This window comes from Leptidea sinapis, chromosome 35 (assembly GCF_905404315.1).
Source record: "Leptidea sinapis chromosome 35, ilLepSina1.1, whole genome shotgun sequence".
In the NCBI taxonomy this organism is placed as follows: Eukaryota; Metazoa; Arthropoda; class Insecta; order Lepidoptera; family Pieridae; genus Leptidea; species Leptidea sinapis.
The window spans coordinates 7,420,034-7,683,908 of record NC_066299.1 but is presented as its reverse complement, the minus strand read 5'-3'; the positions used below and the strand labels follow the sequence as shown (position 1 = coordinate 7,683,908).

Below are 263,875 nucleotides of genomic sequence, written 5' to 3'. Positions count from 1 at the left end.
TTATTATAACGTTACCACGTAAAATGATCGTCTTTAAACTGACTGTAGTGACAGCAAATATTTTTACTTCTTTTTTTATATTTACTTCTGGTAATACAGATATTGGTATATATATCAATAATGCAGTAATTATGTTCGTTTCCGAATTTACATGAATTGTGTGGGCGTGTTCGGTTGTGTTCGCCTTTAAGGGGTTATAATATAATTTGCACTAATATTTGTGGACCATGCGATTTGAGATTCTGTCTCTGAAAACAACGCCTCTAACCCAACTGGCGTTGAAGATATACTTGAAGAGATGAACAAACATAGCGCGTCCTGTGTCGCTTGTTTCACCGGTAACACCCCCCCGGTTCAGGAGCGCTATCAGTCATAATTTATTATGTAAATATAATTTGTATACCATTATAATTTCAGCAGTAGGGAATTAATTTATTTTATTTTTTATTCATCACAAGAAGGAACGAGACGAGCAGGACGTCCAGCTGATGTTAATTGATACGCCCTGTCCATTATAATGCAGTAGCGCTCAGGATTCTTGAAAAAACTAACATTTCTGTGCGGCACTACAACTGCGCTCGTTGAGACAAGATGTTAAGTCTCATTTGGCCAGTAATTTCACTAGCTACGGTAGTGTTTCGGTAAACACTATGATGCTTACACATAACTGCTTCACGGCAGAAAAAGGCGCCGTTGTGGTACCAAAAATCTAGCCGGCATCCTGTGCAAATGAGCCTTCCACTGAAAAAACCCCATAGTCGCCTTTTACGACACCGTTGGGCCTGGGACTCCCCTATTCTTTTTATGCCCCGGGGAAGCACAGGGCAAAAATTTATGCTTTAAAATAATACAATGCTTAGAATGTCTGACTGGAAACGATAAGAAACCCATAGATGAGGCACAGCTTTTGCTATCATTACAATTTATATATTATTTTTATATGGTAAAACTATATAGATGCTTTTTTTGCACATAGTCCAAGTGATATATTGAGGCTGTTGGATGGCATACTACTTCAGCAGGCCAGGTTCTAACCTAAAACCCACCATCTTCCAGCTCTGTCAAGATACGAAAAGCATTGAAATGAAATTAGTAATAGAATGTTTACTCATATGCATATGCGCGTTTTATAAAACAGCTTTGTTCAATATTCAGCGCTGTGCATTAGACATTGAGTTGATTTTACCTTGTGGTATTTCTTGCTGTATGGTTTAACGGTACGCTTTTTTATCTGTTGTGAGAACCAGACGTTAATATTGAAAATAATTAACATTGGAAAGTGTTCTTTAGTAGTACTGAATCTGTAAATAAAACCAACTCATCTAAAAACTAATTCGAGCATGCTCCTAGCGCCCGTCGTGTGTATGCAACCTTTGAATTAGCTTACGCATATTATCAAGTACGCGGTAAATTTAACTAGATAAAAATGCAGTAAGTCATGAGAACAAGCGTAATTATTGTGAAATTGGTCGCGTCACGTAGAGATGTGGCCCGCACGTGCTTGATACAATCACGATCACAGATTACGACCGCGACGCACTGAGAGGTGCTTATTAACATTCAGCCCTCAAACTTGACGTGGAACCTGGGAGTCTTTCAGTAACCTTCCTTTTTATGACAATAAGGGACGAGACGAGCAGGACGTTCAGCTCATGGTAATTGATACTCCCTGCCCATTACAATTCAGTGCCGGATTCTCATGATTCTTGAAAAACCCAAATATTCTGAGCGGCACTACAATTGCGCTCGTCACCCTGAGACATAAGATGTTAGGTCTCTTTTGCGCTAGCTAATATTCACTAGCTACGGCCCGCTTTAGACCGAAACACAATAATGCTTACACATTACTGCTTCATGGCAGAAAAAGGCGCCGTTGTGGTACCTATAATCTAGCCGGCATCCTGTGCAAAGGAACCTTCCACTGGTCGTTTGACGAGCCACTTGGTGGACTGGTGACTTTGCGTGCAGTGTGATAGTATCTACTGGAGCTTAACTGTTATATTTTTATCACCCTCAGTATAATATTATTCACAAAAATCGATGTATTAGCACGAAAAACAAACTACCGGCTATCAGACATAAAAAATCTTTTCTGAAGATCCTGGTATCAGTCCATAAACCGTGGGCAAAGTTTGAAATTAATCGGACGTTTCGATGGGGTCGAAAATCATGTTTAAAGATTCCGTTACATACAAACAGATATACATACCAACCTAAAAGTGCGGCAGACTACTTAAATTATTGTATTGAGAATCGTGTAAAGTTTCAATCCAATGCGACATTTTGAGTGGGTGAAAATCGTGACGAAATATTTCGTTAGACATTACATAGACAAAAGTCATAAGCTTATGCTATAAAGTGTTTACTATTAATTTATTAATTAATAATTAGATATTTAAAAAATAAACCGGTTGCACTCCGGGAGTACCGAATAAGTGAAATTTTGAATATTAACGTTGTGCATTTTTGAATATTTTGGGCTGGCTAGAGAATAATTTAGCACGAATTGCTTTATTTATCAGAATAATAGTACTAGAATTTATGTGGTTAAATAAAATATTATCATGTCATTTAGTGTGCTATCGTACAGAAAAATGACAATTTATAGCACATAAAATAAATGAACACTTCAGATATTACTACAATTATTTTACATTAAAAAGTTTATGTCTCAGAAAAATCAGCTTTCATCCATAACTTCAAGGACTATCTTAGCAACTTTCCATTAAGCCACGTGTCCTGACGCGAATTTAACATTTTATACCCATCCCAAGAAAAGTGCTCAACGACGCTAAAGAAGTTTTCACTTCAATAATTAGTATATATGTCTTATATACTAAGAAATGAAAGGTTGAAAAAAATGACAAAACAAGGAAAAACACTTATTAAAATTAGAAATAATCAAGTAAGCGACATATTTTCATACAAGCCACAAAAAGAGATAATATCTTAGTCCCTATTTATTAAAACAATGCAGTTAGCCTAATGTGCAATAAAAGCAGATTTTCTGATGCTGTACAGATTGCGATGACGAAATTTTTCGTGGAAGAATTTAGATTTGAAGTTCATTTTTCTGAGATGCTTGTAGAAAAAAGGTTTACAGCAACAATTTATACTTAATACAATTTATATGTATATGCATTAGAAAGAAGAATAGAACAGAAAAATCATTTATTCAATCAGGTCAAACTGACACTTATGAATGTCAAAAATTTTACCATCACTTCCAATGACGTACAATACATAAACGTCATTGATCACTTCGGAAAAGTTTTGATGAGTGGCAAGAGTGACAAGAAATTCATCCCCACTCTTTTTTATCTTTATTTACAGGTTCAGCATTTTACACAAAACTTTATGTAATGTATGTAAAGTGACACACCAACATTATTTAAACGTTTTGACTTACTCGTACACTTACTCGACTTAAAAAAAAGATAAAAAAAGAAGTTATTAATCGTAAGAAACTCAAAATATAATTTATTTAATAAATTTTAATAAATTTAAATTGAAAAGCGTAGGGTGCTTTTTAAGATATTATTAATATAATAATCCTTCTACACCCTACGCTTTTTTTATAATATAATATAATATATTATTTACACTATTTTCAATTTAAATTTGTTAAAATTTATTTTCTATTTTCAGTTAAAATTATATAAAGCGTGTTTTTAAGTTTTGTTAAACTATTATTTATTTTTCATTGTTTAGTAAAATTTTCTATAAACGCGTATTTTTAAAACTTTTAAGTTCTTTAACACTAATTCCTGCCTTATCGACCATAGATAAAAATTATATAAATTGACAAAAATCTTAGTTTGCAAATTGAATAATGGAATAATATTATCAAATAAGTGTATTGTCTTATTATCAAATAGTGTATAAATCTACAAAGTTTGAATGAATTCTGGCCGTTTAAAGTGGGTCAAAATCGCATCTAAAGGAGTCAGTTGCAAACATACAAGTGAAGATAATATAAAGGGTATAAAAATAAAAGGCTTGGAATACTTGATTTTGTACATTTATATTAATAAAATAATAATGTTTTAATTTCTGCAATAGTATTTCATTCTGATGATATTCACTATTGAACACGTTCAAAATTGGTTTATTATCTGACAAGCTTTGTTCCTATTTCCACTATAATTCACAAGACAAGAACCCGAATGTTATGGTAAAATGAATTTTACTGTTACTGATTTAATTACTACTTTTACTAATTTGATTAATAATTTAATCTATATCTGTCCACAATACGGCCCTTTTCATTAATGTATCACTAGCTACGGATACATTGCTGTCACCGTTTAATGACAAGATCTTATCTATCCATAGTTATGTCTAATATAGTTATAATAATATTAGTTGTAGTCCAATGCTATCTGTCGATAGGTTGTTGAAATGTAAGTAAGCGTAAAAAATAGATTTGTCTACCTCTAGTAAGTTAAAGTAAGGATAGATAGGTTATTGAAAACGGCCGTTAATTTATCTATATAACGTAATAGTGAATCAAACGTATAGTTTGCAAACAAACTATGTATTGCTACGTCACGTGGATAGCATAAAGATTCAAATTATTGATTAAATAAAGTTTGTCTTTAAACATAAGGCTTTGTTGATTATTTAAATGGTGGTAAGTCAATCGATGTAAGGCGATGTAATATGCTGTGGCGTGTTGTTCCTTGGTGTGGCGGTGCCATTTTACATGTAGGGAATTGTCAGGCACTTACTACCAAGCTATGAATATTGTAGATAGATAATTTTTTTAGGACAAAATACACAAGATAAAACATTTAAAGGTTATATTGTAATCCTATTCAAAGCACTCAGTCATAATGTATAATATCCAGCCAGTTACAGCCTCAGTTTGTTATTCTTAAAATATAATGCAGATAAATTTTAATTCCCAATAAGTTACCTCTTCGATCTATAAATGTGTTACAATATATTTTATCAATTTAAGATTTTTTTACACTAATTCATATTATTTATACAAGACTAATTTGTAATATAATTTTCTCTTATTTATTATTTGCTGGCCTGTATTCGATAATCCCCGTTTTTCTATAAAAGTCTGAAGGTTACCTTTGTCGATAAACGTAGGCAACATAACCCAATCTTTTCAATTTGTTTTACACATGTGCTTTTAGCAACTAGAGAAAACATTGCGCTCCTTGCATTACCGTTATGGATTGTAACAACACAATTTCATCGTAACATAATAAATAAAAGATATTTGCCACAAGTTTGTCGCTTTCGTAAAATAAATCAAAGGAGAGATGCGACAGATACGAACGAACCTCACGGTGTCCTACTTCTTCGAACCGTATTTCACGCTCAAAACTGACTTATGCGTCTACTGTTTGTAACGCTTATATTTTCAGGATAGTAAGTAATGCCGGTTGTCTGATTTATTTGTTGTCGATACCTGGTAGCTTTCGAGTCACTTGCAGTCATTTTTATTGCTCTATTGTTTCGCGAGTAGAGATTACGAGAACGTCTAGTAATTTACTCGCAACCACTGTGTATTGTGTATCGTTTTCTAGAGTTCGTCTTGTAATGAATTGCAATAATTTTGCGGGTGGTTCTAGCTCGTCGAGTAATTTAAGATGAAAGCTTGACGCGAAGAAGTTTCACGCTCTCGAGACAATACACACTATGTACACCTAACGATGCAAAATTAATTTTAACCAGAGTTACCTGTAGGAAAGAACGTAAACTATAAACGCGCTATCAATATTATCTAGTTCTTATACCAATGTTCAGTATTGTTGTAAGTCGCACTTCTTAGAAATATGCATAAATTGCAGCTAGAAAATTTTATTTGTGCTTTAAAAAAGTAACAACTTAACTTGTGTTATCGGATAGTTTCTGTCCAATCTTAACTACCTGGCTTCTGTCGTGATATATTTCATTGAAGGACCTTTGTTTGAGTGACGTGGATGGCTATTTAATTTATGTTCATTACTTAGCCGTTTTTAATGTGCTCAGTTTAATTTGATGACAGTCGGTAACACTACGGGCGCCTTCTCGATTGTTATCGGTTTATTAGTAATGAGAAGTCTGTGGGTCACGTATACTTCGATTGATAGATCCTCTACAATAGTCACGGATTTTGAATTTGAATTAACTGTATAGTTATGTAGTGGAGAGGGTCTGAATATTTTGTAAGTAGTCAAATACTATATATTTATAAGATATAGGTACTGTTTGCATAGTTGTTGGAACAAGTTGTTGATGAAAATAAAGATTTTTATTCTCTATCAGTTTTTTATTTTCTTTACCTCATTTAAATTTTCCCATTACAAAAATTAAAGTACTTATAAATTGTTAATTCTACTTTCGTCACTCGCGCCGTACATCATAAAGTTTACAACACGGTAAAACTTACAGATTTCGAGCGTCTATTACACATAAGCTGTCATACAAACCGAATTAATTAATTGATTAAGACAGTTTTATGGCATAAATGCGTCAAGGGAATTTAAACGTTTGCAGTAAAGTTTACAAGTGCAGTATAATGCTAAATAACTTGATATATGATCGTATATCAACGACGCGACGTGAGAACGCGGATATCTTGGTTTCATTGTTTATTTATTAGTTTTGTCTTGTTATTCATTTACAATACTTATTAGTGCTCAGGTCTGTAGTATTATGTAATGTGAATCGATTGTTTGATCTCCGGTTCGTAAGTTTATAAATCATAATCATAGTTATCGTCATTGGACGGTATAATGACGCCTAAATTTTAATGTTATTGACTTGTTTTTATATCATTAATATTAAACTAAATAAATTAAGTTATCTGTGGACCTGCCATCGATGACGTCACATCGTCACTTTGTTACGGTGTGCAAAACAAGCATCACTAGGATATTATTATTAATAAATAAACAACGATTTATAGTTTCAGTATTAAAGATTGATGTAGAGGTGTTGTGTTGTGATTCTGATTAATAATACTGGTAATGATAAAAAATTAATGATAGAATCTGAGTTAAGTAAAAAAAAAAATGCTTCTGTTACTATTATTCTATATAATATGACACAGAACAACAGAAACTACAGAACTATTAACAATAAAAGTCAAAACGTAATAATGAAAACTTCAAACACAAAGCAGCAATAGCACGAAAATATCACGACGTGTAACGAAACTGTAAACCGTACTTAAACAGGACGATTGCGAGGGGTTGAAAGGGAACTGGGAGGGGACTTCACGTTTCAGCGAGGTTCAGAGATAATGTGGGGCGGGATGGATTTTGGGTCTTCGTTGAATAAGCAAAATAGACTCGTGTTGGAGACAGGAGTGGAGTAGCTTGAGTCAAAATGGCGTCGTCGGGTCCGTCGATTGTTTTTACAAAGGGGAAATGAAGGATATTGACAGACTTGGAGAGAGATTTGCCAACCTGCTTGAGCTTGTTAAGTTTAGAGTTTGTTAAGTCTGTAAATGGTAATTCGATTCAAGAAGTTCTTAAATGTAATAACGGTTTTTTAATAATAAATGACATTGTTGAATCTATCACTGGCATTGTTGCAAATACATATCTCTTTTTATCTGATTCTTGCCGTCTATTTTCATCTTTGCAATACAGGCACCAAATTTAATTATTATCTGAATTTATGTCGAGGTCTATAATATGGTTTTTCAACAACAAAAAAGTGACAAATAATTCTCTATTCTTCAACGTTTGCTGTTGGTGTCAAATTAAAGGTAAAAGTTAGGACACTCAATATTTATATCTTAGATAATTAATACGTCTTGATAGAGCTGTTAGACAACCGATGAAAATTTGAATTAACAGGTTTACTTTAGTGTGCGTGACAAGCTACGTCTTACACTCGCGATTTGTATGTAAATTTTGTGTTAGTGTGCGTGGATCGCTCAAAATAAAGGTTATCTGTCTTCTGTTCGTTTTCACAGCTGTCGCAGTCTTTCTAGACGTGCAAATGAACTTAGTTTTATATTATACCTACACTTACCCGGTTAGGTGAAGTAATTATTGCTAATTTTCAAATATTATACTCAGAGAAACTTTATTATTATTTACTTGTTTGAAGTCGGTACTTTTTTTGTTATACAGCACGTTGATTTCTTTACAGATTACTAAAGCGATAGTACCAGATAGTAGATCATATCGTTAGCTTATTCATTTTATGTAGATAGTACGTACGTCTGTACGTATAGTTTCATATCACTTCTGATATGCAAATGCTTATAAACTTCTAAGTAAGATTGTTATAATAACCGATAATTCGATAAGATTGAAAAAGGAGCTTTCAACTTGTTTGGTCGAAGTTATCTCAGTTTGAAATAATATCGATAGGACAGGAAGCGATTTATTAAAATTTGATCGTTGCATCTTAGGGCGGCCGGGGGGGAGGGGGGGGGGGGAATATGACATGCTTTTATTATGTGTGTTTTATAGCGGACGGATTTGAATCTGATCCCGTATCGACTTACACTTTGGTTGTTTGTGTTTCGTTACTATGAATAATTGGTATTCATAGTTGTATATAGGTGTCAGCAATAATATTATTATATAAAAAGACATACAAGGCATTTATTTTCTCAAAATTGATTCCTTTACAATTATTTTTGATGTCACTTCTAATACTACCACCGCTTCGGAAATAAATAATATTCTCAAAAGGGAAGAAGCGGCGCAAGAAACTCTCCTAACATTCTTTTTTGTGCTTTTCCTTATAAAATATACAATATTGTACTGACATTGTTATTGCTATAAAATAATCATAATCTAGTCCCAGGTCACATTACTTTAAACATGGTTATAAATAACTATAATCTTATATATAAAATTCTCGTGTCGCAATGTTCGTTCCCGTATTCCTCCGAAACGGCTTGACCGATTCTCATGAAATTTTGTGAGCATATTGAGTAGGTCTGAGAATCGGCCAACATCAATTTTTCATACCCCTAAATGTTAAGGGTGGTCCACACGAAATTTTCTTTTTAATTTTTTTTGACATTTTTTTTAAATTTGATTATGAGTCAGGATTAAAAAATACATACAACTTCAAATTTTCACCCATCTACGATCAACAGTTACTTTTGTATCGCGATTTTAATATCGGCAATACAACGTTTGCTGGGTCAGCTAGTAGAATATAATATTCAGGACTTTAGTTAAATTAACTGACTTAATTTGATTGGTGTAGGTTAGTTGGCACTTCAGCAGTGCCAAAATTTGACAAGGATGTCTGTCGTGTGCTATATAAGGTAGAGTGCTAAATTCGAGTATTCACTACTTATTGTGAATTGTAAGTGGAAATTCTTCCCAAATACAGTGATCATAAGAATTGTATGTGTTTATATAAAAACCCCTCTTATATAATATGTAGCAATTTGACACGTGTATCGCCTCTACACGGTACATTCTGCATGAAGAATAGCAAAACTTAATGGAATTCACACTAACATTAAAAGAATCATGCTATTCCGCAAAATAACACCTAATTCAAAAAAGGTTATTTTTTGTAAGAGAAGGTACCAACGAGCATACGGGTCACCTTATCAGGTACCATCGTAAGTGATCACCGCGCTCAATACTTTATTATAACACTAGAGGAATTTTAAAACCGAAAACACATTAGTACGTGGCGGGCGAGGATCGACCAGGGATCACCGTGGTTTGTAGCTATTATTACTTTCGCAGTGTGTACATTAAGGGATTGTTATTGAAACCGTTTTCAACAGCTTAATTTCACGAGTCAACATGAGACGAGCTACATACTAAATGGTACACCTCGTGCTGTTAAGGAATGAGGCAAGTAATAACTCCGCGTTGTCAAAAAGTATTAATATATAAGTTAAATTATCACACAAATTTAAATTTAGGACTGCCAAATGACTCTTCTATGAAAGTAGTTAAAACCGCTCTAAATCGGTTAATACTTATTTAATTTTAAGGTTATGCTAACCTTAACCTTAACCTGCTTACACATTACTGCTTCACGGCAGAAATAGGCGCCAACTTCCCATCATATGACCCCTTTGCCCGTTTGTGCTCTCTTATATATAAAAAGTTAAAGACCTAATACTCGCTAACCACATAGAAATACTATGTGCTGTTTTAATAATGAAGTCGTATCAGTGAGGTCAAGTTTGCGTTACGATTTATAAAATAAAATGATTGTCAATGATTTTCTATTTTCGTGGGATACATTTTTAAACAAATAAACATATTTTTTGGTTATTTTAATGTAACGGTGTGATAAGTCACATTGCTGATACAAACATAATCCGTAATATGTATTAGGTATAGAACTGGAGGCGCCGTGTCTGTATATAGGGATATTATTTCTAAAAACCCTATATGGGTGATAAAAGGAGTAAAGCTAAATTCAAGAAAAAAATTAAAAATAAACCCGTCTGCTTGTCTGTTCTTCTGTACACGATAATCTCAGGAACCACTACCTTCAGCGGAGCCTGGAGCCACATTTAGGCTGTTTTTGATCAAAGTCAGTGCACGAAGAAAAAAAGTAATGTTTTTGTTTGTATGGTTTCCTCCCACCGCGGCTCCGCCCTCGCCTCTCCTTGTCAAGTTGAGCGTGCTACACAAGCACATCTCACCTACAACTATGTATATATAGTTACAAACCTACCTTGGCTGACACCGACTCCAAAAATAACAATATTTGTAAATAAACTTAGATTAATTAGATTATATAAAATAACGCAATATTTTTTTTACTTTTTAGTTCATATTATATCTATTTTTTTATATCGCTTTATTGAGTTATTCGCCCATTTCTCGCACACATACTTTTATGGTTTTCTCATGGTTGCCATTGTTAGAACTGGATAAAATTGCAATAGGACTCAATCATCAAAACCGGTTCACCAAGTCGAACATTCTGAAAAAAAAAAAATTCGATCAATTGAGAACCTCTTCCTTAATAATTCTTATGTTTATTATATATGATATATATATATGAATTCTTATTCGTACAAAGGAATCCTAAATTACGTGAACCAAAAAAATTGTGTCTAGACTTAGTTATATCGATAAAACTTATCATATAATTACAAAAATGGCTAAATAAACTTACGATTTCCAGATGTTCTGCAAAATATTGTTACCTGTGTTCCAGCATTTAATTGTCAAATAGGTACTTATTCCCCAATATTTATTAAGTTTTATATTAGTGTTTAATCCATTATTTTTATTTTTCTCAATTGGTTTCAGCAAGTTTTCTAGTTTTGTAATGTTGTTTAGTTTAGATATAAATAGTAACATTTATAACTGTTTCTCTTATTCGTACATGTTTAATTATGTACTTATCTAGTTGGTAAGCCTAAATAAATAAATAAACGAAGTCGCGGGCACACCCAGTGATACCTAAGTATTGAAGACCTTGTTTAACGGCCGTTTTCAATAACCTATCTACCCTTAGTTTAACTTACGGATACATTGCTGTCACCGTTTAATGACAAGATCTTATCTATCCATAGTTATAGTCCAATACTATCCGTCAATAGGTTGTAAGTAAGCGTAAAAGAATAGATTTGTCTACCTCTAGTAAGTTAAAGTAAGGATAGATAGGCTATTGAAAACGGCCGCAAATGTAGTAAATATAAAGATCTCAAACTGTAATTACTGCATTAAACCCATGAACGCATTGCTACAACGAAAGAGTTGTTCGAATTAGTAAACGAACAACATTTACAAGAAGAGTCCATGGAAATTATCGTTTTTTATCTAATTAATAGACTTGTAAATACCGAATTTGGACGGTTGGAAATACTTATTTTTCATTCGCGTCGTACCTATGTGATAAGTATAATCTATTGGTAATTAAGAGGTAATATATTGAGTATCCATGTCTCAGATTCATTAATAGATCGTTACTCTTACTTTAGAAATTCTTTGTGTAGAGATGCTATTGACACAAATAAAAATATTATACGGGATTTGAGAAAGTTTTACATAACAACAATAAAACTTTGTTACGCCTATTGCTTGTGAATCGATGGTTATAATAATAAAACCACGTATTTATTTTCAAAAGTAAAAAGTCTTTGTCATTGGTCTTGTTTTCTTTGCATATCGTAATAATAATAATTCATGAAAATAATTCGGGTTCTATACTGGTACTTGCTTCACTGAGCTTGAGATCAATAGAGCGTACTTAGACTATGCTCAGACTTTACTCACGTAAATCTCTGCTGATTATATGCTTAGCAAAAGATTTGATTTCGCTTTTATACTCATTTGACAGCCGAAATTGTGCTGAGCTTATTAAGCTAAGACAGCCCAATGTAAAACTCAATTTTCTAAGGTTGCTAGTGGTCCGACGTTCACGTCGCAGCGACCCGCCGCGTTTGGCACTACTACAAGTCAGCAGATTGGGATAGGATGCGTTCCTTTTTTGCATCCTACCCTTGGGACAAGGTTTGTTTCCCTTCGGATGATCCTAGTTCCTGCACCGTTGCAGTAGCTGATGTGATACTGCAGGGCATGGATATTTTTATACCAAGCTCTGTAGTACCGATCGGTGGCAGATTACAGCCCTGATTCGATGCGTCAGTTGAAGCAGCATCTTAATGCAAAAAAATAGGCGTATCGAACTGGGCTCAAAGGATCGGAACCGCAAAGTTCTAAAGAGGAAATACAACCGTGACTGCAGAATCGATAAGCGGCATATCGCCTTGCGGAATCGAAGCACGTTGTCAAAATCGTTAAGCAGCTTTCCAGTTACCCGATTAGAACACGTAAGTTCTGGTCGTTGTCGAAAGCTACTCTTGGTAACTTCAACCAGTCGTTCCTACCGCCGTTGCACATGAGAAATGACACCCTGGCCCATACGGCAAAAGAGAAAGCCGATCTCCTGTGCGCCCTTTTTGCCTCCAACTCGAGTCTTGACGACAACGGAAAAACACCACCGACCATCCCGCGGTATCAGTGCTAGTTTGAAGTACAGTTGAGACAGAAAATTGTAAAGCAAGCTCTGTTTTCGTTGGACGTCAGGAAGTCGAACGGGCCGGATGGCATTTCTCCAATCGTGCTTAGAACGTGTGTTCCTGAGTTGAAGCCGGTTCTAATGCGTTTATTCCGGCATTCATATACAAAAGGCGTAGTCCCTGACTAATGGAAGTCAGCACTTGTCCATCCAATCCTAAAAAAGGAGACTTCGGGCAAACTACAGGCCTATAGCTATTACCTCCCTGCTCTCCAAAATTATGGAGAGCATAATTAACCGCCAGCTCTTGGTATACCTAGAGGGTCACCAGTTGATCAACGACCGACAGTACGGCTTTCGCCATGGTTGATCGGCAGGTGATCTTCTGGTATACCTAACACATAGATGGGCGGCGGCTATCGAAAGCAAGGGGGAAGACCTGCCAGTTAGCCTGGATACAGCGAAGGCCTTTGATTGTGTAGGGCACAAGGCATTTCTCTCAAAAATTCCATCATTTGGGCTTCCCGAGAGCTTATGCAAGTGGAACTCCAGCTCCCTCACTGGGCGCAGCATACAGTTTGTTATCGACAGTTATTGCACGAATCCCAAGTCCGTGAAAGCTGGAGTGCCCCAAAACTGTTTGCTATCTCTCACACTGTTTATTCTGCTTATCAATGATGTGTTGGACACCTCCAACATACATTGCTATTCAGACGATAGCACGGCCATCCAGGTCTCTAGGGAAATCGTCGACCAGCGCCGGGAGAAAATTGTGTCTTCTATCGAGTCCTCCTTGAGGAGGTCGCGGAATGGGGTAAATTGAACCTTGTCCAATTTAACCCCCAGAAGACTCAAGTTTGCTCGTTTACCACTAAAAAAACCCCATTTGTCGTATCACCGCTCTTCGACAACACTTCCCTTACAGCCTCGCCTAGTATCGGAATACTGGGTCTCGAAATCTCGAGCGATTGCCAATTCCGCGGCCATCTGGAGAGCAAAGCCGAATTGGCCTCGAAGAAAATGGGCGTCATAAATAGAGTACGGCAATGCTTCAAGCTGGCCCACATTCTAGCGCTGTAAAAAGCGCAGGTCCGGGCATATATGGAGTATTGCTCTCATCCATAAGACCGCGTACAACGACGAATTGTCGGGGACCCAGTGTTCTGTGAACGGCTGGATCACTTGGCGATGCGAAGATGTCTCTACGCTTTATTGTGTGTCCTCTACGCATTTATTAGGGGGGGTGTTCCGAAGAGCTATTTCACCTGATTGCTGCCGCTGAATTCCACCTTCGCACGACACGACACAAGTTAGAATATCATCCCCAATCTCTGGATGTGTGGCTGTCCTCCACAGTGCGGTTTTCAAGGAGCTTTTTTCCACGTACTACAAAGCTGTGGAATAAACTTTCTGGGGCGGTGTTTACGGGACGATACGACATGACGGGTTCCTTCAAAAAAAGCGCGTACACCTTCCTTAAAGGACAGCAACGCTCCTGTGATTCCTCTGGTGTTGCAAGAGAATGTGGTCGGCGGTGATCACTTAACACCAGGTGTCCCGTACGCTCATTTGTCCTCCTTTTCTATAAAAAAATACAAAAAAGTCAATTTTATCACACTCGGGTAAGTTTAACTTATGTAAACTCAGAGCAAAGTCTGAGTACGCTGTATAGATCTTGATTCCCTGATTCTCAAGATGACTTTGATATGTTATTTAGATTATTTTGATTCTTATATTCTATTAGTGTGAAATTGTATTTTTCATCCTCTGTATAATAATCTTCCTAGTAATCGACGTAAAGATTAACAGAATCTGAAGCATCAGCCTTAGTGAAGTAATAAGGGGATCATTTGCATCAAGTGATAATGTTTTAGCGCAAAGAAATTACCCAGGAATATTACATACAAGTATATGTGGATACCTATCCCAGGATTATCGAATCTATCACCAACATTCAACCACCGACGTGACCTTCGTTACAATATTTATCAATGAGAAGTGGCCGGTGGCCAATTATTGTTGTCTTATTCATCAGTTGCACTTCACCTTTCTGTAAAAATGCTTGATTTGATCTAAAATAAAAGCAATACCAATAAATTTTGGGTTTTCCTCAATCCCTCGTAGAAATGATCATAATCAGCTTCATTTGCAAAAGGGGCCAATTTGAAGCAAAACCAAATCAGTCTAATGTGACAAAGGCTTTATTCATTCATATTTTTAATTCGGTTGAAACACCCAAATCCTTCAAAACCATGTCCTATATCAGGAAACCCACCGAAGTATAGTTTTTATATAAATTAAATTTGTTACCAAAATTTATGAATGAAGCGGGACTCTACCCCCGCGCCTCTGGGGTGCCGTCCGAGCGCTCTTATAAACTAACTCTCTCGAACGGTTGGCTCAGTTTGTTCAAATCAAATTTAATATCTATAGGTAATTATTACTTACACCAGAAGTGGATATATATATATATATATATTTATCACTATAAAGTAACATATTGTTTGGTATAGCTTTTGTCCTTAACTCGTGCAATGGTAATTGAATATATGAAAAATCTTGGAGCGAGTCCACTTGCAATCCTTAAAATGCATTAGAATGTTGAAAATATTTTCCGATTTGTTGCGAAGCCGTTGAAATTAAATCGAGCATTGGAATATATTCTACACAAGAGTGGTAACGACTGCTCGGGGTAATATCTGAGTGCACTTATAGCGGTACATTTGGACTTGAGCCACGCAATATATTTATATTGTCTATCTATGCTGAAACTAACGGCTACACATGGATGTACATTTGTCTATTTAGTATTAAATACAGCCTTAGTTTAATAGAGAAACTAGTTTGGGATTGTGAATTTAACTGACTCAGCCTTAGAAATGTGATTGAACAGGTTAATTATCTGTTTGCTAATATTAATGCTAATCCGTATAGCCGCTGAATTTTTATAAAACACTAGCTGACCCGGCAGACTTCGAACTGCCTAAATCGATAAATAAAAGACCTAATCTTTTGTATAAAATAAAGTTAAAACAAACATAAGAAATAATTTTTTAAGTGTTATTACCCGTGTTTTAAGGAAGTTTATTTTACCTCCTTAGAAAGTTAGAAAGATATAAAAAGTTCTAATTAGTTACTCATTTTAAACTATTATTTTTATTTGATTTCTGAACGACGGGGGACACGTCAAAGGAAAATCAAAATTGTTGTTTTTATTTCAATCCGAGAATTTTCATGTTTATTCAAACCTTTTAAACCTTCCCTGGACTTCCACACACAATTCAAGACCTAAATTTGCCAAATCGGTCCAGAGTCGTCGTTCTCGAGTTTTAGCGAGACTAACGAACACCAATTCATTTTTATATATATAGATAGATTACGACTTCGACATTCAAACGACTTCACATATGTTTGATAGTTTGTAAGGGTTTGATAGTTTTTGTCTCATGACGAAAATCATATTTAACTTTCATAATTCTCAAATGATTACTTAGAAAGTGCAATATGACGGTATATTAAATGTAAGGCAGTGTGATTTGCCCCCAACAGTATTATAGGACACCAATTAAATATATATTACTGCGCTCGTCATTCCAAGGTTGAATTTCTCATAACTGTTTCAGATGTAGTTGATTTAACTGCCTCTTTATTTTCGCATTAATAATCCAAAGTCATTTACTGATAGAGATGTACCTTTCAGATTATAAAAGATTATTTTTGATATCGCCGAACACCACGTCGAGAGTACCAAATAAATTACTGTGTGCAAAAGTGGGTCGGGTCACACAAAATATATTATTATCACATAACAAAAGACATGAAAAAGTAATAATTGACATATGAAATTATTAATTGGATAAACTATTTTATTTCACAAATTTACATAGAGATATAACGATGGTAAAGTAACCATTAATAAACAAAGTTATTTAATGATTCAACAAATAAAATTGCTGCCATAAAACGCGATTAGCAAAAACATGGCGCTTTTGCTATAATTAAAACGCCAATAAAACGCGCATTCAGCAACTGTCATTACGGACCGCGACTACGGAACGTAAAGTTGACAATGTTGGCACCGTTTCCAATTGCGTTCACATTCGGCTGCCATACGGAACCCCAAATTGCTTACCGAGACGCCCGACAATCATATTTCATATGCGATTCGCACATTTCGCGATTGTCATGGATGTTGCAGTAGTGTCTCTAAAATTGGTATTTTTCATAATCGTCTAGGTAATTATGAAGGCTTCTTATAACGGGACTGAGGAGGGTTAAGGAATCACTAGTACAAGGAATCTTGGGAAAAATGGGAATTTAATTTAAATTTTTAGGTTCCCAATACCCACAACTTGTATAAAATTTTAAATGCCGTATCACATTACATTATATTTTAACGGTTTTATGAATAGCTTAATAATAACTCTTTTAACATTTTACAAAGCATCATAAATGAGTCCGCATTTTATATTAATTATGAACTGCGTACACAAGAACCTAGATGAATAGTTGTCCATAGTATATTGCAATGTATAATGTATGTGTCTTTTAGTGGAATATACTGCATGTGTTCCAACATTTCAAAGACAATCTAGTCAAGGAAATAATTATTGAGTCAGACGTAATAGTTTACAATGAAATCATTGGAAACATATTTACGAACTATATATTCTTATTGTAATTATTATAGAAATACATTTAACTTTTCACTAAATCTGTTCAATTTCCATTATAAGATATACACAGCACTAATGTTGCACAATACGTCAGCTGTATAGCTACAGATATACTGCTATGAATATTTCGGTGATACGAACTCACGAGATATGACCCACACAAAAAGTGTCTAAAAATAAGTTCTTTTACGTATTTATTTATCGAGTGCACCAGTCAATAGCATGTCGGTGACGCGAACGACATAAGATTTTCCCATTACCAAAAAGTACTCTAAAAGGCTTAAGATCACTTCAAAAAGGATAAAAATTAAATGTATGCAATTATACACAAATTATGCAGTCTTTTAGAATGCCATTACTGTGAGCGACATATAACGATGCAATATCAACATCGTGAAACTAACCAAAACAACGATATATAACATACCTATATGAACATTACATAACATTCACAATCATGATTCAACTTTTATTTAATGAATATGCATGTTTGCCTCAACCAGGATTCGATCCAGGGACTCCCTATTTAGTTCTGACGTTTACTATTCTGTGGATAGCCACCTCAGTTGCTAGATAACAAATTCAAAGTGAAATATTTATATTCAAAATAGGATGTGATATTACTTATTGAAAGTCAAAAACTACCACCCATTCCAAAACGAATGCCTCAGACCTGAGAAGAATGGGCGCAACAAACACAACGGGCTTTTTTTTTATCAATATTGTACACTTTTTTTTAGTAATATTGTACACTTAAGCTTATTATTTAATAGATTGATGGCGGTCGCTCCATTCCCAACCTGTGGTATCATTAAGAACGTTATTTGTGTTATAGTAAGCTGCCACACAAACGTTTTTTAACAATTCTTTTGAATAACTTAACAATTTTGTTTTGAACATTTTCTGCCCCACAAAAGACTTACTAACTCGACTTAGCCGAGTAGTAGGCATTATCAGTTTATGTCTGTTACTGCTGTTAACATTATGGTTATGACAGTTTCTAGCATATTCACTTATGTGCCTATGAACATACATTACATTATCAAGAATATATTGAGAAGCAACAGTCAAGAAGTTCTTTGAATTTTGCTCTCAATGATTCTTTTGGACCTAGGTTATAAATAGCGCGAATAGCCCTCTTCTGCAGTACAAATATTGTATTAATAGCGGCAGCGTTGCCCCATAGCAATATACCATAGGACATAATACGATGGAAATAACTAAAGTATACTAGTGGCGCCGTATCTATTACAGTTAATTGTCTAATCTATTTAACCGCGTATGCTGCAGAACTAAGTCTAATCTTTTTAACCGCATATGCTGCAGAACTAAGTCTGTTCGCCTATCCTTCAATATGGGGGCCCCATTGTAATTTGGTTTGGTTTAATTTTCTTTCGCATATTTAAGCCATGATAACAACTGGAAGAACAAAAATAATTCACAGGTCATATCAAATAATGTCCATAATATAGTTTGCACAGTAACTTGCACGCTTTTGTGTCTATGTAATAGTGAGTTTTCGCTGGCTTTATTGCCCATATCAACTTTGTATTGTGTGGTTTAAAACATAATTTGTGCGAGTTTATTCAACGTAAGTCATATTTATATGGAGTTATGTTAATTGATTTTTTAAGCAAAATAATAGGAAGTTTCTGAAATCTTAATGTTTGGGGGGATAAAATATTTGGCTCTATAGTTTTTGATAATATTTTTCAAGACCATGTTGTTTTGTTGTGTAGAAAGTCACAATCATTGGAGATTTCAGAATTGCAGGCAGAAGTGATAAAAAATTTCAAAAATTTCTATTTTTATTCTAGTTTTAAATGAACAAGCGTAGGGCTCAGTTGTTGGTAGGTATATACTTTATATGATGAGCATGGTAGTTCGTCCTTGAGTCGCTTAGTGTTTTAGACTCTGGAGTTACACCATCGTCAGTATTCTGGGCCATCATGCAAGTTATCCGTAGAACAGAGAGAGTCTGATAACTTAATAATAGCTTTAAAGACTTATGTATTTTTTATCCACTACGTCCATACTTTCTGGAACACCAGTATTAATCAGATGCTGGCCTATATTGAGGGTGTACTCGCTTTTTATAAGGTATCCACGTCATACCGACGTAATGCTGTGTGTACGTTAGACACTGTAAATATTGAAAAAAAAAAATTGAATTAAAAATTGTTATAATATTTATTATAGTAATTAGAGAGACACTTTCATGTTGTCAGCGATATGCTTAAGTGCATGGTTTATTATATAATACTAAAAAAGTGAGTTCCTTGTCTTTAAGGCCGCCGGTGGTAAATGCCCAGAATCTGTGCTTGCGAACAAACTAAATGGTTACAAATTGAAACGGGTCTATCAGTTCAAGTACCACTAGCATTATGTAATTGACAGCCTGGATGACCAGGTACGTATTGAGAGGGAACGAAGAAGACTGGCGGTCTGATGGAATATATTGGCTCGCAGGTTTGCTCGTTGTAGCGTTCCCGTTAAAATAAGGGTTTTAAAGCTTATTTTACACGTGCAGCCTGTGGATCTATTACACTTAGTGGACTCTCAGCGAGTCTAAGCGCTCTGCACATTCAATATAACAAGGGATACAGGATGGGGTTACCCCGCTACTGCAGTGCATCTGGTATGCACATGCAAGCGCAAGGCGATGGCTTCCATGCCATAATCCATGAAAAACTGCGTCGCTACTCTGCTGAGTGCGGGCCAGCCCTAACTCCATCCTGAAAACTTTAATAGCAGGGAGGTATAATTCTGTGATTTTTTATTTCATAATTCAAAGATGCATTACTGGAAACGTTCTTGTCTTTAATAATTAGAACTAATATAAGTAGTTTTAAGATCTTTGTTTTCTTCGATGTGAACTAATCTGAAATAAACGACATGTTTGTACTTATTTTATTAATTCTACAGGCTAATAACTAATTATATAGGCTTTTTTACCAAATCTTTGATTGAATTTAAGATATAAATAAATTAGAACCTACACTTGTCATTGTGAAGAGAGAGAAGACTAGTGCTGAAGCCTTTGAAAATGATAAAATGTGAAAAAAAAATTATAGTAGGATGAAATCTACTGGAAAAGGAATAGAATATAATAAAACATAATATGACACTGAATCATTATCCTTTTTACATTTATAAATAGATTTGATTAATTGTCATCCATATTTTGGCAGCTACGAAATAACAGATATGAATTCTCTATGAAATGCCTTTTTATGGGCTTAAATTTTCCGAACATTTACCATTGTAATGTATGTTTTTTTCACACCATCAAAAACAAAAAGCCCATCGACTTTTTTGAAAAAGCTGATATTTTGACGGGAGAATTTCTGATTGAAAATTAGGGTTCTTTTTCGATGATCGAGTCAAAATAAGGTGAAAAAAAAAATATTTCAAAACAAAATCTTCAAATCAAAAATCAAAAAAATTACAGTGTATTTATGATATTTAAACCTAAAGCTTTGCTTTTTTTCATTATACTTGTTTTTTCGCCGGAAATCAAGACAAATTGTTATTTACGCTTAAACTTATTTTCCCTTTCATTTTTGTTACATTCTCTTCCTTTTCCAATAGGTTTCATCCTTCTATTATTTTTTTGGTTTCAATTATTATCGACCCTGGCCTATTTTTCCAGTCAACTTACAGAACAGAAAAGTGAAACGAATAATTAATAAAATACTTTTTAATAAATTGCAAAAAATAATTACCTTCTTTAAAATTCAAAAGGAATATATTTAAACTTTAAAAAAACCGTTTGTGCGTAACGGCTTTATTATTATTTTTATTCAACATAGAATATATTATATTTTCGATGAAAATCGTAGCCCTCTTGGAATGTGTTCGAGAGATTGGAGAGGGCAGAAGTATACTATAAGAAAATTCAGAAAGTTTATTAAGTGAATAAATTATGCATGAATATATGTTGGGGAGATTTTACGCTCATAGTTTATGTGAACGACCTATTTTGTAAATGAGAAATCCCATCTGTGGTTGTGAGAATTCAGTTTTTTTTTAACTTAACGGCAGTATTTTGTATGCTTGGGACAATCGATAGAAATTTTCTTATTGTATTTCTGGCGTTTATTCATGTTATAATTCAAAAATTTGAAACATACTAGTATTTAAAATCACTTATTAATCGTCAAAAACTAGCACCCATTCAAAAGTATGCCTCAGACTTGAGAAGAACGAGCGCAAGAAACTCAGCGGGCTTTTTTTTCTTAATTTAGTTAAGCTATATGCAGTATCGCACAAAAAAGAATTAGAAAAATAGCACGAGGGCGTGTGGTATCTTTGTGTATTTGAGGTTTTGGTTTCCCTACCCGAAGGGTACCCAAAGGGTCTCTATCTCATAAGCCACATTACTTAGGTGTTTTACAAATGCCGATATGAGAGCAAATAATAGAAAAAAGCCACACATGGTCATGTGTGGCTTAAAACTACACGACAGTAACTTAAACAATGCTTAGGTCACTCAGCTGAAAACTTAATCAGATGAGGTTAATCTCGCCTGATTAAATTATTTTTAATAATACGAAATATAAATATGCTCATCGAGCAAGACACCCTTAGTCAACTGAAGTCGACTGTATTCGATGGAGGATTGGTTTTCCAAATTTTCTCATATAGCGCTCTCTCTTGGTTCATTTATACAACTTAGTAACATATTATAAAACAAAACCCTCCGCTGTGTCTGTCTGTCTGTTCGCGATAATCTCAAAAACTACTGCACCGATTTTCACGCTGTTTTCACCATTGAATAGCGCGGCCTCTCCAGGAAGGTTTTACTTTATAATTTGTTAAGTTTTTATATACATATTTGTATTCACTAACGATATTTGTTGGAGAAGAGGAAAACGCTGTCTTTAACCTCCAAGATATAACAAAATAGTATATGGTGGAATTGTATATCTTACCTTGGTCTACGGAAAACTCCGTGATGGCATATTATGTCTGTCTATTAAGGATAGCATACTATTCATTTTAATACTTTAAAAATTGCCAATAATAAAACGTGAACGTAAAAGCTGCTTATAGAAATACGATATTAATCCTTATCATTTTATTATTACATATCGTAAAAATCATTCGGAAATAAATATGTCTTTGTTTCATCTTTAACTTATAAATTTTGATTACATATTTCCGATGGCTTTAGACTACATTAATCCCGAAGACTTACATCACTTTTTTACAGAATAGCAACTGTACAGTTAGCTAGTATTTAATAAGTATTTTTTATACATATCATGACTATAATAAGGAGGTGATTCACAACTGGTTATTGTTTACTTATAAATCTATTCTAAAAACAATATGTGTCAAAGGGAGGTAAAAATTCTCATGTTAATCATGCAAAACGGCTATAGTCTTAGAGCAAAGCGACGTTTTAACGCTAAATTAGAATCCGTGGTTGTGCATACAGAATACAATTAGCTACATGTTTCTTAAATACAAGTGTAGGTACATTATTGGTTTGTGCCGCCGCGACCGGCCGCTATCCACAATACGAGGAACGTTGCTGTAGGTAAACACTTAGTGGTACCGCAATCACTTGTTAGTTTTGCGTTTGTACTGTATACTATTTTGATGTGAAAACTTATGGGGTTTATACTGTGTTGTCACGGTCGGCTATATAACGCTCATTCGGATTAAGCCAGGTTGAGGTAACTAAAAGCGCGTGACAGAGCAAAACTTTATACAAAATTATTATTTTATTATTACCTTATGAATATGGAAATAATGTTGTTCTGTTAGCCAATTGTTACTAAAACAACGGCTACCATGGCAATTATTGTTTAGCAAGGTCGGTTCAAGTTGCTTTTTTCGGCTTTTCTGTACTATATATGTATATCTATGGATGATACATATAAACCTACTTCTTCAATCTCTCTATCTATTGGTAAACTTCTACAAAATCCGTGGAATAGTTTAAAAGATATAAGTGAACAGATAGCGGAGGTGACTTCATTTAGTATAATGTAAAGAAGTCGTCGGAATAGGTTGCATGAAGGCAGCACAGGACCGACTCGTTCTGCAAGAAAAGAACACAATGGAAATCTTAAAAAGCCTCCTCGCCTCACACTGCACCATACTGACTACTTGCCGACTATTTATATAAAGCATCCCGATGGTTACCAGGGCATTGTCGACGCCCCTCTCGGAACGTCCGACCATTGCCTTTTTTGCATCCTACCCTTGGAGCAGGGTTTGTTTCCTTTCGGATGATCCTAGTGCCTGCGCCGTTGCAGTAGCCGATGTGATACTACAGGGCATGGATATTTTTATACCAAGCTCTGTAGTACCGATCGGTGGCAGATCACAGCCCTGGTTCGATGCGTCAGTTAAAGCAGCATCTGACTGCAAAAAACAGGCGTATCGAACTTGGGTTGCGGCGCTGGGCACAAAGGATCCGAACTGCATAGTTCTAAAGAGGAAATACAACCGTGCTTCCAGATTTTTTAAGCGGCAAATCGCCCGTGCAAAGTCAAAACACGTCGTCAAAATCGGCGAGCAGCTTTCCAGTTACTCGACCGGAACACGCAAGTTCTGGTCGTTGTCGAAAGCTGCTCTTGGTAACTTCAGCCAGCCGTCCATGCCGCCGTTGCACATGAGGAATGACACCCTGGCCCATACGGCAAAAGAGAAAGCCAATCTCCTGTGCGCTCTTTTCGCCTCCAACTCGACTCTTGACGACAACGGAAAAACACCGCCGATCATCCCGCGGTGTCAGAGCTCTATGCCTGAAGTACAGTTCAGACAGAAAACTGTTAGGCGAGCTCTGTTTTCGTTGGACGTCAGGAAGTCGAGCGGACCGGATGGCATTTCTCCAATCGTGCTTAGAACGTGTGCCCCTGAGTTGACACCGGTGCTAACGCGTTTATTCCGGCACTCTTATTCCAAAGGCGTAGTCCCTGACTCATGGAAGTCAGCCCTTGTCCATCCGATCCAAAAAAAAGGAGACAGTTCGGATCCGGCAAACTACAGGCCTATTGCTAATACCTCCCTGCTCTCCAAAATCATGGAGAGCATAATAAGCCGTCAGCTCTTGGTATACCTAGAGGGTCACCAGTTGATCAACGACCGACAATACGGGTTTCGCCATGGTCGGTCGGCAGGTGGTCTTCTGGTATACCTAACACATAGATGGGCTGCGGCTATTGAAAGCAAGGGGGAAGGCCTGGCAGTTAGCCTGGATATAGCGAAGGCCTTTGATCGTGTATGGCATAAGGCGCTCCTCTCTAAACTTCCATCATTTGGGCTTCCCGAGAGCTTGTGCAAGTGGACCTCCAGCTTCCTCACTGGGCGCAGCATACAGGTCGTTGTCGACGGACATTGCTCGAACCCGAAGCCCGTGAATGTTGGAGTGCCCCAAGGCTGTGTGCTATCTCCTACGCTGTTTCTTCTGCATATCAATGATATGTTGGACACCTCCAACATTCATTGCTATGCAGATGACAGCACTGGTGATGCCGTATACACGGGCCATGCACGTCTCTCTCGGGAAATCGTCGACCAGTGCCGGGAGAAACTTGTGTCTTCTATCGAGTCCTCTCTTGAGAAGGTCGCGGAATGGGGTAAATTCAACCTTGTCCAATTTAACCCCCAGAAGACTCAAGTTTGCGCGTTTACCACTAAAAAAACCCCATTTGTCGCATCACCGCTCTTCGACAACACTTCCCTCAAAGCCTCGCCTAGTATCGGAATACTGGGTCTCGAAATCTCGAGCGATTGCCAATTCCGTGGCCATCTGGAGGGCAAAGCCAAATTGGCTTCAAAGAAACTGGGCGTCATTAATAGAGCACGGCATTACTTCAAGCCGGCCCACATTCTAGCGCTGTACAAAGCGCAGGTCCGGCCACACATGGAGTATTGCTGTCATCTCTGGTCTGGCGCACCCCAGTATCAGCTCGATCCATTTGACCACGTGCAACGCAGAGCAGCGCGAATTGTCGGGGACCCAGTACTCTGTGAACGGCTGGATCACTTGGCGTTGCGTAGAGACGTCGCTTCATTGTGTGTCTTCTACCGCATTTATCACGGGGAGTGTTCCGAAGAGCTGTTTTACCTAATTCCTGCCGCCGAATTCCACCTTCGCACGACACGCCACAAATTAGGATATCATCCTCACCATCTGGATGTGTGGAGGTCCTCCACAGTGCCGTTTACAAGGAGCTTTCTTCCACGTACTACAAAGCTGTGGAATGAACTTCCTTGTGCGGTGTTTCCGGGACGATACGACATGGGTACCTTCAAAAAAAGCGCGTACACCTTCCTTAAAGGCCGGCAACGCTCCTGTGATTCCTCTGGTGTTGCAAGAGAGTATGGGCGGCGGTGATCACTTAACAACAGGTGACCCGTACGCTCGTTTGTCCTCCTATTCCATAAAAAAAAAACACTTCATGTTTCTGAAGACATGTAAACCAAAAACAGCTATTATTTAATAATCTAATATAATACCTCAATATGGGCTAGAACCTAATTATGAAGTGGGTAAATGTAGGTCGATAAACTATTTTATGAAGTCTACTAGTCTTTCAAGTCTCCTTATTCTTCTTTCAGTTTTCTCCATTTCACCCTCCGGAAATTGAATCCGATTTTATTCACAATTGAAATTTTTATTTATATTTTTCGGTCGGGATTTCATTTTCTAACAAACAAGTAATCAAAGTGAACTCCGTAAAGTACGACCTGTGATATCCCATCAAATTGCAACATCCATCTCGGACTATTGTCCTGAATGGATGGAAGAAACAGAAAGACGGGTGGACTAAAAGTTTAAGAAATGGTTATAATGTGGTACGTATTTATATATTCATTTACATTTAATAAAAAGTCTTTATATTATAACGTAGGTATGTAATGACTGACAGACACTCCACAGACATTTTTATTTATTAAATTCACCTTTTATTTTGACATTGACTTGACTTCGAATAAAATAAGTTGGTAAAGATATATGGTAATCGAACCAACAAAGTAACGCATCACATACGAAAAAATAAACATAGATGCTTTCTAAGTATATCACAAGTTCACCTACAAATTTAATAACGTATTTTTTGAGCCAAACTAAAAGTAAAGCATATCACGTGCTTATTATAGTATAATTCTAACACGTCTTTCTTTATAAAATCTATATAATACCACTCTAGGTGAGCTTATGAATCATCTCATTGTAACTGTTGACCACCCCAGTTATGATTTGCGTGCGAATTACTGTTACCGCCGGATTAGGGTTACTGTAGGCCCATTCATTGAGACAGCCGTGTGCTTTCAATAACCGTGTTAGGAATTTACAATGTGTCTTCACACAGAGCACAAAGACATAACTTATAGTTTAAAGTAAAGTTGTTTGCTTTGGATTAAAAATCTTAAAAACAAACCAAGTAATAATAACCATTTCACTAACCAGTAATAATTCATTCAATTTAAGGAATGAATGTTATCTACGCAATTCGCAATATATTATATGTATTATTTTCAAGAGATCTCTCTACTTCCATACGTCTGTAATAAAACTAGCTGTTTTTTTTGATTGATTTACCAGTGTAACCATCTTATTTGGTTTTACAAAGCAACCACATATCGTTAAGATAGCGTTCGTATGAAATGCTTTCGTTTGACTGTTTTTCTCCAACTTTTTTTTCATGGTGTTAAGTGGTCACCGCCGCCCACAATCTCTTGCAACACCAGATGAATCAGAGGAGCGTTGCCGAGCGTATACGCGCTTTTTTTGAAGGTACCCATGTTGTATCGTCCCGAAAACACCGCACAAGTTAGCTCATTCCACAGCTTTGTAGTACATGGAAGAAAGCTCCTTGAAAACCGCACTGTGGAGGACTGCCACACATCCAGATGGTGGGGATGATATCCTAACATTTGGCGTGTCGTGCGAAGGTGGAATTCGGGGCAGGAATCAGGTTAAACTCTTCAAAACACTCCCCGTGATAAATGCGGTAGAAGACGCACAATGAAGCGACATCTCTACGCAACGTCAAGTGATCCAGCCGTTCACAAGCACTGGGTCACCAAAAATTCGAGCTGCTCTACGTTGCACGCGGTCAAATGGATCAAGCTGATACTGGGGTGCGCCAGACCAGAGATGACAGCAATACTCCATGTGTGGCCGGACCTGCGCTTTGTAGAGCGCTAGAATGTGGGCCGGCTTGAAGTATTGCCTTGCTCTATTAATGACGCCCAGCTTCCTCGAAGCCAATTTGGCTTTGGTCACAAAATTGGCAATAGCTCGAGATTTCGAGACCCAGTATTCCGATACTAGGCGAGGTTTTTAAGGAAGTGTGTTACGGTGATACGACAAATGGGTTTTTTTTAACTTACTTTGTAAAAACAAGAAGGTGGAATTTGGCGACAGGAATCAGGTCAAACAGATCTTGTTGAGTGTTTGTGTTGTTGAAGGATCAATATAATAACTCCACGGACCGATGGCCGTCCCTGCACTCAATTCCTTGAAAAGCGACCACATCCTGAAGTCGTAGTGTGGTAGGCCTCCCACAAGATGGACCGAGGATATGGTCAAGATCACTGGAATAGGTTGGATGAGGGCAGCGCAGGGCCAATCGTCGTGGATATGTCGGATATGTAGGTCGTGATGTCGTGGGGGAGGCCTTTGTCCAGCAGTGGACGTCCTCCGGCTGATCTTGATGATGATGATCCACCATTTTTAATAAATGACTCATCATGACTATCAAGTGAGAAAGAATTGATTACTATGAATTCTTTCTACTGGAAACCTACTGGTTTCTTAGTGGTTTGCTTACATACAGCTGATATGAAATAACGTGATATTGAGATAGTGAGACTCATCACAATATTTTGCTTAATAATACCAAAGAATATTTCAGTGCAAAATTAATCTTCTTTTATATCCATCAACACAGATAAAGTAATAGATAGTCGCCCTAACAAATGTTGCCGCAGTGACTGGTGTGTTTGTAACTCTATATTTAGACCGCGCCCATTGAACGCGGGGATGGATGCTCCGTCAATGGGAGCCGTGTCGATAAACCAGCCGACGTGACGCCTAGAGTACTCCTATACTGTGACGGAAATACTGTCGACTAGAGTTGCCAACTCTTTGGCGGTCAAAAATACTAGTTCTTAAATTGCTACCCACAAAAAATAGTTCATAACGAAAAGATTTAGAAAAAAAATTAGCTTCTAAAATAAGTACCTACTTTATTAACTATAAGAATATTTTTGCTACTTTAAGCTTTAACTTTACATTAATTTTTTATTTTCAAGAAATTTTTAAAAGGGATTTTTGCAATTTAAATTACAACATTTTGTACCTCAGCTTTAATTATAGACTGGCTCTTTTGAGAATTGTTGGCTGAATTGAGAGAAGAAATGATATTATTTTTTAAATATTTGTGAAATCTGTATCTCTGAGAGCTTGTTGCCATTTTTCACTTGTCGTATAGTGTCTAGTAGTACTACTGCTATTATAAACATTCTTATTCATTTTAAAAATAGACAATATTTAAGTTTTACTCTTTAATAATACATTTTGTTTGTTTGTGCTTTGTTTCACCTGCTATATACTTTTTTCAGAAATAGTCGGCCCTCTAATACAGCAGGATACTATATTATATAGTAAGGTTGGCAGTTCTACTGTTGACTACTTTGTATTGTTTCAGTCCGCGGCCTTAAAACTGTAGTTTTATTACTTACAATAATTACATTTATATAAAAAGTCAAGACAACTTTGAACCACTGGATTTACTTTCATGAAACTTCGCGACTGTCTTCAGCCACGGTAGAGATATGTAACAGTGTGGAAACTAAGCCTTGTTGATACAATACTTAAATACACGTGCCTGCACTCCATTGAAGCAATAGGGTTGTCAGGTAATTTTTCTAACTGAATTTTAAAATGGAGGAGGATCTCATAAATTTTAAACATAACAATAAATCATTCTTAATATACTATACTACGTTATACTTTAAAAAACAATAGCTCCGGTTTTGATGGAGCCGAGTTTAAACAGCCATATACGCTGGCATTTTTAAAAATATCGCGTAAACAAATAACAACGTGATACTCGTCTTGACGTGACACTCGCTACTGCAACACCGCGAAAACCGCTTAGGGGCTTCGTCGATGCGCATGTTTGTGTGAGTGTGTCATTTCGTACGTTTGTAGGTAGTTTCCATAATGTTTCTTATGTCTACTGTGGTTCAGCTAAATTCAGGATTTATTTATTTAGGCTGTATTAGACCAATATTGGTGCACGGAGAAAAAGTTGTTTTTGTTGCATGGCTTAGATTAAAAATATGCATTCATACTCGTACAAATGCACGCTAATTTAGTTGAAAGAAGTGGCGGGCATAATTGACTTATAAAATATATTCCTGAATCACTATCTCATATACTCCGCAAGGCTCATGGGATTCCTCTGATGTTGAAGTAATGTATGTAAGCTCGTTTGTCCTATTTCTTATAAATAGAGTAACATTATTAGGTAACGTAAATGTATATCAGTGGTTCCATTTATTATCAAGCCCCATATTCAGCAAATAAAAATAGGTCAGTATCTATGGCACTCCCACGCGGTGTGTGGGAGTAAGGTTATATTTTCGTGCTCATATCCGGTTTCATGAATTCTTCAGCGGGGGCGGTTAGGCGCCACGAAATCTTACGAGTTTGTGACATATTTTCAGAGCTGTTGTAGGGTACCTACGTCTATATATTTCGTAATTAATTTAACTTAATTCGCTGGGATATCAAAGCCTTCAATTGTTTGTACTCAGAACAACATTTGGAGGAATCAATTTTGAGATAGTTATTGACTTTTTATTAAAAAAAAAATCTGTAAAATTTAACATAATTATTTCGTTTTCTGTCAACAATTAATTCCATTCGTAACATTTTGAAAATTGTCGTCAGAAACTATTGGAAACAATAGTCAAAAATAAGTGTTTGTCACTTCCGCGCTAATAAAGATTACTTTTCGTTGAAACGAGTCCCAAAACCTTTTACTCACGCCTGGTAGGCACTATCAACTTGTATGCCCCTTTTTATATATCTTTGGTATTCGCATATTTATATATAGCTTATTTAATAATAACAGTCGGTTTTAAAAGATTCAAAATAGCTTTATGGGACAGTTAAATGCACTTTTATTATAAAATCCTAGTCTGTGTCTAGGGGTTATCTATAAAAAAATATTAATAGCAATGCCAGAGTTCAATATTGTTAAAAATTTTAAAAAGAGCATAAAAGGATAATTGTAGAATTTCTTGCGCCGTTTCTTCTCTCTAAGTCGTAAATTATATGTATTATTTAATTTTATAATGAATTAATTTGCATGCCTTCTTAAACCTGGCGAAAAATGTGAAACTTTAATATTGTACCATTCTTACATACCATGATAATACGCAAAAAAAAAAAAGAATTTGCGTGATTGATTGATAACAACACTTTTAAAACTTGTTTATTCCTTGCAGAGGGCTTAAACAAAAACTTTTACACGTCGATTTTGTATTATTATAATTACATTATATCAAATTTGCAAAGTAGGGTACCAAAATTTTGATTTCAAACTTTATTTTATCTAATTGATACACCCTGCCCATTACAATGCAGTGCCGCTCAGGATTCTTGAAAAACCCAAAAATTCTGAGCGGCACTACAATTGCACTCGTCACTTTGAGACATAAGATGTTAAAGTCTCATTTGCCCAGTAATTTCACTAGCTACGACGCCCTTCAGAGCGAAACACAATTTTTACACATTACTGCTCCACGGCAGAAATAGGCGCCGTTGTCGTACCCATAATCTAGCCGGCATCCTGTGCAAAAGGAGCCTCCCACTGGTAAATTTTGTTATACAGCGTGGAGCGACAATGGCGACCTTAAATAAACACACGGGTAGCTAATTAGTAATCTAAAAAGTAAATAATTGAAATTTTTAAGTTTAAAAAACAAATAAGTATTTATATAGGAAATAAAATTTTAATTACTTTTAGGGCCCTCGTAACTTACCTACGAGTTCACAACGGCTACAGCGCGGCGTCGGACAAGTAGGTGTTTGTGACTACGATACACGCGGCTACAACATTATTATTTTTCTAGTGAACAAAATTATCTTTATATATTATATATTACAAAAGACATACTCGCAAAACCTCTTCGCATTAGAATGGAACATTATTTAAATTACTTAACGCATAACAACAGATAGTGGTAATATTAAAATATACTTCATAGGTATTCCTGGTCATTTCGCTTTTTTAAAGTATTTCTTAAGCTTAACTTTGAATTTTTTTATTTAATATCATTGGTAATAAATAGTTGCAGGCTCTTTTAACACATAGGTTGTTGTATTTAGGTAAACAATACTTATGAAGGTAGGCTAGTTTCCTCATATTTTGTTTCTTTTATATTTCTTAAGATTACTTGACATGTAATACATTGTGTAAATTTTACAATTAAATAACGAATCTTTTTTAAGACTGTATCGACCTGACATTACAATAAGAAAATAGTTTTGCATAGTTATTAAATTTATTTTTAACATGCTTATGCACATGAGTTTGAAGTAGTCTTATTTGTAAGTTATGTACTTTTTCTAAGTATAATTTAAATGTTCTGCCATAATAGCAGGTATCCAACTACAGAGTCAGCCAGAGAAAGGTATGGTCTTCAAGCTTTTGTAGTTCATTTTGTCCTTTATTGATATTCTAGCAAGTATTTCTTACCTTATGCATTATGTACAAATTCTATATGAGAACCCCAGGTAAAGTTATTGTCTATAATTACCCCAAGGTACATATTATGATCTTTCACGACGTCTATTGCTGCACAGTTTCAGGTGTTATGACTTGTACATACTATTGGTTGGATTTTTTGGTTAGTTTAATTGGTTGTTGGTAGGTTAATTGTTAACCTCTCTTTATACGTGACATACATCTTTATGAGCGTAAGACGTAGTTTGTCACGCACACTAAAGTAATAAACCTGGCCTGTTTTCATCGCTTGTCTAGCAACAAGAGGCTCTATCTAGAGTCTCGACGTATTAATTATCTAAGCCAAATTCATTGATGTACATTTATTGTACGCCAATGACCAAATGGCATCAGTCTGGTATGTATGTCGAATATTATTACAAAATAACAGAAGTAGGCCTTTTATCGTAGTGCCGATCTTTCACTACGTCTATTGGTGCACAGGTCATTCAAAAGTAATATTATGAAAAATTTATTTATTTGTAACCTTAGATTAAGGATTGATATCCGCTGCGCTCCAACTAGATACCGCAGGCGTAGTCTTAAAGTGCGGCAACTAAGAGTACGCCCAAGTGGGCGTACTCGAGCCAGTCTCGAACAATGTGTGACTTTGACGTGCCACACGTGTTCTGTTAAACTTTGCTAATAATTGAAACAAAAAACTTCTGGTTGCGTAGTAAAACTTTGTCAAAATAATACTACAAGAAATAAGATAGACACTGGTATCAGATATCATCAGTAGGTAAGTATTTTGTATTTTATTAATTTCAATGTAAAATAACACGAAGTGTATGTTGTAAAATTTGAAAGACGCCACTAATAGTTGCCGTAATAAAAAAGCTATTTTTCTTAGGTGTTGCGGTATCTAGTTGGAGCGCAGCGGAGACCAAACCTTAAACTAAGTTTGGAATCTTAGTCCAACGGTGAGTGCTCAGAGGAGCTGTTCGGGTTGATTCCAGCGGCCGAATTCCACCACCGGTCATTACGTGCAAAGTACCATCCGCATCACGTAAACGTCTGGCATTCCACAACCGCGCGTTTTGTTCGAAATTTCTTGCCTCGCACAGCCACTTTGTGGAATCAATTACCGGCAGCGATCTTCCCGAACAGATACGACTTAGCGACCTTAAAGGCCGGCAACGCATTTCTTGACACACCTGTTGTTGCGGATGTCCATGGGCGGTTGGCTCACCTCTCCCCATCCCGTGAGCCTCTTGCCCGTTTGCCCCCTCTAATATAAAAAAAAACGCTTGCAGGCGTGACTGACACCATTGATGGACTGATCTGTGGTTCTTTGTGTTGACTGCGCAGTACTTGCTGCATCTGATATTAAATAAAGCAATAAAACCGAGTGCGGGAAATCAAAGAAAACGTCGGGTCATGTATTCAATAAATTTTCAACTTGTCATAAAACATACTGCTTCAAGAAATAAATTATTTATTGCTTTATTATTTGCCTGTATGTATACGATAATAAACTCTTTAATTATTCTCATTTATGATAAGTTTCTATTTCGATTAAAAAAATATTTATTTGAGGCTTTAGTGTGATTCTATTGGTAATCTTATTATCACCTACGAATTAATATACCATCATAATCAAAAGAGCAAAGATAACCAACTCTTTTAATATCGTCAATCATCACTTCGTATAACTTTGAAAAGAGACTTTGAGGAACACGATATTATTAATATTCAGTAATAACAGCTTAAATTGAGGTTTATTTTACAACTCTCAAAAATATTTTGAATGCCTTATATGTCACCCTAGATAATTTATACGTTCAGATAGAGCGTCTTGCTGTTAGGCAGCGCATGACAACAGGACAGTTTTATTACTTTAGTGTGCAGGACAGCTATGTCTTACGCTCGCAATACGTCAGTAACTTTGTTGTAGTGTGCGTACGTTGCTGAAAATAGGCGTTATATGTTCCCCGCTATTTTAGGTTTTCACAGCTATCTAGATAAATCAATTATCTAAGGCTGTCATATACTTGTTTTATATATTGTAGTAGGCTTTTTAACAATCAATAAAATGCGTTTTGTAATGGATTTTCATCCATTTTTCAGCAAACATATTTGAGAGATTAAAATTACACACTATCTCCAGCTTAATTATAACTTTCAAAATTTACTTATTTCACCCATTCGTTACCCATCACATATTCGGTTGACAGCATAGCAGTTGACATGAAACTATTTTTTTACTAAGAGCATATGCAACTCTGCTCTTAGCTCAGACCATAACACATTATCAAACAACAATATAATAAAAACAGCCCTTCGTTTTGTATAAGTTTTATACCCATGGAACTATTACTTTATAATTGACAGCTGTCACTTAATTTAATACCAAATCCCTCAGAGCATTTATGCATCTAAATAGCCTGTGGCAGCTGTGAAAACGCCGAAAGAATTGAGGTTGACAGTGATATACAAAACGTTTACATCGTTTGTCTAGTAGCAAGAGGCTCTATCTAGAGTCTAGACGTATTAATTCATTTCAAGCCAAATTCATTGATGTACATTTATTGTACGCCAATGACCAAATGGCATCAGTCTGGTATGTATGTCGAATATTATTACAAAATAACAGAAGTAGGCCTTATATCGTAGTGTTTGCAACACTTGAAAGGCCAGTCAGTAGATTCAATTGAGTAATTAATTCCCGATTAGCATTTTCAATAATTATAACTTTTACATTTTATGAGTATGTGTTAAGAATTATGATTGTCGGGGCCAATAATATACGTTATATTATTATCTATGTGATGCGTGTTATTACAGTTTCATACTGACATTCTTTATGTTTTTGAAACAAATTGCATATGTGCTGTATAATTTATATGTTAATGTTTGTGGTTGAAAATATATTTACGATATAAGCAATCATAACAATAAAATACCAATGTATTAATTACTTAACAAAGAATAAGTGATTCAAAATGTTTGACAATTTACAAACTATAACATGTGTGTATAATATTACTTTTTTACTTAAATATAACATATTAGCTGTATAAGATTGATTGAAGATGTTTCAGATATTTCCGAATTTTTCCTATAAATTTTTGTCTTCAAAATCTTTGGAGTTCTTCATACTGGAACTTATGATTTTGGCAATTTCCAACGTCATACAACTGCCTTTATAAAGTATACGAGCATGTCCTTCATGCTTAGCTATTTCTATTAAAAATTGAAAAAAACCTCCTAGAAATATAATGATAACATTCACGATACAAACATGATAACAAAAGAAGATCTTGTCTTATCATGAAATACAAGTGAAAGTTTGTTAATAGCTTTGGCATGTCGCTTTTATTACAGTACAGGTCACATCCAATTGTTTGAGCATTAAACATTTTCGACCCCTTGGCTGCTTTTATCCGTGTATTTTAAACCACAACTATTTCAATTCGTAGTATGAAAACAACAATAAAGATTATTTTCTTCAATAGTTATACAACTTTGTACATAATACGTATGTACTTCCAAAGGATAAAGACGTCACAGTACTCGTCGTGATATATAGTATTATTTTCGTCACCCCTAACCTTTGCGATATTTTGTCGAGACAGATAAACCCCCTCCCTTCTAAAATTTGGCTAGAAGCCAGCACTTACATCTTCATTCATACATTTCACTAAAGATTACGTAACAACTTCGTTGTTTTAAATGTGTTTACTCGTACACGATAGATAATCTAACATTGTTGCAACCACTAAACATAGTAACATCTTATTTCACATATTTAAAACTGTTACGTTTGTAAATGAAACTTACGTAACATGTTCGAATTTGCGTTTTATTTTTGACCTTTGACCTTATCGGAAAATTCGTCCCACGTATTTGACGAGGCAGTGGCAACTGGCCAAGTGACGCAATATTAGTAGACATTTTCATTCATAAATTCCATTTCTTTCACAATTACTGATTATTTAGTTTCTCAAGTCGCAACGTCAATAAGAAGATAAAATAAATGGATTATTAAATATTATAGTTTATCCTTACTTTTAGTTCTGTAACAGTAATTTGGTACCTAAATAGGTATTTTCGACAAAATTTAATTACCACCTCAATGTAATTTTCCTACTGTCATAGTCGCAAGTAAGTCGTAATTCGATTGAGCATACATTTCCTAAGTAACTGTTATCTTTTTTTGTATTTATTATATGAATTGACACGCCCTACTCATTACAATGCAGTGCCGCTCAGGAATCTAGAACAACCAAGAAGTGCGTTCATCACCTTGAGACATAAGTTCTCTCTCTCTCATTTGCTCAGTAATTTTACTAGCTACGGCGCCCTTCTGACCGAAACACAATAATGCTTACACATTACTACTTCACAGAAGAAATAGGCGCCGTTGTGTTATCCATAATATATATCCTATACATCATAATATATCCAAATAGCCAGCATCCTGTGCAAAAGAGCCTCCCACTGGTAACTTTGGTATCTTCACTCGTTATGTCAATTCCTTCAAATACAACAACCGTAGAGGAGTTGGCATCGTTACGAAGTTTGGCTCAGTAGATTTAAAACGCTCCTAACAACACTTTACTGGGGTTCTAATGCCGAACTCAATTTATTTTTTTATAGAAAAAATGGCTCTGTCGTAAATCCTACTACTCCACAGCTGAATATCTAAGACCTAAGTCACAGTAGACAGTGCCTAAGTGATCTGACAGCCTGGGACTAGATTATGTTTATTTTATATCAATAAAAATGAAAGTATAATATCGTATATTTTATTAAAAGGAGTGCAAAAAAGAATGCTGGGAGTAGTGTTAGAAGTGACATCAAAAAGAATTCTACTGATTTCAGGACAACGGCGCCTTATTCTGCTGTGAAGCAGTAATGTGTAAACATTACTTTGTTTAGGTCTGAAGGGCTCCGTAGCTAGTGAAATTACTGGTACTGCTAAAATGAGACTTAACATCTTATATCTCAAGGTTACAAGCGCAATTATAGTGCTGCACAGAATTTTTTCAACAATCCTGAGCGGCACTGCATTGTAATGGGTAGGGTGTATCAATCATCAAACCAGCTGAACATCCTGCTCGTCTCGTCCCTTATTTTCATAAAAAAAATTGAGAAATTAATTGCTTTTTATGCCTTTTATAGAGCAAAATTGAAAAGGTAAGCGAATCTGTTGTCACTGTTACCGTTAGCCACTACTTTAATAAGCTCCTTAGTATTTTCCGCCTTGCTTTGGCGAAAACTTAAGTTCAAAGTACATTATTAAACATTAGTCTTGTGTTTTTTAGATAACCATTTTATAATTGTTCAGATAAAACGATACTCTTAGTTACGGTAAACTTCTAGATAAATCTTATAGAAGTTTACCTCCAAAAGTCGAAAACATGTGATTATAAATCAAACATTAGTTTTGTTAGTGCTTGAGAAATATATTTTCAACAACAACAATAACAAGCGTAGTAATATTTCACCCAACAATCAAAACTAACACATAACTGCATCGTTAAGGTGCATCAAACTGATAAACAGAGTTCACATGTTTACGTCTGCATTTGCTGAACAAAACATTCTGTAGACGGGGAACGGATGCAAACAACCTCATAAAAATCGTCAAAAACGAATCATACTCCCCATTAATTGCCCCGAGCTCGTATCTACACCTGTATCATATGGATTAACAGTTGAAATTCAATTTGATAAACATGAGGAAAAATCGATCAATTTGAAAGGCATGAGGAAATTCGTTCATTTTATACCCGACGTTCTAAAGAGTTGGTAAGAGTCGGACACGATATCGTACAAGGGAACTTTATGTAGTATTAAATATCTATATATGATAATAAGGGACGAGACGAGCAGGACGTTCAGCTGATGGTAATTAATACGCCCTGCCCATTACAATGCAGTGCCGCTCAGGATTCTTGAAAAACCAAAAAATTCTGAGCGGCAAGACAATTGCCAAGTAATTTCACTAGCTATGGCGCCCTTCGTACCGAAACACAATAATGTTTACATTACTGCTTCACGGCAGAAATAGGCGCCGTTGTGATACCCATAATCTAGCCGACATCTTGTGCAAACCAGCCTCCCACTGTTGAAAGAAACAACAGAAGGCAAGAAAGTAATAATTATATGATTTAAACTTTGAAATTCGCCACGTTTTTATTTTTTTCTCAAAACAGCAAAAGTATTACACACTGTCAAATTAAATTTCGGATATGTAAGTATTGCGGTTTACACGGACAAGCTCACTGACAGTAAGACGACTGAGCCCCAGTACTAGGTTGCTGTTTGTTAACTATCGTTTACCACAAACAGAAATCCTTTAGAATTTAATAATAAACATAAATGGGCGTTCTAAAAATAATTGAAATCATGAAGTTTCACGTGCATAATATTGATAATAAAATCATTAATAAAAAGAAAAAAAAAATCCCGAACATATTGAATTTGTATTATTTAGTTGTTTCTCTTAAAATCTCGAATTTTGCAGATTGTCTAACTGATAGCAAGTCTTTATGAGAGCGCAACGGAACGAGATGATGATCTAACTGATGGTAAACGGTATCATCACTGCCAAGCTCGAATTGTCGGAGATCCAGTGTTCTGTGAATGGTATCACTTGGCGTGCCGTAGAGACGTCTCTTCATTGTCTGTCTTGTACCATATTTATCAAGAGTGTTCCCAAGAGCTATTTGACGCGATCCCTGTCGTCAAATTATACGCTTTTACAACATGATCTCTGAAAATGTACAAAATAAGTATTTTACGAAATACAAAAGAATTGTTAAAAAATCTTTGTGTGGTAAAGGTTACTATTAAATATATTGAAATGAAATATTTATATTGATTTTATATTGTAACAAAATATTATAAAAAAAAAGCTCTCTGAGTTTTTTGCGCCCGTTTTTCTTAGTTTAGGCATACTACCTCAAATGGCTGATAGTTTTTGACGTTCAATTAGTGATTGGAAATACTGCTTTGAATAAAAATATTTGAATTTGAATTTGTTCTCGTGTAAGCGACAGTTTGTACGTTTAAAATAAGAATACCTGTATTACTATATAAAAAAAAAACAATCTGCCAATAGCACCTGAGTGAAAGCTAATGCAGCACAAATAAGAGGTAAGGCGTAGCGTAGTTCGATGTGCCTACAGCAGACAACACCATGAGTGATATTGAAAAAGAAACGCTCGTTAAAACTATTCTTATTCACTTTATAGTAATATATTTTCAAGTAGGTACCTTGTCTACTGTTATAAATGAAAAATTGTTTATCGCTCAGACTCCGAGGAACAAAACAATAGCCAGCTCGCGTTTTGCTCGATAATGAACTTTTAATTTCAATGGTCTGAATTGTTCTGCAAGTTATTTCCCTCCTTCATTTATCTCTACCATGGAAATAAATTTATATATAATTCTGTAGTCGAGTTGCCATTATCCTTAATTATCTATTGTATCTGTAATATTGTATTTATAAAGCACAAATTTAATGACGTTATAGGCATACGTTCAGCCTACTGAGTAAAAGGTTGTAGGTTGGTTCTAGCGAAAATTGTAGTTTTACAATATCCAAGACTCGAGTATATTCCGAGTAAGGTAAGTAATGCACACTTTACAATCTCATTTACCACAATATTCTAATACGTTGTTAGGAAAAAAATACTATAACAAAATGTCTATGTATAATATATAGATATCAATGATGTAGATGTAAATGTATATATATTTGTATATATAGATATACAAAAAAAAAACACAGTCGCATTTTAGTTTTTTTTTTTATAAATAATAATTAAACAACAGTGAATTGAACGATCATATTCATTAAAAAGGTCCGCAATGTGTTGCTTTAGATTATAAAAAAATATTCTGGTACGATCATTTATTCGACCAATTTCCCTGCCACATACACCGATCCGTAAACAGAGACACACGGACGTTAATTTTAAAGTTCTTATTTATTAAGTTAAATGGAATAATTGTTATTGAAATATCTTTTATGTACCTCACAGTTTATTTGACTTGATATAAGTGTATTCATATTATCTATAAGTATGATAAAAAAAAAATCTTTTCCAATTTTAAGAAAATTGCTTTTTAGCATGTCGAGAGTACTACGTCAATGCTTCACTAATGAGGCGTGCTATGTACAAATAACCATAATCAATGGTAAAAAGTACTAAGCAGACCTATAAAAATTATATCGCTTTCTATCTGAATTATAATCCAAAGTTCTCACCTGCACACAGCCATACATAGTAAAAATTTTAAAACACGCCTTTCTGTTAAATAGCTATACGTGTTTGGTCTATAAAATTCTATCTATGTTACTATTTTGAGTTAAGATTTTTGCGTGAGGATTACCTGATAAAAAACTGACCATCGCTTCCAATAGGTACTCTCTTTCATTACTGGAGAAATTACAGGAGCCTTTCCGGCTTTTTATATAATAATAATACTGACATACTCTTACACAAATTATCTTGCTCCAAACTAGGCAAAGTAGACCAGTGCTGAAGCCTTGGAAAATGATAAAAAGTGATAAAAATAATAATATTAGGATGAAACCTATAAATGGAAGAGAATATAACGAAAATGAAAGGAAAAATAAATTACGGGCGATCTGAGGTCGGGAAGAGGAAAAGGGGGGGGGGGGATTAAGGGTAAAAAAAACGGTTTATCTCGATTTCCGGCAAAACTGCAAGTCGTACATAACATTAAGATTTATATGAAAAATTAAAAAAAAAACTTGGTTTTTTCGACTTTTTTCCATAGGACTTGCAGTTTTGCCGGAAATCGAGATAAACCGTTTTTACCCCTAATCACCCCCCTTTTCCTCTTCTCGACCTCAGATCGCCCGTAATTTATGTTTCCTTTCATTTTCGTTATATTCTCATTCATCATATTAATGATTGCACTTACCGGGATTCGCTTCCGGGACCTCTAGCTCATTAGGCAGGGTCACTAACCACTGAGCTATAGGGGTTATATAAACAGTAATTTTCAGTAGAGTAAGTAATTAGTGCTGCAAGCGCGAGTGGAGAATGGTATCCATAGAGTTAGGCTTTTTAATTACTTATTAATAAATTTGAATCAGTTAAATTATCAAAAAAGTTGCGAATGAATACTTATTCACCATATAAACATTAATTACCACGCAATATAAGTACCTCTAAAAAGGAATTAAGCATTAATTACAGAATTTTGCTCACAGTTTTACCCTTAAATATTAAGATAATACAATAAGTCTGTCATTTAACTAAAGTATTGTAACCCTACGAAGCGAAAGCAAGTTTGTTACTAATAACAAGTGTTTTATAGATATTGATACGGTGAAAGTTTGTATGGGTACCTTGCGGTGATTAAAACTTATCAAATGAATATTTTCAACGAAACTTATTAAGTATTCATTGATATTTAACGCGCTATCTAGCGATCTGTATTAGATTAATTGATAATTCTATTAAGCAACAGAAATGCTTGTTTTAAATCTCGGAGAAGAATGTAACTGAATGCAATTACATATGTTTGAATCGAGATATCATTTATTAATAAATTTTGTTTTTGTCATCTATTTGTGTAATTAAGATGGCATTTTAAAGATCAAGCAAATTCCTCAGTTTCTGAGTATAACGTAACAACTTACATAATGCTATTTGACAGTATTTTATGCTACATACAGTGACGATCTATACACATATAAGGATATATCATTCGTAGTCTGATAGTGGAACGGCAGAAGTGTGCTTAAAAACAATTTAAGCACATTTTTATCATTTGTCGTGTGTCAACTGTCACTGTCGAATCGGGTTCTAAATTCAATATACGTAACCTGAACTGAATAAATGTTTTACATTGCTGCTTATTTACCTACAATATTTTGAACAACTGGAGTAAATGCGGCAATGTATAGCATATTCCAGTCGAAGTTTAATATCGTGTAATTTGTGGCATGTTCCATATTTTAGCTTTGTTTTTATACGACGTGATTTGTCTAATTGTTATAGACCTTACTATTAAATAAAATCTCATTAAGTAATTTGATAAAAGTTTCAGTCATAAAATTTATTGTTCTTTTTTAATTAAATTAATTATTATTTTTGTGTTCGCATTAAGTATTGGAACATATCAATTTATACATCTTTATATATTTTTTTATAGGAACATTTCGAATGTAGTTTTACAGCAGAATTGCCCAAACTCCCATAAATGAATTACTTATATAATTCCAAATACATCGTATTTCATGGATAAGAACTGTGATCGATAACAAACTGTACCTATTATTGATTAATCGACCGTTTAATATCTTTGAATGTGTCTCGTTAAGGAAAAATACGACAGATTTCTGAAGATTATCTTTAAGACATTTATATCAGAACACGGTGGGCGATAGTGGTGTCGCCACATTTTTCGACTGTTGATCTACAAATAGTTTTTAATGCTGTTGGATAATTTTTTAATGTATTTTAAATGAAATGAAAACAACAGAAAGAACACGCTATTTGAACTGTTTTGACTTTATCGACAGTCTTTAACTACTGAGAATTAAATTTAAATTAATTAGTATTTTGTTGTTATAGGGGCAACATATTATATAAATCATCTGTGAAATTTTCGACTGTCTAACTATCACGGTTCATGATATACAGCTTGGTGACAGACGGACAGACAGACAGGCAGCGGAGTCTTATTAATAGGGTTCTGTTTTTAACCTTTGGGGTCGGCACCTTAAAAACGAACGGAATGAACCTTTTTGTCAAACCTTACTTGCTATATACTTGATTCTACTTAAATTGGCCGGGTAGTACCTCCTGTTAGCTTCATGATACTAAGAGATCAAGTCGATATCTCTGTTCCAAAGTGTAATACACAAGCTGCCTTTGTTACACCAATAATATTAATTCACTTTATCGGTAAGCCTATTTTTAACTTAATTGCTGTAAATTTAAATAGAATTCAATGTTCATTTTTCAGTACGAGGTTCTTAATTTATTCGTATTACCGTCATTTTAGTCAAGTCTCTCAATATCCCTTGCTTCCTCTCAATAACATTGCAAGCAACCCAACAATGTAATGAATGAACATATAGGCAATGGTTAGAGTTGACAATACAACAAAATACAAATGACTATGATGATATTTATTTGGCTGAGCCTGCGTCTAAAAGAGCGCAGAAAAGGCGGACAAACGAGCGTAACCTGATGATTACCGCCGCTGACATTCTTTTGCAACACCAGAGGAATCACAGGAGCATGGAAAAGATACCTTACTGAACCGCTGACAGCTCTCCTGTGATTCCTTTGATATGTCCGCGCTTTTTTGAATTGAATTGTCGAAGAGCTCACCACACTTCCAAAGGGGTCTTTTTAGTGGTAAACGCGCAAATTTGAGTTTGATTATAATATATACCCCTTTCCGTGACCTTCACAAGAGAGAACTAGATAGAAGACACAAGTTTCTTCCGGGACTTGTCGGCAATTGCCCGAGAGAGACCTGCATTTATCTCAACAAGTTTCTTGGAAGCAAATTTTGCTTTGCCTATAAAGTTCTGTGTGAGATCTGCTGGTGTTCGACGGTAAAAGAGTAAATTCGAGATATCAGTGCCAGGAATTGCATATTATTCAAAATCTTCTTCCGCAACGATATATATTATGCAGATCCCATTACACATTGTTCACGATTTACACTAATACATAAGCAGAAAAGATTAAAAATTTGCACAGAATGCAAGGCAACTAACGGGGTCAAAGTTAATACACGTAATGAGATTGGCATCGAGATTTAAAATATTTGCATATCATTACATTTAATTTATAATATACCTACATTTATTGTTTGTGAACACTTCTTCAATACTGACTTTATATATACAAAGACCTCATCGTGTTAACCAATGAAATAGCAAGAAAACTGTAAGTAGATAATATGTAATAAATTTTTCAAGTTATGTTTCTTCTACAAATTATTTAAGTTTTCTTTAGTCTCGTGCCAGATTTTGGCCAGACAATACGTCCTGAGGATGCCTCGAGTAGAGGCGAAACACGTGTCGAATTGTTTTTTTTTAAAAACAAATATGGGCGGAATTAACACTAAAGAAAACTTAAATCATTTGTATAATTATGGATTTCCGCAAAGTAACGCCTAATTCAATACATTTTATTATGTTTCTTCGTCAAAAATGATGAGTCTATTTTTCCGAGTCACAGTTCCCCGACAACAAGAAGTTAGTCGATAAGTTTTCTTCTAAGATTGATTCATTTTAATTGTTAATTGATATTTTTATAACATGGTAACTATTGTCAAGTCGTCGTACTTCAGAGTTTTATATTCAAAATAGTTTTCACTTCTTATGCTGTCGCTACACATTTAAACAAATTAAATACAATATATAAGTTTTGGAATTTTGGGTTTGCTATGCCAAAAATATGAAACATAGGTAGATAATCTATCTCATCCCAATACATAATAAATATAAAAAAAATTAATATCGAAAACTTCAGATCTTGCTATCCTTCACAGCGATCACATATTTTATAAGGTGATGCGTTGACCTTTAGGAAAAATCCTACATCTGGAATATAGTAAAACATAAAACATAAATTGTGATAGAATATGTAATGATCGGTTTGTTGCAACACAATTAAAATAAATTAAGATTTCTTTTGCTTACTTACATTTTATGTAGGCAAATTATACCGAAACATACTTGATACTATTAGTCTATACTAATAAGTAACATTTTCCGACGCAACTTATTATTATCAACTGTCAGAAGTTGTAAGACAACTAACACAGTACACATTATGCATATAATCACATATTTACTGATTTCCCAACATTAGTTATGAAATGAAATCATAATTGAAAACCTAGAAAAACAATCATTAATATTGTATATGATTATTTCCTAGAAGAATTCCTATTTATTATGTCTTCAAAGTGTATTGTAACGTCTCTGAATGTAACCAACCACAGACAAGCTGTCTGCTTCGACGAGATATATCACGTCAAGTACAATGAACTATATTTTCTGCTTAATTAGCTAATCATACAACAAAAAGCTTAATAACTCATTGAATTGTCTCGGTACAATAATGTATGCGTGATTGTGTTGGTTATATTCGTGTCTTATGTCAGCGGCTATAAAGCTAGTAGATATAAGTAGTTTTATAAATACCATTCTTATTTCATTACGATGAGATTAAATTGTCGCATACGCTTTTGAGGTCTATAATGATAGACCTCAAATGTAATGTAACATTTCACTGTTTAGGTCATTTTTAGTCCCTTTTTTGAAAGTATTTATTGTTTAGTCAAGTCAAAGTCAAAGTCAAAATATCTTTATTCATTGAAATCATATTTCATCATTTTGAATCGTCAATTTAAGGTTTCTTATAATAATAAGAGCTGCATAATGTAGTTTGTAATAATAATACATATACTTATCTTATCTCTAGAAAATTATAATATATATTTTGTTTTATTAAAACAGAGCTAAAGCATGTTCATTCCGAAGCATTTTTATCATCTAAGTAATCTGTTATTTTATAGTAAGCTTTTTATAAAGTTTCCGTTTAATTGAATTTTTAAATTTGTTTATTGTCAGATTAAGCATATCACTTGGGAGTTTGTTATAAAAGCGTATACATTGCCCTTTAAATGATTTATTAACTTTATGGATCCTGGTAGTGGTAACAGCAAGCTTATCTTTCCTAGTATTAAACTTATGACCATCGCTATTTTTCTTAAACAAGTTAATATTCCTGTGCACATACATCAGATTTTCATAAATATATTGACAAGTGACGGTCTTAATTTTTCACGGAGTGATTCTTTGGGACCCATATTGTAAATTGCACGAACAACCCTATTTTGCAGCACAAAGATGGTGGTAATATCTGCAGCGCTTCCACTGAGCAGTATACCACAAGACATAATGCTGTCAAAGTAGCTGAAATAGACTAGTCTAGCTTTGGCAAGCTTATCATTTTTGACTGCTGTGGCTAGCATATCATTTTTGACTGCGTATGCTGCAGAACTGAGCTTCTTCGATAATGTATCAACATGAGGGCCCCATTGAAGCTTATTATCGAGGGTTGTACCTAGAAATACAGTGGTGTCCACGAGAGCTAATTCTTCGTTTTTAATTATAATATAGTTTGTCTCGTAACATGACTTTTATTAAAGTTTAGAAAAAATCATAATATCAAGAGCTACATAGTAAATAAATCAGATTTTGTTGACGGTGAAGAAGCTTAGAGTCAATTTGATGTGACTCAGTAATCACGTGGAGAGCAAGAGTGCGCAGCCCCGAGTAAGTAAAACATTTTCCCGACTAGCTTCGATTTATAAACAAATATTAATAATATATAAACAAAATAAAACACTGACAAATATATCGATTGATTTTTTTTGTTCGTTGCTTCGCTAACATCAAATCTATAACACGCACGAAAAATTCTGTGACATTTGTATTAAAAAAACCTGTAATATTTTATCATCAACAACTACCTACCTTCACAACAGAAAACAGTGACATTTAAAATAGATTTGACATCGGCCTTACATGAAAATAGTAATAATTAGTTAATAAGCTGATTGAAACATAACTAAATTTTTATTATGATTAAATAACTCAGAAGTGCTAACCCTGACTGCTCTGTCGCTCACGTTTTAATTGACGGCAAGCGTCCTCCCCCCCCACCGCACCACCTCCTCCCACTTGTGTCGTCTGTTTATCGGGAAGATGTTCTTCGTCTTAGAGATGTTTTACTTACTTTGCTGAAACTATTATGGTGATAGACTTTGAGAGTTTTCATTCTCTTCTGCTGCTCTTGGGTAAAACGTGTGCTATAACCCAGTCTGTCTCATAAAGAGTAATTATTATTATTTTTATACCGAATCTATCTACACTTCCTTATATTACAAAGTTAAAGGTTGTAACTCGATCACGGCAAAATGGCTGTATAGATCTCATTGAAACAAATTTGAGACAGAGATGGATGTACACATATAGTACGGAACGGACATATATAGTACGGAATAGCACATTCCTAGTTGGCCACGGAAAAGTTTACGGTCCCTGTGGCATAGATTCGATTATGTCTTACATGATTGTACACTCATTGTATGACTTGTCATTGAATAAATAATATTTGTATTGCGAATATAAAGGTATTTCTAAGTCAAAACTTATAGGTTTCAGATAAGTAATCACCAACATATCATATACTAAAACCTACTGCTCCGTCTTATGGTATAAGTATTACTCCGATCGGTTCAGTAGTTTTCGCAGTATGACCGTAGGAAAAAACGGCTCTCCATTTATTTGCATAGATTTGTTTCAAAAATCAAAACGGCTGCGTAATAAGATCGCTAGTAGTAGAACGACCGAAATGAACATATTAATTGACATAATAATTGACTTATTAATTGACATAATAATTGACTTATTAATTGACATATTATTTTGAAGTATTAATTGAGTGCTTATTTTATTAATTGTGTTTCCCCGACGTAGGTGTACATTATAAACACCGTTGTTTTGTGTAAATGTTGGACACTCAACTCGAATGTTTGTTTTATTTATGGTGATGATCACGTATTTGCGTTTATCAACAAAAATTCGAGTTGCGTCAACAGAAAATATGTGCGTAAGAGACAAAAGAATGTAGAACGACAGTGTTTTGCATACGACTCAAATAAAACTTACTCCACGCCCAATACTGACCGCCCGCCACATGATGTGCATGAATAGCGAAATATACGAATGCTTTCTTAAGAGCTCTCACCGTGAAAAGCAAAATATTTACCGTAAAACTACATCAAATCGTCGGTATGGGCTAATGCGCAGATAATTTATGCGTCTTGATAGAGCCTCTTGCTGTTAGGCAAAACATGACAATAGGCTAGGTTTATAACTTTAGAGTGCATGACAACTGCGACTTACTTAATGACAGTTATAACGACCATCATTTTCACGAAGCAACCTTACAAAAAAAATCATTTCATGCTCTAATGGTTGACGCATCCAATATAAGATAATTTATATTTGTACAGTTTATTCTTCATTACTTTTTATGAAATAATTTATATTATTTAAACACGATTCATATTTTGAATTGCAGTACCTTAAACTATTGTTTTATGTATATTACAGCCATTGTAAAATATTCTATTTGATTGAAAAGAGTTGCTGATGAGTTTCTTGTATGTTCTTCTCACGAGATCAACTTTCTCCGAACATATAGTAAATTCAGTAATTTTTAAGACATATTTGTAGTGACTACTCAAAAGCGCTACTAGTTTAAGCCTAATTTTGACTTTGCACTTGCGATACGATCGCCGCAATTTTTTTTCGACGTGTTTTGTCACTGTTGTCAGTCTATTTAGACTTATAAATTATCTAAGAGCTTATGTTATAAGCGCGCTTAGAAAATTGTCACGTAAGTAAGCGTGTACTCTTCATGGAACGCATTTTGACAATAATTCTTGTGAACGTTGCGTTTGACAGTTACATACAGTCTGTCTTTAGTGGTTTAATCACGGCATCCTATAAAATTATATATTATCACTTCAGTATTTCAGTGTAGTACTGGACGCAAAACTTTTTGGTTATTTAGTGAGTATTTTAAAGAAATCTTTGTTATAATGTCCTGGTATACACCCCCAGAGTCTGTCGCACTAAATACAATATACTATTGAAAGAGGGATTAACTTCAAGTTTTCCTTCAAAATTGTCTTCTTATTGCTTCGGGAGCTTTCCGCATAATGTACAAGGTATAATACTATGTAATTTGAAATACTTTTGTCTAGTCACTTTGTCCAAATTTCAAGGAATTATTCGGATTTATGAGGTAGAGGCTGCTGGCAGATAGATAGCACGGCCAGACAGCGGGTTGGTTTCCCTCCATCATCTCTATAGATTCATAAAAATAAAGTAGACCACCTAGTAACTCCATAAGATAGAATAATTACAAAGACATGCACAAAGTATTACACTCGTATACAAAAGTAATGAACAGGAAAAATGGACGATTTTACACCTATTGTGTCAATAATTGACAGTAATACAATTTATAGCCATTGTACTGAATGACACGTGGCTAAAATACGAGACCCAAAACTGGCAGATGGTAAAGGCTGGCGTTAGCGTTAAATTCCATTATATTTACCAAATTTTGTTATAAGATTTTGTATCACAAAGCATAATATCACCCATTGACGCCGAGTCCCCTTTCCTGTGATTTCGCGCCTTCAATTCACTACACTTCAGCTCTTTTTGTGGTCGATTCAGGGATTGTATAGACGTGACAATTAAAGCATAATTGGTGAATGATTTGTCCATTCCGTGACGAACTGAGTCGTCTGTTTTGAGCGGAAATCGAGCAATTTAGCTGTGAATTTATACGTTATCGATTATTTAGGGGAGAACCGTTGGCCATTGCTAACGTTGTGACATGTGCTGCTGTCTATGCTGTAGGTAAACCTATTAGCAACAATACAGAATTTATGGTACACCAGTACATGTCACATGCATTTGTTTTGGAATGAGAATATGGGGCTATTTAAATAAAAACGGAAATGCTAATACAATTACTGCAGGAAAATTAGTATAATATATTAAATTATGATGTTTTGAATATTGCATTTATTTATATATTTTATTTACAAATAATGTATCTAATGGAACAAATCTTAGATCATTTATACGTCTAGATAGACTATGACAGTTGTGAAAACGTAAAAAAAATGAGTTTGGACCAAAGCTCAATTTTGAGCAATTCACGCATACGCATACAAATCGCAAATGTAAGACGTAGCTTGTCACGCACACGAAAGTGTTATTCCCGGCCTGTTTTCATCGGTTGTCTCACAGAAAGAGACTCTTTCGAGACTTATTAATTATCTAAGGGTTCAAATATTGATGAAGCTTTTAAATCAAGGTGTTGTTGCGAGAATAATATACAAGTGTATACAAAATACCTACAATTTTCTACTTCTCAATCTATGATATCATTAAGAAAGTCATTAATTACTTTATACTAACCTTTAACACACAAACGTTATTTAACATTATTTTTTTGATTTTTGTAATACATTTGTTTTGAACATTTTCGGGGATCTTGTCGTTAAACATACATCGTCCCACAAAAGACTTACTAACTCGACTTAGCCGAGTAGTAGGCATTATAAGTTTATGTTTGTTCCTGATATTAACATTATGGTTATGAAAGTTTCTAGCAAATTCACTTTTGTGTCTTTGTACATAAATAGCATTATCAAGAATATATTGAGGGGCAACAGTTAAGATGTTTATTTCTTTACATTATTTAATTAAACCCGCAATATTATTCAATAGCAACAAAAGTCTACAAGTAATTTCCCCTCGAATAAAAGTGAACGTTCTGTGCAGTATTGTAGTATTTGTTCTGGTGTTTAAAATTGAAATAAATTCATAGATGGTGTAGCCCGGGCTAGTATAAGAAAATCTATAAAATTAATAGGCTTTTCAAGTACAATTTTATACACACATAGTTTTCTCAAGTTTTACTCGATTTGAGTTTTGAAAGGAAATCATTGAACTTAAGAGGGCAATAACACTTCAAAAAGTAGCTTACTATGGATTCGTTACGCAAAGGAAATCCGAGTGCTTTTAGAATTTTTGGGTCGCAGGTTATTGTTCAGAAATGGTAACGCAGGGTGATTGAACCGGGGTCAACATGCTGTTAATAGCTTCTCTATATTAATAATGTTAATTTTGAATTATTTGAATAAAACACTTTTAAAGGATTAAAATGCGTAATTGTAACTGTTTTTACATTACATTTTTGCGTAAATGTTACATTTTTATTTTAGTTAACCCGACGTTTCAAGACCTTTCCAGATCTCGTTTTCATGGGGAATCGGAATGTGTAACACTCGCGCTAATCAAAGAAAATAATTTGGAATTACATTTTTTGACTATGGCCTTTGAAACTAAGGTTTTTACTATTATTTAGTATAGTAATTTTATTCAGGCGAGATGTCGCCCTTGAAGTCATATGTCCCGCGCACCAGAGGATCAGCGTTGCAACACATTTGTCTGTGTGTGTCTAATTAATGTTTTTCTTTCTTCTTTCTTTCTTACTGAAATTATCTGACATTTCGAAAACGTTGATACTATTTTGAAATTCTGTTATAGAATGTAATAGTCACTTTGTTCTTTCTAATAATAGAAATACGTATGTGTGTTTTTTAACAAATTATACATTTACGCCTTAACTACTTAACGATCATCAACAATTTTTGCACACACATTGTCATAGATAGATATAGACCAGATTAGATTAAAATTTAGATTTAGTATATACATATATATGTAGTTTATTAGATTAGAAATTATTCCGGAAATTCACTTATTATTACTACCTCTATTATAAATACTACCTGTATTCAACGGACACTATTTGTCGATATACATCAAATTCGATGTCAAATATAGGACCAGCAAGGTAATAATATTTAATTAATACTCTATACCCGGCATGCTTTGCAATGCCACGTCAAGTACAAAAAAGCAGAGTTGAAAAAAAGAATCTATAGATAGAAAGTCGATACGTTTGAGTATTTTTGGTTCATCACGTTATATTCATTTATCAAACTTCTGAAGTGGGTAGAGAGAACGTGGTAAATCGTAAACCATATACTTGTGCTATGAATGGTGTAACTGTAATTTTTCTGACATACGTGCATAAATGATTTTTGTTTGTTTGATGGTTTTAACAACAAACGACAATAAAAACTTTTAAGGTTCTTTCGCAAAGGTATTAAGAAATACGTCATAATGTGAGAGAAATGTTATAACGTGAATAAAAACATAGCCGAAATATATAACATGCCACTAATTACACTATAATAAGCTTCCACTGTTATATCTATACATTGCCGCATTTACTCCAGTTAGTTATAATACTCTTGGTCAATAAGCAGCAATGTAAAGCATTTATTCAGTTTAGGTTACGTGCGTTGAATTTAGAACCCGATTGAGACAGTGACAGTTGACACACATCTGAGGAGAAAAGTGTGCTTACATTGTCTTTAAGCATACTATTGCCGTTCCGCTATCGGACTACGAATGATATATCTTATATGTGTATAGAACGACATTGGATAATATGTAGGTAGTTATATCTTGCACGATGCTGTGGAACACTTTGTTTTGTTGTTGATTCGCACCAGATTTTATTACTTGTATTCTCACAAATGTATGACAGACAGACGGACATAGGCCAGACAAACATGGTGCTATTAACACGTTTATGTACTCATTAAAATAATGTGTAGCTACAACATATCCATCTACACAAGTACCTACTTATAGACAAGATTAAATTCTAACCTTAAGTATTTTGATATGTAATAATAATTATCATACCATTATTATAATGACTTTATATTATGTGGGGTTTCACCGTTAATTTGTGGTATGTATTTAGGTCACCTGCACACTGTTTTAGATGTCACAAGGTTTAATTCATCAAAAAATTTAATTGCGGTAAAAAATAACTTAGGCTTAAAATATAATACTTATGAAATTATTCAAACAGGTATTTAACTGTATTGATTATCCAGACTATTAACGCATGCATGGTACAAGCAACAATAAAATTAATAATATGTATAACTTTTAAGTGAATATTGATTTAAAGATATATAGTCTTATTAATGAATAACAATAATCTGTACTAATATTATAAAGCTGCAGTGTTTGTTTGTTTGTTTGAACGCGCTAATCTCTGGTACTACTGGTCCGATTTGAATGATTCTTTCAGTGTTGGGTAGTCCATTTATCGAGGAAGGCTATAGGCTATGTTTTTTTTTTCAAAATTAGGGATCCGTAATAAAATTGCTGTTTTGTAACACAAGGTGTAAAATCGAAAACCTATTTTTGCGTGCGCTGCAAAAACTATTGACAATAGAACAAAATGATGTACAGGCTATAATATAGGCAATATTTTATTACTTATAAAACTATCGCGTGAATTATACTTTATATGGCAAAACAACGTTTGCCGGGTCAGCTAGTTCTTAATAAAATACATATATGTAAAAGTAAAATTGCAATAGAGAATTTCTACTGATATTATTTTAAATAAATTGCTTACATCTTATTTCATACTTTAAGGGTCATAATATGATTTAATGTTCATTATACTAAAATATAAAAATAAAGTTCAACTTTGATCCAAACCCAGCGAAGCTAAATTTTAATATTATAATCTTGCTAAAAATAGCTCTTATTCTATTATTTTAATTTGTGAATATATTTGAAATTATTGCAAAATAAGGACAGTTGCTTCTCTTCAATCCTTTTAATAGTATAAGTATAATTTGTATTATTGTAAATGGCTTGGTTTGAAGTTGAACATTCATCAACAATTTAATATCTATTAGCGGACATAAACTAAACACTATATATTCAATGAATGTATATTTTAAACGACAATAACAACACATTTAGCGTGTAGTGAAGTGTAGCAAGTGCATGACTAGCAAATCAGAAGCGATCCTTCGTGTAACTTGTTTTTAAATACAATAGTACCTACCTACATACTGCGGGTAACCGCTAGTGCAAATAGACTTCATAAGATTTGAACTTAGGAACAATTTTATTAAATTTAGTCGCAACAAAACAGCGTATTTTAAATATTAACAAGGTTATCATTAGCTCCTTTAATAAGATTTATGAACGCATCTCATGTTTATACTTAGGTATAGGTTTCATGACGGAAGACGCAGTGCTGGTAGGCCCCCCACAAGATGGACCAACGATCTGGTCAAGATCGCCGGAATACCTTGGATGAAGGCAGCGCAGGACCGATTGTCGTGGAAATCTTTGGGGAGGCCGATGATAATGATGATAGGTTCCAAAAATACAACTTTTTATACGCGTAGTCTAAATAAAATATGTATTTAAAGATGGTTGGAATCAATAAAACGGCTTATTATTATTATTAATGTTTATACTACATACACCTTCACAGAAACTAGTAGGATAATTTATGTGACAATCGGACCAAACTGCGTCATTGATTTCGTATATTATTTGCAGCGGCAGAAAATAATTATGAAAATCTAATTCTAACGTGTTTCCCATTTGTATTTTCAACAGAGATATCTTTCTGATCAGGTATTATTAAAGTAACAAACTATGAGTCAACCTTTTTAAAAAATGCCGCCATAAATCTATAAATTGCTTTCTGTGTTCAATTTATTTTCTATTTGAATTTCTTAGGTACAGTTCATCTACCTAGAAAGGCTGTCAAAATTCTAAAAGTAGCTTGTAGTGTTTCATTTGTATAATTATTATTAATTGAAATTTATATATTTATTTCATTATCTTCGTAGGTATTCAATGTAAGTACTATGACCCTCGTCTCTCGAGAAAAATGTACTATTTAATACTGATTAGTTTGTAAAACTGAAAATATTTATTTAACGTGTTCACGACGGTAACTTTGGTGTAACTATGGACTTACTAACCAATCTATAAAATCGGTTATAAATATTTTACTGCGATGTTTGATAATCTGGTAAATGGATGAAATACAAAACACTATTAATCTGCAAATATTGATTCGCTTAATAATCTGTACAGATAAAAGTGTCGCAAGTTGGTAGTTATTACAGTTTTAAGATCTAAGCCAGCGACTGCGGCATACTCGACATTCCTCGTGAGATAAGGGTTTTCCAGCGAAACAACTTCACTCTAAACGCTTATTTCCGATAACAATTTGTAAGGAAATGTATTGGACGCAGTAAATACGACGTTATTTGCAGACTTTGGAACCAAGTTAATGCAGATTCAAAGAGTAGGCGGCGTCTCATTATTGCAATATTGTGCGTATATTATTCAAATATATTACCGTATCTTGTAATTACTAGATTTAAATGTTTAAATGACCATTAATGTAATGTATTTATTAATAGCATTAAGTATATAAATTGTTTTCAAACATGACTTTATTACTACGAATATACTATAGGTACTATGTTAGACTAACGACATATTCTTACTCCTCACGTTATGCACATACTTATATTTTGTGTTAGAAATAGTTTAGATCTTATTTTTTTTATTTTCCAAATTTAGAAAATTTGCTACTTAGCTGTAATAGTTAGGTACATATGTATTGTATTAAAGCTATTAACAGGTTTTCGCAAATAAATACTATTATTGTGTATTGTTGTCATTTATATTTAATTGCATTAAATTTGATTTAATTAACATAAATTAAAAGTTTTTGTTTACTTTCAGTCCAAATTCAAATGTTGGGTTAAGATTGATAGGGGAAGATCTTATTCATTGTTAACTTAATTATAAAATTGCATGAATACTTGCTATCATATCAAAGATTTTCTGTCTAAAATTAAATGTTGCTGATTATATTTTGAGTAAGTTGCAGCTAAGAGCAGCTTTGCTCCAGCAGTACTAGAGTAGATAGACCGCATGCTACTTTTAAGACATTAGTAATGTTTGCAATACGCGACGTATTGGAGACATTATTTAATAAATGTCTCCTTCTTGAAGAGTTTTTTGGTAACTGTTTACAGCGTGACAATATATTTTTGGTATTTTTTTTACGAATTTGCAAATAACGTAGTGTGATTATTTTTGAATTTAATCAATGCGGTTAATTAGGTTTAAAGATATTTATTTCTCATTAAAAACATAATATTGTCACTTACATGAGAACATAAAATGATGTAATAATTTATCCACCGTTCTTTACATATTCAGTACATACATATACATTATAGTACTTATTCTTCTTCACAAAATATATGATTACACACTTTTACAGGTCACTGTCACATAACAAACAATTTCAGACATGTGTTTTATAAAAACTTTGAAACAATATAGTCTGATAACTCACTTTAAATGTTTTTAATGACTTAAACTTTTTGGGAGATGAAGGTAGACTATTAAAAAGTTGTGCGCCCTCGTAAATAAACATACGCTTGCCGTAATTTGTTCTTGTCTTAGGTAGTATCATGTAATAAATTTAGTAGTTAATTAGGTAATTACATATCATACACTCAGTTCCACACTTCAGATGTCTATTCTAGATGGATACGAACGTATGCATGGTATAATATTTTTAATAGTTTAAATGATAATGTTTCGTTGTAAGCCCTAGTGTCGTTTTAGCCTTATAAATCATATGGTTTATATGTTGATCAAATAATACCTTCTTACTATAGGTTACGCCTAGATCGTCTTGTTATTGACGCTCCAGATAATAAGTATTTATGTCACCCCGTTTTCTAGTATATAAGGAAAAAATTTTTGCAATATATCAAGTTCTAATTTTCGCATTAACTTAATTTATAAAATTAACCAGGCAAAGTATTTTCATATCATCGGCGTATGATATTATTTTATTGTATCTAAAATTAGAGGATGACATTTACGAAAATATTAAATAAAAGTGGACCCAGAATGGATCCTTGGGGATCTTTTGATGGAATAGACAAAGTTGCAGATGTATAGCCACTAAACAACTACGTGACATTTGGCGATATAAGGTGAAAACCATCTTTTAAGTTCCCTTATTTTGCAGTAATTTGTGAAGGAGAGTGGATTGGTCAATTCTGTCAAACGCTTTCCTTAAATCGCTATATAATATGACATACTTAGGAAGGCTCTTACATACACTTTGACAGTGTTTCACTGCAATGAAGGAAATTCAATTTGCCAGAAGATTTTTTAACTTAAGACACGTGCAAGCTGCACTTCAATTGAGCTATGATCGATGATAGTCCTTTGAATACAATGTAGCTACATGTATGTTACCGGCAATGAGTATAATTCAGGTGTTATATATAGTACCCGGGCAATGTATATAATATCTTGGCCGTTCAGGTAATGTACTAAATATTATTAATTCGTACATAACATACTTTGTTTGGTATGGTCCACGAATAGCAATGTGTAAATTAAATTTCTTTTTGTAACTGTTACTTACCTTGTTAGTATTTCTTTGATGTAAATGATGTCAAAAATATCTTCAATTTATTGCTCATTTCTCTTAGATTCTGGCGTCACACTAACTGTCTTAAATTATCTCCACATCTCGAATATCTATTAACATGACTATTTTAATGTCATTTCATCATAATATTAATATATTTATTATAATTTATTTCTCGGCTGCTGTACATGGCGTTTTGGGTATTACTTAGAATAACTAGGCATTCTATAGAATACTAGATTATCGACAGTGCCGGTAACATATAGATATGTCTCTATATTTTTATTACCTTATCCTTGAATATATGATATAAATGTTAAAATAAACAATAGTGTAATATATTTGTAAATATATTAATTGCTTTTGAACATACTAGCCAAGACAAATTGTTGTATATTTTCGTAATAACAATTCTAAGCATTTGTTTATGACTTCTTACTACATTTCTTAGCTCTTTGTTATAAGAATCAGTATACTGATACTTGATATTTTATCTTCTTACTTAGTTAGTATTTATTGCACTTATCAGTCTGAGAAAGCTAGAATTCTACACATACTTGGAGGAATCTATTCACTGTAGGAAGAAACAAACAAGAATGCTTTCACAAGAAATCCAAAACAGGGTTTGTGGTCGTCTGGGATAAGATTGAGAATGAGGCCGTCCATCTATCTGGGGTAGCGTTAACTTACGGATGCCTTAAATTACATTGATAGAAAATTATGTAAAAATTTAAGGGCTGTATACTTTGTGATTGCATATAATATATATACCTTTTCACGGCAAGATTCATACTTTCTGGCTTGGATATACTTACTTTCGGTGGGATTGCAGGACAGGTCATTCCGCTCTCTAAAATAGGGCAAGAATAGCGTTGACTTTTCATGCTCGTGAACGGGCACAGCTAGTGGTGCCTGGTCAATCCTATCATTGAAAACTTTTGTTAGCAGAGTTCTTTTATATTTTATTTACAGTGAGTGGCGTTTGCGGATTGCTGCATCTACTCGTATTTTTTATAATTTATTTACGTTCGGTCAAACTTCAGTTCAGTTGAAGCATTTGAGCTTTCCTATTTAGCTCAGATTCTATAAATATATAGTAAAATATGAAGCTCTTTAAATAATGATTTAAAAGAGTGGTACTTTTCTGGCAAATTTTCTTATTAAAGCTCAACTTTTCCGATGTGCTTATAAATGGTAAAAATGTATAACTTTGATATTCATAGGTAATTCATCTATGATTGTAATTTGTTTTAATTATTATAATAAGTAATGATAATTGGAATGCAATGATTGAAAATATTCACAAGGAATTATCAATATAGCAAAACCACGTTTGTCAGGTTAGCTATTTTTTATCTAAAAAGATTCATATCTATTTGTCGTTATTTAGAGATAACATGGCGCAAGAATCTCTCTATAAAATGTTATATTAAACTCTAAGAATTAAATGAAACTGGAGCTGTTTGCTTCGTGTTTGATATTTTTAATAAAATATTGACAATACACTTAGAATGAGCATTGGATTTCCAAGAAGACTTAAAAGCATCATTATATCGTTATAAAACTATTGTTTTCCTGGTCTCCATAAAATGTGACGACATACTACGGTTCAATACATATTTGTAAAATATTGAGAAATCAAAGAAGTCCGAAGGTCATGGTCAGACATGAAGGTTATTTGGCAAGTCTAAAGGTTTATTTATTTGTAATTAGTCAGTGCAACTGTTTTGTGAGTCGGCAAGTAAACAGTCAGTTGTCAACACTCGAAGGAACGATGACTGAGCATGCGCACATTGTTCGACTACCTTGAGCAAAGGTTTTTATTTGTTTTAACATTAAATTTTATTATGCCCTGTTTTTTTGTTTTCTAAATATTCTTTTTTTTTCAGCTTACAACCAACTTGTACGATCTGTGTCTATCAAAATATGCCATTTTATTGTCTTACCTCTTTGTGCACATATGCTTTGTTTATATTTTTTTTATGAAAAGGAGGACTGAAGTGATCACCGCCGCCCACATTTCGCCGCAACACCAGAAGAATCACAGGAGTGTTGCCGGTTTTTAAGGAAAGTGTACGCGTTTTTTTTTAAGATACTCATGTCGTATTTTCCCGATAACACCGCACAAGGAAGCTCATTCCACAGCTTGCTTGTACGTAAGTTCGTTGTAAACCGCACTATGGACGGACGCCACACATCCAGATGGTGGAGATGATATTCTAATTTGTGGCGTGTCATGCGAAGGTGGAATTTCATTCCACAGAATCTATCGACAAGGTCAGGAACGCTGCGCCTTTTCATCTTTTAGTATAAATTCCAGTGCTCTCCAGTTTAAAAGCCAAATTATTCATGTGGCTTTATGCTGTGGTTGGCGTTAAAGGTTGCGCTTTGGGATTGGGGACTAACGACCGTGTGGTTACCTGATGTAAGTAAATATCACCGTAAATAATCTCGCACCACCAGTAATGTTATAGTATCTTTGCTTGTGTTTTAAGGTTGTCCTGTAAATTGTTGAACTTGACCAACTGGACAATACTACTTATGTTCGTTCCAATGTGGCCCTTCACTTGATTCACTGTCTTTTTCTTATTAAAGAGGAGGGCAAACGAGCATACGTGTTTTCTGAAGATAAGTGATCAATGGGCGAGGATAAAACTGAAATCACAGGACCATTGCTGACCTTTAAAATAGCCGTAGGTGCATCACTTTCAACTATGTTATGCAAATATATTTATAGGAATTATTGTCAAAGTCAAACTTTGTTTAATTAGGCTTACAATAAGCGCTGTATGTAATAAAACAAATGAAAGCTGGTAAGCTTAATTCTGTATATACAAACATCACAAAATTAGCTTTCTCTATGAGCTCTATCTGAAGTAGAGGAAGTGTACAATGTAAACATAAAAAATAATATTTCATAAAAAGAGAAATATTTAAAAGTATTTTGAATGTTCTTTTACTTGTGATTTATCACTCATAGCCGGCATTGTGAATCTCATTTCAAACATGAATATAATAAAAGAGATAAACTGTACATCTCTTAAAGCGGGATTAGAGGAGATTATTCCTCTAAATCCATCCTCATAATTCACATGATATTGAATTAACAAATGTGTTAAGTTACGTACGAATTGTGTATTTACATAAAAATATGTTTGTTACCTTCATACGGATAATACGTCGTAATCGGGAGATTATCTACGCCCACCTGGCTTCCCAAAGAGATTGTAAATACATTTAAGTCAGCACGAATGTGTGAAACTACGTAATACACGGCATTGTCAATAAAATTGCTAAGTGAATTGTGGGTAGATGGAAATTACTGATACATGACGTTTTCCACTTCTATGAAAGATTCTCCGTTAAGTTGTGAAATGAAATTATTACGAATTAATTACCTGGATGTATATCGTATTAGCAGTAATGAAACATGATATCTAAGTGAGTATTTTTATGTAAGGAAAGTGGTTCACCAGATGAAAAGTAATCACCACCCACTCAGTACATCATACCTGAAGTCAAAAGATGCTTGCCGGTCTTCAATATAGGTGTATGCTATGAGCATGAAGGTCTCTAAGACGATTTGTTATGTTTTTTAACTGATAACCCTCACTTCTAGGATTAATACACAAATAAAATTTGAAAAACAACATTTTATGAACGATGCGTGACTCGAACCCACGACTTCTGGCGTTCCGTGCCAGGGCTTTAACCAACTCAGCTAACTGTTCAGTGTTCAGTTAACACTTCAGTTCAGTTAACAGTGACGTATCGTCGTAAAATCTTGTATGCTTTGTTCATCTCTCATGAAATTATTCGAGTTCCGCATCGTTCATAAAATTTTGTTTTTCAAATTTTATTTGTCCCTAAGCATTGGTTCGGGAATATGCTGTTATAATTCCACAAAGTGTCTGGAGTGAAGCACAATGTTAAAGCATAGAGTTACATTTCTGATGTCGTGTTCTTTTTGTCGGGTGTGCCGGTGTTCACAATTTACAGGCAACGGCGCCAGAACTTAACTTCTGGTTCCTTGGTTTATGCCACGATTTACATGCGTTTTGGTCTATAACAAGATTTACGATCGATGCGTCACTCGGACTTTCGGTAAGAGCGCTCGGAGGGAATCCGAGAAGCGCGGGTTATGAAACATTTACATGGTTCATAAATTATGGCAGAACTTTGTTCAAACTCTGGTTCCCAAGAGGTAGCGTGAGTTTGAGGTGATGATAAAGGTTTTACTAATTGATTATTAGGAAATTGACTTGAGATCGCACTTTCAAATCTAAACAATATAATATGCAAATTTTGGGGTTGAACAGGTCACCAATTGTAAGGAGATCCTGTTGATGAAGCCATGACCTGAGAGTTGAATAAGACATATCAAGATTTACGAACGATACATCACTGGAACGGTTGGTTCAGTGGAGCGCTCGGACGGAACCCGTGAGGTCGCGGGTTGGAGTCCCGCTACATTCATAAATTTTGTTTACATTTAATTCTAATTAATCCCAGAAGTGAGGGTTACCACTTAAAATATTAAAAAATTAATTACATTTTTTTTTTTTTTATGAATAAGTTAAGAATAATATATATATTAATATGTCTTTTTTTGCATTATTATGTTATAATGTGAAAGAAAATTTCATTTGAATGTTGGTTTCATAAAATCACGCTTTTTTCATCTCAAGACACTTTTAAATCTGAGAACTGCACGTTTAAACTTTACTTTATGGATTTACTTTGACTTGACATTCATAAGTGTGATTTTCTTGACCTACACGAATAAAGTGATTTTGATTTGATTGATTTCCCACCCTAGTGCACCATCCAAAGTTCATCCAACAGTCGGTGGGTTAATATTTAAATCAACTTCAATGTGATTTATGACATAAATGCCCTTCGTCTTCAATAAACCATTACATTTGTTTTTATTCACAGGCGTTGTTAGAAAGATAGCTATCTGATCAGAATGAAGAGCTGTGAGTAACAAAATGTTTCCAACAACCTTCATATAAAATGCTCGTGAATATGAACTCATGTTCGAAAGTGGAATACATAACACTGATTATTTTTATTTCATCTCATATAAATATGTTAGGTGTGATATTATTGATTAAGCCCGAAAACATTGAATACATTAATTTTGTAGGTTTTATTGCTTTGAACATTCCTTGTACTAAAATTAATACATTCTTCGTGTTGTCTTCATTCTAGAGTCTTGTTATGAATAAATTATTGTCAATTCGTTTTTATATTGTTTTATTGCCGTGCTTTTTCTATGTTTTACACTGTATAGGTTATATGTAATTTAAGTTTTATTTTTTGTTATAAAATATATTGCATTGTAAAGTATTTCTATCTTTTTCTTTGATCTTGATACATTGAAAGTCAATTATCAAATTATTCGGAAAAGTTTTTAGTTTAAATGATTTATTGTTATTTGATTGAAGGGTCCCATTGCAATCTATTCGTCACTGGTATTCTATATATGTGCGAAGACATGTAAATCGTTTTCTTTTATTTATATTGTTGTATAGAAGTTTTAATGTACTATTTGTCTTCCAAATAAACAACAAAATAAATAAACCAAATGAGAACATATGTAAAATATTGCCGGAGTTTTGATATATGTTAGAAACAGCCTGCTGTTACATTCAGTCACACTACTATTTTTATTTTGATGCAATTTGTGTGAAATATTGAAGAAATCGCAGTTGTTATAAAGATTTCCAACTTCCATTGATAATTCCTCTTCGCTGTACTTTATTGATGATGAGATCGACCAGTCATCACAATTACAACAAGGAATATTACCATAGAAGTACGAAGTAAGAATAACGAAGAAGAATTAAATTAGAAAATAAATATCCTAAGCCGTGAGTGCACTTCGCACTATACTACTCGTAGATGGAGATATATTCATCGTGCCGATATGAGCATGCATCGCGGAGTATTAGAATATAATGTATACATATAAAAAGACATAAAAGGCATTTATTTTCTCAAAATTGATTCCTTTAGAATTCTTTTTGAAGTCATTTCTAATAACTACTAGATACTACTACCGCTTCGGAAACAAATGGCGCTCTGAGAGAGAAGAAGCGGCGCAAGAAATTCTCCCAGCATTCTTTTATTGCGCTCTTTTCAATAAAAATATACAATATTGTACAGTCATCTCTATCGCTATAAAATAATCACAATCTAGTCCCAGGCTGTCCGATCATTTAGATATTCAGCAGTGGAGTAATAGGATTTACGACAGAGCCATTTTTTTATAAAACATTTAAATTTATTTATAGATAATGCCTGAACAGTGGCTGGGACTTTATTATAGAAGTGTATACATTTACTCTTAAATCTATTACGTATCTTATGAAGCCTACTAGAATTAGTTACAAGCAATCCCTTATTTCTAGTTTTATAATAATGAAATCACTATTAAGAGCAAAAAGGTGACGATTTTTGTGAACGTAAATTTTCATAACTGACAATGAACAGTCATAATATTTATTTCTTTAAATTTTTCTTTGAGAGACTGTCTATAACCAAGCTGATATATAGCACGAACAGCTCTTTTTTCCAGAGCAAACACTATATCAATGTCAGCAGCATGACCCCATAATGTAATGAACCGTAAACAATTTGTTTTTTACTATTTAAATGCAGATTATTCGTCTCAAAACAACGCACTATACAGCTTATTACTGAATAAAACATGGTCATATATTCAATTTGGGCGAGCCACTTCACAGTTAACAAACGTTACCAAACAGATATATCTGGATATCAAGTGTACTGCAACTATTTGATTTACCCGTAATTGTTTGTCAAATACAAAGATATCAGTTTGTATCGATCGCGACTCTTCGACATTCAGGCATTTTAGCGTCTGTTGCTATTAAATCAATTTTTTGCATTTCTATTTATAGCTATTTCGTTATTATATAGTCACTGCTATGTTTGTTACATAATTGTTAACATCACTTAGATTTTTAAACATTAAACTTCTATAAACGAGTATTTTAATTTGTAGGTATTGAATAAAACTAAGCCGTAAAATAAAAAAAAATTATGTGGTGTCGTGGGACACCAGGTAGGAACGAAGTTCCTTTGACTAAACTAGAATCGACAAAAAGAGGGAGAAAGAGAAAGGTATTATACACTACTCGCTTGTGTATGCGACTGTCGCGCCTGCGCACGTCTCATTTAACGGTTTTATTCCACGCACTTTTCCACGCACTTTTTTCCACTGATTACGGTTTTACTATCAAATTTTTTTCAGTTCGGTCGCGCAGCAAAATCCCTATCCCCTCCAAGCCTGCCGTAAGGAACTTCGTTCCAATATCATCCTCACCATCTGGATGTGTGGCATTTCTTTACGGAGTGTTTTAGGAACACACTGGGGCGTACAATCAAACTATAAATGAAATCACCTAAATGGCTGGCACTGTTCTTTCCTCTGGTGTTGCAAGAGAGTGTGAAGTGTTCACTTACCATCATGTGATATAAACTCTTCTGTGCATACTCTCCCCCCGCGCCCCTTTGATTCAGTTATACACTATTTTTAAAATTGCTGCAAAATTTAATACAAAATGATATCGAATAAATCCGAAAGTAAAAACTTACATAAATTTCTGGTTGTTTAGTGTAGAGACAAAATTGTGTTATTTCTTACAATTGTTATTAATATACATAAACGTACTATAAAATGTTGCGTCAACAATATTCTCAGATACATATCGATCTAAGTTTAGTAGTAAATATTACGGAATGCTATAAAAATTTCGTGTCTCAATATAAAATTTCGCAAACGCCAGAGACAATATTAACATTGACTTAGATTAAACATCAATTCTAAATTTTAATATTGGTAAATCGTACACAACTCATATCTGAATGGCCGAAGCACATTACATACATACATACATACAATCACGTATATCTCCTAGAGAGAACGAACCTCCATATTATGTTACGGTATTGACATCCATGCCTAGCGTCTTAAATGATTTAATCTTTTTCTAATTTGATTTTTGCCATTTGATTTTTAGTACATTCGCGACCTGATTGTACAGAAGTACAACTTCTAGATAGACCTTCCCCAAAATTTAGATTCACATGAGCTCTATAAGTTTAATGTAATGCGTTAATTAGTTACTTCCCAATTTAAGTGGCAAGTAAATTTATGTAAACCTTATGTCAGTTTTAGGAACGATATTTTTTTAACATAATAACTTATTGAAATAGGTATGATATATCAAGTCCATCAATACAAAAATGTTTTATTAATTGCGGTCTGTATGTACACACACAATTGACTATTGACACATCACAATAAAGTTGAGCTTAAAAACAATAGAAAAGTTACAAGAAATTTATGATCACTCTCTTAATATCTATGTCTATTCACAGTTTCAGTATTTTATAAGCAGTTGATGACAATATTTTTAGCAATAGCTTCTATCATTTAATTTATTTAAATTTTGAATTTAGAATGATAATTAAAAATAACAACCCCTGTTCGCTGCCAGTTACAAATAAATGTTAACAATAGTTTCTTTCAGTAGCTTCGTTGAAACCAGTTTGGCACACGCTCTACATCTCTATCACGTAGCATCAAGTCATTAAGTACTTTCCTAGAAATTCATTTATATTGTCCCAAAAGACACCCTTAAAGTAAATGACATAAATGCGATAATGCCGTGGCTTACTTTGGAAAGTTAGCAATCTACGCTGTTAATTGTATATTTAAAATATGCATTAGTTCTAAATAAACATAGGGCTCTGTAGTTTATCTTATCTGCGATGCGCGAATATCGAACAACAGAAATAGTAAGCTTGGATTACGATTTCATTTAGAAGGGTAAAATACAAAGGGAGCAAAACTATTGTTGATTATAAATAAATTAAGTGAAAGAGTAAGCCAATCTTGTGAAGATGGAGATACGTTATGAATTGTTAACGGTTATTATGACTAAAATGAAACATTGTATTTAGATGGATTAATTATTGATGACCTCTGAGCCAAATGGTCAGTTTACCTTCGGGTTTAAAGTGCTTATGCGTTTTCGTATTCATATGGTAAGTATTACTGTTTGTAAAATGCAGATGCGGCCAAACGCATAGCATGCTGAAAGTGGCAATACGCTGGTCACCTGAGCAGTAAAAGAAAATAATGTTTTTGGTGGAGTGAAGGCAATCATGGGTAAAATTGACCAAGAAGCAAGCAATACCTTGAATAATGATAATAAAATGATTCCGGGTGCAAACTGAATGTCCCACATAATAATTACTTCAATTGAAAATAAGAAAGGCAAAGGTTGTAAGTATACTTAGATCTATCCAATCTATATATAGCTCATACAAAGAAAAAACCACTAATTTAGTCATAGTGTATATTATATATTTCTTACGTGTTTACCCTAACAACTGCAAATAAAAGGGAAAATATGTATAAATAATTGAATAATCATTTTACATAACTGCATTTCATAATTACATATTTAATGCGTGAAAATGTAACGAATTAGGGGGTCATTTATAATATTAATGTGAATAATGATATTAATGCGGCAAGATTGTGCGTAGATCGTTCCGAAATCGGTTTCGCAACTTGGTGACAATACAACAGAATTAGAAAGCAAAGCTCACAAACAAAGCAAGGAACATCAATCAAAATATAACAAAAGTAACACCCCGTTGCGGTGACAATTATATTGGAATCAATACTGTTAGTATAAGAGCTAGGATACTAATTTTAATTAAGTAAAAAATTACAGATAAAAATAATTGAGCCTGTTTTTAATTAAGTGATATTCTACATACGGCATATCGACTGTGATGTTTGTTTTCATCAATGAATCTACTCTCGATCATTGCATTTCAAACAATCTTTAAATATCGCGAACTCATCGAAAGCCATCACCACGGGAATTTTTTTATGAGAAAAAGTGACGAGATAAGCAAGTGGTTAGTTAAACACCCAGCCCATTACAATGATGAGAAAAAGTGACGAGACGAGAAATCTGCAACTGTGAGTGGATCTATTGCATTCGTCATTTTGAGACATATGCTGTTAAGTGTCACTAGCTACGGCGCCCTTTAAGCCGCAACACAATGATTGCTTGCACAATACCGCTTTACGTAGCTGGTGTCCTGTGCAAAAAACCTTCCACCGGCTGAATATACTTTACGTGACAATGTAGTAAAAGGATTGCCTATGAAAGCTTAATATATAATGTATTTTATCTTTTTTAATTGTTTTACCTCTGTCAGAATTTATCAAAAAATTTTGTTGTATACGAGATAAAAAGAGACAGATTTTAACTACAACGTTTTGGCCCATCAAAAAATATTGATAATAAATTTCAGATCCAACAAACGCGTCTATGACGTCACTAAGATGAAAATAAACACAAAATAGTTTTCACTTCCAAAAACGCAAACGGGCAAAAGTTTATCGAACTTCCGTGCACTTTGTTCTATTCTATCATAAACATGGTAGAAAAATGAATGAATGCCAAAGAACTAAAGGTGCAACTATCCGCTTCACCAATTTATGTTTAGCCATAATAAAAACAAAGGTTTCAATCTAAATAATCAAAATTAAAAAGTAGATTATTATCTAATGGCTTGATTTATCTGTTACAGTACCGTTTATCAAGAGTAATAATATTACAATAACTCTCGGACTATAAACGATGCCAGGAGGAAATAAAAAGCAGAATAGCTTCCGATTTCACCCCCAGACTTTGTTGAATACCAATTTGTGAAGCAACTGTCTTCGATAGACCTTGTGTGGCTTGTGCATCAATCATTGTAATTCGATCGTTAGCTTTAAGCTTTTGTTGGTAAAATATTTATTTCAAATAAGCCCTTCAACTACACGGAAGTTCGATAAATTGTTGCTTATTTGCTTTTTTGGAAGTGGAAACTTTTTTGCTGTTTATTAAAATCGCCGCGGTCTAAGAGATCTACACCTCACACGGAATTCTGTTCTTGTGCTCACCTCAACTGAGTAAACTTCAAGGTTAATCCTGCTTACCACTCGTCCTCTTATGTAAAAGAATAGCACACTTCAAAAATCACCAATCAGAAGTACCATGTCTAAACTGACGACTATTTGCTGAAGTCACGAAGATTTTAATACGACATTGTTGACATATTTCCATTGCTAATGTACCGATTTGAAGTTCATCTCTTCATTGAAATGGTTTTCTTCGCTTTTTTTCCCTTTCCCTTTTAGTTTAGTTCCATTGTATAAAAAAAATCAGATCTGATAATGGAATCTTTAAGCAATTTAATTCTTCAAGTTTTAGGCTAAATTTCACCGGGACCACCGTGGTGTCAGACACCAGAATCATGACGCTTTCAAGCTGGTTGCGCAACCAAACTGGTACCAGGTGAGTAACCCTCATTAGAGCTGTATATTTTTTTTTGGTAGCGGTGATTGGCTACGCCACCGTGGCATCGCGCGGAAATATAGCCATTATACGTATAATTTTAGTTTTAATCGACTTATCGTATGATGGTATGTGATCACTGATTAAAACACCTATATTACCATAACACATAACATCTCGTAACACCAGTCTCACTATCTCATCACAGTCACAAACTCTCATCAGAATCACAAGTGCCTCATAATAGATGCCTTATAATACGAATAAATGAATATATATGAATTCGAAAACCGAAAACACATTGGTAAGTGGCGGGCGAGGATCGAACTGGGCGCTCCGTGGTGAGAGTTGGTTCTACCGATACTATAGATTGTTCTTAAAACATTTAATAAAGATTGAAGATATATCCTCAGCTATAACTTTACAATTTTCCTTATCACTTTCGCGTATTTATGCGACATTATGCAACGTATTTGATCACCGTCATTATGCATTATGTGTTGCTTGTTAGTTTCCTACCGTATTTCAAAATACAATTTAAAATCAATGGACCCAAGCAGTTATTTAAATATTTTATGTATTCCAAATTCTAAACTGTTTTTTTTTAAACCAAGCTTGGCAGGAAGCCAGCAGTACTTAAAAAATCCAAGTCTTACAACTCGGTTCTTCTATCGTAAAAAGTTTTGAGATCCATGTAATACTAAGTCAGTTAATTTATTTTGTCTCTACTAAAGGGTCCTTCTGTCTCAAGAAATTACGTAGCTAAACTCATAAAATCGTATAGTGACCATATAAATATTTAAAATATTTTATGTTTTAAATAAATAGATTACATTAACTTGGCCATCGCAAAAAACACAATGTATCTTTTTTATTAAAAATACAATGTATCTCACAAAGACTATATATTAAATTAGGTTGCTTAGTGCGATGGCGAAGTCAATCTATTTGCAATATTATTTATTGCAACGCTCCGGATCTTGAAGACCGTCTGCAGCAATGATGTTGCTGTGGCCATTCTGCGACATCTTTAACGTGGCTATGGTCACTTATATTACCTTCTTATACAGATTTCTATCGTGGCAAATAATTCCACTGCACACTAAACTAAAACTAAAACTTTATCGAATAATTCATTTCAATCGCTAATGCGCATTCCAATCAACCGTTATTAACGTTTAATATGAAACGTAACACCTTTATTAACAAATCTAAATCACGTCAAATTATACTAATATTGTTAATACTTTATTCCAAGTCCGTCGCGGCAGATAAATACTTATGTATAATTTTTCAAGTTTATTACTATCACTGGTGGATATGACATCAAACATGTTCTTTGATATGTGGCTTAGACGAGTCATAATTTTAATAAGCTTAATTATAATTACGGTTGTAGGCGAGATCAATTTAATTACATAATGACAAAGATATGATGCATCTGTTTATATCGATCAAGCTAAATCAAGTTATTTTTAAGATTACCGATATTATCTTTACTCAATTAAGTTATTGGTTGACATAATGGTACCCCCAGAAGGTTAAAGAAGTGGAGGACGATGAAATGGGAGCCAGAGTTAGTTTAAACTGGAGACCAGTTGTCATGGACATGGCATAAAGTACCTATTACAGAAAGCCTTATCATGATGCACATTAATTTAAGGAAGACCCTGTTATCTCCAATAAAATACACTATGTAGTAAAATAATGGTCCAATTCATATCTGTCTTGTATTATTACAAATCGAAGAATAGATAATAAAACTAAAGGGAATAAAGTTAAAAATTAAAACTGCACAAAATTACAGGTTCGTGGACATCTTGGAAATTGAAATTAAATTGAAAACTGCGTTTGGCCAGTCTCTTGATGAAACTTGGAGTTCTGTACCAGTAAAAAGCAAGATGGCGAATTTCAAATTCGACCTCAGAAAAATCTTTTCCATAAAGCTAATATGGATAAAGACGAGCAAGGATACAAGTGAGTGATGTATACTATAGTAGTAGCAAAGAATTTAGAAAAGCGAAAAGAAGATAATGGTGAAAGAAATGCCATATTAAAACCGAGAACCATAATAATTAGTTACTTACCTTGTTTCAAAGTCTATCAATATTTGAAGCAATATTAAAAAGCTTTTTCACTGTTTTTAATCCCAAACATCATCAAAAGTACTTCTAATTAAAAGATTCGATTTTTCCTTATTTGTATGTGTCTCTTTATTTTTTTACTATCATGGTCGAATGTTTCATACAACTGTTGTCAGCTACTCGTTATAATCGACGCTCCAACTAGTCGGAGGGGATCCATAGACTAGGTTTTTCGAGTCTTCCCCAACCTCATTTCTTATTGGATCCTTCATAAATACAGTACAAGCTAATATAAGATAATAAACAATATATAAAGCTCATATAAGATACTAACAAAGAAGATAAGAATGTTCTCCACTCCAGACTTATACTTATACGAAAATTACGCTTGTCTCCTAGATCGGTGCACAGCTCAATTCTCTATTTACCATGGGCCACATACACCCTCCTGTCTTCTACTTGTCTGAGCACTTTCACACAAGCTCTCCACTAATAACATTGTTGTTCAAGCCTATTTAGTCCCCGATGCCTATCTTATACCCTGGTCTCACTGACGTAACATTTCAGTCTAAACTTTTATCACACCTCAACTAAACATAAATAAGTTTACAAATGAACTTTAAACGTAAGTTAAATGAAAATAATCCGCAAATAGCGCCGCGATTATCTTGTTATCTTCGCATCTCCGGACATCTCACTCGTGGAACAACTTCTGTAACTGTCGTGGTCGCGAACACGGCAATAAACAGAAATCCGATATTTGCTTAACATTATACAGGATCTGCACTTACGATTTCTATTTTTAACATGTTTTTAATATTTTAAATGTTTCTACAATGTACAGCTTCTATGGAAATTACTAACGGAGTAGATAGTTTGTAGAAAAAACACTATAGAATCAGACACGAGAGAATAAAGTACAAGAATATCCCTGACGAATACTTTTAATGGTCAAGCATTTGTATTGTAAAGCAAAGTCATACTCAAAGTTTAAGGCATTTTATATATCTAAGAAAGTTTTTTAAATAAATTTTAGCTTACTTAATAATTTGCAATCACTTACAAAAATGGCATTGTGATAGCGTCAGGCACATGAGCTTTAATTTACGTTTCTATAATATGGTAATTTGATAAAGGCCTTAACATGGAATAATAGAAATTAAATAATTATTATTTCTTTGACTCATAAGAGTTCTGTTGAGGTGTGGATCTTAGTTTTTGACTATAATAATATTTAAGACATCAAATAAAAAGTGGCGATTCTTTACTTTTACTTTTAAACAACGCAATTATGGATATTACATCATGCCGATATTGCGCATTTTTTTTTTATGGAATAGGAGGACAAACGAGCGTACGGGTCACCTGTTGTTAAGTGATCACCGCCGCCCACAATCTCTTGCAACACCAGAGGAATCACAGGAGCGTTGCCGGCCTTTAAGGAAGGTGTACGCGCTTTTTTTGAAGGTACCCATGTCGTATCGTCCCGGAAACACCGCACAAGGAAGCTCATTCCACAGCTTTGTAGTACGTAGAAGAAAGCTCCTTGAAAACCGCACTGTGGAGGACCGCCACACATCCAGATGGTGAGGATGATATCCCAACTTGTGGCGCGTCGTGCGAAGGTGGAACTCGGCGGCAAGAATCAGGTTGAACAGCTCTTCGGAACACTCCCCGTGATAAATGCGGTAGAAGACACACAATGAAGCGACGTCTCTACGCAACGCCAAGTGATCCAGCCGTTCACAGAGCACTGGGTCCCCGACAATTCGAGCTGCTCTGCGTTGCACTCGGTCAAATGGATCGAGCTGATACTGGGGTGCGCCAGACCAGAGATGACAGCAATACTCCATTATTGCCGTGCTCTATTAGTGACGCCCAGTTTCTTTGAAGCCAATTTGGCTTTGCTTTCCAGATGACCACGAAATTGGCAATCGCTCGAGATTTCGAGACCCAGTATTCCGATACTAGGCGAGGCTTTGAGGGAAGTGTTGTCGAAGAGCGGTGATACGACAAATGGGGTTTTTTTAGTGGTAAACGCGCAAACTTGAGTCTTCTGGGGGTTAAATTGGACAAGGTTCAATTTTCCCCATTCCGCGACCTTCTCAAGAGAGGACTCGATAGAAGACACAAGTTTCTCTCGGCACTGGTCGACGATTTCCCGAGAGAGACCTGCATGGCCCGTGTATATGGCATCACCAGTGCTGTCGTCTGCATAGCAATGAATGTTGGAGGTGTCCAACATATCATTGATATGCAGAAGAAACAGCGTGGGAGACAGCACACAGCCTTGGGGCACTCCAGCATTCACGGGCTTCGGGTTCGAGCAATATCCGTCGACAACGACCTGTATGCTACGCCCAGTTAGGAAGCTGGAGGTCCACTTGCACTAGCTCTCGGGAAGCCCAAATGAAGGAAGTTTGGAGAGGAGCGCCTTGTGCCATACACGATCAAAGGCCTTCGCTATATCCAGGCTAACTGCCAGGCCTTCCCTCTTCCTTTCAATAGCCGCAGCCCATCTATGTGTCAGGTATACCAGAAGATCACCTGCCGACCGACCATGGCGAAACCCGTATTGTCGGTCGTTGATCAACTGGTGACCCTCTAGGTATACCAAGAGCTCACGGCTAATTATGCTCTTCATGATTTTGGAGACCAGGGAGGGCAAATTAGCGCATTTGCTAATTTGCCTTTTACATGGTATAAAAGTAATTAACATCTGATGCCAAGTCTGAGACCCTCATAAAGCGTCTTAGAGAACCTGTGAAGCTGATTTTAACCTATTAATTGTTATTTTTTTCATAAATTACCAATTTATACTTTAAATATATAAAATACATCTTCTTTCACTTTTGTTTATTGGTCTTTTCATGATGTGTCTATTGTCCTGCTATATATCTCGGTAGATCTTGACTAAGATCCTGGTAATACTGTAATATCTTTATACTAGCTCGTCCACATGGATGCTATAAGCATCAAAAGTACTATACCTGAATATAGCATGATAATAAGTTGTCTATCTGGCCAAGTTTTATATGTCTTGTTAAATTATTTCCCCGCAACCCGTTCGCGGGTGAAATTCCGTCGAATTCATTCTTAACTGACCTATAGGTGGAAATCTCTTATATGTTTTATATGTCAAAATAGCACCGACTTTACAAATACTTCTTATGAGGAGTCGCATTACACACGCGGGCGATGCACAGCTGCGACACGCGAATTTGTGGTGCTTTATTAATTTATTCATGTACCCTTCACGGCCCAAATCCGACGGCTATGAATGAAAGGGTTGAACCGCGTGCCAACCGCCATCCATCATATGAACGATGTAAAACAAATCGATTCTTGGAACCGTGTGATGTTCAAATTAATCTATTTTATCGATTCTGTTTCGAACAATTATCTTTAATTAAAAACTACACAATATTTGTCTTAGTAAATATTTTAACGCGCAAGCTGTGTTCAAATCTATTAACTAAATTTAGCATATAATCAACAAAACAATTTTGCTTGGGAACAGATCCGAGAAACAATATAAAGCGAATATTGTTTGCTGTTCCAATAAAGTTAGTCAGTTGCATCCTGCGCCTAGAGTTTCCTGCCAGTCCTTGTTTCAAGCTATAACTAGGTTATGTCGATAAGAACTGTCAAACTTGTTTTTTGCATTTTGTGTACTTATTCTGTGGTCACTTTTAGCGCATAAACAATGTACTATTTATTGATCAAGAAGTTGAATTGTTTTACAGAATGAATTATACAAAATGTTATGTTGTTTAAATCAATAAATTCAAACGAAGAGGTTGAATTAAAATAAAAAATGAATTTAGTAGAAATGTGTCATAATTAAAACAAATGGTAATATTTATCTTAAGAGTTCATTGAAAAAAAAAAGAGTTCCTAAACATCAAAATCATCTACATATTGATGAGCTTAAAAAGAGATTATCGTTTGAAGGAAATGCTTCTATTATCGAATAGGATAAACGTGACAGAATGGAAATCAATGTAGGAATTAATACAAGAATACGCAAAACTCAAGACCCGTTATATTATTGAATTATTCTCAGTATATTGTGATTCATGTGTTAATTTGAACTGAATTAACAATTAATTCCGATTAGATTGCTTTTAAATTAATTGACACAAATATGAGACATGTTTATGTGATTATGTTTAGAATGAATACATGATGACGAGGAAAACTGCAAATGATTTTGAGGAATTCGTAAATTAATGGTTTTTCAAACGTTGTTTTTACCTCGATCTTCGAGGAAACCTTGTCAATGTTACAGAAATTAGGGGACTTCCTGGAAACTTTTGATTATGAATTTGTATAGATTATAGGAAATTGCTCCCCATCCCCCTTCATAACACGAATAATGCCTAGATCATAGAATGGACTTAAATACCTTGGTGTTATTGGTACCTATCAGTCTTGGATTGTTTTTTTTATTCATTGCTTTATTGGCCAGCTATTTTGAATTTCGGGATTTAAATGGCGTCTATTAATGGTATTTTATTCCAAAACCTTGCAGTGATATCGAAATTGAAATTTTTAGTTATTTTTATATGTAATAAGCTGTCTCTGGTAAGCCCCTATTATCTCTGAATTAGCATAGATCTGCTTTCAGACCGGTTTTAACAATATTAATTATCCTTTTGTGATAATGCTTATTTAATCCTTTTTCAAGATTTACAATACACTTCCTGGTGATTGCTTATGCAATTATAATGATAATGATGGTTTTTGTGACGTTAATAATAACGTCAAAAAAACCAAGCTATATTTTTAACATAAGTTAACAACATAAGTTAAAAATATAGCTTGGTTTGCGATAGTAATATATTTTCCCCATTCTTTTTTTTAAATTACCCAACAATAGACGAACACAAGGTAGGGAGCCCTCCCGACCATCAATGGAAAAAAGTGGCTACGCATTAGCTACTCTTTCTTGGTCTCAGAGTTCTAAGGTCACCTTGCTTGCAATTTTATTTTACGCTTGAATTTACTGGATTCCAAATCTCTATGACAAATATCTCTGGTTGTGAATAATTTAAAATAAATGCCACAATAAGAAAAAATGTACACACAACAATTAATTTCTTCTTCCAGAGGTATTTCCTAGCACAGACTGGAAGTGAATTCTCATTCATGTCTCTTGCAATCCTTATCAACTCTCGGCCATCACACGAGCATCTCTGATTTTCATTTAAATGTTGAAAAAGTGAAAAGAGTTTCTCGTAAAATAATATATTGTAATGTAAATATTTATGTAATTATTTTCGAATATAAAGATTCCGATGTTTAATTACATAAATGTGCATCACAATTTTTTTTATTATTTTAAAGTCAACAGAAGGCATAGAAAGTTAAAATGTATGAATATTGAATAATGCTGTCGTGAATCTAAATTTATCTTTCTTTTGTACAGTTATCTCAAAGTCTGAATAAAATTTTAAACCATACTTTTTTTTCCATCCATAATCCCTATCGAATTCAAATTCAAGTGTAACTCTAGATAAAATTTAAAAATTACTTATAGAACTTCAAAATCCATCTAACCAAACAGATATATCTTCTCAGACCTGAGAAGAACAAAATTCTGCGGTTTTTTTTAATAAAACGCAATACAATTAAATCATCTTGAGAATACTCAAAATTTAGGTATAAATTATATCTATCTAATTCAAATTCAATTCATACTCTAAATAAAATTTATAAATTACTTATTTTTCTTCTTGGAACTTCAAAATTTTCCTTTTTCAGCCATTATATTTACTAATTAAAATTCAAGTATTATTCTAATAAAACTTAAAAATTACTTATAGAATCCATCTAACCGAACAGATATTTCTCAGATCTAAGAAGAAAGAATGTCTGAGGGTGTGCTTTTATATACAAATGATTTGAGTTTTCTTTAGTGTTCATTCCGCAATATTTATCTATAAACAATTCGACACGTGTTTCGCCTCTACACGAGGCATCCTCAGGACGAGTGTCGTGCCAGATTTTGGCGAGACAACAGAAAGAAAACTCAAATCATTTGTATGATTATGGATTTCCTCAAAGTAACGCCTACTTCAATAAATTTTTGTGCTTTTTAAAGTAAAATACATAACAATTAAATTATATGGAGAATACTCAAAACTGATCGCTACAACTCGACCGCTAGTCATGAAGCGAGCATTAGATGAGAAGAGATACATCGCGCTCTCTGGGGTAAGAGCGGGTATAGTCACCCGCTGCCCGCTCGCGCGTACGATGCACGCGGCCGCTTGCCTGCTGCCGACGCCGGCACAAGCCATGCCACACGGAGCTCTTCACAGTCTCATCTAAGCTGTAGGTATGCGCACATCCTTCCTAACATAGCCGAATTTTCTCGGGTACTAGTGGCGCGAAATTTTATCTAAAACTTTCTGTGGCACTCGGTTATGGCTTGTGTGGTGTAAGTGAAAACTTGAGATTATTATTTGTGTGTGCTAACATTGTGTAAAGTGTATTTTTTGTGCGAATTTTCTTTTGGATTTTTTTTTGCGCCGGATGTTTTTGGTTGGTTTTTTTATTTTCTTTATTTCTATATTATTTGCTGACATAAATTTTTGCTTGACTAATTGATAAACTAATCGACGTGGCCCTATTTTGTTTAAATCAATATGCTACGATAATTTTAATGGCGATTGTATCGATCAGGGTTCGATTAATTTTCTTACGACAAATTCTATCGCAAATGAGCAGCCAACATCAGGGTACCTATTGGACCGGTGACTGTTAGTCATCATGATTAATATCTTAACACGCGACGGCAAAATCAATTGAAAAACTTGAGGAATTAACAGCTTCTTATAGATTTATGTTTAGTAAGCTATCGGTGTTGCAGTCGTTTAATTCAGTATAGTCTTATATTTTAAATATTTAATCGGAAACTTTCGTTGCAACATATAAATTAAGAATTTGGAAAGTTTTGTAAGCAAGCACGTCGTTCCAAATATGCATACAGGTAAGAAAAAGACTACTTTTAACTTAATTCAAGCTTTGGCTTAAATAGGAGTTTATTTTCATAAATAAATTCACCTGTAGGCAATGTTCATCCTATTTATATATTTTATACAATAGAATTAATATTCTTTTTTTCATTCGTAAATTAAATAGGTAACGTAATATAATTTATATTTGTTTTAATTATTTAACTAACAAAAAAGGGTTTGCATTATGTGAATGACGTTTAATAGAAACTTAAAAATTGTTTTTAGAAAAATTTACAAAATAGGCAAATTTCACAAAAAATATAATATATATACCAAATAACATTGGGGAATAAAAACAATAAAATTCGGTGATTAGCTCGAGTTGTTCACAACGGTATCAAATTATGTTTATTTTAGAATATCTTGTATTTATCAATTAACTAACCTAGTAAATTTTAATTATACAATTTGAAAAATATATACATATTTAACTTTACAAAGAGAGAATTGGAAGGAAGAATTTTATAAAAAGAAAGCAATCAAATTAAAGATTTATTAATCAAATAAGATCGTACCCGTTATAGGCTGATCCAATAGATAGTACGAATTAAGGTTAGGTTAAATGTTTTATAATAAAAATGGCTCTGTCGTAAATCCTATTACTCCACTGCTGAATATCTAAATGATCGGACAGCCTGGCACTAGACTGTGATTATTTTATAGCGATAGAAATGACTGTGCAATATTGTATATTTTATTGAAAAGAGCGCAAAAAAAGAATGCTGGGAGAGTTTCTTGCGCCGCTTCTTCTCTCTCAGAGCGCCATTTGTTTCCGAAACGGTAGTAGTATCTAGTATTTATTAGAAATGAGATCAAAAAGAATTCTAAAGGAATCAATTTCGAGAAAATAAATGCCTTTTATGTCTTTTAAACCATGAAAAATTATTTTACACTGTAAGTGCTTCATTCACCCCTGTGTTTGCATATTGCTACCACTGACCTAACAGATCCCATTTTTACTGATGTCTGATTGAAACTTTACAAAATTAATAAGATTATCAAGATATTTCAACAAGTGTCTTTAAACAATATGTTATGCTTTTAAAGTGATAACCCTCACTTCTAGAATTATACACAAAAAAAATTGATAAGCAAAATTTTATGAACAATGGGATCCGAACCCACGACCTCCGGCGTTCCGTGCCGGTGCTCTAACCAACTGAGCTAACCGTTCGAGTACCGCCTCGTTATAAAACCTTTTTTTGCTTTTTGTTCAACTCTCAGGTTTTGGCTTCATCTGCAGGATCTACTACTAGATCTCTGGCTGTTAGAAAACCAATAAAAACAGGCCAGGAATATTAGTTTAGTGTGCGTGACAAGCTACGTCTTACACCCGCTACTTGTATGTCACAGCTGTCATCTACCCGTATAAAAATTAATCGAAGCTTATATAAGCTTGAATTATTGGAGGAGTGAGGATAAATGAGCAACGGGCCACGTGATGTTAAGTGATCACCGCAGTCCATATTCTCTTGCAACACCATCACAAGAGTGTTGAAATCTTCCAATACAAACCCAATTACTTACATACAGCTTTACTTTTAAAATTACCACAGACTTAGTAAAGAAACCAAGACTAAAGTTAACAGTGGCGCCACCAGGCGAGCACATACTGTTATGCTGGGTTTTATTTGCAGTTCTTTTCCCAGTTAAACATTAAGTTTTGCCAGGATCTGCTATAGGTAAAGTCATCAGACGTAAGTTTTGCTTAATAATATATCCCTGAATCCTTGTTGCTAAACTTATAAACCGACAACTCTTTGGTACGTGGCGGGTTAGGATCGAACCGGTGGCTTCGTGGTGAGAGACAACGGTTAAACCTATTGTGTCACCGACGACGTATAAATATTATAAATTATCTGAATCCTACTAAAATTCAAGTATTCAATGGGAATATCGCGATAAGAATCTATAATATGCATATAAAAGTCATAGGGGTAATTGTGCATGAAAGTGGTCGAATAAATCATTGCTGTTAAAATATAATCAATTTTTATGAGTATTCATTTAAAGTTGTTACTGAAAATAGTATCAATTCTATTATTTAAAAATATAAATAAAATTCTTTAAAGCAGGTTGATAAATTACCAACAATAATTATAAAACATACGTAAAACCAAACGCAATTAACGGAATATACTGTAATTAAAAAAAAACTTGCTAAATAAGCTGAAACAATTAATCTTGAGATATATGAGTCGAATAAAACTAATAGAGTTTCTACAATGATTGTATAAATCTAATGCTTACTCGAAGACATTATCGAAAATTAGATTATGCTGGGGACTCTTCGGATAAGATGCGGAACGCTTGCCAACTTTGTAATACTTTGGTTATCTAACTTGTGTCTAAAAATAGATTCTGTATTTTCGCTGAATATTGAAAATGTAGTTTTGCTAGATGTTCTATATTTGTTTCCATTTTTAATAGTACCAGCTGTATTTATGATTGTGTAGCATAAATGCCTTGCCACGAAACTTAATTTATTAATTACTTAGATCATTTATGCGTCAAGATAGACTGTGACAGCTGTGAAAACGTCGAAAAAATCGAGTTTTGAGTCAACCACTATTTTGAGCAATTCACGCACACTAACACCAAGTGTCATACCTACAAATCACGAGTGTAAGACGTAGCTTGTCACGCACACTAAAGTTATAAACCTGGCCTGTTTTATTGGTTGCCTAAAAGCAAGAGACTCTTTATATCTATTATTATCTAAGATGAATAATTATTAATATCTTCTTTTAGGCCCAGTACTGGTTTAATTACTATAAAACTGTTTTCTTTGTAATTGTGGCAGTTTCTATTAGTTACTTAGATGAACTTATTTTTTATAGTAGGTGCTTTGATAGAAATCAATTTTGGTGGCCTTAAATTTCTTAAGTTAGTAATTGCCAAACTCTTAAGATAACGTTACGATCACCAAATAATTAATTTTTTAATTTACCTTTTTTAAGTAAGACACTTTATTGTTTATTTTTACGTTGTTCGTTTAATGTGTTGTTGTCAGCACATATTTTGTGGACTATTTCAAAATCAATATTTGTTTTTAACTGTCTTTTACAGCCAAAAAAAAAATAACTTCGTGGAATCCTGGTGACTTAGGAATACACTTACACATGTTTAGAACTTATAAAAAGGCTCAGTAAATATAAAATTTCAGTTTCAGTAGTAAATATAAAAGTTCAGCTATACATATTACCCTAAGAGGTATCCAAGGAATTATTTTCTCCGTACAATTAGAATTGTCATGAAATTCTTACGTGAAGTTCCCAGGTTGAGCCCCGAACATAAGGTTCTTTCAAAAAAAATCGGATCCTAAAGCCGGCAACGCTCCTGTGATACCACTGCTGTTGAATTAGAGTATTGGCGGCATAACTAACCATGAGGTGATTAAAACAAACAAATTGAAAACTTTATATGAAGCAAATTTTTTAAAATTTTATTGTGATACAAATATAGATAGGTAAGTAACTCAACACTCCATACAAAAGTATACAGCAGATATTGACGACAGAAAAGTTGAACAACATCGAAACGGCCATCCACGTAACGAGTTCGAGAATTATTATCATCAATAAATTTAACTTCGCTATTCTAAAATAGAATTTAAAATGTCACCCCCATATATCGCCGGGAATGGTGTTATCGACTGGGATAACTTTTACGGGACAGTCTTGGCGTCGCCGCGGCAGCCATACTTGCGTCTTCCTAACTACGTTTTGTTTGAAACTTGGAAACTTTGTACCTGGCTATAAAATAAACATTTCACATGGATACTGTTAGTTTATGTTGCGAAGTTGGTCGGTGTTCCGAATAATGTTTGCTTTTGGATTAAAATACCGTGACAGGTCGTTCTGTCGGCTTTTTCCATAGACATAGGAAATAGTTTGATTAATAATTGTTTATGAATGTCTTTTGTGACAGACATGACAACAAAAATGTCGGTAAATGGACGAGCGATTAATTAAGTTGTTCTCAATTGCTTTTCATGAATATGCGATTCGATTATATTGTGGTTTACATTATTTGAAGATTCTTAATTCTCAAATAAATTTTTCCTTTTTTCGTATCGAAATTGTTCTTATATATCTGTTTAAATCTTTAAATTTAAATTAATAACAAAAAATAACATCCTCATATAGTATATTCTTTGATTAACGCGAGTGTTACACATTTAAATAAGACATTTTTAAAGGATTAAAACGCGAGTAATTGTAACGGTTTTACGTAAGATTTTTGCGTAAAAGTTACATTTTTATTTTAGTTAACCCGACGTTTCAAGACCTTTCCAGATCTCGTTTTCAGGGGGACTGCAGATGAAGTGAGTCAAAGATAGTATTTGTCATAGTTGTCATTATGAAGTTTAGCGCCATTTATTTCCTCGGAGGTGGTATTTGTGTACAGCAAAATCTAATGTAAAACCGTTACAATTACACGCGTTTTAATCCTTTAAAAATGTTTTATTTAAACATCCTCATAGATAGATCTTGCTGTAGTCATAAGAACCAGCAACAATCGAATGAATTTTAGAAAAATGATTGCAACTAAGTTGGGTGCGATTCAAGCCTTGTTGTCATTCATCACAGCTCTCAAAACAGATTCCTGAACAATTTTTGCACTTATATTTAGCGAGGCTTTATGGAGCTGGTGAATCTTGATTCTCGAAGTATTTTATGTAGTAGATTATTTTGTAGTTCATAGACTTAGGATCAAGTCTTTTGTTGTATTTTTAAATATCCCATTTCGATTATGTGTTGGCAAATTTCTCCGGCAGTCTTTCGCTTTAGATATGTGGTTAGAGAAAACGTAAAATTTGTTTTTGTAAAACTTATAATATGTGATAGTGAGATAGTTTGTTATAAAGATAAAAACTAACCTTTTGTTAATAATAGGCATGATTTAACAATTCTACTATTTTCAATGAAACTTCGCATCCGTTTGCCAAAGTTGCAACTTTCACATGTAAAAGTTGGCGATAGCAAGGTAAAGTAAGTAAATGTAAGATTATAGATAGATGCAAGAATATAAATACTTTTGCAAGAATATGCATTTGAATTTCAAAGGGCTTCATCGACGGCTGAAAATTGTCATTAACTTCTTATTAATCCATTATTAAGTCCCAGAAGAAAGTTTTTTTTTATTGACTTAACACTTAATAAAATTAGGTGTCAAATTCAAATTCAAATATTTTTATTCAAAACTAGCTGACCCGACAGACGTTGTTCTGTTTATAATAAATAAAATAATGTTTTTATATGAATTTGTCAATAATATATCATAACATCAAAAATTACTTCTTAAAATATGCACCCTGCTGTCGTAATGAAATTGTTTCACAGCAGAACTGTCAAACCGTTCGTCAATAAATTCTCTCATAAAAATTATGTATGGACACATCAAAGGAAAAACAAATTTGATGTTTTTATTTAATTTAGCAGCATTTTCCAATTTATTCACCTTTTAAACCTTCCACAAATAATTCAAGACCAAAATTAGCCAAATCGGTCCAGCCGTTCTCGAGTTTTAGCGAGACTAACGAACAGCAATTCATTTATATATATATATAGATTCGATCTCACATCACTTATTGAAAGTCTTAAACTTCCACCCATTCTATAACGAATGCCTCAGACCTGAGAAGAATGGGCGCAACAAACTAGGCGGGCTTTTTTTTTCATCAAAAAAATATGTTTGCAAAGTAATATTGTACAATTAAACTTATTATTTAATAGCCTGAGCGCGCTCACTCCATTCCAAATATGTGGTATCATTAAGAAAGTCATTTATGTTATAATCCAAATTGAAATCCGAGTAGTAGGCATTTTAAGCTAATGTCTGTTCCTGGTGTTAACATTATGGTTGTGAAAGTTTGTAGCAAGCACTTATGTATCTATGTACATACATTACATTATCAAAAATCTGTTATGATACATTTCATGTTTTAATATTATATCACGCGATTACTATGTGAAACGTTGCCACTCCTAAATATAATTAAATATTTGTAAAACTAAATCGACATTAAATATTTTAGTACGTGTTCATGAATGGATATGTATTGATTATAGAACTTTAAAATATTTCTTGCATTAAGTTAGATAAAGAAGGCTTACGTTATTATTTATTATAGAATTTTTCTTGTCTCTATGCGCAGCACGAGTTTATAATTGGACGCATTTCCAGGAAAACATTCCAAACCATAATCATGTCGAAATTGAGTTAAAAACATAAAACTGGTCACGTGATTTATTAATCTATTTAATTAATATAATATAAATTAAACGGTTATATGTTAACGGACTGACAAAAAATGGCAGCCCTACTGTCACTCTTTAAATGACATCATGACTTAGTAGCCCAACCCACGTGTATGGAATACACTAATATTTATTAAACTTTAAACACGGATTCCGTAAATTGTGATGTTTGTGGCTTGGAACGTTTTTCAGAAACTACGTCCGATTTATGGTTTGCTAAATAGTTGATTAACGATTTTTCTAAACATCATCATCAGGCTATTTAATAATACATTTAAATGTACAATACTATATTGTAACGAAATTTGATTAAGAAAATATAACCACAGAGTTTTTACATTTGCACTTCACTAGCTACGGTCCCCTTAAAACTGAAACACAATAATGTTTATTTATAGTATTTTCTTTGATTAATTTTAAAGGATTAAAACGCATGTAATTGTAAATGTGTTTTCCGCCTGAAAACGAGATCTGGAAAGGTCTCGTTTCGGGTTAACTAAAATAATAATAAAAATGTAAGATTTACGCAAAAATCTAATGTAAAATAACAGTTACAATTACACGCGTTTTAATCCTTTAAAAAGTTTTTTATTTAATTGTTTATAAATTGTTATTTGACGGTAGAAAAAGAGAATTCAGTGCAAAGAAGTCTCCTACTGATTATAGTCATAATCAAACAATACGCGGCCTACGACGTAGTAAGCTGACTGTAATACTACTAGGTAATTGAATTTTTGGTCAAATCTAGCAGTCTTTGTGATTTCATTTAACTGGAGAGATAATGTGAAAATAAGATTTGTTCCTGTTTCGTCCCGCAAAGTTTCGCCCCACACAAAAAATTCTTGTTTCGCCCCAGATTTTATTCCTGTTTCCTCCCGAAAATAAGAAAAATGAATAATTTATTATTTTATTCTTGTTTCGCCCCACTTTTTGTTTCTTACTCGCCCCGGGTAGTAATTTATGTGTTTTACAACATGTTTTGTACGGACAGCATGCAAAATATTTTAAAAATCATATTTTGACGATAAATATTATTAATTAACTCAACAAGTTAGTATTCGAAAATAAACATTAAGATATTTTGTGTAAGAGTGTGTCAATATTATTATTATAATTAATATGCATCGGATTTGTTCGTTCACAACTCAAGTATCAAAACCATTTCATGCGCGGTGTTTCGAAATCTATGCAACATTTTTCGAAATAAATTTGTATCTGCCAAAAGGGCTGGCAATGCTCCTGTGATTCCTCTGGTTTTGGTAGGGAATATTGGCGGTGGTGATCACACATAACCTTAACCCTCGTTTCCTCATACTACTACTACTCCAAAATAAATAATTTACATTAACATTCAGAAACTATAGAGAAGCCGTGAGGTGCATTAATTATTACATGTTTATCTCGTTTTACTTAAGTTACTGTCATTAATAAGCTGTGGAATGAGCTTTCTTGTGCGCTGTTTCCAGGACGATACGACATGGGTACCTTCCAAAAAAGCGCGATTATCTTTCTTAAAGGTAACACTCCTGTAATTCTTCTGGTGTTGCAAGATAATGTGAGCGGCGGTGATCACTTAGAATCCGTGACGACTAACGATAGTATGTAAGTATGCTCGTATGTCTTCCTCATCTATTAAAAATAAAAACGGGATGCACTTCGGGAGTGCCAGCAGAAGTGAATACTTAAACATTAACGTTGTGTATTTTTGAATATTTTGGAATGGTTAGGGAATAGTTTCTCACGAATTGCTTTAGTACCAAAGTACTAGCATTTATGTGGTTAAATGCAATATTAATTTATTGTGCTATCGTACACAAAAATGACAATTTATATTTCATAAAAATTTAACACGTTGGGACTATTACAATTATTTTACATTTAAAAGTTTATCTCTCTGAAAAATCAGCTTTCATCCATAATTTCAACGACTGTCTTACAAATCAGGTCACGTGTCATGACGCGATTTTAATATTTTATACCCATCCACAGAAAAGTGCTCAACGCCGCTATAGAAAATTTCACTTCAAAAAAAGTAGTTTGTAGAAATAATTGTTTGGTAATAAAATATTTCACTTTTACTTTAATTGAGTGTTAAACAACAAAATGTATACATAGTAAATAAAATGAAAACGGAGTTATTCGTGTTTTAAGCATTCAAAGTACGTATTTCACTTTGATTAATGGTTCTAGGTCAAGATGTTTTGCACAACAAAAAGTTTGCACCCTATTTCGCACGCCTTTGAAAAGTATAATTATAACTAAAAGCTTTAATTGTGTCGAATTAGTTCTTTCTTTAAAACGAGTTAATTATGAGGGGATTGGTTATGGCGCCAAGGAGTTATGTTCTAACTTAAGCCCTTATCTTTATTTAATAAAATCGTAAATGTGTCCAATCTGTACGTTTTTATTTTCAAATTTATACACGTTATACTCAAATAACCGAGGTCTAATTATAGTTTTTAGAATTTATGTCTGTTTGTCTCTGTACATTTGTGCATACTTGTTCCAGATATGGCGAAGTCGATTTCAATGATATCATCAAAAAAAAGTTTATGTTAGTTTAAGTAATACGCCGACATCCATGCTTATTTTGAATGGTTTCAAATTTATTAAATAATATTAAATTTAAATCATTAACAGTTTATATACTTGTTACTCTCAGAAGGGAGAAATAACGGAACTAAATAGTCCTGTAATATTCTTCCAGTCGCATCATCCAACATGAAAAAACATTCATACTTCCGTTATCTGTAAGATGTCTCAATCATAGACTTAGAATATTATAGCGTATAGATGAGCTGACAGCTCGATAATGTGTAACCAATTTTGATTTGTCTTTGTGTGCGAAAGCTAGTAATTTAATATTCAAAATACCAAGAGTGGCTGATTGTTTACGACTTAATGCGCTAGACTTAATAGGTTCGCTTGCGTTTTCAACCTTGCTGTATCTCCATTAGAGTTGTTCTTCTCTCTCACAAGTTTTCATAGTCTATACGCTACTATATTGTGGTGGTCTAAATGCGCGATCCGTGAGCCGTTAGTTATGAAGACAGTGACAAAATAGATCTAACTAGATCACGGTTTACAGTTTACATTCTGGAATACGGTACTAAATCTTGTTACTCTTGACAATGTAAAGAGGACCAAACAGTAGTGTAGTAAAAGGCATAAAAGGCAATTATTTTCTCAAAATTGATTCCTTTAGAATTCTTTTTTATGTCATTTCTAATATACCAGATACTACTACTACCGCTTCGGAAACAAATGGCGCTCTGAGAGAGAAGACGCGGCGCAAGAAACTCTCCCAGCATTCTTTTTTGCGCTCTTTTCAATAAAAATATAAAATATTGTACAGTCATTTCTATCGCTATAAAATAATCACAATCTAGTCCCAGACTGTCCGATCATTTAGATATTCAGCTGTGGAGTAATTTTTTAATAAAACATTTAAATTTATTTATAGATATTGCCTGACTCTATTATAAAAGTGTATACAATTACCCTTAAAGCTATTATGTATCATATGAAGCCTACTAGAATTAGTTACAAACAATCCCTAATTTTAGTGTTATAATAATGAAAATTACTATTTAGAGCAAAAGCTAAAAGAACAACCAGTTTTTTTTTTATGGAATAGGAGGACAAACGAGCGTACGGGTCACCTGGTGTTAAGTGATCACCGCCGCCCACACTCTCCTGCAACACCAGAGGAATCACAAGAGCGTTGCCGGCCTTTAAGGAAGGTTTACGCGCTTTTCTTGAAGGTACCCATGTCGTATCGTCCCGGAAACACCGCACAAGGAAGCTCATTCCACAGCTTCGTGGTACGAGGAAGAAAGCTCCTTGAAAACCGCACTGTGGAGGACCGCCACACATCCAGATGGTGAGGATGATATCCTAACTTGTGGCGTGTCGTGCGAAGGTGGAAGGTGCAGTTTTTCTTATTTAAAAAGTTAAATAATATTAAATAGGAATTAATAACAACCGCTGAGAAACTTGATCGTATTTTTATGAACAGCTAGTATAGCACTAACTTGATAGTGGCTGATCAACTTCGGTCGATATTTGCAAATTAAACAACCGAAAACCATGACATATTTTTTGAACAGTGTTTCATTGCCTGCGTGATAATATTTATAATATCAATGTAATCTGTAATGTTACTTGAATCTTTATACTTGTAATATCCGAGAGCGGAAAAAAAGAACTTTTAGATCAGATCAGTCTGATATCTAGCTTGCAATAGCTCTAAAAATGAACTGAGATTTCTTCAATAATAAAATTTATTTTTTCGTGCTTGATAACGCTTGATAAAGCAGGAAAATATGCATTGATACATATCGCGGTAGTCTACTGTAAATCACCTGGTCTGGCCAACACAAAGCTGAAGCATTGCTGAGGTTATTTATTATGAATTAGGTTTTTTACTTGTTAAAACATCAAAATATTTATTTATAAAATGGCTGTCTTCGTTTGTATGACCTGGTCTGACTAAAGCTTTGATTATTTTTTGGTAACCTTTTTAAAATAACTGTTATGTTGAAATTACTTTTGATAAACGTTAAACAGTTAATTCACACCTTTAAGAGTTATTAAGATATAAATAATGTTACAACGTGGGCACTAGAGGGCGTCACTTAGCTTTAATAACGACACGCTTGTAATTAACAGGCAACTAACCTATCAGGTTTAGAGCTATCGATGTTATCTAGCCAATAGCGTAAGCACTTACAATGTTAGGCCATGCTACTGCAGTTGCATGAGTGATAGCAATGTATGAATACGGTTTATTGCGCATTGAGTGTCAGGAAGCTGTTATAACAGACAAGCACGCTACTGTACCGGCGTTATTTATTCCGCGAATAGCGTAGATAGCTGTTATGTTTTGGGTTACGTATGCTTTTTGAACCACGTCGATGTGAGGAGTTTCACAATCGCGAGACTCGCAACCAACTTCTTGCCTCGAACAGTGACATTCATAGACTTAGTAACTTGCGTATAGACGATTAGACAGCCTGATAATACGTGACATTTTTTTAATTTACCAATGTGTGCATTAGCCAGTGGTTTGATATTAAAAATACTAGGTCCCGATGGCAAAGCGTGGTTGAATTATTGCGACCTACGAATATAAATCGGTACAGAAGGAATTGTAACTTAATGTTTATAATTAATGTAGGAAAGTCGCATTTAAAAGACCCTAATTCATTAGCTTTTAAACTATGTATCACCGAATTAGGCGTATCACTAAATAGTGCGAATTTACCCAAGTAATAGATTCACTTAGCTTTTCTATTTTCCTGTATCTTTCTCAGTCTACACAAGTATTTTGTAAGTCACTAACGTTATAATTAAGTCATTCATTACGCACACAAACCGATAGACGACTGATTGGTCACGAACTTCAAAAGCGTTGAAAGCTGTCCGTGAAGCTACAGACAAATATTAATTCCATTATAATGCCAGAATATAGTTGTTTGTCTGTCTATCACTAAAGTTCTTACTGGGTACTGGTGATTTTCTTCTATTTTTTAGCAACCATGGAGTTCAACCAGCTTATAATAAAACACTAATCGGTTTTATTATTATTTATTAATAACGCAGCCCTCTGTATGTCTTTCAGAAGTATGTCACGTTGTGCATGATAGTTGTAAAACATTTCAATAGTATGGTATGATTGGGCCTGAATTAGTAACAGGGTTAGAGAGATAGGCAGACCGGAATTGAAACTAACATGAGTCCTATATTGGTTCAGATTATTTCACTTCGACTTACGGAACCCTAAACCGATATGTATGTGTTGTGCATATGATATTCAAAATTGGCAACCAAATTGTTAATATAATTTTTTTTAAGTCGATCTCAGTAAGATCAACTTAGTTCTATGCACCCTTGAGAAGCTTGAGAACATTATTGATATCGGTGCAATGATAAATATGCGCGGCGGCCATTTAACTCCGAGCAGAGAGGATAAGCAAGCGTACGAGTCACCTTTAAAAAAGTATACATTATTTAGGTACCCATGTTGTATCGTTCTGGAAACACCGCACAAGGAATCTCATTCCACATTTTGATTGAACGTAGAAGAAAACTCTTTGAAAATCGCACTGTAGAGGAAAGCTACACATCCAGATGATAGGGATGATATCCTAATTGGTAGCGCGGTTTGGCGGTAGGAATCAGGTCAAACAGCTCATTAGAACACTCCCCGTGATAATGCGGTAGAATGACGTCCCTACGCAATGCCAAGATTTCTAGCTGTTCACAGAGCCCTGGGTTCCCGACAATTCGAGCATCTCTGCGTTGCACCTAGAACACACGTTATCAAAGTGATGTTTGATCAAAACGTGACGTGATGATCAACATTACAGACTGTTTTTTTTTTAATTTAAAACTTAAATAATAATAATAATATAAGTAGTAATCTACTTACTTAAAGTAATGTTTTAGTACAAAGAATTAAGATGTATTTTAGTTTAGTTATAAACAGGGATTGAAACGCTCTTCTGATTCTTCAACGAGTTTAGAGAATTTTCCTTCCCATCAGTATTTATATATATTGTCTCCTGGCAATCATCCCCAACGACACCGTAAATCAAATCATTACAGGTGATCGAACTTCAAATCTCATTCTCACGTTACAAAACCGCAGTTCAGAAATGGAATTACCGTGAAGTGCGGTTTGTGCAATGCTGATTATAAAAATAGCAATAAAATCTGGCGTTGTGTGTGATGTTCCACGCATACTGTATATACAACATTTTTTCAGTTGTAAGTAATAATCTCTTAATATAGAATATATATTAGAAATTAAATAGTACCTCACATACTAGGCGAACTTTTCCTAAATATATATACAGCATGAAGACAAAGATGTGATATTTGGCGATCGTTTATGAAGTAAAAACATTAATAATAAATATTAATTGATTATTTGGTATATTTAACGGAAAGTTAGGTAATTCATTGCTTAACGCCTGGTCACCGCGTGGACGCACGGATTACAAGCAAATCGCGGGGCATGGAGGTAGGGAGCGGGAATGCAGACGGACCAGCCGGCGCTTGCGCTTACTAACCAAAGCTAAGGAGCTGGTGTATTCCCGCTTTATTTATTTATATTGAAATTTTTACAATAATAAATTATATAATTTTATTACATAATTAAAAGAGTTTCGAATAACAGGTACCGAGTTCTCTCTCCAAATATCTAGTCGCACAGGAAAATATATAAAGAATTAAATTGTTTACCCTTACCATGATTTAAATTGTTTTTTGATTGTATATTTATTTAGCAAGTAGAGAATGTATTAATTTGAATTGAAAATTATATCGAAATGGGACCAAAAAAGCATTATCGGTCACTGAAAACATTTATATTACATAATTGTCCAAAGCAGTGAAAATACATTCGCGTAAGAATTGCCAATTGTCACATGAGCTGGCACTTAAATTAAAGGAGCGTTTCTTTCATAACTCCGCGACCCGTATACTGCCACGCCATCTAATCGACCGCCAAACACATTCTACGGTGTGGTCTTTGTGTGCAAATACTGCTAAATACTACGGATTTATAAAGCTGGATGTGGCATAGATAATTATCATGTTAAATAATAATAATTGTCCCAAAAACGAATATATTAAAATTTGATAATAAAACAAAAATAAAAAATTTGAAAATAACATATCACCTTAAATCATCTGTGACGGACCTTAAAAAATACATGTCCATAATATCCCTTGGAGAGATTGGCTAAGTCTCCTTAAATGCGTCTTTACATTAATTATTTGCTAACGAATGACATAGCCTTTCTTTTAGTGAAAACCTCTGACCTGACGAACCTTTTTACTAAAGAAAAATTCCCATCACTTGGGTGTTGTGAAAATTGATAATTGTTTTGAAACAGTGTGCATTTCGTTATAAATTTCTAAACATAATAAACAAGAAACATCAATGACGTTTGGACGTTAGCCTTCATACATAAATTAGCAATCAGACATACCATAAAGCTATTTACTTTCAATCATAGAGGTATTGACCGAAATAAAAATGAGTGAAAACCAATGTTTATGAGTTAGCCATGAGACAACAGACAACAGTCAGGTCATTTGATAGTGGGTGGTCAACTCTTAATAATAAATATCAACGACGTTTTGTTCAGCCATTTCTATTATAGCATCGAAAATTTTCAAATTTGCATATATCACGTATATAGGGCAATGAATAAGTTTGGCCATTGAAAGCGTAAATGTTGTTACATAGTTTCATGGGCCTTCTTACCTGTAGACTGAATGTTATCGTCTATTTATAATTGGGTATATAGTCCATAGTTTAATTAACCGTGTTTTTGTAATCACATTTTTATTTATAGTTAGAGAATGAAAAGATTTGATGGTTATTAAATATGAAATTATTTAATAACCATCAAATCAAATAATTTGAAAGGTTTTATCATAGATATGCCATTGACAATAACAACGCCGTAAACTTGCTATGAGATTATGCAATTATGAAGAGATTTTATATTTTAATAAACCTTAGGAACGTACTATTTGTAAAAAGAACTTTTCTGAGTTATCTGAGAAAAATAAAATAAATTTGCAATTATTTTTCTCGCACTTGCCACTTCCAGTAGGGCTAGCTTCCTGTCCATAAGTTACTAGTGTACCTGGATCTGTACAGAACCTTTACCTTTATTTATGTACACTCAAACAGAAATCACCCTTTGCGTCGCCCGCTCGACGCATGGGAACCGAGAAAGCATTCAAAATGATTTATTGTAAATGGTTTTCTACTTTGTTGGCTAAAATAATAAGCAACGCGCCCGGATTGCCGTTCTAAATTCGATATTTTATTGTTACTTATTTCCCTTCGCACATGCCGATACGCGTCTCGTGAAATTTAATTTGCGATCCCTCTGAGCCGTTAGGTGAGATTGAATGACTCAGCGATATGGTGATTATATTAAGGCAAAATTGAGTCGTTAATTACTGCGAGGGCTTAGTTGAACAACAGAGGTAGCTAAGAGCGAGTGCTGAATGAGATGCAGAGCTAGTAATAAAAACGTTTAAGAACGGTAGGAGTTGCGGGTGGCTTTGTCTGTCCGCACAATGGCATTCAAACGTCCAAACCGATTGACGCTTTGACTCCTAAGGTGTCATGAGAATTAGTGAGCCATTATTGCCTATAGAGAACGTTATGGTCAAGCAAAAAGCAGATAACAATAATTAGCTTGGACGCTACAAAAACTGACATAAATCCCGCATAATAAGTTCTCGGTAATGCAAAAAACGTTCACTGACTTTACCTGAATTCCTCTTTTTGCGGAATGAGACGGAATAAACGTGGACTTATAAACACCTCAATTCTTGGCAGGGGCATTGTTTAATGACTTTTCTGTAGTGATATTGCACAATTCCTGGGCCGGTTGGTTTTTTTCAACGTTAAGTTTGGGCGAGAAATAAAAGTTTTTGTTTGTATGGTAGCGCTTAAACAATAGGCTCCAAGCTCGCGTGAAGGTGTGATTTATTTACGACTTTGCCCTAAAAATTCTCAGTTGACCGCCTAAGAATAACTTGTGAAGAGCATAGATATATAAACATGTGCTTTTGTTTCAGGTGCAATATGGGAATGGCGTGTTCCGACTGCGTTATATTACAAAGAGATTAAATGTTAGATTTCATAATAGTTTATTAAATTATACCATTGAACGAAGATGCTGGGGAGAGCTCAAGAAAGAGTAGCCTCGGTAATCGTATTCGTGTCAAGTATCAAAATCAGTTCGGCCGACAGCCGATGCTTAGATAAGTAGGGTCAGCAAAACAGTTCACATAAGCCGCGTTTAATTACTAGTCATAGAAAATCGAGATAGCAGTTATAAGTTACCAATTACAGTGGCCACCTCGGAGTGGTATGCTTTGTATTGTACCTACATTGTATCGACTGCGCGCTGATAGGTCGCTACGTCACGTGGCTTCCCGGCGCGCGACTTAAGTGCTGGATGCTACTAACTGTATACACGTAAGTATCGATTCATTTATTATTTTAATTGCAGATTGAAAATTTTTGTATAGACCAAGGAAAAAGTTAAGCGAAGAATACCTATATCACTCAATAACGGAGATCATTTATCCCACAGACGCCTCTTAAGAATAATTTCAGATAAAATTATAAGAATACAGATCTTATATAGATCCACAATAGCCAATAGCGATTGTCTACGATATGTTATCATCGTTATCTGTCCAATGAGCATTCAGTATCCCGGGCCCGCTTACCTCAGTTGATTGATTACATGTTTGGTTCGAGCTTTTACAGTTAATTTAAATTTTATAATTGTAAATTTTATAGTTGTTAACATATACCTACTTTATTTTTTATAGTTATACTTTGAAATTATTAATAATCATTAACATCTTTAACGAATGTTTTTGGATTAAAATAATTGATATTTTGCCTTTTTTAATATGATATAGGTATATAAATATCAATATATCAAACACTATTGCCCAAAGTTTTAAACAGTGGTATGGAAATGAAATATGATATGTGATAAATCCATTCCGCCCACTTTTATTCGATTCTTGTCCAAATACCAAACGAATTAATTAAATCGATAAACGTTGGACTATTGTTTTTACCTATTGAAACCTGACCTAATTTTATGTACTTATGTGGACGAAATAGGTAAAAACGTGGGACACAATTAATTAATTAATTAATTATTACAATATATTTTAGTTGAAATATTTCATAAGTCTCTATAGGAACGTAAATATTATCAAAATCCATTTACTGTGAGTTATTTGTTGCAATAAATATTTAAGTGATAAACTTATCCTTTCTATGTCCTCACCCGTTTTCAAAAAGAGTTTTAATTTATCATTGTTAGTTTGATATGCCACCACTGTATATTTCAGTTTTTTTTTCTAGAACAAATTTCAAGAAATGGAAATTTCTTGATACATCATTCGTGTTACATCTTTATATGTATAATTCTTTTGTACGTGTGTTGACGATGAACTTCTCCGAAACGGCTGGACCGTTTTGAATAAAATTTTCTGTGTGTGTTCAAGTGGATTCGAGGATGGTTTACATTCACAATTGAACTACCTCCTAAATGGCTGGACTGATTTTGATGATTTTTTAGTGTTCCAGTGAATTTGAGATTGGCTTAGATTCTCAATACAGTCTATATAATTCTTCAACGTATGTTAGTGATCTCCTCCTAACTTCTAAACTGATTTTTCAAATCTAAGACATGTGAACAGGACAAATTCTGTCTGTTCCGCTAGTATTATATAATTATATTATAGTCAGATTTAAATATATCGAGTTTTTTAACTTATAGGTTGTACGCGTTAAACAATGGGTCCAAAAGAAATCGTTACACTTTAAACTGAATATAGGTTTCAGTCTAGCGAAACTCACAAATAAAAAGCGATTCACTAGATTGTATGCAACGTGCAGTGATTGATAGATTGACAGATGACGGCTATAATCTAGTAAAAAACGGAAATCCACTACATTTTTAGCACTGTTCGCTTTCAAACATAGCCGGATTATACTTCGTCGCCACGTTGTAAATGCTTATTCAAACTTTTATCAAATCTCACTGCACTAAACGTACTAAACTTAATTTCAATTTTATGTAGGCAGTCCAGCCACTTATTACGTAGTATTTAAATCCTCTTTGACAAAACAACATGGCGCGTAACCGAAAAACATGACTTTTGCAATAAAATTTCTCTCATAAGTCGTTAAAGAAGTTTCGATTGAAAAATTTATCAGCTCTATTGAACATTTAACAAACTTCACAAAGACAGCAAATGTATCTACTTACACTGTTCTACCAATTTGCATAACCAAAGAACATGAGCGAATCACATTGCCGCGTAGGCTGTTTGTCGTAAAGCTATATCATATTACATATTACTAATATCGTATGTCTAGACGTATTGTGCGGTGGCATTTTTAACTAAAGTGGGCGTTATTAAAAACGTATTAATCATGGCCGGAATGTTTTTGTTCTCTAATGAATCGCCGAATTTCTAAGACATCGAGCTTGATGCTGGTAAAAAAAGTAAAACTTGTATTGATTGTGAAGCGTGTTCGAATAAGGGGTTAACTTTCTTTATTAATATAAAGGTATGGATAGACTTGTACAGATAATTAATAATTTAATAAAAACTTTAATGCCTTTAATATAGTGTAAATAATTTTTTTTTTAAAGATTCTTCGCCAGTTAAGAATTATAAATTATTGTTTGTTATTCTATATTGGGAGGTGACTAGGTGTTAGTAGTAAGTCTGCTTAAAAAGTCCGGCATGTAATCCAGGTTTTTTATTTTTTATTTATTTAAAACAAATGGTAGTTTATAGCTTACAATACAATAACACACACTTAAACTTTAAGAAGCTTATCTGTGTGTGAAGCCGCTTATAATTAAATTAAACTAATATTTAAAAAGAAAAGTAAAGAAGAATTTTCAATTAGTCACACATAGATGTATCGTAAACAAAGTAGAATAGCAATCATTAAAAAGTAAATTATAAAATAATTATCGACTAAACGTTAACAATTACAAATTATTGTTATAGTAATCTACTTTAAACAGCAGATAAAATATATTTAATAAGGATTCTGTAAAAAGTATTCTTTTAACGATGACTTTTATTTTATTTTTGAATCTCTAGTTAGTTATATCACTGACTTGTCTAAATAATGATGAAATAATACATAAAATATATACAAATATATTTCACATACACAATTCAATTACACTTAAGTATATTGTATTGTCAAATGTGTTAAAGCATTAGAATTTGCGTGGAACAACGTAGTTCAGTAAGGTTAGGTGTTCCAGTGAACTGTTTGCTGTTTGTATTTCGTTACTTATGCATTCCGTTATTTAAGAAAATAATCATGCGTTTATACGTGATGTACGAGTAAGTTCTTTATTTTATAGTTAGAGATGTCTGGTCCACATGAAATAAACTATAATTAAAATAATCTTTTGTCGATACTTATCAGATGGTATGACTACCAAACAGCTGTCTATAGATAAAACATACACAGTTTGTAAGGGCGCTGGACGGAAACAAAGACGCGGGATCGAGTCACGTATCGTTAATGAATTTTGGCTACAAAATAAATTTGTACACATAAATATTAACTGCCTAAATACCCATTTAACAGTCGTTTAACCATAATATTTCTTGAATAATAACACTATTAACGAATCAATTCAATGTGCCTACAGACCTATTTCACATACATCTCACAGAATATTCATTCACATCAAGAAATAAATAATATCTTAGACTTGTGCAAATTACTTGTAGACGTACTCGAAATTCCGTTAGCCTCTTGCCTCTAACGATCAATTGTAAACGCACGGCTCTCCAAATCTAATCGTCGGATTTATTTAAGTGATTGTTGGTGATTGTAATAAAATGATATGTTGTGCTAGGTGCGAATTATTAAGAGTCTAGTTAACGCTCATTTAAATGTATGTTTATGTTAGAATTATTTGTACTATTATATATTTTTCTGCTGTGAAGCAGTAATATAAAAGCATTATAATGTTACGGTCAGAAGGGCGCCGTAGCTAGTGAAATTACTGGGCAAATGAAACTTAACATCTTATGGCTCAAGGTAACGAGCGGAATTGTATTGCCGCTCAGAGATTTTGCATTTTTCAAGAATCCAGAGCGCACTGTGTTCTATTGTACTTTACACTATAACTTTCACAAAATAAGGATTATTATAATTCTGGCAAATTGCAATTATAAATTTTACAAATTGAGAGCCTTTTGACAGCCTATTATAAAAGGATGAGGAGGACTAATAGTTTCTATGGAGTAATATTTACCAGTGGGAATTTCTGATCAGATGGGTACAAATGGCCGTACAAAATACGATCATGTATTTAGGCTAAAATCCTAGTGGCTCTACATTGTAACGAGCAGAGGGTATATACCATCAGCTACACAAATTATTACTCGGCTCGTCAATTCTTATAAAAAATAGCTACCATTTTTCGGTCAAAAAACAGCCAAAAAATGGAAAATATGCTAGAAATAAATTTTTTATATAATTTTTCTTCCCGAACACTAGTGGTGTATTTTAATTTAAAAAAATATCATTATTGCAACGGATAAAGATTTTAAATAGAACCAGCCTTAAGGTTCCTCACGAGCACATAAGCCAGGCCCCTAAAAAGCAAGAAACATTTATTATGATATAACTATTGTTTAAGTCGACTGTAAAATATATGAAACGTGTCTAGACAACTTAAGCACAAATATTACGTAACCCAATATTGTAGAACAGTTGTTAAACAGTAGGTGTTCCCAACCACCATTTGATAAGTGTCGAGGGACAGTGGGAAAGTATTCGAATTTAAATTTACTGTCGCTTATAAAAATTACCTTTACATTAAATTGGTTGATAATTGATCGGACATAATACTTAATGTTGGCACAGCACGCTTACAGTAAGAAAGTTTTATTTTGTATGCTTTACATTACGTACTTCGAATAAAATTATAAACATTGAATTAAATAGTACACTCAATGTATTTACTATTTATGTTTTTCATCAATACTCATTAAAATGCATTTTTTTCATATAAATACCACTGAAAGACATTACATACTGGTTGTTTTTAATAAACTTATACACGGCTGAGATAAATTGTTTTATTATGGAGTTTTATTTGAAGCTAGTAAAATTGGTGGATTATGATATGATAATAGTGAATAACTAAGTAGAGAGAAGTCTCATTGGCCATATTTGGTATTTTTCAACAGTTTCATTAGTTAAATATCAGCTCGAACCATTTGACCGCTTGCAACTCAGAGCTGCTTGAATTGTTGGAGACCCAATGCTCTGTGAACGGCTCGATCACCTGGGGTTGCGTAGAGACGTCGCTTCAATGTTTGTGTTCTATCGCATTTATCACGGGGAGTGTTCCGAAGAGCTGTTTCACCTGATTCTTGCCGCCAAACTTCACCTTCACACAATACGCATCAAATTAGGATATATGAGGTTGAGCTTTCTTCCACGTACTAAAAAGCTGTGGAATGAGCTTCCTAGTGTGGTATTTCCGGGACGATACGACATGAGAACCTTCAAAAAAAGCGCGTACACATTCCTTAAAGGCCGGCAACGCTCCTGTGATTCCTCTGGTGCTGCTCTTGCATGTGGGTGGCGGTGATCACTTAACATCATAACATCGCTCGTTTGTCATCGATTTCCATAAATTGAATCCCCTTTTTGAAGTGGAACTCCCACAGTACTGCCTGACAACTGACTACTCTGTGATTTAAAGTTTATTAAATACATTGTTGATTCTTATTGATTTTATGAAGTGAAACTTCTATATTGACGTATGGCAGAATTAAAAAAAAAAAGAAATCGTACACGCTTTTCTGTTACACTCGACGTTAATGATTATGATTATTATAATCTTGATTATGATGTTTATAATTGATGATGATATGATGGAATTCGAAAAATAAGTAGCCATAAACCATCTAGGATAAATTTCGCATCGAATGGTGGTAGTTTCATACGATCAGTGGTCGATACGATCAGTGGTTTAGGTGTGAAAGAGCCTCAAACAAAGACCATTTTCATTATTTATATAAAGACATAGAGATAGAAAAATGAATACTTGCTAATTTCAACGGATTTATATATTTACTGCTGATACTTTTTAAAATAATAATGTAATGTTGACACACACTTTTACACGAATTATCTTGCCCCAAACTAGGCATAGCCTGTACTATGGGTACAAGTCAACGATATATTAAATACAATATACTTACTTAAACATACAATATCTGGACGACCGAGCCTTGCTCGGATTTTTAAGAATGTACAAAACTTGAACAAAAAAAATACTATAGGACATCTGGATTCGAACCAGGGTCTTCTGCTTTCAGATCACCCAATGTCCCATCTGAGCTATTATAGTCTTGTGTATATAATATATATATATATATATATATATAAAACACGGATAAATTACATTTTTTAATATTGAAACCTAGCTAGGTCGAATTCTCGCCCCCGAAACTACCTGTATGTTCAGAATATATATATATATATAAGAATTGCTCATTTAAAGATATTAGATAAATACATCCATGACTCGGAAACAAACATCCATATTTATCATATAAATGATTGCACCTACCGGGATTTGAACCCGGGACCTCTAGCTTAGTAGTCAGGCTCACTAACCATTTGGCTATAGGGGTCGAATTTTAATTGTATTTTTCGCTTCTTACGGGTGTACACTATTAGGTACACACACCCTGTTTTATATATTAATAGCGGTATAGAATTGCCGTTTCTATTGTTTTAACTTTCTCTTAGTTTTTCAAGAGGCAACTATATCTTTCGTAGTTACGTAGAGTGTATGCAGAAGACGTCTCTGTTGACATGTCACAATATACAATCACGTTTGGAAAGTGACTTTTACCTGTATGTGGGCGTCTTTATTCGGTGCGTTAAGGACTGTGGGACTTTAGACGATGGTAATTTTTTATGATACACACAGCTTATTTTTATTAATTTCGAATGTTTCTACTGTTATAAGTTATATCGGCATGATAAATTGATAATTGTCATCGTAAATCATTGTAATTTGATAAAAGCGCCGCTTGGGAATCGGATAGGTAGCTGGGAATATGGTTCTTAAGGGTTTCAAATGTTGAGTAATTTCAATATTTTGTTTATTAACTCGCTTTCGGTGTTTTTTCAGAACATTTGACATTTGGAAATTTTACTTAAAAAAAAGAAACATAGTAGAACTTTAAGCGTTTGTACCTGGTTTCTACCGAGTCAAGCCCTTGAACCTTAGATTGCTGTTAGACAACCGATAACAAACAAGCCAGGTTTATTACTATTATATGCGTGACAAGCTACGTCCTACACAATTTATATGTCACTTTGTATTAGTGTAAATTGTACACCTCAATTATTATCCACGTTTTCACACGTCATAGTCTATCTAGACGTATAAATGATGTACACCTTGGATATCCTTAGACGCTCCTTGACTCCTAGTCAACATGGCTGTGTTCAAATTCTAGTCTAGCTGATTGTTGCAGATGCTAAGGTTTTTCTCCCAAGGATAAATCGCCATTATTGTGACCCTTATTAGGATCTCAAGTAGTTAATTTGGTAGTGGAAATCTTTAGTTGAAAAAAAAAGATATTAATTAGATTTCATACCGTATGGTTTCTCTGCTTATAGAGTAACTATAGCATGTTGGATAAGGATGCTAAAACATATACATTTAGAAGAAAATTTTAATAATCAGCGTTTTCAAAACTGAGGCACATTTCTTAAATAGCAGACTCATAACACTCGATAATACAATTAGCATTAGTTCTCTTATGCAAAACTGTTCAATCATTACTTATTTATTCGATTTCGACTTAGGTGATTTCATTATTGGAATCACTCATCTCAGTGAGAATGTGACGACAGTCATATTATAATGAATATTCAAGTCATAAATTTGATTGTCATCAATGTAGATATCAGAGGCACAAAGAATGGGACGTGGTCGTAAATTAATTAGTACGGTGAAGCTACACGCGATGCATTCAGGTGGTCTCTTAGTTGAAGAGGGAAGTTCGACGATAAAGGATTTGGGAGATATTATCATATACTATTGTACGTACACTACATTCATATGAGTTAGTGATTAAGACATAACCAATAAGTAGAAAGTTTCGTTCAAAAGAAATCTTTATCAACAAACATGTTAATGTAGTGTTTAAGCAAAAACTGTGTTGCACTATTTGACAATATTTAGATGACGTCATAACTTTAACTTTTATCCGTAACCGTCCAATCTTCGCCGTTACTGCTGTTGTAAATGTTAAGTAGCTAAATAGCAACCTGTTAAAAGTTTCCGATAAATATTTGTTATTGACTCGATATTTCACTTTTTAAATTTAACTATGGCAATGAATACGATGGTGAAACACATACCGTAGGCTATGGTAAAGTCAGCGTCACTAATAACGTTAAATTTGACTTAAACCTTAACAGCTAATATTGTGTAAACCAGCCTTAATATGATTAGATGAAGTATAAATTAGCCGGCATCATTTCAGAAATGGATAGCTAGGCTGATCCGTTGGCCGAACTAGCTGTCAGCATTTAGTTTTCTTTAAGACCTATTAAGACGCGTACTTTGTACATTTTTCGCGCCCTGGGCCCCAAGTGCCAAGTGTCTCGACTAAAAACGGCACAAAGATGTAAGACTCAATACGACCAACATATTTACGACGTTTGCCGTCTTCGGCAGTTGAAACAGCAACTGAAGGTTTGAGGCTTGGGCATGAGAAATAGCCAGATATTACTAGAATTTACCTACATTTATACAACGTAGAATTCATACGTTTTCTTCCGGTCATAGGACAAACCTTTTATATTTTTGTATATTCCCGAAAGTAATAGCTTATTCACGAAATAGATTGTATATTTAGATGTGATTCTTGTTGTCCAATTAGTAAATTGGTGTTGTAGAATTTAATTCTTAGCTTTTCAGTTAACAATTAATAGGTTATGTTTCTCGAGAGTTCCATTACCAGATTGCGTTTTTGTTTTTCTGTTTCTTTTGTTATCTTCCTTTGTTTGTTTGTTTATTAATTGATAAGATAATGTTTGAGTATTTTGGTCGAGTAAACATAATGCATAATAATTATAGATGTTATATATTATTATAGATGATTTTGGCTACAAATTAACTATAATAATTATAGTTTATGTAGTAGCCAAAATACCGTACATTACATGACCATTTCGTGTTCATATCCCGCAGATGGGTCTTTGTAATATACTTCATTTACCTTCATCTTCTGGATTACGGGTGTACTACTCGTTTTAGTCTTCTAGACTATATCAGTATTGTCAAGGAGCTGGATTGTCTCGACATTCACATGATTGCGACGTCTATGTTGATGAGCTTTAGCATATTTTTGGATAAATTTGTCAACAAACTCTTGAGTTGAGTTACAGGTTTTGGTACTATGTTTCCGAAACGACATGGGTGTCATGAAAAAAACGCGTGCAACATTCAAAAAGATCGGCATTGCTACTGTGATTCCTCTAGTATTGCAAATTGACAATGACATGTTAGTTTACCTACCTTACTCTAGGAGACAGGCATTGATTGCACGTATCTTGATGAATCTGCAACACGTTGCCAAACAAACAGACAAAACTCCAGTAGAACTTATCTTCAATTTGCAAATTATAATGCTATGTTCCACTCAAACTTAATAACTCAGATCTAATTTCCTAGATAAACTACACTCTCCATTAGACTATAAATTAGTTGCGCTGTCAACTCTAAATAAACGCGTAAATGAAACGCTCCCAACATTGATTTCGTGTACATCATAATAGGATGCTGTCGCTGTTTTTGATCTGATCTTCCAATATGGATAATTGTGGGTTTAGTGGCGTCGGGCGCAAGTGACGGGCGTTCGCGTAAACGTCCACCCATAGCTGACCTTAAGCAGGTGCGGTACACCTATTAACATTTCAGTTAGTTTAACAAACAGCCGCGTAAGATAATATTTAATTTAATCCAGAAATTGTTGATTTTCTTTGAAGGTTAATAGTGAATTCTTAAATATACATAAATTGTTTAATCATATGAATTTATCACACCATTTTCAGATGAATGCTTTCAAAGTTTTAAGTGATAACAGACAAAAAATAAGACCAGTGGGAGGCTCCTTTGCACAGGATGCCGGCTAGATTATGGATACCGCCACGGTGAAACAGTAATGTGTAAGCATTATTGTGTTTCGGTCTGAAGGGTGCCATAGCTAGTGAAATTACTGGGCAAATGAAACTTAACATCTTATGTCTCGAGGTGATGCGCGCTTTTGTATTGCCGCTTAGAATTTTTGTGTTTTTCAAGAATCCTGAGCGGCACTGCATTGTAATGGGCAGGGCGTATCAATTACCATCAGCTGAACGTCCTGCTCGTCTCGTCCCTAGATACTGGAAACGTAAGCGCTGACAGCTATTTCAGCCAATGGATCAGCCTAGCTATCCAACGTGGAAATGCTGCCAGTATTCTTGGTACGCTATCTCGTAGTAATAGTTTTAACTTCATGTAATCATATTAATAATTTCAAATATATAAGCATGGTTTTGTTTCAACTAAATTTTTTTTTCATTTTGATTAATAGGTAAAATTAATTCTAACATTTTATTTAACCATTTACCGAATTCGCTTCGAGGCGAAAAATTTCCTTTTAGCGAATATTAATAACTTTAGACATTGTATAATTAATTGTAATTTTTATACGTTATTTCCTTATAACTTGTACGTCATCAAGGATAATATTTTATAAGTTCATGTAAGTTTAATAAATAGTTATTAAAGTAATTCACGGGGAGGTTATTATTCATATCATGATTCGCTGATGTCTTCGTCGTCTGATAAATAAGCTGTCTATATTGTATATTAAAAATGCACCGATAAAATTTATAATTGAGTAATTCGTGTGATAACTCTAAATTAACTCATAAATTACAATCGAAGTATGCAACTACATATATACTAGTTAAATTGCTTTCATATTAATTGGTAATTTAGTTGTTATTTAGTAGATCAATTATTGTAGATTAACATTAGTAAGATAATTATTTTTTTTAAAGCAATGATTGTACAATGTTTTTTAATATTTAGAATGGGATTATTCACAAACTCATACGCGTTTCACGTAAGTTTTCATATTTTGTGTATTTCAATCGATACATAAGAAATATTTTCCAAAACTCACTAAAGTTAAATCTAGTTAAATTTAGGCGTATTATATCAATTAACTGAACTTTTTTTTATATAAATCGATTACCATTGTTCTTTTTCAGTAATATTTAGTTAAATAAACTGTACTTGTCACATTAGAAACTTTAAGTCTTAGTGAGAAATTTCTAAGGAACAATTGTTTTAGTATTATAAGCCACTTATTTGTACCTAGATTTTAGATAATTGTTCTGATTTTTTCTCCAAATAAATAAAATAAAATAAAAAAACAAAGACATAAATGTTCACTTTCGGCTCATCTATGACATGTTTTCGATAATTCCGCAAACAGTTTGAAATAAAATAAGAAATTATCATGAAATATATTTACAAACTTATACGAATACCAATTCTAATCCAAAACTTGGCATATTTACTCTGTATCCAAAAGTTAAGAAATAAAAATTATGTAGTTATCATATTTACTAAATATTCTTGTAGATCCAAAAAATAATTAAATGTGTTCAGTAACTCTACACAATTAGTAAGTTTTTTAGTGTCCAAGAAATAGCAGCAGCAATGAAAAACATACTTCAAACACACAAAATACACACAGACATATCTCAAGTTCACTAAAATAATATTCGAAGTGAAAAAGCAATTTCGTCTTAATTTGAATTTAAACGCGCGTCGAGTGATCTCGTAATATTGAATTCTTTTATGATGTTTTTTATAAATGTTTATATTTTATTGTTGAACTCCTATACAATGGTAGTCTGTCGAACGAATAAAAACTTGTGATGGATTGAGTGCCATACATCCGTTTTTTACAACGAAACGATCACATTATGAATATTAAGAAGACCATAGTTTTTAATAGTCCAGGGCGTTGAGAATTCGTTGTATAAATTACCCACCGATTAACGCAACACCTAGTGAGGTGTGGGCGTTTAAAAATGTGAACGAAATAGGGAATTTTCATTAAATATTATTCGAAACATCTTTAGCTTTTGTTTATTGGGTCATTTATTTATTGTGTAATTACGTTGATAGATAAACGTCTAATTTAATACCATGATTATGATATAATATCGACGTTGTTGATATATGCATTTGTATAAATGTTTGTGTTTATTGGTACTGATGTGAATATCGCTTTCACGTTAAATAAAGTAATATTGATCGAGTGGTGTATACCCAAATAGCAACGGGTTGCGGTTTCGATATCCGCTATAATTTTCCACATCTCAGCTTGAACCACCTTTTGGCCTTACTTTTTTATGGATATAAGGGATGAGACGAGTAGGAACGGTCGGCTGATGGTAATTGATACGCCCTGCCTGTTACGATGATGTGCCGCTCAGGATTCATGAAAAACCTATAAATTCTCAGCGGTGCTACAATTACGCTCGTCACCTTGGGACATAAGTTATTAACTCTCATTCTCTTCCAGTAATTTCATTACGGCAACAGTGAATGGTCTTATATCAACATCATCATCAGCCGTAAGACATCCACTGCTGGACAAAGGCTTATATAATGAAAAAAAAATACAAAGACTGAATTATTAGTATTGCAAATATATAGGTATTTTTAAGTCAAATTTATATTAGATTCTGGTTAAATAAACACAAACATATCATATTTTAAAAATCGTAAATTATATAAAAATAATAAAAAAAAAAACAAAATTCGACCGTGGGTGTGATGAACAAGCCTTTACTATCTTTCGCGTTCGTCTCAAAAACTATTCAATTGTAGGAATGTCATGTGAGAAAAATTCTCATGACACACGACCTATATTTCACTTAAATGAATTTTCTTGTAGCAACAACAACAGTTCATTTGTAAATTTGTTAATATTCACATTTTGCTGTTTATTGCTTTAAGCACCGTCATAGCGAAATGTTCGTAGAACTTTGTGGAGGTCAAGCCGAACAAAATACGGTCCGCATAATGGCATTTTAAGTGGTCTCTACTACACTACATACACGTTGTATTAAAATAAAACTGTTATTCGTGTAACATTTAACTATCAATAAATGGAAAACTCTCTGATAATAATTTTCAGCATTATAAATATAAGGTTACCCAAAAGTTATCGATTAGTTGGAATCAGAAAATAATAACAATTTACTAGCTGAGACAAAGCAAATTTAGGAAAAACTAATCAACGTTCTAAAATGGAATGGTATTCTAATAAACCTAAAATCAAATCAAATCAAAGTCACTTTATACATGAATATCAAGGAAAAGACACCCATGAATGTCAAAAGTTTGCTTTTTTATTTTCCACTTACTTCGGAAAAGGTTGAGTTTTAATGAGAAGAAGTGGCAAGAAAATCCACTCTTTTAAATCCTCAGTTACAGCTTCATCTCTTTACAAATCATTTCAATTACAATATAGTATGTAAAGTGAAGCAACAAAAATTCTCAAACGCCAAGTAGTCAATACCTCACACGAGTAAGTCAAAATAAGTAAATCTAAATTAATACGTAAGCACATTTCAAAATATACTTTTATCTTAAGATTAACATAAACTTAATAACCCTTTAAATCTTTTAGTATGCCAAAAATGTTTGGTTACAGCATATGTCGGCAGACATAATATACCAATAGATATAAAAGTGAGGGCGAGATAGACTCTTACGCATGTTTTTTAAAATTAACATTTTCAAATATCCTGAAGCTATTTCCTTTATTTTTTCCTTTTTACCTATATATTAGGCTTCACCAACATATATAATATATTTCTATTACAAATTTCTAAAATCAGTATTGACTGTCAAAGCTTTCTAGAAAAATCGACTTACTGCCTTTTAACTAGTTATGTCCATCAAAAGTTTGTGTAGTTAGCCTACTATTTGAAACTGTATTTATGCCTTGATGATATTTTATATTCGTTAAGTTTCTTTTCCAATAATTAGACGTATTCGATTAATATTCAAAATCATTAGAATCAATTTTTATCGTCTTTAACTTTAATGATATGGATAACGGCTTGACAGATCGTAAAAATTGTATTGGGAAGCTAAAATTTGGTATTAGAAACACTGTTGGTGAGAATCTATTGAAATATTTGCATAATCATTGTGAAATAGAATAATTAGCTCGTCTCCAAAGTATACATTAAAAGGCATAAAAGGCATAAAAGGCATTTATTTTCTCAAAATTGATTCCTTTAGAATTCTTTTTGATGTCATTTCTTATACTACTAGATACTACTACCGCCTCGGAAACAAATGGCGCTCTGAGAGAGAAGAAGCGGCGCAAGAAACTCTCCAGCATTCTTTTTTTTTGCGCTCTTTTCAATAAAAGTATACAATATTGTACAGTTGCTATAAAATAATCACAATCTAGTCCCAGGCTGTCCGATCATTTAGATATTCAGCAGTGGAGTAATAGGATTTACGACAGAGCCATTTTTTTATAAAACATTTAAATTTATTTATAGACAATGCCTGAACAGTGGCTGGGACTTTATTGTAGAAGTGTAAAAAGGCATAAAAGGCATAAAAGGCATTTATTTTCTCAAAATTGATTCCTTTAGAATTCTTTTTGATGTCATTTCTTATACTACTAGATACTACTACCGCTTCGGAAACAAATGGCGCTCTGAGAGAGAAGAAGCGGCGCAAGAAACTCTCCCAGCATTCTTTTTTTTGCGCTCTTTTCAATAAAAATATACAATATTGTACAGTTGCTATAAAATAATCACAATCTAGTCCCAGGCTGTCCGATCATTTAGATATTCAGCAGTGGAGTAATAGGATTTACGACAGAGCCATTTTTTTATAAAACATTTAAATTTATTTATAGACAATGCCTGAACAGTGGCTGGGACTTTATTGTAGAAGTGTATACATTTGAGTTAACAACGTTGTAAGATTCGTGAGAAGAAAGTAAATCTCTAAAGGAAAGATGAAGTGACAAGATTTGTATGCACTGGTAATAATTTTAAAGATATTTACCTCACTTTTGAAATTTAAGATAATAACTTCAATTACTCAAATACATAAGACTTCTGTGATTTTTGTAACAATTAAGTATGCATATTTTCTAGTGATAAAAAATTGCGAACGATGGAGCAGAGGCTTTGTCCAGTTCCTCAATATTCTGGACGGGTTTCAGCTCCTAAGTCTTCAAGATTTCCGATAGCCTTTGCCCCTGAACTAACTCCTCGTTATGAAGCCTCCCTAGAGTGTTAATGATTGCTTAGGAATTCTTATCTTGAATTAGTCTGTATATCAATTTTATACTGCAGTTCTTTGGGCGTCTTATAGCAGCATTCATTATATGCGTTACTTATTATATTATTTTTAAACAGTATCTTCTTTTGACATTCATAAGTGTCATTTCCTTGAACTATATGAGGAAAGTGTTTTTGATTTGATTTGATTTTAGGTTTATTAGCAAATCGTACCAAGAAAGAATACGGCGATTGCAGCTGTTAATTTTGTTGGTATGAGATGAACTTTTTGAAAGAAAATTTTAGAAAAAAATGATAAAAAACAGCTATAGTGTTGTGCAAAATTAACTCAACTGTTGGCAATAATAGGAGCGATTTCCTTTCAATGTAATTGTAGTATACTAACACTTATTCTAAATTTTTATGTGATTACTGTATATATTAGTAATACAAATTCGTTTGTGATATGAAAGAGATATATTTCAAGTCTAGGAAATTGAATTATTCATCTTAAATATGGAATCATCTGTTGACCAGGCTATCCACTATTAAGTATAAAGTAGACCCTGTAGATGGCGCCACAAGTTGAGAGTTGAACAAACAGCAATATATACGAATCACGCGTCATTCGGTCGGTTTGCTTAGTGAGCAAAGCGCTAGGGCGTATCGTGAGAGATTCGGGTTCGTCCTCCACATCCTTCATAAGTTTTAGTATGTAAATTAAATTAAAGATCTACATATTACATAGATGCAAATTCTAAAAATTCTGCATAATATTGTAAAAGTATGTAGTTTCTAGTCAGCTATTTACAAATGAAAGTTGAAAGGTAAGGTATATACTTGTGTAATTAAAGTACATAATCGTTGTAGTACTTAACCCGTACTCAATTGAAGGTAGACTTGATCAAAAACATTTTACGATTATTAAACCGAGCGATTGACAACCGGGAAGACATTCTTGTCGTTCCCATATTTTTATTACGTGTAATCCCGTCGGCGCGTTTTTATATCATCTCTTAAGTGACATAAATTCTAATACAAAGTCCATTTGTGTATCTCGGACGTCTTAAAAGGTATGGGGTTAATCGTTCTCTTGCTTTTTACAGGGAACTCATTTCAATTATCGAATGATTTGATGGGTATAAAACGCGATGTTATATGTGTTGTGTACCAGGCGCCCAGCGGTGTTCGGTAGGACGCCGCGTGTTCTTTCATTTTTAATTGTCGAAGACGCTAATTTAATTATGGAATCTCATGCATTTTTTAATAATAAACGCAGGTGCATCCTGTCGCTATATCACTTATGTGTGTTTATGCCGTTCCGCCTTGTCTTAAGAATTACGGGAAACACCTTTTGGATCCCTTTTTAATTTTCATACTTTTTTATGGCAGTCATAAACGGATGAATATCTGATAATAAATAATACCTCCTGCCATTTTCATCTTTGGCTGCCGATCTGACTTGACCTCGAGTACGATATTTACAAACCGCGTTCTAATTCACTTCAATTTGTGAACAGTGATTCGCTACCCCATCGGAATTATCAATTAAAAATTCTACCACACAGAATATTTGAATCACATCACAAACAGCTTGATGCTTGAGATTGTAGCGGGAATTGCAACCAGCGACTAGACTTTTTTTTTTAAATTGATGTCACATTTAGCCTTTATTGTTTTTAAGAGAATAAGTTGACTAAATCATTTCGAAAGTTTTTTAAAGTATGAAAGAAAACGATGGAGTTAGCAGGATGCGCCACGATACTATTTCATTGTTATTTCGTCTAATAATCTGAATGTAAGCTCGTCGTTAATTTGACAAGGGATTGATATGAAATGACTTGGAGACAGACATCTTTGATATAATACGACAAATTACTTAAGCCCAGCATAGAGCTATGAACTATTTGAAATATTTTTAAATACTTTTAAATACATAAATATTTATATTATTATTTCCATCTGTTTGTACCGTAGCTGGGACTGGGCAAATGAGACTTAGCATCTCATGTCTCAATGTGACGAGTGCAATTTGTCCGGGACAGTATTGATACCACACCTTTTCTGCTGTATAAATATAATGCACTGTAACATTCTAAGTTATAGAGCCCTACGCTGTAAGTCATTTTGAGATGCGTTTGCTAGAATAGCCACAAAATAGAGTATAGGGAATAGAAATTACAAGTAAATATATTTGCAAGATTTATTTTGTTTGAATAATAATTAAAACAGTTAAGTACTTAACTTACGTGCCCGTTCTGTGCAGCACCTCCCAGCCGAATGTGACTTATCTAAAATATTATAGGTCATCATGTTGCACAAATCGAAACCTTGATGGACTAGGTTGGCAAACCTAGTTCAAACAGCCAATCAGGAACAATCATTCAGTACTGCCAAATGTTAAAACAACAGTGATATAGTTTTTCAGATGAAAGTTAATTATTGGTTAAAAAGTAAACACCATGTTACTCTATCATTAACCTTAATAATGCATACAACATAATTATATATTAATTGTTAGTTGGAAATTAATTATTATTTTATTAGTAAGTAATAAATTTATAGTGAACCAATTATTTCGCCTGTACCGGTTGTATTGATAAATTCTATATTTCATAGGAATATAGACCATTCTAAAAACTAAAGTTGCAACGCCTACACAACGGCCTCTTGACGAGGACTGGCGTAGAGCGGCAAAGATAATCAGACCCCGGGATATAAGGTGCGCCATCAAGACTCTGAAACCCTACAAGTCAAGCGGTCTAGACAACATTTTTCCAGCGCTTCTTCAAAAAGGCCTGGATATCCTAGTACCGCTACTAGTCAAGATATACCGGGTAAGCTTTGCCTGGGGCTATCTTCCAGAGCAATGGACTAGGGCTAAAGTACTATTTATACCTAAGGCAGGCAGAAAGGACTACTCCCTGCCAAGCTCCTTCAGACCCATTAGCCTAACCTCCTTTCTCCTAAATGTTATTGAGAAAGTCTTGGACAGACACATAAGAGAGCATGCTCTAAGCCTAAAGCCCATTCATAGTTCTCAACACGCCTACTGTAGAGGCAGGTCTACAGAAACGGCCTTTCTACAACTTGTGGATAGAGTCGAGAAGGCGTTACAAGACAAACAGATTGCACTTTGTGCGTTTCTAGACATTGAGGGCGCCTTTGACAATACCCCGACAGACACGCTAGTGAAGGGACTAATTAACAAAAATGTAGACTCCACCACTGTCAAATGGGTAAGGTCAATGCTCTCAAATCGCAAAGCTCTAATCTCCCTCCATGGGACATCACTGGAGCTATACACTACGCGAGGTTGCCCACAAGGTGGCGTTCTTTCGCCACTTCTATGGACACTAGCAGTAGACGAACTACTTAGTAAGCTGGCAGAACTCAGAATTGATGCACTAGGGTACGCAGACGACCTAGTTATTATCGTCAGAGGTTTCTGCCAAAGCTTACTAAGCTCTATACTGCAAAAGGCGCTAAACACCATCTCACAGTGGTGTACAGCCAACAAGCTGTCAGTCAACGCAGGAAAGACTGTTATTGTGCCATTCACGAGGAAACGGACACTTAACAAACTGAAGTCTCCCACCTTGAACGGCTCTACTTTGGAATTCTCAGCTGAGGTTAAGTATCTGGGAGTCACATTCGACCAGAAACTCACATGGAATTCTCACATCGACAAAGCCGTGAAAAAGGCTAAAACCACCTTGGGTGTATGTCGACGTCTGGTAGGGAGACATTGGGGAATGCGCCCCAAGATCCTCCTATGGCTATTCAAAGCAATTGTGAGACCAACAATCACATACGCCTCCATTGTGTGGTGGAACAAAGCCAACCAGAAAACAACTGCAGACAGACTAAATAGCCTGCAGAGACTTGCCTGTATGTTGGTAACCGGAGCCATGACGTCTTCTCCTGGTGCGGCCATTGAAGCAATGCTAAACCTACCGCCTCTTCCACTGTTCATACAGCAAGAGGCGAAGGCAAGCATGCTGAGGGCAATCGCCCAGGGGGGTTCATGTAACTGGATGTCGCAAACGCTTAGGACCTTAGAGGACTCAGTTCTGCGAGACCACATATTAGGCATGTTACCTGATCAGATGATTCCACAATTAATCTCTGTTAAACACTATATCGTGGAACTACCTTCCAGGGACGACTGGATGAACAACAAAGTCACGTGGAAGGACGGGAGCCTCATGTGGTTCACCGATGGGTCCAAAATGGAAAATGAAGTCGGCTGTGGGGTCTATGGAGAACGCCCCAGGTTTAAATCCAGCACAAACCTGGGAAGCTTTACCTCCATATTTCAAGCAGAGGTGTACGCCATCCTGGAATGTGCGGAAACCAATATCCAAAAAGGCTACTTCAATCATAACATATACATTCACTCTGATAGTCAGGCAGCATTGTTGGCTTTAGACGCTGACTTGACGTCGTCTAAGTTAGTCAATAATTGCGTCGAATGCCTGAATTCATTAGGCATGAAAAACAGAGTGATTCTCAGATGGGTCCCAGGGCACGCCGGAATCATAGGCAATGAAATGGCCGATGAGCTCGCAAGAGCTGGGGCTAAAGCAGTCCGTAATGGTCCGGAACCCATTTGTGGACTGCCAAAGAGCGCCATCCGACACACCCTGAGTAACCAATGTAAACAAGAAGCACTTAAACGCTGGAACAACTCTTCAGGTTTAAACCACTCTAAAGCACTGATAAGGGCATTCAACAGTAGCTACGCGAATGAAGCCCTATCATTGAACAGGAAAAATCTATGCATACTCACTAGGATGCTAACCGGGCACTGTCGCCTAAACAAGCACCTCAGTGTGGTCGGCATCAGAAGCGACAAGGCTTGCAGGTTCTGCCTTGAGGATGATGAAACACCTATTCATCTACTCTGCGACTGCGGCCCACTAATGCATAAGCGTAACACAATCTTTGGCAACTACTTCGTACCACCAGATAGTGTTTGCAACACTCGCGTCAAGGAACTACTGCGGTTCGTAAAGGCGGTAGGGCTTGACGATGAGCTTTAGTATGAGTGGCGAACACAATAGTCCAATTCTGGACGCGGTGTTACTAGGAACCTTTTAGGACCAGGAAATAGCCACCCTCTTCAAATAATAATAATAATAATTCTAAAAACTAAAGTATTCAGAGTCTAATTAATAACAATTATTTTTGTAATAAGTTAGTGCAGCCTCTTAACATTTGGAACTCTATAATTTCATTGAGTCAGAAAGGCTCGGACAAGGAGAGAATAATTTCAACAAGCGAGTGTTACTGATACGAACCTCGAAATAAACGATTGTCTTTTTTCAATTGATGTGGAATGCTTTAACTAAAAGCCTACGATCCCGTTATTTATTAAATAGAGATATTATAGAGATTACGTTTAGACTTGGTAAGCTCCACACTTCCGAGAGTATTTCACTATTTGAATTTTATGTAATACTAACATTAAAGGAGAGAAGAGGTTACGGAAAGATAGTTTTTTGTATTTTTATTGTTTTGAAGCTATACTTCTTTACGCGCGTTATGATAAAAATATGAGAGTGAGAAATTTTAAGATCGCCCGTATCACTGTAACACAAAAGTAACAGGTTGAAATTGGTTCCTAAAATTTTCTGACGAGTGTGTCATTCGTTTTTTTATTTTTATTTGGTTTCTTCGTCCATTATTAGGACAGGCAAAGGGTTTAAGCCCATACAGCCGTATTCATTATTTGATAATTAATTGTCAAAGCCATCTTTGCAAGATTTTTACAAAATTGTGCTTTCTGAAAACGTAGAATAGCACGTTCCACCAAAGAATTATAACTTCTTGCGTGCATACTAAACTACATACATATTTTTTTTGGTCTTTCTAAGTCCATGTCCAGTTGCTTCCACTTAACCGCATACAACGAAAAGCGGCTTGAATCAAAGACGAACAATTCCTAACTTGAATCTTTAACATTGACTAGAAGTTGTCTGCACCTTCTACTGCATTTATCATAGTAAATACTCGCAGAATTTCTCTATTGCTTATATTTATTTATTTGAACACTTACAATAAATACACATAGCCATTTCCTTACAAATTAGTAATTCCATATTCCATATATCTTCTATCTGTTAACTAAAGGTGCTCACAGCATATTTTATAATATTCTTACCGGTGTGGTTTTTTTATGTATCATTTTTGACTACATTATTGTACAATTTAAATTTGTAACCAAATTCATAAACGATGCGGAACGGCGACCTGTCGGTTTCCTTCCAAACCCTCTTTTCAACTGAGCCTACGCATAGATTATTTAATGTCACAATCATGTAAATTTTGGTGTATCTTTTTGTACCCGATACTATGGTAAGTTTCTTGATTGAACCCAAAATATTAAGACTCATTAAACTTGTCTATCCATCTATCAACGGCGCCTTTCAATTCGAATCACTATAACGCTAGCATATTACCTCCGCCCTCCCATCTCTCCTTATAGTTAGTTATATTCAAAGTCAAAGTCAAATAAACTTTATTCACTTAGACTTAAACTAAGCGCTTTTGAATGGTTGCTATAAATATTTCTTTTAAATTACTGATTCTACCATATTATGTTCGGAAAAAGTAGAGCTCGTAATAAGAACATACAAGAAACTCAACGGCCACTCTTTTCAATCAAATAGAGTATTATATATCCCTGTTATTAACGTGACAAATTAGTTTTTAAGGTGCTGCATCCAATAAATAAATCGATGGCTCAGTTGGTAAGAGTGTTCGGATGAAACCCGAGAGGTCGCGGGGTTTGACTCCCGCATCTTTCATAAACTTTGGTACAAATGATATTTGTAATACTTATAGTAATCTTTATTACAATAAGTACTTTAATACAATCTTAATCTATACAATTAACTAAACACAATATAACTAACTATTAGTCAAAGATAACTTTTATTATTGAAGGTAACTTAGTGGCTGTCATTAAACTGATTAACCCTATCGTTTCGTACTAGTAAATACTGTATCACGAAAGGATAGTATTCATTGTCCTTAGATCAGCGATATTTTAGGTGCGTGTACTTGAAATTAACAATTTTTTTACTTATATAAATCGTGTTCAAAGTTAATACGTTTTAAATGTCAAATATTTCTTAAAAAAATTATAGAGAAATTTACGAAATACACGCACTGTACCTATTTTATAACAACCCTCTTATTAGAGTTTATAGTGTGTCTCTAACACACAACGCAATGCATAGAGCAGTTCGAATTGTCGGGGATCTAGCGCTCTGTGAACGACTGGATCACTTGGCGTTGCGTAGAGACGTCGCTTCATTGTGTGTCTTCTACCGCATTTATCACTGGGAGTGTTCCGAAAAGCTGTTCAACTTGATTCCTGCCGCCGAATTTCACCTTCGCACGACACGCCACAAGTTACGATATCATCCGCACCATCTGGATGTGTGGCGGTCCTCCACAGTGCGGTTTTCAAGGAGCTTTCTTCCTCGTACTACGAAGCTGTGGAATGAGCTTCCTTGTGCGGTGTTTCCGGGACGATACGACATGGGTACCTTCAAGAAAAGCGCGTACACCTTCCTTAAAGGCCGGCAACGCCTTGTCATCCTATTCCATAAAAAAAAAATAGAACACAAAATAATAAATGTCAAATACATAAATAAAACGGAACGCAATATATCACTTGGTTTGTATCAAATTAAAGTTTTCTATGCACTATATGCCAAGCCAAGATAGATGGCTTTGGCGACGTTATAACAAGGTGGCTGGAGTGATTCATCAAGCTATTGTCAATTATGTTAGTAGCGGTCATCGCGAGAATGTTCGCTTTAATTAAAATTTATTCGAATCGCCTGGGATTGTTTGACAATTTGAATAATAGATTTGTGGAAACTGGCCCGGATATTGGTAACAATTTTGCAGTGTTGTCCTACGGAATTAAGTAGTATTATTTATAAGCCTGTACTGTTGTTTTCTGGTTTGAATTTTGTGGTCTATCTTATAATAATTCATGTTATGCAACAAGGAAAAAGTGCAGTCGGGGTTTTATCGCATCACAATACGCCATGGGTTGTTTTGTAATGCGTAACGACATAATAAAGGTCATATTGTCTCTCTTAGGATATATAGTGTATGATATATTTTTTTGTTATTGCCGATATAAAAATATGTAATTGTTATATTTTAAATTAATTAATTAAATTTATATTTAAAAATGTATTTGAATTGAATGTTACATACTTGTAATTATGGGTTTAGTTACCTATATAAAGATTACTTTATATTTTCGCTAATTCAAAATAACTTTCATCATTGTCCTGATTTTCAAACATTGGAGAATTTATTAGAAAAGCAATCGTATGCCTCCCTATATTTTTCATTATTATTCATGGAATTTATTTACTGATAAGCATGGGGCTCAAATGATGGTAGGTGATAACCTCAACCACTACATCATTAAAGATGCTCGGTTTTTTGAAGAAACCTGCAATCTGCAGTTCAAGTTTCATTATATCAGCCAGTTTGTTTATATTTATGAATAGTGATCCGTTTACCCGTAGGAATTTATTAATGAGACATTCCTACTACAGCGATTATAGAATTACACCACAGTACCTCTGTGATCGAGCTCTGCTTGGAGTAAAAATGCAATAAAACGTTTTTATACATACATTATATAGATTTTTCGCCATCAAAACACCCGTTTTCAACTGAGTTGGTAGAGAAGCTTTCCAAATTAAACAAATATTATTAATTATATAATATACGATGTGAAGAAATGAGCTCATAATGTACCTAGCGGAGATCGAACCCGCAAAGCTCTTTAGGCTGGACAAAGTTAGATGGTCGAGGGTTATACTAGAACACGTAACGAACTTTTAACATAATTAACAATTAAATTACAAACCTAAACACTATAGTTAAAAGATCATTCATCATTTTAATAGGTAATATTTTGGATGAAGAAAGCGCGATAAATTGTCGAACATACTTAATTGGAGATAATATAGGTTAATTGGTAGGCGCAAATGTAACACATAATTTATGATAGTTACGTATTAATAATATTTCTTATTAACTCACTTTGCATACGTTTTGTACACTTTGATTTATCGATAAATAATTAAAGATCTCTTATAAAAATTTTTGATTAATAAATATTAATTATGTCTTCGATGTTCAGTTATAAAGCTATAACTTTTTAAGTTGAACTACGATTTCCATTTAACAGATCGATTTTCACGGATATTATGACATACAGAAGTATTTTAATATGATTTGTATAGCGTTTTTATTATCGAAGTGGCTGACGGGAGAGGGTATTTTAAAATTTGTTTAACCTAACTCCTGCCATTTTCTAAACTAAAACTCAAGGCCTTCTCATCATTATTATTATTATTTTAAGAATTCATTCCTCTGGTGCTGCAAGAGAATGTGTGCGGCGGTGATTACTTAACACCAGGTGACCCTGGTACGTGTACGCTCGTTTGTCCTCCTTTTCCAAAAAAAAAAAGATTTCTTATAATTTGTATAGTTTTCGACTTATGACGGAGAATGGAAAAGAAGCCTTTTGTAGGTTTTATAAGTATAGGTAGGCACCTAATAATATGTACGGAACCCTCGGTGGGCGAGTTCGACTCGCACTTGTCTGTTTTTTTTAAGTAGGCTATATTTAGTCATCAATCTCGTCGCCCTTTTGGAATTCGAAGTAAAAAATATTCCAGTTCATAGTAGAAGGAAAACCTTGCTTCAAACCTCTGATATGAACTTTGAGTTAGATTGAAATAATATTAGGCAAATTAAATTTAGTAATATTATGATATCGACCTTACTCACGGACAATATATTCTATGGTCAAGGATAGGTTTGATACCTACATAACATTCTAAAGGATATTTTCTGTAAATTTTGTAAGTGTTTAATTTGGCAACTGTAAAAATTTACAAACTACTTAATTTACACATACTGCTCTTTAGCAATAAAAGCTTTCAACAGTCTCATTCTACGCGTATAAGTATTCAAATTCAAATTTCTTTATTGGTTCCAAAAGTTATGTTTCATGATATAATTGGCTGGGACCTTATTTTAGGTGACAAAACCTGTGTCAGAAAATCACGTATTCAATCAAATTCAAATTAATATATTCTTATCATCTATCAATATCATTTTTATTTCATAGATATATTATGCAGCCAAAACAGTGGCTTATTGTTTCAAAGAACAGATTACCCCGACGCAGATAAACCAAAAATTGGCAGTAGTAGAGACCGCCGATAAAAGTGAAAACTTTGAACTTATTACTTAAATTATTAATTTCAAATTATTTATAAAACTTAGTTTCAATAATATATTAATCAAACAAGAATACTATTTCAACAATTCACAGTATAATACACATTGAACTTTTTACTAAATCCATTCAATTTCACTTATAAGATATACACAGCACTAATGTTGCACAATACGTCAGCTGTATAGCTACAGATATACTGCTATAAGCATTTCGGTGACGCGACTTCACGAGATTTCACCCATCCAAAAATTGCTGAATATATATTTATAATTGTTTTTTTATGGCGTGCGCCAGACATGAGCATATCGGTGTCGCGCACCCTACCTTACCTTACATTTTCTCTCACCAAAAAGTGACCAATGCCGCTAAAGAAGTTTTAACTTCAAAAAATTGAATACACATAATAAAATAGATAAATAGCGAACCTCATTTTAAATTTGGTTAAAGATTAGCCGTCACTCGACAACGTCATCCCAATGAATGAATACGATACACAAAAATTCCATCTCGCCTCATAAATAACTATTACAAGGAGTGTTAATTTTCCCACCAGAGGTTACAAGTACTTTCTCATCGAGTGCTAGTCTTGTCAAATGTATTTAGTAAGGTCTCTGGTATCGTCCTACGCTTTCTGATCGACTTTGATGAACGAGGTATTGATACAAAGTCAAAGTTGGACAAGAATTCGGCTTAATTACGCTTTCACTTTGATTTGGGATTCATTATGTAGGGTTCCTCAAAAAATTCGATCTAATATCTAGTAGATTAAAGGTAACAGCCATTAAGTAAAACCGATAGAGAAATAAACGTTTGTTTCAAATCAAAATCACTTTATAACTTAGATCAAAGAAATTATACTTATGCATCTTAATTTTTTTCTCTTTACGAGTTACTATCACCTCGCAAAAGCTTTAATGAGAAGAAGTGGCAAGAAACTCACTATCACTCGTTTGCATCATCTTTTACAGCACCACCGTTTTAGATATTATTTTAATTACAATATATATCTAAAGTTATGCAATAAAATTTACTCAACGTCAAATACCCATACACGAGAAACTAAAAAAAAAAATGTAAATTAATTAATAAAACCACAAGAGTTATTGAGTGCAGTAGATAACATCCACACACACTGTGAATAAATGAAGGATTTATGCGAGCATTTAATTAGCAATTACAAAAATATATATAAAATTAAAATATATTTATCAGTAACTTTAACTGTTTGTGTTTACTATGGCCAAACTACAGCTAATGTGCGGACGTTGCGTCCGCTCCTCTAAATAATATGTTAAAATTAATATTTCTAGAAGACTAAAATGTTCAAGTTTAAGAAACTATGGTCGATAAATAATATATATTTTTATATGAATTCAATTCCATCTTTATGTGTGATATTGTTACAAAATATATCATGTTAATGTCATTTTCTTGGGCAGATTATTGTTTTATTGATGACGATATGTTTCATCTCTTATTCCCATGAAGAGATTCACACTCACAGCCATCATTTCAAATCAATCCTTTATTGGCAATCAACCGATCTATTGATCATAATTTTAATCTGTTTTTTCCATCAATCTATGGGAGGATACTTTTTAAAACGAGGTTACTACTACAACCTCAAGCGCGTACATTTAAAAGTGAAAACTTTTTTAGGCGTTTTGTGCACTTTTTTTTTATATGAAAATAAGGGACGAGACGAGCAGGACGTTCAACTGATGGTAATTGATACGCCCTGCCCATTACATTACAATGCAGTGCTGCTCAGGAGTCTTGAAAAACCCCAAAACTTCTGAGCGGCACTTCAACTGCGCTCGTCACCTTGAGACATAAGATGTTAAGTCTCATTTGCCCAGTAATTTCACTAGCTCCGGCGCCCTTCAGACCGAAACACAGTAATGGTTACACATTACTGCTTCACGGCAGAAATAGGCGCCGTTCTGGCACCCATAATCTAGCCCACTTTGTAACGCATTGAATGGGCCTGAGTTGTCACGATCAGTTATGTTACATAATTTGTATTAAATAATTAAACCTTAACTAAGAAGCTATCACTTTATAAATATAATACATAAGCGAACATTATGTTTCGCATTATTAACCTCGCCTATAGAAGTTTTAACTTTAATAAGATATATACAAAATTTTATTAAAGTAGGCGTTACTTTGCGGAATCCATGATTTGAGTTTTCTCTAGTGTTAATTCCGCCAATATTTGTCTTTAAACAATTCGATACGTGTTTCGCCTCTACACGAGGCATCCTCAGGAAATGTTGAATCGCCAAAAACTGGCACGAGACTGCAGTTAGGAAATAACACTAGAGAAAACTCAAATCATTTGGAAAGATATTTAAAATTCTTGTAAACGTCTTCAAAAGGACTAAAGCAATGATTATAAGCTCGTTAAATTGTTTTGAGTAAATAAAAATTAATTCCAGTAATTAAATTTTATACTCGACGCTACGTCTTTATTGTCATAAAATAAATCCGGTACTTTACGATAATAACAATCGGCAGTTAACTTTCATTATTCCTTATGTATTTTCATTTATTGTGTTATTCGAAAAATATAATTACATTTAAATGAGATAAAGATTAATTAAAATGTATTTTATGATTATTAAAATAAATAGTGTTACAATTTCGACAATTGTGGCCTTATTATCGGCTTAGACAATTTATGCGTATATAGATAGAGCCTCTTGCTTCTAGACGACCGATGAAAACAGGCCAGGTTTATTTCTTTAGTGTGCGTGACAAGCTACCTCTTACACTCGCGATTTGTACGTCACTTTGTGTAAGTGTGCGTGTATTGCTCAAGATAGAGGTTAACGCTCAACCTCAATTTTTTGACGTTTTGACAGCTGTCACAGTCTATCTAGACATATTGATGATCTACGATTATCAGCAATATCATGGACATATTGTTTCTAATAACGACAAACGAATGAAATTATATGTGGGTACCTAGTTGGTAGTTTCTGGTCACTCGAACGGTAGGCTCAGATGAAAAAGCGCTCGGATGGAACCCGAGAGGACGCGGGTTCGAGGAGCATCGTTCATAAATTTTGGTTTCAAATTTAATTTAACTATAAGTGTAAATATTGTTTAATTTTAAATTCTATGTAAAGACACGACTCGCTCAAGATTTTATTATAATATGCTTAGATAATTTCTAATGATTGTTAATATTCTTAGAATTTCTTCACAGCTATCACTTTTACATTTTCTTGGTGACCAATGTTATTTTTAACCTACGTCGACATGTAGAAACATTGGTCTATCTACAATACGAAGCAATCCATAATATATACTTCTACAGAATGATGGATCAGTTTGGGATTTCCATGTCAATACAACATTGGATCAATAAAAATGAAGTCTTTTCTCACCAGTGGGAGGCTCCTTTGCATAGGAAGCCGGCTAGATTATGGGTACCACAACGGCGTCTATTTCTGCCGTGAAGCGGTAATGTGTAAGCATTGCTGTGTTTCGGTCTGAAGGGCGCCGTAGCTAGTAAAATTACTAGGCAAACGAGACTTAACAACTTATGACTCAAGGTGACGAAGGTTTTTCGAGAATCCTGAGCGGTTCTGCATTGTAATGGGTAGGGCGTATCAATTACCATCAGCTGAACGTCCTGCTCATCTCATCCCTTGTTTTCATTAAAACAAAGGTTGACAATGGTCTATCGATGGCCCTAGTGCTGCATCAGAGCATAGAGGCAGTAATACCTTCGCATACAATCGTTAGACTTCATGTTTCATCCACCTTTACTACTCACCCCAATGCAAAAAAAGCAGTAAATACCATATATTACACTTAGCACTGTATTTTAACATTAATTATTTCGAAAAATTAAAATATACATATACAACGACATTTATTTTAATATGTTATTGTCCAATTTGTTGAACTACATCTAGCCCCATTTGATACATCTAAGGGTGTAATTTAAAGCAACGAGTTAATTTAACAAAATAATTGATATTTGATGAATTTAGTTGAAATAACACGTTCATTCCTTCTTAATTGGATTATATTAAAATGTTTAATATTCGCTTTAAGCAAAGAAAATATTAATGTCATAACTTCTAATAATACTAATTTTTAATAGTATTTTCGATTTCTTGATGCTGAGTACAGCAGCCATTGATACAGTCCACTATACGAGATAAAAATAAATATTTATCAGCTGTTATCAATTAAATAATACTTTCCTTAAATAATATGCACTTAATTAAAATAATCGAAAACAGAAACCGACGAAATTCTCAAGAATCGAATTAACCTTATTGAACTTATGTTTATAACTTATGACTACATTAATTCAAGATAAGGTAAGCACTTGTATTTTTATCATCAACAAGCTTGGTATCTTAACGCATAAGCATACCAATAAAATTGGAAAAAGTTCAGATTGCTAATTGGCTACCTGTCTTACATGCGATTAAATTGAATTCCTTAGAGAGCAAGATTTTATTATTGAAATAACATGTTGTGGACAGGTGTGAATGCTAAATACATTAGTGGATATAAACATAGGCTTACTAATATATAGATAAGATGAACACAGACTATAACGGATTCCCAGTGGGAGGCTCCTTTGCACAGGAAGCCGGCTAGGTTATGGGTACCACAACGGCGCCTATTTCTGCCGCGAAGCAGTAATGTGTAAGCATTACTGTGTTTCGGTCTGAAGGGCGCCGTAGCTAGTGAATATACTGGGCAAATGGGGCTTAACATCTTATGTCTCAAGGTGACGAAGGTTTTTCAAGAATCCTGAGCGGTTCTGCATTGAAATGGGCATGGCGTATCAATTACCATCAGCTGAACGTCCTGCTCGTCTCGTCCTTTATTATCATTAAAAAAAAAATATCAAGAGTTGAAGACAGATGAGGAAAAATAGCAATGGCTGATGATGTCATAAATAGGAGAGTAAGAAGAAATAAATGAAACGAAGAACGAAAGACGTATGAATGTATTGAAACAATATGTCTTATATAATAGTCTTATTCAACGAAAATCGAAATTTCGATAGAAGTTTTGCGTATTTCCTACTACGGTTCCATTCGTTCCAAAGCTTCGTCCAGAACGAACATTGTTTGACATTTCGTCTTCAGAAACCGTGGTATTTTACTATACTTGTATATTATCAGTTTTCATTTTTTATGAAAATAAGGCACGAGACGAGCAGGACTTTCAGCTGATGGTAATTGCCCTGCCCATTACAATGAAATGCCGCTCAGGATTCTTGATAAACCCAAAAATTCTGAGTTGTAATACAATTGCGTTCGTTACCTTGAGACATAAGATGTTAAGTATATCACTAGCTACGGCGCCCTTCAGACCTAAACACAGTAATGCTTCCACATTATCGGTACCCATAATCTAGCCGGTATCCGATGCAAAGGAGCCTCCCACTGTTGTATGTTATCAAAAAGACGATGTGAAAACATTTTAAGTAGCATCATTTATAACACTAATTATAACTGCATCGATTATTATCGGCATCCAACAACCAAACAATGATACTTTGTATTATAAAAATAAAACGACAATGAAACGAATTGATGCGGAAGTGAGCAATCATTATTAGAAACAATTTGCTTTGTATTGATTGTACGTCAAACAAAATACGCTTTTGAAATTTGTAAGCTCATTTTATTTAGGGTCGGGTCACATTTTAATGTTAAATTATGTTTTTAATCTATTGTTAGTTTTGATTGAGTATCGATTGCTACTTTTTAAGGGTTTTTTTTTAGGTACGTTGAGCGCGTTATTTCATTAGTGTTGAATTAGAATGAGCTGTCACGCATATGTAATGCTTGTTCGAGTAAAGTCGGCTATAGCCACTAAGTGAGAGCAATCAGCCCGAGCAACTAGAGTAATTTGCACATAATTATTATTATTATATATTCTGTATTTTTTACTTTATGAATAAAGCACAAAAAATACGTTAACGAAACAGTTATATTTCGTATGACTAGCCTCGTCTTGAGAATATTTTCATTTCTGTCATGTTGTCTTAAGCACACATCGTTTCTTTTATTATTAATTAGAAATTAAACTTTTATACGTTTGATAGCGAGAATATTATTACTGAAATTGAGCCATTATTCATTAAATTTGTGTTTAATATTTTCAATTACAGTCACTTTTTCTTTAAGTCTTAAAAAATATTTTATTTCAGTGTTAACGCATAACAAATTTTTTACGTCTATTACTATTTACTGTTCCTAACTGTTTTCTGTAATATATTTTCCTGTTTACTAATATAAAGAGCTGAGCTCAAATTTGAGTACTTGAAATGCGTAAAATATTCAGTTTTATGATAAAACCATAACATTTCGTACGTCGTACGTAGGGGTACGTCACACCGAGACTTATAATAAACATAATATCAGTCTTCTCTTCAAATATTTTAATACTTTTTGTTCTTATTAAATCATTTTGCAAACAACGTGCATGAAAAATGTCATTAAGCTATAACACGTTTCTAGTGTACGATGCACTCAATGCTCGACCGTGAACATTCGATAAAATTAAAGCACTCGGCTATATGTGGCATCGCCTTTATGTAGTCAACAGCACCCAGCAGTCACGATTTGACAGACATCGCTCATTAGCTTTATTTATTTTATTTCAACGGCGCTTCTATGCCAATATTATTGTTACGCAACTTCGAACGACTCAAGATGAATACTCGATGCATGGTTTCCTACTCACGTATGGTAATTTTGTCTAATTATGTATTTTTTATTGTAAGGCTCTGTTAATAGGTACCCTCAAATGGAGTTTGGACCATAAGATATAGGATTATTCGATGGATCAAAATTTATAGTTATAACTGTTTTTCTTATTTTTTTTTTATTTTGGGTGTTGAAGAATTACAATTAATAATGTGGCTATGCCGATAAAATTAATTATAAATTTGATAATTCACAAGTTCAAACATGTTTTATAATTCGCTCTTCATAGTATAGTATAAACACTAATTAATTGTTTTCCTTCAGGATTTTTAATACAATTTATCCAAAGGGCTTCTTAATTACCCAAGACTTAGGAAGCCATAAACATATGAGTAATATCATCTCCGATATTTTGAACTATTTTGTAATTTTAATAAAAACAAGATCAATATATATTAACAATATATTTATGCAAATGAATACTTCAATATACTAAATAGAATTCAATCCGTCTCATAGTAAATAAACGGATAAGTTGAATAAAAATATACAAACAGTATGCAAACGTGTAATATCAAATGAAGTAAATAGCAACGGTACATCGGTAGAGTTAGAAATCATCGTCATTTTCTTCGATGTTTATTTACGTGACAAAGTTCGAGTAGCTATATAGCTGTGCATGTCCGTGGCACACATACCTGAATACAAAGACGAGTCTGTGTGTGAAAATACCGAAAGACCTTGTTAAAGTACAAAATTAATGTATGAAATTAACACGGACTAATCCTTTCACGTTTTTTAACAGCTTTATTAAAATAATTGCTTCACTAACGCCGCGATTGTATTCCTTTTCATTACAGATCCTTCCATTTATTCTTGTCGCGAGTTTTTCGTTTGCTTTGATTTATATTGTATTCATAAAGGCTTTTGTCGGAGTAGAGTATTATTTAGAAGTAGTATTGTGGGCGGGTACAACATTACGTCTTGAAAGTCATAAAGACAGACATGAGGTTGCTGCTTCGGCGCCATTCAGTTGTGGCATTAAATCTTCATTCGAATCAGTTTTTATCGTTCGCGAAAATTTTATTACTATCCGCGCTTTTGCGAACACTTTTATCACGTGTTAAATTGGCGCTTTAAACATTCATAGCTTTCGAAGTTTGCTGTCTTTATTAGTAAACAAGCGAATCGTTTTTATTCTACTAACTTCTGCAACAAGCAATTTGCAGACTGTGAATTGGGTTATTATATTTATTAGCTCAGATTATATTTAACGCAGATTTTTAAGACGTCAATCAAAATATTTTGAGGTTTGTCAAGGTATAAAACAAGCGCTCATTTTAATCATTCTTCGGGAGTTAGCCAAATGAGAAAGCGTGTGATGCTCTTGTGAGTATATGCGGCAGTAATTATTTACCATCACATAACTGTTAAAATTTTTACTATGGTTGTTTATACTCTATCAATAAGCCCAATAATTTTGATAAAACTATCTGAAACAGAGCTCAAACTCAATTGTTTATGTACGAGCTCCGAAGAGTAGAAATGATAGGGCTGTACCGGTCAATCGCTGTCTTAAGACTTGACTTTGTCCTTAGAGTTATTCTCCCGACTTACGATAACAACTCGAATGGGCAGGCTCGACCGGATCAGTATCGTATAGTATAGTATCACGCATGGAAAGCCCTTGTGAAATTTACTTCAAATTCAAATAATTTTTTCAAAATAGGATGTGATACCACTTATTGAAAGCCAAAAACTAAGACCCATTCCAAAACGAATGCCTCAGACCTGAGAAGAATGGGCGCAACTAACTCAGCGGACTTTTTTCATCAAAAAATATTTTTACAAAGTAATATTGTACAATTAAACTAATTATTTAATAGCCTGAGAGTGGTCGCTCTATTCCCAATCTAAGAAATTCTAATTAAAAAAGTCACTTATGTTCTTTTACGTAACCTTTACCACACAAACGGTTTTTAACAATTCTTTTGAATAACGTAATACTTTTTAATGAATATTTTCTGGGATCTTGTTGTAAAAGCATGTACATCGCCCCACAAAAGACTTACTTACTCTAAAATCGGCCCAGTGCAGCTATGCTTCACATAGGTAAGTATTTAGTCCCGGCGCAAAACTTACAAATCCCCCACAGAACTATGACATTTGCTCGGCCAGAATCTCACTCCTGCTTGTCTTGGTGTATGCAAATCACAGCTAGTTTTATTCGATATGAGTTGCTTTAAAAAACTGTTGCCCATACATCTACCAAAAGGCGTTGTTCAACATGCCTGTAATTCCTCTGGTGTTTCAAAAGAGAATGGGTTACGTTCATAACTTACGTGCTATTATTTTCGATTTATTAAAAATATTCCTATATCTAAGAAACAAAACTTAACTCTGATATAGTCAGCTTATTTTAACAGATAATTCACTTAGTTACAACCCTTATCAACTAGAAAATCTTAATCGTTGAGCAATGCATCCATAAGCGAGTCCAGTTGTCATGTTCTGCATAAAATGCACTCAAAATAAGTTGTTTACGATATGATTGGGCACTGGCTCCAGACGAGTGGGTGGGGGCAAACCTCACAGCATAGCTAAATGTCACTTGGCAACTTGTAAAACAATATTTATTCAATACCTCACCGACTTGAAACGATGGATACTCGAGACGGAGTGGAGGAAGCGCTAATGACATTCACTGCTTAAATATATACTTCTGTTGACTGAGTTATATAGCATTGTGGAATACGCGGGACTAGTACAAGTACATTAGTTACTTACTATTACGATAATCGATGGATCGCTGAATGACTTTTAGTTAGGTTGTACAGTTGTTGAAAGGAAATTGAATAGAACGAGTTGCCTTACAAATATATGATGACTTTTGCACAGCGCATATTGTAGTGCGCTCTTTAGCTAGTTAGTATTATTTAAATTTAATTTAATTTAGATGATTGGAATAAATGTATCTTGTAAGAGCATGTTTTTCTATAGTTCATGTTTAGCGGTTTTATCTAAGTCGTCGCAATGCTTTTCAAAACGGGCTAGGATGTAGAATACCGCTATACGATCTCGATCACTTCGTATTGCGCCCGTCTCAATTAGATAAGACTGTAATATGTTCAATATTAAAAATAAAACAAAATATACACGAGTTTGTCTATCTCAATGTAACAATTAAACTCTTGTCATACCTTTAATCTAGACAAATAAATAATAATACTAATAATTGTAATTTTATTCGTACAAGTAAAATTATGAATCTAGTTAGTAAGCCTTAACAAAAAAATAAATTCATGATGTTCACTACACACTATTATTACAAAGTAGTGACGCGTTTATGTAACACTTAATAGATGATGTTCTATAAGGACTTTACACAAGGTTTTTTGTAATTCAACGTGCTTGAACACATTTTAATTTTGATTACGTCTATCAATGTCGAAAGAACCATTCTTTTTTATTAGCAGCCTAGCAACGTGTCACCAAAATAGCAACCCTATTGAACAGAATTGAGAATCCGTAAAAGTTACCTCAAGGCTTTCATTGCCTTTTCGGTGGTTTTGTTACAAATGAGTCACGGTACAATTCTTGCCTAAGGCTACATACACATTGCTAACAATAATATTAACCGACTCCTACCGCTTATTGGCTGCGTCAATCAATTAGTATTATAAAAAGTTTGACAAATTATGGTGAAACTGCACGAGCGGTCTTGTTAAAGGAGATTGAAAAAAGTTGATACGTTTAAAATGTGATTGATGCAGCGCCGGTTCGCGGGTCTTCGTCATGGAATCATAATTGAATTATAGAGAATAATTTACTACCGCTGACATATTTTTGTGTAGCATTCTTATTATAGATGTTGTGATTGCTTTACGGTTTGTAAAGGCGTAGATAATTTTACTGTTTTGCTGACATGACAACGAACGCGAAATTTATATACTTTACATGAAACTTGTTTAAAATCACACTGAAACAAGGTACTATTCCGTACCACGCCAGATGAACCGTGACGTAAATGTCTGTATCGTCCGATATGTTCAAAATATGAAAACGGCAACAATAGAATCAATATTTTAGCCTATATAGTCGGTTTTAGTTTACGCTGAGGTTACGCCGGCAGGCGGGGAAATGTCACAGAGCAGAAAGACCAAAAGCGGCGTTTCAGCTGGAGGACTAGTAAGCTTAGACTAGCTAGTTTAGAAGACATATATAGCCGAGTGTGAATGTGTGTTTCCGAGTCTGGGATTTTTATAAGTACTTATGTATGTTTAAGTTAGTGTATTGTATTAAGTATATCGTTATCTTATACCCATAGTACAGGCTAAGCCTAGTTTGGGCAAGATAATTTGTTGAATACGACGCGCAGAACCTTCTTAAATTCTTTTAAATTCTGACGTTTTATTATTATTAGTATAGTTATCTCCCTGATGTTGTCTATTCGAATGGCAATTTCATTGTTTTTTTAAAAAAGATTTAAAAAAATAAGATATATATTTCACTAAAATAATATAAGTAGTAAGTTGTCCACCTGATGGTACGCCCTGACTATTACAATACAGTGCCACTCATAATTCTTAATTGAACCCACAATTCTGAGCGTCCGGCATCGCAATTGCACTCGTCTTTTTAAGGCATTATATGCTAAGGCTGAGATCTATAAAGCGTACTTAGACTTTGCTCAGACTTTATTTACGTAACACATTGCGGAGTGTAAGCTTAACATAATCTTTGATTTTATTTTTATAGTTATTTGACAGCTGAATATACATATGGCATAAGCCAAGCTTAAGCTAAGACAGCCCAATCAAGCGTTGCGTTTTATCACACTCAGGTAAGTTTTACGTAAGTAAAGTCTGATGAAAGTCTAAGAACGTACTATAGATAAAGAAACTCAGTATAAGTCTTGCCCAGTAATTGTTTTCTAAGAAAAAAAACAGCTGTCACTTACATTGACTTTTAAAATGTTCCTTTTCCTCGTTTTACGTGAAAAACATATCATGGATATAGTGCAAGGCAAACAATAAAACTATTAAAAAAAAGTTTTAAATACAATATTAGGCACTAAAATAGTTAATATGAAGCAACATCGATTTAAATGTTCGTTTTCGTATTCATAGCGCATATGTAACTACAATTTGATATCGGCACTAAATCGATTTCCCTACCTTACGAGCAGGCATACTAATACGAACACACAGGTGCTGGTATATCTTGAATATCAAATAGCCAATAATGGATCTTCTTGTATTGCGTGCACCAATAATAAAATACCTCCCAAAGTGATATATTTATACAGCGTCTACGTATGTGGCAAGACTGTTCGACAAAACTATTGGTATGTCATTGGATAAATATTATTTCTAATTTTAAAATACATATTTACATATTGAAGTAATATTCGATTATCTGCAAATTTTTATATTATTAGGTATGCATAATATTATTAAATGACATTAAAAGCATTCTTCATTGTTGTCAAACGCCAACAAAAAAAGTAATTCGTGTGTACACGGACTTGAAGAATGTCAAAGGTCTTTTTAGTTTTAAAGTCCAATATATAAGCAGCGAGTCCATTAGCCTACAAGGCATATCAAATTACCTATACGTAAACCCGAAGAATTCCTTTCATATACGTAAATTGACAAAAAAGAATAATGTGTTAAATAATTCATCACATTTATATTATTGATAATTCTAATAGTGTTTCGGTCTTACATATTTTTAACAAAAAGAAGCCATATTAAATTATCTAAATTACTTGTATTCAAAGTGGTGTATTGTTGATTTTTTTACGTTAGAAAAAGTTTGCATGAGTGTATTTTAATTAAAAAAATACAAAACTGGCAGCTATCTTCCCTTCGCTGCATCTATATTAATAGTACATAAGTATAATTCCTGATTCGCTCCAAATATCCTGTGAATTATGCGCAGTAAAAAAAGTCTCGGCGAGGCGAATGCGGAATGTATCTGTGCAAACAGGTGGTCATAATTACTATAGAGTGAACTATAGTTTTGGCAAGCAATACGTACTTTTTTTTTAGTTTATTGGCCAATACAGAACAAATACATGATGCTTTTATGAAATAAGTACCACGTAAACCTCAAGGGTTTATATGGGTACCTAGAGACATTCAATTTTTTTTTAATTATCAATTCTTTTTTTTCAAAACCTATCTTTTTCAAGAAGTATCTTTTAAAGCGAGTTTTGATTTTCGTGGTATTTATGTTCATTTCTTGCAGCTCTTTGGCCAGTTCGTTAATGCCATCTGGTATTACGTAATTAAGAGTACTCTTTCCATATTTATTATTATTTTTTTGTAAGAAGTATTTGTATTTTGTATTAAGTTGTCGTAAACCTAAGGGTCTATTTTTTCGACTACCAACTACCAGGGAAAGTTTACTCCTCTTAAAGGCTGGCATAGTTCATGTTATGTCTTTTTTGTTTTGAGACAATTGCACGTTAGTGTGTTTACTAATAGATAAACTGCAATCTCGATCAAACTTCTGTTCCATAACAATATTGGTCTGTTGCGAGTCGAACTCAGACTGTACACTTTATACTTATACATATTTGATTTGATTCTTCCAACAACAAATAAAGCATTTTGTCATTTTGCCTTTCCTTAGATTGTAATCGTATCGTTCGTCAACGTTGAAAGGAGGTATATTCGTGTATGCGAATGTTTATACGTGTGGACTTTTTGGACGTGTGATTATCCTAAACCAATTTTACCTTTTTCAAACATGAATGTCTACCTAATAAGTATATCTACCTAACATATAGGTACTTAACGATGTTAACTAAACGGTACCAAAATTAAATTTCATAAAACGTTCGTTTGTTCGTTAATATTGTTAATGCCATCTTAATTGTGGTTTTGATTTAACAGGAAGATTCTCGGTTTTATCAAGATTCTCTTGAACTGTTGTATCTTGATAGAACTGTAGTATCTTCTCGTCACTATTAATATTATCTCAAGTTAAAGCATAACAACCATTAATATAAATTAACACCAAGGTTCAAATTAACAAAAGAAGTAAGCCGCGGTCGAGGAATGTTGTATAATAACTATAATTGAACAAAACGAGCCAACATATTGATTGTCAATTTGCTAATTCACATGTTGTTTCGTGCACATAATTAACTGGCAGGAAAACGAATTAACATTTCCTTTATTGGGAAATACGTCCCAAGTGTCAAATAACTTTACAATTTGAATAAGAATTGAATGAATAGAATATTTCTTATGTTAATTAATATTAATGAATTATATCCGCGTTCTAAGTGAGTTATTCAATTATCACTTTGAGATATCAAAGATACGATGAATAAAATCTCTGTTTTAATCGATTCGCATTTAAAACAATAAAAAAACAAATGAAAATTCCATAAAACCAGCTCAAGTCGCCTACCAGTCTTGTCATTAACATAAATGGGTGATAAATTACTGTTTCGACAAATAGTTATTAGGTTACGTTTTGATTTTGTTAAATTTGCAGCAATATTTCAAATTTTATTTACATTTTTGTTTCTTTTGATCGTGAATTCACGATGACCGTGTGATATGGAGAATTTCAGTGGTTAAATTGTGTTTTAAACATTACATTTATAAGTCCAAGTTCAAAGCCAAAGGTTCTTTATTTGCAAGAAACATTTACAGCTTAGGTTGTTATTTTAAGACTAGGCACATATATGATCTTGACAGACGTGCAACTATTCTTAACGGTTACGTTTTGTAATAATTATTATTAACTAACATAAATAAATAACTTTTACATTCAAATTGGTCAACGTAAAGCCATACCTAAAAAACCTACTAATATAACTAAATAACTATATCTTATGGAAGTGTGAAAGGTTAAAATGACGTGAAATAGTTGAATAACTTATTGATTTATTATAAAATCATTAACAATTTGTTATGTTTAAAGTGATATCCCTCACTTCTAAGATAAATTAAATTTGTAACCAAAATTTATGTAGATCCTGTAGAAGGAGTCACAACCTGAGAGTTGAAGAACACGTACCTAGATTTACGAATCGTGCGTCACTCGAACGGACGGCTTATTTGGTTAAAGCACTCGGACGGAGCCTGATAAGGTCGCAGGTTCGAGTCCCGCATCGTTAAAAAATCACCGATTTAATATGTGTAATGTACAAGACGAAGCTTAGATATCAACCAACTTTCAAATATGTACTAAACTGCTATACAGCCTTTGAAGAAAAAGTCAAATTATCTAGAAGAAACTAAACTATCAGAATTACATTTAAATTTCGCTTGCATAACGTATAAGTGGTTGAAAATAGACAACCTAGAAGCCGAAGCTGCTCAACCAAAACTGAAAAATAAAGTAATATGAAAGAAAGAAATAAAGAAAAAAAAATTTTACTGACGTCATTATACCAGATGTGAGATATCAGAATGATAATAGTTTTTAAAGTTATACTAATCTAATTATGATCTAATGACGCCAATGGGCCCCCAACTCAGCATAGTTGTGGTTACGAAAGAATCCACAACGCTGGTCTTCCGTGGAAACCCAGAGAGAGCTACTAACGCACAGTCCTGTCACAAGAAGGTGTACAAACTATTAATTCTCTATGAGCACAAAGCACAAAAAATAGTGAAACTCGGATCTAAAATTAAAACTAACTACAAATAAAAACAATTAAACTTGATTTACACTTGCCATTGCCACACAAAACAAACTATATGTAGTTGGTATTAACCTCAAAACTAATGACAAGTACGAAAAAGTATAAATAGAAAGTTTATAAATAAACCACGCATATAAAAAGTGGTATAAAGTATATAGGTATATTGTACCATGTAATTAATCCTACTAATGCCAAGAAACATAATGTAGGGTTTAAATGTAATCTAAAACTTGTATGCATTCTGGGGAATTGTGGTATAGCAAGCGCCACGTGCGTCATCACTGACTGTAAGGTTTCTGGTTTTTAGATCGAACTTGATAATATGTTTTAAAGAAACAATAGCGAACACTCATGAAATAATAATTATGGTGAATAAATAACAATTTGGAGCTAAAGAAGGTTTACTGATAATTATTATTGCCGACCTATATCGCCCAGTGGTTAGTCACCCTGCTTACTGCGCCAGAGGTCCCGGGTTAGAATCCCGGTAGGTGCAAACAGTTATATGATGAATGTGGATGTTTCTTTCCAGTTATGGATGTTTATATGTATTTATGTATGTTTCAGTAATTATATCGTGTTAAATATATCGTTGTCATGTACTTATACTACAGCTATGCCCAGTTTGGGGCAAGATAATTAGTGTTAAAGTGTCAATATTACATTATTATTATATTATTGGAATTTTGAGGCAGCCGCAGAAATTATTAAAAGCCGAAGGAAGTGTTGGAAAGTTCAGACTCGGTGTATTTAAGAAACAGATCAGAAGATAGAGAGAGAAATTTATACCTGAATTATATATTATACTCTTTGAAGAAAATAGCCAGAAAAATATTGCAGAACCGCGGTAAATATAGGTCCGTAGTCCTTGTCTACTCCTTTGGCAGACAGACACAAATAAAGAGAAAACAACAAAGAGAAAAAAAAACAAACATTAATTTCTTTTTGTATTATATTCATGTTTTCAGTTTTGTTTCTTCCATTGACTATATATCTACCAATATTTCTGTAACAATTAAAAAAATAACATTGCATTAGACCAAGTGGAAAACAACTAAAGATTTCAATGAGCTGTTCTTACATTGTTATTCTCACCAATAAATCTGCGTTTATTTCTGATTTCTGGTATCTACTATTAAATTATTTGTAAAATGTATCATTTACACATTTCATACACTTATCTGTTAATAGGGCTGGGGTCACAGATTTAATCCGATTGATTTAAGAAGCCAATAAAATGTCTGTCATTGCATTGTATTACATATTATCGAATTTGTACGACATATCAAGATCAGTTGAAAGGACTGTACAAAAGTGAATCTAAGATTGAAATACCATAGCCTAGAACGTTTTGATTGTTCCATTGATGATAAGAATATGTCGTACCCGTTCGTTAGTTTGACTGGGCTCCTTACGCACTTACGGCCGTTCCCAATAAACTGTCAGTGATTAGCTGTCAATAATCTGAAGCTGTCCCAATATACTCGATAAGTCATTCTCATCGCCTTATATTGGGACGCGTGAATTGCAATTTCCATACAAACTTCTTTCGCTGGTAAGCTATACGTCCTCCCATTGACAGACAGCGTGTACGGATAAGGTGAGTAACCGTCGATATGTTTATTGGGACAGAAAATTCAACGATAGTTACAATTTTTATCTCAAGTAAGAGATAGACTGAATATTGGGAATGGCCGTTAGCCTCTTGATATCTTTGATTGGGCCACTATGCATGTACATTCATCTACTTACTCTGACCAGTTCAGGCCATGCCAGAAAAGCAGAAGCCTTTTCAGACTACTATAGACATAAAGAAGCGATGCTGGAGATATGCCCTTTGTTCTACAATTTTTGGGCATATACCGTTGCGTTTCTTCTGCCTCCCATGTATCTATCCTCTATATAAATGACTGTCTGTCAGATCTATAATAATGAGATGAAAATATGACAGAAGCTGTTTATTATACTTATAGTTTTGCGTGTTCTATATTTGTGTCTTGTATCCGGTTGCTGCAAACCTCTTTTATGTCTCTAGAACTGCATAATTAGTAAGCATCCTTCATTATTTCTCCATTATATTAAGTGGGCTTCTTCTGCGAGCGTCTAGCACTACGAATTTGCGCTCGTAGTGCACAGAATTCACAGTAGGTGGCAGAGCTCACCCCTAATATCTATTAAAATTAGGTGGCCGATTGATTTCAATGGCTTTCAAAAGCTTGCAAGACACAAAGTTCTTATCGCGGGCCAATACTGATATTTTGCTGTCCATTTTGCGTTAATTATAATTGTTATTATAAAAAATACAGATATATGGATTAGAGTTGTCGTTGTAAATATTTTCGATGTGGTGAAAGCACCACATTATATTTCACCGTTTAGGTTTTCTTTAGATTAACTTCAGACTAGGTATATAATTTTCACACGATAATTTTTTAAATGGAGTCTATATTTGGAATAATCATAAGGCTACTGGACACCCAAGCGCTGGCAGCTATTTCGGTCAACGGATCAGCCTAGCTATCCAACTCGGAAATGCTGCCAGTATTCTTGGTACACTTCCCCGTAATGATAGTTTTAATTGAATATAATCATAGTATTGTATTTATAGTGTTTTTTATGTTAGCATTGTTTTGTTTAACTAAATCATATATATAATACTAAATAAAAATCATTTCGTCCTTAGTGAATAAATGATTTCTCTCTCAAGCCTCAAAATTCGCTATCTTAAATTAAATAAGCTATTTAGGTTTAGCTTCAACCAGAAAGAACTAACTGTAATATATATACTTCAGTAGGCCATTAGGTTAAGAGTGCTCGTCTCGTCACCACACAATCACATTGGCTGCGTCGAAACAAGACTCATTAATTAATGACTCCTCTCTAGAATTATCTTATGAATTAACACGTATCTACGAAAAACATTAAACGGAGTACTTTTCTATGGATCTACTTCTATATATAAAGATAAAAATTGACGACGAAAAAGACGGTGATCACTTAACACCAGATGACCCGTACGCTCATTAGTCCTCCTTTTCCATAAAAAAAACAACCTAGCAAAGCTTTGAAATGTGTTTCAATGCTCAGTGAAGCCAAAGTTTCAAATATACAGAATATTTTAGTAAAACTTTTAAATAAATAAATAGACTATTGTTATTTTTAAAGACGAGACAATACATTTTTAAAATACCTTCAAGTAACAACTTTTCATACACACGATCGCATCCGTGTCCCATAGAGGAAGGTAGATAGATCATCATAGATCCTCACAAACTTTCTCTACTTGTATATCTCTTTCATACAAGCTCACTTAATAACATTCTGAGTTACCAAGCCTGCTCTCTATGAAATTCTGTACAACGCTTACAAATTCTAACTCAGATGTTTTTATTTGAAATAAGATTTTATAATCACTTACTGAACTCTACCACCAATTTAAAATGATATGCTTTAAACCTGAAAATAACCCTTTAAATTAAATAAAATTGCAGCACAAAATATTTTAAAGAGTCGGTGGCGCGATAAGTTGAACCGTTGACTCTCACCACGTTCCAATATGTTTTCGGATTTTGAATTCATATCTACGATTATTCCACGCTTTATAAGGCACACTTTGCTCTTTTAATTGTATATTTATAATTATAATGTTTAAGCTCAAAGTTTTCCTTTTTTTAAATTTAATTAAGTCTTTCAAGTCTTACGACGCATATTCTTAGCAAGATAATACTTATGATAATATAATAAGAGTGTTTACACAGATTTTATCTTCAGTTTATTGATAATTTATCTTATATTAAATATCAGACTGTGTATTCATGGTCACATATCACATATTATAATTTAGCACAGAATCTAGCCAATCCTGCGGTTTGTATAAAACCTACAAGTAATTGTTCTGGCGTGCGGTTTCACTGTGCCATCATAATAACCATATTTTCTTCATGATACCTCAAACCTTGAGTGTGTCAACCAAATGGCACGTTTTATTTCATAACCGCGATTAGCTGGTCCGTAGTTTCAACATTCAATTCTTTCTTAATCAAATTATTAATGTTTTTTTACTTTTATTGTGACTACTTCAAGTTGACTAATTGTTTAGCAAACTACAAAATTACTATTCACATTGGGTTTCTGCTAGAGTTGTGTTACTGGGAGCTAAATTATTACAAACTGCGCGACGGAAATTAGTATATTAATTTAAGTATGTATGTGCGTTCCTTTGCAACACACTACAGACTGAAACGATTCGATTATTCTTATACGAAACGGGTTATCTTCCCGAGTGTCTAAGCTAATGTTTGTCGAGTGTTTAAGCTAATGATAAAAAAGGCGGATTTTTTTGTTCTTATTGGTTTACTGAAAAAAATCTCTTTTTGTTATTAAGTTATACATTTATATTTTGTTATGACAATAAGGGACGAGACGAACAGGACATTCAGTTGATGGTAATTGATAGGCCCTGCCCATTACAATGCAGTGCTGCTCAGGATTCTTGAAAAACCCAAAAAATCTGAGCGGCAATACAATTGCGCTTGTCTCCTTGAGAAATGAGATGTTGAGTCTCATTTGCCCAGTAACTTCGCGTGCCCTTCAGACCGAAACACTGTAATGATTACACCGCGTACATGAATATTGCTCCGTTGTGGTACCCATAATCTAGCCGGTATCCTGTGCAAAGGAGCCTTCCACAAAATAAAAACTTACGTTTCAGTATTTTTTTTTTCTATATCTTATGTCATAACCAGTTTAACACCGTTTTCAAGAAAATCGTACTCAGCTGTAGAATCAGAAATATAACATATTTTATTATATATATTTTATGGCCATTTAGTAAGGAGGACTGAAGCCATTTAACTCCAAATCTAAAGGTATAGTCCCGAATCATAAGACCCGATTCCACTCATACCCATTCACTTCAGCTGGAAGATGTCTACTGCTAAACAAAGGTGCCCTCAAAAATCTCCATGAAGATCGGTCCTGCGCTGCCCCCATCTAACTTATTCCGGCTTTCTTGACCAGATTGTCGGTCAGTCTTGTGGGGGGCCTACCAACACTGCGTCTTCTGGTACGGTTGGTTGGCATTCGAGGACTTTACTGCCCGACCTGATTCCGACATACAAAATCATATAAATATATAAAAAATCATGATGAGATAGTAATACAAGTTTCAGAGGCTTTTCATTCAAATATGCCGCGACATTGCTGCCCTTATTTGAATAGTGTCTTAGTCAATAATGTTCCACAAAAGCCACCGCAGATCACGTTTTAATCAGACTTCCTTAAACGTTAATTATAAAACAGATAATCATTGTTTACAGACTACATACTATAATATTCAAACATGTCCCGCAATTGGTACAGCGTCTACGATTCATGTAAAAATATTTGTGATTACACAATGTACATTTCACAGCAATATTTGTACGACAATTATAAAAACAAATTCTACACGAATATGGCATACGAAAACTCTATTATAATTCGAGTACATTACCGTTCATAACGTGCGTTTGCATTAATGAGTCGGCTAAGGTTTGTCAATGCATGTTAAATCAATGTAAATTGCCAGGAAAATTCCAGAGCACAAATTTTAAACGACTCGCACAGGGCACTTGAACTGCAATGTGTTGGTATAAAATATTATGACGTCATTCCACTTGGAGTTAATGTAATACATAAGAACGTGTTAGCAATTATCTACACTAATGCAATGATGTTAGTTTAAATGTTGGGAAAAGGAGTTTTGTAACTTTTTTTATGATAGAGGAGGACAGGCTAGCGTACGGGTGCCCTAGTCAATAAATATCACCGTGTTACATTGCCATCAATATCATGTCACATTCTTTTGCAATACTAGAGACCTACTGTAGCGTTCTGAATATAAAGCTGAAAACGTATTATAGCACAAGAAAGCAGAGTAAGTTTTGACAAAACATTTTTGACATCATTTTGTAAATTAAAATTTAATCATCATCATCATTTCAACAGGAAGACGTCCATTGCTGGACAAAGGTCTCCCCCATGACGATCGGTGCCCTCATCCAACCTTTTCCGGCGATCTTTACCACATCGCCCATCCATCATGTGGGGCACCTACCAATGTCGTCATTCCAGGACTTGACTGCCCCAACACCATCTGTCCGTCGAGCTATGTGCCCTGACCATTGCCACTTCAATTTCATAATCTTCTGGGATATGTCGGTAACTGGTTCTTCTACGGATCTCCTGATTTCTGATTCGATCTCGAAGGGAAATTCCGAGCATAGCCCTCTCCATTGCCCTCTGTTAGCGATCACGTCTGCGGTCCGTATGTCGTCACTGGCATCACACACTGGTTAAAAAGCTTCATCATCAGACACTGTGGTATTTGGGACGAGAACATTTACGGAGCTTCCCGAACGCTGCCCATCCGAGTTGGATCCAATTTAAAAATCTATATGTAGTAGAAATTCAAAATTTTTGAAACTCTTAAAAAACCAATGGTTACACGAGGGTATTTTTTGTTTGGTTTCAAATAAAACAACTGTTTTACAAAATGCATTACTGGCAGAGTCAATAGACCTTCTTAATGACATCGATAATTAAAACTGTGAGTGCCGAACGCTAATGCACTTCTCAATTTGCGAAATCTTTTATGATCGCTTTGTGTTTGTTTTGGAGTACATTGGACTACGAGTTTCATTATCACTGGAAAATATAACACTGTTTTCTGCTACAGAATTTATAGGTTTTTAGGAGGAAACAAAAAAAAAATTATGTTTACTTCACACTTTTGTTCACTCAACTTAATGCAGATGTGTACAGGACCATCAAAAATCATGATCATATCCAATTTATGTGTTTTGTCCCGCAATCCAAGTATGATTAAACGAATTGGCGTACACAAATTAACTTCAGTTCCGCCTCTGAGTACCACCTCCACCAAACCTCTACCCTGCATTTAAGATTACACATAAAAAAGATCAACTAAAAATAATTGAAACAATCTGAATTGACATATTCCATCTGCTTCTCGAAGTTTGCAATACAATATTTTGCCACTCGGGGACTGAACTAATTACTTTAACTATAGTTATTTAAATTGGACTAATCGGAGGTCTATCATCATGATGATAGTAAGTAGTTGTATATTAAGTTCGCATTCGCGTCCCATCTAGCACTGCGGATTTGCACGGCTTGACAGGGCGAGGGGCGTGGAGTCCACCATCGGTGTCTAGTATGTACTGACATTAATAAATCTTGAATAAAGATTTATATAAATATAGTTTAAAATTTCTCATGAGTGTTTAAACAATTTAAAAACTTTAATTTTATTTATGAACCACCAGTAAATTTATTACAATTTTTAAGTTTAGGATAGATTTGTCTCAATTTACAAAAAGTGTATGATTACCCTAACAAACCCCTGATAGAAGGTGAAACACTTACTAGGTGTGCCTAGGTGGTGATACGATAATATATGATCTTGGACTCAAAGGTATACTTATATTGGTCGGCTTTTATACAATTGAAACGTGTAAAACAAACCATAACGCAAGTGCAAGTCATTCCCAATAAGTGCTAATTTTTAATGCGAATATCAAACGTGCACTTACGTGTTTCAGCGCATTTAGTCGGTAAGAAGTAAATCCACACATTATTAGGCTGTAATGCTAATAAGATAACCAGTATTCCAAATAGCTATGAGCAATCAAATGACTAAGAGTTTGAAAGAATGTTGATAGCTTTTCTTTTACGAATGCAACGGTTTTAGCTCTTACGTAATTAGTCATTTATGAGGTGAAATCATTATTCGAAGAAATATTTTGAGTCGTACATTTTCCGTTAATAGATACAATTAAAAGAGAAAAAATGGTGCAGAGCTATTATTCCTCATAAGTAGATTAAATTTTTGGTTGTTTTTTTTTTATGAAAATAAGGGACGAGACGAGTAGGACGTTGAGCTGATTCAGGATTCTTGAAAAACCCAAAAATTCTGAATGGCACTACAATTAAGCTCGTCACCTTGAGACATACGATATTTAGTCACATTTGCCCAGTAATTTCACTAGCTACGGCGCCCTCCAAACCGCAACACAGTAATGTTTACTCATTACTGCTGCACGGCAGAAATAGGCGCTGTTGTGGTACCCATAATCTAGCCGGCATCCTGTGCAAAGGAGCCTCCCACTGGTTTTTAAAGGGAAGACACACATTCAACTTTAACACCAAAGAAAGCACAGGAGTGTTGCCGACTTTTTAGAAAGATGTACAAATTTGAAGGTACCCAAGTCGTACCGTTCGGGAAACACGGCCCAAGGAAACTTATTCCACGGTTTCAGCGGTGCAAGAAATGTAGAAATAAATTGGCTTCTAGCGAAGAATCATGAGTAAAATGGTTGTTTTATATATTCATAGTAGAAATAGACGTAAGGTAGTCGATCAATGATTTATTGAGGGTATTTGGAGAAGGGTAAAATTTAGTTGAGTTCGAAAATATCTATAGCCTCAAAAACAGCATTATAAAGAATTCTATTTTTGTTTTTAATTCAAACGTTATTAAAACTTCAAAATATCTAAACACATTGAGATATATTTGCTCAAAGCATTGCAATAATCAATTTTCACATTCATAAAATGCTCTTTCATATTTGTATGCAACGAGACGTGCGAAAAATGTTTTATAAGTGAGAAAATGAATATACTAAGTAAATATTCAATATCAAGATGTTGATTATGTAATCATTTCGGATACAGTTGAAATCTTAGCAATATAATTAATTCTTTGATATAATACACAAATTATGAACGATGCGGGACTCCAACCCGTGACCTCAAACTTCTGTATTTAATCCCAGAAGTGAGGGTTATCACTTTAAAAAATAACAAAAACTTTGATTTCATATTTAATAATAACGATAAAGATTATTTCCGTGACTTGATGCAGGGCAGAGTTCTTACAATGGGTATGAGAGGACTAGCAAAGGACAAGATTTAAAAGGCGATGATATTTAAGAATAAAAGTGATGACCTTAAGTAAAATAATGAATATAATTTGTTTAAATGTTTTCTTTCTGTCTGTGTTTGTCGCTGGAAATATGGAACACTTGAAGCACATTTTTTTTTAATTAGTACTCTAAACTGTAAACGGTTCTACATATTGGTTCTGCTTGTACAGAATTATGACGAGGAGTTTTTCGAAAAGCTATCCTGACCTATTTTACTAAAACAATGCAAAATAATAGTTAAGTATTATCATTCATTTTAATTGAAAAGCACATTTTTACCTACGATGCCTTTCCGAAAACAATTGAAAAGCCGTGGCATTACACACTCCAGATAGATTAATGAAATGCCTTATCACAGACTGATATTGAACATTGGCGCCACGTAGAAAGCATTTTATCAATAATTATAAAGCAATGTAATATGTGTCGAGAGATAAAGTAATACTAAGCATTATAAAATGCCAATGGGTGATAAAGACACTTGAGCTTCACTATGGAACTATGTGCCATCGACAATCACCCACTTTGCTGATAATTCTTTTAAAATCATAGAAAAAAATTATACTAACACGAAAAAGGCTGTATGACAATTTGTGGACTGTCAGAGTCTATAAAATGATAACAGTTACGTAGGAAACGTATGTTCAAGCGATATTCGACCTTCTTGTCTGAAAGGGAAATGACACTAAGGTGGGTCACGTTTAGATTTTATCGATAGTACAATTAAATGGAAAAAAAACATACTTACACATAATCACGCCTCTCTTCCAGAGCGATTGTTTTCGGACCACTTTTAGACACAGTTTCGCCCTTTTTTACATTTGAAGGCGAAAACGCTAAGAAAATAAGAATTATTATATAACATATTATTTGCCTTTTGCATTGAAACGCTACCAGCCTGTTTCCTATCAGCAAATAATTTCTCCGATACTACTTAACAGATGTTGAGACGTTAATCGGTTTGATATTTTCAGACGTCCAATGCAGATGTCTAAAAATCTAATACGACGACACCATTTTTTTTTGCTCCTGCATAGAAAGGCCTCTACGCGTGGCAAATACCATCAGCTTCGAGTCTGGATTCAACTAATCTATCGGAATGAAATCAAAATGATGGTTGTCGATCGCGTCAATAAATGTTCGAAATCATATAAATAGCCACAGATGACGGGACCGTATATTAATTTTGAAGTACTGAATTTAAAACAAATTGGGGAATCTGCAACGTAACAAAAGCCATCAAAACCTGACTCGTACGAGTGTTAGTGCTCCCGGTATTCGTCTACGCTACAAAGAACTGGCTAATACGGGAAATTGAGAAGATGTGGATAGAAGCTCTTCAATTGTGAATTTGGAGAAAATTGGCCTGTGCTTCCCAAGGGCGTAAAAAGAATAGGGACTTCACTATTCTTTCTTCTTCGTCCCAGGCCCAAGGGTGTCGTAGGAGGCTTCTTTGAACAGGTTGTCGGCTAGATTGTGGGTACTACAACGGCGCCTTTTTCTGCCCTGAAACGAATGTGAAAGCATTATTGTGTTTTAAATAGTGTAAATACAATGATCTTCATAAAACTTCATACCTAGTACATCTAAAAGTTAACCGCGAAGCCATACGTCAAGTCTACATTATTTAGTTAAATACAACAAAATTCTTGAATTAATGTATTTTTAAATAAAACTGCAATATACAATTGGCCTTAAATAAATTGAATAAGGTATATACCAAAATATTATAATTAGTTAAGTACATAAAACATAGAATATAACTATGTTATTCACAATATATGAGAGCATTACATAATTTGTAATGTTATGAAATATTCATTATGTAAATTATGCTAACATTTGTAAATATTTAATTGTCATTACAAATAAACTCTGTTATTTGAATATGTTTTAAATTTATTGAGTGCAACGGTGACAGCTTTCATTATTATTATTATAATAATACTAGCAAACGTTGTATTGCCATATCAAGTAATAAAAAAATTAATACTTAAAATTTTTGGGATATAAAAATAGATGAAAACCGATTCTCAGACCTACCAAATATATCATATATAAAATTGATCATACTACTATAATCATTATATATTCGATAGCCATCTTGCAACTCTATTGCGTATCTGTGGATGGAATAGAATAATATTAAAATTGCGATACAAAAATAGGTGCTGATCGAAGACGGGTGAAAATTTTAAGTTGTATGTGTTTCTTAATGCTACCTCAATAGCTTTCCCTTAGAGCTTAGATTATATTTAAATGAAACACACATCTATTTTAAATTATTTATTTCCTATCCTTCGGTTTTATTTATTCTTAATAGAAATATACTTTTCGAGGATTTTACTCAATTTAAATATTTTTATATACATATATTTTCAAAGGGTCTATGAGATTTTTTAGAAAATTGACAGATTTATGGAAAGAAAAGTTTTTCTATAACATCTGTTTGAATACCTATTGATCTTTAAAGCTAAGATAATTTATACGTCTAAGATACAGTATCTTGCTGTACATCAACCGATGAAATAGACCAGGTTTAATATTTTAGTGTGCGTGACAAGCTACGTCTTCCACTACTTATTTGTATGACACTTTGTGTTTGTGCGTGCATTGCTCAAAAAAGAGGTTGATTGTAAACTTATTTTTTTTCGACTTTTTCACAGCTGTCATAGTCTTTCTTTACGTATAAATGATCTAAGCTCAAGTTAAGTCAGTGCGTTAAGTAAGTTAAGTAAGTTGGTGCTGGGGCTGCTGCTTCGACTGCCGAAGACAGCACAAATATGTTGGTCTCAGTGAGTCATACATCTTTGTGCCGTTTGGTGTCGAGATACTTGGCCCTTGGGGCCAGAGGCGCGGAGAATGTTCAAAATACTATCTTCGCGCCTCAATAAGGCTACTGGAAACCCAAGCGCTGGCAGCTATTTCGGTCAACGGTTCAGCCTTGCTATCCAACGCGGTAATGCTGCCAGTATTCTTGGTACGCTTCCACGTATGATAGTTTTAATTTTATGTAGTCGTAGTATTGTAAATATAGTTATAAGATTTGTTTTGTTTGAATAATACATATTCTAAGCTCAAAAGGTGAGAGGAATCTATGAAAAACACCGCTCAAGATTCTTCAAAAAGCACATAAATTAAGCAACGTTAAGGGTTAGGTACTAACCAACCAAATGAGCATTAAAATGTTACACAAAAAGTCATCAATATTACCAAGGAATCTTGTCAACTCTGTTGAAAATATCTGCGTGTAACACTTTTACATAGTTGGTGCTTGTATAATTATTTATATACCGTTAAACAATCAACGAGTAACATCCATGTTACCAAAACTCATTGTTAAAGACATCCCTTTCTGTGTTGCTTAAATTGACACCGATATATTTTGTGCAATTTATTTTTAAATCAACATTTTTTTATGATTTTATTCATTATGGCTTCTGTTAACTATACATTGACTTCGGTTTATTCAACGAGCTAAAATAGATCAAAACTTTATTTAAAAATCAATCAAAAAAGCAAACGAAACAACTCTATTGCTTTTTTGCCGTTTTTTGAAAATAAGAGATATATTACTGTTAGGTGGAGAAAATGGAGATGAATCGTCACAATAAATTCGATGCTTATCTGGTCTTTCTTAAAATCATCTTAAATATTTGCAAGTCTTCTCTAATATTTTTGTTTGTTTGGTAGGACTATTATTTTTACAAGATTTTATGACGCTACTTCACTCGAACGGTTAACCCAGTCGGAGTGACCACTAGCACGGAACGCGAGAAGTCGTGGGTTCGAGTACCGCATCGTTCATAAAAATTTATTTGTGTACTAATCCCAGAAGTGAGGGTTAACACTTTAAAAACCTAGAAAATTGTTCACCTACCATTATTGATGAAGCTTTCTACTTTCAATGATCGCTGTATTTAAAAAAGAAAGTAGCAAAACTTTACTAAGTACCAATACTAGCGACCTTATAAATATTCCATTAATCGCACGTTTTCTTACATATTATGTATTTAACCTTAAAGTGTAAAGACGTGATACATCAATACATATTAATTTTACCGTGGATATATTTGTCCACTGGCGCCTCTAATATAATATGTAATTGTCCGAACAAACATACATACAATGTCAAGACGACTGGGTTTCTTATAAATAGTTTTGAAAGAGGTGATGAGTTTTATTGATATTTTTCATGGATATAGGATAGGATAGACGACCCGTATCGTCACATGCTATTCAGTGAACACAACCAGACATTTTTTTTAGTGAAAAATAAGGGACGAGATGAGCAGGACGTTCAGCTGGTGGAAATGATACGCCTTGCCCATTACAATACAGTGCCGCCCAGGATTCTTGAAAACCCCGAAAAATTCTGAGCGCCACTACAATTGCGCTCATCACCTTGAGACTTAAGATGTTATGTCCCATTTGCCCAGTTATTTCACTAGCTACGGCGCCCTTCAGAACGAAACACAGTAATGCTTACACATTACTGCTTCACGGCAGAAATAGGCGCCGTCGTGGTACCCATAATCTTGCTGGCATTCTGTGCAAAGGAGCCTCCTTCTGGTAAAAATGTTCTGTAGTAACACCTGAGTAAAATCCAGAAATGCTACTGCATAGTGCCTAGGACTTGTTGGAAAATGACGATAAAGGCATAAAAGGCATTTATTTTCTCAAAATTGATTCTTGACTACCTCACCAACTTCTAACATTACCACCGCTTCGGAAACAAATGGCGATTTGAGATTGAAGAAGCGGCGCAAGAAACTCTACCAGATATCTTTTTTGCGCTCTTTTTAATAAACTATACAATATTTTACTGTCATTGTTATTGCTATAAAATATTCATAATCTAGTCTCGGGCTGTCCGATCACTTAGATATTCAGCTGTGGAGTAGTAGAATTTTCAACAGATCCATTTTTTATAAAGATTCACTCAATTCGATTCAGCTTCAATACTAATAGTCGTATTTTCTTTTTTCTTCAGTTTGCAAAAGTTTTATAGCTCGTAAATTAGTAGTATTGTACTCACTAAAAAAATATTTTATTGACTTCAATATTTAGCCTAAAGAACTGTATGTCCTATTAAAATGTATTAAAAGCTTAGCTCATTTATACATCTGGATAGCTGTGAAAACGTAGAAAATTGAGGTTAACAGTTAACATCTATTTTGAGCAATGCACACTAACACATAGTGACAAACAAATCGCGAGTGTTAAACGTAGCTTGTTACGCACACAAAAGTAATAAACCTGGCCTGTTTTCATTGACTGTCTAGCAGCAAGAGGCTCTATATAGACGTATAAATTATATATAAAAAGTTATTCTATGGCCGTGATTTTATTCATAGATACACCTACCTTTAGTCCGGCAACGCTCCTGTGATTCCTCTGGTGTAGCAAGATGATGTTGGCGGCGGGGTTTACCGTTCACTAAAGACCAGATGACCCGTTTGTTCTCCTTTTCCATAAAAGTCATTTACATTATTTTCATAAAACCTACAAGAATATATGACTTATTAATGAGTGTTTCTAATCTATGTTTGTCTTGAAATAACGTTCTATTAAAATGATCTTATTATAACTATAATGAGTAATTTAAAAGTTCAATGGAATACAACTCAATATTCGCAGGCGTTTTTCGAACGAAATTTATTGATATTGTTTGAACTCCCGATCGGTTCAAGAGGTCAGTCATTATTTGTTTGCCATATTTGAGTAAAATATCATATTGCTTTTGAAATATTTAACGGAACATTTAAAGAGAACACATTTCATAATTTAAGGAAGTGTTTGTAAAGTATATACAAGTTATATTCGCTTGTAGAGTTACCAATCCTATGTAGGTAATATTTAGATAACGGCAAATCAAGGTTAAGCTAATATGCACCATAAAGGCTACTAGATTTGTTGTTATACTAAACAAATCGTGTAGACTGATTGACACTAAAATGTGTTTATTCAGCTTAGAAATAACAGCATATGCACATTTTGATTATTTTGCATTATGTAGGTAATTTTGCATTTGCAGTTACGGACAACAATCTTAATGGAATTATTAATACATTGAATCCGGGTTTCAATTTTAAAATAAACTCGATAAGACTTATCTTATTATATATAAATTACGTGACACGTTGTTTGTCCGCGATGGACTCCTAAACTAATGAACGGATTTAATGGGGATTACTTCATGGAGTGCGGTTTAGTCCAACTTGAGAGATAGGATAGTTTTTATTTCGATTTGGGACCCATGATTATTTTAATTTTCAATATTTGTTTTGTATGGACATATTTTCTATGAAAGAATTTAGTGACGCACGGTTTGACAGTTCGGCTGTGAAACAATTTCATTATAACAACAGTACCATTTTTTACGAAATAATTCTTGATTTTTTGAAATATTATTGGCAAATTCCTATATTGATTAACAGTATTTTTTTTATTATCTACAGAACAACGTCTGTCGGGTCAGCTAGTATTATATTTATCTAATGATATTTATACTGTGACATAAAGCGCAAGTTTTGGGTGCCCAAATTTCAAATTTGGGCGTTGTTACATTTGTTATTGATCAAAGACAGGCTGACTGAAGTTAGAATATCATGAGATTAAAAAATCCTCTTCTTCCAGATAATAGTTAATATCACAGTTAATACACTAAACACACATAAACAATAATAAAATTGAACAGAGAAAAATAAATATTGGGCGTTATTTTGCAAAAAACCATAATCATTTATATCATTGTAGAATGTACTCTCAGAATGTACAACTCATAAATTATTACCAGTGCACAGGATGCCGGCTAGATTATGGGTACCACAACGGCGCCTATTTCTGCCGTGAAGCAGTAATGTGTAAGCATTACTGTGTTTCGGTCTGAAGGGCGCCGTAGCTAGTGAAATTACTGGGCAAATGAGACTTAACATCTTGTCACAAGGTGACAGGCGCAGTTGTAGGGCCGCTCAGAATTTTTGGGGGTTTCAAGAATCCTAAGCGGCACTGCATTGTAATGGGCAGGGCGTATCAATTACCATCAGCTGAACGTCCTGCTCGTCTTGTCCCTTATTTTCATAAAAAAAAATAATATAAATAGAGATGATGAACATGAAACAGACTTTGCAAAACTATATAAGACTTTATATAGACATAATTTTTATGTTATTTAATAAATAAAAAACTATTACGTGTCGTATTTAATATGGTTGAATTATTTTTATAACTGCAATAGTGTAGGTGTTATTATAAACCCTCAATTCTGTGTCAAATACTTCGAACGTTTGATAAAATGTACTTTGCTTGCTTACATTTTTACTTTCAATAATTTATTTGCTTACATTTTGTTTGATACTTGTCATCATTATCAGTCTGAGCTAGGCCGCTTCTGGAAAAATACTTCTCCCAATTACTGAACCTGATATTCATAATACTGCCAGCTACTCTCTCTCTCTCTCTCTCTCTCTCTCTCTACGACTCAAACGGTTGTCTGTTCAGTGGCTAATGTGAAATCCTCTCCCGTTTCACTGCTTATTCGAAGGGCTATATCGGTCACCTTAGTCGACTGTCAGATCACCGCATTTTTTATTTGATCCTTAAGAAAAACTCCAAGCATAGCCTATTCCATTTCCTGCTAAGTAACTTTATTTTTGTGATACCGTCTACTTGTATAGTGACGCAATAGGCGAGTCTTAGAGTCGTGGTCGTTTCAATTAGGAAATTCCTGAGGAAACTCAAGGCGTCAGTTAGCGCAGGATAATGTTGTCGGTTGGCTGATCATCCGGGATGCTTTGGTGTCTTGACGAACGACGTCACATTAGTATTAATGGTTTTGGATGCTTTAATGATTACTGGCGACTTGTAACGTCTTATAACAGTGATGGATACTTTAAATATAATAATATCGTTGAGTTTCCAGTTCCGTATGTTAGATATTTTTTCAAAACACTAATTATGCTGATTGTAATTAAAACCGGCCCAGAAAAGTAGTTTGTCACAATTTGTTGTTAGAATTTTTGTTGGTTTGCCTTTCTTTTTATGCACGCCTATCTCATACGATTTGATTGCGGATTTCAGTAATGTTGTAGCAAGCTCTCCATGATATTTAGTGTTTCCTTGATTCCGTTTGGTTCACAAGTTAAATTAACGCGGACTCTCATACCGTTTGCATGGATTCCATTTATATCGTAATTTGATCATTAAACCGGACTTTGTTTAAGCTTCATTGTTATTTAAAATAAAAGAAGTTACTCCTTAAAAATGAACTTTGTCATCAAAAGTAAGGTAGAAACAAAAAAAAAACAAAAAATTATTTTTCGTACTTGTAAAGCTTCATCAAATAAATTTTAATAAAATATATTTAAATATGACAATTAGCAATTTTTTTTAACAATAAATATTTACTAAATACCTTCAGTAGAACAGAATGTAACAGTGATAGCAATTATTAAAAACTAAAAATCAATAAAAATAATGTAAAATATAAAGATATGAATATTTTTAATTTACGAATTTGAATAAACATCTACAAATAATACAACTATATCAAAATAAAACCAGTTGATGCAGAGCTTGGCTAATACGCCGGTAACAACGCCGTAAATTCATATAGGCTTAAAAGCAAGAACTCATTACAGTCGTTTACGGTAAATAAAGGAAATATATTGAAAAGGTCACATAATATCGTGCCCGCTTCGGGTCAAGGATTCTCAGGTTAAACAATTTTGATACAGGGTCGTATTTAGATACACACGGCCTTTATTGTTTATTATTTATTTAGCACCGTTTCTCCAATTTGTAAAGTTACAATATTTTAGGGTTATTCCGCATCGATTTTAGGTTTAAGAATGCAAATTTTTGCATTATTCATAAACATTTTATTGTATAAAGATTTAATGCATACATATTAATCAATAAATTAAGATTAATTAATATTATGAAGATTAAGATTAAGCACAATACAGAGTTTTAGTCGATATGGTAAAACGGTTGTAAAACTATAGTTTATATAAAGCATATGGATTGTCCGGGGGCCATGGATATAAACGGGAAGGTGCTCAAACTTTTGAACAAAAGTCTTTTGCACACTCAGATCAGCACTTAACCACATTAATATACAAATGCAATAAATTCTTCTTTGGGTACTTCGTGCCTTCTGACCAGGTCTTGCTAGATATCAAGGATAATAAGAATAATAGAATCTAAATGCTTAGAGGATTCAACACTATCTAAGGCAGTCTTGAAAAATTTGAAAGACCTCCACTAATCTATGGCTGTCGCAGGACGATGATCACGATGCAATAATAATAATATTTTACAATATTAGGTGGAGCGCAGACCCAGAAAAGAACCAACCAGATATCTATGCCATATAGCACAGAGCAGATACAAAGTCTTTTGTGTTTCGGAAAAATACATTTATGATACTATTTATTGAAGACAAAACAGGTTAAATTCTTACAAAGTAAATATTTGTAAAGTGCACTACAATTTGCCATTTCGTATCAATAAAGATCTATATCTGATCGTTTGTTGATGCCGTAGTTTATTAATCGTAAAGCGTATTTATTTCATTACAATAAGTAAATAACCTTACATTGTAACATTAATTCAATCACTACAAATATTTAACAATTAAGTTGCTTAATATCAGTGTTTATTTCATTTATTTTTCTACAAATAAATGAACGCATGCAAACTAGAGAATCCTATTAAATACTTCGAATGTACATAACATAAATATAATTTATTTGTCTGGTTTTAATGTCGCAATTTATAGTTTCTTTTAACTAATCACAAGTTCACAATCACAACATACATTTTACAATTTTCGTCTCTCCGTCTGTTATTAGACCACCCAAAATGACTTGACCAATTTTTACGCAACATAAACTGGCAGATAGCTCATATTATATTACTTAGGATATGAAAATATATGAATTTGATTCGTTTAAAATTATTGTTGTCGTAAAACAATGACGCAAATAAATAGTGATCTGAGAGAAGGAACGAATCAAAACTATTAAAGGCATTTAAATCACATGAAACTGAAAACAAAGTCCTGTTCATAATCTTTGAACTTTGAATTGCCGCAAAAATAAAATGTTATCGGGTAAATTCGTGGGCGGCTGCTTGTATTCAGCAAGATTTTAAGTTTTTCGATTCGACCCTGTCTACTCACTAAACAAGGAAGATCGTAAAAGTTTTAAGTGTGTCAACGACATCGGAAATAGGAAATGTCACTGAGAAACAATCATTGATTTAAATGATTAATTGAAAGGTTTGTGGAATAATAAATGTGAGATTTTCTTGTAAGATACAATTAGATATTCTTCAACGCAAGGGCGAGAGATTGGTCTAGCAGCATTTTATTACTTTGAAATTGAGGTCGCGATGTAATGAAGGCAATTTGATATCATTAAAAAATGTATTGTATAAAAGCAGTAATTTAAACGCAATGGTAAAATAAATATACTTTTTGAAAAAATACTTTAAAATTAATTATGAGCAAATAATGTGCGTATCTGTATACGCTTAAAAAAAGGAAGATAATAAAAAAAGGAAGAAAGATCAGCTACTATACCTTATATACTTATGTTAATATATTTAAAAACAACTAATCTATGTGAATCTTGATGCCTATATTTCCACATTCGGTTCAAATATTCCTTCAAATACTTACTAAAAAACTAATTAAATGAAAATTACTTAAATCGTTACACAATTTTCAAATTATAACTTAATTTATTCCTCCTCTATATTATTTTAACAATTTTTTCGCGATACAATTTTTTATAAGAAATTTAAATAATAGAGAAGTATCCCATGCGGGGTATAATGCCTACTACATTCTCATCGATTTGTTCCTCCTCACCAACGACTCTTATAATATCATCTGCATCACCACCGTTTTTCGCGTCAGATCCGGTCCATTCTCACCTGTCATAGTCACCGTCACTGTCACATATTTTTTTATGTCATCTCTTGTCATAAATACCTGATGCCCGCTACTTCATCCGCGTAGATAAAGGGTTTTTAAAAATAATAAGCAAGTTTGAAATTGAAGATTATCTCATGTCCTATTCCAGTTCCGGTTCCCGTTTTCGCTCCAGTTCCCAACTTTTTATATAAATCTTATTTCGAGTAAGATTGCTTTGGCAATTTAAACCTACTATAGATATCGTTATAGACCATCGAAGTCAGTTTTTCACAAATCCCGCGGGAACCTTCGATTTTTCCGGGATAAAATGTAGCTTGTGCTATTACCCAAGCTCTAGTCTATCGCTTTATCAAATTTCATTAAAATCGGTTCAGTACCTCCGCCGTAAAAGCGTTACAAACAAACTTACATTCACATTTATAATGTTATTAGGGATAGTACAGTTGTGTAAAAGTATTTCTGGACACATTTTATTCAAATAAAATAATTTAAATGAATAATTTAAATATTGAAAAGAAGCTTGAATGTATATTGTCTAGGAAGTATATTTTATTAAATTACTTTTAGCTAAACAAATAATGAAACAGCTGGTGTTAGTGAGCACTGTGAATACCATTATTGATACGATGTGTCGTAAAGTTGGAACATGATAATTGAATAAAGATACGAGAAATAACATTCCATACTTACTTTCTAACTTAATTACTTTCTATGTTTAAAGTTCTTTAAGCCTTGAGGCGAGTTATTATTTATTTATATTTAAAATAGATTATTAATTAGCGCTAAAAGAACTGAAAAATTTTATGGGCGTTGAGCACTTTATTTTTTGTGTATTAAATGACACTGAGCTGTTACGTTCCAGACGTAGTCGCTAACTATGGGCCTGATGAAAAAGCTTATGGTCACTCCGAAGGGAATCGAGAGGGCTATGCTGGGAATTTCCCTATGAGATCGTATCAGAAATAAGGAGATCCGGTAGGAGAACCCAAACGATTTTTAATAATTCTATTGAATAACGTAATACTTTTGTTTTGAACATTTTCTGGTATTTAATTGTAAAAGCATATACATATCCCCACAAAAGTCTTATTAACTCGACATAGCCGAGTAGTAGGCATTATAAGTTTAGTTACTTATAAAGTTCCATTCATTTTTTTAAGAGTTTTTACGATGTGACTTTCATAAATTGCGTATTTTTCAAACTCTCCGGTCAATATAAAATGCCCCATGAATCACTTGGTCTATATTGTAAACACTAACGGATATTAACGTTTAGTAACTAACGGAATAATATTATTAATATATTTTGTATTAACGAGAATCTATACATTAATAATCTGACTTCTGATGATGAATAGTTTCTTAGAAACCTACAAAATTCTACCAAAAGTACTAAAATTCTACATATTTTTAAATTTTATTAGGGAAATATTATCAGATCCTGCTCAACATAATCCATTCGCATAAGGTACATCGAAAAAAGTAATTTATGTAAAGTTATACACTTTTATCGGCAAGTTGAAGGATTTCTCGAGCGAAATAAAAAGGTATAACGTAAGTACGCGCATTGGCCCATTTCGATAAAGCCACGCATAGATTACGGCGGCCACTCAAGCACTCAGGTGCATAAATGTTTCGTGGACTGATTTCTCTTTATTTATTCCTCTTTGAAATACAAGCTTCTATGTCTAGCTTCATATTATCACATTTTAATTGACATATCTTGAACACGGTCCATAAAAAATAATTTTAAGGGTGCAATGAAATATCCGTATGTAAAGTGTGGATTATGAGTTTATGAATAAGTTCTGTATTAATTATCATCTGGGACAAAGTAAGCGCTGTCTATGATTAACCTAAATCAAGAAAATATATTAAGCTCTTCGTGTTGCAATTCACCTGTTTTATTCAAAGTACGATCTTGAAACTGTAGAGTGAAAAATTCATAAGGTCACCGACGGAGCCTTTGCCTTACAGGTACGCACACTAACAAAAAAGTTTTAGCTTATGAGTTTATAATCAACAATCAAACGAGGTTTTTATCTCGTAGTCGCCGGGCGTCCGTTGAGTAGAGTGCATGTGGATCTAGTTAATAAAACGTAAAAATACGCGTGTTGGAAACGAATACATTGCTAGTTAACACGAATTCAGTAGAATGTTAGCAACCGCGTGTTACATAATGATGATTTATAAATGACGTGAATGTTAGAAAAAAATCAGTGTCGCGTAATTTGGTGTTTTCAGAAAGTCTTAGAGCTAGCTCAGTTATTTTTCAACTACAAAGCCTATTGTTATCGACAACTCTTATGAAAACGTGTAAATATGCTGTATTAAGTGTTTTTTTTTGTGGCATTGAATGCGACGTGTGTTTAATTATTACATAAGAGTGGATTGTTTAGTTCAAATAAGAGAAAAAGTGCTGGAAAATTCAGTTAGATGTATGTTCCACATAACGTACAACTGGACAAAACATGACGGCAAAATTCGGCTATGTAAGTGATTTGTTTCAAATATTCTGCTATCGTGTGTTGATTACAAATTGAATTGTTTGTAAGCTGTTTTAATAGGAGTTACGTAAACGCAAAATCGTATGTTTCATATCAAACATAAATTCATTTATCAATTTGCAATATCGACAATTATGAGACTTTGATATCAAAACGTTTCTCGTCTAGCCATACTTAACGTTGAGGTGTTATTAGCACAATAAATGTTATTAATATTAGGTATTTGAAACATAAGTAAATCGAAATTATAATATAACATTATACAATCTGAAATTATACAAAAAACATAAATAAATATTATGTTGTTAGATTTTGAAAGGATACTTTGCGCTAAAATATCACAACCATTAATTTTAACTGAAAACTTATTGCGTGTTCGTCACTTACACAAACTTAGTTAATTATAAGCATCTGTTTCTTCACGTGATTTTATTAATACTTTACTTAAAAGGCAAAAAAGGTATAAAAGTCATTTATTTTCACAAAATTGATTCCTTTAGAATTCTTTTTTGATGTCATTTCTAATATACTACGTACTACTACCACTTCGGAAACTAATGGCGCTCTGAGAGAGAAGAAGCGGCGCAAGAAACTCTCCCAGCATTTTTTTTGCGCTCGTTTTAATGAAAAATACAATATTGTACGGTCATTGCTATTGATTGCTATAAAATATATTGCTATAAAATAATCATAATCTAGTCCCTGGCCGTCCGATCACTTAGATATTCAGCTGTGGAGTAGAAGGATTTATGACAGAGCCATTTTTTAATAAAACATTAAAATTTATTTGTAGATAATGCCTGAACAGTGGCTGGTACTTTTTTATAAAAGTGTATACATTTACCCTTAAAGCTATTATGTATCTTATAAAGCCTACTAGAATTCGTTACAAGCAATCCCTTATTTCTAGTGTTATAATAATGAAAATCACAATTAAGAGCAAAAAGGTCACGATTTTTGTACGATTTGTGTTTTAATAGTACATATTATTTTAAGAGCTCAAAAATTTTATGTGACTATAAGCGGTTTTTAAAAAAAAAACAACAATTTAAATTGGATATCCTTTAGCATTGATATAAAATTAAAAAAGCATCTGCCAATTTCGAGTCGTTATCACTCATTTATTAGTTTTATAAAACCAACAAGAGAGGGTGCTGTAACAAAATGTACAATTTTTTTAAAGTTTGGTGTTTATTATTTGTTGATATATATACTGGCAATACTTAAAAACAACCTATTAAAACATAGCTGTCTAACTGTTGTGGTTTTTGAGACACACACACACTCATACAGCTTGCTGAGAATCAATTTTTATTTATTTATTCGGTATTAAGTCCGACAGTTATTACAATTACACGAATAAATCAATCATTCAATCAAATTCTTTATTTGCGTTATATTACAGTTTCACATGTTTTGCCATGTTTAACAAGACATGCAAATTAATAAAATAAAATAAATGGTACAAGTAATTAAACATATCATAAAATTAAAAGAGCAACGAAAGTGTATAACTATTACTATTTGTAAAACTAATTAAAAGTAAACACCACATGAATTGATACTAGGGTACTAACAGTCTCTACCTAAAAGTTACGGTACTTATACATTATTGAATTGTTGTACAACTCGTAACCTAAACACAAATAATGAATACCATTGTAATATATTTTAAGTTACTAATACAAACTTAAACACAACTTAGATAATAAGTCATCGAATAAACAACAATATTAAAGTTAGTAATGATACTTAATATACAGATTTTGCTTAATGTTTGCCAAAGAAACTTGAATTTACCTTATGATATTTATTTTAAGCAATCTCTAAGCCTTCTTCCTGAATCTGGACAAGGACTTATGATTAATGTGAACAGACGAACTACAATTGTTTAAGAGTTTGCTCATTCTATAAACTAGTGGGAGGCTCCATTGAAACGGATGCTGGCTAGTTTATGGGTACTACAACGGCGCCTATTTCTGCCGTGAAGCAGTAATGTGTAACCATTACTGTGTTCGGCCTGAAGGGCGCCGTTGCTAGTGAAAATACTGGGAAAATGAGGCTTGACATCTTATGTCTCAAGGTGACGATCGCAGTTGTAGAGCCACCCAATTTTTTTTGGTTTTTTCAATAATCTTGTGCGGCACTGCATTGTAATGGGCAGGAAGTATCAATTACCATCAGCTCGTCTCGTTCCTTATTTTCATAAAAAGAACTGGAGAATTTGTCCTCAGAATAGTTATTCGAAAAGGTACTAACGGCGAAGTAATATAATCGGTGTATCTACATCAATTTTGCTAACGTAGAGAGTAATATATATAGTCTACACCTCAAATAATTTATACGTCTAGGTAGAGCCTTTTGCTGCTGGAAAACCGATGAAAACGTGCCAGGCTTATTACTTTAGTGTGCGTGACAAGCTACGTCTTTTCGACATTTATATGTCACGTTGTGTTAGTGTGCGTGCATTGTTTAAAATAGAGGATAGCTGTCAACCTGATCAATTTTTTTAGAGGTTTTCACAGCTATCACAGTCTATCTAGGGATATAAATGATCGAAGGTCTACACATATAGTATCTCAAAAATATTTTTATTAGGTACATTATATTCCTACACGAATAAAATGTTTATTAAATAATATATCAAATAAACAAAGATAGGCCATCGCGTAACGAGGCCATTGATAATATACCTACAATCAAGTAGATTCACAAGATATATCAATATTAATATATTACATAATATTTGAACGTTTCGACATAGTAATATCACGCAGTATGATAGGATATCTTTTATTACCCGATTAAGTTCATTTCAATACACCTTCCTGAATTAATTGAGGCGTAAATTTATCAACACGTGCCTTGACTCTGGGATTAGATGTAATCGAATAGAATTGAATTTCTCTGTTGTAGGTTTCATCTAATGTAGGTTTTCCTTGATGTAGGTTTCCTCTTATGTAGGTTGTGTTGGTTGCGGTGATTACTTGCAATTTGGTGATGCTAGTTGAGAGCTTTAGCAATTACTGAAGTGCTAAAGTAGTAGTATCTAGTATATTAGAAATTACATCAAAAAGAAGTCTAAAGGAATCAATTTTGAGAAAATAAATGTCTTTTATGCCTTTTTGTACTGACATATTTAAGATTAATAAATACTGTGCTTTTTGAAGCTGCCTAAAAAAAGTCAAAAACACTTTATTCATGTAGGTCACGGAAATGACACTTACGAATGTCAAAAAAAAATCTTATTAAATTTACCGCTACTTCGTAAAGGGTTGAGCTAATGAGAAGAAGTAGCAAGAAACTCATTGGCACTCTTTAAGTCAAGATTTACATTTTAATTGTTTTACAAATCATTTCAATTACAATATATGCAAAGTGACGCAACGAAAAACTCAAATGTCAAAAACTGAAATGCTTACACGAGTAAGTCAAAAAAATAAAAAAAATAAATTAATACTTATAAACACAAGAGTTATTGAGTATATTGGATGCATCAATCCGCACATACCGTAAATAAATAGTAGCATTATGTGAGCATTTCAAAAAATAAAATATATTATAACTTTAACTTTAAAGGAAATAATAATAATAAAAACACATCAAGCAGACCTCCCGGTAACAAGATCATCCAGCCACCAATTAAAGGACTTACTTTTCCATCCGAGAGTTAGCACAAAATATTATTCTAGTAGCTAAAAAAATCCAACAAAATTTTGAAATATTAACTTAACTACTAATCTCTTCTTCTTATTCGTACATTTATGTCTCTAGTGAAGTCCTAGTTCGCTACTACAAGAAAACCTACTGTTTATACAAGATCTCTTAAAATCTAAACCTTCCTAACCTAGGATAGGACGAACTTGTCAGTATTTCGAAAAAAAAATGTCTTTTTTTACAGATAATGTTTATAACTTATCATGTAAATAAAGGGTTTTCTTAATTAAAATGTACCTCAATAAGTCTGCAAAAAGCTTCAGCAATAGCCTTCTTTAAATATCATTATTAATTTCTATGCTTAGATCATTTATACGCCTAGATAGACTGTGTCAGATGTGAAAACGTCGAAAACAATTGCGGTTGATAGTTTAAAAAAGCAAACCTCTATTTTGAGCAATGAACGCACACAAACACAAAGTGAAATACAAATTATGAATGTAAGAGGTAGCTCGTCACGCACACTAAAGTAATAAAACTGGCCTGATTTTATGTCAGTCGTCTAGCAGTAAGGAGCTATCCTAACACGCAAATTATAGAAAAATGTGCAAAATTTTCAAGCTTCAATGTCCAAGTGCGTGACAAGCTACGTCTTACACTCGCGATTTGTATGTCAGTTTGTGTTGGTATTGCTCAAAATAGAGGTTGACTGTCAACCTTAATTTTTTTCGACGTTTTCACAGCCGTCACAGACTATCTAGACGTATAAAGTTTGTGACGTCACTGTATATAGTTATTTGTTTATGCGGATGAAGCGCGGGTCAAAAGATCAACGTGGGTAGTTTATTTGTAGTATATAGTAAGGTTTTGTTCCTTATTACCTGTCTCTACGATGTCTACTACGATACTTATAATTATGTATTATTGTCGGTTATTGAAAGATAATTAATAATGTGGCTTGATTTTCAATTAGTATTAAGTGCCACGACCTTCTGGGTGTCAATTTAATTCAATTTGATGCCATTTATGAACTCGTCTACAAAATTATAGCTCAGATAAGTTATATTGAATGTTTGTGCTTCTTGAATACGTGACATTTTCCAAAATACAGTAAAAGCTTTTTATTTGCGATATATGTTCCGTAAATATGTCGCTAATACAGAGATTGTGAATATCTAAATAGTGATTTTAATTATTATAACACTAGAAATAAGGGATTGTTTGTAACTAATTCTAGTAGGCTTCATAAGATACGTAATAGCTTTAAGGGTAAATGTTTACACTTTTATAATAAAATCCCAGCCACTGTTCAGGCATTATATATATAAAATTTTAATGTTTTATTAAAAAATGGCTCTGTCACAAATTCTACTACTCCACAGCTGAAAATATAAGTGATAGCCTGGGACTAGATTATGATTATTTTATAGCAATAGCAATGACAGTACAATATTGTACTTTTTATTATTTTATTAGAAAGAGCGCAAAAAAAAATGCTAGGACATTCTCTAGCGCCGCAGAGCGCCATTTGTTTCCGAAGCAGTATTAAAACTGACATCAAAAAGAATTCTAAAGTAATCAATTTGAAGAAAATGAATGCTTTTTATGCCTTTAACGGAATGGTATTTTATATGGGATATGTTCTTAGGTGACAAAATAAAGAACAAATATATAAAAAAAAATATTGAAGTTTTTGAACATATTGATTAATTATCTTCAAGCTGAGGTAGTGATTTAAAAAAAAAATTCTTGCTTGTCAGTTTTTTAAACTTCTTCAATTAGCTAATAAAGTATATTTTACTTTTATATTAGTCTATTTGACGACGCGTTATATATATAAGAAATAATGTTCTTTTGAATTCAAATAATTTCAAAGATTAAGATTAAGATTACATTGATGATTGGATGGAAGTGATGCAGTTTATTCGCTTGTTGTAAATTTAAGTAATATTTCTTAAACATAAGGAATCTATACTTTTAAATGGAGAGCCGTGTTTTCCTTCGGTTATACTTACTGCGAAACTACTGAACCGATCGGATTAATATTTACACCGCGAGATGGGGCTTTCAGGGGCTTAACTGGGCGTCATTAATAGAGCACGGCGATACTTCAAGCCGGCCCACATTCTAGCGCTCGACCAAGCGCAGGATCAGCCACACATGGAGTATTGCTGTCATCTCTGGTCTGGCGCACCCCAGTATCAGCTCGATCCATTTGACCGCGTTAAACGCAGAGCAGCTCGAATTGTTGGGGACCCAGTGCTCTGTGAACGGCTGGATCACTTGGCGTTGCGTAGAGACAGACCTTGTATAATGTATAGACTATCGGAGCATTACATAGTATACGGAATAATTTATTTACCTATTGCACATGGGAGTGGTTTCATTTGTTATTAGATTGAGACACTCATAAATCTGGCAATGACATGTAAAAGTAATTATTCCGCCGAATTTCACCATCGCACGACACGCCACAAGTTAGGATATCATCCCCACCATCTGGATGTGTGGCGGTCCTCCACAGTGCGGTTTTCAAGAAGCTTTCTCCCTCGTACTACAAAGCTGTGGAATGAGCTTTCTTGTGCGGTGTTTCCGGGACGATACGACATGGGTACCTTCAAAAAAAGCGCGTACACCTTCCTTCAAGGCCGGCAACGCTCTTGTGATTCCTCTGCTGTTGCAAGAGAATGTGGGCGGCGGTGATCACTTAACACCAGGTGACCCGTACGCTCGTTTGTCCTCCTATTTCATAAAAAAAAAATTATTCAATTTAAATTAAGTTAATTTTTTAAATGAAATTTTATATAAATTATGTCATTAATTCAGTTTAAATTATGAAACTCTTCTTTATAATATAAGAAAAGATTCCATTTATAGTGATTAACAATATTGCGTAAGATTATGAAATAACTTAATAAATCAAATGTGTTTTACCATAAATTTATTTATATTACGTATTATATTATACATGGGCATTCAAACATTTTTGCATATATTTTACAAAATTCTATTGAGTCTCATTGTATTTTAAACCAAATACCAAGTTGTTTGAGTTTTATTACTCGTTTATCAAACAATGGCTCTGGGGTTGATCTTTACAAAGTATTGATTGAAACATTAATTGGTATTTTATGGGTCGATTAAAAGTTACTGGTCTTTTCCGTAAAAAAATTAAAGACGTTACATATACTTAACATTTTAACTGATTTTGTTACTTTTCATATTTGATGTTAAAATAAATAAAAATTTAAAACCACAACATTGTTGAATTCAATCATAATAAATCACACAGTTACATCTGATATAATCTGGCTAAATAACTGAAAGATTTAGACAAAAACCTGGTTCAGAGATCATTTAATCAGCCGTCGCTAATAGTTGTAGTACAGTAACCTATCATTTACGACGTTGCAATATAAATATAAGATACGTTCACTTGATAAATAACTAAACCACAATATTATATTATAATGTTTTGACAACATAATATAGAACCTTCTTGCATCATTGCTACCACATCGGCGCATTCTTTTTTCTATGACAATTAGGGACGAGACGAGCAGGACGTTCAGCTGATGGTAATTGATACGCTCTGTCCCATTACAATGTAGTATCACTAAGGATTCTTGAAAGATCCAAAAATTCTGAGTGGCACTACAATTGCGCTCGTCACCGTGAGACATAAAATGTTAAGTCTCATTTGCTTTATCATTACAATAATGCTTACATATTACTGCTTCACGGCAGAAAAAAGCGCCGTTTTGTAACCTATCATCTAGCCGGCATCCTGTACAAAGGAACCTCCCTGGTGAAGTGTTAGCTTAGCATATACTTTGATTTCGTTTTTATAGTCATTTGCCAACTGAAATTATGCTGACCTAGAGCTAAGAGAGTAAAATGCGAAAATTGCCTTCTATCACACTCAGCTAGGTTTTACGTCAGTAAAGTTTGAGGGAAGTCTAAGTACGCTCCTGAGCGGCACAGCATTTTAATTGGCAGGGCGTATTATTTACAGGCGAAAGGCTTGTTTCTCTCATAAAAAAAAACAAATAACTGTGAAGTGCTTGAGTTACACTGTAACATTTATAACGTGTAAATAAAATAATCTGATAGATTTTTTAATAAAATTAGCTGTACCCTATGTAATGTTAAAGAAAATTATGTCTATTGAAAGAAAATCTAATTAAATACCGCAAAAACCCACCCTTTTCCTCAAATCAGTTTTGGCGCCACAAAGCCACATTGAACCACGTGCACGCCATGTAATTAAATTGCTTTTTAATGGTTGTAAACGGGGGTGAATTCGAAAAGGTCAAGTGTGTTCTGCTTGCCGTGTTTTTCTTTGAAAATAATTATTGAAATTCTCGTATGTACCTCACTTTTGACGCAGACGGATATAAAGGTTATATATTGGCTGCTAGCCTGCTAGAAAAATTATGGAAATATGCTTTACAAATATGTATTATAAATCATTGTATCATGGGTATTGTGTAAGTAATTTTTGTTATTTATATTTATTACCTGGAACCCGATGTGCTTCGCTTCACCTAAAAACTTCGACAATTCGAATTATATTATAGTTCACAAGATAAAAATATTTGCCACCAGCGCCACCTATCCGTCAGTAACGTAAATAAAAAATACGGTCCGGTGTAGTCGTAGAACTATTTCTAACTGTTGGCGGGAATAAATCGGATGACCGAAGCCAGATCTTGTACGTAAACTACCATAGACGTAGTACCACGACGACTTCGGACTGTGTTTTCATGGGTACGGATCGGATTCGTATCGGACGTAGAAAGCCTTTTAATGAGTAACATTATACTGATATTGTCATAAATACGGCTGATTCGGACTCATCCGACGAATCGTCTTTGTCTAATACAGATGACAGCGAGTACAACAGGGAATGCATAATTCGTGTATAATTTATTCAAATTAAAATGTTTTGAACCCCTGAAACTTTGTTTACATTCTTTATCCCGTTTCGATGGCCTTAGTATAGTAAAATGTTTATTTTTATTGTTTTAATGCATATATTTTTTTGCTTTTAGGTTACCACAGCTTGCCGTCTCTGCGAAGATATTGTGCCTCCTGATGGTAAGTTCAATTATATAATTTTGGAGAGAAATTAAGGCTCGTCTATTTTGCATATTGTTCCGTTACAGTTTTAACTTAGATTCTTGCTAATATTCAACTAGTGTGAGCCTATGGCTGAAGGGTTGTCTTCAATAAAATATTCGATTCTCTGTTCATATAACCCTTCAAAAAGATTTTGTTTTTCTAAACGAGCGATGTTTCGACCATCTCAATGAGATGACTTTTTATGTGCAGGATCACGGTTCTTCTAAAATACGGTTTCAAGGAACTTTCTAGCACGCACAAAAAACCTATGGAATGAGCTTCCTTGTACGTTGCTTCCGGGACGATACGACATTGGTACCTTCAAAAAAAGCCGGCAGCGCTCCTGTGATACCTCTGGTGTTGCGAGAGGATGTGGGCGACGCGGACGGTGATTACACAAGGTGACCCGTAGGCTTATTTACTCCTTTGCAATAAAAAAAATTCGAGGAACATATTTTGAAGTAGTGTAGCAGAAATGATTCACAGCTTGGAAAACTGTCTATGGTCTACTATCCTTTTATGCGACCAAATTTTCTCGCAAATTTTTTATAATTACTTTCCTTGTAGATTTATCACAACTTTTATTTTTATCTATTGTTTTCAAATGAAGATATCTTTTAGACCTTTACAGCACTAAACTACGCCAAAATTATACGAATAAAATCAACTTAACTATATTCAGCATTATTAACTATGTGACCAGCCAGTAAGTAACAATGCTAGTTTAGCCATTAGTATGAAGTTTATCTATTTGTTTTTAGTGTAATTCCGAGCAATACCGATATAAATAAAGAAATGATTGATGAATAAGGTATATGCAAAATGTGGAAAAAATCGTCTCTTTAAAGCATTTGATTAATATGGCCACTACTTTTTTTATGACAATAAGAGACGAGATGAGCAAATATTCAGCTGATGGTCATTGAAATGCTCTGCCCATTACAATGCAGTGCCGCTCAGGATTCTTGAAAAATCCAAAAAATCTTAGTGGCACTGCACCTGCGCTCGTCACCTTGAGACATAAGATGTGAAGTCTCATTTGCCCAGTAATTTCACTAGCTACGGCGCCATTCATACCGAAACACAATAATGCTTACACATTTCTCCTTCTGCTGGTAAAAAGTACTTATAAATATTGTAATTTTTTTTAACAATATGAATAGCAAGTATAATAGTTGAACTTTATAACCTTTTCGAATCCCTAGACAATGATAACAATTATTTTAGTGTTTCCATAAAAACAAAATATAAATCACAAAATGCTCAAAATTTTGGTTATAAACACATAAAAAGCAGCATTAAAACGAAGCAAATGTTACTCAGACATTAATTTTGTCGGGACATAATATAATCCAATTTTATTACTTAATTTATATGCATAGCTCACTTATTATTCTTAAAGTAAACAGTATAATGTCGTGATCGTAATAATATAATTTATATATTATGATAATAAAAAGCGTCTTCTGACGGGTATAAGGATTAGTAATTTCAATTATTACAACTATCATTTTATTCGCATTAGGCGAGCGTAATAGGAAAATCTTCGCTCGAGCTGTCATTCGCTCACAATGAAATGGTGCATCGATTTGATTTAAAATTAAGTAGATTATTTTTCTTAAAGTGCATTTCTTGCATTCAATTGCATTGTATTTTCTGGAATATAAGCAGGTGGATAAGAGTTTCTTGCAATGGTTAATATGAGCACCGAAAAAAATTTATAGACCTTTGACCTACTATGACAATGAACTGACAGCTGGACTTATCTGGATACGGATAGCAGAGGACAGAGGCCAGGAACTATTTGTAGGAACCTTTTACCTATTCAAGGGTTCCTCCAGAATGGTTAATAATTTACAATAATGTTTATGATAAATAAGTAGTTCTGATCCATTTTAAGTGTTAAGGTTTAGTAGTAGTAGTAAGTTTTTGATGTTTATTAAAATCTGTAGCAAAACTAAAATATAAATACCTAATTATAAAGACACTACTATTTTGGACCATATATGAATGAGTTGAAAATAAGTACCCAAAATAGATTTGAGTATCGATTCGGAAGTTTTAATTCAATTTATAAGTTTCAGTTAAAGCTCAGTTTGTCTACAAAACTCAAAGTTCTGCTGTCGTTTATTTTTGTTTACATTTTTATTAGCATACAAATAAATTGGCCTAAACGTTGTAATTGTTTTTGCTTAATAAGTGTCAGTTTTAACACTGATTGATGATAGGTGGGCTAATACTTTGTAGGGCGACTTTTTAATTTTAACTTCAAGTTAAAAACGTTCAAACTATAATTCAGATTACTTAACAATGATTCGTTACCCATCGGGATTCCCGGAAAATCATAACAATTCACAGAGCTTATATGTATTCTTGTGTAACTAGTCATTACATCAAAATGCAATTTAACCATTAAAGGTTATTATTATTTAATTACTAGCTGCAAAAATACTATATCTGCATCTAGCGTGATAAAATGTAATATTGTAACTATCCACGCAAGATTTAAATTAAAACTATTTTTTAGATTTTGCGTTTTGCTAGAACAAATGGACTAACAGACAAACACAAAAATTCTAAAACTATTTTCGATTCAGTATTTCTTGTAGAACAGCATTTTTTAAAATATGTAATTTTTACTTTTTAAGATTTAACTATATGTAAAGAATTGCGTGATTGTCAATAAAGTTGCACTCTTATAGAGCGAACGCGCTGTATCTAGTCTAACGCAAAGTTTAATATTAAAACGTATGCTATCATGGCGCTGTTTAGCGATGACTGCGATTTGACATAATTACACCTAAACACGCCACGCTTGCTAAATAAATCAGATATTGTAAACATTGCAAAATTTTCTACCACATCTACATTGATTTGTGGTGACCCACAATTATTTTAAGATAAATATTCGTTTTAATTTCGAAGATATTATAAAAAAAAATATCGTTGCAAAGCTCGCCCGAAAAAAATTATTAACGCACTGAAATTGTTTTTTGTTAAAATTTATGATACTTCGCTGTCATGTTCGGCTAAGTTTTTTTTTTATTAATTAATATTGCTACTGCAATCTGTCTCCTAGTTTGGGACATTCATCAGTATGGTCAACATATCATAAAAAAAATGGTGGATAACCTGTCGGCATTGAAGCCCCTATAGCGTTAAGGCGACTAAGGAGAGGACGAACGAGTGTAAGTACAATTAGACATACCAAAACTTGGCAGATTAATTTATATATTATAATATACCTAGTCTTGCCCTAAATACTGAAACAAAGTAAAAAAAATATTCTATTGCAAATAACATTTATTACTTTTACAGTGGGAGGCTCCTTTGCACAGGATGCCGGCTACATTATGGGTACCACAACGGCGCCTATTTCTGCTGTGAAGCAGTAATGTACAAGCATTATTGTGTTTTGGTCTGAAGGGTGCCGTAGCTAGTGAAATTACTGGGTAAATGAGACTTAACATCTTATGTTTCAAGAAAGTCGAGCGGAATTACAATGCCGCTTAAAATTTTTGGGTTTTTCAAGAATCCTGAGCGGAACTGCATTGTAATGGGCAGGGCAGACCAAATACCATCAGCTGAACGTCCTGCTCGTTTCGTTCCTGCCCATTAGAACACAGTGCCACTCAGAACAAAACACGCAGAATGTTTAACGTAAACTAAGCATCTAATAATCATTTTTAATTATTATTATTGATGGCATTCTCAGTAAGTCCTAATAATGATGATTGAAGGTAGGTTATAAATAAATGCATGGGGATCAGTAGACTGTGAGTGGTTCCATTAATGTCATATGTAACCCGCACGGCTTCCTTATTTTATTACAAGCTTTTACCCGCAACTTCGCGCAGGTAAAATAGTTACATTGGGCAGCATTTTTCATTTTTAAATACACTCACTTTGCAAATAATACACAACAAACAGCTGTGGTTAGTACATTTTTATAAGCGCCCAACTATATAACTTTCATTCCCCTGTTTCAACCCACACAGGCTTAAATTTTGAAAATGATAGAACAAATATTTATTTTTCTTATCATGTGCCTACATACAAGGTTTCATGGTATTATTTCCGATAGTGAAAAATTTTCATACAAACTTCCACCCCCTATTTCAAACCTGCCAAGCTTTGTAATCGCGATAAAAGGTAGCCTTTGTCCTTTTCCAAGCTCTTGTCTATCTCTATAATAAATTTCATTAAAATCGGTTCAGTGGTTCAGGCGTTAGAGCGTAACAAACAAACTTACATTCACATTTATAATAATAGTAGGGAGATATAATTAAAGTGCTGATCCGGCATGTTTTCCCATATGTGTATAATTTAAGTACCCCGCGCTCGCTCATCTGACTTACTTGATTGAATTATTTGTATTGCGAATGTATAGGTAATTCTTTATCAAAAAAATATAGGTTCCAGATAAGTGATCACCAACAAACATATACTAACACAATCTCCGGAACATGATGCATCTTACGGTATAAGTACTAGAAATGGCTCTCCATTTATTAATATAGATTTAAATTTAATTATTTAAAAAAATGGTACAAACAAGATCGGGAGACGACATCACACATAGAACAGGTCAGGACTGGATAACAGTAGCCAGCAACAAATATAGCAATCTCTGGAGGAGGCCTTGACCTGAAGATGTGTTTTTGCTCACTAACATATTGCATTGAAATACTAAATACTTATATATAATTATAAAAATATAAAAAATATAAAATTAAGTTACTTAAAATTTTATTTGCTTAGATTAATTGTAATATAATGTAATCTTAATTGTAACTTTTATTTTATTTATCTAAAAAATGTATTGGTTTTACTGAGTTTCATTTTGGGATTAAAATTATTTTATTTATTTAAAAGTAGGTATAGATAAAGTGCCAGTTTATAAGCTACCGTAAAGCTAACATAAAGCAAACATAAGACTTTATTACATAAAAAGTTTATTTCTCTCGTCTTCAGCAGGTAACTGATATATTGCAGTAAAAAGCACATTGATCATGCCGAGGATTATTGAATAGTGAGATGCAATGAGCTTATACGATTTCATAGAGCGCGTTCTCGACGAGCCTCTGGCTAATCGGTATACTATGTGTCAATTATAGTTGGTATTTGATACAAACTATTTATTTTTAAGCGAATGATATAAAATTTATGAGACTCGTCTCATTTGTTATTCACTTGTACGTTATTTTCATTAACTTCAACTTTTTTAAAGGATGATCTGTAAATTACTTAATGACGAATCATGAACTGGGGATTACGTTTTGAATATTAATAAGTCGATCCCCCATGCATCTAAAACCTAGTTAAAAACTTGGATAGGCATATCGTTTGGATGTATACTTATTTAAACAGGGGCGTGCACTGTTTTTCTAGTAAGGTAGGCACTGTGGATCTAACTAGTCGTAGTTGAGCTTTGGAATTTGAAAAGATTGCTTACTGTAGGTTTTTAGTATCTAGCGTTATGATTTTTTTAAAAGTGGGTGTTAAATAGTAGTTTGGTTATAAAATAACGGAACCAAATTAAACTAAATTAACTTTAACACTAATGCTATATTAATTTAGGTTCATAACGAGGTAGGCACTGCCTAATTGTTGATATGATATGCACGCCCCTGGATTTAAATCAATTATTTGTTTAAAAATTTGATTTTATTTTTCGTGTGTACTTATGGTAGATATTAATCGTAACGAGTTACTTAATAGTGTAGCTAACTCTTAATATAATGGAAATTATCTAAATGCTATTTTCTAGCAATAACTTATTCAAGTGAAGGTAAGGGAATATATTCAAATAACTGAGTTTTAAATAATGTTATTATTATATTATTCTATCTTATTGTTATTTAATTTTAACATACAAGAAATATATTAATTTACCAAATCTTATTTATCAGGCTTACCATAACATGAATATATTCAGCAGTATTCCTAGAATTAATTTAAACAGGCTTAGATTCCGCATCACAATGTATGGCGAGCCGCGAGCTCTATAACTTTCAAACTATAACCTCTTTGTGTGATAGTAATTGCGCTTTCATTATACACTCAGAACGTATTTACCGTATATTAAGTGTCTATGTGGGGGTTCTCTAACTACGTTATAACCTGCAGTAATATTACATACATTTATAGTCAAATCAGTGTTTTAAATATAATTTGAACAATTTTAGAAGTAAATAGTAAAATCTGGAATATAAATTACATCATAGAATCTAAAATTGAGATTGAGAGGAATATTTTCGGAGAGTAATTCATTGTTATTTTAAATGATTTTCCTAAACGTATTTTAGTATGTTTGGACATGACCGGTTATTGATTTATTCATCATTATTTAATAGTTGTTTGTCCAAGTGTTAGTCTTTCAGTTCACCACGAGCACGCTAAAAGGCTGAAATGACGCACATTCATTCAATATATTTCGTTAAGTTATTTGTATCTTACCGCCATATATTTAATCAAAAGATTAATACCTGGCTGATTTGAATCATCCAATTGTTGTGAGCCTTCTTGAGTGTAAATTCCGCTAAGATTCGTCTACAATTAATTCGACACGTGTTTCGCCTGTACACGAGGTAGCCTCAGGAGATGTTGATTTGCCAAAATCTGGCACGAGACTTAAGAAGGCACTTATACTATACTCAGAAAGGCTCACAACAATTTGATAATTATGGATTTCCGAAAAATAATGCCTTATTCAATAAATTTGATTTGAATTTGTTCTTTGTAGATTCAAATTCAGTTCAATCACAACAAAATAAAGTTTTCAGTGTAGGCTTAATTAGGAAATTTATTATTAAAAGTCCAGTGTTTAAAGATGCATGCGTAAGCTAACTTAGCTGTTATCAGTAATTGTGTGTGTGGTCAGTGTGAACTCAGGGATTGTGTGTTTAGATAAGAACAAATCTCAGAACCTACCGGAGTTTGCAACACATTGACAGGCCAGACTAGCAATCATTTTTTGTTTGTTGCTTTAACTATTGGAACGAACAACTTGTTATGTTTTTAAGGTGATAACCCTTACTTCTAAGATTAATGCACAAACAAAATTTTATGAACGATGCGGGATTCGAACCGAAGACCTCTCGCGTTCCGTGCGAGTGCTCTGCCAACTGAGCTAACCGTTCGAGTGACGTATTGTCATAAAATCCATCTTTTATGTTATGCTTTTAGCCCATTTTATCTTTATTTTATGTTGAAAATATGAAATGAGGAACTGAGTTTCTGATGGATGAAGTCAAATAAACTTCATTCAATTAGGCCTTAACTATTTGGCCCCTTTGAATCGTCATTATAATTGTTCAATTTAATTAAAAATTACTGAATCTACCATATGTTGGAAAAAGTAGAGCTCACGAGAAAATTTGCGGCTAGTCTTTTAAATATGAATGAGTATTTAACAATAGCTGTAATATAACTTACATATCAAATTAGTTTGTAAGTGATCCAATATGTGAATTATTATATTCAATGTTAAAAAGTGTTTTACATAGTAAATATTTCATTAAGAATAATGAAAATTAAACTGTATAGATATAAATAATTCACTCTGATGATTTTTCCTTAACGCACCAAAAGAAATATAACCTGAATATTATTTTAATATTTTAGGAGTGTAACGGTTAATTTAATGATTTTAATACTAAGATAGTAGGCATGTAATGAGAATTCGCACAAATAATCTAAAAGTGTTAAAAATAACATTTAATCTAGTATAGTGAATCTGCCGTGATTATTTAACATTATAAGATATACAGTCATCAAGACTATCATGTTTATGAAGCATCTTTATTCAAACAGTGAAGTCAAGCTTTAGAGCTTGACTTCACTGTTTTAACTAATTTTAAACCTTTAGAGGTTAATACAGCTTCTATGAAATAAGTTATAGTTAAAACAGTATTATATATCCGTGATACATATGTAACTGCGCCAAAAATGTAAATGAAACAAAACTAATTTGTAATATGCTGGAATTGTTCAAAACTTTTTGGCTAAAAATAGTGGCTATTTTTTTATAACAAATTCTTCTAACATGATTTCTTCAAACTAAAGTGACTTTGGGCTAGTGTAATAGCCATACAGTGGGGTAAACTTTTAGGGGAGAAAAGAAATGTGAGTAGACTGAAAAGATTTTAGATAAAGCTGGAATAGACTAGATGATTATATGCAAGATCAGTAAGTCGTAGAATAATATGCAGAAGACCTTCGCCTAAAGAGGAACCCAAATAGAAATTCTATAGGCCCTTTAAAGTTTACAAGTCGCACTGCTTTATATGTTCTTATATTAGACATCACAGAAAATACGCTAATAAAGCAAAATATTTTCTAAGAAAAAATATTCGAATATCAACGTTCACTCCAAATTTTCATTGAATTCACATGGTATGGTCTGGATAGTAATGACTCTTTAAAACTTTTGAATCCATGCCAAAGTGCCATAATTGCCATAACCAATTTGTTTATTGGCTACAGTATTCCATCCTCAAATAGGTTTCAAAGCGGATGTCCATGAGAGGCTGTTCCTCATTTCTATTAGATAATCGTCTGCATAAATATGAAGAGTATGATGAAATTGAATTGGAATAATCCGTTTGCCTCCTCAAATATAAAAAAAATATTGAAGTCATACTTCTTTTGGCGGGTCAGGGAAAAATTATCACAGTTAATTTTTACACTGACACGAAATTCGACACCCAGACGAATATTCTAAGTCATATATCTACTGCACGACAAGCAATGGACGGGAATTAAGTAAATTTCAATATGTATGCTTAAGTTTAAGTTTTAAAGTAGAATCAATCTTTCTAATAATTTAATGATAAATAAATGATCGTTATTTAGTTTATAATAATATTTTCATTGGTTGTTTCATTTCTTGTTATTATCTTCTGTATTTTAAAATTATTCTTTCTACAAACGTAAATAGCACGAGGAATAAAAATGTTACGCCAAAGAATTATTTTATCTTGGGTGCGTAAATAAATACACACTTATTTAAACATAAATTTCTATTCATAATTATTATTGTAAATGATTGAAACATTTTAGGCGGTAAACATAAAATAGAATATGATGAACCCGTGCAAGTTATCGATGTGAAAATTTCCGATACATTTGTCGGGGATAGTTTCGGTAATTGACCGGCCGTTATTAATGCGTGCGGTCAGCTGTACCGATAACGCTGACCGAATTGTTCAACTGGACATTGTGACTATGAATAATATTAACATAATGTAGTAGATAAGCTGCTAGAATTCTATACACTAAGGATTCCTCCAATTGCATTCGATAATGTATAAATATGGGAAATAGGTAAAAAGGCATAAAAGGCATTTATTTTCTCAAAATTGATTCCTTTAGAATACTTTTTGATGTCATTTCTAATAACTATAGATACTACTACCGCTTTGGAAACAAATGGCGCTCTGAGAGAGAAGAAGCGGCGCAAGAAACTCTCTCAGCATATTTTTTTTGCGCTCTTTTCAATAAAAATGTACAATATTGTACAGTCATTTGTATCGCTATAAAATAATCACAATCTAGTCCCAGGCTGTCCGATGATTTAGATATTCAGCAGTGGAGTAATAGGATTTACGACAGAGCCATTTTTTTATAAAACATTTAAATTTATTTATAGATAATGCCTGAACAGTGGCTGGGACTTTATTATAGAAATGTATACATTTACCCTTAAAGCTATTATGTATCTAATGAAGCCTACTAGAATTAGTTACAAGCAATCCCTTATTTCTAGTGTTATAATAGGTAAGGAACATAGATCATTTATACGTCTAGATACGTAATTATAAGTATCGTAGTAGAGACAGGTAATAAGGAACAAAACCTTACTATATACTACGAATAAACTACCCACGTTGCTCTTTTGACCCGCGCTTCATCCGAATAAATAAATAACTAAATACAGTGACGTCACAAACTTTATGCGTCTAGAAAGTCTGTGACGGCTGTGATATCGTCGAAAAAAATTGAGGTTAAAATTTAACCCCTTTTTTGAGCAAGGTGTACACTAACACAAAGTTACATCCAATTCACGAGTGTAAGATTTTATTTATCACACAAGTGATAAGCCTGGTCTGCTTTTATCAGTTGTCTGGCAACAAGATCTAGACGTAGGTTGTAAATTATCTTAGGTATGGAACATAGCTCAATGGGCATATTATGACCGTTGGGGCATTAAGGTCTTGGAATTGTATCCACATCGTAGGAATTGTAGACCCTCTGCAATATGAACTGATGCTCTGGTCAAAATTGCCAGAGTAGGTTGAATGAGGACAGCGCAGGACCGAACGTCGTGGAGATCTCTGGGGGAGGTCTTGTCCACCAGTAGTCAACTTTCAGCTGAAATGAATGAGTGATAGGAAAAAGTATTGGTCCCTTAAAGGCCAGGCCATCAATGTGACGGGGAAATTACATATTATTATTATTAATACAGTATTAAATCACTGTAATTAAGTTTCATGGTGACGGGCGTAGTTGAATGTGAATGGGTCACGTTTTCTATTATAGGTTTTGTGATGCATAACGTTTCAGATGAACTGATAATAGGAATACAGGCAGATTTTTTAAGGAATATTGCATGATTATTTCGTACTTAACATTATTTATTTCCTCACAATATTATATTATGAATTTCTTAAAACTTTTCTAAAAGAAACAGTGTTTTTTTTGCATGACGGCTATTTGGATTCCGATATAAAAGTTGTTATTGTTATACTTCGGGCACGGCATGGTTTTAAAAAGTAAATTTAATTCATTGCAAAATAGTTACTTAATTACTGTAACTCCAGTTAGGAATATTTGTGAAAAATTTCATTGCTTACTCATGTTGACGTAGGCTGTTCACCCCTTTCCGATAAAGAATTTTAAGTAAAGGACATTTAGCAATGACTTTTTAATATTAAAGTATAAATGTGATTTATTATTGATAGCTGTGTAACATGATCATCATCATTATCAGCCAGAAAAAAAAGCAAAGCAAGTACTTATATTAAAAAATTAAAAATACTACCCAAAGTAAATATTGTACGCGCACGAAGTCACGGGTTAAAGCTAGTATATTATAAAATCGTAACAAACTAGAAACAGGACATTGAATATTTGCTTTGAAAACTATTTGCTTCAAATAATAACGTAGTAATAAATACCGAGATAACACAAATTAATAATACCGGACCCAAAAAATTTGTCTACAGAAATTTTCGTCTGTTTTTCTGTATGTACAGTGTTGTGTGGCAGTACCTATTATTACTTGGTATTTCATTACAATCGTTAATTATTCCAAATGACAATTAAGTGTCGATATGTTTTCATCCATTTTAGAAACTGTTTAAACCTGTTCTGATAACATGTAAAGTGTTTTGAAACAAAATACGGTTTTTCGATGTAAAACTATTCAATTCATTCACAAAAACAAATATTGACAACTTAGTTTCTGCCATACAGGACTATAAGTCTAATGGAGTAATTTAATTTATATAATTTATTTGATAAATATCGTGTCCAGGTGTATCGCTACAACTCAAATCTTTGCCTTAAATCGACAACATGGCCGCCGCATAAAAAAGTTAATACTATTTTGAATACGAAACCACTATAATACTCCGACGTCTTGGTTACAATTTTAGTTACAGTTACAGTTATATATATTTACAGTTCACTAGCCAAATAAATATCTTCACTATAGACTTCACACTATACTAGAGTGAGATGGTACTTTGCGCGCACATTGTAAAAATTATTATTTTTTTCAAATGCCTCATATGAAGTATTAACTCTGATTTGAAGTGCTACTATCATTAGATCGCATATTGATCACTAGACTTATATATAAAAAATACAAATTTAGACTAGTGACTCAACTAAGGTTTTTGTATTCCCTAGCTGGGACAGAAGACTTCCACATTGCGTCTTCATCCCGGTCCTGATTGATCCTTTGAATTTCACTTTAAGTCTTCCCTATGACTTTCGCTTTTTGAGTGACAATCCGTCACGAAATTTTATTTTCCGTAGGGGTTCTAGTATTCGAAGTATGTGGCTAATCCAGCTCTGTATGCGGCGTTTGATCATTAAATAGAAAACCTTGTAGATATAATTTAATCTAAGCTAAAGTATTAATAATATTGATAGTAGATTCAGTTGCTTATTTCCTATTACATCGTAAAATAATTGGTAAAGTTTACATTTATAAAACTGTGTGTTGAACTGATGGCTTAGAAAAAGCATCCAAGAAATGCAATCCGTCTGAGCGTCGACCGCTACTGGCGTGCATTTCACCTTAACTTGACACCATCACCACAATAACAAAAGCCTATTGGACAGTTGGAGAAACTCAAAATGCACTTACACTAATAATAAATAGAATTTAAATTTGCCTAAAGCTGTTGCTGAACCCTCGGGCGTGTTGGATTAGCCGCGCATTTGACCCATTAAAACGATCGATTGTTTCCTTATCGTGTTCACTCTTTTTGAATTACTTTTTTCGTATTTTAAAATCAATATTGTGAGTATTATTTAGATATAATTCAGTGTTTATATTTGTGAGAAACTTCGTTTGATCGCTTTGTTCACTTTGCTAATAAAAAAAAAATTTAAGTAAAATTTATTCTACAATTGTTGCATATTATATTATTATGTTATTGCAGCAATAAATAAACATTTTTTTATGAAAATAAGGGACGAGACGGGCAGGACGTTCAGCTGATGGTAATTGATACGCCCTACCCATTACAATGCAATGCTCAGGATTCTTGAAAAACACAAAAATTCTGAGCGGCACTACAATTGCGTTCCTCACCTTGAGACATAAGATGTTAAGTCTCATTTGCTGCCAGTAATTGCAATAGCTACGACGCCCTTCAGACCACAACACAGTTATGTTTACACATTTCTGCTTCACGGCAGAAAAAGGCGCCGTTGTGGTACCCATAATCTAGCCGGCTTCGTGTGCAAAGGAGCCTCCTACTGGTATTGAAAATAACGTAATATGTATATATAAATTGTTGAGTTACAGATAAATTAAACAATTAACAGTTCATTTTTATTGGTAACTTAATTTTATTGACGGTTTTAAATAGAGCTTGTGAGTATGATTTTATTAGTGTAATAGCGACCAATTTCATGGAAGTTGATTGTCCTTGTCCGTAACATAAATAATTTGTAGCAGATCAAATTTATTACATTGACTATTTCCATTTTGAAAACGTTTCTGTTTGTTAAAGTATTATGTTATGTTTGTATTTAAATTAATTATCAGTTAAATTAATTATTTCATTGTTTCGACTTTATATGATATTTTAATTTGGGTCTATTCTCTGTGTTTGTACATTTTTCACTAGTAGTTAAAATTAATTTAAATCATGGACATTTATCTAATGTTATATCCCGCGGATTAAGTTTCTGGATTGATATTTGGACAAATAAAGCCGTTGTTGTTGTAAATTCAATAAACTCAACGTATTGAACACATAACGAAGTAATATATGAGTACGCAACTAGTTGCGAAGTCACAAAGATAGGCTCTAGATCAGTAATTAGGTGTCAGATTACCAACATAGGCGCCATTAAAATTGCGGTGAAAGTTTTGAAGCATAAGGAAACTAATCTAAATAATTCTATAGATATGCTTCCCGAGCGTTGGCAGACCACGCGGGCTTCAATATATTAGAAAAGAGATGCATTTATTTTTGATTTGACAAAATAGCCATTAATTAATCTAAGACCAGGACGAGTTCTAGCTTGTTATTTTTTAGTATTCTGGGATTCTCAGACACTGAAATAATTTTATACTAAGTGATCCCGATGGTTTGAGTCTATATTATTATAACAGAAATGTCAAAAAATTATTTTGTAAGTTGTCTTAGTCATAAAATTCCGGTACCACATAACCGCTATTAAAAATATGTATTTTCAGAAGGCAACTTTACGACTCCTTAGTAAAATTTCATGAATTATTCATTTGTTTCTTTTATCGGTTTACTAATCAACTAATTACATACAACTTCTGTAAAAAAGATTTGTCATAATATGAAATGAGAGCTAATAACGATATTGCAATTTGTAAACAGTTCAATATAATTGGATAAAATGCCCCAATAATAATTTTAAATAAAGAAGAAAAAATATTCGTTGATTTAGTGAAATATTTATGCTTTCAAACTGAACTATGTTTAACATTGAGAGCGCTTTGAAGTCTAATTAGGTCAGGTGAATAGGCAAAGTTTTGCTCATAATATTCAGAACATTTTTTACCTTTTAGATGAATGAGTTGAATGGAAAGTCTATATAGAGAGAGTCTTGAGATAATTAGAAGAGCGATTCGGATGTCATTCATGACATTGTTTTAAATAAAATAAATAAAAATATTTTCAGACAGCAACATCTATAACCAATTTTATATTTAAGTATGTAATTTAATGTTACCTTAAATAACAATATTAAAAAAACAATTAGTGATATATTGAGATGGTAATGTTTTACCGTTGTCAATATTAATTATGAAAATTTTAGATCTAACTGGGCGTTGTACTGGAAAGCAAGGGTCAAGGGGATTGATGTGAGCAGAAATTGTCAGGGAACCATCTCAAGACCGTAGCAGATGGAGATCTGTAATTTCTGCCTATCGAGTGGTAGAGGTATAGAAATTTAAATAAGAAGGTAATTGAAGTACCAATTCCTTGTGAGACGACTGTCGGGTTATATAACTGGTCTGGCCATATGTAGGTATTATAACAACTTAATTTTTTTTTAATTCAAATGAGATGTTTCTGTGGATCTCTTGGCTAGGCTAGGACTTGGACCACACAAAAAGATGATGAAATAAGTATAAAACCGTACTGTATTTGCCATTTTAATTACCTGTGTTGTTTTTTGGTGCTAAATAGAAATACTCATTAATTACGCAAAATGCTGCTTTTGATACTGACATTGTTATGATGTGAAACAAATATTTATCTTTTTGATACTGGATTCTGGACTCGGGAAGGTCGTCAAGTGATGTTTTACCAATGCGATTATTTTGTAGATTCCTTATTCGTCTTTTTCTTTATCTCTGAAATAGAATTTCTGACAGGTCACAATGAAACCTGCCTGCATAACGTTAATTTAATTGGAGTTAGGGAGAATGGCGCCTCCGTTTGTATTTATATATAGTTATATATCACATACACATAACCAACCACTTACATATCCGTGCACTAGGCCGTTAGTTTATCAACAATATTTCAAGATGCGAGACGACATTTTTGGTTATAATCTGTGGTCACATTAACCGCTCCATGTCAAGTTGTCAATTTTTAATTTGTAATATAAATGTAATGCGAGTGTTTATTTCCAGGTGGTGATCTGCGGTGCGGTGCCATCGATGGTCCGACCCGTCCGTCTGTACAACCAGTGCTCACACATGTTCGTCAACGTTTTCCCAAACGGCACTGTTATGGCGCGTTCCGATGGCAACGACCAGCGTAAGTACTACAAATCATTACTACTTTTTCATCATGTCATCATAATATGCTGATTTAAATTAATTTCAAACAACCATGCTGCGGAATGAGCTACCTTGTGCGTTGTATCCGGGGCAATACGTCATGGCTACCTTCAAAAAAAGCGCGTACACTTATCTGAAAGGCCGGAAACGCTCCTGTGATTCCTCTGAGTTTCAAGAGAACGGCAGTGATCACATAAAATCAGGTGACCCGTTCGTTCTCCTCTTAAAAAATAAAGTAATCTGTTGGTATTCAATACTTTTTTCCCATCTCAAAAAATGTTAACATGTAGGTTTGTTTTTCTATATATGTACATACACAATATATGTAGGTACATACTTATACACGTAGGTGTCGGTAACGATAACGATTTCAATGGCTTTTTCTCATCTCAAAAAGTGGCCCAACGCGCCTTGAGAAGTATTCACATCATATAACTTTTCATCCATTTAACGGATAGGTAAAGCACGTTACCCATTCCGATTATCTACCGTGAAAATCGTCTTTAATTGAATCGTCGTAAGTATTCAATTATCATTATATAATTTGCCATTTATTTGGTAACAATAAATCAAGTTCATTGACAATTTTGGTCTTATCTCGTTTGATGCATCGCGTAGATTCGATTGATTACATCTTGCTGTAACACAATAATTGACAGATGTGATTTTCATAACACTAACCAATGAAATCATCATAATATTATGTGAACTCATGTTATTCCATCAAAATCAAATATTTTTATTCAAAATATGGTATAGTATCACAAATTGAAAGTCAAAAACTACCACCCATTTGAAGAGGTACGCCTCAGACCTGAGAAAAAATAAATTATGATAAAAATAAATTATTTGGTTACAATTTTTACATTTTTCCTACATTAAAATTTATTATTTAATAGCCTGAGGGCGGTCGATCCATTCCCAATCTGTGGTATTACCTTTACCACACAAACGTTTATTAACAATTCTTTTGAATTTCATAATACATTTGTTTTGAAATTTTTTTGGTATCTTGTTGTATGAAGCATATACAACGCCCCACAAAAGACTTACTAACTCGACTTAGCTGAGTAGTAGGCATTACAAGTTTATGTTTGTTCCTGGTGTTAACATTATGGCTATGACAGTGTCTAACACTTAATATTATCAAGAATATATTATCACTTAAAAATATTGCAAAAACATAAATATTTAATCGAAGTTTAAACTTAACATTTGCCGTATATTTACGCTACATGTGTATTGAAAAGTATTTTGAGTCAAGCACACGTTTGCGCTAGTGAGTGCATACCACGCCACCATAATCATGTTGGCAGGGGCTAGACGTGAGAAACTATAGGAATATGTCAATACTTGAAGCACAACTTGAAGGGTCAACGGCCATTGCAACAGGTAAACTCCGCAATGTTGTAACGGGCATCGTCACAAAGCGATTTGAACTTTACTTTATCGACTTCTGTATGAAGGTCAGTTCAACATCACCCTTTCAATATGAATTGTGTGAAATTCCATTTATAAAAATGATTCAAATTTTTGGAATTCCTTAGTTAAAAATGTTGACGTATAAAAGAGGTTTTACTAGGCATCTTTTAAAAGAAAACATCATTCAAACACGAACGTATATTATGTTGTAATTATTTATTTACAGTAAAATACCATTATGGAACCTTTGCTTGATGAAACATTTAAAAACTTGTCTCCCGTATTTCTAACAGTAAATTCAAGAATTGTTTTTAAAATTTTTTCGTAATTGTCACGTTCGATTGCGCAAATGAAAGTGCTTATTGAGTGTACAAAGAAGGTGTAAATTATGAAATTCTAATAGCCACATACATAGTAAGCACGTTTTATTAACACCTCGGATGCATCTAATCTTACGATTGCTAAAGAGTTTCTAGAAGAATTACTAGACTAGCTCAATATCTAGAGAATCATATAATATATTATGTATGTTTATTACCTAATGTTTGTTTTACGCATGTTTGCAAGTCACCTGTTCAAATAAAAAGTACTTTCACCTCTCGTAGCAATGTAGTTTGCTCACAAATAATCGCTGCTTCAAGAGTTGCAGAGGACTTTGCGTATGTCCTTTGACAACTTGTTTTGCGATATGAAAGGGTGATCTGAGATTGTGTAAAACAATGTTTAAACACTTTTTATTTTGTTTATTGTTTTTGTTAAGTTCATAAAGCTTGGACAACTGCAGGAATTTATAGAGTGAATCCAAATGGACCTTTGGCGTTTTTTCACTAAACACAAGACTGCTTTTATAGCGTTAAAATTCCCTTATTATTATGTTATGGAACTTCAACATAATTTTCTCAGATTATTTCCATACATTAATTCATCACTTGGCGTTGCGTAGAGACATCGCTTCGTTATGTGTCTTCTGTTGCATGTATCACGGGGAGTGTTCCGAAGAGCTGTTTCACTTGACATCTACCGCCGAATTCCACCTTCGCTCAACACGCCACAAATATGGATATCATCACCACCATCTGGTTGTGTGGCGTTCCTCCATTATGTGGTTTTCAAGGAACTTCCTTCCATATACTAAAAAGCTGTGGAATAAGCTTCCTTGTGCGGTGTTTTCGGGACGATACGATATGGGTACCTACAAAAGAATCGCGTACACCTTCCTGAAAGACTGGCAGCGCTCCTGTGATTCCTCTGGTGTTCCAAGAGATTATGGGCGGCGGTGATCACTTAACACGCTACGTACGCGCGTTTGTCCTCCTTTTCCATAAAAAAAAAACACTTTCTTCTGGATCTTTCATTCAAATTAACAGACAGAGTTATTTTTCATTTTTAATAGCATCCTTTAGGGTTCTATACACACAGAGGATAACCATAGTTATTTGTGAATTGAAATGTCATCTACAAACATTATAATGATAATTAATCGATATTGGCAATAATAGTGTTGTATAATTTATTACTGTTACAGATTCGTATTACATTCATGCAGTTTGATCTAATTAACAATGACACATTCCACTATTACACAAACGTAATCAATATTTCGTAACATGATTTATTTGTTGTTTAGTGAAGTCTGCTTTTGTTTAAATCAAAACAATAAACATAGCACAGGAAAATATGCACTAATAATGTCGAAATAATTTGTCCAGCTTAAATAATATTAATTTTCGTTAAGTTCTATCTGGGAACGAGGTAATAACTGCTATTTTAATTGTGATCGGATTTCGCCGAGTGAAAATGTTGTAATATTTTTTTTCACACTTTTTCTTATAGTATTCTTATCAAATAATGGTGCATGATTCATTTATGATACTCGTAATTAGAGGTGTTTCTGTACTGGCCCGAACTTAACACAATATAAAAGTTATTGCTATTAATGTTTACAATTATTAAGTTGCATCAATACAATATGTTACGCCTTTCTTTCTTGCCAATGAAAACAACTAACCTATGGATGAACTTCTTTGTGCAGTGTTTCCAGGATGATACAAAATCGGTACTTTTCTAAAAGTGCGCGTACATCATTCTAAAAGATCGGCAACGCTGTTTTGATTCCTCTGGTGTACCACGTAATATCACGTGACCTAAAATATGATAGCTTAATCGAAATTATGTATTCCTCATGGGCCTAAAACATTGCTGTAGCGCTTCAGAAATGTACGCGGAGGCTAGCTAGGGTAAACGTAAGAGATCATGCATCCAGGGTTGACACGTGTATAATGGCATTATCAGGAGTGTGTCTGACAGACTGATGCTGTCAGCAATATACCAACGCAGCAGTTGGGTGGATTTGGCCACTCAGTTTCTATTTGTAATTTATATTGTTTATTTTATTTCATTTTTATTGTGAGTTTGGAACAAGGGTCTGAAATTTAGAATTATTGTTATATTAAATAAAATCTATACTATAATATTATAAAGCTGCAGTGATTGTTTGTTTGTTCGTTTGAACGCGCTAATCTCTGGTACTACTGGTCCGATTTGAATGATTCTTTCAGTGTTGGGTAGTCCATTTATCGAGGAAGACTATAGGCTATGTTTTTTTTTTCAAAATTAGGGATCCGTAATAAAATTGCTATTTTGTAACACAATGTGTAAAATCGAAAACCTATTTTTGCGTGCGCTGCAAAAACTATTGACAATAGAACAAAATGATGTACAGGCTATAATATAGGCAATATTTTATTACTTATAAAACTATCGCGTGAATTATACTTTATATGGCAAAACAACGTTTGCCGGGTCAGCTAGTCAGAAATAATTGTTCAAGGTACATTGTTAAAGGCACAAATCATCTATTTTCATGCAATTGCTATGCATTTAGTAATTATGTTCGTCCTTACAAATAAAATAAACTATTAAAGCGGGGAAAAACAAACAGTAACAGAATATTATGTATTGCATCATCGTAATAATCTTCAGTATAGGTTGTTTATTTATTAGTAAAGCAAAGATAGGAAGGTCTCATTAATTTTGCCGGATAGCGCCATTTGACTGCTTCGGACCGCCTACAACCGAATAAACGCGTAAAATATGTGACGCTTTTTAATTAAAATTTGATTTAAATGCATTGATAACAGAATACAATAATTCATTTAGAGCTAGAAGAATTTTTATAACTCTACGGAGCTATTAAAATTTGTTACTACCTGATAAATAGAATTGATTTTCATTTGGGCTTCAAACCCGATTTAATAATGTATGTAGTTTATCACTATAATTAATTAAGAAATAATGTTCATTGTAGGAAGTTTGTATGTCACGACTTTTCCCATGTTAATTCTTAACAGATATTTTGTTTCCTTGAACGACATTATATTTATTAAAATTATAAATATTATTCAGGAAACTGCCTTAACTTTATAGGCAGTTAAAATTATAATTTCCACTAAATTTTAAAATTGAACAAAATCATGGTACCATACGAAATTAATGTTTAATTTAGAAACTCATGTCATAGAAGCTCTAATGAGAATTACAATTAAAATTATAGCAAAACCAACAATGTTTGAAATTCTATCAAATTGATTTTTTTCCATTTACAAAAATAATTCGTTTTATACATCCTGTATATTGCTTTTCGTGGAAGAAGACAAACGGGTCACCTGATGTGAAGTGATCACCGTCCACATTCTCCTGAGGAATCAAAGGAGTATTACCGGCCTTATAGAAGAAAATACGCACTCTTTTTGAGGGTACTCATGTCAAAAAGTTCCTCTACTACCGCAATGTAGAGGAATGCCACGCATATGGGTGGCTGAGGATAGTATCCAAGTTTGTGGCGTGTCAGACATCCGTTGAATTTGCCGGCAAGAATCAGGATCCCCGTGATAAATGTGATAGGAGACACACAAAGAAAGGACATAGAACCCTGAATCTCTGACAATTCGAGCACATCTGCCTTGCAGAACAATTTAACCGAGTGGTGAAGTGGTACGAGCTGATAATGGAGTGCACCAGACCAGAGATGAGAGAATGCTTGCGAACCTGCGTTTTGTAAATATGTCATTCGCGTGATTCTCAATAAAACTTCTCGCTGTTAACAGTCACAAATTTCTGTCAACTTAAGGACCTTCGGGACTATGAGTATGTTTTCACTTCTAAGGCCGGCCACGCTTCTCTTGACCTCTGGTTATGCAGATGTCACCTTATTGAAAGTGAGAATACCTTGTCATTGCCGCCCTAAGTTGCTTAAAACCTTAATTATATAGGTTCCAAAGTAAGCATTCAGATCTCTCTGATGTTATGAGTATAAGTTGGAAGTCTATTAGTAGAAATTTAATTCGGAATGAGCATGCAAAAGGTTATTTCTCAAGAAAGATATTTCTTAAAAAATATTATACTCAAGATAATTTTAAAGTTAAATGTTAAACATTTTAATTTAAACTTAATAATATTGTAACATCACAGCTTCTTAAGCTTTTTGCATTTTCTTGGAAAGATGATTGTTTGCCGCAAATTATATAAAATCAATCGTCGGAGGCGAGCCGCGGCGCCTTCTCAAATTAAGTTGTTATAAGTTAAAAACATTATAATGAAAGGGCCATAATGCCCTCCGTTTCGCAAAAAACCATACCACACACGCATCCAATTACTTCCCTATAATCTAATAAGGAATCGTGTAATTTGGGTAAAAAATAAACCACCGGGAAGTGATGTTATTAAATGTTATTTTGACGTGTTAATTCATTGAACTGAATCCACATGGATGCGTGACGTTGGTTATTTTAAATTTTCGATGACGTGAAGTGGCAATTCGCTTCGGTGTTTCAATGAAAACAAACTTAGTTTGAAGGCGTTTCGTGTTGATACAATAAACAGAAATGTGTCTATAGTTTTTTGGATATGTATTTAATTGGGTTTGAATTATTGTTCAATAACTGTAATAGCATTGTTATATATCTAACTTATCTATCTTTTTTTGAACCTGTAAAATATCAATTAATAGCTTTTATATGTAGTTTTATATTTAATATTCCTCACAATTATAATTTAACCATTATAATCAAATTCAGCTCTAAATTTTTATAAAGTATTTTATTAACTAAAACTTCCCTATCGATGGAATTGTTGAATTATTTTTGATAATAGTATTACGAACCTCTACCTTATTATTGTTAAAAAGAAAAATGTATTTTAATATATGATCTAGTTGTAAATTAATGAGAACTGTTATAATAATTGAAGCTAGTTTATAATTTGATATCGTATCAGTAACAGAAACATTAAAAAAACATGATATTATTAAATATCTCACGTAATATCTATCGTTGGAATAAATTGAAAATGTATGTTCTCAACGCCTTTAAAAACATTCCTCTTATCAAGAATATGGCTTTTATTATAGCATCTGGTGGACACAATTACTTATTGGGTGGTCTGGACTTTAGTGTGTCGCGAATAAAAAAATAACTTTTATGTTTAGTAAACTCTTAACTTTGTAACGAATACATGAAGGTATGCGAGCGTTGGGTTACGTTTAAAGGTAAATTGCTCTTCGTGTAATTTTGCAAACATGAAATAAATGTAATTTTAAAAAGTAATAGGCACCTCACTATTTATTTAATGAAATTAATTTATACTAATATAAAACTAAATATAATCATAGATGAATAAAACATTATTTAATTTTTTTATGGAAAAAGTATGACAAACGAGTGTACAGGTCACCTGGTGGTAAGTGATCACCGGATTTTAAGGAAAGTGTACGCGCTTTTATGAAGGTACGCAACGCCAACTGATCCAGCCGTTCACAGAGCACTGGGTCCCTGACAATATGAGCTGTCGAGTCAAATGTATCGAGCTGAGATTGGGGTGCGCCAGATGATGAATATTGTGTGGCCGGCGCTTGTAGAGCGCTAGAATGAAAAATTTAAAAAACTACTTCACTAAAATTAAAAATTCCTTGCTTGAGTAGAATGGTACAGTTTCTATAGTATATCGTTATATGTACCTATATACTTCTTCAGCTCATGGTCGCTCAGAGAGCAATGGAAAGCTATGCTAGAAGTTTCCCTGCGAGATCGAATCAGAAATGAGGAGATACGTGGGAGAACCAAAGTAACCTTTGTTCACCTGCTCAATTTTCTTTATTAAAGTTTTATTAAAACATGTTAAATGTCTTAACCATTGTATACTCAAAATCGGGCCTGTAACCCAATAAATTAGTAGCCAACTTATCGTATAAAGAGCCTTTTGATAGGAAAAAATTGTTTTCAATTATTTAATTTTGTTATTATATGATAGAGAAAGTCTGTTATAACTTTTTCCTAGTTATTTATACACAAACTTACAATTCCGTCATGACAACAGCATTATTTGATATCTTTCCAGTCTGCGCTTAGTTATCAAAATATATGACCCGATTCTGATTAGTGTGACAGTTACAAGCTCAATCATATCATCGATAACGCAGATCCCACAAATATCTACCTTACTTTGTGAGTGATAAAGGCTGGTTTTGCGTATACTTAGCTTACGCAATGTTTATGAAAATATTGACCTAGTTTCGTTGAAGGAATTTCACTTGCTCTCTTTATGTCTAGATTTAGTTAGGTTAGGTCTCAATGATTTGTTGTATATTTTCCGTATATTTTGGATTAATTTTATCACAGTTCACACACAAAGAAAATCTTAAACAAAGAGATGATGCGTTCATTATCATGTGAAATACCTTCCTGCAAAATTAATTTGAACGAATACTGTAAGATTTATTATTGATAATTAATTCATCAGGTAAATGCGTGTTCTTAATAATTTGGACACGTCAAAATATACCATTGTCTTAGTAATTATGTGTGATACAAGTATATAGATGTAAGTCAGCACTATACTGGAACATGCGGATCTTTCAGGATAGAGATTTTTATTAAATTAATACAAAAAATTACGTAAAAACGTGTATTAAAAACAAAACTTCTGAAATAGAAAAACTATCTTTTTATAATATATATTAAACATTTAAAAAATTACAACACTATGACAAAATTCAAGACGAACATATAAATAAAACGACCTTTGACAATTCCTACCCAAAATGTGATATTAAATACAAACATATATTTTAATACAACTGTTAACAAATTACGAGCATTATATCCTACACCTATTCATAAAAAATATTCTTCACTTTCAAAAAAAAAAAGTATTATCAGTCAGTTATAGATTTCTCTCTTCTTTCCAAAGAAGTACATTTTCTGTGACCGACATTCGTCACAGAAAATGTATTCACATATAGTTAATTTCTATTAATAGTGTCGCTTTTTAGCTGAATAATCTGACAACATATATTTATCAAACCAGTCATGGCTAGACCAGTCAAATATTAATATTAGAAACATGGTCGAGCGTTATATAGCACTTTATATACTACATAGCAGCAGTTAAGGCTCATAATAAACACAAATGAACCACAATAAGAAGTCAGTATCTACATTAATTAAGCGGTTAACTTGTAACGTAAAAGCAGCATTCCATGAATTGATTACAGTTAATGATTTTACAGATTCGCACACGGCCTTTCTGTCATAACATACACACTGTATTGAAATGAGATTATATTAATTTTTATCGATAAGTGTGCAAAGACTTCTTTTAATCCTTACAGCAGTCTAAAAATTATAGTTTCTTTTATTTATTTTTGCATGTATGTCGTTAATTATAATATTCTGAGTTTTAGTAAATTATTCCTATCCATAACAAAATTTATTGAAAATTTATTGAATTAGTCTCGTGCCAGATTTTGGCGAGACAACACGTCCTGAGGATGCCTCGTGTAGAGGCGAAACACGTGTCGAATTGTTTTAAAGATAAATATTGGCGGAATTAACACTAAAGAAAACTTAAATAATTTGTATACCTATCCATAACAATAGAATAAAATTGTCAAAATTATTTAATTCAAAATGAAACTACAGCCGAAACTGCGCTTTTTCCGATCAACCGAAAATTTGTTTCAAAATTTTACAAGAACAAAAACAAATTCGGGGTCTTTAGTAACCATCTCAGTGCTATCCTGAATTCTATTATTCTATTCAGATATACCGTTATCTGGTGTGAAGATGATATTCAAAGCCAGGAATTAAGTCAAACAGATCTATTGATAAATGCGGTTTTAGTATCTTACTCGGCTCATCTTGCATATTACATACTTTATTTAACATTGACATAAATGTGCACTAGGTCGTAACATTGTCACTGAAGTCCATTAAATATTGACAAGTTCAATTGTCGTTGTGACGTTATTGCTTTACATTAGGATTATTGTTATTATGTCGGTGTTGGGAGATGTAACATGATGTTCGTGAATGAAGATCTTGATAAATTTATTTTTGTGTAAAAATGCACTTTTATATTTATTATGGAAGAGGAGTACAAATCAGCGTACGGGTCATAGTCTTTTGCAATTCTAGAGTAATCACAGGAGCGTTGCCGGCTGTTCCATGTTGTATCGTCAAGCTCATTACATAGTTTGGTTGGATGTGGAAGAAAGCTCCTTGAAAACCGCAATGTAGCTGAATGCCACACATCCAGACGGTGAGGGTGATATCCAAGTTTATGGGTGTTGTGCAAAGGTAGCAGGAATCATGTCAGCAGCTGTTCAAAACCCTGTCCGTAATAATTAGGAAAGTGACACGTGGAAGAGACACAATAAAGCGACGTTTCTACGCAATGCCAAGTGATCTAGCCTTTTACAGACACGACTAAGCTTCTATACTAAAAAAACAAGACATAAGTTCTTATCCACACGATTTCGTAACTTCCGTGAGTCTTTTAATCTCAGATAAACGCTGCTTAAATGTCTCTTTGACAGGTGCGTGTAATTGCACAGATAAAGTTATCCAAGAGTAATCCAAGTGTGAAGCCTTCAATAGCCGTAATGCGTGTTTGCTGTGCGCTACTCATGTTGTCGGCAGGCGCCATAGACGCCCTGTTTCCATTCTCCTACGATACGGGATTATCGGCTATATAACCGTAGCCGTTCCGTCATAAGGGAGGCTACGACCGATAATCCAGTAAATAATTTATTAAGTATTTCACGGTCTGCGTCTAACAAGGACAAAGTTGGTAGTTTTTTATGGTGTCTTGCGGAGAAATTTACGGGGATAGACACGACTGCGAATGAAAAATACTGTAGCAAATTTGGCTGCGTAGAATTTTTTGTTTTATCTTTTTGCGGATTTTCAGTAAATTTATGAGTGTGAGGCTTCTTTGCATATAATACCGGTTAGATTGGAAAGGGTAGAGATTAGAGACTCAGAACAGTAGGTATGACTCAGTGACGAGTGAAGAATTGCAATGCCTCTTAGAATTTTCGGTTCAGTCGTTAATCCTGAGTGGCACTAACGCAGTAATGAATTCCTGAAAATAAATTTAAGATGGATAATGTCAAATATACTTGCCAAAATATATATATATCAGGTAATAACTTCGAAGCCATAACTGAAACATGATTACTATATAGCTTATAGTTTAAGAGCAGTATTAGTGCTATATAAACTACAATATGTTATTACAAAAACAAATTATTCTTTGTTATGGATAAAATTAAAAAAAAACATAGCCTAATTTTAAAAAGAATTATCTGTTCAAAGTCACATTATGACGGAGTAATAATACCTCCATTATTAAAAAAAATTAAATTCCTGCAAGTAAGTACCAAAAATTTGCCAATACATATAATAGACGTACACTGTGAATACTATTACACAAGCAAGGCAAGTCCTGTTGAATTAAATATTAAATAAGAATGTTAAAAGTTGACGTATACTAATGGAAACAGATCGGCTTCTAATAGAAGCGTGCTGTACCCGCTCTAAGGATTTCAGAGTACCTACCGCAGCGGCACATCCAAGAGGATTAAATGAAACATGGTGGTTCCTAATCGCAGTCACTAGATTTACTTACTTTTCTTAGTTATCTCTTCATTTATGTAATCTTTCTTAACTTATATAGTACAAAAATTTTATTTGATGCTATACGTAGAAAAGTTTTAAAAGCCCTTTTAATGCAGTTCTTTTCATAATTTTATTGTAGATCTGTAAACTTTTCTAATTTTTGGAACTAGTGGGAGGCTCCTTTGCTCAGGATGCCGGCTAGATTATGGGTACCATAAAGGCGCCTATTTGTGCCGTGAAGCAGTAATGTGTAAGCATTACTGTGTTTCGGTCTGAAGGGCGCTGTAGCTAGTAAAATTACTGGGCAAATGAGACTTAACATCTTAAGGTGACGAGCGCAGATTTAATGCCATTCAAAATTTTTGGGGTTTTTCAAGAATCCTGAGTAGCACTACATTGTAATGAGTAGGGCTTATTAAGTACCATCAGCTGAACGTCCTGCTCGTCTTATCCCTTCTTTTCATTGAAAATAAAATTCTCAATTAAAGAACTGTCTTACTCACATTCACTTACAATGTCACTATGAAGCATCAATGCCGCCAGCAACCCAGAAAGCGGACAGTGCTGAGGACAGAAAGTGGAAGCGGGCACGCCCGCAACGAACCCGCTTGTAGAGCTGTGTCGAAGGGTCTGACCGACAAGGATGGCTTCATTAAGGTGGAGCGGAAGAAGAGGAGACCTCCTAGTCATAACCAATGTGGCACAGCACCGATAGGACAGAACCAGCTCCTGCGTCCCGTAATCCCAGCGACGTATATCTACGTCTCTCGCTTTCACCACACCACCAAGGCCTTCGACATTGTTCAAAACTTGGTGGAGAAGACAAGGTTCCGGTTGGGGGTCGAAAAGTTGGTGACGCGTCACGCAGTAGACTTCAACTCTTTTGTTGTTCGCGTCCCGACAGAACATATATGAACCTTTCTGGACGTGCAGCTGTGGCCGAAGGGGGTCGTGTTCCGCAAGTATCGCGGACGTCGCTGACCGCTGGAAGCTACCGAACCCGCGCCTCACATCGCAAAAATGTGACGTAGATTTAAGTTATATATCATATGTATGTTAGACTAAAAGGTATTTATTTTATGGGCCATGTAGCCTGAAATAAAGGAATTATTATCAATGATTTGAATCATCATCAATTCAATAAGAAAGAATAAATTGTACGTGCCGAGTAATATCTTAGCTGGGGTTAAGAGCTCCTTCATAAGTGTTGGTATTAAATTTACAATAAAATACGAGGTAGTATTTTAGAACTTATTGAGCACAAATTTAAGAAATATTAAAGCTACTTTGACAAAAAAGGCTTACTATGGTTAGGTATAGTAGATTATAAAGAAGATATTAATAATGAATTGTTCTTGACTGGTTCTATTCAGGCCACTTAAAATTGTATAAATAAGCTAAGCAATGGTGTTATTCTGTTATTTAAGAGATGGATTGGGAGTTTCTTATCAGTTTTTCTCTTCAAGTCATAGCCCCTTTACGAACTAATGTGGTTTCATGACGTTTACCAAGTGTAGGTGCAAAATGGACTCCCTATGGATCCCTAAATAAATATATTTCTATTCTGGTCTAGTTTAAATATAATTAAAAAGTATTTCGACATGTTTTCATTACTATAGTGTTAGCTTTAGAAGAAAAAACAATTAAGTACATTTCCCGCAGCAATAAACTTTATTCAAGTATCATCATATCTATCTATCATCATTTATAAATATTTAGAGTTTTATAATGGCGCGAGAAATGTAATGTGTGAAATAAATTTGCGAAAGGCCTTAATAAAATAAAGTCTAGAAAAAAATTACTAGACTCTGCTAGACTAGTTCTTTGGGCAATAATTTAATTGTAATTTAGTATAAATTCCTAAAGAATTTTACCATTTACTATCCATTTTGTTTTCTTTAGTATTATCAAATAGTTACCGCAGTGATATCAAATGAGATAACACTAGTGTTTGTGTTTCAAAGCAATCGTAATGTCATGGTATTAACATATTTTGTTTGTTTGTTTCTATAAAACGACGTGTACCTTTTTTAATTTATTTATTTATGTAAAACAATTTTTTATGTTACTACTTACAAAGTACGTTAAGTAAGTTAAGTTTAATCTAACGGCCGTTCCCAATATTCATTCTATCTCTTATTTGAGATAACATTCGTAACTATCGTTGACTTTACTGTTCCAACAATCTTATCGACGGTAACTTACCTTATCCGTACACGCTGTCTGTTAATGCGACGACGTATAGCTTACCAGCGATAGAAGTTTGTATGGAAATTGCAATTCACGCGTCCCAATGACTTATTGGTTATATTGGGAGAGCTTCAGATTATTGACAGCTAATTACTGACAGTAGAGATGTTGTAATTTATCTCTATCTGTAGATAGTATATTGGGAACGGCCGTAAGTCTATTTCCAAATTAAAAAAATATTTCTCTCTTATAACAATATATTTTACAGTAGACTATTGCCTTGTTAGTTATCAACAAGGTTTATTTTTAATTAAAAATGTATTCGATAAAATTTCGACAGAAATAACTTGATTTTATCAATAGAAATCAAGATTTCAATCGAAAAATTCTACCAGATCTTTATCCGTACCGCATATCGGTCTTGGATATTAGAATAAATATAGATTTAAAATATACTAACGTATAGACAACCTGACAACTCGATATTGCGTGAAGAATTTTGATTTTAAATGTGTGCTAGTGACTTACGGCCGTTTTCAATAACGTGTCTCTAGTCACGGATACATTGCTGTCACCGTTTAATGACAAGATCTTATCTATCTATAGTTATGTTCAATATAGTTATAGTACAATGCTTTATGTCGATAGGTTATTGAAAACGGCAGTTAATGTTCAAAATACTAAGGATCTAAATCCATGCGTGGCTGTCTGTTTACGGCTAGTCAATTAAAATATTAAACAGGTTACAGAAGCAAGTTCACAAGTGGGAGGCTCCATTGCACAGGATGCCGGATAGATTATGGGTACCACAACGGCGCCTATTTCTGGCGTGAAGCAATAATGTGTAAGCATTATTGTATTTCGGTCAGAAAGGCACCGTAGCTAGTGAAATTACTGGGCAAATGAGATTTAACATCTTATGTCTTAAGGTGACGGAGCTCAATTATTGTAGTGCCGCTCAGAGTTTTTGGGTTTTCCTGAAGAATCCTGAGCACTACATTGTAATGGGCAGGAAGTATCAATAACCATCACCTAAATTGTCTCGCTCGTCTCGTCTCTCATTGTCATGAAAAAAAAAGCAATAGATCCGCTCACCTTTTCTATCTTGCTATATCTAGATTAGATATTATGTTCATGTTATGTACGTTGTGTCTCTCTATAGTTATTGAAGTCTATTGTGAATATTGTAAACGTATTTTATAAAGGTTGAAATATTGAATTATTTCTTGATCTTTTATCATATTTTTATAAATGTTACGCATAAGAGACGTTGGTGTTTACATTAAAGGGTCAAGGACGTCGTTGATAACAAAAGTACTCATTGAATTAAATTGCTCTCATAAATATTGATACCACTGTGTTTCATCGAAATAATATTCCGCGTAAATAATCTGTGCAGACTCTGTTAATTATCACGGTGAACTTATCTTAATATGCTCTGTGCTTTTCTCGTTCTACAGTACACATAATATATGTTCTGATAATGTGGGTTGTAGTATTTGAGCCGATATACATTATATGTATTTTTGTAACTCCTGCGGTCTTTGCGGAGCAAACTTGACCAGCTCACAAGTTGCAGCATTTTTTTCCTACTTCTTGACACTTATCGTTATATTTTGGATAATACACAGTATATCTTTATAAATTGTACCCTATGTGTCATTCTGATGTGTAAGCTATATTATTGTAAAGTTTCATTAAAATCCATTCAGTGGTTTTTTTGTGAAGACGTAACAAACATACACACACACTCACAAACATTCGCATTTATAATATTAGTAGGATATCTATATAGAAGTTGAAAGTAATTTTACTGTAATATTGCTATTGCATCAATCATTATAAAATAAGTATTATTAAAATGTAGAGATTTAAACTTTTCTGCACTGATTTTTTTTGTTAAAAAAATGTTTTACAAATACATATTAAAAAATTGTTTGCCTTATTGTATCTATGGATCCGAATGCTGGGGAATGAGAAACTGTGAGGAACAAAAAGTGCATGTCATCATAATGTTGCGTTGGTCTGGGGGTGTTACACTGTTAGACAAAATTCGTAATGAGTATATCCGAGGCACCTTTAAAATTGTACCTATACATCATAAAATGCAGGAAGGCCGATTACGCTGTTATGGTCATGTAATGCGTAGGGACAAACACCACATGACGATACGAGTCATGGATATGGATGAGGCGAAAAGAGGCAGAGGCCGCCCACCAACTACCTGGACTAGAACCATTAGCAAAGACATGACGATGCTAGGCCTAACGCCAGTAATGACCCAAGATCGCAAACAGTGGCGATCTTGTATCAGGAGGGCCGACCCCAAATAGGGAATATGCCAGTGGAATATATATATATAATACTATTCGGCTCTAAAAAATCTGGTAAAAAAGCAACAAATGCTTTGTGATGACTTGGTCCTTAAAGCCAGTATAGTCCGTGACTTCCTAGAGCATCTACCTTTACGCCATACTGGTATTGTGGTGCATTTAATTTTACCTAGCCGGAGTATATTGACAATGTCTACCTCTTGCTAGATAGATTTGTCTACCTCTAGTAAGTTAAACTAAGGATAGATAGCTTATTGAAAACGGCAGTTAATGTTCAAAATACTAAGGATCTAAATCCATGCGTGGCTGTCTGTTTACGGCTAGTCAATTAAAATATTACACAGGTTACAGAAGAAAGTTCACAAGTGGGAGGCTCCATTGCACAGGATGCCGGCTAGATTATGGGTACCACAACGGTGCCTATTCCTGCCGTGACGCAGTAATGTGAAAGCGTTATTGAGTTTCGGTCTGAAGGGCGCAGTAGCTAGTGAAATAACTGGGCAAATAAGATTTAATATCTTGTCTCAAGGTGATGAGCACAGTTGTAGTGTCGCTTACTATTCTTGGGTTTTTCAAGAATCCTGAGCGGCACTGTATTGTAATGGGCAGGGCGAATCAATCACCATCAGCTGAACGTCCTGCTCGTCTCGTCCCTTATTGTTTTAAAAAAAGTCATAATGAACAAGTAGGTCGAAATTAGCTTGAACATACATTTCCAAAATAACTGTTATCATTTTATTAGACACTGACAGTCTACCAATTGTCATGCAAACTTTTTCGTGTGTGTTTTAATGATTTTAAAAGAATTATTAGCAGTGGATCATGATTCTATTTTGTCGATGATACCATACGACAGTGGCCACGCAGCGCCTTGGTATTTATAACATTTATGTTACATTCTCATTATCTGAAACACATATTTGGCACCTACAAAGACTCCTATACGCATTCAGTAGACGTATTAGAATCCTGAATCTTGAACAGTGACCGTAACTCTAGCTTTAAAACCCGCACAATGCAATTGCATTCCAATACTTTTATCATCAATTATCCAGCAATTGTACGTGTGATATTAAAGTTAAAATGTATGAAATTGAAAAGGAAAGTAATAAACGATATAAAGGAATACTACTTTAAGCCACACACTATATTATCGTTTACATATCTATATCAAGGGAATGCAGGTTACGATTAAGATATTATCAAAAGTTTATCAGTTGATTACCGGACATTCACTATTACTCACTAAGGAAAGAAACAAACGGAAATTAGTATTCCGAGGATTATTTATAATCTAAATTATTTACAATATTTCTTGTTATCAAGTAAAAAAATCTACAGATTACGTGGTTTTGGCCAATAGTTTTTTGCACATATTTTATATAAGTTTTTATATGTTTATAATATGTTATAAGATATTAAATTAAAAACTATTATGGCGCCAACTTTTTATTTTACGTCTATTCGATCATCTAATATGTTAATCAAAAAACCCGCATGTTATAAAGATGTCATATTTAAATAAATATAAATTAGGTATAATAGTCACCTACTTTCAAATAGTCCCTAAGATAATATCGGCAGTTAACATTAAAACCTGGTGCAATAATATTTATTTCTTCTGGTACAATAAAACTTCAAGAAAACTGTAAGAAGAACAATTATGTAGAATACACGTTTTTGAACTTAGATTTCTTTTCGGTACACTCTTGATAGTGCGGTCGCTGTTTGTTTTGTTAATAATTCTAGTAAAAGTATACACGGGTCTACCCACAGCACTTTATACTGGACTACAAGACGTTCTAGCTACTACAAGACACTACTCTCGTAGATAGATGCTGCGATACGAATTTCTTTGAGAATTGAGATTCTTTTGTTGCCAAATTCAGTTCACAGTACTCAAAGGCTTAGCTATTGTAGGAAATTGTGCATGCAATTTCAACTAGCAATTTCGTTAATGTGCCCAAGAACATTCATAGCATTTTCATGAATATGCAACAGTTATACATGTTTATTTCTTTAAACCTTTCTCTTAACGATTCCCCAGGACCTGGTTTTAAGGTGCAATAGTTCTCATCAGCACGAAGATGGTATTGATATTATCTGCACTGCCCCACAACAAAATACTGGAGAAGGCTTCGATATCACATTTTCATAGCGTCTATTTTTTTCTTCTCGTAATGTCCAAGTTTCGGCAACACACAGAAGTATAAGTAAATTAGCATTATATTCCTGTCTCTCCAAATTTTTCTTCACGTCGTCTTCTAATAATCACTTTTGAATAATCAAAGACATTTTTCCCTAGGTTTCACTTATCGGAAGGTTTTAGTAGAAGTTTTTTAAATAAATTAACAATAGCTCTTATTCTAAAACAAAATTCTACATAATTATATTTCTTGAATGAAATAAAGAACTATTAAATATGATTTTTTTAAATACAACATCGCAATGAAATATTCTAATAAAAACGCCTTGAAAACCTATCAAAAACATAATATAAACAGATAAAAATCTAGACTTCTTAATTCCATTATCAATTTCCAAACACAGCTTACTTTTATTTGAAATTCGCTCAGTACCGTTCAGTAGTTGTGAACCAAGTCTTTGACTGATAAATACCGATAGTGCGGCATGTTGTTTGGAAAGGGCGTATCGAATCAAGAATGTAACAGTTTTCAAATGAAAATCGCCAGAGCCTCACAAAGAAATTGTACGAGCCGTGAAAATACATACAAATTTACGACAATCATTGTCTGGTTTGTAACATAGTCTGTTACTACCGCGTTTCTTAATTTGAATACGTTTATTTTATTGGCTTATAGATTTGTTGATATTGTTTGTGACCGATATTCGATCTTTGAAATGAACTTTTGAATGTTTTCTAGAAAAATCTAGACTGATCGGTATAGTACGCGATTTGTATTATACTAACCCCCTTATTCATTATTCACTGCTAACTTAAAGCATTGCTAATTTTCATTCTGTCTTCTTCTATTAACCTAAGTCAGAATGAGAAAAAACACTCCTTAGCTGCTGTTTAAAGTATAAGGGTAAATATTTTAGTTTTATCATATTGTGTGAAGTTAAGGACTAAAATAGAGTTCGCCGAAATAAACTCCTTACTCCTTATTAAGGGTATACATTCAAAATAAATTGAAACGGTGAAGACTTGTGGCTTACCCTCAGAAATACCTTTCACTCTAGTGTCAGCACTTTTTTGGAGTAGTAGTACACAAAATTTATCAATAAATTAGTTTTAAATGTTATAAATTATTTAAGAAATAATCAAACTTCTAAGTCTACTATTGTTAACTTGGGTTAGAGGAAACAGAATAGTACAATGTATGATAATCCTTATCAAATATTGCAATTATTAATTATTTTAAGCGCTTGCGAATATACACGTGGTAATGAAGTCCAATCATAGCAGGAGGCTTAGTACAGGATGCAGCCGCTTCATATGCCCCCCACAATGGCTCATCTGCTACCAAGAAGTAGTGTGCCATCCCTGTTTCCTTTCATTTGAAGGGCGCATTAGTGAAGTCTCTTGGCCAATGAGACTTGTCCCACGTTGACGAGTGCATTGGTGGAGCCGCTCAGAATTTTAGGGTTTTCAAGAATGCTTAACGGCACTGCAGTTATTTGACAAGACGTGTCGTTAAGCATAATTTGAACGTCTTCCTCATCTTCTCATAATAAAGTCCCCCCGCCTCAGTCTATAGAAATCATCTAGTTTTTGTTTAAACCCTCGGTTATCTACGACATCTCTTCTTTTGCTTTGAAATTTTTATCAAGTATCGTAATTTTGTAATATTTTCAATAACCAACTAAAAATAATAGATCGAATAAACCAAACTTATCAGAAATGCTACACAATGAGAAATTGAGAAGAATATTTTTTTCAAGTAAGAGCCTTAAATCGTTTCATGCGATATTAGTTTTAATTCTATTCAGTAGTTATTGAAGAATGCCCTGACAAGTGAAAGTACCATAATTCTTTATGGTACTTTTTTGTTTGTAAAACACATAGCAAGTATTCTTTAAAAATATATTCAATGTTAAGCTTTTACTTTACTAATATTTTATTACATGTATAGATTATAAAATATGTGAGGTTTAAGCTTATAAATCCGTTGACATCAAGTTCTCACGGTGAAAATTCATGCGACGGCGAGATCAAAGCGTCGTTGTTTACCGTGTGTATTTGAGATTACGATGTCTTTTCGAAAATTAGCCTAAGTCTATGATGGGAGTTGAGCAATGTTTACGTTTTTGTTGTTACGAAAGAAATATAGCCCTTCGGTGTCGTGAATGTTTGCACACCTCTTAAAACTGCTTCCACTTTCTGGCCTCTTTTGGATTATCTTGTTAACCTACTGTAGTCTTCATCCCACACTTTGTTGTAATAAGGTTGGGCACTTTGAGTGCGTGCTTATATTGAATGTAATTTATTATAATTTCAATGTAGTACAACCTGCACTATGAAACTCCAGTAAAAATAAGACATTCAATTATAATCTCAGAGTTTTGGGTGCAGAAGGATGCGATCGAGGTTATACTGCAGTATCCCATGGCTTAGGTCGTCTTGTGAAGCGTTTCCACTCAGGTGATATTGTTGTGCACACAGTTTTAGATAGACCATTTCGTTTAATTCGTAAATTTTAGCTCACTTCTCCCTGTAAACTAGTTTTTTTCACTTCTCCTCCGGAAGATACAAAAAGGTCATTGAATGAATTACTTTTTTTCAGACTTTATTTTCGATAATATTTTTTATGATAAGAATTGGCGAGACGATTGAGTCATTAAACTGATTGTAAATAATGCGCTATATCTGTACAATGCAGTATCACTCAGGAACCCCTCAGATATCTTTTTTTATATATATAGAAGTGATAACTTGTTTGGGCGCGCTGAGCACTTTATTTTGTGAGTAAATTGTACAAGACCTTTTTTAACCACGAGAACTTATTACAGGAGAATATATAATAATTATGTGTTTGATAATAGCGATGGAAATCATGTGTCATCCTGAAAACATGTACCAGGACTTCATATTATGTCACAGGCTCAAGCCAAGCTTATTTACAAAGTTTAAAAAGATGTCATAGTACTAAAGTTCGAATTTTAATACTACTATGACTGACTAGTACTATAGTACAATCTAAATAGTTTTTTTCTTCTTAATATTTTATAATATATCAAGAAATTAAAATTCATGGTAGAATGATATTTTATTATGCGGCAGTAAAATTTTATTTCAAATACTTTAACCAAAAATTAATAACTGAAATATATTTGTAAATGTTAAATTACACGAACAAAAAAAGTAGTGTGACCTCGGCATTAGGAGAAATAGCATTACTTAAAAAATAAGAAATTAATCTTAATATAAAATATTAATCAATAAACTAGTATAATATAATTATTAAAGTAATGGGTTACTCAGATGAAATAAAATTTAAATTTATAAATTTATTTTAGTAGGTAATATTTTGTGTATTATATTCTCTCATTTACAAATAAGTGCCTTCTCTTCTGCATAAAGAAACATATTTGTACGTTACACAGATTATAATGCAACGGAATAATTTATCAATTAACAATTCAAAATACTTATCGCTTTCCCGAAGCTCAGCTTGCGTATGATAACGAATTTATATTCCCAAAGCGAGCGCCGACTATTTTTATTTTCCTCTATGTTAATTGAAATGACATGGACGATGTCGCCTCTTATGTTTTTTTTTTATTTGTGTCCCATCGCGTCAGGTCATCGAATTCCTCTCGTACTTTCCTCTTTCATGTTATCTAATCGATTACCTTGCTAGGATTACATGCTGCTTTTATTTATGTTTTTAATTTTATAAGAATACTCTGCTGCTTGATTTAATTAGAGCAAACTATATATTGACGACCTGTATAGCCGAGTGGTTAGCGATCCTACCTACTAAGCTAGAGGTCCCGGATTCGAATCCCGGTAGATGCAAGCATTTATATGATGAATATGGATGTTTGTTTCCGAGTCATGGATGTTTAAATGTATTTATGTATGTTTAAGTAAGTATATTGTATTAAATATATCATTGTCTTGTATACCCATAACACAGGCTATATATGTTTAACATGAAAGTGTGTCAATATTATTATTATTAAAAAAAAATAGAATAGAAATATATGTATTTACGACAGGCAGTGACAATAACATAGAATATTGCAACATCAGTTCGTAAAGGGGCTATGACATGGGGACAAGAATTGATCAAAACTCTCAGCCTATCTTTTAATTCATAAAACAACTTTAAAATTATATCTATATAATTTTCAGAACCAGACAACAACATTATTATCTAAGAGGATGTAAATACAATACAGTAAGAGTAGGCAGTCCGCCTAAGTAAAAATTTAAATTGATTTAGTATGAAACGTGCAGTCATTTGACATAAGTTGAAAATAGTAGTAATTACAGTATCGCGATTAGCCACGAAGTATAATCCGGCTAAGATTGAAAGCGAACAGTTGCTTAACGTAGAGGATTTCGGATATCTTTTGCCTTTTTTTTTACAAGATTATAGCCGTCATCTGTCAATATTTTTTCGTAGAGAGTTTCGCCAGGCTGATCATTATCCTCTAAATAATCTGCTATACTAAAGTGAAAAGGTAGAAAATTACATTAGGGATTTTCCTGCGAAATGCTGATTAATAAGTTTTTTTTAAGTTCAATTGAAACGTACAGGTATATGTTGTAGTGTACCGCGTATAAATCCGTATTTCTCACACTGTAAATTAAAGGTCACACTACATACCATATTATAGTTAGTTCTACTGCTTCTGAATACACACATGAATATACGTTTGTATAATCATCATATCAGCTGCAAGATGTCCACTGCTTGACAAAGGCCTCCCCCAAAGATCTCCAGGACGACCGGTCCTGCGTTACCCTCATCCAACGTATTCCGGCGATCCTGACCAGATCATCGGTCCATCTTGTCGGTGGCCTACCAACACTGAGTCTTCCGGTACGTGGTCGCCATTCGAGGAATTTACTACCGCAATGGCCAACCGACCGCAATGTGCCCTGCACATTGCCACTTCAGTTTCGCAATTATTTGGGCTATGTTAGTCACTTTGGTTCTCCTACGAATTTCCTCATTTCTGAACGGATCTCGCGGGAGAAGATTAAGCATAGCACTCTCTATTGCCCTCTGAGCGACCATGAGCTTTGTTATGAGGCCATCTGTATATATTATAATAGGTATTAATAATATGTTATAGATTATTAAATGTGATATTTTTTGTTAAAGCGAATCTCACCATCAGTACTCGTGGCCTAAGCCTGGACCTGCTCATCCATTCGCCTGTTCAAGATATGTACCTCTGCTTCAACCGCTCAAGACTCGTCGGCAGGCGATTGGTAAGGAGACAATTTTTTTCCCCATTATAATCAAAAGCACTCTTTGTTAGATCAATTTATAAATACAAATGAGCCCTTAAACATAAACATCTTTTATTTCATCGAGAATTTCAAACACATTTCAATTAATAAGAAATAATAGACTTAAACTTTACTTTTTATTACAAGAAAATATAAGATACTAAAATACTGAATACTTGAGTAATCAATAGCTTGAACTTTTTTTCATACTTACTTTTTGTTTATAAGACATACATATTTAAAATATTTTTTTAAAAAGCTTAATTGTTTTACAATTATATTACACTCATAATGTTACAGTTTTAATAATATCCTTAATTTAATAATGGATTGTATTGTCCATAGACACGATTTCAAGCCGAGAGAACACCGAACTGCCTATTCAAAGAAGAGTTTGTAGATGGGTACAACAGGTACCACCTCGTGAAGAACCAAGACCGATACATAGGGTTCAACCGACGGGGGGCGCAGATGCGACGTGGAAAGAGCCACATCCCAGAACGACAACACAAGTGCTTCTCCTTCTTGAAGGTGGCCCACGACTTCGATATCAATAGGCACAACAACTTGCTCGCTGGAGATCTGCCCAAGTGGCGTCAGCAACGAAGACTCCGGCCTCCGCCACAAAACTCCCTGAAGCCGCCCTGTCACGGAGTCCGCCACCACCACGGCAGACATCAAAGGCGAAGGAACTGCGAAGGCACTTAGACGACTCATCATACACGCAGCTCATTTACGCTTAACGCTTTGCGCGTTCCGTTGCCAGCTGTCGAAGGACATTGAGTGGACAGAATAGGTATTAGTCAACTACCGCAGTATTATTACAGTGACGAGGACTGGAATGTGTTAGGTTAGCGCTCGCCGCGCCCGCCGGCCGCATGAATGGTAGCTGGAGCCAGATACAGAGCAAACATTAGAATGAACAGAAAAGGCTAGCCGAGACGAGGGCTGAAGCTGTGAAATTCCTTACACCCGTGCCACATCGTGGCGCTCGTTTGCTCTTGTGCCTGCGCTCGCAACTCATACTCTAAAAGAAAAAAAGGGTTTCTATGGAAAGAGCAAATAGTAATCTTACTAGTCACGAGTGTTCCGACAGATCACCGCTGAACTTTGCTTTCAACGCCTCAACAAATGCGTGTCGTTATTAGTACGTGTTAAAACGATTTTTCTTTTGATGCGTTGAATGCCTTGATAACGTTCTAAGAACCTCAGTTGCTTGCTGGCCCGCTATATTGTACGCCTCACAGCCTGCACCATGTACGTCAATAATTCTCAGTGTATTATTATTTAAATGCTTTATTCAATTAAGTACGGATCGTGTTATCTGCTTGTAAATATGTCTACTTATTTATCAAAACTTATGGAAATATTAACGTAGGTGTTAGATGTAAAGTTGTATTAAATATTTTGTATTTAATTATGGATATTGAATCCGTGTGCTCTCTTGTGATCAGACAAGTTTTGGAACTGAAGACCTATTCCTTCTGTTAATAACATGTTCTCTTAACTTTGTTTCAGCTTGAACTTTGTATGATTTATGTGTAAGATTTTGTGAGCTTTGTAAATATTATTTTAAGTGTTTGTATGAGAGTGATAGGTTTTTGAATCTCTTTCATTTGACTTCTCTAATATAAATGTTGTCATCATTAGTTTCATCTGAAAGTTCTGGAACTATGATAATTCGGTACACTCCGAATTCAGAATCAAATAATTGACATTATGAACTTTATTATAACATAATATTAAGATCTGTGCCATATTGTGATGGCTGCGTACAATTTTTGTGTGCGCGTTGTAATTAGTGCATTAAGTTTGTCTGTAATTACGAATAGATATAATATTTAATTTTTAGGTACCGAATATATAATGAAACCCCCAGTGTCACTTTATTGCTATTTAAAAATATATTTATTGTTGCAGCCATTCTGTGTAGATTACGATCGATGTTAGACATTCCATTATATATTCCAATATTTTGTACTCATATATAAATGTGTAAGCGTAGATGCATTCCGAACATTTGATGTACCTATGATAGAAAATGTATGCGCTTATTAAATATACAACAATATTCACTGTTCGAAACATTATATTGCCGTGTCTGTATAAGAATATTCAAGTGCTGATGTTGAACTACATACAAGCTATGAAAACTACAAAATTATATCATATTTAACTCGCACAGTTTGTTTTCTTTATTTGTCATCCCTTAATTTGAAAGTTGCAGGTATATTGTCAAAGCCGTGATATTACAATTTCACTGGTGATATTATAATTTACCGGTAGATAGTCCATCGACTTAATTTCTTACAATTTTATGGCCTGGTTTTAGTGACATTGTAATTTCACAGGTACACTAAGGCAATGATATATTGAATATTTTACTGGTCATTAGCTTATGAGGCCGTCTCTGATTGGTCTGTTTCTTGTATTTATAGTAAAGTCAATATTTTTATTAGTATATTAAACGAAATATAATCTAAGCATATCGGCCCTTGTTGACTAGTAGCTCCCAATATATTATATAACATATAACAAATTAACACTGTTAATCACATCGCACGAGTCAATGGTAGCATGCCGTGGCAGCCGCCGGCGAGTGCTAGAATCGAATCGGCCCTTGTTCACTACTATTTCAAAAATAATTTGGTTATTTACTATAATTGTTTTGTAAAATGTGTCTGAAAAAAAAATTTACCAATCAGAACGCTCGACATCTTACACTGCTCTCTTCATTTGTAATATACCTAGATTTATTGTAATATCACTATATTGTACCCATGACATTACAATGTCACTAAAACCAGGCTGTTAAATTATCAGAAATGAAGTTTTTATATAATATCACTAGTGAATATGACATATACATTTATATATTGTATATATACACATGTATCGTCCGGTCATCGTGAAGTTCTCTGAAATGATAAGCCCTCCTATAGATTTTACGGATTGTCCAGTACCTAGATGATTTCATAATTTGGACAATAGTGAAGCTTTGTAGATGATCTGTTATATATGATAGATCATCTGTTAAATAACAAAAAGTTTAAGAATTGATAATAAATAAAAGGAAGCTCAATATTCAGTTATAGTTACTTTTTTTATAAATTTAAATTATCAATAAAATATTTTGTCACAAGTGGAAGTAGCTACATAAACATTTATGAATATTAATTAAATTCAACTTTTGCATCCGTTGATTGTTGATGATTATTTATATCAGTATTAATCCCTTTCGACCATCAAATTTTTTGATTATTATAATAATCCGGCATGCATTCAATGAATATAAAAGATATATACGTCTCGAGTTCATACCAAAAAGATACCCAATACGTAAATTTATTAACAGAAATTGGACATTGACAGTAAAGAATTTTATTGCAAAGATATTTGTGAAGATTAGGCAAATGTTTGGGTTTTTACTGTCGGATTAGCACGTGTTCTTAAAGCACCGTGAGGTATGAATATTTTGTTGGCGTCTGGTTCCAAAGCGGGCAGTTCATGTTTTATAGTATGATTCTTATTTAGAATTACTTATTCATGTCCTATTAAATTGATGTAAATTTGGTATTTTTTGCCCTGCATGGCGAGTAGAAAATCCACTGATCTATACTTATGTATTTCTTTATCTTAGGTTTCATCTATGTGATATCTTATTCAAAGATTATTGCGTCTCAATTACTTAAATCTAATGAGAGTTATTGTTAAACCTGAATCATTCTTTTTTATTTCCCTTGTTTTTGGCCATCGTCGGATAGGCATAATTTTTATTGTCTAAGAAGATATTTGGGCTTGATTTTTATTCAATCAATAAGCCAATAAAGAAATAATAATGAAATTAGTAATGGTTAATGCAAGCGAGCAAATTGGAGTAAAAGACGAAGAAGTAAAAGTTATTGATGATAAAATGTTAGGATGGTTTGGTTATTTAGAGAAATTGAATGAAATTGGATTGGCTGCACAAATGTAATGTGGATGAAAAAGGGGGTAAGATTGAACTAGGCGTACATTACATGATCAGGTTAGTATTAAAAAAGGGGAGCAATCAAGAGCACCAAACCTTTCATTTACAAGAGTATTTCAAAAGGACATAGTATTGTACTAAGGTACGTGACTTTTTGTGGGCAAGTCCGAGACCGCATTTTACAGTTATGAAATTATTGATGTTAAATTGGTTTGAAAATTTTACAAAATGCGAAACATCGACGTACATATAAATTATGTAGACACTTTTGAAATTTGTAATGCACTTTGACTAGCGACAACAACAAAAATAAATTACCGATAAGTAGCCTAGTTGGATCACAAAAAGGCGGTAGTTCCAGAAAGTACGCCGGATATGGAATATTTGTGGGTATAATGGAGAATGTAAACAGCTTAGGATGGGACTAACCAGGCATGCCGGTTGCAAGCGTGCCTTCTTTGATTAGCACCTTGTAGGAATCATCTATCCTACACTGTAGCCACTTCAAGATTGAAATAGAAATTAATAGAGTTATCATCGTAAGTTACAATCTTAAAGAAGAATTTAATTAATAATACATAAATAATAATAATAGAATTCTAATCTAATCATTCATTTAATCTTGAATCCGGAAGACGCAGTGTTGGTAGGCCCCCCAGTCACAAGATGGACCGACGTTCTGGTCGAGATCGTCGTTACTATACATGAATACGTTGGATGAGGGCAGCGCAGGAAAGATCGTCGTGGAAATCTTTGGGGAGGCATTTGTCCAGCAGTGGACGTCTTCCAGCTGGTGAAGATGATGATGAAGTAACAATCTTTGTGTCCGAACACTGCTGCCAAAATATTTACAGAAACTCATATTAATTAAAAGTTAACGTTCTTTTGTGACCATGAACAATGACCATAATGTAAGAAATTATAACAAATTTAATAGTAATAAAACGTAGATTTACAAAACCTGGTAAAATTATACTTACAAAATAAAGAAACGAAGCAAAATAAAGTAAGAAAAGAAATGTGATTCGCAGAAATGAAAGTTCTGATCACAAAAATATAACCTAAAATATATAAATGACTTCTTAAAATCATAAACAATGGCTTCGTTCCTCAACCGATAGCTGTAATCTCAGAGACAATACTTTATTTACGAATACTACTATTGTATAAAGTATTATTTAAGATAATACAAACCGTGATAGAGAATAATAGATAAGTGACGTGAATATTGAACCGCCTAACGTGACTCTTTGTCCATTTTGTCTGACGAAGAATTTTGTTTCACGTTTCATTCTTTTGCTCTGACGCGTGCAGACATAAAACTCAAGGAGACACACATCAACACGTGAATAATTTTGATAAGACTTTTATTTGTTTAACATTAAAGTTGAGAATCCCGTGGAAAAACTTTGTTGACATTTAATAATTAGGCTATTAATTTAAACTAATAATAAAGTTATGTTTTTGTAAAGAGACGTCATAATTGATTGTCTTAATAATTATTAGTTTTAGATACATTAAATTTAAATAAGAGTGCTGTTGATAGTTTTATTATATTTTTTTTATTACGAAAAGTATAATTTTGCCTTCTAAAATATATCAGTAAAATAAAAACATATCTTCTTAAAATTGAATCAGTTTAAGAATAAGTATTTATGTAAGTTTTTATTTATAAATATACTAAGTTTTTATTAATAAATATTTTGGATTACTTATACCTACCAGTGGGAGGCTCCTTTGCACAGGAAGCCGGCTAGATTATAGGTACCACAGCGGCGCCTATTTCTGCCGTGAAGCAGTAATGTGTAAGCATAACTGTGTTTTAGTCTGAAGGTCGCCGTAGCTAGTGACATTACTGGGCAAATGAGACTTAGCATGTCTCAAGGTGACGAGCGCAATTATAGTGCCGCTCAGAATATTTGGGTTTTCCAAGAATCCTCAGGGGCACTGCATTGTAAAGGGTAGGACGTATCAATTACTATCAGCTGAACGTCCAGCTCGACACGTCCCTCATTTTCATAAAAAAATACTAATAGATTTAAGCAATAAATTGAAAAATAATCTAATTAACAATCGTAATCAAAATTCAAGAATTTTCTGTTTGAATTCCGCTAGAGTACCTTTTAGAAAGTTTTCTCCCAGAGGGAGTTTTCTAAGTCGTCTGTGTACGTCCGGCATTGCAAATTTGAACCCATTAAATTGCACATTTCATCTGTAATCAGAAAGTCCTGCACAAAATCACTAAAACGAAATATAACCCCTATATAATGAAAATTTTTCAAATAACATAGTTTCGTTTGAATTTACTTATATTACATAATGATTGCCACCACTGAAATGAGAGCAAATATTCTCCGTCTTAGCGAGTGCGGAATTGTCAGTAAAGATGACCAGTTTTTGACACAAATGTAATTCAGTTATTATTAACTTTGCAACATTAATTAAGTGGTTAACAAAACAGTCAGATAATCAATTTTTCATGCGTTAGTAGTAACTAATCGAGAAGTATTCGTAATTTACTTGGCTGATAAAACTTCTTCAACGAATAACAGAAATAAAAACTGTTTGGATATGTGTTACATCTTTATCAACACGTGGAAGTTATTTTATGTGTTATGATAATTTTAAATATTTATATTCCCAGTCATTTATTTTAATAGTATTGCATTTGTTTTTAATCATGTCATCTGAAAAAAGAACAGAAAGAAGGAAAGTGTCGAATAAAAGTAACAAATGATTAATAGTTAAGTTTGTGAATAATTCTAGACCTCGATTATTGAGAAATCCTTTCGAGGGATACCTCAGCCACATCGGATACGCAGCCTCTCAATATTCATAATTTAAGGCTCATCAAAGCTCTTAAGCTACAGAGAACTGAAACAATAAACTGATATTATTCTTAATAATTAATTGCGTACATCTGCGCTTTTTCAAATTCATGGCATATATATAAAATAAGTACTAAATTAACGACTCAATATGTTTAGGCCAATGAAAAAGCAGAACTATTGACTAAAACTAGTACAAAATGTTCTTGCGAACTGCTGTAATGCAGAATATCAACAAATTTTGATTATAGCCTTAGAGAAGGCTCTATTAAAAAGAAACTAAATAAGTAAAAACATTTTGGATACGACATCCTTTCCAAATAATAATCTGTTTAGCTAGACGCTGCTGAGCTGGGTTGATGAACGTTGTGACGTCACTACACTTCAATTGTAGCCACGCACGATGTTATGACATCTCACGGGCATTGCGCCGTATGAAATACGTAAAATAAAATTATGTTATCTTGAAAAATAAACGCTTGATTTTATTAAAACAAAAAAATAGTGTTTTTCTCATGCACTCATAAAGTTTCAAATGATTTGAATGGACTTACTGATATTCTGCCTTGCAGGTACAAGTTGCCATTTTAGATTCTATTCTCTGTTGTGTAAATTTCAACTGAGTGCGTTTAGAGTAACATGTCATAATATATATGACATGCTTTTGACCTTTCAATTTCTATTTATATCTGTGGCTTGAACTAAAAATTAAATCGATCAGTGCACCAGCAACTTGCAATATTAAAACTTGCGGCTGCAGAAATTCTCCTAGAATTTGACAATGATGGGATTTAAACTTATAGGATCTCACCTTCTTGTCTTGAATTGGGCCTACCACCTTCAGAAAGGCCCATCATTATTAAAATGCCTTTATTTCTAACATTTCTGCTCTTTGTAACCTGCTTCTGAGAAAATTTGTTAAATAGGCACCTAGCCAGAATGGGTCTCAGTGAATCAAACCTGTGCAGATTCTGCTGCAAAGGCGCTAAAGACCCCAAGCACATCTGGATAGCGAAGACATTGCCAGAATCAGGCTTGGTAGTCTTAAAATAACTACACTCACAGCAGAGGACGTGCCCTACGTAAACCCTCTAAGGATCCTCTCAAAAGTAATAGGTCTTGAAGATATAATTTAAATTTCAGCACAGAAATGGTGCACGTTTCTTAGTTAGTAGCATTGATTTTTCCACATCTCATTTTTAGACATAGGGAGTTGAGCGCGCGCGCGCGTAGGCGCACTAGCCCAAGCAGGGGGCACAATAGATCCTAGAATTTAAGTGCACCTTATTCCCCTAATCATTATAAAAAACAAAACCTGCATTTCGAAACCCCTTCTGCATTCTAGATTTGCTCGAACAAATCCACTTGGTAGTGCTAGGCACCAATTATTTTGTACATTGTAACAATAATCAAGTTGTATCGTCACGCTCGTGTTATAAATGTCACGGTGTATGTATAAAGATTCTATATGTACGTTCGTAGTTTGTAAATTATGTTATAGTAAAGCTATTGAAAGCCTTATTATCACTAAGAACATAAATGTAAAGAAATAGCATAACTGACATTTGACTAAACTTTTGTTCTTGTATTCCTCAAATGGCCTCCTTCTTATCAAGTCTGATTTGGATAGTTGCGTCAATGTTTTTCTTCAGGACTCTAGTGAACACCCACCGTAAATGCTATCAACGCTCCTGTGAATCCTATGGTACGAGTATTTGTGATCACATCGCCATCAGCTATCACATGATTTTAGTGGCACGTTTGTAAGTCACCTCAGGAAACAAAACATATTGTACTGCTTCGACAATATGCACATCTTTCAAATTGTGCATTTGTACATATTGTTTCTACATAATGATGTTAGCCCCAGCAAAAACATAACAATAACAAATTTAATTCGTACATATTCAAGTTCAACTTCAAATTAAAAAATATCAATATCTGATGGGGATGTTAATACAAATTGAAGGTGTAATTTAGAACCTAATTATATATTAAAATAGGAGTTTGAAGCTCTACTAACTTAGTTGATAGAAATGACATATTTTTTGTATAAATACAAATTGAATGCTGTTCGTCACTAAGTGTATAATTTGAAAAAAAAACTGTACCTACTCAGCTATGTTATGTTGCTACAAAGAAATTACAAGAATGTGGTGTTACAAAAGGACTTTTGGGTCACTTTAAAGGAAAAATCAATCTGGAAACATCACAAATTTCTCCCAGAGCTTCTACAACGAATGAACTGAGGATGATGGCAATGAATATTTGGTGGAATTCAGGCTTCAAAAATTGGAAAATCTGCGCAAGATTTTTGAAGATTGTGTGAAGGAGTTACATTATTCAAATGGAATAGGGAGGCTATTTCACAGCCCAGCGCAGGTCTTTTACCCTTATGTTATTGATATCCCTTTGAACAAAGCGTTTTGCTTCGAACTTCATTATATGAATAGGCCATATATGGAATAAATTGCAGACATTGTTTTTGCCGAACAAAGCACTATCAGTCTCATATAAAGAAATAAAAAAAACTTAACAAGATTATCCGACGAGAAAATTTTGATTCTGCAGAGGTAAATGAAATTGCTACTAACGAACTTGACACACATAGATAAAGCTGCAATCTAACTGTTAATAAAACATGAACCAGCGATGAAAATTTTGCTAGTAACAGTGATTTCATTTACGTTTAGTTTTATAACAAAATCACAAAGTATTAAGTAAAATGTGAAGGAGTCTATCTTGGTATTGCATGTATTAAATAATTTACTAACACGTACTTTAGTACGGGTAATTTCTTTTAAGAAATTACCCGATAAAATTGAAATTAGGTATGTAATTCATATTTTATTTAATTCTTTTGTGTGTGTTTGTCTTTGGAAACTTCTTAAATGGTTAAATCGATTAAGATAAATGCACATCAAAGAATTTGATCTGCTATATGTCAGGTTCTTGTTATTAAAAGAACGGGAAAAATAACTGTTAATATTTTTTTACAAAAAATTGCTGAAGTTATCTTATAAGCTATTTTAAATTTATTTAAAATAGAATTGCCGGCTCTTTAGGTAAGTGTACTTTACTTTTTTGAGGAACCAAGCTTGTTTTGCCATAACACAATAAAAGAACTTAATTTTACAGTTTTATTTTATATTGAACAACATCCCTGCTTAAGTGTTTTCAAAGGACTTTCGTAAACAAGCCACCATGAAAATAAGTCCTAATGCAAGAGTAACAGATAGATCCGTTCGCATATTGTAGAATCCTTACGATTTTACCTTACCTCAATAAAATGATGTAATTTATAATTAAATCAATTCAACATTGATGTTACGATATCACAAAATTATAACCTAAACCTACCTCTATTTAAATAAAATGGTAAAAGGTATAGAAACTAAACGTACCCCGCGCCCGCTCATTGTTTGAATTGTTATAGGTAATGAAAAGTCATTGACTGAATTATTTGTATTGCAACTATATATAGATATTTCTAAAATCCTACAAAAATATATGTTCCGAATAAGTAACACAGTATATACTTTAACCTACTCCGAAACATGCTGCATCTTATGGTATGAGTATTATTTCGATCGGTTCAGTAGTTTCCGAGGTATAACCGAATATTAAAAGAGCTCTCGGCTCTCCATTTATAAGTATAGATGATAAATAGCATTTAATTTAAAACTGTTTTAGCCATTTGTAAAAACACACATTAATTTGAACAAATTTCTTACAACGGATCTATCAGGTAGTTCCACATCTGGAAAAAACTGAACTGGGTGGTTTTAGTTGATTCTATTTGTCAATACTAAAACATGCTGATGTAGGTGCTAACTAGTCACTCAGAGAGCCCAAAAGGCAGTGAGCCGTCGTCACAGCTGTGTTTGATTATGGTAAAATAAAACCACTTTGACTAGTGTCATGGTTAATAGGAATTCCCACATTCATACACTTTATATAAGCTCTGTAGCTTAATTTTCAGCATCGTCGAAATTCGGAAAAAAAATTGCACACGAATCAAGTACTGATCCATAACCTTTTCCTTTTTCTATCCAGTATTACTATGTTGATAAATAAAAAATATAGTAAACAAAATATGCAGATTTAGTTCTATACCGATATAGTTCCACTGCAATATATTCATGCATATAAATAATATTTATAATTAAAAATTTCTCACAGGATTCTTTAATATATATGGAACGAACGATCCAAAAAACAACAATGTCGTGTTTTGCCTCCAACAGAATTCAGAGCGGCACGTCTTAAGGCGTTGTGTTTTACCATCCTTTTAACGTCACAAGTTTTATAAGACGAAAAGACGATGCCTGTATAGTCCTGCTTAATGGCAAGAGAAGCACCGCTGGTATACAGTAAGTTTGCATATTGTAGTCAGATATTTTGTATTCATTTATTTTATTTTGATGTACCAACAATAACTCTAATAGTTCTAGGTTCGTCATTATAATAGGTGCATTGAACATTTAAATAAAGAAAAGTTTAAGTAACTTGAATCTTAATTCTAATATAAAATTGTACAATGTGAATATTTATAAGTGTGAAATTACAAAAATAAAAGTAAGAATTAATAAATAGTTAACAATTTAACACAAACTATATTTATCGTGGCCGTAATTTTTTTTAAAAACTTTTTTTTCTATATGACTTAAACGTGTCGTGAAAAACGTCAATGTCATGATCGTTTATATGGTTAAATGTTAATATATAAAATTAATATTATTAATATTAATTTTATTGGAAATAATTTATATTACACAAGCCAATAAAGTTTCCACTTAAATATAAACAAAGTAGGAGTGAATATAATAACGATTTTATATACAATTAAACATAAGGCGAAAAAAGTACACAAAAATACAAATGAAACAAAATTTATCAAATTTATCGGTTGGGCATATTTTAAGAATGTTTAAGATATTCTTTAATTTTTTAGTAAAAGTCGGATAGCTGCTATGAAAAATGTCTAAGTGACTATAATTATTATTATAAGTGTTGCATGCTCTTATAATAAAACAATTGCTAGTATAATTAGTTCTACGAACAGGGATAAAGAATGTATCTATAGAACGTGTATAATGTTTTGGACAGTTAAGTTTAATGTTACTTAAAATACGATTGGAATCAATTAAGTCATGTAATATTTTGAAAAGGAAAACTTGATCTCTGTATTCTCTACGCTGTTGTAAAGATAGGTAATTAAATTTAGGAGTATTACAATTTTGAAACTTATAATTTAATCTTTTAATAAATAAATACTTCATTAAAAGTAGATCCTTCATTAAAAGGACCGTTACACATTCGTTCTTAAGTATTTGAAATATTTTATTAATCGGTTGTCTTAATAAACATATTGATACCAACATCTGCAGAATCCTTATTATTCACATGGTTATCGCCCCCTTGCTATTTCTTTCATATTCGATGACACCCCTCAAGCACCACTAGAAAAAACAAGTTGCTAAATATTGATTCTAGTAAGCTCTCAAAACAACATCATAGTTCTAAATGCTAATAAGGATTATACACTTTTAACATTAATTAATTACCAGACAATGTTCAGACTTTATTAATAAATTTAATTATTTAATTAAAAATAAAGACGGTTCTGCTGTAATCTCCATTATTATTAATTTTGCAAATTATATAAAAGATTAGACTGTCTGGTTTTAAATTATGATTGTCTTTTACAATTACTTTTACACAACATTATTTAATGAAGTCTCATAATTTATTCAAACAAAACAAATCTATTAACTATACTTACAATACTATGATTACATAAAATTAAAACTATCATTACGCGGAAGCGTACCAAGAATACTGGCAGCATTTCTGCGTAAGATAGCTAGGCTGATCCGTTGACCGACATAGCTGCCAGCGCTAGGGTTTCCAGTAGCCTTATTGAGGACTCTGGGCCCCACGGGCCAGTGTCTCGACACCAAACGGCACAAATATGTATGACTCACTGAGACCGACATATTTGCGACATATATCTTATATCTTTAAAGGAAATTCTTGTATATAAATATTTATAATCTGAAACTCGGAAATGGCTCGGAAATTTAGTATTAAGGTAGTTTCGGGGGCGAGAAATCGATCTATCTAGGTTTAAATTTTAAAAAATGTAGTTTTATCCTTGTTTTAATCAGAAACATCTACAAAGGTAAATTTTGCAACTATATATAAGAATGTAATAGCTCAGCGGGGACATTGGGTGATCCGGAAAGCAGAAGACCCCGGTTCAAATCCAGATGTCCTATTAGTTTTTTTATTGTTCAAGTTTTGTACCTTCTTAAAAATCCGAGCAAGGCTCGGTCGTCCAGGTTAGGTCCTATTATTTTATTTAAAAAAAGGCAATGGGAAAGTTCTGTGCCATTTCTTCTCTTAAATAGCGCCATTTGTTTCTAAAGCTGTAGTAGTAATATAATTAACATCAAAAAAATCTCAAGTAGTCAATTTCAAAACATAAATAACATTACAAAATTAATACCAGTCAGAATAGAACCTACTTCGTAATTTCTTTGGTTGAACATTGAACATTGAAATAAGATACTTTATAAGTGCAGTGCAATGGGTTATATAAAAAAATTATATATGTGGTGGCATATATGGGTACCCTTAAAAAAAGTGCGTACGCCTTCCTAAACGCCGGCAAATTTCCTTTAATTCCTCTGGTGTTGCAAGAGAACGTGGGCGGCGGTGATCACTTAACACCAGGTAACCCATGCGCTCGTTTGTCCTCCTTTTCCATAAAAAAGTGTGGCTTTTGGGCAAATACTAAAGTTACATCACGCGTTTTAAAAATAATTTTATTTAAACAGAATAGTACTATCGAGAAATCTGTAAAGTGGCACAGTCAAATGTGTGGTCTAATAAATACTCATGGCCGAATGTTAATCGAACCTCGTGAAGCCGACCAACTAGTTAGGGGTCTACGATAACTCGTAGTACAAACAATCCAAGCCGGTCCCAACACCGTAATGAAGCTAACTAGGGTTTAGCTGGAATTTCATAAGCATTTTACTGATCCATTCATAATTCTACGGTTAACGTTTTAAAGAAACACACATGGTATTTTGCTACAAGTTTTCATTCTTGCTGAACTTATGTGGTAAAGAGAATCAAGTTTAATATATTATAATCTGTGAACTGGTGATGTATTTAGCATCATAGCATATTTTTTATTGGCGTTATGAACACAAATTTGTATTTGCTTGATTTTGGGAGTTATAGAATTCGAAGCCGCACTTCTATAGGTTAGTTCTCCTTTCCCTTAATCCAACTGATGCTATTGATAAGCTCATCGTCCGATATCTACACTATGCTTATACGAGTACCTATTAAAACCGATGACATGGAAATCTAGTCTTTACCAGTGGAAGGCTTCTTTGCACAAGATGGTGGGTGAGTGGTTACCACAGCGGCGCCTTTTTATGCATCTAAATGTAATATGCTAGCATTATTTTTTTTATGGAAGAGAAGGACAAACGATCGTACAGGTCATTTGATACTAAGTAATCACCGCCACCCACATTCTCTTGCAACACCAGAAGAATCATAGATGCGTTGCATGTGTATCGGTTTGAAAGGCTACGTAGCTAGTGAAATTACTGGGCTAATAAGACTTAACATTTTATGTCTCAAAGTGACGAGAACAAATGTTACGCCACTCAGAGTTTTGGGTTCAATCAAGAATCCTTATCGGCTCTGCATTGTAATATAGAGCGTTTCAGCTACCATGGTGGCGGAGCAGAACCAAGTGAACGTCTTAATAAAATATGATAAAACAAAACAAACCAACGTTATAACAATACCTATAACTGTATAAATGATAAAAAATATTTTATTTTACTTTTTATTTTATTTTATATAAATATTTTTTACCGGCTCCTTTGTACAGGATGCCGGCTAGATTATGGGTACCACAACGGCGCCTATTTCTGTCGTGAAGCAGTAGTGAGTAAGCATTACTGTGTTTCGGTCTGAAAGGCGCCGTAGCTAGTGAAATTACTGGGCAAATGAGACTCAACATCTTATCAACATGTAGTGCCGCTAGTGTGTAATGGGCAGGGCGTATCAATAACCATCAGCTGAACGTCCTGCTTGTCTCGTTCCTTATTATCATGAAAAAAATTGTATTGTTCAATAATAATAATATACAGCGCTATAAGTCAAAGTTATTACACCGGGAAAGCTTTAAGTCAAACATTTCACCCCATCCGAGCACTCATTACAATGGTTATGAAGAGTTTAGCAAACACTTACTTCATAAAACCACTCTCATGGCTACTTCATACGTGTAACAATTCAAAATTATATTATAGGCATTATACTACTTTCATTTTATACATTTGGAGTTTGTACTATTGATATAGTACCATGAGTCCACCCAGAAATAGGAAATTCAAATAGTCCAAACATGTAAAAACCGGATTTACATATTTATTAATGAATAGAAATAAAAAAATATATATACTAGAACAATGAACCTTAAACTAAAAACCTTTAAAAATATAATATTGTAACTAAAATATATTATTAAAAGGAGTCCCCTTAGGCAAGGTTCCGAACCCCAGAAGAACGAGATACCCCCTTGAATAGCTAGACTCTTAGGTCTCCTGTGATGTCGACTACCCTTTTCACTATTTTCTTAAAAAGCCTTATAGTGCTAGGATCCCACGGATCAAGAGTCTCGACACCGAATGGGACAAAAACACATTCGGAGCCTAGACCGCTGTATTTATTTAACATAACATAATATTGTATATTTATAACACTAACACTATTACAATATTATATTTTGTTCTTACTTACGTAACTTTATTAATGACCTTACTACTAAACAATGCCATACCCAGTTATTTACATTTACATAGACTAAGAAATCACAATATGGTTCAGATACAAATGTAAACTTTTAGTATAAGACGGTTTTACTTGCAAAATTTCATAGATCTAGGTCAACTGAAAATACCCTATAAATTTTGTTTCCCTTTACAGTGGAAATAAACGTTTTTTGAGGCATAAGCGACCGTATCTTTTATTGCTTAGAACTTTGGTTTTTTCACAGGCTCTAGATACAGACGTGAGTATATCGTATAATTTGAACTCTATCCCTACACGTGTTCCTGAGATAAAGAGTCATGACAGACATATAGACGGATCGATGGACGAACGGATTGACTGACAACGAAGTGATCATATAAGGGTTCCATTACCCGCGGACATTATTCTTATAATTATTAGTCCTATTCTTGTTTCATTTGACCTGACTTCAGTACACCCAAAATATGATCGTGAAAAAGTGGAGTGTGTTTAAGACTTCTATCAACTTTATATGTGAAACAACAACAATTTATATGGTGAAATAATATATTCATTGGTTTCGATTAATACGACAGTAAGAAAAATATTTAAATATTTCCAATAAAACTAAGTAGACCAGGACATCTAAACGGCAAAAATTTTTCAGATTCAAGTGTGCGCTATGAAAGCGGTGAAACCAATAATGCACAGCTACCTGGAATTTCCCCAAACACAGCGTTGAGATTATGAGCTGTTTCTGCTGCCTTAGTCCCACGTTGTAACTCGTATTACAAATGACTTCACTTAAAACAATTACAAGTAGAATATCTATCAATTTCAACTGGATGCACTGGAAATCTAGTAGAGGTTAAAATATGAAATATAATTTTGATGCACTGGCCACTTAAAATTAAATTAAACCTGCATAAAATTTCAAAGTCGAAGTCAAATAACTTTATTCAATTAGGCGTAAACTAAGCGCTTTTTAATCGTCAGTATAAATAACTCTTTTAAAATACCTAATATACCAAATTCAAAATAAAAACCGTTTATAATTAGTATTTTTATCTTGTTAACTCACTTGCACTTAGAAAATACTAATAATCCTACAAAAAAAAGGAAATACTTTACGAAATTCACTTGATTAGAATAAGGTATAACGGAAAACATTCTCTCTCAAAATCACTCTCTCTTCTCCATTGAGCCGCAAAGCAAAATATGGTGGGATACCAAACACACACTCTGGTAACAGCACAGCTAGACCTACCCAGTAACTGATATATCATCTGACTAGCAGATTACTGCGTGAAAGCCTTATTAAAGAATGCTATTGTGTATCGGTACAAATTCCCGAATTCCCGTGAAGGATGCCGTCTCTTCAAACACCCTTAGCCATTCAACCCTTCCACTCGAGCTTGACAAAAAAATACTCCACTCCTTGTAAATATTGGAGGTCCACTGTCTTCTTGAATGGAACAATCTAAAAGCGATAGCGGATTCGTGGATTACATTTTATTAGCAAATTTATGTATATAAGTTGAAAGATATTATAAACAATAAATAAAATAGTATAATCTAGAATAGTTGCATATTTTAATTATTAACAAAAGTAATATAAAAATATATAAAAATAAAAATAAAATAATTTGACATACCTACCTTCTTCTGAATTTTTGACGGTATTGTTAGTAATTATTAATTAATCAATTAATTAATATAGACAGTAGCAATTACATTTAATCGGATTGTAAAAATTATTTTATAATAATGCAACATAAGTTATTAGTATTATATTAAGATGTATTAGCAGATACCGTAGTATTCATTTATCTTTAGTTAAATCCTATTTCGCTTTCTCTTATAGCTTAAGACGAAAATACATGATGTTAGCCCTTCGTCCTTTTAACGCCACCAGTATATTTGAAGATGTCGGGTATTACAAATCCATTAGGTTCGCTTGCGGATATGTAATAAGCCAAGCTGTGGAATAAAAAAGGAATAGAGCTGCTCAGGTATTTAGGCACATATAATTTTAGGTTAAATGTCGCTTGAGCATCAAAAACGAAAAAAATAAAATAAATATCGAAGAAATGATAAGTTCATTATACAGTTCAAATCTTTTCATTTACCTAAAACATTATTTGAAGTAACCGTACTTGTTATTAAATTCTGAAAGATGATATCCTCAAATGTTTTGGTCTATGGCCAAAGCTGTTTATTAAGAATATAAATGAAAATATAATGAACAGTGTTTCTGAATATATGACAAATGCCATATAGGGAAGTATTTAGTTACATAATCATCGTAAATTTCTGTTTTACGGTACTTAAAAATCATTATTAAATAATTAAAATACCATGTCCCTTGGTTTAAATATCGAATGCATGCGGACTTACAGGTCCTGTGTTGATTAAGCACAGCAGTAATAAGGTTGTACAAGACAGTATTGACTTTTATTAAAATACTTTAACATATTGCGACGATGGCGGTGTTATAAATGACTTAAGCCTCAGTTCAGATCGTTAGAGATATTACGAAGAGGAACCATAACTTGTCAGCACAATCGGGCCAGACTCGTCCGGGTTACCACACTCGCACAGAATACCGGCGTGAAGTAGCGGCCTGGTGCCGCTATGTTTCGCATAGGTTAGTGTCGAGGACCGGGGGCCATCCCTCCCCCGCCCACTCCAACAAAATATGAGCTGTCCTAAAAGAGATATTATCCCAGGAGGGTACCGGCTCTAACAGAACCGGAGAATCCCTCCCCGAGCCTTCGCGCTCGGACTGCCCCTCGTATTCTGGGGAAGGCACAGTACCGGCCTTGTTGTTCCTTACGGAGACGCAGATTTCTCGACCTAGCGATACGTCATATTTAACGTCCCCGGGTACAAAATTGAGCTTAATTTTTTGCCTCATGCCGGGGTATGTGTGTACGTTAGGGAGGATATCTGCTGTCGCCGCCATGGCAATTTTGAGGGTTGGAACCTGTCTACTCTCTGGCTCCGCGTAGATTTAGAGGACCGCGTCCGCATCTATGCGTGTGTCTACAGGTCCCATAGTGGTAACGCAGAAACGGATCACCTCATGGACTGTGTTCAAGCGGCATTTGATGACGTGCTTGCACAGATCCCCTCCGCTGAATTCGTAGTCTTGGGTGATTTCAACGGGCACAATGCCCCAATGGCATCGATCACGTACCACAGACTACGCAGGGCGATCTCTGCATAATTTTGCATTGGCTTATGGTCTGTCCCAATTAGTTGAGTCGCCAACGCGGTTCCCGGATGTGGATAGCCATATGCCGTCCTTATTAGATCTTCTGCTGACTACACATCCCGATAGTTACCAGGTCAGGAGTGTAGTCTAGTCTATCCTACGCCAACGTCGCAGACCACCAGCGATCCGCCGCGATTGATACTACAAGTCAGCAGATTGGGATAGGATGCGTTCCTTTTTGCATCCTACCCTAAAGGTTTTTTTCCCTTCGGATGATTCTAGTGCCTGCGCCGTTGCAGTAGCCGATGTGATACTGCAGGGCATGGATATTTTTATACCAATCTATGTAGTACCGATCGGTAGCAGATCACAGCCCTGGTTCGAGCGTAAGTTAAAGCAGCATCTGACTGCGAAAAACAGACGCATCAAACTTGGGTCGCGGTGCTGGGCTCAATGGATCCGAACTACAAAGTTCTGAAGAGGAAATATAACCGTGCCTCCAGATTTTTTAAGCGGCAAATCGCCCGTGCGAAATCAAAGTACGTCGTCAAAAACGGCGAACAGCTTTCCTTTTACCCGACCGGAACACGGAAGTTTGGGTCGTTGTCGAAAGGTGCTCTGGGTAACTTGAACCAGCCACCAGTCCATGCCACCGTTGCACATGAGGAATTATACCCTGGCCCATACGGCAAAAGAGAAAGCCGATCTCCTGTACACTCTTTTTGCCCACAACTCGACTCTTGACGTCAACGGAAAAACACCGCCGACCAGCCCGCGGTGTCAGAGCTCCATGCCTGAAGTACAAGTTCAGATTAAAGCATGATTCAGATTCAAATAAGATTAATAAAATATCCAGATCAATTAAAAGCATGGATAAAGATTCGGCTTCACAACATAAGATTTTAAGATTAGAAGTGTCAAAATTTTTTTTTTAACAAAAAACAACCGACTTCAAAAAAACTATTCCAAAACCATATATATAATCTGCACTAAAAAGGAAAAATATAATTGCATATTTTTATACAATTTAATTAATGTCATTAATAAATCTACTTCTAGTTACAATCATTGTTAATTTAGGAATCGGTGTTCTGTCGCCGCGGCCCCACCCTCGCCTCTCCTTGTAAGGTAGGGACTTGCAACACAAGCACATCTCACCTACTGCAAGTCCTTAAGGAGTTCCATTGATCATCATATTTGACTACGACAATTACTTCAACATAATGACGTTACGGTAGGTGACTCAAATATCCTGATAGCATAAAAAAGATTAATTTGCTGCTAAGAATTGAAGAGTTCCGTTACTTTGTCATGGATACCACTATCAGAACCTAACCAAACTCTCACCAAACTATGTTTGAAGTGTATCCTTTCCGATAAAAAAAGAATTATCGAAATTGGTTCGCACGATATTGAGTTATTAGTCCGTTCGTTTCAACGCCAGCAAAATTTGTATACAATAAACACAAAAAGAATTATGAAGAGCAGAGCTGGAAAAATTGAAATCGATAAAGAACCTACCCCGAATAATGGAGAGTTAAAATAGAAAAGCCATTCAGATGCAAAAGTCAGAAAAAGGTAACAGTGATGTTGCAACAGCTAGCATCAGAATGTAAGCAAAATTGTCAATGGCCACGAGGATAATCGCAAAAATTCAGGGAAAATAATGAAAAGCCATTAATCGCACTCAAATTAAGTGTATGTATGTCCAAGGGGCATGAAAAGAAGCATGATGATATTGAGATTAAAAGTCAAGTGGCGTACTGCAAAAATCAGAAATATAACGAATGTAGATGTCAGTCAGGACAATTGATGAGAAGTAGGCAGAAAAGTGAACAAAAAAGGTTCCTGAATACCAAACTCGAGCAATGTAAAAAGGGACAAGGAAATTCAAGGCACAAGTAAAAATATGGGAGGATGATATGCTTAAAGGTAAAAGAAGTGGCCTGTGTGAATCCATTCCTACTTATTCGTGTCAGCACTAGAATATGTCTGGGAATACATACTAAGTAATCTGTAAAAGGTAACAGGTAGGTAAAGGTATTTATTTTAGTCAAAGAAGCATTAATCGATAAAAAAATGTCATTTTAGAATTTTACGTGAAATTTAATAAAATATATTCTCTGTGTCTCCATCGCAAATTGCATTGTATTTTTCTACATAAATCCCAAAAAAAAAACAACATTAAATAGCGCCGTTTATCTATTCCCATTTATACACTTTTGGACAAAAGGCGTCGAGTGTTTAGTTGTCATATAGAGGCCAACAAACATGGCGGACAAACAGTCCCTGTTCTCACGAACCTAACCAGTTCCCCTTTGAATCCCGGCCCTTGCTTCAAAACTTGAGTTGACCATTTCATAAAACATAATGACCATATTAAGCACTCATTAAGTGTGAAGTTTAATATAATAATTGCAATCGATCGTGGGAAATCGATGTAAGGGAACGTTAATAAGGTTTATTATTTGTACGCAATGCAAATTTTACGTCACTCCTTTATTTATTACTTATAATAGAGATATAGATTCGATAGAGTGTCAATTGAGAGCGGGGTTTAATAATTCATTCAAGTTGGTGACATTTTTATGATTTTTAAAATATTATGAAATTCAGATACCTGTAATATTCGATGTACATATTTTGTTTAATGCTGCAACAAACTAATTTGTGTCAGCCCCTTTTTTAAATGAAAATTTTTATATTGCAAATATAGCAAGCAAATTATGTATATTATAACAGTTACCATTTTTATGACTATTCATCTCTCTTAAAAAATTACATACATACATACATACATAAAATCACGCCTCTTTCCCGTACGGATAGGCAGAGACCACTTCTTTCCACTTGCTACGATCCTTACATACTTGTTTCGCTTCGTCCACTTTCATTATTCCTTTCATACATGCTCTCCGGTTTAGGGTACTCTTGACCTGGCCTTTTTTCAAGACGTCCCTGATTTGATCTTGAAACGTCCGCCTAGGTATACCCCTTCCAACACTTTCATTCACCCTGACCTTATACACTTTCTTCGTCAATTGTTCTTCATTCATTCTCTCGATATGTCCAAACCATCTTAGCATACCTTTCTCAATTTTTGTCACAACATCTTCTTAAAAATTTATTAAAATGAAAATATGTAGTTGATGCAAACAAAACATTTGGATAAGACACAATTTGAATAGTAGTAGAAAGGTAAAGTGAATGGATTTTGGGTCGTTATAAGAAATCATCAATGCTTAGACATGGAGAAGCAACGGGTACTCTACACATTTCTTAGGAACTTTATATATTACCTGAAATCCATGCGGGTTTCCTAGAGATTACGTACATCATTTGCTAAGATCTTTTTCTTGAAATTGAAATCTTAAAGATTAGAATTGAAATTAGAAATGTTGATATAATTTGTTCAACAAAACAAATTTTATAACCATATTTACAATAGTATGACTACATAAAATTAAAACTCTCATTACGTGGAAGGTTACCAAAAATACTGGCAGCATTTCCGCGTTGGATAGCTAGGCTAATCCGTTGACCGAATTAGGTGCCAGCGCTGGAGTTTACAGTAGCCCTATTGAGGCGCGAAGATAGTTCAGCATGTTTGAATGTTCAAGACCATTAAAGGTAATTAATAATTTGACTGCATGTAATGCTGAGTTGCTCGGTTTTTACTCATCCGTGAATAGTTCGATCCTTTGACAACGCGAAGAGATTCTATCCATTTTTTAGTTATTCCACATTTTCCTGCCAATGAGCTGGTAGCTCAGTGCGTTACTTAAATAACGTCATGCACAATGAAACCAAGAAACTTACATTCTCTCCCTGTGTTATCAGTTATATATTGATATAAATATTCAAAAACTCTTCCCTTAAGGACACGCTTAAGGACAAATGAACAGTACACATGAACAGGACACATTTTCTAACATTCATTTCATCATTGAGAAATGTGTTTTTAGCTGGCTGATCTACGAATTCATCTAAGGATTACATATTAACAGCACAAACGCCTTAATACGTAAAAATACACGTTAAAAGTACACCATACACATTATCTGCCCACTTAAGCCCGGTTGAAATATATCCCTGATAAGGATAAAGTAATCTAACAGCATATCATTATGTTACGAGATCGTTCTAATTAGTGGGAATGAATTATTTATCGGGAATACCTCAAGGAGCCTACCGCGGTCTACATTCTAACAGTAAGTACCAATTAATCAATGCGCGCTGCTTGTAAATTCTGTTTTGACTTGTATTATATCGACAACATCTTGTTCTGTGTTCAGACGACCTCTTAGGCGGAGATCTTAGACTTTGCTCAGACTTTACTTGCTTAAAACTTACCTGAGTGTGATAAAACGTGAAGTTGACTTTTGTGGCTGTCTTAGCTTAACCTCAGTGTAATTTCGGCTAAACAATTTGTTGTGTTTAGAATTGATAGCCCTCACTTCTGGGATTAATTAATTTCCTTATATGCAAATATTGGGGTTGAGCAGGTTATCAACTGTAAAGTAGATCCTATCGATGAAACCTGAGAGTTGAACAAAGCATACAAGATTTTATTAACAATACGTCACTTGAACGGTTGGCTCAGTTGGTAAGAGCGCTCGCACGGAACGCGAGAGGTCGCCGGTTCGAGTCCCGCATCGTTCATAAAATTTTGTTTTCATAATATCGGCTGTGGAGTTTTTATAGTTAAAAACGAAATTTTAGATTATACTAAGCTTACTTTAGATCTCAGCCTTAGTCTAATCACCCGTTCAAAGCATGGGGTTCCGGGTTTGAATTCCGCTAGGCGCAAACGTTCGTATGGTATGGTATGGATAGCCAATTTAATTTACCCACGAATTTCATTAAAAATTTCTGATAACATAAATAAATATTGTACATGAGTGTCAACCTCTGAAATGCGAATTGCACTTTACGACCATAAATCGTCAATGACCCTTGAGCGCAAATTTGGAATAAACTGTATCGACAAGGCACTAATAATCTCTCAAGCAAGATTACTTGCCACCAGAGGCCCATACGGCTTAGTTTAAAATATCATAACGCTATTATTACATAGATGAAAAACCAGATGAAAGATCGAATCATTCCTTCAATATGATATTAATGAGTGGCTGTATGACGTAGATGAGACGTCGCAACAAAGTCGAACCATTAATAAAACAGTTTAATAACATCGTTACTTACTCACAGACCACCCAAAATCATCACCTGTGCATCATACACTGAGATCGTAAATTGTGATGTCTGGCGGCCAAGTGCGAACAGTATGTTGTTCATACTATTCAGTATCTTTTTGTTATGAAATAGTATATTATAATACAACTTACTAGCTCACGAGTTTTATACGCACTTTTTCAACAGACTTGCTAGGAAAAAACAAATATGTTTTGCATAAATCGTTCAAACATAATATGAAAATTATGGGAAATGGCGTGCAAGTTTTTTTTTTCTAAATGTAAGGTGATTAATATACTACTTTAAAATGATAATTTTCGTAATAAAATGAATATATTTATTTTATAATAAGTTATTGTGAATTATGAATATTTGATAAAAATAAATGTAATTATTATGGACACATTTAAGTGTATCAAAAATGTAAATGGATTTTCAGTGGCAAAAAGCCTCTTTGTTGTTACAAAATAAATACTGTATTACCCGGTTAAATTAAAAATGTTCTTTTTAATCTAAAATAATTTGCAGTTAAGTACTAATTTAACTTTGTAGGGACAATTCTGTTATGCACTAGTATGTGTATTATTATTTACGTGTGTGTTAAAGTTCGCTTTATGGCCCTAACAACGATGTAATAAGGCTCACTTTACGAGCAAGTGTGTTGAATATTTCTTTATGTGCGCTGAGCATTTTATTAGTGTGTGTAAAATGAAGTTGATGTGTCACTATCGCTTATGTAACACTCATTTGGGAAAGTCTGCTCGAGTTGAGGGAGAGCGAGTAGCCAAATCCATAGATTTACGGTCCTTTTCATAAACATATATCTAGTTACGGATACATTGCTGTCACTGTTTAATGACAAGATCTTATCTATCCATAGTTATGTCCAATATAGTTAAAGTTCAATGCTTTATGTCGATAGGTTATTGAAATTAAAGTAAGCGTAAAAGGATAGATTTGTCTTACCTCTAGTAAGTTAAACTAAGGATAGATAGGTTATTGAAAACGGCCGTTAGAATATACCTACTAGCGCATAGACGACCTGAAAGACCTGAGAGATTTGTCAATGTGTGCGTTAGCTAGTGGTTCTAAAAGCATACAATTCCTTGCACTGTAATTACATCAACAAATAAAGTTTTTGACCATCTTAGGACAATATGTGGATTTTATTCTATAAAATCTGAAAATAAATACATTTATTAATTGAGGTCTTGGAGCAACCGTTACATGCCCATTGCCCAAGGTGTGGTATTATTTATAAAAACATTCATCTCTAACATCTTAAACACTTTTTCTTAAAATTATTTTTTTTATTTTTGCAACAAAATATGTTGTTGTCCAGCTTGCGAGTTCTGGTTCTTGGTAAGAAATGCGGAGCCCTGAACTACTGAATATTTAATAAAGCAAAAATAAGTACAAATCGAGCATAATTGAAGGCATGACGGAGCAAATTTGCATTCGATATCGGACATTAATAGGACATTTTTCTCAATACCTCCGCTCACTTACCGATTATAATTATCATAGTCACCTGCATAGAAGTGCTTACTTGGCAGACTGACTTAAAACAGATCATGCTGAAATTTTATAGAAATAGATATGAAATTATTTTGCGGGAACAACTAAAATAACTGAAATAAACAGTCAAGTTACATGGTCAATACGAACGTGAAACTCTCGTCAAAATGGAGATGATGCCTTCTTTTAGATAAACCGGAACTGACCGACAGACAGATTGGAAAAAATCGTTCCCTGGTAAGATTTCTTCGCCAAAATTTTAGGGCTTTATAATAATATATACAAAGACATATATATACTTACACTCTTGGCATTTCATGGACATAAATTATTTCATGTATAATGAACAAGCAATCCTTAAGAAAGTAAGATGACACGTAATTCTTAGGAGCGTTTACTCAATAAAACCGTTTTTCCGAAATTATTTATATCCATCAATCAAAGCGGTTTTGAGCCAAGAAAATTAAAGATAGACATTATCCAAACAATAGGGATCTAAATCACTATATGTCGGGTGCATAAGGGGATCTAAGCCTTGTATTCTTAACAAGGCTTTCAATACGATACCACTAAAAACAGCCATTAAAAAAGGGTGATCACAACGAACCTCAAATCATTAGATCACTTTAGTAAAAGACATGTATGATATCATTAAGACACACGTGAGCAGTCTGGCTGGACTCAGTGGAACATTCGAGTTGAGAGTAGGAATACATCAAGGATCCATACTGTGTCCATTGTTATTCAACCTGCCTTTGGACTATCTCACAAAGAGCATCCGATTCCCTCTTTATTGTTTTCTCTTAACGGACGATTTTGTGTTCATTGGTAATTGCACTAAAGAAACAAAAGATCACCTTCAATTATGAAGAATGGTGCCAGAGGACAATGGATGTAAGACTAGTTGTTTTGTATGACTTCAGGGGCCACTTGTTACCAAAATTGAATATCTCGGTTCATCGCTGTCTGAAGGTAAAATATTTTTGTTATAAATATCTTCACGGTACTCTTCTATTTATAATATAAATCTGACAATAAAAAAGGCAAACCTTGCTATTAAATACAATTCTATATTTCCAATTGACCATAGAATATTGCCACATAAGGCTATGGTAAATCAACAGAGGTATAACGAATTTTATATCAACTCCGATTTCTCATTTCTAGATTCCAATTCGCCCTATTTATTTATGCCCCTTTATGACATCTATAGCACCAAGGGTCAAGAGACGCGTTGCCAACTCTTAAATTGGGAGTATGGTCTTTAAAGCATAATGTCCTTGAAGATCCCTAAGTCGCCTGCTTTCGGGAAAAAAGCAGTCAGTAATTGATTCCTATATCGATACTCGTTACAGTTACTCGCAGAACACGCGTTTGTAGATTGCGCGGTGGGTTTTGCATTTTGACGTAATGTTCTCTCTCCGAGATATATGCAGAAGATGCAGAGAAAACCCACATCTCTACGCAACGCCAAAGAATGAAGCCGATCGGAGATGACTTGATTGTCGATGATTCGAACCGGTGTTCATTGTATGCGGTCAAATGAAAAAAGTGGTATGGGGAGCGCCCAGTACTCCATGTCAGGAGTCTTCTCCTCCAACTTTTCGCCAGATATATTTATATTTGTATATATTCACAAGCTGACCCGTCAGACGCTGTTCTGTACATAATAAACAAAATACTGTTTTCTCAATAATATGTCAAGAATTATTTCATAAAATATTCTCACTGTTGATATAATGAAATTGTTTTATAGCAGAACTGTCAAACCGTGCTTAAATAAATTCTCATGGAAAATATGTCAATACAAAACAAATATTGGAAATAAAAATAATTATGGATCACAAATCGAAATAAAAACTATCCTATCTCTCAAGTTGGACTAAACTGCACTCCATGAGGTAAACCCCATTAAAATCTGTTCATTACTATAGGAGTTCATTGCAAACGGGACCCTAGATTTATATATATATACACTCCATGAGGTAATCCCCATTAAAATCTGTTCATTACTATAGGAGTTCATTGCAAACAGGACCCTAGATTTATATATATATATATTATATATATATCAAGATTTGATTGACTGTAAAGAAATCGGATATGTAAGTCGCACGCCCAATCGTATGCACATAATTTATCATACTTTGCCTAATTTGCTATCACAACACTAGTAACTGTCCTATTGTCATTGCATATTGTAATTCGTCATCAAGACAAGCGTTTAAATTATTATGTTACTCGCTAACGGTACTGACGAGCCGGTACATGAATAACATATGGTAACCGGTACGAAATAAAACATATTATAACACGGCACTATTATTCGTAAACCCGTCCAGGCTCATAGAAGCCGCATCCAAATTATTTCTATATTAATTATTATTCGAAACTGTGAAATTAGCATACAATATAACTTATTCTAACAGTGGCGCCGACACTCCTACGCACATCACATTAGAACTCTTTCGAAATAAGAATTCAAATGTTGTTTAAGTCTCTTTTTACGAATTTGGGTGGGATTTAGTTTGGTATGGTTCTAAGTAGCGCGATAATCTGGTTGATTCTAATTAATTACACCAAAACTGGTTGTAGACGTATTATACTTGAAGATTTTGTGTAATCATTTGTTAGTGACAAAATATAACATTGTGAATATTAATTTTCTATATATTAGATGTAAGTACATCTGCTATGAATTATTCACGTTTTTTATAGATTTTTTGTTGTTATTATAGAAAAATTAATGGCTACAAGGCATTGCGATATTGCTGAAAAATAAAGCCTAATAAACCGCAATGGGTTTTTCCATAGCAAAGCTAAAAAATATGGGGTTTTGTGGCAACCAAACTAGGCATAATGCCATAAAATATATTTAATTTTACAAATTTAATTAATATTAAACTAAAATAAACCATTTACTAATAGAGCAACTAATAAAAAACGTTTTAAGTTCGCTGTCTATGACATGGCAACGTTACAACTTTGAATGTACCAGATTTAGGGTAACTTACCAAATTAATATTTATTTAAAAAAAGCTTCTCTTTAATGAAGAATGTAGATGAATTTCATCAACCCACCATTTCTCTAAAGGCTATCAATCAGCAACTGATGCAAGATGATAGTTTTCAGCTGGTTATGCCGCTCTCGCCTTAGTCGTGATTTCAAGGCATTTTTCTTGCATGAGAGCTCTAGCGTGTCTCCTCAATACGTATCTCTCACCAGCAGCCACATCATATCATCTCTTGCCATAACCACTTGATATAGTCGACTACCGTCAACCACCGGGCTACAGGATGGCGTCGCTAATTGTGTTGCGGTTGCAAAAAAGACGATTTGTTTTTGGAAACAAAAATCTCAAAGATTACGACTATATAAGTCGTAAGCTTTAAGCAAAAAATATCATAAAAATCATTACGAGTACAGTAGATGCATCTATCTGCAAACACAGTAAATAAAGGTATTTTTATTAAGCAGAAATCTCTATGAAACACACTCACAAACACGTTTGTAGTTCACGGCAGAAAGGGGCACTGATTTAGTATATCACCAATACAGAAATAACACAATTGCTAAGGTAAGTTCGGATACAGGTTAAGGCCGGATAATTAAAATAACTCCTGAACATAGTGCGAAATTACCCAGGTTAAGGCCGGATAATTAAAATAACCCCTGAACATAGTGCGAAATTACCTCCTATTCTTCAATCAGCAGTTTGCGTCTAACAGTGCGTTGCGTTGGTTGAGTTTGGCTTGACATAAATAAGAACATAAAATTAAATTATCCGGACTTACCCTGTATCCGAACTTACCCTAATGTAAACGCACTTTAATTTATAGCTAAACAACCGTATTATCAATATGCGCGTTTCGAAAATAATAGCATTATAAATATAGATTACTTTTATGTAACATCACACTAAAGTCAGTTTCACTAATACGTCATAACACTTAACTCGTCTCAATTACTCAGCCTAATAATTAGTGGGTGTAATACATTATTTACGGCAAGTAATGGTCGGCGATCGTCCATAATTATTTTTATCGGTACAACAAGCATCGATATTTCGAAGCAGAATTGAGGTTAGACTCCTTTGATCGATAGCATCCTGGTGTTAAATTAATTTGTTAAATAAATTTTACACGGTTTTGGAGCTGTACTGTGAGTGATGTGGTAACTTGACATATATGCTGTCATAAATTTCATTTTGGATGTATCCAATGATGTAACTCATTAAAGGATGATTAACATATGCATAAATTAAGTATAGAGATGGTGAATTATTACATAGATGTATTGAATGTAGGATAAATTCAAATTCAAACTCACATTTATTGCTAAGCAACCGATTCAAACAGGATTTTATGAGGAAATCGAAATAGATTCTTATGTAAAAAGGTAAAATAAAGGTTCTGAAAGGAGGTAAAATATAACGTGTCCACTCACGATTGAAGAACTATAGTAACGTTGTATAACATACCCCAAAAAAATATTAGTATTTTCACTAATGTGCAAACCCCATTTCAGTAAAATTAAATAGTAAACAACGCAGAATGTACCTACATTTCTACCTATTATTCGCGGAACGACAACAATTTTTTAAGACCTAACGTAACGAAACAACTTACAGGAACACTTACTTTTTCATAATAAACGTCAAATTTACAGAAACAGCTCAAAGTGTGCTCCGCCTTGCTCAATAAACAAGCTCGTCGGGATATGGCTTGTGTGGTGTTTCACACCATCGTCGGTGCTATTGATGCGAAAACCGCTTTTCCATCTTGACAACCCTTGGGCAATCGAAGAAAACACTCTGTCCTTCCATAACCATTTTTTCCAACTTGACTTTTTTGAACCCAGTAGGTACCTACTTAAGTATAATGGCATCCTTGTATTGAGGTAGCAAACATTTATGAAAGAAAAATAGAAAAACTATTAGTAAAGTAGTAAAGTAGACAATTATTAGGTATAATAAGTACGTAGGCCTTTCTGTTTAATAATCTGGTTCACTGACATGAAAGCTTACTAGGGTTGTCAAAATTTTTGACTTTGATAAATAATTTTCGGTCTGATGGGCGCCGTAGCTAGTGAAATTACTGGGCAAACGAGACTTAACATCTCATGTCTCAAGGAGACGAGCGCAATTGTAGTGCCGCTCAGATTTTTTGGGTTTTTCAAGATTCCTGAGCGGCACTGCATTGGGCAGGGCGTATCAATTACCATCAGCTGATCAAATTCAAATTTTAATATTTTTATTAAAAATAGGATGTGACATCACTTATTGAAAGTCAAAAACTACCACCCATTCCAAAATGAATGCCTCAGACCTGAGAAGAATGGGCGCAACAAACTCAGCGGGCTTTTTTTTAATCGAATAAATATGTTTACAAAGTAATATTGTACAACTAAACTTATTTAAAAGCCTGAGGGCGGTCACTCCATTCCCTGATCTGTGGTATCATTAAGAAAGTAATTTATCGTCTCGTCCCTGATTATCATTAAAAAATATATATATTTATAGGGGGTATTTTGTAAAACGTTATATAATATAGTTTCAGTATGTACAGAAACAATTATAAAAATTTTAATAAATCGTCCTTTATTTAGGTGGGATTTCTCAAAATATCAAGACAAATATAAGCGGAATCAACACCGAAGAAAACTTATAACACTTGGTGTCTGATACTATCTTCTAATAATTATTTCCAGATATCGTTAGTCATCGCATAATTATTCGGCTTGAAACAAAACGAGATGATTGCAGTAATTTTGAAAGTAAATTGATATCGTTTTCAATAATACTGGAGATACGGCCTATCGATGCATGAGTCGAGATAATGCGAGGTATTTAGTGTTTTGATTTGTGAGAATAATTACTGTACAGCGGGAAGTGTGAAGTTACTATTAAAATCGATACAACCGTATGAGTATCGGATAATATAATTATATTTTCTGGATATATATTCTAAATTTTAGTGTGATTTATTTCTGATTATACGCCAGAAATAAATTAAAATTAAAAAAAATATTTCGTAATATAAACATAAATAAAATGAAAATTTTAAGATTGAATATAAAAAAGATTAATTAATGTATTCGTTCATTAATGAATTTAAAATAAAAAAAAGAGGAATGCCGAAACCCGGGATCGAACCAGGGACCTTTAGATCTTCAGTCTAACGCTCTCCCAACTGAGCTATTTCGGCTGATACTTATGGGACGAAATAAATGAAGTAGTTCAACAGTCCTAGAGTCAATCATTATTATGTAAGCTAGCATTCTGCTTTCGGTAAGTAATATTATTCAAACATACTTCTTATAGAAGAAATATAAGAATTTACGCGCAAAGCAAAAGAAAATTATTTACTTGACTATGATATATTATATATTTTGAGCATGTGGATGTTTTGATAAAGCCTCTTTTTTTAATTCCCTTTTAAGGTTTCCGTAGCCAAATACCAAAAAACCATTATAGATTCGCCATGTCTGTCTGTCTGTCCGTGTGTGAACTAAAAGTATTTTTGGGAGTTACAGGGTGGGACACCCCTGTAACTTCTAAAATAAGAGAATGATAAACTAAAAAATATATGATGTACATTACCACGCACACTTCCACCGAAAATTGATTTGAACGAGATTTAGTAAGTAGTTTTTTTAAAACATATAAATGATGAGAGTTCCGTTGCACTATATGATTTCGAGCAAAGATTTTTTGCCTTTTCTTTTATATAATTTTCGTTTCTATGTAACTTTTAAATATCTTTTCAGGCGCAGAAATATCTTTTCAGGTCTGGAAGTATTTATTTATGCACATTACGGCAAACCATTAAATTCGATAGAAGGGATTATAAGTTATTAAAAAATTGCTAATGTCTAACGAATACCTAATCCGAAATGTTAATAATGTGTCTCGAGGTTTCTGTCTGTAATAATTAAAAAAATAATAATTGTAACATGCACCATTCAATTAGATACTTAAAAGTTAGGAATCTTTTCAAGACCAAGTAGCGGAGTGTGATCGATATTAGTGATGACGTCACTAAAACGATTATCTTTTTTTCTTGGCTACACTTTGCCGCACAGTTTTCGGCTTAAACCTCAAAGTGTAGGCTGGTCAGTCTCCAAACGATCGATTTGATACAATCGCCGCAGGTAGCCCCTCGATTAATTAACTATTAACACGTATCGCGGCAAAAAATTAACGATAACGTACTTTATAAAAGTTGATAACTTCATTTTGTGGGTTCTTTGAGGAACAAAAGATGCAGAGCCGACCCTGTTACAATTTTCAAACAAGCAAAGCAGTGTATAAAGAATAAAAGCTTTGAAACATTTTCCAGAAATGGTTTCTATTCTCTTGTGCGGCTAAAATTAGTTCTAATGTACGATACGAGCGCTGTCACAAATCTCATGCAATTTGGATTCGATTTAACATGAAAGTAAACTTTATTGCATGTTTTTCGTGCTTTTGTAGTTATAATGATGCTTAGTCGTTGTGCGTTAACTTGCATGAAAATTCTCTTGGGAAATATAAATGCAGTGGTTTCCTTCCTATTGCCATCTGCATTAGGGCATAATTGGCAATAAGCTCGTACAATATATCCACCATATTACTACTGTAGCAGAAAATATCTATACAAACACGTCGTCAACTGTCGCGCTAAATAGTGAATTAGGCGATCTGTTTCTGCATTAGCAACTATTGCGACAGCGAATATCCTCCCTTACGAACACATCAGCTACCAAATCTTGTAATCAGGAATCATTTAATTGTAAACACTATGGCTGAGCGTACTCAGACTTTGCTCAGACTTTACTTACGTAAAACTTAGCTGCATGCAAGCTTACCATAATCTTTGATTTCATTTTAATAGTAATTTAATGGCTGAAATAATACAGCCCAATGAAAAAGTCAAGTTCGCGTTTTATCACACTCAGCTAAATACCTACTTCTCACAAGCACCATAAAGACTTCTCATAAAATTTACATTATTATTATCGAAAACACTTTTTGGACTAAAATGTGCTTGGTAGGTAAACTATGGCCTAATATACCTACAGTCTCGACTCTTTAGTATCCCTAAGAATATTAAAAACAGAATTAGCTTTTTTCCATGTCACGTGTTACACTTTCAAAGAGGTATCCGTGTCTAATCAATGCTCTTAATGACTAGATATAAATCAACCTTAATAGCTCTTACGGCGGCCGCCATTATGCGGGTTTAATTGGACATCTTTAAGGGTGCAGCGTCATTGTTTTTGGGTTAGGGTGGCGTTGATTCTAAGGTGTTAAGATGCTTCAAATTTTATTTTAATTTTAAAATAATTTGTGATGGTAAGTGAGTGAAAATAACACATTGATTTTTTTTAACTCCACCAACAACTAATCTGAGCCTATAATCGCAATGGTTACAACACTTTTAGGAAAGTTGGAAAGCAATTAAACTTTTCAAAATTCTCTTTCTAAGAAGGTGATGATTGTAGTCTCTTTAGTTGCTTCTCTTTGTTTAAGTTGGTGCTAAGGTTTTTAAGATTTGCGTCAATGTGACATTAATTATTCGTATTTCTCGTAGTTAATAAAATAGACGGAGCGTTGTTGTTTTGATTGATTGAGCGGATAAAGAACAGCTATTCACTGATTAATAAAAAAATATAAAAAGTAAGTAACTAGGTACAAAGGTAGATAACACCAGAGTAAGTTTGTTCTACTGAACTGAACTCTGTACTCCATAGATTTATACTGATAAATACATACCTACCCACTTATTTAATTTTGGATATTATCGCTAAATATTGTTTCAGACTCAGGTATTACATAGGGTGTGTTGTTTACATAGGAATAATTTCTGAAAAGGTCTTAGGGCTTAAGATATTTGATATCACCGGTTAGGGATCATAGCGATGTAGTGTAAATAGTCCTTATGACATTATTACAAGAATATAATAAATATTTAATAAAGCAAACTATTTGTTAAATTTTATAACAATAAAAGAATAGGCTTAAATTGTATGGTACCTAGTTCATGATTTTCTGCCATCTGTAAAAATATTGACAAACCTAGCTGCTGTATTCTATCTTTTCTGTATAGTGACATCTAGTAGTACATTCATAAACTACTTACTTTATAACTATCTTCAAACGAAATCATTACATAAAGTCACAATAGATGGCACTAGAAATACAATTGTGGTGCGCTATATATGTAATAGAGGGCGCTGATTACAGCGCACATCTGAGCAATTATTATTACTCTGTAGAGCCCGTTAGTTACTAAAATACTAAAATAAACATCTCATTAAAAATGGCTCATGATAGTAATATATTTAAATTTATACACACACTGCTGAAATATATTGAAGCAATAAAAAAAAAACAATAATTAAATATTGTTTCATTTTTAAATTTGGAGCCTGTCAGTCTTATATTTAAATTCCTCAGAAACTCTTCTATTTTAATTCCAAAGTTAAGACATTATGACCTTGGACGTCTTAAAAGTATTTTGACAATTTTTTTGCAATAAAGCAGGTTCTGCCCTGTCAGAGTGATATTTGCTTACAGTGCTTCATTAATGACAAATGACAACTTAAAAAAATGCAAAGGCATTAAACATGCAATAATGTTTATTATATAATAATTCTTGTAATGCAGTGTAAAATTTTTGGTTATTTTTAATTTAATAACTATGAATAATGCCGTTTATTGATTATATTCGGTCGTAATAAATATTGTTATATGTCAATGTGAAATAAAATGGGCAAGGAGATCAAAAAGATATGCCCCGGGTGAGGATCGAACTCACGACCTTAAGATTATGAGACTTACGCGCTGCCTACTGCGCTACCGAGGCTTGTTATTGAGAAACAAAATATTACGACATATTGTTAGTCTTACACAATTTTAACAGATCGATCATACTGATAGTTTTTAATTTATTCATGTACTAACACCGAGACTTACAATGCATACAATTTGTGATAACTTAAATTATTCTAAAGTATTCCACACACCTCGGTTCTATAATCCCTTGCCCATATCTCGTCAGACCAGTAAGCTTGTTCGAAACCGAAGTCGAACTACTCTGTGCTGTGGGAGAAACTGTTCACAACGAGCTGGTCTTCAGTCGCTTATGTATAATTCTTCTTTATATCTTCTCTGCGCACGATTAATAACATTTGCGCATTCCCCTTAGAGATGTGAAGCCAGTCGATTTTTCAACATTTATAAAACGTTAAAGCGATCCTGCTGTTGTCCTATCCCTGATCTGCGAACTAAACCAAAGACAATCCAAGATGCTCTCCGCATTCTTTACGCCTAGGATTAACGTAAGTATTATTTTTACTAACCCACATGAAAAAATCCAAGTTAGGCTTGCTCAAAAAATTGAAACTGCAGTTTTGAATTTGGCCAACTAGATATTAGACTATGAAACGCGCATAAGTATATAAAAAGTATAAAATAGAATATTAGTATATATATATATATATATATATACATACATATATAATAAAAATTATGACAATTTAGCGTGATTAATAATAAGATATTCCGTGCAAATTATTCTTAGTAGGATTAAGATTATGATACAAGCAATATATATACTATGTTTGCAATGTTTTTGTGTCCTAAAGAGCCAAGAAAACATATTGGAAAACTACTATGGAAAACTTACTTGTTCGTAAATTAAATTTTCAGAGGTCCCGGGTTCGAATCCCGGTAGGTGCAAGCATTTATATGATGAATATGGATGTTTGTTTCCGAGTCATGGATGTTTAAATGTATTTATGTATGTTTATATGAATTTATGTATGTTTAAGTAAGTATATTGTATTAAATATATCATTGTCTTGTAACCCATAACACAGGCTATATATGCTTAACTTGGGGCAAGATAATTTGTGTAAAAAGTGTGTCAATATAAGATTACAATGTAGTGCCGCTCAAGGCTCTTGAAAAACCCAAAAATTCTGAGCGGCACTATAATTGCGTCCGTCACGTTGAGACATAAGATGTTTAGCCCCGTAATTTCACTAGCTATGGCGCCCTTCAAACCGAAACACAAGTTATCAAGAGTGGCTGCCGTTTAGTGCGATTATGTACCTGTAGGTCGCAGATTCCTATGGTTAGAGATGTTACTAGGGTGCATCAGATCATAGATGAAAACAAACTTCAAAATATGTTATAATTGCATTTTATTTATTCTACTTATAAAGTCAAATAATGTCTTCTACAATATCTTCAGATCATTCAGATACGAAATACATTTATGAACTAAGCACGTCGTCTGAGGCAGAGCTAGGAAATGGGAATTTTAATGAAAATATGACAAGTTACGAGTCCGTCTGTCCACGTCCCTAGACTATTCAACTAGAAGCTGTGGAGTCTCAATATGTCAAAATTATTTTATTAAACCGGGTGACGCTAAGAAGCGATTTGCATTAATATTATTAAACAAAGTATGGTGATCATTAATTTATTTATTGATTGAATGGATAAGCATGTCATACAAACATATATAGATACTAAGCCGTTAGCATCTACACTATATTTAACATAACACCTATTGATTCTAATGTTTCGGTGTCAGCTGACCTGCTAAATGTGATGCTAAAAGCATAACTTACATACTGGTTGAAGATACTTCGTAAGTATAATTATTAAAGTTGTAACGAATACGTTCAAGAGCTTAAATTGCCATAATGGCCGTTAATCTTTCAGTTTACTTTAATTTATATTACAAGGTTAAAAATATTGTAAATTTGTGCAAATATCGTTAATGAATAATTGAATATTAACGAAATATTTAAGTTAAAATGATAAAATAATGTTACTAATAATACTATTCCTTAAAAAAAGATGTCGGTGAGTTTCTTGCGCCCGTTCTTCTCAGATCTGAGGCATACATTTTCGAATAGGTGGTAATTTTTGATGTTCAATAAGTGATTTTAAACGGTATTTTGAATAAAAATATTTGATTTTTATCATGAAGTTCAATTTCAAAGAAAACATATTTTGCCACTTGATAATGCACTCTCTTAATGATGTATCAACCATTTGAGTTCATGATACTACCTGCGCCTGTAAAAATATTATAAAGTATGGCATTGGTATTCAAATCCATGGCATTGAAATTATTTACAACACTTTTGTTTACATAATGATTTATAGCCCAGATATTAAACCTGATTTTTAGATTTTTTAGTAGAACAATCATTTTGACTGTCATTTATCCCTATAACATTTACGACAAGTAATAAGGTTCATTTAATTAATTCTATATATATGTTAACATAATGTTAAATTTTATTTAACAAAAATTTATTTAAATACATCTCTATTCACTCGTTGTTCTCTCCTCGGACATTTAGATTAGGTTTTCCGATTCTCTTTGGCTATATATAGGTAAGTATTTAGACAGTCACCTACAGTTAATACATTGTCCACTAGAGATTTGACTTGTCCAGTCTACGCAAATAAACTAAGTTAAGTGATATTTGCATCAGTTTTAGTTCGGATTGGTTTCAAAGGGTGTAACTTAATCCTAGTATTTAAAATATAATTTACTTAGTTTCACAGAAAATTAAGGAAAAGTAGTAGAAACTTGTAGAAATTATTTTTAGGATGGTTTCAAAATATCTTGAACAAACTTGTAAGTTGTTTATTTTTAATTTTACCTACCTAACTGGCTCCATATAGGATATAAATTATTCATTTCTTATAATTTCATGAAGTTTTGTTTGACAAAAAGTCGAGTTCGATAGAATAATAGTGATACAAAATTCAGATTTACAAATTTTCAAAAATTTTGGCCAGAAAAGGGTTAAATATGCACAAAGTTATTAAAAATAAATAATATTGACAGCTTAAGCCGTAAACCCTTTACGCGTCAGTTCCTTCTAACAAAGTTATGATAGACGCGTAAATGTCATTATTTTCGCATAAAATTCTCTAGAGTGAGTAAATTTCACCTCGTTTTTAGGCCTCCTTAACCCTCCCGCGGTGAATATTTAAAAAGTCGTTGGCAACATTTTAATTGGGCAATCCTGTAAGGATTAAATTGTTAAGACACCTAGTTACGACAACTTTTCAAACATAATGAATTCAACATGAATTTAGGCGGTTAATTTGCTGCCGTAACAATGTTTATAAGAGTTTCTTAATTTCGTGTACTAGCAAGGCTTTAAACGTTTTTTTTTTTTTTTGTTCCCGAATAATTACCAACACTTCGCTGACCGTCTGTCTGTCAGTCAGTCAGTGGCATTTAGTATATCACTGCACTAGTGAGATAGGTAGTTAAAATTTTGACATTATGTAAGACTGTGCTTAAATTAAAATAATCTGTACTTATTTTACTTGGTAATTTGCATCACTCGGTGATGGATACATATTTGTTCCCTTTGGGGTGGAGACTATGGGTCCTTGGGGTTCATCGGCACAAAAACTCGTAAAAGAGCTATTCAGGCGTCTAACCGATTTAACAGGTGACCCAAGATCTGGTACGAACCTCTTTCAATGGATAAGTTTGGCTATACAAAGAGGCAACGTTGCCAGCTTCATGGGCGCCTTACCTGCAGATAGCGATCTTAATGATATTTTCTATTTGTAATTAATTAATTTTGTTAGATTATTTAAGTTTTATTTTATTATTATTTATATTAATAGCGTTATTAATTATTAAGTCATATCTTACAACATAACCATATTATATTTTTAGATTTTACAATTGTTTTTACTTGGTTACTTATTTTATTCTTGGTGAACAATGGGCTATTTTTTTATTTCCATTTTGGAGTTAGCAATATTACTTTTTATTATATAGGGTGTCCCAAAGTTGTGGGACATGAAGGGAAAGTACCTTAAATATCGAAGATAGGCTATTTTACTGAAATAAGAGTTTATGTTATTTTTAAAAGTTAGTAATGCTGTCTGCATTCAGAGATTTTCTAAAAATTACCTGCCTCGTCTGGGAATCGAACCGACTTAAATGTAAAAAAAACACCCCTACTTTTATGATGCCAATCGAAAGAATGGCCAAAAACTAATAACGAAAGTAGTCAATTAAGTGGGTATTTTTTTGTAAATTAATTAATTAAATGCTCAAAGTGTGATCTCTCTTGTCTTACGCAAATCGCCAATCTTTTAATGAGTCCGCTGCCTGTTGATTTTCTTAATATTTTATGGTGAATACTCGATATGATATGGCACAAATCTGTTTGTTACTAGCCCACGTTCTCGTATCGCTTTTTGTATAGCATATCTTTCACAAATCCCAAAAAAAAAATCTTATGGTGTAAGGTCTGGGGATCTGGCCGGCCATCTAATCGGTCCATTCGTACCAATCCAAGTAGGAAAACATTCATTTTACGTTGTTCCTTTCTTTTAAAATACTATGTTACTTAAGAAGAGTTATTAGTTTTTGGCCATTCTTTCGATTGGCATCATAAAAGTGGGAGTGTTTTTTTTTACATTTAAGTCGGTTCGATTTCCAGACGAGGCAAGTAATTTTTAGAAAATCTTTGAATGCAGAATTACTAACCTTTAAAAATAACATAAAGTCTTCTTTCAGTAAAATAGCCTATCTTCGATATTTAAGGTATTTTCCCTTCACGTCCCATAACTTTGGGACAACCTGTATATTGTTGGCGGTAATGATAATCCGTAAGTATGTATCTACCGTACTCTGTGGTAATACACACTCTTTCAAATCTCCAGCTGTTCGGCAGATAGTCAGGTGGAATGTAAAACCAAGCTGTGGATTGAGTTTCTTTGTGCGGTGTTTTCAGGACGATGCGACATGGGTACCTTCAAACCAAACGCATACAGCTTTCTGTAAGGCCGGCAACGGGTTGCAACACTCCTGCGATTCCATTCCAGCGTCTTATTCATAGGGTTAACATTAATTCTCCTTCGAAACTTTAATTTGCATTATTTTAATTATCAAATACAGTCTTATTTTTTAATATAGCATAAATTGAAAAAAAACATGCGGGGCAGACTTTAGGGACTGCAGATAGAAATGAAAATTAGATAACTTGTGAATTGTATCGTCGATCTATTGTTAGATTATTATTTTTTAACTATTTTTGGTTTAAGGAAGTGTCAATGACCAATTTAAACTTTTATCCTTGATCATAAGCATTTTTAATAATTTCGCATGAATTGTTTTATTTATTAGTAGACTCTACTGTCATGTATATGGTGATATATAATTTTTATTTATTGCGCTTTCATACACGATTATTGCAAATATTTTACATAAAAAAGTTTCCACTTCAGAATTATTACAATAATTTTTTCATATAATATGGATATCCCTCCACATATATGGATATTTAAGTAGAGAATTAATCTTTATACACACACATATAGTATATATATAGTATATATATATATACACGCTAGTATATATATATATATATATATATATATATATACTAGCCATTCCCGCCCGCTTCGCTGGGTGAACTGTAAAAGTAAATAAATTAATGAAGGAACGTTGGATTTCAAAAAATTCTTATTCGAAAATAGCCACAAACCATCTAGGATACATTTTGCACCGAAGGGTAGTAGTTTCATGTCGATACGATCAGTAATTTAGGCGTGAAAGAGTCTCAAACAAATACCATTTTCATTATATATTTACAAAGATATAATATATACTAATAACACACGGAGGTATATCTATGTACATATATATATATATATATATACTTGCACTGTATTTAATCTTAATATAGCTTCTTGCTGTTTGATGACGATGACGCAAGTTCCATGATTTTTGTTCACCCAAAAAGTGGTCAACACACCTAAAGAAGTTCAAATAAAAAAATAACGAAGGGAATAAAAAAAACTACGTTTAAAAAACCGACTTCAAAATCTGAAAAGTATCAATTAACTAAAAATTATATTTAATACACCTCTTATGCAAACCTTTACCTTTAATATTAATAAAATACTATTATTTATATATGCTACCTATTGATAGGTTTTACGTCGGTGCCAAGCCCCAAACAAAATAAAACTTAATATTATAAACAGCTTACTTACTGTAATTATTAAGGTCTGGCCTCGCGTGTCTGTCCGCTTGGGTTGTTTTTTTCTAGACGAAGTTGGAAGTGGCGAGTGTAAGTACTACCTACCTACCTGCTATTACATTTGTCTTGGCACCGACTTCAAAGCTATCAATAATAGTGTTTTATTAATATTAAAGGTTAGTTAGTTAAAGGTTAGTTGTTTGATACTTTTCAGATTTTGAAGTCGGTTTTTAATTTTTTTTTTTTACTTTTTATTGTCAGTTAAAAAAATTAAGTTAATTAAGATATATAAAAACAACTTCATTGAAAACTCCAAAAAAACGGTAAACAAAAAACAAGTATATAATCCAGGTAGACAAAAAATGTTTATAACATGAACACTACTGGGCGAAACTATGTAAATTTTTTATGGGACCTAATGGCATCTATTTTGCATCGAACTAAATCTCAGAGTAACCGGTGTACATATATAAAAAATATACCAATCGAATTGAGAACCTCCTCCTTTTTGAAGTCGGTTAAAAACCATATAAATATATATAAATACCATAGTATCTAATTTGTTATAGGTCTTTCCTCTTTTACACGATATGATTATCGCGTTTACTGCACTTTGGTTTAATCTAGATAATGCATTTTTTTTAAATGTTTATTTAGTAATAAAAACTGCTTCAATAGAAACAAATTCTGCCAATAATGAACATAATTTAATCTAATATTATGATTTCATTTTACTTCCCATGACAAAGTTACGTAGAGCCATTTTTAATTCCAGTATTTTGCAAGCTGAGCGTGTTTACTGAATCGTTAAAGGGAGACATTTTCTTACTTTTTGACTTTTTGCGCTTTAATTTTTTAAGGTCGGTCTCGAGAGAGTGATGCGAGATTTAAACCGGGACGGAGTTTTAAAAGTTTTAAGAGTTTGTTAAAAGACACTTTACAATGGGTTGCCTTTACACAAAGACTTGCTTGCATAACTTTATACTGTCCCACCGGATTAAGGTTGAAAATATATTATTAAAACAATATAGGTAATACTACCAACAATATAATGGTATTGTTTTTACCTTAGATAATTTATATCTCTAGATAGAGCCTCTTGCTGTGATTTGTAAAAGAAATTGATTTTTAAAGAAAATAAGGAACGGCACGACCAGGACCTTTTGCTGATGGTAATTGATACGCTCTACCCATTACAATGCAGTGCAGCTCAGGATTCTTGAAAACCCAAAGGTTCTGAGCGACTCTACAATTGCGTTCGTCACCTTGAGACATAAGATGTTAAGTCTTATCAGCCCAAAACAAAGTAATGTTTACACATTCCTGCTTCTCGGCAGAAAAAGGCGCCGCTGGGGTATCAATTATCTAGCCGGCTTCCTTTTCATAGGAGCCTCCCACTGGTACTCTGATTTTGCAGCGCTTTACAACAGGCCGCGTTTATTACTGTATTATGTTTATATAACCGTTATGTTGTTAGTATATTAAAATAGCTAAGCATTAATTATTTCAATAAATTTTGCTCAAACTAGGTAGACTACTAAGAGTCTCCTAGAGACACCCACTAAGGTAATTTGTGAGTACGTCTGTGTCTGTTTGTACGAGGAGTTTCCCGAGAGCATTATCCTATTTACAGTTGGGTTTCAAGAAGCTGCCATGTTATTCAAGAAACTGCCATGTGATTCAAGAAACTGCCATGTGATTCAAGAAGCTGCCATGTGATTCTAGAAACTGCCATGTGATTCAAGAAACTGCCATGTGATTCAAGAAGTTGCCGTGTGATTCAAGAAGCTACCATCTGATTCAAGAAACTTCCATGTGATTTAAGAAGCTGCCATGTGATTCAAGAAACCGTCATGTGATTCAAGAAGCTGCCATGTGATTCAAGAAGCTGCCATGTGATTCAAGAAGCTGCCATGTGATTCAAGAAGCTGCCATGTGATTCAAGAAGCTGCCATGTGATTCAAGAAGCTGCCATGTGATTCAAGAAGCTGCCATGTGATTCAAGAAACTGCCATGTGATTCAAGAAGCTGCCATGTGATTCAAGAAACTGCCATGTGATTCAAGAAGCTGCCATGTGATTCAAGAAGCTGCCATTTGATTCAAGAAACTGCCATGTGATTCAAGAAACTGCTATGTGATTCAAGAAGCTGCCATGTGATTCAAGAAGCTGCCATGTGATTCAAGAAACTGCCATGTGATTCAAGAAGCTGCCATGTGATTCAAGAAGCTGCCATGTGATTCAAGAAGCTGCCATGTGATTCAAGAAGCTGCCATGTGATTCAAGAAGTTGCCATGTGATTCAAGAAGCTGCCATGTGATTCAAGAAACTGCCATGTGATTCAAGAAGCTGCCATGTGATTCAAGAAACTGCCATGTGATTCAAGAAGCTGCCATGTGATTCAAGAAACTGCCATGTGATTCAAGAAGCTGCCATGTGATTCAAGAAACTGCCATGTGATTCAAGAAGCTGCCATGTGATTCAAGAAGCTGCCATGTGATTCAAGAAACTGCCATGTGATTCAAGAAACTGCCATGTGATTCAAGAAGCTGCCATGTGATTCAAGAAGCTGCCATGTGATTCAAGAAGCTGCCATGTGATTCAAGAAACTGCTATGTGATTCAAGAAGCTGCCATGTGATTCAAGAAGCTGTCATGTGATTCAAGAAGCTGCCATGTGATTCAAGAAGCTGCCATGTGATTCAAGAAGCTGCCATATGATTCAAGAAGCTGCCATGTGATTCAAAAAGATATCATCAAGATATAAGATACATCTAACTTTCCACTATGTAAATGGAAAGTTAGATATATCTTATATGGAATTTAGATATATTTTTCCCGTGTTGGACTAAGCTGAAAAGCGAATAATAAGCAAAGAGTTCTTCCAGAAAGAACAGTGGTTAGTTGATTTTAATGCGTAATTTAGTCTTAATAAATGGTTACAAAGAAATGAGGGAAAAAAAGCAGCCAATCTAAGCTATCACTGTAAACTAGATGTAGATTTCGCAAATAGTCATAGAATATAAAAAAATAAACTATAAAATAAAACACAAAACTATATCAATGTTAATATTGTGTACTATATCCAGTAAACTTCCTAGCGACGCGTATCAAATATTCAAACACTATATAACTGCTTCTGTTACACAAGCAATCCAAAAGCCATTTTCTACCATAAATAAAACAGGTCTCGGGCGCCCCATACCTTTCAATTTCTACATAGTACGAGTACCAACAATATTCCCGGGTCTATACTAAACAACTGTCATTTTATTTTATCACCCGGCTTACGTAAACTCACTCGCTTGTGATCAATTTTAATGTTATGCCGAGAAATATTGTCGCGTGTTACTTGGTAGGGGCCTGTTGAGGAATATACTTATGGAAATTGAACTGTAAGGCACCAAACGACTTTGTCTTTGTGGTGAAGGCTTTTACTAATCACAAATTAAAATGTGTGCTATAAAGTGATTTTGTGTTTTTTTTTAATAATAGGCATAAAAGACATTTAGTTTATAAAAATTGATTCCTTTTGAATTCTTTTTGATGTTATTTCTAATAAACTAGATACTCCTACCACTTCGGAAACAAATGGCGCTCTGAGAGAGCAGAAGTGGCGCAAGAAACTCTCCCAGTATCCCTTTTTTGCGCTCTTTGTACTAAAATATACAATAAGAAAAAAGATTGAGGTTCTGACTATTAGATTTGGTCAAAATGATTCAAATGTGATGATTTAAAAAAACCATAAAATATAACTCGAAAACCAAAAAGCCTCCTTTGATTCCTCTAGACTAGCAAGAATGTTTACCTGGTGGTGAAAATATACCATCAGGTGACCCTTAAGTTTGTTCTTGTATTTCATAAGAAATAGTACAACAAAGAATATACAGTGAACTGGCATATAGTCAAAATCTCTGTCTATTAACTATGATTAGGATGCATATTTAGTAGTAGATATGAAGAGGAGTTAGAATATTGAACATACTTTTTAAAATCACCAGAGTGAAATTTAATAAAGATTAAAAATTAAAGCGGTTTTTAAGGAATTTTCTCACGCACAATAAAACTATGGATAGACCGATATTTCTAGGACAAAACGTCATTAAAAAGGGAACGTAATTTTTTTAAAGGACCAGCAATGCTCCTGTAATTCCTTTGGTTTGGCAGGAAAATGTGGGCGGCGGTGATCACTTAACTTCAGATAACACGTTGGGCCTTAAAAAACCTGATTTAGTTTTTAAGTTATTTAATAATTATTAAGCCCGGAACAGTATATTTCTAGGCGCAAAAAAAAAATACTCGGATTATATAGATATGGAGTAAGTCTTTCTTCTGGGCACTCTTTTTGGTTCACCTAAAGACTTTCGTTGTCAGAGCTCAGTTTTTCTTAACATTATGGCCATTTATTTTCCATCCCGGACTCGAAAACTGAAAGTGTTTTATCTTGGATCCCTAAAAAGATAACAAGACATAGTACTCTGAACGGACTACATATTGTATAGCAAATCCAGAACCAAAAGAGTGTATGGATGACCGGGATTAGACCATTTATTCTCCTACCATATAAACAAAGGGGTCAACTTAGCAAAATCATAATGGTAGCAGTTTTCTATGTTTTACCTATCTCGGTATCTCAGAATCGGTAGTTTACCTTTGATCCATTATAAACCTTTTTTTATACCTTTTAATGAAGTTTTAATTAATAATGAATTTAAATTTGGGCTTGATTAGGCATCATCACAACGTCGAACCATAAAACCAAAAATTTACAAAATAGTGGTGTGGTAATTACACGCTATCTAGTAGCTTCACCTGTATGTATGTTTGTTTGTAACCGACTCATTTAAGTACCATTTTGACCCACTGTAAACGGCCAGATTTCGTTCAAATTTGGTAGATTTATCGAGGACTCATGACACTATATTAATTTGATGAAATTATTTAATTATCAATTTGCAAAATAAGATTTTTGTTAATATCGTCTATCGTGTATATGGCAGGGATTGATGTTAATTTTAAATTTCACTGATTATCTTTAACCGATTTATCTAATATTAGGAAATTTTCGAATACCAAAGATTAATTCAAAAATGCAAATTAAGTGCATTATAAATAAACCAAACAAACATTCTATAAATATCGGGTTTTTTACTTTTTTTTAACTACTATTTATATTTACTATAATTTGCTACATACTATAGGTAAAAGTTATAAGCAAAAATAATTTGTATCTTCTAATATATAAAATTCTCGTGTCATGGTGTTAAAGTTTGAACTCCTCCGAAACGGCTTGACCGATTCTCATAAAATTTTGAGTGCATATTGGGTAGGTCTGAGAATTGGACAACATCTATTTTTCATCCCCCTAAATGTTAAGGCTGGTCCACACGTTTTTTTTTTTTACATTTGTTTGATTATGAGTCAGCATTAAAAAATACATACAACTTCAAATTTTCACCCATCTACTATTAACAGTTACTTTTGTATCGCGATTTTAATATCGGCAATACAACGTTTGCTGGGTCAGCTAGTTATATTAATAAGTTTCCAAGCCCTATGCTTCCTGACTTATTCAGTGCTCTGCTGCTTGTAAATTGTAAGAATTCATTGCGTAATAAAACAGGCACTAGCTCAAGTGTAAAACGCAACACTAAGCATTCACTGCGTAAATAAACAATACATAATACTGAGATTTTAGTGTCGAGCAGCACATAAAGGGGTTGCTAGACGGTTTATGTTGTCCGGATGAGCCGGACGCTGCCATAAACCGGACCGGATTACTTTTATATCTCCTAACAAATAATAGCGCATAAAACTTGTGTGAAAAACACTAGTTACGGGCGCGAGATGAACGACTTGTGTATGGTGCGAATATTAATTTAGTATATTTTTATATTCTTTTGTTGCATCTCTAAATCTGATTAATTGATTTACAGCAGTACTAATTAATACAAGTGTTGACCTAAATTTGATATAGTGTTGTTTAGATATAAAGCTTGTATAAAAGAAGCTTTAGAATTATCAATGTCTACTATGTGGCAAATTGTGTTATATTATGTAATACTAATTCTTAAATTATATGATTCAGATTTGGATGCACTAAATCCTTTCATAGTGCTACATAAAATGGTAAGAGTTTCTTTGTGATAGTAGTAAAATATGTATAATTAATTTAATAAATGTTAATCGAATAATTATTTATGTTAATTAAATTCAATTAAAATTGACCGCTTGCAATCTCTTTGTTATAAGCTACTCTCTTTCGAATTGTCCACGATCCAGTTTTCTACATGTGGCTTGATCCCTTGGCAATTTGGTGATGAGTTAGTTTATAGTGCCGAAGAAGCCTACTGCTTCACAAAGGCCTCACTCAAAGATCTCCACGACGACCACTCCTGAGCTGCCCTCATCCAACCTATTCCGACAAGCTTGACCAGATGACAGGTAGCAGCTACATTGTCCTTTTAACAGTGAATATTTTGAAGAACTGTTTGTCTTGATTTCTGCCGCTCAAATGTTTCACAGCCGCAGCAATACAGTGAAATCGTCAACATCAAGTGATAAACTAATCAAAATAAAATCCTATCTTACGATACTATTTTGCTGACCGTACGTATGTAATTCGTAATTCAGTCTAAGTAACAAGGGTGAAGCGCGCTCTCTTATAAAAATGTCAGGAGAGATTTAAAGGTTATACGTCTGTTCGGAATTATTATACTCGCAATATTGTATTACGAGAGACTATATCTTCAATTTTCTCATTAACTAGCTTTCGCCTCGCAGCTTCTTCAGCGTGGAACCATAGTTTTAATGGATTGAGTCCTAGAAGTGAAAGTTATTACATATGTATGTGAATCGTATTGGTTAAGTATCTTAAATCTTCTTCCCATTGTTATGGCAGATATTGAAAAAGTATTATAGATTTTTCAGGTTTACGTTAAAAAATACAAAACACCTAAAATAGTGGCAAAGTAAAAACTTATTTTTTTTTAGAATAAATGCTATATTTGGTATAAAAAATAGATCTTTTATAATATTTATTTATTTATTTTTTATTTATTTTACATTTTTAAGGAAGCCAACAGCTGGTTTTACATACATTAAAATAACTAACAAACATAATTCGTTCGAGCTAATAATAGGCTTCCACATGTACATAGGAACAAGTATAATATTATTAAATCTAACATATTAATTACAAACAAACAACACAAGTATAATTAAAAATTATTAAATAAAACTTCATAAAATTATTAAATAAAAATCTTCTCGCACTCCTATCGCCAGTTGAGAGCATGATCAAAAAAGAGTAATTTCATTCCTAATGTTAATTTGTTAATCACTGCTAAATTGTTTTACCAAATGGGCTCTAATTGAATTAATACTGGAGTTAAAGAGATCAATATTATCCGTGTCATAAAAATGATTGAATGACTGCATAGCTCTTAAAATAAATGTGTTCCTTCTATAATTTGTGCGACACAATGGTACAGCAAAGATAGGCTGTTGTCTTAACATTCTACTAGCGATTGCCAGACAGACTTTGGTCAGTAATATAGAACAGTCAATCATACTTCTTAGTATTTTGATTATGGTGATTATATCAGAAATATCTCTACGAGCTTTAAGTGGTAGAAGGTAGAAGCGCTTGCAGCGTTCTTCATAGCTTACATTAGGTATTTTAAACTTAAAGCCTAGATATCGTGTAAACTTCCGCTGAACCCTTTCAATTCGATTAATGTGTTCAGCATACATTGGGCTCCAAATTTGTGAACCATATATTACCATACTTTTGAAAGGTTTGGCTGTACGTATTATGAAACCTAGTGCTTTAGACGCTTTAATGATAGCCTGATCAATATGTGGTACGAAAGTTATTTTGCTATCATGAACAACACCTAGATCTCTTGTTTCGTTTACCACAGATATGTTTGTCTGTATGTATGTACATGCATAAAATAAAATAAACTGAACAGATTTAATTATTTATTTATTTATTTATTTATTTATTTATTTATTTATTTATTTATTTAATTGTATATTGAATTTATTGTATGAATATTAACAAGAGGTCGGGAATATATTTTTTTTTTATGGAATAGGAGGACAAACGAGCGTACGGGTCACCTGGTTTTAAGTGATCACCGCCGCCCACATTCTCTTGCAACACCAGAGGAATCACAAGAGCGTTGACGGACTTTAAGGAAGATGTACGCTTTTTTTGAAGGGGTACCTTCATGTCGTATCGTCCCGGAAACACCGCACAAGGAAGCTCATTCCACAGCTTTGTAGTACGTGGAAGAAAGCTCGAAAGCACACACCCAGATGGTGGGGATGATATCCTAACTTGTGGCGTGTCGTGCGAAGGTGGAATTCGGCGGCAGGAATCAGGTTAAAATAATAGCATAGCATAATAATAGATATATAGACAGATATATAGACATAATAATAGAATAGAATAGCATAGAATATAATATATAGCCACATTATAACCCCAGGGTTATATCCACGCAGAAAATATCGCGGGCTACAACTAGTACATATATTAACTTAAAAACTGACTTCAAATACACATACCAGACGAGGTAACTATTTATTATCTATATAAGTGAAGAACTAAGAAAAGGGAACCATTAAAAACGAACGAACGATACGAAGATCAGACGAATTCGGTGCCTCATTTTTTCAATTTTTATTATGTAATTTACAGCAAGCTATAAAAATATTAAATGCGATACTAAAATTGATTTAGGTATGAAGTAAAAAAGGTTATGGAAATCATTTATTTATGCTACGAAACATTAATTAATGGGTACGCATTTCCCTTACATTGGCTACGAGCCCCGCTGAAAATGTTATAAGCTACATAAAAAGAGTAATAAACTAAGAAAATATTTTTTTTACGGAAGAGGCGGACAAACGGGCGTGCGGGTGTGAAGTGATCGGCCGCCGTCCACATATTTTTGCAACACCAGAGGAATCACTGGAGCATTGCCGGCCTTTTAAGAAGGTGTACGCTCTTTTTTGAAGGTACCCATGTCGTATCGTCCCTGAAACACCGCACTAGGAAGCTCATTCCACAGCTTTGTAGTACGTGGAAGATAGTTCCTTGAAAACCACACAATAGAGGAGCGCCAGACATCCAGATGGTGGCGATGATATCCTAATCTATAGTCATTATAAATGCGGTGGAAGACAAAGAATGACGCGACGGCTCTAGTTAGCGCCAAGTGATCTAGCCGTTTGCAGAGCACTGACCAGAGATGACAGCAATATTCCATATGTGGCCGGACCAGAACAGACACCCCGACGTTAGTTTTTATTTTATTTATTTTATATTAATTTACTTCTTACAAATGAACTTATCGTGCAAAGAAAATGTGTAGTTGATAATTAATATTAAATTTTATATACAAAAAAAAACTATTTAAAAGATTCTTATAAGGATACTAGCTGCCCCGACAGACGTTGTTCTGTAGATAGTAAAAAAACAACTGTTTTATATTTCAAAACATCAAAAATTATTTCGTAAATATGCTCCCTGTTGTTAGAATGAAATTGTTTCACAGCGGAACTGTCAAACCGTGCGTCACTAAATTCTCTCATAGAAAATATGTCCATACAAAACAAATATTGAAAAAAAAATGATGTGTCCCTAATCGATATAAAAACGAGCCTATCTCTCAAAATGGATTAAAGTAAACTACGCTCGATGAAGTAATTTATCCCCATTAAAATCCGATCATTAGTTTAGGAGTCCATCGCGAACAAACAACGTGACAATTGATCGAAGTATACGTACAGACAAACATTGATACGCGAATTTGTTTTATTCTATGACGTAGTGATAACATAAAGTGCTCAACACTCTTATAGAAGCTTTCACCTCATAAATTACCCCAAGATGCATCATAAAAATAATATATTTAAATACAACTCGGAAACGCATATATTTAACCATCAGACATTAGTGTAGAATATATGAGAAGCACAAAAATCTATGAGAAAAAGACATGAGTAAGTCCAAATTTTTAATAAAAGTTTCAAATACAAATTGCCGCATTTCAGCTCGACCAACTCTCGCCGATATGAACACACATTTATATCAATATCACGGATGAAACAGCTTATCAAAAACAAAATCTCGCACGATTATGATCCTTCAGGCGAACCCTTCGCACTGTCATCTGGTATATAATATATTAGGTTAGCTGGACCCAGCTCATCCCTGAGGAGACCCTGTTAATTACCAAGTACAAGTCACGCTGGGGTTGCTTTCCTATTTTTGTTTATCTGTTTATGATATATTGCTTGTCTTGACTGAGATCGTCAAGTATAAACTCCTTGTTATAAATAATAGATTAAAAAATTACATCAGGTGTTTTTTTTTAAATAAATATACAATATTTTTTAAAGTTGTCGTAATTTTGATACTGGCCATTAATTTCGACTTAGTCATCTTAACTTATATTATTATTATTAATAAATAAATAAATTAATATTGTATTTTTAAATAGCTGTTGCCCGCGATGTCCTCTGCTTGGTAGCTGTAAGTAACAATATACTATTATTTTTTTTGACAGTAAGGGACGAGACGAGCAGGACGTTCAGATGATGTTAATTGATGCCTGCCGTGCAATGCAGTGCCGCTCAGGATTCTTGAAAAACCCAAAAATTCTGAGCGGCAATACAATTATGCTCGTTACCTTAAGACATAAGATGTTAAGTCTCATTTGCCCAGTAATTTCACTAGCTATGGCGCCCTTCAGACCAAAACTCAGTAATGCTTACAGATTACTGCTTCACGGCAGAAAAAGGCGCCGATCTGGTACCCATAATCTAGCCGGCATCCTGTGCAAAGGATCCCACTGGTAAATACTATATCTGCATCTAGCGTTATAATATGTATGCCTTTATGTAAACCCGACATCTTGTATCCGACTTTTTGCTATTATTGATGAAAATTTTTAATTGTATCTATTTAGTAGTTTCTGTGCTTTTTCCCTGACTAAAATTCTGTGAAGTACCTTTTTTGGCTTCGATATTGTAATATGTAGAAAACAGAACTTTTAAAACTTTGTTACGTTTTTATAATATGTACCTATATGAATATGATTTTTTTGAATAAATACGAAATGTTTCGTACCATCCTACAAAATATAGGAATGTTTAATTAATTTTCTAAGAAAAATATATTTTCATTTGCCCATAAAAATTTTGAAAGTGACTTTGTGGAATTGGGAACACTTGCAATTAAATACTTACTTACTACTTATAACTTACACTTAAAGTAAAAAAGCTTTCAAAGCAACCCAATAAAATTATATGGCCAGTGAAGCCAACTTACTGCAGGTTTGCCAAAATAAGCACAAAGAAACGAATAATCAGAAAATGAGAATTTCTCTGTATTTATATTTTTACACATAATATAATCATTTTACTTTGGCCAGGAATAAAATAAAAACAAAACAAAGCAAGGCCCAAATCAAATTAATTCTTTCTAGAACTCTTGAGAAATTTTAACGTCTTCGACATTTGAACTTGGAATCCAGCCACAGGGGATATTTCATGTCGTTCCAGTTCGAAAATTAAATTTAAATCCCCTCACATTTTTACCGCCCTCGAAATTATTTGACGCTTAAGTTACTTTGGACGTCGCGTTTTGATTCCATTGTTTTATTAAGAGATTGAAAAAGTAAAAGTTAATATTTTACCAAAGGTACGGTTGCTACTTGAACTATGGTCAATGTTTTTTAATGATTTACAGGTTTAAAACTTTTCAGAATGCAATAAGTTGCTACTTGCGCGCACCGCAAATAGCATAAAAAAATCGTTACATTAATAGTATTTAGTTTAGTTAAATATTAATTGTTAATAAGATTTAGGTTAGCATGAATAGGGTTAATTAAGAAAACTTACGCGAGACTTTAATAATAGACAAAGTTAATATTTTATTTATTTTAAATCGGGTTTACTCACGGTTCATTGGTGTTGGTACCGACTAGTTTCAGACCATAAGGAGGTGCTTCATCATATTGAGTGAAGTTGGTTCGCAATAACCTCCCGTCTCATTGGTATTTGTGTTTTGATGGTTAGTAATCTTACCCGGTGGATAGACCCATCTTCCCTTACAAAGGTTCTGCGAACATAAAAGGAAAGTCTTTTAACTTAATTTTAGTCCTTTAGCGAAATATGTAAATTTTTAATTTGAATCTTACATCAAAGGATAGACTTTTGACTAACATTTATTTTATTAATAATAAAAGGAAGATATAATAAATCTATGAGTCGAGTAAATGTTTTTTAATAATGGATGAGACAATAGCCTGTATTTTCTAGAGATTGTCCTTTCTAACAAATATTACCTGATACTAGAATTTTCTTATTTAAATTGAACGTAAGCTACAAATACCTCGGGGCTAGAGCCTGAAGGCACTTGTCAAAGCTCGTAATATTTTATTAGATTATATTCGGGATAAACCGCAAACACACTCACAATTTGCCTCTGTTTATCTCTTCTGAATTATGCAGCTCAGATTTGACAGACTTTTCACTGTATCTTAAACTACTTACATATTTCTATTATACTATCGATGGAATTAAACAACGGAATCATATTCCTTTCCATTTTGTTTCGTTTAAATCGTAAAACGTATTCTATTTTTAAAAAAACTTGGATAAAAGGCATAAAAGGCATTTATATTCTCAAAATTGATTCCTTTACAATTCTTTTTGATGTCGTTTCTAATATACTAAATACTACTACCACTTTGGAAGCAAATGGCGCTCTGAGAGAAAAGAAGCGGCGCAAGAAACTCTCCCAGCAATCTTTTTTTGCGCTCTTTTAATAAAAAATACATGATTCTACAGTCATTGCTATTGCTATAAAATAATCATAATCTAGTCCCAAGCTGTCCGATCAATTAGATATTCAGCTGTGGAGTAGTAGGATTTACGACAGAGCCATTTTTTAATAAAACATTTATATTTATTTATAGATAATGCCTGAACAGTGTCTGGTACTTTATTATAGAAGTGTATACATTTACTTACCCTTTAAAGAAATTATGTATCTTATGAAGCTTCTAGAATTATTTACAAGCAATCCCTATATAACTAATTATAGAGTTTTGTATAGACTCAGGTTAAGCAAATTAGGTTCAGTGCTAGATATTTAACTTAAAAAAACGTTAAGGCATTAGATCTGATACAAATATGAGTAGCAACGAATCTAAGGAATTTTGTCATTTACAGCGAAAATTTAACAGCGTATTATATGTTCAAATCTAAATTTACTTCTACTTCGTGATAAATAATAAATATGCACAGTTTTTGTTTAACTTAACTGAACTTAATTACACTGTCAATCAAATATTTTCTCTATCTATATATATAATGAAAATGATCTTTGTTTGAGGGTCTTTCACGCCTAAACCACTGATCGTATCGACATGATCGCTCCACCATTCGATGCGACATTTGTCCTAGATGGTTTAAGGCTTACTTATTTTTCGAATTCCAACGTTATTTTCTTTTCAATTTCGCCCAGCGAAGTGAGTGGGAACGGCTAGTATTTTAATAAAATATAATTAGTTATCGCAAAATTTTTTTTACGATAACTAATAAAAAATTAAATGAAGTATATTGCAGATGACACTTTTTTTATTATGGAATAGTTAAAATTGAAGGAAAACATAACTTTGCTCTTAAATCTGAGTCATAAAGATGGGACTTCATTTACCCATATAATGCATTATGATATTATGGCACACGCATGCCTATTAATATTCATAATACAATTTAGCGTAGCGAGGTTAATTTAACCTAAATATGTAAATTATCATGAGCCGACCACCGTTAATTTAGAGATGTCAGTTCGTAAATATTTCCGTCTCAGCGTTAGATACACAACGCTGTGTGTGAGAGAAGGACAGAGATGTGTGTATTATGAATAAGGTGGCAGGGAAAATTTTAACGGTGCCTACGAGGGTTGTGAATGTTGAAATAACTTTCAAATATTGTCGCTAGGTGGACGAAAAGTTTAGTTCCGTAGGGAGGTTGTTAGCTGGGCCCTGTGTCTCTGTTTTGTTTATAAATGAAACGCATCTCATTTAAATCATATAACGGACATATTTCCTTTTATAAATAAGTTTCGTTTTCATGAGTAACCCAGAATAACTATTATGATAATTGCGTCGTCAGATGTAACAGACAAACGATATAATTCGTACCGCACCTAGTGTTTATATTTTTTTTATGATAATAATTGATGAGAAGAGCCCGACATTCTGCTGATGTCAATTGATACGCCCTGCCCATTACAATGCAGTGCTGCTCAGGATTTTTGAAAAACCCGAAAATTTTGAGCGGCACTACAATTGCGCTCGTTACCTTGGGTCATAAGATATTAAGTCTTACTAGCCCAGTAATTTCATCAGCTACGGCGCTCTTCAAACCGAAACACAATAATGCTTACATATTACTGCTTCACGACAATTTTAAAATATGAGGTTATAACTAATATTGTCAGCGTTTCAAATAAAAAAAAACAAAAATAAGTATTGAATCAAAAGTTTAACTTAAATTGTACTTATAGATTACGCGTAGGGGAGCGGGGGGCACGTTGTTACAGGGGTAAGAAGTTACACGCGTTTTTTACCGGGATCGTAAACTCTTTTATGGACATAATGGGACTCATTCGTTTTCTTATAACATCGTGCATTAGATAAAAACAATCAGTGACCCGCCAAGCGCTGAGCTGCTAGGTTGTGTGCGTGTGTCCCGATTTTAACCATGTAAGTAAAAAAATCCTTTACGAAATTTTTGATTCCTGATGACTATACTTTTTATTTTGTCAAACTTTTTAACCTTGAACGTTCATCATGTATTTATCTACCTTTAATTTACAATATTGTTTTATTCTACTATCGATATCCATTTATAATGACTTCAATTTATTTTAAAAAACATGCCATGGGGCAAGTAGTTATAATTGTTTGGGGTAAGTTGTTACATGTAACAAAAATATTACCATATCTGGTATTGTACCGTTCGTTTTCTCATTTTAAAAATTCTACATATTCTTTGTTTTTTTTAGAATGAGAAACTATAAAAGAAAAACAGAAAGAGGTACAACTAGTAAAGAAGTTTATGAATCTGCTGCAGCAGAAGTACTGCAGAATAAAACGAGCATTCGTAAAGCAAGCGAGATGTATAATTTGTGTCCGATATCCTTATCCAGGTATGTCAGAAAAACCAAAAAGAACGAAAGTTGTTCATTGGGTTACGTTAAACCTAGATTGGTATTCTCAGAAGAAACAGAACATAAATTATCTTCTTATCTGCTCAAAAGTTCAGAAATATATTTTGGTTTACTACCAACAGAAGTACGCAAACTAGCTTATCAATGTGCTCTAAAACTCGACTTAAAAATAATTCCCCCTAGCTGGCATAAAAATAATACGGCTGGGCCGGACTGGGGTAAAAGTTTTATGGGTAGAAATCAACTATCTCTACGAACGCCAGAAGCTACATCTTTGAGAGTAGAGTAGTTGAGTAGAGCAACATCGTTCAATAAAACCAACATTAAAGATTTTTTTGACAAACTGCAAGGCTTGTTCCAAAAATATGAATTCACTGCTTTAAGAATATGGAACGTTGACGAAACAGGTGTCACGACGGTACAGAAGCCTAAAAAAATAGTTGCTGCCCGGGGTCAAAAACAGGTCGGTGCGATCATATCTGCCGAAAGAGGGACACTTATTACTCTTGCATGTGCCATAAATGCTGCTGTGAACTCAGTTCCGCCGATGTTCGTGTTTCCCAGAATGAGATACATGGATCTTTTTCTTCGCACTGGACCAGTAGATGCGATTGGAGCGGGCAATTCTTCGGGATGGATGACAGAAGTATAAGTTTTATATAAGATTTAAAAACAAACAATATGTTATGTTTTTAAAGTGATAACCTGATCACTTCTAGGATTAATACACAAATAAAATTTGAAAAACAAGATTTAAAAATGTTCCTGCCACAGTGATTTTCTACAAAAAAACTCAAATAATTACCATAATAGATATTATAATTACTCATAAATGTAAGAAGACTGTTTAAAGTGATCTCTATTGTTTATATCGTTTTGAAATACTAATAAAAAAATATGTATCACTGATGATTTTGTTTTTTTATCTATCTACTTTTTTACTAGCCCCAATTCTGGGGTAAGATGTTACAATCTACTTGTTTAGTTAAATTCTCCATTGTGAAAAAATAACATAAATATTAATAATTTTTCAGTCATATTTTAATAGCTAAATAGACATAATAACATTACAAGTAATCAAATGTATAATTTATTTGATAGCTTTTGTCATATTAACAACTATCTAAAAATTGTAACAACGTGCCCCCCGCTCCCCTACTTAGTTAACTCGGATATTCCAAATTTTTAATTGACATGTTTGTAACTATATATATTATAAATAAAATTTATTTGTTATATTATTTCAATTAAAGAAATTTTTAAGCATCACGAATAAATCATCTAATAATAACCTTAAATAAAAGAGGAAATCACCGTAGTCTTAAATAGAATCAAGGGAAACTGAAAAAAGCAATTGAGCCAAATAATTAAAACGGCTCAATCGCAAACGAAGTAATCCAGCAAATTGCGAATCGCGAGCCCATAAAACATAATTAAAAAATCGCGCGCGAAAAAATAAAAATGGCTGCGCGGTATCGTCATCAATCTGAGGAATTATTTCATTTACGTATTAAAATTCTCGTTTTGTCGGTCCGTGAATTATTCCTCATCGTGTTAATTACTCGCGCTTCTACACTAGGCCCCTGCGATTAGATTTTATCAAAGAACAATAAACAGACAGATGTGTTAAAATAAATATGGCAAATAGTTTTCTATTTCCTTCTGATTATATTTTATTGAACACTTTCAATATAACGTGTAATAAATAACAATAAATTATTATTGGGATTATTTAACACATAACAAATTATTCAAAATAAGGAGTTCGTTAGTATGGCAGTTAGGTTTCTGTAAAAAAATATTTAAAATTCTACATTTCAGAAAACCTGCAAAATATTAGGTTATATAACGTTTATTACTAAAAGTGTATCAATGTTCTACGACGATCTATCGACTATCGATATATCTATCGATGGTGAAGTAGCACAGGTCGAGGAACTAGTGGTTATTAATTAATAAAGTGAACTCAACGAAATTTGTCAGTGATTTGCTATTTTCGTGAGATAATGAAATGAAATTTCTTTACTCATTTAGGTACAATTTGTACGCTTATAAATAAGTATCAATTTTTATGCCATCGGTTTAAGAGACTACTATTTTATTATTATTTATTATTTATATATATTTGTATTATTTTTCTGTCTGATTTCTAGCTCG

The 263,875-nt window shown here is 33.7% G+C and overlaps 1 protein-coding gene and 2 non-coding genes across 5 annotated transcripts; 1 reads left to right on the top strand and 2 right to left on the bottom strand.

Annotated features, from left to right (window-relative positions):
- Nucleotides 1–77,138: 77,138 nt before the first annotated feature.
- On the top strand, nt 77,139–207,052 carry LOC126975265 (uncharacterized). Of its 3 annotated transcripts, none has more exons than XM_050823074.1 (6): nt 77,139–77,309; nt 93,768–94,170; nt 165,951–165,996; nt 181,388–181,514; nt 204,740–204,849; nt 205,216–207,052. In XM_050823074.1, exons 2-6 carry the CDS (start codon nt 94,151–94,153, stop codon nt 205,576–205,578), a joined length of 666 nt encoding a protein of 221 aa, XP_050679031.1. In that variant the 5' UTR covers nt 77,139–77,309; nt 93,768–94,150; the 3' UTR covers nt 205,579–207,052. The 3 variants fall into 3 exon arrangements, with proteins under 3 accessions (XP_050679031.1, XP_050679030.1, XP_050679032.1); XM_050823073.1 differs by having other exon boundaries at nt 77,139–77,413; XM_050823075.1 differs by lacking the exons at nt 77,139–77,309; nt 93,768–94,170 and adding an exon at nt 156,790–157,224.
- Nucleotides 207,053–236,559: 29,507 nt separating this feature from the next.
- Nucleotides 236,560–236,632, bottom strand: Trnaf-gaa (transfer RNA phenylalanine (anticodon GAA)). The gene has a single exon. It is a non-coding gene; the product is annotated as a tRNA-Phe (tRNA).
- Nucleotides 236,633–240,201: 3,569 nt separating this feature from the next.
- Trnam-cau (transfer RNA methionine (anticodon CAU)) lies at nt 240,202–240,274 on the bottom strand. The gene has a single exon. It is a non-coding gene; the product is annotated as a tRNA-Met (tRNA).
- Between the last annotated feature and the right edge of the window lie 23,601 nt (nt 240,275–263,875).

What these genes read in the sequence shown, in the direction of transcription:
- LOC126975265 (XM_050823074.1), top strand. Translation starts at nt 94,151, where the DNA reads ATGCTACTAACTGTATACAC. An exon ending in AGATATTGTGCCTCCTGATG is followed by an intron (nt 165,997 to 181,387) that starts GTAAGTTCAATT and finishes GTTTATTTCCAG; the next exon opens with GTGGTGATCTGCGGTGCGGT. An exon ending in GACTCGTCGGCAGGCGATTG is followed by an intron (nt 204,850 to 205,215) that starts GTAAGGAGACAA and finishes TATTGTCCATAG; the next exon opens with ACACGATTTCAAGCCGAGAG.